The 222,136-nt window shown below is 29.6% G+C and overlaps 23 protein-coding genes, 1 long non-coding RNA gene and 1 pseudogene across 42 annotated transcripts; 12 read left to right on the forward strand and 13 right to left on the reverse strand.

Annotated features, from left to right (window-relative positions):
• Window positions 1–2,879: 2,879 nt before the first annotated feature.
• On the forward strand, window positions 2,880–8,179 carry LOC109609045 (peroxidase). Of its 2 annotated transcripts, XM_020025657.2 has the most exons (13): window positions 2,880–2,981; window positions 4,213–4,299; window positions 4,451–4,536; window positions 4,596–4,893; window positions 5,162–5,334; window positions 5,390–5,614; window positions 6,201–6,394; window positions 6,490–6,883; window positions 6,935–7,061; window positions 7,122–7,278; window positions 7,333–7,500; window positions 7,557–7,858; window positions 7,915–8,179. In XM_020025657.2, exons 3-13 carry the CDS (start codon window positions 4,461–4,463, stop codon window positions 7,973–7,975), a joined length of 2,175 nt encoding a protein of 724 aa, XP_019881216.1. In that variant the 5' UTR covers window positions 2,880–2,981; window positions 4,213–4,299; window positions 4,451–4,460; the 3' UTR covers window positions 7,976–8,179. The 2 variants fall into 2 exon arrangements, with proteins under 2 accessions (XP_019881216.1, XP_019881215.1); XM_020025656.1 differs by lacking the exon at window positions 4,213–4,299.
• A 6,800-nt stretch (window positions 8,180–14,979) lies between these two features.
• LOC109609049 (peroxidase) lies at window positions 14,980–24,297 on the forward strand. Its single transcript, XM_020025662.2, has 11 exons — window positions 14,980–15,119; window positions 21,486–21,935; window positions 21,989–22,165; window positions 22,223–22,419; window positions 22,477–22,672; window positions 22,732–23,077; window positions 23,131–23,287; window positions 23,341–23,511; window positions 23,567–23,762; window positions 23,820–23,925; window positions 23,989–24,297. Exons 2-11 carry the CDS (start codon window positions 21,503–21,505, stop codon window positions 24,113–24,115), a joined length of 2,106 nt encoding a protein of 701 aa, XP_019881221.1. The 5' UTR covers window positions 14,980–15,119; window positions 21,486–21,502; the 3' UTR covers window positions 24,116–24,297.
• A 558-nt stretch (window positions 24,298–24,855) lies between these two features.
• Window positions 24,856–28,700, forward strand: LOC109609057 (uncharacterized). Of its 2 annotated transcripts, XM_020025676.2 has the most exons (15): window positions 24,856–25,041; window positions 25,099–25,305; window positions 25,412–25,615; window positions 25,670–25,810; window positions 25,872–25,996; window positions 26,151–26,318; window positions 26,370–26,535; window positions 26,599–26,788; window positions 26,869–27,137; window positions 27,195–27,398; window positions 27,452–27,613; window positions 27,665–27,795; window positions 27,869–28,036; window positions 28,094–28,259; window positions 28,320–28,700. In XM_020025676.2, the coding sequence occupies exons 1-15, from the start codon at window positions 24,969–24,971 to the stop codon at window positions 28,511–28,513; spliced, it is 2,568 nt and encodes an 855-aa protein (XP_019881235.1). In that variant the 5' UTR covers window positions 24,856–24,968; the 3' UTR covers window positions 28,514–28,700. The 2 variants fall into 2 exon arrangements, 1 of the variants encoding a protein (XP_019881235.1); XR_007547444.1 differs by lacking the exon at window positions 28,320–28,700 and having other exon boundaries at window positions 27,846–28,036; window positions 28,094–28,235.
• Window positions 28,701–29,219: 519 nt separating this feature from the next.
• LOC109609048 (uncharacterized) lies at window positions 29,220–38,457 on the forward strand. Its single transcript, XM_049964203.1, has 29 exons — window positions 29,220–29,333; window positions 29,393–29,605; window positions 29,724–29,927; window positions 29,981–30,118; window positions 30,180–30,304; window positions 30,370–30,537; window positions 30,600–30,765; window positions 30,835–31,024; window positions 31,106–31,374; window positions 31,429–31,632; window positions 31,686–31,847; window positions 31,899–32,029; window positions 32,110–32,277; window positions 32,335–32,500; window positions 32,561–32,752; window positions 35,017–35,034; window positions 35,211–35,253; window positions 35,344–35,537; window positions 35,597–35,794; window positions 35,853–35,993; window positions 36,049–36,335; window positions 36,384–36,546; window positions 36,599–36,785; window positions 36,838–37,112; window positions 37,170–37,373; window positions 37,423–37,584; window positions 37,641–37,771; window positions 37,829–37,996; window positions 38,057–38,457. The coding sequence occupies exons 1-29, from the start codon at window positions 29,261–29,263 to the stop codon at window positions 38,414–38,416; spliced, it is 5,100 nt and encodes a 1,699-aa protein (XP_049820160.1). The 5' UTR covers window positions 29,220–29,260; the 3' UTR covers window positions 38,417–38,457.
• LOC109609033 (beta-galactosidase-1-like protein 3) lies at window positions 38,399–41,094 on the reverse strand (annotated as a pseudogene).
• A 650-nt stretch (window positions 41,095–41,744) lies between these two features.
• Window positions 41,745–43,859, reverse strand: LOC109609032 (beta-galactosidase-1-like protein 2). Its single transcript, XM_020025642.2, has 3 exons — window positions 43,357–43,859; window positions 43,013–43,301; window positions 41,745–42,947 (listed from the first exon to the last, which is right to left on the reverse strand). The coding sequence occupies exons 1-3, from the start codon at window positions 43,857–43,859 to the stop codon at window positions 41,781–41,783; spliced, it is 1,959 nt and encodes a 652-aa protein (XP_019881201.2). The 3' UTR covers window positions 41,745–41,780.
• Window positions 43,860–45,627: 1,768 nt separating this feature from the next.
• Window positions 45,628–50,383, forward strand: LOC109609105 (dual specificity mitogen-activated protein kinase kinase hemipterous-like). Its single transcript, XM_020025737.2, has 10 exons — window positions 45,628–45,840; window positions 45,897–46,132; window positions 46,184–46,411; window positions 46,462–46,641; window positions 46,719–46,939; window positions 47,000–47,158; window positions 47,788–48,182; window positions 48,239–48,529; window positions 48,583–48,775; window positions 48,827–50,383. Exons 1-10 carry the CDS (start codon window positions 45,726–45,728, stop codon window positions 48,972–48,974), a joined length of 2,166 nt encoding a protein of 721 aa, XP_019881296.1. The 5' UTR covers window positions 45,628–45,725; the 3' UTR covers window positions 48,975–50,383.
• A 58-nt stretch (window positions 50,384–50,441) lies between these two features.
• On the reverse strand, window positions 50,442–64,313 carry LOC109607371 (protein transport protein Sec16A-like). 8 transcript variants are annotated; one of them, XM_049965246.1, is made up of 23 exons: window positions 64,041–64,296; window positions 63,643–63,749; window positions 61,476–61,878; window positions 61,020–61,424; window positions 60,266–60,956; window positions 59,976–60,211; window positions 59,729–59,920; window positions 59,278–59,660; window positions 58,880–59,212; window positions 58,617–58,822; window positions 58,069–58,179; window positions 56,828–57,221; window positions 56,527–56,773; window positions 56,299–56,468; window positions 55,904–56,239; window positions 55,565–55,843; window positions 55,295–55,514; window positions 55,093–55,241; window positions 52,328–52,549; window positions 51,912–52,275; window positions 51,659–51,858; window positions 50,804–50,915; window positions 50,442–50,637 (listed from the first exon to the last, which is right to left on the reverse strand). In XM_049965246.1, exons 2-22 carry the CDS (start codon window positions 63,745–63,747, stop codon window positions 50,838–50,840), a joined length of 5,724 nt encoding a protein of 1,907 aa, XP_049821203.1. In that variant the 5' UTR covers window positions 63,748–63,749; window positions 64,041–64,296; the 3' UTR covers window positions 50,442–50,637; window positions 50,804–50,837. The 8 variants fall into 8 exon arrangements, with proteins under 8 accessions (XP_049821203.1, XP_049821204.1, XP_049821205.1 ...); XM_049965247.1 differs by lacking the exon at window positions 50,804–50,915 and adding an exon at window positions 51,270–51,296; XM_049965249.1 differs by lacking the exon at window positions 50,442–50,637 and having other exon boundaries at window positions 50,644–50,915; window positions 51,912–52,031; window positions 52,113–52,275; window positions 64,041–64,298.
• Window positions 62,154–63,274, forward strand: LOC109609090 (phosphoglycerate mutase 2-like). The gene is made up of 2 exons (XM_020025711.2): window positions 62,154–62,297; window positions 62,362–63,274. The coding sequence occupies exons 1-2, from the start codon at window positions 62,280–62,282 to the stop codon at window positions 63,211–63,213; spliced, it is 870 nt and encodes a 289-aa protein (XP_019881270.2). The 5' UTR covers window positions 62,154–62,279; the 3' UTR covers window positions 63,214–63,274.
• A 622-nt stretch (window positions 64,314–64,935) lies between the features above and the next one.
• LOC109607373 (collagen alpha-1(V) chain-like) lies at window positions 64,936–78,877 on the reverse strand. Its single transcript, XM_049964928.1, has 24 exons — window positions 78,753–78,877; window positions 76,858–77,013; window positions 74,259–74,486; window positions 74,039–74,195; window positions 72,165–72,327; window positions 70,864–71,365; window positions 70,617–70,810; window positions 70,340–70,564; window positions 70,209–70,283; window positions 70,030–70,140; window positions 69,517–69,975; window positions 69,155–69,460; window positions 68,938–69,099; window positions 68,633–68,884; window positions 68,301–68,552; window positions 67,918–68,241; window positions 67,418–67,795; window positions 66,956–67,225; window positions 66,739–66,900; window positions 66,462–66,677; window positions 66,172–66,404; window positions 65,896–66,119; window positions 65,661–65,845; window positions 64,936–65,604 (listed from the first exon to the last, which is right to left on the reverse strand). The coding sequence occupies exons 2-24, from the start codon at window positions 76,946–76,948 to the stop codon at window positions 65,245–65,247; spliced, it is 5,529 nt and encodes a 1,842-aa protein (XP_049820885.1). The 5' UTR covers window positions 76,949–77,013; window positions 78,753–78,877; the 3' UTR covers window positions 64,936–65,244.
• A 6,017-nt stretch (window positions 78,878–84,894) lies between these two features.
• Window positions 84,895–104,830, reverse strand: LOC109609085 (uncharacterized). Its single transcript, XM_020025708.2, has 3 exons — window positions 104,717–104,830; window positions 93,930–94,122; window positions 84,895–86,055 (listed from the first exon to the last, which is right to left on the reverse strand). Exons 2-3 carry the CDS (start codon window positions 94,120–94,122, stop codon window positions 85,859–85,861), a joined length of 390 nt encoding a protein of 129 aa, XP_019881267.1. The 5' UTR covers window positions 104,717–104,830; the 3' UTR covers window positions 84,895–85,858.
• A 683-nt stretch (window positions 104,831–105,513) lies between these two features.
• On the reverse strand, window positions 105,514–107,914 carry LOC109609087 (odorant receptor 22b-like). Its single transcript, XM_049964831.1, has 5 exons — window positions 107,499–107,914; window positions 107,083–107,184; window positions 106,922–107,024; window positions 106,707–106,868; window positions 105,514–106,050 (listed from the first exon to the last, which is right to left on the reverse strand). Exons 1-5 carry the CDS (start codon window positions 107,849–107,851, stop codon window positions 105,988–105,990), a joined length of 783 nt encoding a protein of 260 aa, XP_049820788.1. The 5' UTR covers window positions 107,852–107,914; the 3' UTR covers window positions 105,514–105,987.
• Window positions 107,915–112,181: 4,267 nt separating this feature from the next.
• On the reverse strand, window positions 112,182–113,165 carry LOC126264986 (uncharacterized). The gene is made up of 3 exons (XR_007547542.1): window positions 113,100–113,165; window positions 112,929–113,031; window positions 112,182–112,870 (listed from the first exon to the last, which is right to left on the reverse strand). It is a non-coding gene; the product is annotated as an uncharacterized LOC126264986 (long non-coding RNA).
• Window positions 113,166–113,518: 353 nt separating this feature from the next.
• On the forward strand, window positions 113,519–118,774 carry LOC109609053 (oocyte zinc finger protein XlCOF15). 3 transcript variants are annotated; one of them, XM_020025670.2, is made up of 6 exons: window positions 116,512–116,687; window positions 116,737–117,163; window positions 117,219–117,254; window positions 117,309–117,497; window positions 117,551–117,855; window positions 118,493–118,774. In XM_020025670.2, exons 1-6 carry the CDS (start codon window positions 116,568–116,570, stop codon window positions 118,673–118,675), a joined length of 1,260 nt encoding a protein of 419 aa, XP_019881229.1. In that variant the 5' UTR covers window positions 116,512–116,567; the 3' UTR covers window positions 118,676–118,774. The 3 variants fall into 3 exon arrangements, with proteins under 3 accessions (XP_049820995.1, XP_019881229.1, XP_049820996.1); XM_049965038.1 differs by lacking the exons at window positions 116,512–116,687; window positions 116,737–117,163 and adding an exon at window positions 113,519–113,682; XM_049965039.1 differs by lacking the exon at window positions 116,737–117,163 and having other exon boundaries at window positions 116,542–116,602.
• Window positions 114,568–115,959, reverse strand: LOC109609054 (acireductone dioxygenase). 2 transcript variants are annotated; one of them, XM_049965040.1, is made up of 4 exons: window positions 115,894–115,959; window positions 115,697–115,825; window positions 115,372–115,644; window positions 114,568–115,311 (listed from the first exon to the last, which is right to left on the reverse strand). In XM_049965040.1, the coding sequence occupies exons 2-4, from the start codon at window positions 115,817–115,819 to the stop codon at window positions 115,228–115,230; spliced, it is 480 nt and encodes a 159-aa protein (XP_049820997.1). In that variant the 5' UTR covers window positions 115,820–115,825; window positions 115,894–115,959; the 3' UTR covers window positions 114,568–115,227. The 2 variants fall into 2 exon arrangements, with proteins under 2 accessions (XP_049820997.1, XP_019881232.1); XM_020025673.2 differs by having other exon boundaries at window positions 115,697–115,951.
• A 728-nt stretch (window positions 118,775–119,502) lies between the features above and the next one.
• On the forward strand, window positions 119,503–163,937 carry LOC109609102 (inverted formin-2). 4 transcript variants are annotated; one of them, XM_020025729.2, is made up of 24 exons: window positions 119,503–119,856; window positions 135,660–135,703; window positions 147,719–147,751; window positions 153,646–153,847; window positions 155,347–155,506; window positions 157,140–157,173; window positions 157,767–157,914; window positions 158,327–158,627; window positions 158,810–159,036; window positions 159,100–159,288; window positions 159,342–159,403; window positions 159,457–159,645; window positions 159,695–159,795; window positions 159,852–159,922; window positions 159,979–160,086; window positions 160,145–160,215; window positions 160,274–160,400; window positions 160,464–160,716; window positions 160,774–160,862; window positions 160,924–161,065; window positions 161,120–161,254; window positions 161,307–161,588; window positions 161,643–161,795; window positions 161,851–163,937. In XM_020025729.2, the coding sequence occupies exons 4-24, from the start codon at window positions 153,653–153,655 to the stop codon at window positions 163,479–163,481; spliced, it is 4,668 nt and encodes a 1,555-aa protein (XP_019881288.1). In that variant the 5' UTR covers window positions 119,503–119,856; window positions 135,660–135,703; window positions 147,719–147,751; window positions 153,646–153,652; the 3' UTR covers window positions 163,482–163,937. The 4 variants fall into 4 exon arrangements, with proteins under 4 accessions (XP_019881288.1, XP_019881290.1, XP_049820400.1 ...); XM_020025731.2 differs by lacking the exon at window positions 147,719–147,751; XM_049964443.1 differs by lacking the exon at window positions 135,660–135,703.
• On the reverse strand, window positions 163,839–166,595 carry LOC109609029 (sphingomyelin phosphodiesterase-like). Its single transcript, XM_020025639.2, has 10 exons — window positions 166,451–166,595; window positions 166,108–166,391; window positions 165,905–166,054; window positions 165,580–165,822; window positions 165,351–165,523; window positions 165,068–165,262; window positions 164,740–164,910; window positions 164,505–164,679; window positions 164,263–164,453; window positions 163,839–164,153 (listed from the first exon to the last, which is right to left on the reverse strand). Exons 1-10 carry the CDS (start codon window positions 166,536–166,538, stop codon window positions 164,024–164,026), a joined length of 1,800 nt encoding a protein of 599 aa, XP_019881198.2. The 5' UTR covers window positions 166,539–166,595; the 3' UTR covers window positions 163,839–164,023.
• Window positions 166,596–167,751: 1,156 nt separating this feature from the next.
• LOC109609058 (sphingomyelin phosphodiesterase) lies at window positions 167,752–172,433 on the reverse strand. The gene is made up of 10 exons (XM_020025679.2): window positions 172,201–172,433; window positions 169,750–170,024; window positions 169,542–169,694; window positions 169,252–169,491; window positions 169,026–169,198; window positions 168,773–168,967; window positions 168,467–168,637; window positions 168,233–168,413; window positions 167,991–168,181; window positions 167,752–167,933 (listed from the first exon to the last, which is right to left on the reverse strand). Exons 1-10 carry the CDS (start codon window positions 172,256–172,258, stop codon window positions 167,825–167,827), a joined length of 1,746 nt encoding a protein of 581 aa, XP_019881238.2. The 5' UTR covers window positions 172,259–172,433; the 3' UTR covers window positions 167,752–167,824.
• A 978-nt stretch (window positions 172,434–173,411) lies between these two features.
• Window positions 173,412–176,464, forward strand: LOC109609075 (uncharacterized). Its single transcript, XM_020025697.2, has 4 exons — window positions 173,412–173,741; window positions 175,035–175,232; window positions 175,322–175,561; window positions 175,880–176,464. Exons 1-4 carry the CDS (start codon window positions 173,660–173,662, stop codon window positions 176,437–176,439), a joined length of 1,080 nt encoding a protein of 359 aa, XP_019881256.1. The 5' UTR covers window positions 173,412–173,659; the 3' UTR covers window positions 176,440–176,464.
• An 83-nt stretch (window positions 176,465–176,547) lies between these two features.
• LOC109609084 (biogenesis of lysosome-related organelles complex 1 subunit 3) lies at window positions 176,548–177,504 on the reverse strand. Of its 2 annotated transcripts, none has more exons than XM_020025705.2 (4): window positions 177,356–177,504; window positions 177,237–177,300; window positions 177,083–177,187; window positions 176,548–177,028 (listed from the first exon to the last, which is right to left on the reverse strand). In XM_020025705.2, exons 1-4 carry the CDS (start codon window positions 177,425–177,427, stop codon window positions 176,796–176,798), a joined length of 474 nt encoding a protein of 157 aa, XP_019881264.1. In that variant the 5' UTR covers window positions 177,428–177,504; the 3' UTR covers window positions 176,548–176,795. The 2 variants fall into 2 exon arrangements, with proteins under 2 accessions (XP_019881264.1, XP_019881265.1); XM_020025706.2 differs by having other exon boundaries at window positions 177,359–177,487.
• Window positions 177,505–178,241: 737 nt separating this feature from the next.
• LOC109609061 (centromere-associated protein E) lies at window positions 178,242–183,496 on the reverse strand. The gene is made up of 17 exons (XM_020025682.2): window positions 183,364–183,496; window positions 183,107–183,310; window positions 182,948–182,994; window positions 180,567–182,840; window positions 180,398–180,509; window positions 179,973–180,348; window positions 179,626–179,923; window positions 179,533–179,568; window positions 179,395–179,457; window positions 179,297–179,335; window positions 179,195–179,242; window positions 178,976–179,032; window positions 178,849–178,917; window positions 178,753–178,791; window positions 178,552–178,577; window positions 178,483–178,498; window positions 178,242–178,381 (listed from the first exon to the last, which is right to left on the reverse strand). Exons 1-17 carry the CDS (start codon window positions 183,457–183,459, stop codon window positions 178,345–178,347), a joined length of 3,837 nt encoding a protein of 1,278 aa, XP_019881241.2. The 5' UTR covers window positions 183,460–183,496; the 3' UTR covers window positions 178,242–178,344.
• A 590-nt stretch (window positions 183,497–184,086) lies between these two features.
• LOC109609050 (inhibitor of growth protein 3) lies at window positions 184,087–186,585 on the forward strand. 2 transcript variants are annotated; one of them, XM_020025663.2, is made up of 8 exons: window positions 184,087–184,260; window positions 184,315–184,386; window positions 184,439–184,581; window positions 184,629–184,831; window positions 184,884–185,142; window positions 185,419–185,582; window positions 185,679–185,958; window positions 186,055–186,585. In XM_020025663.2, exons 1-8 carry the CDS (start codon window positions 184,233–184,235, stop codon window positions 186,169–186,171), a joined length of 1,266 nt encoding a protein of 421 aa, XP_019881222.2. In that variant the 5' UTR covers window positions 184,087–184,232; the 3' UTR covers window positions 186,172–186,585. The 2 variants fall into 2 exon arrangements, with proteins under 2 accessions (XP_019881222.2, XP_019881223.2); XM_020025664.2 differs by having other exon boundaries at window positions 185,694–185,958.
• A 4,591-nt stretch (window positions 186,586–191,176) lies between these two features.
• LOC109609028 (pancreatic lipase-related protein 3-like) lies at window positions 191,177–197,857 on the forward strand. Its single transcript, XM_049964622.1, has 7 exons — window positions 191,177–191,225; window positions 192,517–192,628; window positions 194,327–194,475; window positions 196,728–196,976; window positions 197,032–197,256; window positions 197,310–197,472; window positions 197,538–197,857. Exons 1-7 carry the CDS (start codon window positions 191,177–191,179, stop codon window positions 197,593–197,595), a joined length of 1,005 nt encoding a protein of 334 aa, XP_049820579.1. The 3' UTR covers window positions 197,596–197,857.
• A 390-nt stretch (window positions 197,858–198,247) lies between these two features.
• LOC109609077 (lipase member H) lies at window positions 198,248–199,889 on the forward strand. Of its 2 annotated transcripts, none has more exons than XM_020025699.2 (8): window positions 198,248–198,433; window positions 198,484–198,504; window positions 198,562–198,589; window positions 198,676–198,824; window positions 198,884–199,132; window positions 199,183–199,407; window positions 199,462–199,612; window positions 199,736–199,889. In XM_020025699.2, exons 1-8 carry the CDS (start codon window positions 198,373–198,375, stop codon window positions 199,806–199,808), a joined length of 957 nt encoding a protein of 318 aa, XP_019881258.2. In that variant the 5' UTR covers window positions 198,248–198,372; the 3' UTR covers window positions 199,809–199,889. The 2 variants fall into 2 exon arrangements, with proteins under 2 accessions (XP_019881258.2, XP_019881259.2); XM_020025700.2 differs by having other exon boundaries at window positions 198,413–198,433; window positions 198,474–198,504.
• Window positions 199,890–201,396: 1,507 nt separating this feature from the next.
• On the reverse strand, window positions 201,397–204,798 carry LOC109609056 (uncharacterized). The gene is made up of 10 exons (XM_020025675.2): window positions 204,616–204,798; window positions 204,283–204,559; window positions 203,894–204,235; window positions 203,617–203,723; window positions 203,279–203,500; window positions 203,014–203,223; window positions 202,658–202,966; window positions 201,969–202,598; window positions 201,759–201,914; window positions 201,397–201,697 (listed from the first exon to the last, which is right to left on the reverse strand). Exons 1-10 carry the CDS (start codon window positions 204,688–204,690, stop codon window positions 201,518–201,520), a joined length of 2,508 nt encoding a protein of 835 aa, XP_019881234.2. The 5' UTR covers window positions 204,691–204,798; the 3' UTR covers window positions 201,397–201,517.
• Window positions 204,799–222,136: the final 17,338 nt, after the last annotated feature.

Raw genomic sequence — 222,136 nt, forward strand, 5'->3', positions numbered from 1 at the left:
ATTTTTTCCAGATTTATGTGCAGATTCGCTGGTTCAAAGTTTCTTGGGATTTCGTTTTAGGGGCACGTTTCTGCGTCATTTAAAGGTCAAATGTCACATGCTGTAAATAAGATATGTGGAAACTTATTGATAACGAATCAAAAATAATAAATTCTTAGAAAACAACAGTCATCACTGTAAAATTAAGAAATTTGAATTTGATATTGCCATATAAAAAGAATGAATTTGTCATCTGTAATTATTCATCAGTGATAATTAAATAGTATTTAATTATTTTGATATTATTTATTTTATATCACACCACTATTTTATAAGAGTCACTCAATATTTGGTACATTATAATTTGCACGTATTTTAATAATGAATGAAACATTTAAATAAAAATAGATAACAGTAAATAAATAAACAACATCAAGGCCTCGTCGTATGTGTGACACCATAATATTAGGTAAAAGAACCACTCAGACTAAGAATAGGAACCTGCCAGGTGGGCACGAGGTACCCACGTGAACCAAACGATACGGGCATAAAAACAGAAGACCGCAGTAAACGTTCCTGCAACATGTATATTCAAACTAAAATAAGATAGTAAACAAGTGTATTGTTGCATATAATTCCATCATCTAATTATATCCATAACAAAAACACAATGATAAAATAACTTATGGCTTATTGCTTATTTTATTTAAATAAATTCATAGACTGTTTAATACTTTTATTATGTATTAGATTAAAGATCAGGAAATGTATTAAATGAAATATATTTGTTGAAAACTGGTAGCAAATATTCCTAGAAACCTTTTGGAGAAGTTTGTAATTATATTTGTGAATCATATAAAGCCTTACGAAGGACCATACAGTAATTGGTTATTTGCAAGTAAATCAATTAATTAACAACTAAATATAAAATTCGCGGTCAACAACAAGAAATATTGTGAAGTAAAAAATTACAAAAAATAGTATTACATTTCAGATTTCTATTTAATGTTAAATAACGTATATAATCGTTTCACCGCTCCCAATAAATTTATTATTACTTAAAAATTTGTATACTATAAAGTATGCAAAATATTATAAAATAAAATGAATATTCAAGAAGTATAAAATGACTTGAATTTTATTATGTGTGCTTTATATGTATAATGTAATTTATATATAAGTAAAATTAATTACTAATTAGTTTACTTAAATCTATTTAACTTCGATGTCTAACATTTAATTAAATTTTGACTTTAATAAAAGTCATATGAAACAATTTTATTTAGTACAGCAAATAATTTATTTGATACAAGTAATTTTTAATGATTAATTATTTTATTTTAAATAAGATAAAGATGTTTAAAAAATCTACTTAAATATCAGATACTCTAATAAAATTTGTAATTAAGTAAATGTTATTTATTTATATGTTCGTACAGTTTAATTTGTATTTTTTTAAATGTTTAGTAAAGTCAAATTATCTCATTCAATTATGAGGTTGTCACCAGGTAAACATTACCTGTCGTTCTTTGTTTTTGTTTACTTTGAACTATTGTCTAGAATTTTAGTCAATAAAACTGTACTTTATTGACGCAAAGTCCCAATACTTGTTTCGTATTTTCTTATCTTGAAGAGATAACTTATGTAGATGAATTAATTTCAGATTTATTATAATTTAAAAACATCTATTTGTTTTTTCGCCAAGTTGCTTTAATTTGTTTGTTTCTTTTTCTTTTATAGACTGTGGACCTGATTAAATAAAATGTATAATGTGCCTGAGTTATGACTCAATTAATAAAGAACTAGCTTTAGGTGGCTTCCCCTTGCATATGGAAAAGTTCTATAAGTATGATACCAATGCATCCACTTTAAACATTTCCACTGTTGTATTCAGGAGGTTAAACAAATCATTTTACATGAGTAGATACATCCTTAAGCTACTTAATTCTATTTTGTCGCTCAGTATGTAGAAAAGGAACACTAAAATTGAGAATTCCATAAACTCAAATGATTAAGAACATCTCTTTTTATAAATTTTTCTCAATACCTGTGTCTATAATTTGTTGTGGTGAACGTGACATCAACAATATACATTTAATCGTGATGTGAAACAATAAGCATTCAATTTACAATTGAGATTTCCATGAACTATCCCTGAGTAAATTGTAAAATTGAAAAATGCAAATGTCTAACAAATCTGACATTGGTATTTATTATTATTATTATTATAACTGAGAAGCTCTTAAATAAAAGCTTTTTTGTGTATTCCATTATTGACGTTATATTTTAATCAAATTCTTATTACAAAATTGTTATTTTAATATTTGATATTTTCAGAATATTAAAAGTAATTATTTCAACATTATGCCCCGATTATAAAATATTGTAACAAGCTAATAACGTTCGTTTATACGTATATAATATGCATTTACAGTAATACAAATCAATAATAACGACAAACGTATTGACTGATTCTCTAGTGGGGTTCTAGAATATTCCAAGAACCGAACGATGCGTAGATTTAAAAGGAACCTGAAACTATTTAAAACAGTTTACCATGTTCACATCGATGGTTAGGTGTTAAAAAAAGCAGCAACAAAATAGTTACACTAAAAATAGTATAACCAAATATAACAAATAATTAATCGAATACATTTTGAAATCATGCAACAGCTGATGATTACAAAAGTGGGCCGGTACTAATGATGCGAATTAATATTAAAAACATCGATGATGCGTTTAAGGATATCTGCAGAACCGCATATTTTTTGGTTCTTAATGTCTTCGCCGAGAATAATGTTGAGTACTATCAGCGTGTGTAACCGTAGTCACGTGACCGGTACGTTCTTATTTAAGTCCTGCGGAGACTGTCACTTATATTAGTACGATTTTATCACTAATGCGTAAGTAAGCTGACCTCCGTTACTTGTTCATCAGGAACGTATACTAGTGCGCTACATACCGGCAAAACTGTGCTTTGTTTATGTTTTGAATCTTAACACGTGAGTAGTTTGTATTGAGATGTTTGCGGAAGGATTCTTTCATGTAAATAAAACAACTCACGATTAAAACTTAATAAAAATAGATGTACTTGTACTCGATGTATGTTATGTCTAGATTATAGTTAAATACTGTATTTTTGTCAAAAACATTGTAGTTGATTATTATTTTATTGTCGATTAAAAGGGAAAGTTTATATGACGCTCGTGGCCGTTTTTGAGATATTTAAATATTCGATTTATTATTTTTAAATCAAGCATTCTCTTTAATTGGACCCAAATATGCTAGAGATCTATTTATTTTTTGACTAGTAGTGAAGTTGTCATTTAGGTTTGACAGTATAACAAGAAATGACTTTATCATTCAGGTTTGTCATAAAAATTATTTTAATAGATTAATTCACTTAGATCGTAATATTTTTCCATAAATACAGCATTTAACTACATCATGGGACATCCCTTATTATTTATTTTTAATATTTTAAGTTAATAGAGAACTGATACAAAAATATTTTCTTTTAAATAGAGTAAATATATAATTATCTATACATTTATTCTATTATTAATTAATATTTTTTGTAAATTACATTTCCAACATTTCTCTTGGCAAATTTTTAATTAAATTAAAAATTATAACTTTTTAAATATTTAGATAATATTTGAATACATTTGCATTGCAATGACATAATTTAGTTACAAAAATTTATTGAAATTTTCTACGAAATCTAATTAACAATGTTGTTAAGAATAATTAATTATCAGTAATTATACATTGCTTGTTTGTCAAGAATAATAAAAAATATTACTATGCATTGTTATTCTATTAATGTGCAACACGTTTTTAATGGAACATTCTTTAAAAATACCATCAATTACATTACAATTAACAATTGTTGTTAAATACCATGAATGAAATATATAGCAATATTTTCAACATGATTATTATTGTTTTGTTTTATCTCAAATAATGCACACGACACATGCAATGAGTTTTGCTTAGTTTCTGGTATAATTAGTTACATGTTAATCAATTAGAAGAAGAAGATATTAAAAATATATCGAACTTAATTAATAGCAGTACATTTTTATAAAAATACTTTTGTTAATGTCAGGGGTCATTTACGAAAACAAAATATCGAACTTGATAACGGTTTATTGTTACATTATTACTTTTGATAATGTCAGGTGCCATTTATAGACACAAAATGGTTGACACATATTTTTTTATTTCTAGGACATTTACATTTATTTATTTTAAGTTAAGTTATTGACCTGTTAGTCGAATCCTGTGATAAATTTTAAGTAATGTAAATTATGAAAGGTATGAAACATTTTTTTTATTTTTTTAAAGAAAAAGAATGTTTTTAATCATGAATAATTTCATAAATATTAATTAATAATTCATTCATTAATATTAATTGTGTTACACACAAAATTTAATCGATACTAACCGTATTTTTCCTTTTTTGTAGATATGTTAAAATGGGCAATTTGTTTCTTCTTATATTTGTCTTCATTGCAACCACCGAGTCTGCAATATTTTTCAGGGCACATAAAGGTAATTGTTTCGATGTTAACTAGTGTACGTACCAGTAAAATGATAATGTGACATTGCAGATTATCGAATAGTCCCAGATGAATATTTCCACAACAAACACTACAAACAAATTCTTCAGAATCTGAAAATAACTGCCAAGGACCTTAGCGATGCCATCGGTTTTGCAACGAATTCAATTGAGAAAATGCACCGTTTAGAGATTAATTTGAATTCAGCTGATATTGGAGTAAAAGTGGGTACTCCATCTAAAGGAATGTATATCGTCAGTTCTCCGAATAATGTGTCTATAGCTAGAGCCAAAGACGCATTAATCATCAATAAGGCCACTGGATTCTTAATTAATCGACATACCGACAGGTAAAATCATTAAAAAATCTATATAATTAAGTCAAAATTATATTTGTTAACTTAAACAAAAATGGTTTATAGACTTAGATATCAAATCTCATTATGAAATTTAGTAAATAGATGTACTGTATTTGGACAATTGCCCGCTTCCTTGTCCATTTGAGTATCTTACTTGTATTATGTAACTATTATTTAGGGTAATCAGTCAAATTAGACTGATATATAAATCTAATTTAATTTGAAAGACCATTACGACATAATATTTTGTAAATTTTAGACAGAAGATGCCTATGAACATTTGGTCCGAAGTCTTTACAAATTTGGACTATTCATCAACGACAATTGGAAAAACGTGCAAAACTGTAAACAAAATATGTTCATGGAAAGCACGTGAATCTCCATATAGAATGGCTGATGGATCCTGTAACAGTGAGAAATATGGCTCTAGAGGTAAACTTACTCAACAAAGCAGTATTTCTATACTACATCAATAATTATATTTTAGGCGAATCAAATACTGTTTACAAGAGATTGCTTTCTCCGGATTATTTAGACGGTGTTAGTGAATTTAGAAGGTCAGTTACCAAAAGACCGTTACCATCACCCCGCCAAATCAGTACTTCTTTGGTTCAAAGTGAAAATGAAACTGCCTATGACATTACTTCAGTCGTTGGTCAATGGTGGCAATTCATAGAACAAGATTTGAGCCAAACTGCCGCTTCTGTACAAGGTAAATTACACTTTTCCCATTTCATTTAATAATAACATAAAAAATATGTAAACTACAACACTACATAATATTGTATTACCTTATAATTGCGTATTACAATATGGTAAACCACATTTACATATTTCTTGACCTTGTTTTGTACTATATACATTTATTAGAACATTTTTAAAAATATTAAAAACAAGCAGTTAATTCCAATATTTTTTTGGCATGCCGCTTAGATTTCTGTACATTCATAAGATAAGACGTGTCACAAATTACAAATATTTGAGTGGAAAATTTTGTGTACGTATAAATATTGTGTTGATCTATATTTGAACAGTTTTATCTATTTCTGTTTGATGGTGCATTCAGTGAAACATTTTGATGGTCTTGTGTTACAAAATAGTGATATAAAAATAAAATAGTAATAGGAAAACTGCCAATTAGTCAGATAAAAATAAAATGGCACAGTTTTTTTTGAATTTTGATGTGTATTGATTTATTTTCTTTATATATTACAAAAAAAGATATCAACGTATATTCAAATAATGAATAAGTTTAAAAGTATGATAAATGTTCACCATGCTTATAAAAGATTATTCAGTTTTCACAGGTAATCAAATTGAATGTTGCGATGCAGGATACAAATTATCTCCAAGATATCAACACACATTTTGCGCTCCAATTATGATACCCAGCAACGATCCCTTTTATTCTAAGCAGTATATGAATTGCATGTCTTACGTAAGATCTTTACCAGGCATGAGACACGAGTGCAATTTTGGCCCTAGAGAGCAGGTGAATATTTTAATATTTAATAAATAATTTTTTTCAAGCCGTCTAATTTCAGACGTCTTTGGGGTGTAAATAAATAATATGAATAATCTTTATAGGTAAATCAAGCAACTCATTATATGGATGGTTCCCAAATTTATGGTTCAACGCCCAATCGCCAATTCTTATTGCGTTCTTTCGAAAATGGCAAACTAAGATCGTTCAACGTAAATGGTAGCGAATATCTTTCCTTGTCCGACGATCCAATGAATGATTGCCAGTTCAACAACCACAATGGAAAATGTTTCAAATCTGGAGACTCCCGTGTTAATGTGCATCCTTACATGACAACTTTGCATCTGCTGTGGCATAGGGAACATAACAGAATAGCTGAAGAATTGTTAAAACTTAATCCTCAATGGAATGATGAGACTATTTTCCAGGAGGCTAGAAGAATTGTCGTTGCGGAATTACAGCATATAACATATGACGACTACCTTCCAATAATTTTAGGTAATTTATCACACATCAACAAATAAGCGGTTCTACAGTTGTATGTTTCAGGCAATGAAAAATCGAAAGTAATCAGTAAATTAAATGATTACAACCCCGAAGAAGATGCTAGAGTAACTAACAGCTTTGCTACTGCTGCCTTACGGGCGTTCAATTCCTTAATTGATGATACATTAAAGTGAGTTACTGAAATTTTCAAAAAAAGACAATTTTAAAAATATATATCCCATTTTAACAGTTTATACAATGAAGAAAGAAATGTTGAATCTTCGTTAGACTTGGAGAAACATTTTAACAAGCCCGATGTCCTATTAGAGAAGGACATGGTTGATAAATTAATAAGGAGTTTAGGAACGCAACTTAGTCAAAAACAAGACGTAAATTATGCCAATGATGTAAGTTTATCACGCCGGAGATCTCTAAAGAAAATACTAATTGCTTGGTTTTAGATTCTTAGCAAGTTGTATACAAATGGAGAATATGGCTTGGATGTTTTAAGTTTAGATATACAAAGGGGAAGAGATCATGGCCTTAGAAGTTATGTTTATTATAAGAACATATGTAGCAAGAATGAAGCAAAACGATTTGAACATTTTGAAGACGTCATGTCACAAGAGGTTAGTATGATAATACATAAATAGATAAATGTCAGAAACTAAAATATATGTTACAGGCTTTCACATTATTAAGTAAAATATATAGCCATCATAAAGATGTTGATTTGATCGTTGGAGGTCTTTTGGAAAGACCAGAAGAAGGTGCTCAAGTAGGAGCAACGTTTTCTTGCATAATAGCTGACCAAATGTATAGAACGAGGATAGGCGACAGATATTTCTATAAAAATCGAAATCAACCAAAGCCTTTTACTTCAGAACAAATAAAAGAGATTGAGAAGTCATCGCTGGCCAGAGTTATGTGTGATAATTCAGACGTTGATATGATGCAACCAGACGCATTCAGGTCTATCAGTGAAACGTAAGTTTTTGTAATTTGATTGCTGAACGCTAGCTACATTAATATTTATTTTTCAGAAATAAGTTGAAAAAATGTAACGACTTGCCAAGTATGAATTTGGCAAAATGGAAAGAGTAAATACCGTCCGAATTGAATATAAATTAAGACTGATATAATGGCTGTATTACAGTATTTAATATTTATAGAATTAGGTGTATTTTTTTATTTAATTTTGTACACTATTAAACTTTTAAATATGACGGCGGAGATAATTCGCATTTTAATATACAAGATTAGAAAAACTATGTTAATCAAACAGCTTTAATAAAATTTTCAAATATATGTTTTTAGATTTATTACCTATTTAATACATAAAATTTCGAATCCAGGCTTGACTCAATCGACTAATATGGAACAGAACATTAATCTTATTTATTGTTCATTAAATAGTGGTCAATAAATTCCTAACAATAAGCCGTTAAACCGCAACAGTTTACAAAAGTAAATCCTATTATGTTTAATATAAGTCTGTATTGGTATGTATCTAAATAACAGACCGTTCTATTTTATCTCCACAAGGCCTACGAAAACGATTGTTCTAAGTGGAAGGAAAGATTTGTTTTGGTGTTCAATGACGGAATCAGGATATTATTCAATTTGTCGCAATTGCTTGACTGACATTGACTGTTCGATCTGATAACCTCTTTTAAAAATCATTAATCAATTTTTAAAGTGTTAAACTTTTACTAACCATTACTTCGGTACTGATAATAATAAATTTGTCTTAATCTAGTTTTTAATTAGAGTATTACAAAACTTCCTGGCTTAAATTAGTTGCCATAGGCAATATAAGTATATGAATGAAGATTTGTCTATACATTTTATTTAAATCATCGCTATTTAATTATTATTATTATAATTAAAATTAGTATAATTATTTACAAGAAAAGTATTTTATTTATATGCTCTTTCTATGTTAATTTAAATATATTAATAATTTTCGCTAATTTATTATTTATTTTGAATAAGTGGGTTGATATTGAAATGATGGATTCAGTCATAATAAATCTATGTTTTACTTACATAATCCAAACTTGTTAGCAATTTTTCTTAGGATGTTTTCACCTGTTTTTTTAAATTTAGAAACTGGGGTCATGAATCTTTAGGACTATCAATTTATCTATTTCCTTAATAAAATATAAAATAATATAAAAATCTGCATACTAATCAAAATCGAAAGTTGTAAAATGAATAATATAATAATTAAACCGATAATTTTTTTGAGTTCGGAGTAAAATTATTTTATTTGGATTTATAACATTGTTGTATTTTTTGTGTAAATAAAAACTTATTATACCGCTAGATTGATTGTAATTTTATTATAAGAGATTGAATGAATATTTATTTTTTTTCGCTGCATTTGTACTATCTTTTTCAAGTTTCACAGTTTTTTATTACATTAATAGCAAAGATAGTGAATGTTAATTTAAACTTCCGATATTTATTGAAATACCCACCTTTTAATTATGCTTTCAATTTTTTGACATGTGAAAGTATTGTTTTTAACATTGATTTTTCTCTTGATTTAGTTTTTAATACATACTGGTTTCGGGCGATATTAAAATATCCGGTACATACCTACATTTGTATCAGTGTTTGACATATGTCGCCAATACTTTCTAATAATATAAATTGGTTCAATTAATATAAATATTTATTAAAATAATTCTTCGGGTGTATTTCACCGGCCTTAATTGCGTGTTTATTTAGATTAACATCTCAATATCCTAGTATAGAAATGGCCTAGAAGGTGTTTCCAGCAATTACGTATACAGCCGTTGTCGTAAAGAAGAAATAGTTGAACCATTCTCCTCATGCATCAAGAGAGCAACTTGTTTTGCAACACATATAAATTTGAATACCATTCTTCTCACTATTATTCGTATTGAAGGACTGTTGCAAGGTACAATAGCGTATATTGACGATTCAAAGGCGAACTAGAAGCCATTTCACGATCGACCTTATTAAGGGATTGGTTTAGTATTATGTGTAGAGAGGAGAGTCCTAATTATATATGACTCTTATATAATAAAAAGTGAACATTGTAAGTTTTGAATTTGGTCTTAAATCACATAAATTTCTTTCTGAGAAGATGTGTTCGCATTTACATGTGTAGGCTACACGGCGTAGCCTAAAGACAATTAAAAAGTTGCCTGGTAATGATTGTAAAAAATAACACGCATTCATGATCTTTGTTGTTGTGTTGAATAGTTTTGCATTTTATACGCGTGATGCAATTCTGGTTGTCTTTATACCGTGGCAAAAAGTGATCGACTTTTAATATATAAATCAATAACATGCATTCCATCTTATGAATAAACATGAGGAGTACAGGAAAAATCACGCAGTATGCAATCTCAGTTATTATTTTAAATATAACAGACATTATGAATTCATATATCAATAGTATAAATATAATATTTTTTAATTATATTAAAGAAGTTTTAAATTCTTGAATTAAACAGAGTGAAATATAGTTATACAGCTAGGATTAAAACGTTTTCTTTAAAATCTAATGAAATTAATTGGATAGAAATGTCAACGGTCTCGAAGAGCTCTCTTCTAAATAAATTAACGTGATATTCGTGACCCGCTTAATAAAAAATTCAAGTGATTAAACCATCATAACGATTGCATCGTGATATTGAACGTAGTTAACGTTAATGTCACTGTCAAGTACAGAATAACCATGCTAACAACGTTGCGAAATGAGGTACTCTCAGTATAAAAATATGTTTGATTATTGTTTTTTTTTTTAAACCAACCTTTTTAACAAGTTCATAATTTCATGGAAGTATGTCTACCAACCATTTGAAATTTGGCAATACAGTAATATTATCTTTATCAATTCATGTCTGGAAAGGAAACGATTAATGAACTATTTTTGTCCATTTATCTAGATATTTCCGTTAATTGTTTATTCGACACAAATTAATATGTATAACTTGCAATGAATGCATACATGTTTCAATAAAATATCAACAAGAGGCGATTAGAAAATGTCTTGAATATCTATTAGTATTGATTTTACTGGTTTTTCATCAAGGATACTTATTTGCAAGGGTGTCATATGAACCGTGATATAAACAATACATTTTTAAATTAGGTTTGAAGGACGGGTGATAGGTTCCTTCTCTAGTTAACAATTCAACTTTTTACAAATGGAAGTGTATATAAACATTGTTTCTGTACAACCGGCACTAACATATATCTTGTCGGTACGACAAGGTCGATAATTTTAGTTTTTTTATGGTACTGACGGAATTAATGAATTAAAGTGTGTTAAGTAAATTTTCTATTTATTTTTTATACTATTACAAGTTGAGCAAAATATAATATTTTTTATCTTAATGCCAACATAATATAAATATGTTTGATAGAGTATATTACATTTAACATGAACGATAATGGCATTTAGAATGTTTAGTTTCATGTGCTCACAATTTGCTTTCTTCAAATTTGAAAATTAATATTTGAATCATCTTCGAGACCACTTAGCAATCTTGCCAATCTTAAAGTCACTACACTAAAAGCTATTACAAAATTTGAAAAATCTTAAATTAATGTCTTTGTTTACTGGTCCAATATTATCTTAAAACAAGGTCGAAATATAGAACACCAGGATTTAAATCGTGTTTAAACAATCTGTAATTATAAGTTGAATATGGCCATGATCAAGAAACTGTTGAAAGTGTAGTATACAGAGTGCGTTAAAAATTTTTATTGGAAATGATTTATTTAAAATTTATTAAACGCCCTTGAGTACAAATTGCTGATATGTTTTTTACATAATTTAAATTATTTTAATAATTGTGCAATTTAATTGATATTATATAAAAAGACAACGAAATGCAAGTAATAACGGAAGTATAACATTGAATTTGTAATAACGCAGTTTGCTTAAATAGATCATGGTGTTTTCAAGAACACTTACTGACATGTTGCACATTAATAAATTTTAGCGTTCATTTTTCATTTGGAAAATGTTAAGTGGGTTGTAATGTTGCATTACATAATTTGATATTAAAAAGTGTAAGGTTCAAGTAAATTCTTTTATCATGATTCTAATGTAATAATGTAAGAGTTTTTATTTTAAAATCATATTTAGTGTAAATTTTAAAATTTAGTAATATTAACAATTTTCCACATGCTTTACATAATGTATGAATTATTGAATAAATTTAGTATACAAATGTAAACATTTAAATGACGAATAATTAGCAATGTTTTGTTTATATTTGAACCTGAATTAATTATTTAAAAATATTATTTCACAAATAAATTTGTGTTGCAAATTCTCATTTCATAACTAATTTTATGTTCTCGTTTAATAGCAAAGCCTTCAATTAATTATAAAATTGCTTAACATGCAAGAACTAGTTTTAGAAAAATATTTCCAATTTTCCAGTTTAATCAGGAACATATGTTGATAGATTTAATAATATACTAAATATAAGTTATCAAAGTTAAGAATCTTAAAATTTTAAGTTGTTTAATTTCTTCATTAAATATTTATTATAAATAATGTAATTAAAGTGATACAGATGTATAAACATAAAATGATTTATTTATTACATTTATAAAATATGTTATTACTACAAATGATTAAATTTTAATGAGCAACTTCTGAAAGAATTCATGGTAGATACTATAGTACATCACATATAATTATTAAAACCTATTAAATAGAATAGTAATGCCCATGGATAATGTATAGTAATTTTGAGTTAGTTCTGTGAGCCTGTGTTCACATATTTACGTAATTATCTATGCGAACTAACAAATTATTACCAATACCATAAATACCAGTTCAACAGAACGTTCTATGAAATTACTATGACCCAGTCCATAGTTCCAAATTTGCAAAGTCAATTTTAGAAATGGAAAGTAAGTATATAACGATATAAATGATCCCTAGGGCTATGCATTATTCATAAATTAAGCTACCTATAAGATATTACGTTATAATGATTTCAACGATCCTGATCAAGGTTCTAAGATAAATTAATTATTGGATTGTTCTTTAAACTGTACCATGGAGGTATTTATTTATTATATGACTATAGCAAGATACATACATATTTACAATAGTAAACATTCAGTGTTCACACAATTTTATTTACATGTATAAATAAAATTATTTATTTATTATTCATGCAATTTGTTTTATTTCAATATTATGAAAGTATTGGCGGCATTCTGTTAGCATTTGCAATCAGAACCATTTAAGTAATAAAAACTTCATGTTACAGTTTAAATGATATATTTCCGTTTGTAATAAACTGCTCCCGTGATCCCTAAGAAATTTGTCCAATTTTTCACACATTTTATATGTTATATAACTCTTTAAGCTGATGTGGGTTAAACTGCTGAAAAATATTTATATTACTGTACTGGGAAGGGTTTTCATTCTAGGAAATAAGAGCAAGCTTCGAAACACCAGTTAGTAAAAGTGAACTAATGGAATTATCTGTTTAGGTTAAATAAACGTTGAAAGTAACTTGAAAGTTAAACAATAAATTAATACAAGTCATTATATCATTTGTGTCTATTGTTCAGGGAAATATTAAATAATTGAAATTGTAAATTTTAGTAACTTTAATTCGTAATGGCAACAACTAATATCTTATTAATGTCAGACGAAAGAATTTCTTAGTCATAATTTATTTAATTATCATGGAAAACCGTTAGTAATGTGCGTATGTATAAAAAACAACTTCCTCCATTATTGGTAATAATATAATATGTGACATTCGAAGGATTGGAATTATAGATTTTTATAATTTAACAACCTGTTATGTAAAATGCAACTTTTCTCGTCGATCTGGATTCAACTTCCTCTTGTACGGATCGCCCAACCCAGTGAAATGTTTGTTTTTAGAAAATCGCCAACCTTTTCGTATTCAATCGCACGCAATTAAACAACATAAATGCATGCATAAATCAGTGGTTATGCAGATTAATATTAAAGTTCGATGCGCAAATGTGTGGCGTAAAACCGCAGAGATGCATTTCAGATGTCCCTGAATCCACTACCGGACCATGAAACTACAGTTTTTTCCAATTAGTCTTTCAGTAACTTGGAATTCCCGCTAAACCTGTTCAAAATCAATAATGGAATTTAAAGCAGGTTATCTTGACCATAAATGATCTACCTGATTTGTTTATTTCCATTCATTAATTAACATTACTTTTTCATAGGGTTGAAAACCTTTCTGTTCATGGGTGCAATTTTATAAAATGTGACAATTGTTAAGTAACGACATCTAATTAATAGCTTTTAAACTGATTTTACTATTTTTTTAATTATCCAATTTCGAACAGACTCCTGATGATTGAGCACGTAAATGGATTGACCACGCATTTTAAATCGCAAAGGTGGGTGACTAGAAATAATTACATTCACCAGTGAAAGTGTAACAATATTGTTAATCTTAGCGTCAATTCGAATTTTTCTTAACCTCATTACACACGTTTTATATTGAAATAAACTAATAGTTATGGAACGCCACTATCATAACTAATCTGTTTCAACATGCTTGACATGTTTCATAGTTAATTTTTTTAAAATACTTGCATAAAAATAATGTGTGCTCAATGTGGTGTAAAAGGCTTCATAATATTTTAATTTGATGGTTGGGCAAATGCTGTGAGTAGAGAGTCTTGAAAAATACATGTATCGATTGGTAAAGCCTGTGGATAATGCAGGATTTCTTGCAGTCATCGATTAACGAAACTGAGCCCATTTATTTGAATTTGTTTGCTAAAAAATTTTTGAGGTTTCAAAGAAACTAATAGAAAGTAACACAAGGTTAATCGGAATCCAATAAAATTTTCTCGTTCAAATTGCAAAATGAATGCTCTGAGAGATAATGACTTTATTATTCCCCTACTCATTAAAATGAACAAGAACAAAACCAGAACATACATGAGATGTAAATACAAAAAGGGAAACGAAAAATTTTTATAACAAAACCAGTTGACGAGGAATTAGTGAGGTAGGATCTGCCGGTATAAAAAGGTGTGGCGGTGGTGGAATATCGCCTGTAAGGACTAATCCGCTGAAACTTGACGTTTCATGTGTGGTACTTTCTCTCATCACGATTGCAAGTTATAAGACCGCACTACCTGAAGTGGAGCTTTCCAGTCGCTATTCTGTCGTGTGTTGTGTTTAGACGCCGATCCAGGATAACCTGTGGATTATACATCGGCGAATTTTAATGTAAGTCATTATTTTTGTGCATTTCGTTTAAAAATAATATGTAAACTTATAGATGAAAAACATAAATGGGGGTATCAAAATTAAACATTATTAGAATATTTTAATAAGATGATTTTAATTAAATAATTTGAATTCAAATTTATTATATATTTTAATTTAACTTTTGGTTCAAAGTAATATTTCTTTATCTGTATAAAAATTTTGTCCGATTATTAATTACTATTAGTATCTAATAAATGAGCACTAAATTCAGACACATATACATATTTTTTCATTTTATTTTATACTAATTCATTCAAATTATAATTATTAACTTAAATTAATTACCTATTTTTTATTTAGATTATGATACATTTTAAATTAACTAGTTTATTATATATTTACTCAATTATAACAATTTTACCACAACCTTGTTTAATTTTTAATTAAACAATAACTACTGAAGCAAATCATGAAATATTAAAAATATAACAACCTATAATGAACTATTAACTAATTTAATTACCTATTTTATTCTTTACTAATCTAAATTATAATAGTTTTACAACAAGCATACTTAATTTTTATTTAAACAATAATTGCTTAAGCTATTCATAAGATATTAAAAATATAACAACTTATAATTAACTTAATTTAATTGCTTATTTTATTTAACTAATTCAAACTATAATAGTTTTACAACAATCATACTATTTTTACATAAACAGTGACTACTAAAGTGATTTATAGTGTTAAAAATAAAAAACCTGTAACTAATGTTAATTTAATTACACATTTTATTTTATATTAATCCCAATTATAGAGTATTAAATCCACAATTTAACTATTAATTAAACTATAACCACAGTAGCGATTCATAAAACATTAAAAATGTAACAGCCTAACTTTTAACAGTTTGTTAAATGTTTGTAGAATCATTTTGTGTGCACTAAACCATATAATTTCCTTCAATTACAGACTAAATACTACAAATATAATAGATTTAATTTACTATCCTTTTGACTGTTGTTAATTATATAGTTTTAATCTGTGTATACTATCCTAGGATATGGTGTGATCAATGCATGAGAAAAGAAATCACCCGTGTTATTTATGTAAGAAGTGCGTAATAACAAACAATGGAATTTCGCTATCATTATAATAAAATTGCATTCAGACTTTAATTATAACAACCACAAAGTGAATGAATCAGCCATTTAATGAAACAGAAGCTGTAGTTACTAAAGCATTTCGGTAATTAATTATAACAAATCGGAATTTAAAATCATGTCCGACAACAACAAAGATAATGTATGTTAAGGAATAAAATTGCCACACATTAAAGTAAGGTCCATTTACGGCGCAGTTGCGTAACGCACCTACGCGCAGCATTTCAAGTTCCTGGTGCACGTAAAAAGTGTCAACGAGATCTTTTTTTTATAGTTAATTAATTAACAAAATTTCACATTAAAAATCGTACATCGGTGACTGTCACAATGGAACTTATTAGTTACAGTCGGTAAATTAATTGAGTCACATTTCGTGTATAAATTTAACAGATAATAAAAATCATTAATCAGAGAACACGTTACGTAACTATTACATGTGTTCAAATTTTCTTCAAATTACAGCACGACACAGCTATGTAATTATGATTACTACGGCGAGTAAAAGTGAAATTAAAACTTAAACGGATTCTGGGTCAATAGTAAGCGTTGAACTTGATTTGCACTCTGCGATTAATTGTCGTAAAAGCGTTTGACCGCGGAAAAATAAAAGGACTGAACGAATTCTATGCTGATACGACTGACCACGGTCTACCACGCACTCCGGAGTCTTTACAAACTCGCTGTCGTTTTAATGTATTGAACAAAGGAAGTTAATTGTCAAAATCGAAAGAAAAAACTTACTAAGATGATATTTTAGATTATTTTAATTTAAATGCATTTAATTAAAAAATCGAGGACAAGGATGATCTACTATTAAAATTGGCTTTCATCATCCCATCCTTCAGGTGGGGTAGGAGGCAACTTGAAACCTTTATTTTTTATTGCAAATTTGAATATTGTATTTAAAAATATGTAAGATTCATAATGGATTCTTTTCTTCTAAATAACCAAAATTAATTGTTAAAAATTATACTAATTATTCTTTATCCAAATTTCGAGTCCTCCTAATCTCATCAATATTCTTCGTTCTTCGCCTTTAAAACGATAGTTCTCAACTGACAAGTATGGACTTGAAATTCTCACTGGGGAAATAAAAAAAAGAATTTCTTTGAATACAGCCTTGAATACAATGAATCGAAAAAAAAATTCTGTGCTTATTACTGAAGATATTTGAAAATTTAAGGTTTTAATTCAGAAAATTGTGATTTTATTTCAGTAATAAAATAATAAACTTCAAATAAACTACTAAATTAAATTCAAATAAAAATTAAATTAAAAAGAAGTAATTGTTTTTTCAACTGAATTTTAATTTATATTATTGAAATAAGGATAATTAATTTATTTTAATGAAAAATTGTATTCTATAGTTCATCTCAAATTAATTTGACATTCCAATAACTGTTTGACTTCTTCATACATAACAAAATGCTTTAATGCCAAGGCGATGTTTACCAAACTATGCCATTACTAGACATCAATGGGGATTAACCATTTAGTAAAAGCAGACTAAATCTAACAATGCACAAAAAAGTGAAATGTTTCATTAAAATAATGATATAAGTAGATTCGTGCTTCTTTTGTGTTACAATTATTACATCACGACATTGTTCAATTTTGTTATTGACCTACAACTAATACTGGTGCGAAATTAACCTTGTGCTTTCTTCGAACGACTGGGACAAAGTTGTTTCTGCTTTTATGGTGCCTGTTGGTTTTTTGTATTAGATAATCCTTTAGATGTCAACTAATTATAATATTGTCAACTGCATTACTTTCTTCTCAGAATTGGATGCAAGGAACCAAACCATTTATCATTTTTATATAAATTGTAGAAAGTCCCGTTCTGTACGAATTATGCTAATTTAGCGATGATGAAAGCGCCGCCGTAAAAAATGACAAAAAAAAAATAGTTTAATTTGAGACGGTGTTCAATAAACTAAACTATGTTTAGTACTAAAAATGTACTTTGACAAGCTTAACTTGCACTCTCTCTCTAATACATACTCTTATTTATTTATTTGACTTTCTACTAATATGAGTGAAATGATGTTACGGAAGTGCGAAGTTTCGTCCTGCACTCATGAAACGTGGTACCTTTTAGCGGTTCGAAAATTACGAATAATTAACGCAAGTAACTAGTTACTGCAATGACTCACCACTTCAGTTTATTTTTTCAGTCATTATTTTGCAATAATTGTTATCCTTTCTCACGTAACCAGTAAATTCCGGTAGGAATACTTTCTTTACATCAAGATAAGTACAAAAAATAAGTAGTCTACACACATTCCTCAGTACCCGCTTTCATTTCGATTACGATCTTATTTTTAGTTTTTCGTACAAGAAGTATGGAAATTGTGGGAAAGGAGAGAGAATAAGTTAAATGACAGGTTGTCGACAATATTTGTTTATCCAATCGACGGTACTAACCGTATCGCAATTACAAGACACGCTGAGTGACCTTATAAAATCAGTTCCCAAGTGGATAATAAATCAATTTGAAATTAATTCAATAGTGCATTACCTAACCATTTTAATAAATATGCTATTTTAATTAAGGCGGTCTAATGAGTATCATTAAGATCATGATCACTTATTTTATGATATTATTGTGTTACTGTGATTGACTTAATTGTTCACTGTTATGCTGTAAACTAAATGTTAATCTTGGCTGTACGAAAAGTTACAGTTTCTGTTGAAGGAAAAACAGTAGGACAAACTGTTAATTTATTAGCAGTTTTTTTGCCGACGTTTAATAATTTATAAGTGTTATAAATATTCAATGCACATTCTGCAATTCAAAAGTCTTATAAAATATACATTTTTGACATATGGTCAGCACGTATTATTTCCTATCTCACATTCCTTCCACTAATGGCTAATAACAATCTAATCAAAATCATGCATTGAGCAAGTAAATTTAAATTGTAAATGTGTTCTTGTGCTAAAATTTTATCACAAACCGGCGACACGTACTAACTACACTTGTGCAACTGCACAGACGGTTTGTACAATGTTCAAAAGTAGAACGAAAAGAGATCAGTTCAAAAAAATCTGCCAAACACTTTCATTTTTAGTGGCACTAATGCAGCTATTAATAAAACAGGTGGAACGCGAATATATTATTTTTTTTTTTATATTAGTTATGTGTTATTACAACATTTAAATAATTTGCGATCGTTTGTTGGAGGAGATTAATCAATTTGACTGGCCAGAATGTTTTTGTAAATAGAACAGTTAGATAACAATTTGTTTCATTTTCCCGCATCTAATGAGCTTTAAATTCACTTTCACTAACACTGAGATGTAATTAGCATGATTCGGTAATTTGTTTAGGGTGTTTGCATAGTTTAATACGTGTGCATCTGTTATTTATATAAGTTCATTGAAACCACAATGACTGAAAGACATTTTATTTCCTCCAACGTATAAAAGACGTAAACAGCATGCTCAGTCAGCATCCTTTTCATTTCGTAAAATTCAATATTCTGTAAAATAGTATTTTAGAGAATTCGACGACTTTTGTACAGTTTCTTTTTAAAGAAAGAATTACATAATATTTAGTATTTCCTTGACTTTACCATTTATTATTGGTTATATGGTATATGCTAAGCAATTATAATTAACGTATTTTTTTATTAATCAATAAAATTTGATGTCTAATAACAGCTTTATATTTATTGACAATCCCGAAGAGCAATAGATGTTAATGAACTTATCCATGTAACAGAGATCACTAGCGAGGAAAATGAATCATAATACGAACAAATGAAGCTTTTAATGTTGAAACTCCATTGCATATTCATCACTACGCATTAGATCCATTCTTAAAGTAAATTTACTTTGGTCTCATTTGTTGAAATCAAATACGTTTAGACAATTATGTGTAAGTATATAATTATGTAAGCATTTTCGAATTTGTCGCTTACTTCTTTTTTGTTTTTAAGCAACACACAATGTACACAATGCTGTTGTAACCGGGTTTACCCAGACGTATATATAATTTTAATCTGTGTGGAGCATTCACAAGCTTGTTAGGAAAATATGCATATAATAAATTATGTAATGGACGGAACATTTTATTTTCACAGGGATCTGATATTAAAAATATAATTAAAAATAATTCTTCAAAGAGTAATTATGCTTATCGTAGTAGGTAGTCTTGAATTTGCAAAATTATGTTTTTTAATCTGGATTAATTAAAATAAATATCAAATTCATTAAATAAGATTTATTGTTGCTTATGTACGAGTAACGTAGTAGTTAATAACATAATTGCACTAATTATATGAAAATAAAAAGAGATATAAATCAAATTACATGGTGGGACGTTACGATGATTTGAATGTTGTTCTACTGGTTACTTTCGTATCTACGATCTTCGACGTTCAAATGTAACATTTATTATTGGATGCTTAGTAATATTGCAGTTAAACGTTACGATTAGTATGTTATGGTTAACCAGAGATTAAGATCTGTGGGCACTGTTGAATAGGTTTTATTTGCAAATGGATTATGCACTTTAATAAGGAGCTCTATATGGACAAGTGCCTTTTGCAACAGCATAAGCGCTAATGGCATTAATTAGTATAATTGGAAGGCAATATATATGTTTAGTTCAAGTATTGCTGTAAATATTACCACGGATATTTTCTGGAGGTTGAATTCAGCAAAAACTATTGTTCAGTTGACGTGAGTGACAAATATATGAAAATATTAAAAAATACATATAATTTTATTGTTGTAATTTTTTTATTTTTATGTTATAATTTATTTTTTTAATTCATTTCTCCTTTTTTATTAACATTTTCTTCTTAATGTTGGCTATAAAACATTTATTGTGACATATTCATTAATGATAACATAAAAATTACAAATACATATTAGGTGAAATTTATTATACTAATTAACACGATTTTTTATACATATTAGAACACATACCTTAATAAATCGAAGTATTTCAATATTCATCTAAATGTAATATGTTTTTATTTTTAATGATGGGACCTGATATGTTTAGACATTTTGAAGACTATTAACATCCTTTCACCATGGAAAGCCATATTATTTTATGCAATAGTAAAATATAGAATAAATTTATGCTATTTGATTCCGATTGATATTACGCAAATATAATCACATTAGTGATTAGACAGATGATAATATTTAACTAGAGAAAGTCTCTTAATTAAATAAACTAACACATTTGTAACCCTTTCAGATAAATTCAGTGAAACTATGACTAGAGCAGTACGCTTGTCGGGCTTGCTGCTCCTGCAGATATTCTTCGCATCCGCAGGCGGACCCTCGGCCTACAACATCTTTTTACAACACGCTAATCCATTGCACTATGGTCAAAGAGGTTTTGGTAGACCTTTCGATTCCAAATTTAGTCAGTTTGGACAGTCGTTTCCGGAACAGTCATTTGGATTTGGAAACGCGGCGGAAAGCAACCTATTATATCCAGGTGCACAAACTAGTCCAGTAACACAATCACCTCTACAAACTACCACACAGGATCCGCGTACTTTGGGATGCGGTACACCTCCAGCCAGTTGCGTCAAGTCTAGATACAGATCCTACGAGGGTACCTGTAACAACTTGAGAAATCCTGTGTTGGGTAGTCCACAAACTCCGTATACCAGATTGCTACCTCAGAACTATGGAGATGGTGATTAGTATTTAAATTACACATTTACAGTTTAATGACAAACAATTTTTCAGGAATTATGAATCCAACAGTAGCTAAAAGTGGAAATCAATTACCTGGTGCTCGTCAGCTGTCGCTGATTTTATACCCAGATGTGCCAGTAGAAGATCCAATTTGGACTCTAAACGCCATGCAATATGGTCAAATCATAACCCACGATATGAGTATGATTGCCGGCTCCACTCAAGCTCGTAAGTATTAATTATCCACTCCACACAAATCATAAACTTAATTTTAATATAATGTAGAACCTCATCAAACAAGATGTTGCACCGACGACGGACAACTTTTGGAGTTGGCCAACATTCCAGAGCATTGTTTCCCCATTGTTTTGCCCAACGATGACCCCATTACGCTTCAAACAAACCGAAAATGTATGAATTTCGTAAGAACAATCACAGATCGTGACCGTAACTGCGTAGGAGGTCAAACTCCAGCCGAACAAGTATGCTAAACAAAACATAAATTATTTGATCAAAAATAACGTTCCTTTTATTGGTAGCTGACGAATGTAAATCACTTCTTGGACCTTTCAATTGTGTACGGAAATACTCAACAAGTTGCACAACAATTGAGACAATTTCAAGGAGGAAGATTGATTGTGGAAACTAGAAACAATCAAGATTGGCCTCCGAGAGCCACAAACGCTTCAGGCACTTGCAGCATTCAAAGTCAGACTGAAGCTTGCTATTTAGCTGGTATTAATTAAATTCACTCCTTCATTTAAAAACACGTTCAATATTAATCATAATTTTAGGTGACACTCGTGTAAACCAAAACCCCCAGTTAACTCTCTTGCAGATTGTGTTGTTGAGAGAACACAACAGAATTGCCGATACCCTGGCTTCATTGAATCCTCACTGGGACGATGAAACTGTTTTTCAAGAAGCTAGGAGAATTAATATTGCCCAACATCAACACATCACTTATTATGAGTGGTTGCCAATTTTCATTGGCGCTGAAAACTCATTGAAAAACAGAATATTATACCAGACCAAAGATTTTGTTAATGATTACGATGAAAGTGTCGATCCTACCATATTAAACGAACACGCAACTGCTGCTTTCAGATATTTCCATTCCTTGATTGCTGGTAAATTAGAGTAAGTCCATATTATTTCTTTGTATGTAATTATTGACTGTATTATTTTCACAGTTTAATAACAGAGAAGAGAAACAGTTATGGCAATTTGCGATTAAGTGATTGGTTAAACAGGCCCGCCATTCTAGAGGAGGGAAATAACTTCGATGAATTAAGTAGAGGTTTGGCCACACAACCAGAACTGGCCTCAGATCCCTACCACGATAGTGAAGTAAATATTTGCAATATTAAATTAACGACAATTTGCACATAAAAAATTTTCAGATCACACAATTTTTGTTCAGAGGCAACGACGCTCTCGGATCTGATCTCAAAGCTTTCGATATTCAAAGAAATCGTGACCATGGTTTGGCTAGTTATAACGACTACCGTCAATTCTGTGGACTCAGGAAGGCACATAACTTCCACGACTTATTGGATGTGATTCGACAAGAGGTTAATTATGTTATAATAGTTTCAAGGATACAATAATGTTGTGTTTTGATTGTAGCATGTTGAAAAACTGTCGCAGTTGTATGAATCAGTAGATGATATTGATTTAACTGTGGGAGGCTCTTTGGAAGTACACGTTCCTGGAACCCTGGCTGGACCAACATTCCTATGTATTTTAACAGAACAATTCTATAGGACTAGAGTTGGTGATAGGTTTTGGTATGAAAATGGTGGAGAGACTGGATTCACATTAGGTATTATTTATTAAAACTTTAGTTTATAAATAATTATACTTACGGATTTCTTTTCAGAACAACTAAATGAAATTAGAAAATCCAGTATATCAAGACTTCTTTGCGATAACTCTGTAGGTGTAAAAGCTATGCAACCAAGAGGATTTGAAAGAATTTCACATTCGTAAGTTGATCATTTTTTATTTTTTATAAATATTATTTTATTAAATTTGTTTTTGATTTTCAGAAACGATGTAGTTCTTTGTGAAAATCTTCCTTCTGTTGACCTCTCCCTGTGGAAAGATATTAATGGAGGACCTCATCCTTCCAGTTCCAGTTATCAAGAGGAATATCCCTTTTATTTTAAAAAATAGATCTAAAGTTTATGATTCAATATTGATATTGTTTTAGACCTCGAAGTCTCTAAGACCAAATAGTATTGTGCCTAAATGTTTTCAGAGTACATATTTATTTTTTATTAAGTATATTAGTTATTGATACTAGTAAATAAGATAAGTAAATGTATATATTAGAAATAAATATAATTTTTATACAGAATAAATATTGTTTGTTTCTCTCACCTACAGTGTATAAATACTCAGAATATAATGAGTTACAAATCATGATAAAAAGATTCAGATCAATAAACGAATAAATCGTTAAAAAAGTAAATTCAAACTAATTTTTTACTTTTGATGATTTTTAGGTTCTTTAAATAAATTCCAGTGCAAAACATTTTCAATTTTTAATAATTTGTCTTGAATCATTTATTAAGAAGGAAGAAAATTGATAGTATGCAACCAACCTTTTGTTATATCATTCATTTAAACAAATGATTTAATTTAACTTAACTGTTAATGAAATATACTGTTTTTGAAAAACCTTCATTAAAAATTCCCCAATCAATTTATTTCACTATTTTCAAGGAACTGTGACGTAAATATTGATGAATACTTAAAATATGGATTTTCCAATTTTCGTAAATATCAAACGTTATCGTTTACTCCGTCATTCTTAGTTATGTCTGGTGTCCCAAAGAAATTTTGTTGGTATCAACTTAAAAAGAAAAAACATGATTATTAATTATATACACTGACTTATCGAGATTGTTTTGCATCTCGAGTGACCTTAACAAGAGATCGTCGTTGTGTGGTGGAAATTCCGGTGTTATCGTTCAATGCGAATATGATGGTGTCTTAAAAATTTAGTTTGAAACAAATCGAATAAATGGATTCGTACGGGATTTATAGTTTTTTGATTTTACAATGTATAATTTTAATGACTTTCATCAATGGGGCCGGTAAATTAATATTATATTAAGTTGTTAAGTGTTCAATTCTTTGGTGGTCAATTCCAGAAATAAATTCAACAAATAAAACATCTTGCGTTTTGCCTGAGTACCATAAACATGGAAAATGGTCGATATTAAGCGGTGCTGGAAAGCCCGGTGATCGGATTGGTGAAGGAAGCATTTTAGTAAATGAATGTGATAATGGATATACGCAAATAGAGGAAACATCCTACTGTTATTCTGGAAGATGGACTGAATCATTTGAATGCCAAAGTAAGCAATTGTTTGACAAGTTTCCTAGTTATGTATTGTTCTCTGTTTCATTTCTAAGAATGATTAAAATTAATTTAATTAATGCTTGTATAAATACAAATTGTAGGATTGTGTCCTCCCGTTCACTCAACAGTGTCTACAGTGGTAAAATGTACCTACAAAGGAGGGTTCCGCGAATGTGACAGGGCTCCAGATGGTTCCGCCTTATCAGTTAGTTGCTCTGCATTTTATCAAAATTCTTTGAACAACGTAAGTTCATATTTTTGTGTAGATGGTACCTGGGATTATGAGATAATACGATGTAGTCCGAGTACGTATAATACGTAAGTAATTTACAGACAACATTATATTTTTTTTCTTTTAGTATGTGGAGTGAAGAAACCATCATCATTTGAAGGTAGTGGCAAATATGCGTGGCAGGCTGCTATATATATAAAAAAAAACGAAACATATAAGGATTTTATATGTGCAGGGACACTGATAAGCTCAAACGTCATTTTAACTGGTAATAAAACTTACTCAAAATTAGTAGATAAAATTAATGAAACTATATTGGTAAATTTTAGCTGCACATTGTATTACAAGTTTTGATGATAATACGGCGGAGAATGTAGAAAAATATGAAGTTGCCGTAGGAAATTATTACAGAGAATATAGACATACAAGAGATGTATTTGCTCAAGTTTCAAAGGTTATTCAACTTATTTTTTTTTGTAATCATTTTTTTTTTCATAATAATTAATTATAAATTGTTGAAATTATTCAACTTAAAGTTGATAATAATATTTTAGTTAAATGATAATAACATGAATAATAGTTGACTAATTATAATTATTTCGATTTAGATTAAGAAGTTTATAGTTCATGAATCTTTTAAAGGAATTGTACAAAATTATCTGAGCGATTTGGCAATGATTGTAGTAGAAACTCCATTTACTTTATCGGAGTTTATACGTCCTATATGCCTTGATTTTAGAGACTCTCTAAAATTAACACCCGGTAAACGAGGAATAGTGAGTATTAAAGTTTATGTATAAGAAATCTATATATTTTTAATTCTTTAGCTTGTAGGTTGGGGTTACAGAGGTATTGCAAATGATTATTTATCTACAACACAAAAAGTTGTGCATATAGTATACGAAGATTTCACTGTATGTGCATCTCTTTTACCAAATGATTTTAAACAATTTTTAACTTCTGACAAAATTTGTGGAAGAAATTATAATTCTAGTACGTATAAAATTAATATCCCCAAGAAATTTTATAAAAGTTAATTTGGTAATATTTCATTAGGTGTCAATGTTTGTAAGGGTGACAGTGGAGCGGGTTTATTTTTTGAAAATAATGGTGTATATTACCTAAAGGGTATTGCAAGTGTTCAAAGGCAATCGATCGGAGTCCCATGTGAACCCAATCAATTTACTTTGTACACAAATCTTTTTAAGTATGAAACATTCATCATTGAAAATTTAAACAAATACAGGTACTCTAACTTATTAGAATAACAAAGATAAACAGAATTTAACGTAAGTAACGATGTAAAAATTAATCCTATAATTTTAGTGAAGAGCCATTACCAACACCAGAAACTCTTCCTCGAATCAGTCTCCCAACATCAACTTCTGCTCCGGATAAGAACTCGTGCGTCAAGCCGCAGTCAATCCAAAATGGCAATTGGAAACTTAAATATCAAGTAGACTTGAAAAACAAAAACTACTATCCTCCAGGCACGATAATAATCGGCAGCTGTGATGATAATTACGCATTGGAAAACGAATCGAATTTGTCGTTTTGCGACGAAGGAACCTGGACTCAAGTTTTTTCATGCAAAAGTATAATCAACTATTAAGATTTAATTGTAACAAATAATATTATTAATAATTCTTTAGTTAAGTGTCCTATATTGGAAGACAAAGAGTATACTACTCTAACTTGCACATACAATGATCAGTTCAGATCATGCAATCAAGCGATTGCTGATACATATCTGGAAGTCACATGTGCTCCTTTTTATGAAGTGAGGAACGACGACAGATATCGAATTTGCAAGTCGAATGGCAGATGGAATGATGACATTCCGCAATGCGTCCCAGGTCTTTTATATACAATAATTTATATTTTAAACGTTGATTTATTGTTTTTTTAGCCTGTGGTATAAAAAATGGGCAAACATCTATTCTAGCTGTTGGAAGCACGAAAGCAAACATTACGGACTTCCCTTGGCAAGTTGCCATATTTAAAAAAATGAAAGGTGAATTTAGCCCATGGTGTGGAGGATCTATTTTAACAATATCGATTGTTTTAACTGGTTAGCTGTTATTTTGGTCATTTTATTGTACTTAAGAACAAAAAATTTTAGCTGCCCACTGCATGGTTGAGGACAAAAATGATGGTACAGTCGAAATAAATAAAGATATCTACGAAGTAGCAGTTGGAAAATATTATAGAGATTATAAACATCCTGATGAAGAAAATGTACAATACTCAAAGGTAATTTGATAATAATTGTAATTAGTATTTAATACATTGATAATTATCAGCCCTTACTCTCTAAAATTATTAGATTAAGAGAATTATTACATCTGAGCAATACCGAGGTTATTTCGGCAATTACGTGGGTGATATTGCTTTGCTAGTGGTAGAAAAGAAATTAATACTAAGCCGAACAGTGCAGCCAATTTGCTTGGACATATCTGGCTTTTATCAATTACGACCAAATCAACCTGGAATTGTATGTATTTTATAATTATTGTACATAAATAATAAAAATTACTTATTTGAGAAATAGGTTTCCGGTTGGGGTTTCACAAAACATGGAGGTGATCCACCAAATGAGCTTCGTCAAATAGAAATGCCTTTTGTGGAAGAATCATTGTGTCGTAATCGATTACCGCCTGATTACTCGCAAAGATACTTCTCGTACGATAAAATATGCGCAGGATATATTAATAGCAGTAAGTAATATATATACTGAAGTTTATCGGAAATTAACTGAATTATGTACTATTTTTTAGGCAAAGCGGTATGTGAGGGAGACAGTGGAGGAGCGTTGATTTATAGACAATCAAATGGACGATATTATGTTAGAGGAATTGTCAGCATTTCGCCACGATTACAAGGAAGCTGTGATATTGATCAATATTCGTTATTCACAGATGTTCTGAAATTTAAAATGTTAATTTCTAGAACAATTTTAAGATACTCATGACAAATAGATTGATGTTTTCTATGAAAATGAATTTACATTTCTTTTTAATAAAATATGCATCCTAAATGAATTAATGAACTTTGTAATAACGATACTTATAGCAAAAATTATAGTTGATTTTAAGCTTAAGCAAGCATAAGATTTCAGAAACGATTAGTTATTGATATTATTAAATAAAACAAGTAAATGTATATATTAGAAATAAATATAATTTTTATACTAAATAAGTATTTCTTGTTTCCCTCACCTACAGTGTTATGAATACTTATACATATGATGAGTTACAAATCATGATAAAAAGATTCATGAATATATTAATATTTTTAATGAATAATACGTTAAAAAAGTAGATAAAGTTAATTTTTATTTATATTTTTACACTCTTTAAATGCCAATCCAAAACATTTTTTAATAATTTTTATTGAATTTAATGTATTTTCAAGGGACGTAAATATTGATGAATATTTAAGTATATTCGCACATGGATTTTCCAATTTTCGCAAATATTAAAAGTTATCGTGTACTCCATCATTCTTAGTAGTGTTTGGTGTCCCGAAGAAATTTAGTTGGTATTAACATAAAAAGAAAAAACATATTTATTAATTTATACATTGACTTATCGAGTTTGTTTTGCATCACGAATGACCTTAACAAGAGATCGTTGTCGAGTGGTGGAAATTCCGGTGTTGTTGTTTAATGCAAATATGATCATGTCTTCCTAAATTTTGTTTAAAACAAATCGAATAAATGGGTTCGTATCGGGTTTATATTCCGTTGATTCTACAAAGTTCAATTTTAATGACTTCCATCAACGGGGCCGGTAAGTTTTGGATATTATACTTAAGTTGAAATGTATATTTCATTGATGGTTAATTCCAGAAATAAATTCAAATTCATCCAGTAAAACGTCTTGTGTTTTGCCTGAGTACCATAAACATGGAAAATGGTCGATAAAAATCGGTTCTGGAGAGCCCGGTGATCGAATTGGCGAAGGAAGCATTTTAGTAAATGAATGCGATAATGGGTATACGCAAATCGGGGACACATCCTTCTGTTATTCGGGAAGATGGACTGAATTATTTGAATGCCAAAGTAAGTAATTGTTTTCTAGTGCTTTATTGTATTCTGTTTCTTTTTTACAAACGATAAATATGAAAAATAAAATTAATTAATTTAGTTTAAATAATATTTGAATATATTAAAATTTTAGAATTTTGTCCTCCCGTTCACTCATCTGTGTCTACAATAGTAAAATGTACCTACAAAGGAGAGTTGCGCGAATGTGATAAGGCTCCAGATGGTACCACCTTATCAGTTAGATGCTCTGCATATTATCAAAATACTTTGAACAACATAAGTTCATATTTCTGTGTAGATGGTACCTGGGATTATGAGATAAAAAGATGTAGCCCAAGTACGTAAATAATTTATATGAATATATATACAAACATACATTTATTCTTTTAGTATGCGGACTGACACAACCATCGTCGTTTGATGGTAGTGGCAAATATGCATGGCAGGCTGCTTTGTATATAAAAAGAAACGAAAGAAAGGCTTATATATGTGCAGGCACACTGATAAGTTCAAATGAAATTTTAACTGGTAATAATACTTTTTCAAAAGTATTATATAAAATTAATAAAACTATACTGGTGCATTTTAGCTGCACATTGTATTACTAATTTTGAAGATGGGACGAGGGAGAATGTTGAAAATTACGAAGTTGCCGTCGGAAATTATTACAGAGTATATAGACATATAAGTGACGTATTTTCTCAAATTTCAAAGGTTATTTAACTTATTCTTCAGGTTCTATAAGTAATACTGAACTAATTACAATTATATCGATTTAGATTAAGGAGTTTATTGTTCATGAAGCTTTTAAAGGATCTGAACGAAATTATCTGAGCGATTTGGCAATAATTGTAGTAGAAACTCCATTTAATTTATCAAGATTTATCCATCCTATATGTCTGGATTTTAACGACTCTGTAAAATTAACACCCGGTAAACGAGGAGTGGTAAGTTTTAATAAGTATATAAGAAAATACTATATTTATTGTCTGTATTTTGAATTCCTTAGCTTGTAGGCTGGGGTGCCACAGGTGTTAAAAATGAATATTTATCTACAACACAAAAAGTTGTGCATCCATTATACGAAGATTTCGCTGTATGTGCAACTAACTTACCAAATGATTTTAAACAATTTTTGACTTATGACAAAATTTGTGCAAGAAGTTATAATTCTAGTAAGTATAAAATTAATATTACCGCGAAATTTTAAAAAAGTTAATTTGGCAATATTTATATTTCATTAGGTGTCAGTGTTTGTGAGGGTGACAGTGGAGCGGGGTTACTTTTTGAAAATGATGGTGTATATTACCTAAAGGGAATTACAAGTATTCAAAAGCGATCGACCGGAATTACATGTGACCCCAATCAGTTTACTTTGTACACAAATCTTTTTAAATATCAAAAATTCATCATTAATAATTTAAAAAAATACAGGTACGATTTTCTCAAACCTATAGCAATTACAGAGATAAATAGAAATTTGCATTGCTATAAAAATTAATCCTATAATTTTAGTGACGAGCCATTACCAACACCAGAAATTCTTCCTCGAACCGGTCTCACAACATCAACTGCTGCTCCGGATAGGAACACGTGTGTCAAGCCCCAATCAATCCAAAATGGCAATTGGAAACTTAAATATCAAGTAGACTTGGAAAACAAAAACTACTATCCTCCAGGCACGATAATAATCGCCAGCTGTAATGATAATTACGCATTGGAAAACGAATCGAATTTGTCGTTTTGCGACGAAGGTGCTTGGACACAAGTTTTTTCATGCAAAAGTATAAGCAACTATTAAGATTTAATTGTAATAAATAATATTATTAATTCTTTAGTTAAGTGTCCTATATTGGGAGACAAAGAGTATACTACTCTAACTTGCACATACAATGATCAGTTCAGATCATGCAATCAAGCGATTGCTGATACATATCTGGAAGTCACATGTGCTCCTTTTTATGAAGTAAAGAACGACGACAGATATCGAATTTGCAAGTCGAATGGCACATGGAATGATGACATTCCGCAATGCGTCCCAGGTCTTTTATGTGCAATAATTTATATTTTAAACGTTTATTTATTGTTTTCTTAGCGTGTGGTATAAAAAATGGGCAAACGTCTATTCTAGCTGTTGGAAGCACGAAAGCAAACATTACGGACTTCCCTTGGCAAGTTGCCATATTTAAAAAAATGAAAGGTGAATTTAGGCCATGGTGTGGAGGATCTATTTTAACAATATCGATTGTTTTAACTGGTTAGCTGTTATTTTGGTCATTTTATTGTACTTAAGGACAGAAAATTTTAGCTGCCCATTGCATGGTTGAGGACAAAAATGATGGTACAGTCGAAATAAATAAAGATATCTACGAAGTAGCAGTTGGAAAATATTATAGAGATTATAAACATCCTGATGAAGAAAATGTACAATACTCAAAGGTAATTTGATAATAATTGTAATTAAAAATTAGTATTTAATACATTGATAATTATCAGCCCTTACTCTCTAAAATTATTAGATTAAGAGAATTATTACATCTGAGCAATACCGAGGTTATTTCGGCAATTACGTGGGTGATATTGCTTTGCTAGTGGTAGAGAAGAAATTAATACTAAGCCGAACAGTGCAGCCAATTTGCTTGGACATATCTGGCTTTTATCAACTACGACCAAACCAACCTGGAATTGTATGTATTTTATAATTATTGTACATAAATAATAAAAATTACTTATTTGAGAAATAGGTTTCCGGTTGGGGTTTCACAAAACATGGAGGTGATCCACCAAATGAGCTTCGTCAAATAGAAATGCCTTTTGTGGAAGAATCATTGTGTCGTAATCGATTACCGCCTGATTACTCGCAAAGATACTTCTCGTACGATAAAATATGCGCAGGATATATTAATAGCAGTAAGTAATATATATACTGAAGTTTATCGGAAATTAACTGAATTATGTACTATTTTTTAGGCAAAGCGGTATGTGAGGGAGACAGTGGAGGAGCGTTGATTTATAGACAATCAAATGGACGATATTATGTTAGAGGAATTGTCAGCATTTCGCCACGACTACAAGGAAGCTGTGATATTGATCAATATTCGTTATTCACAGATGTTCTGAAATTTAAAATGTTAATTTCTAGAACAATTTTAAGATACTCATGACAAATAGATTGATGTTTTCTATGAAAATGAATATACATTTCTTTTTAATAAAATATGCATCCTAAATGAATTAATGAATTTTATAATAACGATACTAATAATAAAAAATATTTTTAATCAGTGTTTTATTTTAAATTATAGTCTTTAGTATTAGATTTACGGATTTAAAAATTAAACATTAATAGAAAATTAGAACTTATGAGGTAATTTTAAGCACTTGTAATATAATATTCCTATTAGGGTCTGCCAAAAAATTTAATAATTAAATCTACAGAACATTTCTTAACGGGAGATCACTACTCACATCACTCTTCAATCCAATTTTTTCCCCGTGACAGGTGACCTTTTACCTATCATCGATTTAGTTATTTTTGATCTTGATAGGATAATTTTACAGTATTAAATGAAATTAAATTAAATTTAAATAAAATTACGTTAAATAAATTAAATTTTATAACAATAAACAAATTGAAATTTCTAATAGTTAATTCCAACATTTGAAATAACACATGTTTATCTAAAAAATACCATACATATTTAAATTTGAATACGCAGTAAAATCTGTTGTCAAAATCAAATTTTCCGCTTCAACTTTTCAAATATTAACATGGTTTTCGTCCAATTTCTTGAATTTATTTGATTTGAAGCTCACATAAATATTGTAAAATCTGAAAATGACCTGATCCTTTATTTTAAAAATTATAAATAAAAGGGCATTTTTAACAAAGAAAAAAATTGAGTATGTAAAATCATTAATAAAATAAAATATTCTCTTTATATTGTACACTTTGTAAATATTAATATATTGTGAAAAATGAGTATTTTCAACTTTAAATAATTTGTTCAGAACTCACTAGAGGTTTGACATTGATATTCAATTTCTGCATGAGCAGAATTAATTTGAGATCAGTCGTTAATGGAATTTCCAAGAAAGTTTTGATAACGGGTTAAGTATTCTGGACTTCCCAATAGAAATAAAATAAACACAATTGTACATACAATTTAATTCTCCAGACAACTATATTCATAAACAATTTTATTACATTTTTCCTTTGTGTATTTCTCATTCTGTATTATACAGTCTTGATAAATTCTTTGTATATAAATTTTGTTTTTATTAGTATTTATTATTAAACTAAAATTGATAAATAAATGTAAAAAATATGTGACATCATTATAATTATACACTGTAATTTACACTATGGATCAACAAATAATGTAATAGGAACATCTCCTTTACATTATTGATTTATAATGAACCGCGATGACCTTAAATCTTGCTGGGAAATCAACAATCCGGTCTCAAGTTTTAGTTTTATTCGCTTGGTGAAAGATGTGCATATGTTATTCAAGTATTAACAGTTTAGTAAACATCAGAAAAACACGTTTATAAATGTTTTTGGTGGGATTTATTGTTTATCTTTTATTTGGTACTTCTGTAAATTTTGTTAAAACAGAAAATGGTGAGTTTTTTTAATATTGAATTTTATAAACTAAGAACATTCACAAACAATTATTGAAATTCAGCTGACATGTTGGCAATGTTACATATAAATAGCAAAATACAATACATAATAATATAGTGTCATTATATTACAAATAATGCATAAATTCTTTCAATAATTTGTTATTTTTCTTTGTTTGTGTCTCCCCGTAATAGATAAAAGTAGAAATTGATACTTTTAATTTCATTATTAGAAGAGGTTAAATTCATTATAATTTTTATAAAAATCGATGCGACGGAATGTAACTTGTTTCAATCTATACTTTTGCAAAAACACTATGTAAAATATATTAAATCTTTAAAAACTAAATTTAATATATTAAAAAGTAAAGTATTTTATCTCTTTGAATTATTTACTTTATATACATTAAATAAATATAAGTAAATTATATACATATAATATCTAGTTATTTCGTAACCGATTTTTTTTTCTTGAAACAATTACAAATTATTTTTTTTTTAAATTTCTGTGGTGTTTATTATATATCTAAATTTAAATTGAAATATTTATTTATATTTTGGACAGAATCACGTGAATTACTGTCATAAAATTTTCCAGAGCTGAAAATTTACATAAAAATTTTAAAAAGAATTTAAATTTGAAAATTCAATAAATATATGGTATTATTTTTATTTTAATGATGATCGAACTTAAACAAAAATATTATTCAAAACGCATAATAGGAAACTTTAGGACAGAGCCTGAATGTAGAAATAACTTTTAAAATCGTTTAGACTAATTCTGGGACACTCTGTAGATACGCATGCAAAAATAGGTTAGTTTTTAATAAAATATCTAAAAGCAAGCACATAAAAACATCAACAAACAACAAACCCGATAAGTTTTTATCATGCTTATTTGTTTAATTTATTTTTGTTCTTATTTAAAAAGGTTTATTTTTTATCATTGTTGATCATGGAATAGTCTTTTTAATTGATATTATAATTTTAGAAATATCACATTCAATTAGAAATGTACGGGCTGTAGAAAAAAGGTAAGCAAGAAAATAATTGTAGCAGGTATAAAAATTAAGGACACCATGTAAAAGTCCTTATATAAATATTTAAAAAAATAATAATTTCAGTCCGACTTGTGTCCTTCCGGAACAACCCAAAAATGGATTTTGGTTTTTACCCGGAGGGGTTGGATCCCCTGGAAAAACTGTATCAGAAGGAACCGTTTTAACTGTTACTTGTTCTCCTGGATACAGCCACAATGGAACTAGCTCCGAATCTGTGTGTGTGGACGGCGAATGGAGTAAAAATTTGGAATGCAAACGTATACAGTTTTCACTGATTAAAGTGAACTTAAAATAAATCTAACAATAATAATTTTAGGATCGTGCAAACCATTGATTTCATCTATTTCCACTCAGGTGCAGTGTTTCAATAACGGAGCATGGTCGAATTGTGATCATCCAGTCCATGGAACTGCATTAACCATAACATGTGCCCCGTTTTATGTAGATCCATCTCCCGAAACGCATTATTGTGTCGAAGGATTATGGTATCCATACATTTCGAGATGTCAGGCAAGTATGTAGAAAAAATAAACAGATAATGTGTTCTTTATTTATTCTACTATATTTTTCAGTTTGCGGTAGGAAACGTGCATCCGTAACTTCGTCTATAAGAGGAAACTACCCTTGGCATGCCACTTTATATAAAAACGTGTCCGGAAAGTTTGAACAAACATGTGGGGCGACACTAATTTCCAGTATAATGATAATGACAGGTATAGATCTGCGTAACGTGCATGTGCATACTGAGATACAAATGTGCTATTTTAGCTTCTCGTTGTGTGGTAGACGACGATTTGGAATCAAAACCTGAAATGTATTATATTGCAGTTGGAAACTATTACAGGCAATTTAAACATGCAAAAGATACGAATGCACAGTATTCTAAACTAGCATTAATTATACCCTCTTCTGATTTTAAAGGATCTTCAAAGAATTACTACAGCGATATAGCAATTTTAATATTGGAAACCCCCATAATATTTACGGAAACAGTCCAACCAGTATGTATAGACTACGAAAATAAAATTGATATAAGACAAAATCAAGTCGCTAGTGTAAGTATACTGTCATAATAATTAGATATTTAATTATATTTGCTGCAGCTTTTAGGTTGGGGATCTTCCTATCCTCACGGAGGTCCATCTGAAACTTTAAAAGATGTTTACGTTGGTTATTCGGCTGAATCATCATGCCGACAAGGTTTACCTACAGATTTTAGACCATATTTTACAAGTGACAAATTTTGTGGACACAACATCAACACCAGTAAGTCCAATACATTAAGTATACTATATACCACTAATATTTCATATTCTAGGTAATATTGTTTGTCAAGGGGATGAAGGAGGTGGTCTGTTTTTTAAAGACAATGATGTTTACTACATTAAAGGAGTCGCTAGTATTCAACCGTTAATAAACAATACGTGTGATCCTTTACAATACTCATTGTATACTAATATAAACAATTTCATTTCCTTCGTTGGATCAACAATAAGTAGATATAGGTGAGAAAGAAAACTAATTTTTAAAATAGTATTTTATAATATATCACTTTAGGAAAGTTGAAAATCGAATTCCACCCAATGTCGGCACCCAGGACAATCGAGGAAAATTCAACGAGTCAAACATACCTTTAAAATCTTGTCTTTTACCAAAACAACCTGATCAGGGCAAATGGGAATTAAAATACCAAAGCAGCCAAAGGTACGGCGATTATGTTATTTCAGGAACTGTTATCAATGCCACATGCAATCCTGGATATGCCCTGGAAGAATTATCCGATTTCGCACTTTGCAATGAAGGCAACTGGACTAACACATTCACCTGCAAGAGTAAGTGTAACGGTAGATATATGGTATATTCACTAAAATTGATAATATTATTATCAGGGAAGTGTCCTGTCAGAAGATCGACAGAAGTAACAACATTCTCATGCACTTACAATGACTTCCAACGAGACTGTGATAAAGCAATTGTTGGTACTTTTATGGAAGTAGTTTGTTCCAATTTCCATGAAGTAAAAGGTGGTGACGTATTTAGGTTTTGTAGGGATGATGGATCTTGGGGTAATCATGTTCCACAATGTGTACCGGGTAATATGTGTTTCTTCACTTGTAATTCAAAGTTTACAGAATATTTTAGTTTGCGGACAGAAACGGGGGGACGCACAACTATTAGGTATAGGATCAACTCCCGTTAACATTGGTGATTATCCATGGCAAGTGGCTATATTTAGAAAAATGAATTCTGAATTTGCACCTCAATGTGGAGGATCTTTGATTACTACTAAGCTTGTATTAACGGGTATAGTGATATTATATATTTATAATGTATAATTAAAATAACTCTTTCATATCTAGCTGCCCATTGCATGGTTAACGATAACTCGGATGGTACAATAACGTTTAATTCTGATGATTATGAAGTAGCTGTAGGAAAATATTATAGAGAATACAATGATCCCAAAGACACAAATGCTCAATATTCAAAGGTATAACAAAGGTATACGATATACATTCGCATGTAAAATTATAGTATTTTTATTTAGCTCCGAAACATTATAATAAATGAACAATATAGAGGATTCTTTGGAAATTATCAAGGAGATGTTGCTTTGTTGGTAGTTCAAAAAGAATTTGTATTGTCAGCTGCTGTTCAACCAGTCTGCTTAGATTTCTCTGGGATTGTCAATTTAAAAGGTGGTGAAGTAGGCGTTGTAAGTAGATCTAATCTGAATAATTATTTATAAGTTAATCTTCACAATTTATAATTTTAGGTTCCCGGTTGGGGGTACACAAAACAAGGCGGTTCCCCCTCTGATGTTTTACGAGAATTAGAAGTTCCATATGTAGAAGAAAATTTATGTCGCTCAAAATTACCGGACGCATATGTTCAAAAATATTTTACGTATGACAAAATCTGTGCAGGATATCATAATAGTAGCAAAGCTTTGTGTGAAGGTGATAGCGGCGGTGGTTTAGTTTTTAAACAATCAGATGGTAGATATTATCTTAGGGGAGTTGTTAGTATATCTCCAAGAAATGCAGGAAGTTGTGATATCCAACAATACACATTATTTACTAACGTACTAAAGTTTAGTCCATTAATTTCAAAAACGATAAATAGATATTCTTAAGTAAAAATAAATATGTATATATTTAAAATTTATCAAAAATACACAGTTGTTTCATTTCTCAACTTTATTTAAATTTATTCAAACAGTAAATCAGAGACAAATTCCATTTGAGTACTTGATTTAAAATGTTCAAATACTATTATTATATTATCACCTTTTATTAAAAATGGCGCAGGAATATATAAAGATTGCTGAGGTCCAATAATTGCGTGCCTTCCCACAACAAATCCATTTACAATCACTAATCCTTTTTTCCATTTACGCATATCAATAAACGTATCATTGGGTTCTTCAACTTTTAAAGTACCTCTGTACAGGGCTGGTCCATTATATTCATTATTAAATGTCTTCCATGAATCCAATGAGTTAGTCCACCCTTTTTTGAACTCCAAAGGTATAATTTGCCAGTCCAATAGTACATTATTATCAATTAACACATCACCTTGCCAAATACCTTTAAATGTATTGTTATACTGAGTAATTTTTCCACCGTTCATTCTTCCCCACTCTTCAACTACAAGATCTAAAGTGGCATTTTTCTGTTCTACTTTTGACAGAAGTAACTGTGAATCCTTAACTCTCCAAAATCCAAATCCATTAAGATCATCCACTGTATTAAGATGTGGTGATACTAAAACACCGTTTAATAAAACCATAACTGTGTCACAAACATGACCTTGAATGGTCAATATTGAACCAGCATTAATATCAACATTTTCTTTCCAACCCATAAGACTGGCCTGAATTGTTGTTAATTGGAAGTTTTTCCATCGCAATTGGTATTTTACTTTGGATGATATTTGGAGGATAATTATCTATTATGTCTTTTAAATGAATCATACTATCTACTTTTATAGATGGATAAGCTATAGGTTCAATAATTTGCGGAAGATCAGGAGTAAATGTTTTTATCGGGTTATACTTAGCTAATAATTCTTTAACAATACTGTATTTCTCAGTATAATTACCCCATTCTGTTAAAGGAGCATCATAGTCATAACTAGTTGTTATCGGTTTGAAACCTGAATTATCGAGATAAGCATTTCCAAGACTAGCACCGTTTAAAAAATAGAAATTGGTTCCTCCGTGGAACATATAAATATTTACAGAAGCTGGATATTTTAATATACGTTCATAAAATTTTCTGGCATCATCTGCAGATTTGGTGTTGTGCTTTTCACTCCAATAATCAAACCATCCTAAAAATTGTGTTCGTCTGAACATATGTTACTTAAATGTTAATTAAAACCTTAAAATATCATACCCACCTATCCAATATTCCATAGACATGTAAGGTTTGCCTGGTTGTAGTTCCTCCAATTTTTCAAACTGTTTTTCCGGAGAAGCCCCAAGATTTACTGTCTGTAGAAACTGTGGAATAGTTCCTTTATCTTGATGGGATAACGCACTATCGTATGTTACTAAGAGTTCTACAATACCATTACGAAGGAATATTTGATACAGCTGCTCCAAATAAGTTTTATCCGGAAGGAAGTCACCATATTCTTGATTTCCATATTCATTTTCTACTTGAAACATGATAATAGAACCTCCTTTAGTAAACTGATATTCTTGTACATGAGTCAAAAGTACATTCAAATACCTACGATACTAAATGTTTTAAGACATTATTATTAAATAAATTGAAAATATCTACCTTGTGACGTATTTCATATAAACAGGATCAGATGTTCTAAACGCAATATTCTCTTCCCTTAATAGCCACGATGGAAAACCTCCAAAATTATATTCAGCGCAAATATATGGGCCAGCCCTCAAAATTACAAATAAATCTTCTTCTTGTGCAGTTTTTAAAAAATCTGTTATATGTAGAAAATCTTCCATTTCTGACCCACCATCTCCAAAGTCATACACACCTGACTGATACTCATGGAGATTCCACGGTATGTAACTTTCCACGCACTATCGTATGTTACTAAGAGTTCTACAATACCATTACGAAGGAATATTTGATACAGCTGCTCCAAATAAGTTTTATCCGGAAGGAAGTCACCATATTCTTGATTTCCATATTCATTTTCTACTTGAAACATGATAATAGAACCTCCTTTAGTAAACTGATATTCTTGTACATGAGTCAAAAGTACATTCAAATACCTACGATACTAAATGTTTTAAGACATTATTATTAAATAAATTGAAAATATCTACCTTGTGACGTATTTCATATAAACAGGATCAGATGTTCTAAACGCAATATTCTCTTCCCTTAATAGCCACGATGGAAAACCTCCAAAATTATATTCAGCGCAAATATATGGGCCAGCCCTCAAAATTACAAATAAATCTTCTTCTTGTGCAGTTTTTAAAAAATCTGTTATATGTAGAAAATCTTCCATTTCTGACCCACCATCTCCAAAGTCATACACACCTGACTGATACTCATGGAGATTCCACGGTATGTAACTTTCCACTGTGTTTAATCCAGCTGCTCGCATTTTTCGCAGTCTGTCTCTCCAATAAGATCTAGGCACCCTAAAATAGTGCATAGCACCACTGTAAACTGACATGTTTAATCCATTTAAGGTAAAGTAAGGTTGTTTAGCAGAAAGTCCAGACTGAATGCCAGCGTTTGTGTAGTATTCATAATTCGTTGGTATACCTTGGGTGAGAGCCCAAGATACACAAATTGAAACAATAAAAGTTATTAACAACATAACCACTGTGAAATTATTGAACTTAAACCCTTTTTATATTTATTTACAAGTATTTTGTTTAGTTTTAATAATCTAATCAAATGTAAATCACAACTCAAAATTCAATTGCTCAATTAATGTTTTTTCAATAAAATGTGCAATTTAATTTATTTAATACTTGAGATATACATCGCTTTAATATAAATAACTTCAAATATTCCTAATGTTTGTTGTTTTTTGACCGTAAGTGGAAACTTGAACCTCAATCTTATCTATTAAACTATTTATAATAATTCAATCATATTAAGTAGATATATACATTTAAGAAAAACTGTCATAACTGATTAAAATTGATTATAATAAAAAATTGGTAATTATATTTTGGGGTAAAATATTCTCAGATCTGAGGACATCAAATGCAAATCACTGTCATAGTTATGTCCATATAAATGTTATATTATTTTAATATTAAAAATACTTTACTTAATAATAATTGATAATTATAATTTTTATATGAACAATTGAAGAGTTTTATAAAGAATTGTTGCTTTTAATAACGTTTTATTTAATTTTTATTCAAATAATTATTAATTTAATTATTTATTATATATTTGTATAATTAACTAACAGGTTAGTTACGTATTCAATTGGTTAAAAAATAAAATTAATTTATGTAAACACTATTTTTATTTTTAACAAGTGATTGTCTAATTATTCCCGTATATCGGCTCAGCAGAAAACTTAATAGAATTTGGAGCTTGGAACTCTTCAAAAATGATAATTTCATTAGTTCCTTCCTTTAGTAGTGGTGCTGGTAGATAAGCAGTCTGTTGTGGTCCAATAGAGAAGTGCCTGCTAAGAACAAATCCATTTACAATTATAATACCCTTTGTCCATTCTCTCATATCCATATATGTGTCTTGTTCTAAACTAGTTACTTCCAAGGTTGCCCTATAAAGTGCAGGTTGATTAGTTGTTCTCACTTCGCTCCAGGAATCAAGCTTGTTAGTCCATGACTTCTTAAATTCTAATGGTACAATTTCCCATGACTTCAGAGCTTCATTATTTAAGTAAACCTTATCTTGCCAGAGACCTTTATATTGATTAAACTGTGGTAGAGATCCGAAATTAGCTCTACCCATATTGTTGACAATTAGATCCAATGTGGCATTTTCGAGATCTTCAGATGTTAAAACAATTTCGGAGTCCGCTTTTCTCCAGAATCCAAAACCATTCAAGGCATCACTGTTTGTTGGAATCTCATTAAGCAATACACCATTAACCATAACCAATATGGTATCACATACATGTCCACCAATTTTTAAAACTGATCCTTTGGGAATATTTAGTGTTTTCCTGTAAACTATGTAACCATAGGATTGACCTGACATCCCATTTATAGGTAATAATTCCATGGGAAGTAATTCAGTGCTTGTAATCTTCTTTTCGTTGTTTATAATATCAGATAGAAGAATTTGTTCAGTAATTTCAATGCTGGGATACGCTATACGTCCTTTTAATTCAGGAAGTTCTGGCAGTTTAGTCTTTATCGGGTTATATTTCTCTAGTAACTCTTTAACATGATCATATTTTTTAGTATAGTCTCCATTTTCTGATAAAGGAGAATCATAATCATAACTGTTTGTATCAGGTGTTAGTTGAGAATTATCTGTTGTCCCTACATTAGCACCGTTTAGGAATCCGAAACTAGTACCTCCAATAAACATATACTGGTTTACGCTAGCTGGATAACTGAGAATACTTTCGTATATCTGCTTAAATGTTTCAGGATCTCTAGTATTGTGACCTCCACCCCAACTATCAAACCAACCTGTCCAAAACTCCATGGCCATCGTTGGTTTATTAGATTGAAACTGAAATTTTTAATTTTATTGTTAATATATTTTATTTTAAATATTAATATGAACATATTATTAACCTGTTTTAAATAATTGAAATTGCTAACTGGGTCGCTACCAAAATTGGCTGTCAATAAGAAATCTTCTAAGGAACCATTGTAACCATTTGCTGAAGCATCTGATGTAACCAGCAGTTCTACAATACCATTGCTTTTCATAAGTTGCTGCAATTGTCTTAGATATTCTTTATCTGGCGAAAACTCAGCTGTCTTAGTTGATGCGTATTCGTTTTCAATTTGAACCATAATTATTGAACCACCTTTTGTAAATTGATAGGGAGCCAATATTTTTAAGAGAATGTTATAGTATCTAAGTAAAATGTTTATTAATTGTTAATGTACAAATAATATAATATAATTATTACCTTGTAACATGTGACATGTATGTTTCCTCTGATGTTCTAACTTTTGTACTACTATTTCTTAATAACCAGCTGGGCATTCCCCCAAACTCCCACTCAGCACATATATAGGGTCCAGGCCTCGCAATTACAAACAAATCTTCTTCTTGGGCAAGTTGCAAAAACTCCTCTAAATGAAGAAAGTCTTCCCAATCTGATCCACCATCACCAAAATCAAATTTTCCTTCTTCTGGTTCGTGAAGGTTCCATGGAATATAAGTCTCAACAGTGTTTAATCCAGCTGCCCTAAATTTCCTCAAACGATCTCTCCAATAGGCTCTCGGCACTCGGAAATAATGCAAGGTACCACTGTAAAGAGTAAAGTTTTTCCCATTCAGTATAAAATGGGGTTGATCTGCTGATAATCCGCTGGTTCGATTTTCAAATGCATAATACTCGTAGTTCGTGGGGAGATCTTCCGCAAATATAGTTGCAACAAACACAAATAATATAAGATTTCGAATCATTTTGCAAGTTAGTACAAAACGAACTCGGTGAGTGGATAATTCTAATCCCTTTATATAGCAGTGTTTGTATATAAGTGTTTGTTTTAGATATTTAAATTATCAGATGTTTGATAACATAAAAAATAATATTTTTAATTAAAACTATTTAATTAATGAAATTACTTTACGATTAATTTAAAATAATGAATATTTGTTGCCAACTTTAAATTTCTTTATAAAATAGAAATGACATATATAAATGTTTAAATTTATTGAACAATATCGATATAAAAGATACCACATCATATATTTACTAGAGTATAAATTTCATGACGCAAATTTACGGGAGTTACTGATAAAACCGAACAACGAGTGCTTCCCTTGATCCTTGTTCCAATCCAGGACATCTGCTTCAGGATGTTTTCTTTGGGGTGTATATTTAAATGTCAACAACGCTGGTCTGATGAAAAGCTGACTAAGTAAAAAAACATATGTGCATATTCACTATGGAAGAATAGCAAATCAATGGCAATGGTACTTAAGATTATTTAGGTAATCTTAAATCTATGATTGATGTATTGTTGATATTCCATAGCAACCAAAAGTTAGTCGATTTTGCAGGATAGATTTCTTAAATATTTATATAACAAATTCGACAATAAGAATTAGTCCGTTCCTTTTTGGTAAAGAAGTATAGATGATCCAGAGAAAGGAATTTTAGTTCTATAAGATTGCTTTCTAATCACTTGTGGAATTTCCAACAAGTGGTTTATTGAAGAAAAAAGACATAACAATATATTAAATAGCTCAAGTTACGGTTTGGAGTGCTACTGCGTGTAGTAGTCAGCCACCTTTAATTTTCACTAGAGATAGAGATCTGTCAGCAATATATTGTCTTTTCTTAGCGTTCTCCAAAATCGAGTTTCTCCACAGGATATTATCCGACCTCATGTTGCAAGGGTTACATTGCCAGTGTTAAGATGAATTAATGAGTGCCTAGATTATAGTAGATTTATAACTTTGAAAACTTACTAAAAAAAGGAATACTTTTACATGAAGTGAGTTAACAAGAAAAGTGTGCAAAGATGGACGAAAACAAATATTTATCACAAGATTTGAAAGAACGAATCGTAGATTTTCATTGTGATGAACTAAATCAATTTCGGTTTACGCAAATTTTAAGAATAAGACAAGGTACTGTCTCAAAAATTTTTTAGAAAATTTAGTATTTAGCGCAGTGTGAAAACATATATAAAGATGTGGTACAAATATAATTGTTTATATTTAATAAGATAAAATATGCAAATAAATTTAATGGATTGAAAAGTAAATTAAAATTTATTCCATATTTTCAACCTCTCTGTAGATACACGCTTCTCTTTTTGTGTAGCGGTGTAATCTTTGGAGGATGATCAAAGCTGTTTTTTACTTATGATATCCAGTGATATATAAATATAGAAAGTATTAAGTTATTGTTGAATTTATTTTCTAAAAAAATAATGTGTTCGTTTTGAGACAGTGATTATAATTCTCAGTTATATAGGCAACCTCATTTACATATGTGTTATTCAGTATGTGTCTATTTGTTGTCTATGTATTTAAGACGGATTTTTCACAAATAGATCGTTTACTCCTTTTTACATATAATTTTAAATTTTCTATTTTTCATTCTGGTTTTGAGTGTGATTAATTTTCATAATACCCATAGAATAATCCCAGACTATGCTGAGCGTTTTTGACCCCGTGGTATTTATGTCAAATGAGCACAAAATGACAGAAGGAAGAAAAATTTTCACCATTTTAGTTATATCAGAAAAGCTGAATTTTTTAATTTAACAGGTAACACGACTTTCAGGTTATTATTTCGTTCATAAATGTCCGTAAGAAATGTCAAGTAATGAGGAAAAGATAAACGAGATGTTGGACCGAGTCCGACAGCAGGGCAACCCTAGAAGTATGAATAGCCACAGGAGAGACATTTCTAACCGCCCCATTTTAACACGTAAATTTTAAATGTTATTATTACTAGTTTCTCTCCAATGAACACTGAATTTTTAGTTGGTCAGAACAACAGACCCAATAACTTAAATTTCACACCAAAGCAGAATGAAAATGCAGAGACTGAGAGAAGACTTAAAGAAATTATGAAAATTAGTGGTAAAATTAAAATTGAAGGTACTGAGTATATGACCGATGTTAAAGAGATGCAAGACATTGAAGAACTTGGAAATGGCACATGTGGCCATGTAGTTAAAATGAGACATTTGCCTAGTGGGAAAATTATTGCTGTTAAAGTATATTTACAATAATTATCTATTATTAAGTGCTTAATATCATAATTTTAGCAAATGAGACGTTCTGGTAATAAGGAGGAGACCAAGAGAATTATAATGGATATAGAAGTAGTATTGAAATCCCATGACTGTAAATATATTGTGCAATGTTTGGGATGTTTTATCACTGATTCAGAAGTGTGGATATGTATGGAACTTATGGACACTTGTTTTGACAAATTATTAAAAAAGTTGAAACAAGCTGTACCTGAAGAAGTCATAGGAAAAATTACTGTTGCTGTGAGTATAAAGTAACATTCTCAAACCAATCAATAAAAACACATTCTTAGGTGGTTGAAGCTTTGTCTTACTTAAAAGATACACATGGTGTTATACATAGAGACGTGAAACCATCAAATATCCTATTAGACATGAAAGGAAATGTTAAACTGTGTGATTTTGGTATAAGTGGTCGTCTTGTTGATTCGATGGCTAAAACCAGAAGTGCTGGCTGTGCTGGATATATGGCAGTATGTAAATTTTTATTATTATTTATAACTAGCTTTCCTTAATTAAAATATTATTATATTATTTGTGGTGATTTTAGCCAGAAAGAATAGAACCTGATCCAAACAATCCAGATTATGATGTGAGGGCAGATGTATGGTCATTAGGGATAACTTTAGTAGAATTAGCCACTGGTGATTTTCCATATAAAGACTGCAAGACTGATTTTGAAGTGCTCAGCAAAGTCATAAGAGAAGATCCTCCCTTCTTGCCTGATGACAAAGATTTTAGTCCTGATTTTAGGGATTTTGTTAAGTGCTGGTAATTTAATTTCATTTTAGTTGGATTGGAAATATTTATTAACTTTATCAAATTTATTAGTTTGGAGAAGAAGAAAGAGCTTAGGCCAAAGTATGTTTTATTGAAGGACCACCCCTTTATGAAAAAATCATTGGCATCTCAAGTGAATGTGGGTGAGTGGTATGCTAGAGCATCACAACGTGCAAACGCAGATGCTACAGGCAACGGAGCAGCCCCTAGGTATGTTGCATGGTTAGTTTCCAGTTTTTTATTTTCTAATTATACTTACCTTCTAATTTGATATGCAACTAAATTCTGAAAGTTAACATTCAGTATTGCATTTGAATGGTCTTTTAGATTTGTATTGCACTTAGAAAAGTGATTTAACTATTGATTGGTCATGTGTTTGCAGTTTGTATTGTGTTTAAGCAGACTTTAATAGTTTTTCACATATAGTTTTTGTGCAGTTATTGATTCACAAAATAGCATGTTGAAATTTTAAATATATATTATGATTGTGTTGTTTGTGCATTTTGTGTATATTTTGGCCCAAAGAATGTTAAGAGTATATAAGAAATTATTTATACTCCAAAAGAATAAAGGTTTTGTCCTGTTTATAGATATTAAATATTGGAAATTTAAATTATTTATTATTTTAATTTATGAAGTTCAATATGTTACAACATTAATATATATAAAAATAAACTAAATCTATGCTAAAATTAAATTTTTTGTTTGCAATTAACTATATTGGCTTCTGAATTAATAAATTTTCTAAAAAACGTTAACTCTCCTTAATTGAACTGTACTAAAACAAACAACGGCTCAACTTTAACCAGTTATTCTTCCTATCTTTTTTGTTTCAACAGACCCAATTTAACAAGCAATCCAATTCGCCAATTCTTCTCGTCACACCATAAACAGCAACCAAAGCAGCCACCACCGCTGCCCCATACTCAACAATCCAAAGTCGTCTCGCCACCCCCAACTCAACAACACAAAATCAATTCGCCACCTCACCTCTCAAACGGCACAACAACCCTAAAAACTGAAGAGTCTCGACCGCCTGTTGCTGGTCACAACTCTCGACTATCTTTGTTCCAACAGCAAAGGGCAGCGTCCGATTACAACCAGCCGACGCAGAAAACATTCTCGCCCTATCAAGCATATCAAAATCACGTAGCTGCGCAATTGAGAGACAGGCACGAATCACACATACCAATACCCCAACGGATTGTTAATTCTGATAAGTCTTTTGTGACAGGTATACAATTATACAATATATATGGTATTGATAAGTATTAGCAAATGTTTTTACAGCGAACAACATACCAGTTACGGAGAGCAACAAGTTTCAGTCACCAATCTTGGGCCGCAGACCGCTGTACAGCAGTGGCGACTCACAGACTAACTCCCCCTATTTGCAGCGACGGGGATTTAGTGAGACGCGATGTCGTTCACCAAGCGCCTCACCAGTTTTGCCTTTGAGATCCGCCCACAATGTGGATTCAAATCCTCAATATAATCCTGGCAACACTAGTCCCATCATTTTGCAAAGGTTCTACCATCAACAAAAGCAACAGCAAATGGCGAAAGAGGCAGAGGAATCCGGTTAGTGAGATCGCAAGATTTTTAATACGATTTTACTGTTTAATATTTTATAGGTAAAAAACGTTTTGCTTCATACATCAAGTTGCAACTAAGTGGTGATAGGAGTGGTAGATCATCGCGGCATCAGAGCCCTGAACCACCGCCCAGACTGAACAGAAATATTAGCGGTGACAGTCAAAGCCCTCTGGCATTACGTAGGAACCTGTTAGAAGCCCATACACCAAATTCACCTAGTCTACCTAGAAGGTATTCACTTCAAAATGGTAATAAGTGTTTTTAAATATCACATTTTTAAAGGTATGTGTCACCAACTCCACCAGTTCCCCCTCCCCGAAGACTGTCCGAGAGCAATTCAGTACCTGGTTCACCTCAGCATCTGAGGGCTAGGTTCCATTATACGCCGGAACCGCAGAGACGACTTTTTCAAAACAACGATGTGTCATAACATTGGTATAACAGACCTAGTCTAAGTACTTAGCGAAAATGTTGCGATTCGGTATTTGTCCATTCGCTCAAAATAAGCGTTCGTGCGGTTATCCGAGTTGATTCCGACAAACGGCTTGCCGCTTCATAAGCAACAACGCAACGTCACAAATCTATCAATGTTTACGCACAAACTACATCCTCTTATTTTGCTCCAGCACCTTTTTTAGACTTTTATCAATTAGAAGTTTCGAATTCAAAACAACACTTGTTCATAAACGTAATTGAAAACTAATGTGCTATAATAGAATGGTAATACAGAGTAAATAAATTAATTAATATTGTAATTAGTATTTAATGTTGAAAGTTGAAGCGACAGGCCGTTAAGTATCAAATTAAAAACATCAACACTTGGGAGAAAATTTCGATGGGACATTTAAAACGATACCAATTTAAAATTGTATGTAAGATAAATTTTTAATTTGTTTTCATGTGAAATTTTTCTACATGTAAAGGAAAATTCATGTATGGTGCTTTTAGTCCCACCTAAGCTTTCAGTTAAGACAACGTGTTGTATATTTGAAAATTGTAAATTTTATAATTGTCATATTTTATTTACAAAATTTACACTGCCTTTACTGGATATAAATGTGTCTTGGTAAAAACGTAAGTAAATCAACATTCAAACATTGACAAATAGAGTAATTCGTTATAATTTTTGTTTGAAATTTGATTTGTTACGGGTTGAATTTTATTTATTTCCTTGTATTCTGCGTCAAGCGAATTTTAGTCACCATTATTGCTAGTCTTGAATCAATCAGGATTTTGGTTGCTGGTCCTGTGTATTATTATTTTATAGGTAATTTATATGATTTTAAAATGGTACATAGTCACTTTTTAACAGAGAATATTGATAAGTGAATTTGTAGTTAGATTTAATTTCAGTAACATCAATATAATACCTAATAAATTGATCTATAATTCATATATTGCTGTTCCTTGTTACATTGTAGGCTATGTACTTTATTTATTAAGTTACAAAAAGTGTTATTGACTGATATTTATTACATGAAAAAATAACTGTTTTGTTCCTTGACAATTTTCGTTCTCTCACATTTTTAATTAATATTAGATTTTTTGAGAGGTTAATATTCATATTATTTATGAGTTATTTTTTCTGCTATGTTAATATTAGTATTTAATCTGGTTTAACATTAGTTTTGAAAAAATACTAAAATTTTGTGCTGTAACTATTTTGTTACTGAAGGCTGTTGAATCATTTTATAAATCAATTGCATAAGTTATATATATTTATTATTCCTGATTGTTTTAAAATATAGATGCCATACCTGAGATATTATGTATAATTTGATTGATATATTGATGTAAATATACCTGATTATAATAATTAAATATATTTTAAGGCAACAATGTGCAGAATGTTTCTCCCCTTATTATGTCTGTGATTCGCAGAAATTAAAACAAACAATTTATTTCTAATTATCTTTATTCCCTTAATTTACATTTTAATAATAAACAATATATTGTCTTTATATAACAAACACACTACCATATGATCACAGGATCAAGTTCATTTAATTAATTATATTACGATAAAGGGAGTTTTCCAATGACTGAAGAATAAATTTCTTAATTGGTTATCCTAAGATATTTCTTTATTGGGGCTGAAATTCAAAAGAAAATAAATTAAAACCGTACTAATTGTAACTAATATTAATGACAGTTATCTAAGGCTATTGTAAAATAGAAAATAGCTACTAACGTAATCATATTGAAATTAGAAAACTGCCATTATAAAAGTTACTAAACACCAAATGAATTCTTACATACCAAGTGAAATGTGATGCAAAGCAGAAGCGAAAAATTAACGTGGATGAGATTTTTGTCTCATGTAAAACTCAACCTCTCTTGATAGCGAGCTAGCCGAACTCCATCTAGACATCTAACCATAACCACAAACATAAGCCACTCCACCAAAATTATAATTGTGTTGAAATTTGTGAATATGTGATATGGAAAAATACTAAAGTGTTTTTCGTGATTCAAATTATCATAAACGATAATAGCCTATATTCATGCAATAATTTAAAAGAATGAAATTCTACAGTTTGATTTAAAAAACTTTATTTTACAATATACTAGGGTCCTATTAACATTTCATTATGTATTAAAAATCATTTGCATTTACAAAGAATATATACAAAGATTTAAATTAAAAATTTATAATCATAACACTATTAAAATTATCATGCAATATTTTAACAAGCAAACATTCATGCATTAAAAGTATTCTTACGGTTTATAGTTTGTTAGTTTTCCTCTTCTAAATTTTATAAATAAAAAATTATAATTTAATTATATGTAATTGGGCATATAAATATAATTTGGAATGTAGGCAGTGTAGATAAACTTCGAAAGTAAATACATAATGAAATTTATTATTGCAATGTTCGTGATGAAAATTAAAATTAATTTAATATTATTTTCATCAATTTGCTTAAGTAAATTAATAGAGTTAAATGCTACTTACAGCTTAAAAAATGTATTGTTTTAACATTTCCATTGTGTATTTACGTAATATTCTGTTTATCTAGGCACAATGCAATGTAGATTTTCATTTTAAAGAAAATCTGCATTGATTTTACTTAAGCGTGTCCGATGAGCGAAAAATCGTTAGCTTTGTACCTGGTTTTCGTTGAATTGCATGGGGGGAGCTGGCGTTAAAAAGTCCATAGGAGCATTCGGATCGGTCACAGGTTGAGGTATGAAGAAATTCATTTGCGGCGTCTGCATAGCTGGGGGTAAGACATCTGAATTGGTCAAAGATGCAGGACCGCTAGTCTTACCATTGGGGTTAAAGACGTCCACATAAGATTTTTTCAAATCTGCAATTAACGACATAAAATTTTTGCTTACTGGCGAATTTATCATCACTTACTTCTTCCCCTTTGGAGTTTGAACATATTCGGTGGACCGCCGACGTTTACTTGATTTCCATTATCGGGACCACCTGGAGGGCCTGTCGCCCTAACAGGCGCCTGACTCAAGTTGCTCACTCCTGCGTCAGATGGGACATACTGGTTAGACATTGGGTTGTTGGCCTCCAAAGTCGGTATTGGATTGTTGCTAGGGATAATACCTGATCCGCCTCCGGGTGGTGGGGCTGCGATCCCGCTGCTGCCTTGAGGGGCGCCCCTCGGCATCATGTCGGCCATCTTTGGCGGAGGTTTTAATTCGTTGGCTCCGTCGTTACCATCATCCTCCATGTTAACCCATCGTTTCTTCTCTTGATCCCAAACAATCTAACGAGACAAGTATTTAATAATTAAATAATTATAAGTCGGTTATACTTACTTTCGGATTTTTATCATCTGGGAGCTTCATTTGATTTTTCGGTTTAAGGCTTATTTTGCTGAATATTCCCCCAAACCAACCGGTGCTTGTGGACTTTTCAGGTGAAGCTTGTTTGGGTTTTGGTTTTGTTGGACTCTCTTTTTTCGATTCAGGTGAGGGTTCATCATCGTACGGTGATTTTCCTTTCGATTGATTGGGCATAGAAATTTGGGGTGTTACTTCCTGCGAAACAGTATAGAGCAGCAGTTTATTACATAAAGTTAGGTCAACAAAAAAATTAGACAATCGATACAAATACATTTTAATTGTTTTTTAGTAAGGGCATTTGTATCATGTGTCCAGAGCATAAAGTGAATTGTATAAAAGCGGAAACCACCACCACACAACATCAATAAGAACAGAAAGACACACACAAAACATATTCATAATGATCACAAATAATAGTAATAATTAGGCCTTTTTGTTCTTCAAGTGTTTCGTCCCATTTATTAAAATAATGAGTAAAATAGTTAAGTGAAATAATAATGAAATCGGTGAATATTTGTTTTCACGAAAATTATTCAATAACTAATTTATAGGTTATTAGGTCCGTAAAATAATCACCAAAAGAATACTATACACAATTTATTAATATTCATAACAAAAATACATAACAAGCATCAGGTGCATGCCTTATTTAAATAAGCCTAATCTAGACCAGTTTCCTTTAACAAAATAACACCTACATGTAGGTTCTCTACACAACAATTACATATACATATGTATTTAACAACTTCACAATACCTAAATCGTTAAACAACAACAGTAACATTAACAACAGGCCACCACATTGTAAACCTTTAGGGATTCACACAAATGATTATTTTTAGTAGATTTACTGATTGTTTTTTGCTTTCTTTTAAATCTACATACGTGTACAATGATTTGTAATTTTTGGGTAGTTTTATTATAAAATATCTAAATCCTTCAGTCTATTCCAGTTACTGATAATTACAGGACGAATGCCGTAATCGATGAAGAACGATTACTGATCATCCTTCATCAGACTTGTTTTAAATATGTATATATTTTAAGTAAAATAAAATGTTTGGTTGATTGAAGAAACACATACATTAAATAAGACTTCAAATGTACAAATGTAATATTTTATAAAACCAAAAATTACAAAAAACCCACAAAAATTACACAGTTAAATGGGTCGGTCAATGTCGAAAGTCTTGGGTGGGCCATACTCTCTAAATTTTGGTGAATGATTAAACAGATTATTTGTGCTTTTGCTGAATTTTTCTTGCTGGTTAACTTTGCGTGAATCAGGACTTTGTCTTGGATTTATTACACTAGGTGAATCCGTTGTGGGAACATCAATCGGAAAGGTACCTCCGAACACCAACGGTTTGTAGACAACTTCCTTTTCACTAGAATTACTTCTACTAAAAAAGGAGTTTCGCAAGTTCGAAAACATATTTTTGCTACCCTTTTTGGCCCATGCATCTACAGTATCCGTTATTATGTCGTGTTTATGCCGTTTGTTACCGAAACGAGTTAGTCTAAACGACGAGTCAAAGTTTTCCGCCGAAATTGATACTTTGCTGTTTGGGTCTAGGTACTTTAGGTTTGCTTTTGGTTCTGGAATTTCCAAAGACTTGTACTTTACAAGCTTGTGCTTATTTTCGTTCATATCGAATGTGTTATATTTCGTTAATTTAGAATCGTTTTTAATAGTAATGATTTTCGTATTGTCTTTATAACAAATCAACTGGGACTTTTCCTCGTTTTTGTAAGACACATTTTTCTGCCTGCGACGCCCTATGTACGTCTCGTACTCAATATCCGAACTTTCGCGTGACGAACTTCTTTTCTCGAAACTTGACTCGTGATTAAAGTCCTCAGCACTACGGTTTTGCGGATAAACCTTGGACTTTCTCATGAACGAACTGATTTTGCTGGTTTCCTTATCCGAACCAGTTTCAGACGAATTTAATTTTCGCAATGGTATCTCATCTAGAATCGCGGATTGCTTATTATGAGTGGGAGACACTTTTGGACTGTGATTGGTCAGTCGCTTACGTAACGTACTCGGATTCATTGGTAGAGAGAATGGGGACAGGTTGTTCTTGTTGTGACATGTACTTACTTCAGAGGAATCTTTTCGTACCTCCTGGGGCTGCTTCCAATCAAACACACACAAAACAAGTTAGTTAGATTATTCTATCAAACAAAAATAGGTATTCGGTTGAGTTAGTGTTAAGGGAACTATAGGGGGACCATCAGTATTGTTACGCCTTAAAAGGAGAAAATATTGGACGCTATTAAATCTAATAAGAAAATACTAATGAGTATACCTTTATTTATGAAATACAAATTGCAAAATGAGTAAAATAAAATTATCATTAACAATGCTGATTGTATACTGATGTTTTCAATGAAAAAGATATATAAAATATTGCAATTTTTATTTATTTATTATTCTGAGTATCCCAGCTGCAATGACATGCATTTTATTTTTAGTTAATTTATAAAATTGAATATTGTACTTCTTTACTACCCGACTTGGGAGACCCCGTATTTGTAAATTAATTTGTCAATAAGATCTACATAAATTAAAAGATAAATAAATATTCAATATATATATATATATATACAAAAAATGCATTCACAAATTTATATACAACACTGAACAATAATTTATATAATATTATAAACTTTAACAGCCCACATTAATTAAAGCATACGATAATGTTTAAAATATTTATTTAAAAACTTACCTCATTAGTAGTATTAGAACCATAATAATTTTGTTGTTGGTCTACTGTCTCTGTACCAAACTGATTTTGTTGTTGCTGCTGTTGCTGGTCACCCCATTGTGTCTGATTCTGCCAATATTGTTGATCTTGGAATTGCGTGCTACTGTAATCTAAATTTTATAATTAAAAATTGAAATGAAAAAATGTTGAGTAAAATATTTACCATTTTCTTGTGAAGGAACGATTCCTTGTTGATTATCAATTAGACTAGGTTGTACAGCTTGATATTGCTGTTGATTAACTTGTTGGTACTGCTGATCGTATTGTTGTTGCCACGATTTTTGAACGTTGTTTTCGTAGGTTGTCTGCAACTGTAACGGTTCCACCACTGGTTCTGTATAGGAAGGAACGTTCTGTACCTCATCGTGAGTTATTAAACCAGCCTAAAAATACATAAGTTCACAAATATAATAAAACAATAAGGTTATCTTACCTGATGATCGTTTTGTATTGATCTTAGCTCCTTCAGCCATGAATGATCTGGTCGACTAGTTTCTAAATTGGCACCGAATTCCGTTTCGTCCACGTCTGCGTCACCTACCGGGTCGCTGAACTTCAATCGATCCGCCAAATTGCATACATTATCAATAAGGGCGGATGGCACGCCAGTGGGATTGGCAATTATATATCCGGACAATTTTTCCAAATAGGCCAAAGATTTCTCCAATAATCCTCTGTCGGCCAATCTTGTTGCTAGCAGATACTTATAAATCTGAATCACAAAAAGTATATTAGTACATTTATATTATATGTTTAAGTTTTCGAATTCTACCTGGAACTCCGGAATGACGAATTGTGGATCATTGAGTCCGATAGCGTATTCATAGATTTCGGTCATATGTATCGCTTCGTTGGTGGCAAATTGGCCGAAGGGTCTGCCATGATCCGAACCCAATAAACACATTCGTGTCTCGGCATCGTCCTTTGGACCGAAGCCTACTTGTGCCATTAGATAGCAGAATTGAGCGGCGTAGAAACTACCACGTTGAGCCAACGTGTCTCCTAAACTGGCGATCGCCTTACAATTCAATTCAGGACGCTGGCTCGAGTTTGAGAGGATCATGGCTAGGTGAGGTCGCCAATCGCCCCATTTTTCATCGGCAACACACTGTTATTTAAAATAATTTGTAAGTAAGAGTTTGTAGTAATTAAAGAAAAAAAACTTACAGTGACAGCAGCAGGCATCCTACCAGACAGAAGTTGGTACAACGTCTGTAAAGGATCGTTAATGGTCAATCCGTTGGCAAACCTCATCATGACGCTTGCGTACGTTCTTTTATCCAATTTACTTGCCAAAAAGAGAGCATGTCCCCAAAGGCCATGTTTCATAGCCCATTCTAAAAGGGCGAAATATAATATACAATGTTATAAAATATATTTAGTTTATTTAATTACCGAGTGCTTCCTTACAAGATCCATACAATAAATATTCACGGAATTTTTCCGTTACCTCCTCTTCCTTGAGCACTGAATGCGTGCTACCACTGATGGCATCTGAATTCTGATGATTGCTAGCCTCAGATACGACATTGGTATCACCGGCAGCGCTACTAATGTTTGAAAGTACAGAAGAAGGCCTAACGTTATTCTCATGATTTTTATTTTTCAGAAGTAATTCCGCTATATCTGTACCAACTACCATCTAAAAATAACCATTATAGTATAGTCTTAACAACTGTAATTTAAATCTTATTACCCCATTTTGTCGTATTAAAAGAATCAACAGCTCCCACATTAAAACATACGAATCTACGTCTACAATATCGTTGTTAAAACCTGCACTGCGTATCTTGTTCTCACAATACTCAATAATGGTTTTTTTGTGGGACACTCCCTTGACCAAAGGTCCCGGAAAAGAGTTTAATTCCTTAAACTCTTCATCATTTTCCAGGATTTGTTGAAGATTGCAAACCTCAACAATGGGCGCGTCACCTTCAATTGGATAGTTAGGCAATACTCGAAGCAATTTGCCCGAAGATATAGACGCCCTGATGTGGGCCGTGGTGAATTTTGCAGGAGTTAGACGTTGTGCAATTGTTGTGTCCTCGAAGATAAGCGATGAATCGGTGTTGTCAAAAGGTCTGGTGTAACTGAGAATTTTATAGAATATTATTAAAAATTGATTATTGTTACGTAGTACAGTTATATATAGTTTATTTGGGAGATTGGGAACCACAACCACAAATTGATAGTAGTTAGTATATTTTAAAGGTTAATTACAGAAGTAGAATTAGTAGTATTCATAGTTAGAATTATGTTTTTGTAAACTTAAGGATACCGACTTTTAATAGTACTCAGGAAAGAATTTAAAAGGAAATGATTTGAAATTGAGATAGGTATACCAAATAAATCAATAAATATGAAATTCCGTATATTTTAGTACAATATTATTTAACACATGGACTTTTCCTCAATACATTCTTGCAGCCTCAATTTTAATTGAGTCAGGAAATGAAAAAAGTCGACATTCTTCTCATATAAGTTTTTTTAGTAAATAATATAAATTTAATTTTGCTTTACCTTAAAAATATATTACTATATTATTGATGATTCATAGAATCTACTTATTTAACATGCAGTTAATTTTAACACAACGCATTAGGGGAGAAAGAAAATTCAGCATGGACGATGGATAGATAAGCTATAAAATTAAATGATCCATTATCCACCTTCCAAGTATATACCCAAATATCTAATATCCAAATTACTTAATTATAATAATTTGAACATTGACTCCAACACCAATTGCCTTAAAATAAACTATAATAAAACATTTCCAAGCAAGCAAAGCAAATGATAATGAAATGTTCTACTCCATGGCCCCACTGTAAATAAATCTTAGCTGTCTAACAGGTAGACTACATAGTTAAATTTAAGTTCAAATGCAAAATATACAGAGTTTATTGATTCAATTTAGAATTTACTTTGGGGGCTCACCTAGAATTATCCAGGCCATAGTGACCGGATATGCTATGCGTATGCGTGTCTCCATAATAGCCTCCCATCTGAGGCAGGCTTGACTGACTGTAATAACTCTGTCGTGTATACCTAAACAATGGAATGAAAGCTTCAAATGTGATATGATAAAGAAACGTGTCTGGTGCATGTGAGTGTTTAAGAAAGGGAATACCATAGAAACAGAAGTAGACTCCCGGTGATTCCAGTGAGTAGATAGGTAGGGTATGTAAAATACGGTCTTTTGTGGATTGTGAATGTTGAATTTTTCAATTTTTCAACGGTGCATCAATAAGATTCAACAAAATTTTGTATATTAATATGAAAAAATTAAATGATGTTAACATTAAATAAAGTAACTTAAATAATAAAAAGTTTTATATAATAAATGTCCTTGAATCTCATTTAACGCTCATTACTAAAATACAATAAAAATTGTCATCTATAGCAGCATCACACAACGATGTAAACTAAGCAAATTTAACAAACACGAATTCACAGCAAATATCAAGGCTCTAGACTGCACTCACCTATCTTTAGCCAATTCATCATTGGCGGAACTTCGTCCAGAATGAACTGAAGCTCTGTCTTCAGTTCCATAGTTTGAAGCCTGGCCAGTAGCTTGCTGATAATACTTTCTATACCATTCGGCGTACGCCTGTGGGTTAGTTCTGCGCAAATTTTCATAGTACTGGTACTGTTGGTAATATGGATTGTACGGGTCATAAGCGAAGCTCTACATAAATAATTTTATAAATACTTTGTTTTTAATAATATTGTTATAAATACATACCTGATATTGATTGTAAGAATCTCTATGATCTCTATGGCCTCTGTAGCGTTCTCTATCCCTATCTCTATCTCTGTGACTTCTATTTCTCGGATACTTATCTCTGGAGTCCCGATAAGATTCGTGCATCGAGTCCGATCGACTAGTAGGCCTGGATGCTCTTTCATCATCATAATCATCTTCATACCGATTGTAATAATAGTCGTTCCTTCGTGAATCTCTGCCATCCCTGGTATATTCTCTATCTCTTGGATCACGGGGTTCCCTCGGATCACGGGAATCACGAGAATCGCGAGGGTCTCGTTGGTCCCTTCTTCTTCTTTCCCGTTCTTTATCCTAAGAAGGATAAAGGAAGTCGTGTTGTTTATTTTGTTAACAATACGTTTATGTAATTTACTCACCTTGCGCAGACTTCCGTACTTTCTTTCATAATCACGTTCGCTTCTCCTTCTGTCTTTTTCTTTGTCACTGTAATAGTCTTCCGTGTCATCCTCATATCGTCTATCTCTGTATCTTTTCTTCTCGTAACGTTTATCTTTGTATGCGTCTGGCGAGTATCTATCTCTCTCTTCGCTGCGTTTTTTCTCATGACGTTTATCGCGTGTCTCACGTCTGTTTGTTTTTTTCGGTTCTTCGCTGTCGCTACTTTCTTCACGACTTGCTTTACGGACACCTGAGTCGTTCGCGCTGTGATTTGATAAAGGACGATCACCGGAATTTTCGCCTACCGTCAGATTTCGCACTGCGTTTACCATGTTTGAGATCTCACTATCCTGAGTTTGGCCTACATGACATATTTATAATAATTATTATATCAGTATAATTATATTGGAGGACTTCAAAATAATTTACCTTCAATTGATTCTCTTCTACCACTGTCTGATTTTGATGGATCTGATAATTTATGATCCGTCTTATTTTTTCTGTTAGGATTATCAATACCCACTGCAGCTATTCTACTTTCGCTCGACGAGGCACTAGTCCCTCTTTGTCTACCATTATTGTCTTGACTAACTGACGCAGTAGTTGTCGAATTACCTCCTCCTGTAATACAAGTTTCATAAATACAAAAATATTTAAATTTATTATCTGTATTTACCGATGGTTTCAGATCGATTAGTAGTCGCAATCGATGAAATTGAGGCAACGGCATCAACTGGCGGTGTGTCCGCACCAATCGTTGCTGACCTTTGTTGGGGTGCATGCGATGTTAGCTGACTAAATTCCGGTTCCGAATCCTCGTCCTGTCTATGAGTTTGACGAAGGGTCGACTCTGGACTGCTCGATTCCCCAGGAATCATACGATGTAGTCCCTCTGGGGGCTCGTATTGAGATCTAATATCAGAAAAGATTATAACATAAACCATTACAATATAATATTCCACATACCTCAAATCTTCATCTACATTTAAAGTGGTGGGATTTGCATTGCTCTCCGTCTGTCCAAGCACCATTCTACTAAGTCCAGGTGGTGGCTCATCACCAAATCCTGTCACGTTGTTTGTGTTCTCGTTTTGCTCTATTTGACCGAGCACCATACGTCTAAGACCAGGCGGAGGTAAAGTGTCATTGACATCCTGCCTGCCGCTGTGCAGTGCGTCTTGCTGACTTGCCTGCGACAACTGTCCAGTTTCTAGGTACTGATTGCGATCGTTTATTGGAGCTTCGTTGTTATCCGGCCATTGTTGCAACGGTTTATTCGCTGTCTTACCCAATGGGACGGGATCTGGCTGCTCGGAATTATCTGGTGGAGTTTCTAAATTCACATTTTGATTGTGAAATGGTGCTAGATAAGAATTAGCAGTGGAGGACCCAGTGGCTGAACGAAGTTTGTTTGCAGCTTTGTGTGATAGTGCCCCTGTACGTTTGTATATGTTTTTATGTTCATCCGTCGATCCACTTGGAGGTAGTGGAGGTGTTTGAGTATTTTTTAGAGGAGGTGGAGTAGGGTTCACTTTAGGTAGAGGTGGAGTGGGATTAGTTTTAGGTGGTGGAGGAGTAGAGTTGAGTTTAACGTCTGGTTGTTGTTGTTCTTGTTTAATAGTGGTCAAGATTTCTTTGTTTTCAAATTGATGATTACCTGGAAAGCATATATGGAAAAACTGTATGAAATATATTTGAATAATAAAGTGAATTTAATTACCTGCTACGTCTAAACTATTTTGCTCTGTTTTTAAAGGCATGCCTTCTAATGGTTGACCCAAAACTTCTTGACCAGATACGGGGGAATGACTGACAGTAGAGCTCCTGGACATCATACGGTCGCTCTCAGAAGTATGAAGCACATCATCTGATGATTCCTGTGAGAGTTGTGATTCGACGGACCATTGGGGGGTGTCTAGTTTCCCCCGTTTTCCTGCTACGGCCAAATTATCTTGGACTTTAGGTAAATCAGGTTTATTCTCTGCTTTCACTAATTTGTTAGCAGCACTCCCTACTCTGGGAAATAAATCGTTGTCCGGTTGAACGACATTCTCGACTTGATTGGTAGTTTGTTTCGTATCTTCCACGTGCCAATTCCATGTTTCATCTGTGCCGAAACTTTCACCTATAAACAAAGAATTAAAGACCATGCTAGAAATATTATATATAGCCATACCAATATTTGAAACAGCATTGTTAGCTAACGCCTCTTGTTTCACCTGAACGTTAGAGTTATCTTCGTCACCCCAGCCCCAATTCCAAGCGTCTCCTTCGTTCTGTTGTTGCTGTTGTTGTGTTCCATATACGTTATTCTGACCATATTGCTGGTTATATTGCACATTTCCATAAGCCTGTTGTTGATGTTGTTGATAAGCACCCGTATTTTGATAGTACCCAGTGGTTGTTTGATCGGAAAAGTTACCATATTGCGCGTTTTGGTTGTTATAAACGTGTTGTGGTTGTTGTTGTGGCACATTGTTGGATATTTGTTGCCAATAATGGTTAGTTGAATCTACTTCTTGCTTTGGGACGAATTGAGATTGTTGTTCACTGTACCAGTTGTTCTGCTGCCATTGATTCTAGAAATGCATGGGAAGATTTCCTTATGGTCAAACATAATAATGGCAAAAATTCATATATTTTTTATCTTTATTCTTTCTCATTAGTCAGGACAATAATTTAACGTTTAAAGGTAATGATATTTGAAATATGTAAGAATTATTACTCATATTGTCAAGAAAACTATTTTAATCTTTGAACAAAGTAATAATATAAAATAATATAATAAACAAGTAAAACAATAATTCAATAACAATGGTTGTTTGATAAAGACAAAATAAATGTCATTTTGATGTGAAATTCAAAATTATCACACTAATATTAGTATCAGTCTTCATTAATTGACATATTCCAAATGTCGTTCGAAAATTTCATAAATTATCAGCTTATACTGCTCATATCTGCATAGCTTAAAGCTAAAATGGCTGCTTGTTGCAAAGTAAGTAAATAATAAAGTAAACAGATATTACCAAAATCTAAATTTTGTGAATCAATATTTACAGTGTAAAGGTAAAGGAAGGAAGGATGGGAAGGAGGATACAAAAGCAGAACCTTGTCCGCCACCTAAACCTGAAGAGCCAAAAGAATTGGAAGGATTTAAAGTGATTATGGTCAGACACGGCGAATCTGAATGGAACCAGAAAAACTTATTTTGTGGTTGGGTAGATGTAGATTTAAGTGACAGGGGAAGAGAGGAGGCAGTAAGTGCGGGTAAAGCTTTAAAAAAAGAATGTAGAAAATTTGATGTTGCCTATACTTCCGTTCTGAGGAGAGCACATCAAACTCTGGATGGCATTTTACAGGAGTTAAGACAAACAGATATACCTATAATAAAGAATTGGCGGTTAAATGAAAGACATTATGGTGGACTTACTGGTTTGAATAAAAAGGAAACCGCTGAAAAATACGGAGCCGAGCAGGTTCAAATATGGAGGAGGAGTTTTGATACTCCTCCACCGCCTATGAAATGTGATCATCCATATTTTATGCAAATAAGGACTGACCCTATATACAAAGATGGTCCATCGCAAGAGGAGTTTCCCAAATATGAATCGTTAAAATTAACCATCCAAAGAACTTTACCATATTGGAATGATACTATTGTGCCAGATATCAAATCTGGTAAAAAAGTCCTCATTGTTGCACATGGCAACAGTCTTAGAGGTATAGTAAAAACATTGGATGACATGTCTAATGAAGCCATCATGGAACTTAATCTACCCACTGGAATACCATTTGAATATACATTGGATCAATGCATGAAACCTGTACCTGGAGGAAGTATGAGATTTTTGGGTGATCCTGAAACTGTGCAAAAAGCCATGGATGAAGTGAAAAACCAGATTAAGAAATAAGCAAACATTTTGAGTCTTTAAGTTATGTGTGAACAAAATAAAGCAGATAAAAGTGACTAAACTTTTCCTTCTAAAATTTTTTTCAGTAGAATAAATATAAATTATTATTATTATTAAGCAAAACAATTGGGCATTTTTCAACTTTATGCTTCAGTTTATTGACAACAATAAGTATTATAATTAAATATTGCATTGTCAGGTGTACAGTTAAAATATTTAATTAAAAACAACACATTATTATGGTATTGTAAAATTTGATTTATAAGCACTCTTATTTGAATTATAATCCATCCTGTATATCTCAACTTCAACTGTTTCAAACAACAACCATTTAAACTGTATAAAAACAATTTTCATTATTAAATTAAATTATTTCTTATTCAATTATTATGTAAAGAAATTAAAATTAAGTATCGGTGCAAAACTTACCTCTTGGGAGCCTGTGGAATGTTGATTTGGATTATACATTTGGACTGGCGGGGCCCCGGCGGCGTTTGGGACTGTTTGTCCCCGTCTTTTATTTACCCAAGACATGCCTAAAATCAGAGCATTGATTATAGAAATATTTGACACATTTTTGACAATTGTCTAACCTAACTTCTTCTGACAACACCCTCAAACTTAATACGATATTAACATGTAACAGGGTTAAAAAATTGCGGATTTTCCTGTTCAAGAAAATCAATTGCCAAGTCACTGCCTTGCATAATTAATGATAGATTTTTAGAGATTGTAAGGATCAGGTACGTTAATTGGCGATTACGTAAAAAATTCTCCAATGGGGAACACCTAACGCTATCCTAAATGTAAAATATGATCAGATTTACCTTAAATAATGAGTAACATATGCTTAAACCATCCTAGTAGCACCAAACATTTATAACATAAGTGACTTTCATTTTACTTGAAATCTTGTTGAGTTGGCTAACAATGTAAATATACCGAAAATCCTATACGAATACAATTTCACTTGGAGTACAATACGTAATTTAAAAAGTTTTTATAAATAAATAATAATCACAGCCACGAAAATGTATTCGTAAAAGAACTACCACAAACTCCACTAATAGAGTGCGCCCTTCCTTATTTATTTTTCATACAAGACAAATGAGGAAGAAAGAGACAGAACTTGTTGTCGGACAACAAAATTTTTAAGTCGATAAGAAAGTAGCAAATGAGCCTACCTGCTCTGTTTGTCTTTGTTCATCACTAAACACTCTGATAGCTCTGTCTCTCTTGTACTGTGACGTTCTCGTTTACGTGGCATGACATGTACAGGGGGAATTCTATTATATCTTTGTTGAAAACTGGATGTTGCGAATGGAATAAATGAGATAATTGCAATTTGTTTGCAATAAATATTTTCATATGGATATGTTTGTGTCAGTTAATTACTAAACAAAATGCTTATTACATTTTTTATCGTTTATTGACTCTGTTGGAACATGTAATGCATTTATAGACATTTTATTTATAAACAAATTAAACAATGACAATGTTTATTTGTAAATATAGTCTAAGATAAATATTATTTATGATCTGATAAAAAGAAATACTGTTGAAATCGTGGTTGCCTATTGACAAACTGGTTGCACTGTTTATGAGGAAATATAAACTACTATACAAAATTTTAAATATTTGTTCTAAAATATTATTTGCGAATAATAACTTTTTATTTATATTTTGCGGTTGTTTCCTTAAATGAAAGAACAAAGATGTACAAATATTTACGAATTATTTTATTTTTATACCTATCAGTGAATAATTTCTTATGTAATATACAGTTTTATTATAAATTATTTAAGGATAAACGTTTTATTTACAATATTTTATTACTAAAATACAAACTTAGATAAAACATAACATAATATGGCAGTGTTTATATTAAAATATGTACATTCTTAAGTTCTTCATAAATAAATAGGTGCTATAACAACAGTCATACCTTAAAAGTATTTTCTAACAAACAAACTAATTTTCAATCAAGTAAGTATCTATTGTAAAACTATGTTATATACGCAATATCCTAATTTATTTAAAGCAAACTGCTCCAACTGAAAATCCGAATGCTTGGTTGGGTGCTCCGTAGTCCACTGGCAAAAAGTCAATGATAGGCAATTGTTGCATTTTCTTCGTTCTAATCTCGAATATTGTTTCTGCCTTATTCTTTCTAAATTTACATTTATCTTCAATGACAATATTTTTAGAGTTGGTGTGCGTGAATTCGTGTTCATTTTGACCTAAAAGTTTTATCGCCATATCGAACTTGTGGGTGTTCTGATTAAACCAAGCTGCGCTGTTTATACACGAGTATGTGAAATTTTGATATACTTCACTTGAAAGAAGACGCAGGAAGTTCATTTGCACTGTACCGACTGCCTCGTATGTTATCTGAAAATGCGATAAACATTAATTTCGTAAATAATCTGTAATAACTTGTGACTTACTCTAAAGCCCCCCCGTAAATTGGAGTACCACTCTTTCTTAGGACTTTCTTTTCTCCATGGTATATTGGGCATACTTGAGCTGTGCTTATCTGGTGATACACAAGTTTCTCCTTCAGCAGTCATATTACAATAAACATAAATTGCATCATCTTTCATGCCCAAATTGGGATCAATCCAATACCATCCTTAAAAACACCGTTATTCAATTAATTACATTTAATATATTAATAGATACCATCATTAAATTGAGGATGTCCGTAGTACAGATCTCTGCAAGTTCGAACTGGATTGTCTCGCGTTCCCACTGGTTTTTTAGTTCCTTCGAGATCACGCCTCATTCTGTAAATCTCGTTGTACATATCTAAGAATTTATGGTTGTCATCATTATTTGTATTGACGTTTTCGTCGCCTGAAGTATCAGTTTTTTTAGTTGTTTCCACAATTTCTTCATATTCGTTACTAAAATGAAAGTTTTTAATATCTTACATTAAAATATTAAAAAATAACACACATTAAATCTCCAAGATCTCTCTTAGATCGCGATAGTTCTTTCTGAAATAGAATCTCAGGAGGAAGAAGTGGCATTTCAGCTGGAGGTCCTGGTGGTCCAGGAGGACCTGGTGGACCTGATTCTCCTTTCATTCCAGCAACTCCTTCTTGTCCTTTAGGTCCAGGTGGTCCTTCCATTCCTGGAAGTCCAGCAGGACCATCATTACCTTTGAAACCAATGGGTCCAACTGGTCCCTATACACGAAAACAAATCAATCATTTTTCAAATTACAAATCAAAACATTTACTTACAATGTCGCCTTTTGGCCCTTCAGGTCCACGATCTCCTCGCTCCCCTTTCTGACCTTTATCTCCTCGGTCTCCTTTAAGTCCATTCAGACCTGGATCTCCTCTATGTCCTTTAGGACCTCTCCTACCGCGATCACCCTTAGGTCCAGTGGGACCGGTTTCACCTATTTTTCCTTGTTCACCTGGAATTCCTGGATTACCCGGCGGACCGGTCTCCCCCTTAAATGATTAAAACCATTCTCTTAAAATAAGAACACGCTAGAATTTCGAAAGTACGTACTGCTGGACCCGGCGATCCTCTCAATCCTGGTAAACCTTGAGGACCTGGTATACCTTGAGATCCAGTCTGCCCTTGCAATCCTGGTGCTCCAATTGTTCCTTTATCACCTTTTTCCCCTGGTAATCCAGTATTCCCTTGTAAACCTGCAGGACCTTCTGGACCCTACAAATATAAATTTACTTTGGTTTTACATTTATTAATTGAGACACAAACTTACGGGTCGTCCTGCTGGTCCGGGAGGGCCAATTGGGCCAGGTAAACCTGTATCTCCTGGTGCACCTGCTTCGCCTTGTTTTCCTTGTTCACCATCTTTACCTGGTTCCCCCTTTAAACCAGTAAGACCTGGTTCTCCTGGTGGTCCCGGAAAACCTGGAGGTCCGGCTGATCCTTTACTACCTTCTGGTCCTATTGGTCCTCTAGGCCCAGGTGGTCCTTGTAATCCGACTTTTCCTTCTTCGCCTTTTTGACCTTGAGGCCCTGTTTCACCCTAAGAGTTTTAGTTTTTTAGTTATAAATAATTATTACGGTATTTCTATTATAAATATAATTTCAATTCGATTCTATAGAAAGTTAATCATAAATCCCGTGAGTTCTTGATAACCAAGCTCAGATATAATTGTTTAGCATTTAATTTAAAAGCTCCGTAATGACACTACAAGTTACATATTGACAAACTTACAGGTCTGCCGTCTTTTCCAGGAGGACCTATTGGACCAGGTGGTCCATCGTCGCCTTTAGGTCCTTGCAATCCCTCCGGACCTCGTGGTCCTGGTAACCCTTCTGCGCCTTTTGGACCTCGTTCACCTTGTTCACCAGGTGTACCAGCAGGACCAGGGGGACCCCTCTGTCCGAAATCTCCAATTTCTCCTTTTTGACCTGGGGGACCCGGCAGTCCTTGTGGCCCGGCTGGTCCTGCCGGACCTGGCAATCCATTAGGGCCATCTTCTCCCTTAGAACCTTGTCGTCCCATTTCTCCTGGGGGTCCTTTTTCTCCTGGTGGTCCCACTGGTCCTATTTCACCTCGAATACCTTGAGGGCCTGGGCTTCCTACTGGTCCCTAAATTTGAATAATGTAAGTTACAATCGTACCGTCAAACAACTTAAATAAAATAGTAAATAAAATTTACGTTTGCTTAACCAGAAAAGCTTAGTGAAGAAATTTATTTATCGTAAGATTACCGGTTCTCCTTGAGCTCCTTTGAAACCCTTTTCTCCTGGTGGTCCAATATCTCCCTTGTCTCCATCTTCACCAGGTGGTCCAACAGGTCCTGGAGCTCCTGGTAATCCTCTTTGGCCCGGAAGTCCATCTCTTCCACTTACTCCCGGAGGCCCTGCTTCGCCACGTTCTCCTTTAGCTCCTCCAGCTCCAGGTGGCCCAGGTGGGCCTCTTCTTCCTTCAGGTCCAGGAGATCCTTCTTTTCCAGGTTCGCCCTGGGCGCCCTTGTCTCCTTGTGGACCAGCTGGGCCAGCTGGCCCTTCATCTCCTTTCAATCCTGGTGGACCCTACCAGAACAATTCGTGACGGTAATAATAGTTTACATATACGGTGTATTATTACTTACCGGTGGACCATTATGGCCCCTTTCACCTGGAAATCCCGGAAGGCCAGTTGGGCCTGATATTCCAGGTTTACCAGGTGGTCCCGGAGGTCCTGGAGCCCCTTCTTTTCCTGCCTCACCGGGAACTCCTGCTTCGCCTGGAATTCCTGGAGGTCCTGGGGTTCCTGGTTCGCCAATAGGCCCTGGTTCTCCAATAGGACCTTGCGGTCCTATAACTCCTGGTTCTCCTGGTTTTCCTGGAGAACCTGCTTCACCCTAATAATAATGATAATTTATTCTCTATATGTTTGAATGATAATTGATAGTGATAATATACAGAAAATAAAAAATCTTACAGGTGGTCCTCTTTCTCCAGGTGGGCCAGGGACACCGTCTTTACCGTGGGATCCTGGAGATCCAGGTGGTCCAGATAATCCCCTAGGCCCTTCTGAACCAGGTGGACCTACTTCTCCAGAAGGACCAGGTGGTCCTGGTTGACCTGTATCACCTTTTGGTCCTTGCAACCCATCCTGTCCACGTTTACCTCTGTAGCCTCTGAAGCCACGTGGTCCTTGTTCACCACGTTCTCCTGGGCTTCCAGGATTACCCTAAAAAGTTAAATATATTTTAATATTTAATAATATTTATAAACAAAATTTACCCTTTCTCCTTTTTCACCCGGTGGCCCAAGTCTACCAGTAGCACCTTTATCACCCTTTTCACCTGTTGATCCTGGATATCCAACAAAACCTTGAATACCTTGTTTACCCTTTTCTCCTGGGGGTCCAGCGGGTCCAGTTTCACCACGAGGACCGTCGAAGCCCTATAATTTATAGAAATATAAAATAAATAATTTAATTTAATAATGTAATGTCTACCTTTGGCCCTTCTGGTCCTTCCAAACCAGGTATTCCTTGTGGTCCTTGAGCTCCTATCTCTCCTTTTAAACCTGGTTCACCCTTTTCTCCTTCTAGTCCCCGGTCGCCTTTGTCCCCCTTTTCACCAGTTGCTCCTCTTTTTCCTTCATCACCTTTTACACCTCTAGCACCAGGAAATCCAATTGATCCTTGATGTCCTGGTAAACCTGGCTCTCCTTTTCTGCCTGGTAATCCAGGTGATCCATTGTTCCCGGGTAAACCTTCAGCTCCTGGCAGTCCTGGAATTCCTGGTTTACCCATAGGTCCCTAGTAATGAATGAGTGTACATAATATAAATATAAATAAAATTATAATTTACTTACCATAATACCCGGAGGTCCTAGTAAACCTTGTGGTCCTGGAGGACCTGGTGCTCCAGATGATCCTGGTTGTCCTGGGGCTCCAGGTTGACCTATTGGACCTGGATGTCCTTTTGAACCAGGAGGTCCTTCACTTCCTGGAATTCCTGGAGGGCCGGGCAAACCTGGAATACCTCTTGGACCAGAAAATCCACGAGGACCCTGTTCTCCAGGAAGGCCCGGCAGTCCTGGAGGACCTTCTTCGCCTTGCATACCGTCGTGACCCGGTAAACCTTGTTCTCCTGGAACACCTCTTTCTCCTCGTTCGCCTTTATCCCCCGGTAATCCAGGCAGACCAATTAAACCTTGTTCTCCTTTATTTCCAGGTGGACCAGTTAATCCTCTCTCGCCATCGCGACCTGGTCTTCCACGTCTACCTTCTCTGCCTGGTAAGCCTTGTGGTCCCATTTCACCACGTGGCCCCTAAAGAAATTGAAAAGCAATCAATTATATTTTGATCGATTCATTTTATCTTACTGGTTCTCCTATTTCTCCTGGTTCTCCTTTGAGACCTTCAGGTCCAGGAGGTCCTTGTGGTCCCGGCACACCTGTTAATCCCATTGGTCCTTCAACTCCTCTCATAGCCATCTTAAACATAGTTGTAAATAGTTGTTTAGTAAATAATAAACTAGATTATATTGACATTTTATATTTACCATATGTTGCGATAACATTTGCCTGAAAGTTTCTGTTTGACTATCTGGACCTTTTTCGTTACCTTGAGTGTTGAGCTAAAAAGTAAGTTTTGTTTTTTACGTTTTCTTATGACAAATACATGTATATGTACCGGAATCATAAACACATGTCCAGGTGGACCAGGTATGCCATCAGTACCACCTAAACCATCTCGTCCTGGCTCTCCCTTAGGTCCTGGTGGACCAGGGGGTCCCGGGGGACCTGGATAACCATGTGGTCCAGAAGGACCTCTATTTGGATAATAGGGTGAAGGAGAATTTCCATACTCTGGTCCAACTGGTGACATATCGTAACCATCAGGCGATTCTGTGTTAGCCTACAAAAGAAATTTAAAGGTTTCAAAATAATTTGCATAACTGATAATTTACCCATTCAGTTTCTGTTAGAATATCAGTTGTGTTGTTGATGGTATTAACTTCTGGTACATCTGTATTACTTTCATAATCGATATCACCTCTAAGTCCACCCATTACATTCTGATCAAAGTCTACAGATTCACTCCCTTCTTGACTGATGTATGTGCCACCTGCTCCTTGGATAAATTTGTTTAATCCCTCGAAATCTATTACAATACAGAATTAGTAAATAATATAGGAATATAAATATGAAAATTACCTATTTCTTCTTCATATCCAGCTTCTCCCCTTCCCGAACTATTCATTGATGCATGATTACGTGTCACTATACTTCCACCTCCTGAACTTCCTTCGCCAATTCCAACATTTGCACCAGCGCCATTAAAATTACCTCCACCTTCCACTTTAATTCCAAGTGTTCCTGCACTACCTCCACCAACTGCCACAGATCCAAAACTAGAACCACTGCTTTCACCTGAAGAGGATCCAACACTGGTTCCACTTTGTGACGAAGAACTGAATTTGACACCCGACTCAGATCCAGAACCGCTATAGTGGCCATTGCTGCCACCGCTAGTAGAACTAGAACTTCTGCTGCTACTACTATAGCTGTAGCCACCACCGCCGCCACTGCTACTGTAATGGTAGGAACTACTGTGGGAAGAACCAGATATACTTCCTGTGCAGTCGGGAGCATGTTTTGTACATAAATTGTATGCCTCGTCTGGAGTAGGGGCGATTTTTAACAGTTGTACGTCACCCTGAAAATGAGTTTTAGTATCGATTACTTTTGATTCTTTAATCAATTTGTAAAATATTATAGACTTGTCCCATAACTATTAAATTCACATAAAGTTATTTAAAATTTATGACCTAATTGAAAAACATTTCCAAAAAAATTAAACAAACTTTAATAACGCGATTAAAAACATTTTTAAAACGTATCCTTTTTCGAATAAGTTTTTATTCTGCAATAAACTTCTTCTTTTTTATTAATCCAAAGTGACGTTTCGTAATTTATACCCACTTTAAGTCCGAAGTAATTAAAAATTGCAATAGTATTTCATTTCTTTTCGAGTTTCAGGTCCTAAGTGAATTATCGCTTTGCACTGTTTTCCGTCGTTCACGACCACGTAAAGTTTAATAACTGGAAGTTTCTTAAACATTTATTTCATTCAGTTTTTGTTTGTCAGTAATAATATTTTTAATACATAGTGCTATATTAAAGTAGATTAAGAATAATTAAGGATTAATGGTTAATCCTCCAACAAGTTTTAAAAGAAAATATATATATATATATATATATATATATATATATATATATATATATATATATATATATATATATATATGTATATATATGTATATGTGATGTTTTTTGTACGATCCAATATACATTTACACTTTATTTAGTTACATTTAATTTTTGTTGATGTCTTGTAAACATATTTACATATACATATATTTTATTCTATTATAAATTAATAGTGTATGAAAATTGAATATAAATTTATCATGTATGTATATGACATGGCACTTACGCATCAAAAACGCAATTACCTCATAATACCCCTCATCAGCTAATTGGAATCCAATATTCATGATTCCTGATGTGCTAAGTTTGGATGTGGATTCCCTGGCCAATGATTTCGTTATCGTATTCGCACAGTCGTATATTAGGGTAACGGAATCACCCTTAAAACTAAAGGCTAATCGATGCCACCTGAAATGAATAGAAATAATGAATGTATCGGGATTCAATTTTTTTATACAAACAAATTAATTTCAATCGCTTATGAACAATGAATCGTTACTTATGACTTCACTTTTAAATTTAATAATTTACTATTTTTAATTAAATTTATTATCCTTTTGAAATGTTTTGAGATATTTAATGTAATGTGAAATATTAAGTAATTAAAATTTTATTCGTCGAAGTTCAGTTCAGTTTAAACGAAATGTCATTAACATTTATTTCTTACCCTTAATATGCCAACAACAAGCAGGAAATACTTAATTAAAAGACTAAGTTGTGACTATTTGTCTTCAAATTAATTTTTAATAAAATTTCGTTTGATTATAATGCTAATTTTAAAGTACGAACAAAAATAAATTCGTTTCTAACCTACCCTATGAATGAACGAAACTATTCAAATATCTTTGTGCCGTACTGATATAAATTAGGGAACAGTATATTATTCCAGAACAATAGATACATTGTAGATTATTTTCTTTGAAGGGACTATAATTAATTAATGTTTGTAATGAAGTAATTTCATGCCAGCCTTCTTAATTTACTGTTACTGTATATACAGGTATGAGTTCAAATATTATGAATTAACTAATTTGATGTAATAACGCTTACTTCGGCAACACAGTTTAATTGAAGGGTCGAGTGCAAGATGGGTAGCGTCACATAATTAAATTCCACAGGCAATAAGAAAACGCAACTTAAAATTCTATTTTTTGTGTTTTCATTTTTAATAAGAACAGAACTTTAACATTATTATTCTCCGGAGGAATGGAATTGTAATGAAAGGTTACTTCTCGGTTTAAATTGGTAGAAATACGAAGAATTATTGACTGTGGCTTATTTCATTGTGTAATCTGTTACAATTACTTTCACATTTCCAACTAAGTCAACAATATGTTTTCATCAGATAAAGCTGCTTCATCCAGAGTATGTTTCATTCAATACCACACTAATCAATAGAAAGATTACTTTATATATCAACTTTTCCAAGGTGTTTGACTTTTGAATACGCTCAACTTTATTTCAGATTTATTCCTTTTTTATTGGCGGCTCTCAATAAGTATAAACTTCTAAAAACCCTTTTATCGTCTTAAACCGATATAATATATGGCTCCGCATTACGCCAAAAACTTTCATAAAAATATTTATTTATTACGGCTCAAGAAGTACTTTGCCCCACAAACTTTTCATAGACTTGATTCGAAATTACGTATGACCCCAATTGAGGTGACTGCAAAGTTCTAGACGAAAACTTATCGCCCCGTTGTTGATTATTCTCAAGTTGAATATTTCGAACGTAGGCCGGCAATGGTCGTAATGATCCGGAAAGAAGGTCGACATCAAAACCGTTTTGTTGCCGTTAACACAACATTTAAGAAACATAATCGCGTCTCCGGCTTATCTTGTAAAGACATCCTAATTAGTTTCCACAAGCGCGGTTTTAAGAAAGGCAAAAGGGCGTGAACTCGATTTGCCGAGGATGTTTGATAAATTATCCAGCTGCTCTTTCGGAAAGGTTGAATTACAGATTAGGTTTGCTTTTTGCCTGGATTGTGTGTGGCTCCAATTTTATCCAATAAAGCCTTCTACAGTAAAAATCGTAAAAACAAAAGGGCAAACCATTTCATTACCCACTAAACAACTGTAAATTCTCTTAATAACTTTATCGTAAGTTACTTACTTTCCATCATCCATTGATAATTCAAAAGGTATGTGGTTTCCTTCAAGAGGCATTTCGTCGGTGTCTTCATAGTAAACGCTGACATCTCTACCGACACTGATCGAAAGTTGTTCGTCCCCTTCTTCACTGTATAGAGTGAACAATGAGTAGATTTGACCTAAACAAAGAAATATTTAAATTATACAAGAGTTCAAAGAAAAACAAGAATGTAAAAACAGACCTGGAGTGGGCCTCGCTACGATCAGTACAGAAAAATTTGTTGGGAACCCTTTTGAAAAATAATCGCCGGTGCTTAAAGATATTTGTGCCCTCTCTCCCAATCTGTAAGCCCATTCGTCTATTTCTGGTTCCCTTCCATTTGATTCGTTAGCGCATCTTCCCAATATTCTGGTCACTCCAGTCGGTTGAGAATACAGCCTCGCCTCAGTTATAAGGTCAACTATTTCATCTGTAACAAATTATTTTTTATTAACACTTGAAATAATCTAAATATGACCTAATTGTTGGTCTATAATTTATTTAATGTTTGGTTGAGACAAAAGCAATTTCCAATAGTCGTTCAAGCCGCACTATTTGTACAACATTTAATGTCATTTTCTATAATATATATTTATTATTATAATTGTACATGTTATTAGGTATAGATATTAGTTCATCGCCCACTGGTTTAACACGAAAATTTATGATGCGACAAAGTTCAATTGCATATACACATCCGAAACCGAAGCTTTTTAATAACATAATTACTGGTGTTAGTAATAAACACGTGTTGTGTTTATGTAAATATCAAACGAGTATACCTACTTATAATTTCAAATACATTTGTAGTTATCAAATTATTTTAATTGCAAACGCAATTACCCGTCCATTGATTATCAGTGTTTGTAATTTATTAATATTTATAATTTGGATTCAATAAAAATTACTACAATAAATAATTTACAACCGTATCATTTAAAATGAGTTGTTTTAATGCAGTCTACTATTATATTGAATTATTATATAAAAATCATTTATATTATAAATTTAAATACAGGAAATGCACATCAATAACTTTGCTAAACTAACATATTTTTCATTTAATTGGGTTACAATTAATTAAATTATTTGACCCAAATAAATTAAGCTATTAAATATGTCCAATTAATGGTCAACAACAATGGCGTTTTTTTCGCTAATTAGTAATATAGTACAAATTAGCAAGTAACATTTAACAGACGCATTTTATGATGATTTGATATATCTAATTCAGTTTATTGTGCCATCTGTTAAAACTATTATGTTGGTGGCAATTATTTCAGCAGGGTGGTCCCACTTTATATTATATCTAAATTTAATACTACATTTATATTTAAATTTATTATAAGAACACACTTTCAACTTCAGTTAAAGATAATAATAAAAAAACTTGCAAAGAAAACTTGGTAGTCAATTCTTTCAAATTCAGACTTCAATTCCACATATGTAGATAAGAGAAAGCTCGCACTTTTCTTATATTCTTACTAAGACTTTTATATACTCGGCTCGTTAATTTATTTATTTGCTTTATTTTGAAAGTTGTAGGTGGAAATCGTTCCTAAATAAGTTGTAAAAGGTTTAGCAGTGAATAAAAATGTGTAGTGTACGTTCTGACAGACAGAATTTGGTATTTCTTGCAAACTTTTATATTATATTTATGATATGCAATACTTTTTAGCATTTTTATTATTTACCCATGTATAAAAATGCAATGCATGTATGTGATAGTTGCTGGCAGTTAAAATATTTATCCGTATATAAACGTGCACTTTCACATAATAAAAAATGGTTCACATCATTAAAATATGACAAAGCCATAAACAATTTCTTTAATTTAAGATGATACTGAGTGATTTAATACACGTAGACAACATAAATAATTATAAGCAACAGAAATGTATCTCAAAATTCTCAAAGAACAATATACCATTATCCGTCCAGATATTTAATTTAAATGTTAAATGTTCAATGTATAAGATACTTTTAAATTACATTTTTATTATTACAGGACAATGTAGCTAGACTTTCTGAATGCGAATAATCGTTAACTGAAAAGCTAGTCATCCATTAAGTTGCAACGTAAAATTGTTTTCTTTTTCAGACGATTGGCAACTAACAGAACAGCTTGGACGTGTTGTATTTAATCTACAAATGTCTAATAGTTCGCTTCACCTCTTTTATGTGTGTCATCAGACAACAAAGATTTTCCTTCTTTTCAAAATTAAAGTGACCTTTCGTTAAACTTACAATTTATTAACCGAAATTGCCTGAACGAACGAAGTACTTTAAGGTACATTACACATTTTTCACTCCAAATACTCGATAACCTTTTCTCGTTTTGTTTTTGTGTCGAACTTTCTGTTCAACGTCTATGTTGAATTCATTCTATTGTAAAATTCTTGTGTAATTTCCTGTAAAAGAATGAATTAAAATATATAAATTAAATAATGAAATTAATTTTCATCATTTACTCAATGGCCGTATCGATTTATTTTACGTCTAAGGTATAAAATGTTATTTAATAAAACAGTACTTAAATCATTCATGCCCTGTAAAGGATAAATGGAGCCTTTAATTAAAAGGACCCCTAAGTCTCGAGATATTACATCTGAAAAAAGACGCTACTTCAAAAGTTCCATCATTCCTAAGTTGTTATTCAGTAGTAAGTATTTGGATAAACTTCCATAAGCTTTTACTTTTTTCTGTCTTAATTTGAATTATTCACTTCTTCTGTTTACATGCAGTAATTTTACTAATGAAAATTTGCCTTCTAAACGTTAAACTAAAAATAAATTACATACCACTTTGCGATGCAGTTTCCTCAATCAACGGCACTAATACAATAAACACACATATTAAGACTTCAGCCTTAATTCTAGTCCGAACGCACATGATTAGTTGTCCATCCGGATATCACAGCACTTCTGGCCTAGACTTCAGCATCCAAATTGTATTTCCTGTATGCAAAAACGTTTTAATTAATTTAACACATCTCAAATTAATCATTCTTGAAGTTATATGTTAATTATATACTTTTCGAGGCGATTACTTTTTATTTCAGATAATTTTCCCTTTTTTCTAATTTTAATGTGAGATCTTTTATGTAACCCTAAATTTCCAAATGTGAATATTATTAAGTATTACACTTCAAGCGTTTAATATTAATTATTGACATCAGCACAATAAATTGAAGGAATAGGATTTATTAGGGTGCAGATGTGATGTAATAAATGTATGCTAAATGAGCTCAGGCATGTGTTATTCTAATTGCATTCACTGTAAAACACATAAATCATAATGAATTCATCTTACGCATATTCAGGAGCGTAATATTTATACATACATACACACAATTACAGAGGTTTTATTTTTAGACATTTGGGTTTCATCGAATATATTTGAATTAAACTGTGTGTGTGTGGAAAATTAATTAGCATGATAATAGAGATTACGTAAAAAATTGGAACTTTTCTTAATGAATGGAATTTGATGAATGATGATTTTTGAAATCTGAAAAGATCAGCGCCTAATGACTTAAAAAATTTAAAGTAATTTTTACTTGCATTGAGTTTTTATTTATTATGTCTTAACTTTATACTATAAACTTTATAGTAAACTTTCTTGTTTCTTTGAAAAGTTTTCAGACTAAATTCTAATTTAAACTTGCATAAATAAGAAAAAAAAAGTTAAATGTATTTCTGACTCTGAACTGGATATTAATTATTATTTTACGCACAATTATGGTTATTTTCCTTAAAAATATTTATTTATGGCTGTTCATTTTTTACAATTGATTAATGTCGTACCCGATAAAACGGTCCATTAAATATACAAATTCGGTTAAATAAGAAATGAAATATTACAATTGTGTTTTGTATAAAAAGCTAATTAGAAATTGTTCTTATCTTCTCCTGCGTTTACAGGGTAATAACATAAATCTGAAAATTGATGTCGTTCTCGTTCACTTAGATTTCTATTTTTTGCATTAAGTGAATTCTAAAATTTTAAATTTCCGCTATTTGTCACGTAATTTATTCATTAAGAAACATTTGGTGGCACATAAAAGTTTGAGAAAGGCAACGTTCTGTTGCACTGCCAAGGGCAAAATAAAAAGTAATTATTTAGCAAGCAAATTTATTCCTTAACAAAATTAAAAACGTGAAATGTGTGTCGTATTGTTTTACTTTTTCGCATTTGTTTGTATTGAGAAGTTTTTCATTTTAATGAGAATAAATGCCAGTTAAAGAGGTAATTTAAAGTTCCGCTGCGTCTTAAAACGTTTCTGCCCTTTACTACTTGAATATAATAATTAAGATTTTTCTCGGGCCGACATAATTAGGTTTGTACATGTAAATAAGGTAATTGGCCTTTGTCGAAATTAATTATTGTTTTTTTAAGCGTTTCAAGTGTGGAGACAGACTCATGTCAAACTAATTTGATTGTCTTGTTTTAAAATTTAATTTTAATGTATATATTTTGATATATTAATATATATGTATGTAATGTGTTTTTTTCATCTCCTCGAAATAATAATAATAAAAGTGTTTCATAAATTGAAATTCACTGCATAATTTAATTAGGAGATTTAAAAAATTTTAAAAATATGTTTGTATTAATTAAATCAATATTTTTATATTAAACATTTTACAAATAACATTAAAAATGATCAATTAATACTACTAACTAATAAAATTACCTTTTAAAAAATATATAACGTATTGTTAAGTGTCACTTAAAGTCGATAAGCCATTAGTTCTTGTTTGGAGCACTCGCGAGCCGCGTCGACGCGGTCTAATCACGCACTGATCATAGTTAACACAAATCGTCCAGGAAATAAAAGACATTGAGATGATGTTGGCACATGTTAGATTCAAATACGCATTTTAAATTAATCAAAGTTAGCTTGTTTAATTCATTTGAGATTTGTTACATGGGCGGAGTTTTGGTTGTGGGTCAGATGATTTAGCTGGTATTCAATGTCGTCTATATTCTTAATTTGTGCACCATTGACAAAAATACCATCTAAAATATTTGGATAATTTGTAAAAATAATACTATACTGAATTTGAGAACACTTAGAACATGTCCAATAATGAAGAAATTCTAAATAAAACTTTTTTAAAAAATTACTCCTGAAGAAAATACAGTCTTTTAAAGTTAAATATCAAAAATTGTTTCTTTTTCATATGTCTAAATTTGGTATCCTATAATTCAATTATTGTTACAGTGGCGTGGTTCTCTTCTTTTTCTCGCTCTATTTTCTACGCCACCGAATATTTTTTTAAACTATTAAGTTTTCCACATTCTCTGCACAATTTGGAAGAAAAAAATATGAAATATCTTAAAAATGAATGTGATAATCTATATTAATCAAGAGTACCTTTCTTATCTTAAACTATGCAAAAAATATGAAAGACTTAATAGTTTTAAAAAATATTCAGTCGCGTGGAAAATAAGACGGGAAAAAGAGGAACACCACCCTATATAATAAAAAAATAAATTTTGAAATTTAAATTTAATAGGCTGTATTTTGTTTAGAAGAAAATAAATATTTAGCTCATGTAACTGCTTTCAAATTTTGACCACCTATTTTAGAAAAGGCATGTATTTTATTTGATGCATGTCTATTTTCATTTCTTTTAAAAAAATTATTCCTTAAAAATTATTATCATTTTTGAAAAATTTAATTTATAAATATTTTTTAATAAATCATATTTCGAATGTGTTGGAGAGAGTCTGTTTTCAAAGAACAGGTATTGTTAAAAGATGTGGTAATTCTTAATTCATTCCCATAAGTTTTAAGTTAATTTTTTTTACATGAAAGATTTTTTATATTATTTAATGTTTTTAGGTCATACCCCAAAAAATAAATTCTATTTATAAGTTTGTGTTTCAACGATGCTGGTTGCATTAATAGGCAAAAGATGTCAACAAACTCGGATCGTTGAGCATTGCGACTCAATTACGTAAGCCACCACCATCGCTAGATCACTAATTCGTTGGTTACTGCATTTAGTCAAACCTATTTCCCATATGGAAAGGCGTATGTTAACACTTTAAACACATGTCAGTGCGGATATATTAATGTTATTATGGTTAAAGTTATGCAAATCTTGAAGATTAAGTGCCAAAAAATACAAATTAGTCAATGTCTAAAACTACATTGATACAGTTTTTAAATATTATCATTAAGGAAATATTTATCTATATAGTTGCACTTTAAATTATATCTGTATATCTGTATCTGTATATTAGTCTCTTAACTTGTCTGAGGAAATAAATCAATTTTAATACTTGAAAACCACCTTGATGTCATAAACTATAAATTGCTGATTTGTCTAAAAACTTTAGAGATAAAATTTTCATATAAAAATTGCATTTTAAATGGTACAGATAATGATTACTTCTAGCTATAAGGTAATATTTTTGTTTTAAGTCTTCAAAGTTCGCATGACTTTGTAAACTTCATAAAATCTTGAATATTCTAATTTAACTACCCGTCCTTACATATTAAAACCTAATACGGAAAATTCAAATACTCTCCTAGCAAGGAAGTACGTTGCTGGAAAATATTTGTTTTCAAGTACTTTATATGTAAATGAAAATAGGGAGTGGTGTTAGTTGAACGGGCTAATTTACAAAGTCAATAAAATCTTCGATGTATTTAACTTCGACAAATTAAATTCGAAATGTGTATTTTTCCAAAGCACTTAATTTCACGGTTAAACCAAATGTTATTTTGAGTGTCCCACCCTGTCGTCAACAAGTAGACTTTTAATGTCGTGTTTGGAACATGTATTCTCACTGATTACAAGTTTCGTATATTACAAGCCACAAAGACCGTTTAATATTGTTCAACTAGGTGTAATAAAGGCAAAAGCTGGACCATTTACAAAATAGTATCAAACGAAACATGATCTTGAAATGGTAAATTAAATGGCCAGCTAAACTCTAAACATTTTAATGACTTGATTGAAGGTAGTTGTATGTGAATGCTATTGGAGAAGTCACAGTTACAATGTTTATATTAATTTATTGTATATCAAAGTGTTTCCTAATAAAATTTAATTTGAATAATATATTAAACAGGAAAAAGTAGTGGATTTGTTGTTTATTGTGCTTATTAAGTTCTACTACTATTCACAAGATATTTGTTAAAAAAGGATGAACGTCGGATGATGACTCGTTTGTTGGCCAATATCAATGGGCATGTTCAATATCGTTTTAAGCAGCCATATCCTCTTTGCAAACAGTCCTTTGACATTTTCAATGTCGTCAAATCATCAATACTGATTTTAAAAAAGCCGTTTGTTTGGCATTCTAAATATACGAAGAAGTTACACAATACTCAAAGGAAAATCTAAATTAATGAGTTATGTGTGATTTGAAATTAATTTGAATGCACTTTAAGGTTAGTCAAATAGTCGAATTTAAATTCATACTAGATTTTAGCGTTAATCGAGTTTGAACATTATATACTAAAGTTCAATGAAATATAAACAGAAATTAAACATCTCTAACAAGTGCACCGTACATTAATCCGTTATACAACGTTGGTTGTATAATTCAAACACTTTGCGTGCTCCAATTGCAGAGTCAATTAAAACTATAAAGTTAATTTATATTAATTTAGCGAAATAATATGTGACGTCATAAGCACGGATGTACATAAGTTTTCAATAAAATTTTAAGAAAATACCAAATAATAATTATATAATGTATTGAGCTTTTGAACTTCTAAAGAAATCAGGTTGATTGATTGAAGTCGGATTACATCAATACATCAATTTTGAGTATATAGATTAATGTGATATATTATTAGTGCAATAACTTCTAGGATAATATCGTTTATGATGGACGTATTGTCATATTAATATCTTAGGATATGACATATTAAATTTTACGGATATTCCAATATAAATAAATATAAATTAAAATTAAAAAAAAGCAATATTCTAGAGTTAAACTTATTTGTTTAAAAGTCAAATAATGGACATCTAAGAGTATTTCTTTTAATATTCAACCAATATAAAACTTATATGTACTTGGGGTTGTTATTTATTTTAACCCTAAGCATTTCTACTTTTATTGGTTTTTCAAGTTCTTATTTTCCCTTTTATAATATTATCCCTGATTCTATCAGTGCTATTCTATACATTCCCTAACAATAAATACGTCGTCGATCTCATGTTAATAAACACATGGTTACGTCATTTTATTAGTGGTGTTATGGTCAAGTCGTATAAAAATTGAAAATATTTTATATAGGTATGTTCTGGTGTCATAAAGTACCCAGTAAAATCGATATGCCTAATATTAAAAATAATGGACTTTTAGATATAGATTTTCTCTTTACGCGAGAAAACTAATAAAAAGTTTAATTTCCTATAAAATTCAATAAATTTATTAAATATAGATTCTTGTTTCAAAACTAAATAAAAATAGACCGTATAATATAAACTATCTCAATATAGACATTGTAAAAAATTACAAAATCTTCAAATATGATAATAATTTTAAGGTGGACGTATGAGGTCTCTATTAATAATAATAATAATTTTTAATTCAACTGTTTACAACTTAAATAGAAAAAGAAATACATAAATTTTTAAAAATTGTAATTTGTAATTAATATAATCAGTAACACCTAGATTCAGTGGTTCAATTTAAACTGTGTAAAATTTCTGTGTGTGTATTTCTATAAGGTAGATAAAGCTCATAATTCATTTCACTTTTGCTGTGTTTAAAGGAATCTTTTATTCTTTTCAAATTTGATTAGCAGGTAGGTGTGCATATTTTAGTCGTCTAAGTAACTTTGGTAGAGAATGGTTTATTGGCTTAAGGGACACAGTGGTTTCAATTGTTGAATTTGAGAATGAGATGAATCAAAGGAGTGGCACAATGGGTTAGAATGTTTTAAGATGTCGAGCAACAAACGAACGTCATGCTTTAAAATTTTATCCTCGTAAGATGACTTTGTGACCAGATTTATGAAAAAAAGAAGGCTTCATAACAAATGAAATATTTATTCTATCGCCCCCATTGTAACATCGTTGACAAACATTGGTGTAGATTACGGAAAGACAGCCTTCAATGAGTAGGTGTGAGAAAGCACCGTGGAGGAAGGCGAAATACCAAATTTTTTGTGTTGTAAACAGCAGAAGTTATGGTTTGGGATGCTATTGAGCACGGTCACTTTTCACAATTTTTATTAAAGGTAATTTTAAAGTCTAAAGTAAGACATCCAAGAAATTGTGGAACCCCTTCTTGCTGCCTCACGTTAGGATAATCTAATAGTCAGTTTTCCGACAGGATAATGTTCCACCTCATATTGGGAGGGTGTTGTCGTGGACAGCCAGATCTGCGAGCTTTTCACCGATTGAACAATTGTGGGGTATCATAGATGAACAGGAGTTCAGTTCTGTCTCCGCTGACTAACCTTTACCGTCATGTAGAGTTGGCACTTCAGATAGAGTTCAATTGATTCAATTCATTATTGGTTTAAAAAAATATACTGATCAATATATTAAAAATTTTTATTTGAATTTTTAACCATTCACAAATTGCACATCAAAATTTAATGAAATCTGACCACTGAAATACTCGTATTTTTTATAATTTGTATTAGAGATTTGTGTTCACGGTTTACATATCACCATCCAACTTTAAAAATTTAAAGGAAAAAATGAGAAAATCAGTAAATTATTACAAATATTTTTATAATTACCCACGTGCTACAAATTAAAATAAATTACATTGGTTAGTCGATCGAGGCTCGTGTAATAAAAAGCATGAAGCAACGTTTTACATTGACAAAAGAAAGCAAAGTCGCATCCCCTTTTGAGTTTAATCAAACCATTCTAATTCAATCATTTCAGGCTGACACGCGCGTTCCATAAAGCCGTTTCCCCGACGCTTTAGCTACGCTGTCAAATGTCCTGTAACTTATATGTGCATTCATTAAACACACCTTATGACGTTGATCAATAATTTATATAGTTCAATTAAATAAAGACATGAGGTCGGTAGACACGACAGGTGTTTGCAAGGAATGTCGTTGTGGGTGTTTGTTCGTTCTGATATTAAATTAGTTAATTCACATCCTTTAGGAAATTGAGAGGAATTAGTTTAACAGCATCAAATAATTTTAACTAGAGAATTTCAATTAAATGGTTTATGGGATTTTTAAAAGCTAATCTAATTTTAATTAATTAAATATCTTCTATCCGAAATTTATGTTGATAATCATTAAAATGTTTTTATATTACCATACATTTATATTCTTAGCTCGAGCAGGAACAGAGAATCTGATTAAAATTTACTGCATCAAACTTTGTTTGGAAAACAAATATACTTCCAAAACATGTCCATAGTGTTTATACGTACTTTAAAATTAGCTTTTATAATGATAAATAAGACAAGAATAGTTACTTCCAAAAAATTATCTCATTTCCCTCGTCTAAAAAAATGATTAATATATTAATTTTGTTCGGTTTAAACATAAAATAATTGGATGACCATTTAGCATGCTTAGACAAAAAAATAACACACGTGTAATAAAAGTAAACGAAAAATGTTGTAGGAAGAAAATGGACACATACCTTTTATGCTGTCTCCCTGTAATAAATATACCTACGTGTCAACGGGCAACTTGTTCTTATATTTGCTTTCGTGGACGCATATTGTTTTACTATAAAATAGATATCTTCCAAATTATTTAAAATGCTTACCTGATCAAAATTAATTGTGGAAGAATAAATACAATGAAATTGATCTGCTATTTTAAATACTCTCTATTTATTAATTCACAGAATACATCAATATTACAGTGAGAAAATTATAACATTTAATAGATACAGAATTGTATATTTTACATAACACAAATTAAACATACACAGGCGTACATATTTTTGTTTATTGCATAAGATATATTTTACATTAAATTATATTTTAGATTCACACAGTCTTTTATATAGACGATTTTCGGACGTTCCGTTTTAGATCATCGTGAAAGGTGTAAAAAATTAGAGCCGTTTTAGAAAACATTAGGCCTAATTGATCTAAACAATTTACCAAATGTTGATTCGAATTTGTTATGATAATTTTGAAGTATAACTTATTTCTGTATTTTATTTGAAGTATAATTTTAAGTAACTAAAATACTTTTACTGTTATTTTAAAACGTGTTTTTTTAAACATAATTTAAGTACGAATATTGATAAGGATAGTGAAAAATTATTAAAATATTTAGTAAGTAATTGTCATATTTATTATGTGATTGGTACTAAGTAAGTTTTCATTATTTTATCAATCTGAAATATTTATAAATAATATGATCTAAAATAAAAATAATAATAATTAAAAAATTACGAAAATTTCAATTTCGAAATAGGGTTAATTCATTGTCCTTTTACAATATTAATGTTTCAGTCATATTTACTTATATCAGAGTAAATATAAAATTTATCGTACATACTCTGGAAGATTTGTGTGTGATGATTTGGAAATGAATATAAACTAAATTATTAGTATGCTTGATTGATATATTTTTTGAAATTAAAGAAAGTAATTATTAATTATTTATTATAATAAGTGGAACAAATTTATATCTAATCTATGAGGTAAATGTACTATACATATAAGTTTAATTTAGTAATTTTAAGATGCATATGTAATAGTTATATAGTTAAATAGGTATTACTAAACTAGAAGATACTTTCACAATGTTCTAAATAACTCGAGTCGCCATTATCGCTGTTGTCTTTGTATTTTATTTTAAATAATTCTTTCGTAGCATCAATTTTAGCCCCACCTCAGCGGCTGTCCCAGCATTTTACTTCTTACTTGATTGTTGATCCCCTCGACCTCCGGATAGTAGGCTTTGCTCCTGATGGGGGTCCGTTCTTTTCCGATGTCGTCGATGAACTTCCAGCGGGAGAACATGGACAGGGCACGTTTGCTGTTCGGCGGACCTCGCTGAATTATGTTGTAATCCTCGTCTGTAATGGAAACACTGGCATTAAATCGGGATTACGGGAACGGTGACGTTGTTAAAAACATTAATCTTACATACCCACTATTTTATTTTGATTTTAATTTTTAAATGGCAATTTTTTTATAATGTCAAATTGTATGTTGTATTTATAGTTCCATGGATGATTAAATGATGACCTTATTAATTTATTTGAAATATTTTACCATCAAGGCACAAACAATAAATAATTCGACTTACTTTTAATGGCTATATGAACCAATTAGACAGTATTGAATACTAAATTGGAAATTAATAATCACTTTGTCTAAATTGATTTGTAATAAGAGCTTTAAGATGTTGAATATTTTATTTTGCTTTCCCTATAACTGTTTTATTTAATCAATAGATACAACATTATTAAAATATTTTCATTATTCAAACTTAAAAGGTGTTCAATTATATTGCCAAGTTAACTTACCTATTAAAATATATATTTACATATAATTAATATATTATGAAATAAACAGCGATGTTAAAAAATATTTCAGAAATTTGTAAAAGAAGGAAATGTTTAAATTATTTAGTTAAATTTTTTGCATTTAAAAAGGAAAAATGTAAGTGGAAAAACTAAGTATTCTGTACAAGAGTTCCATTTTAAAAAACAAAGTTAATCTGGGTCACCAAGAAGTGAATTGGGAGTGTATATTATATCTAATATAATAAATTTATATACAATATAATATTAATATATTGTATATAATGGTGAATGTGCCAGTTTTAATTGTATAATAAAAAATAAAAATATTAAATAGAAATTGTTTGCCTAGGCAATTATTTTACTTTCAGTGGTCAATAAATTCAATTTTCAGGATTTAATTAAATTTTTTACGGGGTACAATAACAGGCAAAAGAAAATATAAGGCATCTTCTTTGTGTTTTTGTGATTACAAATTAACCTGAATTTTTGCTATATAATGGTAATGGGTCATTTTTGATATTGAACTTTCATACAGTTTTTCCAATAAATTGTTTGCATTAGTAATAATGAATTTATTCCGTATGTTATTGTGCACTAAAATATTGTTCAAGTTATATCTGGAAAATCAATTAAACCCATTAAAACCATGTTCCTACGAACACTACAATGTCATTATCTTTAGCGTACTAAAATTACCCTATAAAATTAATACAATATAACAACGATAGTGAGTTCTAGTACATTAATCAAACTGCTTTACTGTTAAATGATACATAAAATTGAATACGTCGGTCCTTATAATAATTACTATTTAAATTAATGTTATAATTTTGGGTTAATTTTTGATTTTATATAAAAAAACTATATCTATTAACGTTTTTGTTATTGATTATCATACTCCACTAAAATTGATGCTCAAATTTTTATTAGTTTTGAATTGGTTTTATAAAATAATTTTAGTGGTCTATTAATCTTTTGACGTGAAAAGTGTGTTATTTTGCTATTTCGTTTATAATAACTCAACCTTATTTCACATCATAATAGTATATATAGTATACAGTGATATATTAAACTGTCTTTCAACTTTTGTGAAAAATAACTTTTATTGTTATATGCTAGATTTCGTAAATAATGATTACACCGACTCAAATCTAAAATAACACTTATTATTACTTCTATGATCTAGTCATTTGACATAATCCGACTAAATTCGACATTTTGGCATTAATAACCTTATTAATTAATTATAATACGTACGATATTTATTAATATCCCGATTTTATTCCTGATTGAAGTAAAACTTCTGTCATGATGCCATCCTGATGACAGACTGCCTTTGCACAAAGCATATACATACTAAATTAATAACAGTCTCAAGTTTGAGAAATTCGCGATTATGTTACGGAAGGATGTGTGCCACTTGTTAAGGCCCCCTGTTATTAATGTAAATGTATAATGATACGGCTCTGTTAGCTAATGTAACATACATACAGCACATTTAACATTCAGGTCTTGTCTATACCAACACCAATTAAAATATTTGCCAAATTTTAATAAAGAACAAAGCATATTTGTGCAAGTGAATTAACAAACTGAGATTACAGGCGAAGTTGAATAGCAACAGTTACTGAAAATAAGTAAGTAACCGCGTTTCTTGTGATGCCACACCGCAGAGAGCAGAGAATGCGTAAATATAATTTATAATCTCGAACCACTTGAAAGTCTAAGCGGACGGAAATTTGCTTTGGAATCGCTGTGAGGAGTACATTTTCGATAATAGCTTGTAAAAGCTCAAAAAAACGTGGACGCGTCTGTTTGACGAAACTAGTATTTACTTGTGTAATACGGTGCGGCAACAGTATATTTTGTGATGCCTTTGAAATGTTCAAAATGTAATTAGAAAAAGTCATTTAGAATAGTACCGAATATGGAACAGAATATGTAGTTACATTTTGTCAGATAAGTTGTGAATCACCCTATATAGAGTTAAAATATAATATAAATATTTAAACCAGTTTGAATGTAAGTATATATTTAATTAACTAAATTAAAGAAAATTTTAAATAAATGATAAACAATGAACGGTAACAATAGATGAGTTCATATTTTTATTGAATTAAGTGAAAAACATTAAGCGCGTTCATAAAAAATATATTGTTTGACACAATGTAGTTAGAAAGTAAATAAATTAATTTAAAATGTCAATAATAAAAAAAGTAAATTAAAATTTATATTTAATTTAATATTAAAATAATTAAATATTGAACAGAAAATTAATTACCAATATACTTAAACTTATTCCGCATAAAATAATAAGAGTAGTAATATGAAATTAAAATTAATAAAATATACAAATTTGATATGACATGATATTTAATTTTATGATCAAAATTAAATATGGAAGAGAAAATTAATTACCAATGTGATTAAACATATATGTAATAATAGAAATATGAATTTAAAATTAATAATATATGCACATTTGATATGATTATCTAACATATTAAATTTAATTTAATTTATATTTTAAAAAATATTAATATTAATTATGTTTAACTGTATTTATATAGTACTAACATTTTAATAATAGGAGTAAAATTAAAAAGTGGATTTTGCAGAGATTCTTTTGGTTTGATTTAATTAAAACTTTGAGGGGATCTTCCAATTTAATACCACCAGTATTCTTATTTTATATATAATTTAAGAATGTCGCTGCTACAGGCTCCAAAAAAGATTTATGTGATTATTTAATAAACATAATTAAATTTCTTAAAATATGGTTAATAAAAATAAATTAAAAGTTTTCGATTGTCTCGTCTCTACGAAAGTATATATTAGTATTGAATTATTGAATAAAATCAATTTGTCATATAAATTGTATAAAATATGACCATAATAACAGAAATATGTAATATTTTTATCTGTATACGAGTTTATTTGACAAAAGGAGATCGTGTGTGCGGTTACATCCCCGGAGAATTTCGGCTTACCACCTAATGGTCGCCTTTGTGACCTTCGAGTCAGTAAAGTCACAACAAATGAGAGATATTAAATATGTTTCTGTGTATCTTGACTCATTTTGTAACCACGTGCTTCAGTTCGATTTGTTAAAGTGAATTCGAATTTGAGGTATCTGCAGACAATTCTGTTTAATTGTAGTTTTAATTGAGCATGGAGTTATACACGCATATTTCGTTCAAATAATTTTGTGAATGTGCTGATTCACCTGTAATAATGTAAACATAAAAAATAAAAACATGTAGTCTTTGTTTTAATATTAATATTTACCATATTGCCCAGATTAATAACATTTGATATAGGCATACTTTATGACCTTTAATCGCTTTAGTACCATAGATTAAAATCATATTTGTTTTATACTATTAAATTGATATTTCTTATCATTGAACAATATTAGTCTTAAATCCCACTTTACAACGTCAATTTTCATTTTACATAGTAAAGCATTAATAAAACATTATTAGCTGCCTCTCGTAAAAACCATTTCATATCAAAATAAGGAATTAGTCGGTTTTATGCTTATTGAAATTGAATACAAAACATCAGTGAGGGTTGGCAAATTTAATGATACTGTCTTTAATGCCAGTTTAATAACATGCGTAAACCTTCATTATTAGTATAGCCTTAAAACAGCAAGAGTTTCTTGTTTCAAATTGAAATTGTATTAGTTATTTTCGATTAGAAGTACTAATAAAATTCATTAGTAACCTTAGTTGATATCAAACATTTGTATTCTTTTGAATTACTTAGGAAAGAATAATTAATTTCAAATACTGTTAAAATAAGTAAGTAATTTTAAAAGCATAGAAATGTTTGTTATTAAGTAAGGTTACTAACGTGTAACTTTACTTAATAACAAATTGTAATGTTAAAGAAGTAAATTTTTCCAGCCCTAATATTTCTTGTTTGGTAGCCAGGTTCCTTTCCCAGTATTTTAAAATGTAATCAAAAATATATTGTGACACCAATACTTCTCTTATAATATAATCAATATTCAATATCGTACAAATTTGTAAATAAAATTAAAACAAATGTGTTACATATACATTTTTATTTCAAATAGAAACTTTATTTTTATAATTTCTACGTTTATATCGTATTTTTATGTATATCTTTATCTCCGTAGCATAAACTTTTTCCGAATATAAGTATATATTACTTCAAACTGAATTGTTGTGATGAGTTCATTTAAATTTGTAAAATGTTTATGTATAATTTAGTTAAAAGAGTTAATATCTGAAACTTGGGTCGGGCAAAACAAAACATCGATGCTGTTAAGAGCAGAGCTGATTTCTTCAATATATGAAAACAAATTGGTGTATAATATATCCCTATTCACAAATCAGTCGAAGTGGGTCTACGCCAGAAGAATTGAAGCATCCTCAGAGCATAATTGAACCGCCATCATGTTTCACATAGATTATAACAAAGTTTTTGTGTAGTTTTGCACCTGTAGGATTTTTAATATAAGCAGACCTCCATTTTTTATAAATTAAATTTAGACTCATCACTAAAAACTAATCGTCCCCACTGTTCTCATTCAATGAATGTAATACTAAGCAAATAAAAATTGGTATTTTACATTTTAAGGGCTTTTTCGTAGGTTAAAGGAACTCTCATCCACTAAACTTCTTTTTGCAGCCTTTGACTTTCAGAAAGTTCCATTTTCTTAAGGTTATCTTTAATTTCAGTTGATGATATGGTTGGATTGATCTTTACATTCGAATTATCCAATTATTTATTTTCTTTCTAGTTTTTCAAACTCAAGACAAGTTTTTTCGTAGCTGCCACTTGACCAGTTTCTCTAAATTTTTAATAATACGGGAAACCCGTAAACTCTTGTCATCTCTTCTTGTTTTCCTTGGTCCTGGTAACTCTGAATTATATTTTTTCTGACAGTGTCCAATGATTAAATAATTATAATAAGGAAAAGGCCGCTAGTAAATAATAAATTTACAAAGAGCAATGGAAGTCTATAAAGTAAAAAAAAGTATTGTGTTCATTGTAAACTAAAAATGTACAAGGTTTTTTAAAGAATAAAATTAGGCTGATCAGTTGCATAGTGGATTCCTATATTTTAATAATTGTGACCACTACTATAATCGATTTTAATGAGTAATCTGATGCTGGTATTTTGTCTTCAATTCAATTCAACCTTCTACTAAATATTTTTAAATAAATTTTTACTTGTGAAATACCAATTATGCATTCTACTGAACATAAAATGCACGTTTATAAATAACTGCGATGTATGAGTAAAAAGAAAAAAATCAACGAGCAAAATCGCATTGATATTGTGCTTATCTACGTCACTGATTTTCTATGCAATACATATCGCATTCGGCGAATAACGATATGGCGTAACTAATGGATGAATCTTTTCACCATTACATCATCCTCTATCACGTTCAAGCTCAAATTGTCATCTAGAATGTAAATGTTTAAATCCGGTAAAATTAATTTGTTCGGGAAACAAAATTGCGACTGAACAACATTTTAATTTATTTTCGCGAGTGTATCGTAAATCTTCAAACAAAACATCAAATAACCGCTGTCAGTCAATCAATCATGGTTTGTTTACATTTTAATACATTTAAATAACCGTCAAAGGAAACACACCGACTAAATTCCACATACTCAGAGATCGAAGCCTCACAACTTACTGATACAAGCAATTTAAAAAGCATATTCGTTCCCGTTTGAACGTGTGATTGGTTTTCGTACGTTCTTTATGCAGTGTGACGAAGAATGTTGTAATGTAGGTCGTCTTTAGGTAGTAAGTCAGTTTATATCAGAAAGCTCAAAATTCAAAACACAATAGTAGCAAGTGTTCACTCTGTTATTCAAAACTTGAATAATACCTTAGAAGGACTTTGATGTAAATTGTTTCGAGACAAGTTATGGATATCCACTAAATGTTCCAGACTGACTGTGGTAGAAGTGTATAATTAAATGATTTATATATTATCATCATCAAATGTATGAAATTAGAAATCCTCCTTTTGTATTCTCAAAACTTTCGTCTATTAATATTTATTACCAAAGTTACATTAAACAAACAATATGATCATTTAAATTTATCCACATTACATATAGAAAAACTGAGACATTTACTTTTAATTACACGTAGTTCAAAGTAAGTTTTAAGCATATTGAGTCCCAACATTAATTTTTTTTTTATTTCAATTTGTAATCCACCCTTTGCTGTACCTTAAATAATATATAATTTAAAGTGCTATTCAATAATTTAAAGAAATACTAAATAATCAGAGACACATATCGATTAAATGCAAAGGTGGGTACAAAGCAGTTCATCAATTAATCGTTAATTAACGAAGTTCATATTTTGGTTAACGATTTAACTTTTAAGTAAACTTCGAAAATAATTAACGGACTTTCATCAGATTTATCTTTAACACAACATCCGGTTGTAATACATATTTTCAAGAAAGTATTCTCTCTTTGTGAAGAAAATTAAAACTACAAACTAAAGTATTATACAGTTTACTCTAAGAATTATATGTGATTATTTAAATGATGAGAAAAAAAACATTTTTATATACGAATAACTTGACCGATGAAGTTTTATTTCTTTCATTTAAACAATCCTCGTACACTCCAACTGACATTCGCTTTTATAAAAAATATATTTTCTATGTACAATTATTTACATGATTTATAAAATAAAAATTTTTATATTGCATTTACTCAATTATTTACTATCATTTTATGCTAAGTAAGTAGTACAATGATTTCTATTTAAAATCGGGTTAATAATTTATATTTTTTATGAATGTTCTACGAGACTAGGCATTTTTCTATTATATTTTAGGTAATATTAAATATTTTTTGAATACTAAAGATATATTTTTGTGCTTGTTTTAAAAAGTATGTTTAGTTTAAGTTAAATAGATGATAGAAAATAGATGTTTAATGTTTGACAGGGTTAAGATTTTATATGTTTTCAATATTTATTTCTTCTAAAATTCATTTGTACCAACTTCGAGTAATATATATATATAATTATCAATATTGTTTACATTTCCCACTAGTTTTATTTTAATTTACAAGTGCAAAATATTGTCATATATAATGAGATTTTTCTAAAATATTTTCATTGTAACATTGAAGTCATTTACATAACACCTTCTAAGCGTACCCAATAATATTTTCTTTAAATTATATTCTTTTTTATTACTCTTTTTCTTTAAATCTTCAAATCAATTAAAATTTAGACTAAAGCTAAAACGTTAAGTTGATTATGTACTCTTAAAAATAAACAAGCGAGGAATTAGATTCTTATCGTCTCATAAGATTTATTAAAAATAACTTTAAAATATTACATGCAACACAATCCCATGTTTTTTTTTACTGTAGGCATATTCCGTAAGATAATTTACCTGGGTTGTAGATCTCCTGAGGCGAATATCGTTGCTCGAATATTTCCGGTAAAAACTGTAGCTGATCATCCTGTGACGTAATGTCTTGTGCTAGATTAGAGGACCAAAGGGGTCCTTCCAGCGGCGCAATTCCTCGGCTTGAGACCACACTAACCGCGTAAGTAAATGCAGTTACCAGTAGTAAACGACACATCTAAACAGAAAATTACAAACATTTTGGTGATATTGTAACAAAACCGTTCAAAAATAATTGAATAAGTAAGCAAATTTTAAAATTGCCAATATATCATTTATTAGAGGTAATAAAAACTTTATTTTATATTTATATATATTTTTAATAATTTACTGTTTGTATCAGTTTAAATATTAGCAAATAAGTATAATAATGTTGACTCTATAGATGGCTCTTATTTGGATCTTCTTAAAGTGTATTATAAAATATTGTAATATAACTTACAAGTACCTTGAAATTCACTCTTAAATTTTTAGGGGATTTAAAAGAGGTTCACAGGAGAGGAAAATTATATTAATTTTTTATCATTTGAGTCATTCACCTAAATAATGACAAATATGTGTTTTTCGGTACTTTTTATTTAGAGCGGCGTCCAAAATTAACGCAAAGTCCGATTGTAACGAATAATATTAAAAAATAAAATATTTAAAAAGAGGAATAAATTACGCATCCGAAATCGGACTGATAGAAAATGTAAAAGGTCAAGCCGAAGCTCTTTATATACTTCAAATGGACGCATTATATAGAAATACATCAGAAAATTTTAATATTTGTGTATTTTTCTTTTCAATACATTTTCATATCTTATCCTGTCTAATTGATCCACCAGAGCCTGAAATACCCAACGATTAGAAATATAAAACTGCATAATTTATTCATCTTTCTAAATAAATATTATTCATCTCGATCGGGCTTGCCGTTTATTTTGGCCGGCGCATTAAACAAAATGATAAAACGAAATACATAAATTTACCATTATCTGAGTGAATGGTCCAAATGTAAATAAAATGAATATTATTCTCATGCTCAGCACACCCAGATTACTCTTGAAATTTATAAAATAAAACAAAATGTAAATTTATTAATAAAATTTATCAACCTTAAATATTTCAAGTTATAACAATTTAAGAATCTAATTGATTCGGTTACAAAATGCTCAGATATTTGAAATAGAAATGCACAATCTGAATAGATTCGATAATCTAATTGAATAATAGCGAAGCAAGTCCATATTGCAGTCTGTTGATCTTTCAGATCACTTAGCAGCTCTTAAAAGGTGCCTTATTCAAATTAGCAGATGTAATGGAGGCAATTTTATTCATTGACAGAGAATATAGCCACGCTTTCAATTTAGCTTATAAGTCGCACCTGATGTCAGAATTTAAATGGTGTCGCAAATTTCTGTTGAATAATCTTTAATAGGGTGAATCGACACGGCGATGCAACGAACGCAGTTTATTAAATCTTTTCACTAGTTTTTTATATTCCGGTACGAAGTGGCGTAGGATTTTGTGTTCTTGTTCGAACGTCAATACTGGTTTGTTTATTTCGAAAATAAATTAAAACACTCAGACTAGATGTAAATGGAATAATATTTAGATTGCCGCATTATTTGTTGTTTTCCATCAGTATTATTTTTACGCGACGTTACGACTATAATTCGATTTTTTTAATTAACGAGCTTCGACAACGTTACATTAAGTATTTTGAAGATAAAGTTAAATTGATAATTGATTGATTACTAAGTATTTTAATGGCATCGAATATAGAATTCGAGATTTCTCAAATTTTGCTTACGGTCGGGCAACTTTAAGATCTTGGTTGGACAGGGTAAACTTATAACTCATGCAAAATACACGCAAACTTACTACGTTTAATGAAGTGGTTGATTATAATTATCAGCGTGTGTAGCATGTCATTTTCACCGAATGAGAAAACTCTCAGGTGCCCTTGATAGATTCCCACGTGTGATTAAAATTGTTTGATGTTTTCCAAGCCTCAACTTTTTTTAACAAAAATGTCAATTAAAATATTTACGAGTTTTACACGCTGGTAAAAAATCTGTATTTTATTATATTTTTTTCACTGAAATGGAAAATTAATAGGTCATTCAGTTTTTCTGTAGCCAAACGCCGAACTATGCGGCAAAAAGTAAGCTGAGTCAAAGACAATAAAGAATCAATTTGTCAAAAACAGAAGCCATTGTTTAATGTGCATGATGTCCGACGTGAAGATACTTGAATACAACAGTTTGACGCCGACGGTGACGAACAATCACCCCTGTCCGCTCGTTAACGTCCCATTTCCAATTACACTTGAAACTCCATCGACGGGATTTGGAAAATAATTATTGTTTTGGATTTATTAGCGATGAACAATTATTTTTAGCTAAACGAAATAAATGTTTGACGACACATTTTGGACATGCCCAGTCGGAAAAATACCCGGATGATTGTTATGGATAATTAAAGTAGTTACTCCCCGACAAGTTAGGAAAAGAAAACTAAAATATAATTAATTGAAGTTGCGACAATCATCACATTACATAAAACTAAATTAAATCTAAAGATTATAATTAAATCATTTCGTAGTTAGGAATTAATTGATGTGAAAGATAATAAACACAAGTTTATTGTTATTAGTTAATCTAGTGAATAAAACTGATTGGTCCTTTCTGGATAATAGAAATTAACATATTAATTAATTCCATCATTTTATATATCTATAAATTTAAATTTAAATAAAAGTATATCAGTATTTGAAATTATGTGGAATTAGTGCAGTTTAATTAATTAAATATAATATGAAATGAATTAAAATTAATTAACTAAAAGATTATAAACATAATGAAAAATTAACAAATCAATTTTTGTTCTATTTATTTGCACTTTTAAAGGTACTATTATAATTTAAAAAAGCATAAATATGTAAAAAAAGTTTGGATATATTATTGCTATAAAGAAATAAATTTGACGCTTATAAGGTAAACGATAAATTTTAATAGAATTTAGATTTCCATAGAAATAAGTCAGAAACGGAAATCTACCTATAAGGGAGAGCACAAACGTATATAAGAATATGGTTAGAGCGTCAAATAGAATAATTTTTCATGTCTTTATCCAAGATTCACTTTCTGGGTTAAAAGGATTTTATGGAGACAGAATAGAATCCTGTACCATGCAAGTACATTTATCTCTATAAGTATATAAGATTTTCACAAGAAATTGGAAACTTACAGAAGTGTATTATATACGAAAGGAACTTGTAGATATTTAAATATTACGGTGCAGCAATTTAAATTTTAACGAGTCCATTAAAATTCGATTTTAATTCTGTCTCAATTCAGATTAAATCAAAATCGCGGTGTAAGTTTCATTTAGAACTCAATTTGACTGATCTTTGGAGTAGATCACTTGAAGGTAACCATATTATGGATGCTATTAATGAACTTATTGATGACATGCTAAATTAATATTAAACCTTTACACTGGTGTGGCCGATGTATCGGAAATTTTCTCTTTGAGCCAACGTCACACCTCATACGAAAAGTGTCTCTATTGCCAGCGCGTTTATGCACTATTTTGAATGTACAATACGCATAAATTTGCAATTTTAACAGGGCCATAATCTTTTTTTAAAAAAAGATCCAAATTACCCATATTACTAGTGAAATATATTAAAATCTCACAACAACCCGTTCCTTTGTGTACTTAACTAGTTTTTTTGATTTCATTTTTTATATTTAATATGACTTAAACCTAAACTTAGACTGTAGTTATACAGAATAATTATTATTTATGAAAATAATTTGTTAAATTTGATTCGGTTATGGTTCTAAAAATTTAATTATTAAGGCACAACCACATTAAATGGAGGATTGAATTCAGTTTTTATAAAGTGGATATTAAAAATGCGGGCAAGATATTTCCAGGGCAGCTAATAACATTTAGTAGATTTGGAATTGAATAAGTACAGCCAGAAAACGGTAAAGTTATTTAATTTTTACTGGTTTCCTAGAATTTTATAATACATCCCTTAGAGATTTGTAACAAAAATTCAATATAATTATAACGCTTACATAAACATAAACAATTTACTAAATGTTTGTATACAAACAATGAGAACAATTAATATGTTTCAGATTTGACAACCGCAAAAACGTAATTGCGTATCTCACAATAGATAGATACGTAATTACGAGAGATAAAGGGGATTTAATGAATCTCTCATAAAATAATAAAGTAAATATATTAAATTTTGTATTTGAGATGCGGATTTATGACATTCAAAGCCTAACAGATATATAAATGAAAGCTTTTTATAATTGTGTTTAGTCAAACTTCGTGTAAATTGTCGTTTTTCAGTAGATTAATGTTTCATATTTACCTTAATATTAAATTTTTTTTAAAAAAATATACAGTAACAGTATTTCATCAATATAATTTGACTGTAAGCAGTTTAAGTCAACATTTAAAAGATATCAATTAAAGTTGAAAAAAATTCTAAATTATATTAATTGTTGACATATAAATATTTGAAATAATCTGAATATGTAATTAAGTGACTCTAGAAAGAGTTTAAATAAAAGCATAAAATTTTTGAAAATTTCAACAAAAAGCAATTTATAAGTTAAGTTATATATATACAAAATCTATTGTATATTAAAATAATTATTTTTGAAATAATGTTAAAAATTAATCAAAAACTAATTTATATTTTCGATTAAGCTGAATTCTTCTATTTAATGTTGAATTTAATTCTAAAACAAAAATAGCAGGTGCTGCAACGCAATAGTGAATAAAATTAAATATTCAAATAGTTACTTAATATGATAATTTTACATTAAAACGTAATTTAATTTGGATTAAAAGTAACATTGATTATGCAGTGCAATTGTATAATGGTATTTTTAAAATTTATAATCAATATATAATATTGACATAAAATTAATTATATTTCCTAAAGTATTGAAAAATATTTCAAATGTTTGTACTTTACTTTTCTATATATGTTAATAATTCAATAATTAAATAAATTCATTAACCTAATTATTCATATTCATTCTGATTATTTTTTTCTATTTCAAAAAGCTGATTTTAATAAAATATTTTGAGTCTAAAGCGTTAGTGAATTTAGACCAAAATAATATTTTAATTTTAAATCTGTAATGATGTATGTAGAGCATCAAAGCTTCAAGTTCATTGAATCATGATAAAAATTGAACTAAATGAAGAAAAAATACATTATTTACATGAAGTTACAAGCTTCGAATCATAAAAATATACCGAAGACTAAATCAAAAGAAGGAAATAAATTATCACACAAATAGGATATAGGTATCAAATCAATTTAGTCATACAAATAGTTATAACTAGACAATTAATATTAAAATTCATATGACCGGTTACGAATAATTCCGTTGGTACATCCAACTAACCCAAATCGTATCTCGAATCAGATCAGTCGGGATTATATAAATGTGTATATTAATCTGCATAAATTGCAATCTACGTTATTAAATCTATTTCATACTGAACATGTATATTAGACGAGGATTTGATTAGTTACATCGTATATATTAGAATGGATTTGCGCAAAAAATATTAGTTTAATTTCTTTCGATAAATTAGAATAATTGTGAATTCAGTTAATAATCTGTGTACTTAATATCTGTTTATCTCAAATCTCATTGTTTGTAAACTCCTATCACGTATGTTCGTTTTTACACCCCAAAAAACGACAAATAAAGAAACAGAGTGATGAATAATGGGACACTAAATAAAATCGGGCAAAACGTGAAAACGATGATGTCATAAAACACACTATGAAAGGAATTTTTGGTGTGAGGAAATTAATTAAGCCTTCAAAAACTAACTAATCGAGCATAAAGATAATGCGTTTTGAGAAAATTAACTGGATTCTGCTGATTCATCGTTAATCTTTTAATACCAGATAAAATATATTAAATATTAACAGAATTAATGCATCAGCATCCACAAAAAAGCAACTAGATTATATGGTTATTAAAAAAAACCTGACTGGTTATTGAAAATATAAATCATAGTTGGATGTTTTTCCCCGGTTAATTGAAATTTATTTTAACATACAAATTTTTTAATTAATTTGCAGTGTGTGCTTATCGGGAGATGAAAGAATGAAAGATAAAATTCCAATGTTTATTATAGCGTTATTTATTCAGTTCAGGATGTCAGTGTACAAACGTGAGAAAGGAACTAATGGCAAATAGTACCTTCCGTATTTAATTTGGAATGTGCGAAAAATGTGATTTGAACATTCCGAGGTCGGCAAAAAATAACTCCTTTTATTAGAGCTTACTTACCTTTTTCAATATTAAATATATTTATGTTTCTTCCACGGTAATACTGTGTAAACGTGAATAATTGATGCAGAGAAGCTTTTGATTTTTTTTCTTAAATTCCTAAATACTAAATGTTTTAAGTGGTAATTTAAAAACTTCGAAGGGAAAATACTTTTTTATAAACATTCCTCTTCAAGAACATCTGTTTCTGCTCTAATAAACATAAATGAGATGTTTACTTAGATTCATTTTTAATATACATTTAATGATTATTAATTTAAGTTGATCGGAAATAAGTCAATATTTGGACTTTACTTCATATATATCAGAAAAATTTTAATTTTTGAACTTTACTTTATACATATATAAAATATTAGCAAATTCGGAAATATCTAATAAAAATTTCATTACATATACATAAAATAAAATCTCTGAAATTCAATCCTTTAATTTTAACTGCAACAGTAAATTTACTTTTGATGTTTAAACAAAATTTATTAAAATTTTAAAATTGATTTTATATCGCAAAATACTAAATATAATTACTAGTCTAACTGAATTACAAAGTGACTGGCTGAAAAATTAAATTACAAAGTTGTAGGTATACAATACTATTCGTGCGAAACTGCGTTAAAATGATAATACCATTCAAAAGTGTGTGTTGTATGTTATAGCTGGTTTGGCTTCCGTTGATAAACCAAACATAATATCGAAACAATAATTTAATATACAGAATATGCGATTAATGAAGCATAAACTTGTTACACATCATAGGAGCTTTTTGAAATGAAATAATTTAATCTACTCTCATTGATACAATGTCATCAACATCGTTTTCAAAAAAAGTACTTGTTTTCGATAATTGCATTTTTATTTATTGGATATTTATATTTTCTTTAAACAGAGGCTTTGGAATGGTTTTCCTTGTTACTTTGATTAATATCTCTCCAATGAGTGTTGTGAATATTAGAAGATCAAGCTAATTATAAAAAATACAAGAGCTGCACAATTCTTTCCTAATTATATTTTAATTGGAACACTGAAAACATATAATCCGATAATTTAAAATGAAATAATAAATCTTACAAATTATTTTAAAAATTTTTATTTTTTGTCATTTCATTAAGTTTAATTATTTAACGACTCGAATTGCGCATGTGTTTACTTTTAAGTACAAAGGACTGTCGATAATAAAATATCAGTTTATAGATTTTGGATTATGGAATGACGCGTTTTTATTAACGTTATGAGCATAATAAAATGCAGACATTATAAACTATATAAGCCGAAATAACGCGATTAAAAAAACCATGAACACATTTAAAAAATACTTGAGATACTTTTCAAACGCCCAATACATCGTTAAATCGGTATTAACGCCAATTTCTCTTTTTCACAGCATCTTGGTTTATCGCGTTTTAATACCATTTCAAGAAAACCCTCGGACGTTTATAAAACAGACCCACATCCAATATTCAGTGAATGCTTATTATCCTCTGACAGTTAACAGGAAAGAGACAAATACTTTGCATAATAAATAAATTGTCACCCTTTGTTTTCGCACTAATCCCCTAAATTACCAGCTTATTGCTGCTTGTGGTTTGCGTGTTTTTGTCGAGACTGATCAATAAATACAAATACATATAACTTAGCAAGGACGAGATTAAACGGAATTAAATTGTTAAGTATTTTTTATAATATATGATCAAGTTTCTTTAAAATACGCATAACACTATTTTAATTAATTTTCGTGTGATTTACTGCATACAGGGTGATTATAATTAACCTAATCTTAACATTCAAGTATCTCCACTAATTGCCACTCGTATTCAAAATGTAAAGTGTCTGTTTGTCTAACACATTTTTTTAAATTCTTAATAGAAAGGCCAGGGAAAGTATTTTCTTCTGTATTTCTACTGACAAATTCAATAAGACACACATCTCAGTTGAGAACTGTCATTCCAAAACTGGATTAACAAGTAGATTGAACTCGAATAGCAACATAACTTTAATAGAAAGATGATGAGGTGAAAGGAAAAAATGTTTTCGACATATCTTGCGTATTTTTAGCTGGAAAATCTGAATATGCTATCAAAAATAAAGGCTCCTATTTAAAGTTTAAATATTACCCATTGTCTTAACTTGGGGGGAGTACTAATTTTAGCACTAAAACGGTTGATTATGAAAATTCATTTTCGTACAATACTTTTATTTGAGATCTTAGGATGTTTCAGGTTAAGGAACACCTGGTATGTTTTTTTTAATACATATGACGATTAGGGTGAGATCATTAGGGAAATAATATTCAGTTTATGACAGACGTGTAGTAAGGCTAAAAATATAAATGTTTAATATGTTCGTGAATATGTACGAGAATTTTTTTGTCACGCTTTTGTTGATTTTATACAAAATGAAAACTTAACTATGGCTACTCATGACATAAATTAATTTACATATTCGGAAAATCACCATAAATATAATTATTTATATATAATAATATTTTGGAATTAAAAAATTTTGTTTATAAAACCTTTGATTGATGTGAACACCATTTTTCTCGAGCAAAGTAGTTATTTTGCATGTAAAAGATTTTACATTTCACAAGGAACACTTTTAAAAGCATAGTTTCGTTCGGAACCCCTTGACGAAAGTTAAAATGCGTGTCACAATAAGTCAAAGCATTTTAGTAAATAGAACAGGACTTTTTAACTCTCGGATAACGTAGTTTGATAGTGTAGTTAATTTTATTAAGCGTTAAAAACCCATTTACTAAGTGCATAATTATTATTTCAAAAGAAAATCAGGTGGAAGAATTTGTAATTTCAACTTCTATTTGTACGAAAAACATAACAGAACTAACAAAGTATACACTTTTTTTACGTCACTTGAAACGACAGTCAATGTAAGTTAGTTTAAACACATTCAGTAGTGGAAGCAGATTTATATACTTATATAGCTTAATAATCTTGAAACTTTTCTGCATTCACTGTTATTTTAATTTTATTGTTTATTTTTGATTAAATAATTTTATTACTTTCAAGAAAAGTGTTTTTGTTTAATATATATTCTTAATAAGTACAATATCTAAAAAAGATCAAAGAAGTCAATGTATAAATTTCCTTTTATAATTAGATGAGCATTAACAAAAACATTCAATGAACATTCGGTGTTATTTTTAATAAAAGCCATTGTTATTTTTCACGGAAAAAAACTGTAACATATTAAGTAGATATTGAAATAATACAAAAATAATATTTTTTTTAATTACCTTTGTACGACCAAATTAAATAAGGGTCGTGTGTAAATAGAGACATTAAAAAGCAACTGACCACTGTATTTTACAATGCTAATTAAAACTGTAACTTTTTATTTTTAATTAAATAAAAGGAAAATTAATCAAAAAAAAAAAGTTTAATTTACATATACTAAAGCAAATGAAAATGTGTTCCATAATTATTATTTCTATTTATATATTATATTTATTTTTTAATTCTTTATAAACTTCTATTTTTAAATCTAATTTTTTATTACAATTATAGAAAAATACGCATTCGCCATTTTTAAGAATAACTGTTCTATTAAACTTATATATTGTATATATTTATAGAAATGACAAATATGCAAGAAATTTCTTTTAATTACTTTTAAAATATTTATATTTAAATATCATAAAATAAATTGTATAATATATGAGAATATTTATACATAAATTATTTTACCAATTAAACTGTTTTTCTTGTTTGGTTTTAATTTTAATTCAATTTGGAAAGATGCGTGGCGCATCCACCATTATTAAACCCACTACAATATTATAATATGCTCTTCTTTTATTATCATAAAGTATAACTTAAAATGATTAATAAAAGGGACAGAAGAGAAAATTAAATATTAAATAATATTAAATATGTTCAAGAATTCTATTTAATTTTTTAAGAAAAATTTTAAATAATATTTCATTTTCATTTATTTTATATAATAATAAATTGACTTGTCATAAAAAATAATTTAAAATAATGAATAAAAGGGGGAGAAAAAAAGAATGAAATATCACATAATATTAAATATATACAAGAATTATATTTAATATTTGTATTAATAAAAAATTACATAAAATTTCATTCTTATTCCTTTTATATGATAATTAACAAGTTAATGTTAAAAATAACAACAAAAGATATATGTTTGTTTAATTTTTTGTAGTTAGGTATTTAATTATTAAAAAAATAAATTAAAATTCTTTAAAATATTTATTTTATTTATTATAAATTCCATTTTTGTTTTTTTATTTTGATTTGTATTTTACTTGATTTTTACTTAAATAATAATAGTAAATAATTTATTATTAAAATTTTTAATTAGATATTCAGAACAAATTTAAAGAATATTATAAACAAAAAAGAAAATTATAATTTGGATACATTCAAATATGATTTGAATTCAAGTAAGTTAACTCACGGAGAAGTTGTTGAATCTCCTGTGCGCTGAAGGAAACACGTGACAGCGTCTGATGCTGCGTTTTTTGTCGAACCACCACCGCCGAACACCGGAGTATTACTATCTCGACGAGGGCACGCCAAATAACTAAAACTTCGGTGTGATGCTGCAAAAGCCAATTTCGATTTGGCGGCCCTTCTCGCCAGTACCGATGGACTTGTTGCGCCGCAACTCCCCGACCAAACGCACTCGCTTTCCACACCTGTAGAACTTACATGAATTCGCTCTTTCAGCATGCGATGCATTTTTTTCAAAGATTTACTTAAATTGAAAATTAAAATTGAAATAGATTCTCGCGATAATAAGAAAAGAAACTGAAAAATTAAAATCGAATAAATTGTTACAAAAGTTAATTAATATCAATACAATTATTTTTAATGAAGTTATGTGTATGTTTAAATACAGTTAATTATTCAATTTTTGTCTTTTATTTTTATTTATTTTAATAAAACTGAGAGATATAAATTGTGAAAATACACTTCTTTACCAGCCACGTAATTAATAGGAAAAAGGTGCGTCGAGTAATATTTAATTTCCATATTACTTCAGGATATTAATGTACTGTTCCTATTTTTAAACAGTCAATATAAATAAGCACTTTATTTACTATTATTTACTATTATTTACTAAGAAAATATATTTATTTATCAATTATTTAAACCATTTTTTATACATTAGATGGCTAATACGTCGACTATCTTCTTTACTTTATCCTACAACTCTTCTATTTTAATTCAAAAATAAAATACTTTACATTTTCAACTAATTATTTATTACTCTAAATATGTGACATCTTTGTTTGTTTAAGGTAAACGTGCTGTTGTTTGTGCATTTAATTATAAAAAAATCTATAAGGAAAAATTTGTGGTCATTAGTTAAATCCGTGGTTTTTACAGTATTACTTTACATTTATATTTTTGTTACTAAATATAATTAGTGGATTAAAATGATGTAAACAGCTAAGTAATGTTTAAATTTTAACATAAAATAATTCAAAATATGGATACATAAGTTACGCTGAAAGACATAAAACCTTCAACAGAATAATACGTATAAAAATTTACAGTTGTAGACAAATTTGATATTTACGAAGGTATCTTGCACATAAAAAAGTTTATAACTATTTCGTAGTCTGTGCACCATTTTATAGTATACTTTCTACTACTTGAATCTCTTGTGGAAACTTAATTTCTACATGGTCTTTACTACTTATTGTGTTTCATATAAATGAATTAATTTTCTTTTGCTTCGACTGTATTCAAAAATGAATAGAAAGAATAGGTCGTTTTAAATACCTAAAAATCATATTGTTAGTAACTGGGGTGTAAAATATCACTAATTAATAAATGATTTAAATAAATTAGTAGTGGTCATTACTATTATTATAATTAAAATAATAAAATGTTACACATATTTCTCTGATTTTTAATGATTAAATTTGTGTTACTTAATTTTACATTAACATTTTCTAAAATATTCTTTTTGTTTTATATTTTTAGTCCTTTGTACAATTCGACCATTTTGTCTATTCTTCCAAGCTTCCCTAATTTCTGTGATGGGTATATTTAAATATGTGGAATTTGGTTACAAACGTGATCCCCCATATTTTCAATAGGGCTGATGTCGGGAGACTGGGATGGTCAAGACAAAACGTGGATGCTTTGGTCTTTTATCAAATTCGACACAATTTTAGATTTATGTATTAAAAACAATAATTCAATAATAATTCATTCTTCAATATATGGAACCACCACTATGTTTCACTGTAGGTATAATAAACTTTTTGTGTAGATTTTTAAATATATTTTAAAAAGTTGCTATAATTATGACCACTACTGTACATATAAATATATACGTATAGAGTATTAAATCATGTAATGACAAAATTCATATTCCCATAGATTTAAAGCATGCTCGTCAAAATATTTGAAAATTAAATGTAGAAACTTACCGCCACACATGCCATTAAGTTTATATTATAAACACCACAAAAAGTAGATATTGTAATTGGCTCTGAACATTTCATCATAACCATTAAAAACAATTTTTTGAGTGATTCATTATCTGAGTTATACCAATCAGTGCCAAACAAACTATCGGTGATTTCCATACTCTATAAAGTTTTTCAATTAAATAAGCGGTAAATAACAACTATGTTAATGTTACCTGATCTGAAACGTCCTGACAAGGTTTGCAATACAGTACATATATTTGAAAAAAACTTTGTGCAACATAAGCAACTCCATTTATTCCATAGGACAGATCAATTCTAAATTAATTATTATGTATAATAATATTTTTGGAAAAAGTTGAATTGAGTTACTTACTTTGATTGTAATATGTAAATCTCAGAACACAGAGATATTACAGTTATACCTAACTGGACAAAAAATGTTAAGGCCATAGTGTCATTTAGCCGTTTTGTGTATCTAAAACATTATGATCCAATATCCTGTTTACCCAATTAAAATTAAATAAGGTGATATGAGAGGAGACAAAAGTTAACTTTATTGACTCATATGAACCCTTTTTCGGCATTTTCTATTATTTAAAAGAGTATTCTATTTCTACTTAAATATCTGGCAGTGATTTTGTTAATTTTTATGGTTATCTTCTATAATACTTAATGCAGCTAAATTAAATAAACCTTTTTACATTTAAAAATTAACATTAATAAATAATAAAATTAATTTTTACTCCAGACTCAATTGAATTTCAGATAGTTTTCATATATGTGACCTACCTTACTAAAAACATGTGGTGTTGATGATACTTAAGTATAATTTGTCTCATTTGGACACAACTGGTTTTTTCAAAACTCACTGTAGTAATCTTAGATTTTAAAAGTTTTATTTGCATTATTATCAATTGCAACATGTTATAAATCAAAATATCGAACATATATACCGATGTTATTATACTTGGGTAGAGATATAATTGAAGGAACCAAATTGGAATCAATCCTATACGTTTTGGTATGTACGAATAGTATAAACCCTCTCTTGTTGAAAACAGCGACAAAATAATCACGATTAGCATTGTCAAAAAATTAAACGACATATAAAATTTGCCATAAATGTCAATTCTCGAAATCATTTTTCGGCATTCTTCTTTTAATTCTTCATTACTATCATTTTCAAAACTCCAAAATTTGTCGATATCGATTATCAATTTTCTGAATTTGTCAGATTTAAAAAAGAAGACGTTATATTTAGCTATACACTAAAAATACATAATATATTTATTATCAAAGATCAATTTCGCGTTTTTTGAACATGATAGATAAACTTCTACTTATTACAATATATATTAAATTTCAATAAAACATTTTTAAGTTATTTTAGTGAATTATGCTTGATACAAGTTAATTACTGAATAGTTTTTTTAATGAGGCGTATTTGTACATTTGGAAATGAATGAAATGAAGTGATGAAGTTATCAAATAAAATTTACCTGAAATTTTACTTTTACTAAGAATGTATCTACTAGAAATGATTAATAAAATAACTTACATGAATCTGGGAAATCATACTTTCTGAAAAATACATGTAATTTGTATTTGGATTAAAAATTAGATCAGCCAAGGTCAATAAAGTATTAATAGTTGATATGGTAGTTAATATTGCGAATCTCCAGTATTTTTTAGGTTCAAGCGGATTTAGTCCAAGACACTGGGATATTTTCAAGCAAAAATTGATTGTTTTCTTGTACATAGCCATGACTTACAGACTCATGCAAATCACAATAACGATTATATTAAAATTATTCACCACCACTACAGAATAAGAACAATTAAGTCTTAAATAATATAAACGTTAATTTAATACCCCATAATTAAACTACCAATTTCATTTATTTACAAAATCATACATCTATACAAGCGAATAATATTGTTACTATAAATATTTTAAAATTAAATTGCATCTTAACCTTGTTGGAAACTATAATTTGTAAGCTATTACGTTTCAACCAATTCATACATTTTTGCCCTTTGCCATAATTTTAATTTATATTACTAAAGTAATTACCTACTTTATAATATTTATATTTACTAATTTGCTAATACTGATTTTAATCAGTACATAAATAATTTACATTATAAATTGACATTTTCTTAAAAAATGATAATATTATGGATTTAATTAGCTTTCAAATAAATTAACCGTCCACTTTTTTCTATTTTACCTCGAAATAAATAATACTATATATATATTTTTAATTAAATATTTATTACCATACTAGTATGAAACTACATCAATACATGAAAGTAAAATTATTTAAATTTAAACAAATTTGTCCTTCTTCAAAATATGGAAACAAGAGGAATAATATATATATAAAAATTTATAGTTGTAGACAAATTTTATATTCATTTGATGTAACTTAGACAAAACAAAATAAATATTTATTATTATTTACTATTATTTACTAAGAAAATATATTTATTTACTTCTTTACTTTATCCTACAACTTCTCGTTTTTAATTCAAAATAAAATACTTTCAACTAATTATTTATTACATATAAGATGTGACATATTTGTTTGTTTAAGGTAAGCGTCCTGTTGTTTGTGCATTTAATTATAAAAAAAAAATCTATAAGTAAAAATTTGTGGTCATTAGTTAAAACCGTGGTTTTTACGGTATTACTTTACATTTATATTTTTGTTACTAAATATAAATTAGTAGATTAAAATAATGTAAACAGCTGTGTAATATTTAAATTTTTACATAAAACTTCAAAATGTGGATACATAAGGTACGATGAAAGACATAAAACCGTCAACAGAATAATACATATAAAAATTTATAGTTGTAGATAAATTTGATATTTACGAATGTATCTTGCACATAAAAAAGTTTATAACTATTTCGTAGTCTGTGCACCATTATATATACTATTTTAATCTCATGTGGAAATAAATTCTGTATATATTCTTCACTAATTATTACGTTTCATATAAGTGAATTAAGTTTGTTTTTCTTCGACAGTATTCAAAAACGAATAGAAAGAATAGCTCGTTTTAAATACCTAAAAATTATTAGTGATAGTAACTGTAATATTAATTATTAAATAATTTAAATAAATTCAAAGATATATTAATGTATTAATTCGTAATGATAAAATTTATATTTCAAAGTATATACGGCTTAAATATAGAAACTTACCGCCACGCATGCCATCAAATTTACATTATAAATACCAGCAATAGAGATTGTAATTGGTTTTGAACATTTCATCATAGCCATTAAAAATATTTGTTTAACTGTTTTATTATTTAGATTATACCAGTCAGTGCCAAAGAAACTCTCGGTGATTTCCATACTCTACAAAGTTTTTTAAAAATTGAAACATTAACTATAGTAAAGCATCTTACCTGATCTGATATGTCTTGACAAGGTTTGCAGTAAAGTACATAAGTTTGGACAAATATTAAAAAAACATAGCCGACACCATTCATTCCATACGAAATGTCTAAACTAAACAAATTATTATAGAATAAGTTTTTGAAAAAAATATAATTATAGTCTTACCTTGTTTTTAACATATAAATTTCAGAACACAGAGTTACTACAGCTATACTTAACTGAACAAAAAATGTGAAAGACATGGAGTCATTTAGCCGTTTTGTGTATCTGAAACAATGTGCTTCAATATCCTGTTTATCTTAAACAAATTTAAGAGGTGAGAAATTAATTTTACTGACAGCAGAAGTTTAGCTATTCAGCTTCTTTATAAAGCATATAATTTAAAAGGGTATTTGGATATCCTCTCTAATAATATTCAATGCAGCTGAATCAACTCATCTGACTTATATTCCAATAGTTTATAAAATTAATTTTTACCCCGGATTTAATTGTAATTTTGGACAGTTCACTATATTCATATTGTGACCTACCTTTCTAAAAACATGTGATGTTGATGATACTTAATTAGAATTTGTCTGATTTGGGCACAGCTGCTTTTTTCAAAGCTCATTGTACTAATCTTAGATTTTAAAAGTTTTATTTGCATTACTACCAATTACAACATGTTAAAAATCAAAATATCGAATATATATACCGACGTTATTATGATTGGGTAGACACATAACTGAATTAACCAAACAGGAATCACTCCTATACATTCTGGTATGTAGGAATAGTACATACTCTTTCTGTTTGAAAACAGTGACAAAACAATCAATCCAATAATTGTCGAAAAATTATACGTAATATGAAATTTGGCATATTTGTGAATTCTCGAAATGATTTTTCGGCATTCTTCTTTTAATTCTATATTATCGTCATTCTCAAAACTCCAGAATTTGTCAATATCACTTATCAATTTTCTGAATTTATTCGATTTAAAAAAGAAAACATAATATTTTGCCAGACACTAAAAATACATACATACATTTATTATCAAAGATTTAAATAATTTCGCGTTTTTTAAGCACGATATTATTTAGAATCGTACATATTTGCTTTTATGATTTTCACATTTGTATGAAAACGTTCCGTCCTAAGGGGATATAAAATTTGAACTGTGCCGACGATAAACTTCCACTCATAATATATTAAATTTCAATAAAATATTTTGAAGATACGTTTAGTGAATAATTCTTTATTCAAAGTAATTACTGAACCAGTTTTTTAATGAGGCGTTTTTATACATAAGTATTTAATAAATGACTTGGGAAATTCTTAATAAAATTTTACTTAATATCTAAAAAATAAAATTTACAAAACTAATATTTACATTTAATCATACAAATGTATGTAATAATTGTTAAATTAATGTAATAAAATAACTTACATGAATTTGAGCAATAATACTTTCCGAAAAATACATGTAATTTATATTTGGATTATAAATTACATCAATCACGGTCAATAAAGTATTAATACATGACAAAGTAGTTATTATTAAAAAAGCCCAGTAGTTTCTTGGTTTAAGTGGATTCAGTGCAATATATGTTGATATGTTCAAGTAAAAATTAATTGTTTTCTTATACAAAGCCATGACTTACAGACTCAAGTAAGTCACAGTGCCTAACATTAAAATGATAATATGCAACCATGAATTTGTGCTGCATTAGAATAAATTCAGTGGCGGTGGATTATTTAATACCAAATTGTAACATCACAGTTGATTATTTAAAGTGGTGACAATTTAAAAATGTATATTTATCAATGTTAAATATAACATATTTATTTTTTTTAAGTGAATTTTCAAATATTACTATAAAATCAGTTATTAAATTGGCCTAGTCTTCTTATCTTAGCACCACCACTGCAGAATAAGAACAATTAAATCTTAAATAATATAAACGCTGTTTTACTCCCCCATAATTAGGCTGCTAATTTCATTTATTTATAAACTCTACATCTACACAATCAAATAATTTTGCTACTATAAATATTTTAAAATTAAATTGCGTTTTAACCTTGTTGGTAACTATAATTAGTGAGCTATTATGAAAACTAATAGTAATTACTAATCACAATACATACATTTTATACTCTATATATTATTAATAATGTTTCTAAACCTGTCAATTTAAATAAAACATTATTATTTACTATTTTACTAGTATTTGAATATACATTTTTTCTTCTTCAAAATATGGATAATACATATAAAAATTTGCAGTTGTAGATAAATTTGATATTTATTTCATTGTCTGAGTGAGCATCATGTATTATTTTTTAGTCGACAATCCGCTGTGAAAATTTAATCTTTACTATTTAATATGATCAATTTAAACATATTAATTTACTTTTGCTTCAAATGTATTCAAGAAGGAATAGAAAGAAAAACTTGACTTAAATACCTAAAAAATAGTAGAGTTATTAATTGAAATGTCAAACACCATTAACATTTGATTTGTAAATAATTATAAATTAATAAATATGTATAGATTAATATATGCAAATAACAATGAATGAAGTAAATATGAAAAATAGATACCTACAGCCATACATGCCATTAAATTTACATCATAAACACCAGCAATAGAGATTTTAATCGGCTTGGAACATTTCGTCATAACCATTATAAATAATCTTTTAAGCCTTTTATCGTTTATGTTGTACCAGTCAGTGCAAAATAAAGTATCGGCGATTTCCGTACTCTTTAAAATTTTCTTAATAAATATAAATAAAAACACGAACACCAACAATGTATGTTACCTGATCTGATATTTCTTGACAAGGTTTGCAGTAAAGTACATATATTTGGAAAAATATTAAAATAACATAGGCAATACCATTTACTCCATATGAAAGATCAAACCTATATAAATAATTTTGATACAATATTAATAAAATTTTAAGGCTCACCAATGTAATTGCGTTACTTACTGTGTTTTTAGCATGTAAATTTCAGAACATAGAGTTATTACAGTTATGCTGAACTGTACGAAAAAAGTGAAGGACATGGCATTATTCAATCGTTGTGTGTATCTAAAATAATATCCTTTAATAACAATTTAAGAGAAGATAAAAAATTATTTTTAAACATGCCAAATTGTAGAAAACAACCTTTAATAGATTAATCCGTATGTAATATATATTCCAAAATTTCTTTCTTCGCAAAATAAATTTTTTGCACTGAATTCCATTTAGAAATAATTTGCACGTGTACATAATGTTTTCTTATTATGAATCTAGACAATTATACTTATCGTTAATGAGTGCATCGTGACTTACCTAATTAAAAACATGTGATGTTGGTGGTATTTAGTTATTAAGTGTTTCATTTGAACATAATTATTATGTTTTTTGAAATTGATTGTACTAATATTAGATTTTAATAGTTGAATTTGCATTATTACCAGTTGCAACATGTTAAAAATCAAATAATCGAACATAAATACCACTGCTATTAATACTGGATATGTAGATAATTGAATAAACCAAATAGGAGTTTCACCTATACATTCTGGTATGTAACAATAATATAAACCGTGTCTATCTGAAAATACTGACAAAATAATCAATGTTATAATTGCAACTAAATAATAAATCATATATAATTTTCCATATTTGTCGATTTTCGAAATAGTTTTTCGACATTCATCTTGAAGTTGTTTATTCTCATCATTCTCAAAATTCCAAAAATGGTCAATATCCATTATCAGTTTTTTAAATTCAGTTGATTTAAAAAAGAAAACATTTAATTTTGCCAAACACTAAAAATATATATATATATATATATATATATATATATATATATATATATATATATATATATATATATATATATATATAGTTGTATATAATATCCAAAACTTAGCTACGTTTTGGCATGAATGTAATAAAATTTGATTGTTTAAAATTGAACATATTTGTTTTTATGCTTTTTACATTTGTATGAAAATATCCACGCCCATGGGCCTATAAAATTTCTACTAGGACGTCAATAAAATTTCCTCTCGTAATATATTATATTTCAATAAAACGTTTTTATAGACCCATTTAGGCGTTTAGATAGTACATGTTTAATAAATGACTATGAGCAAATTTTTATTTAGAAAACAATCAAAACTGAAAAACTAAGGATATGTACCAAATAATTATATGATTTATTTGATATATTAGCAAATAATATTAATTTCTTATCACGCTTATAATAATTATTAAATTAATATAATAATATGACTTACATGAATCTGGGCAATAATGCTTTCTGAAAAATACATATAATTTATATTCGGATTAAAATATATATCACCAATAGTCAATATAAAATTAACACATGACAAACTAGCGAATATCGCAAATGGCCAATATTTTTTTGATTTAAGTGGGTTAAGTCCAACATATTGGAGCATGTACAAATAAAAATTTATTGTTCTCTTATACAAAGCCATGACTAACAGACTGCAAATACAAATTACAATGTCTAGTAGTAAAAATATAATATGCCACTATTAACCCTTTGGTGTAATACCACATCAGTGGTGGCGCAAGAATGCGGTTAAAAACAATTACATTACTATTGATTATTTAAAAAAGAGGCAATTTTTAAAATGAAGACCGTTTTAATATTAAAAAAAAAAATACAATTTTATATTTTATCTGATTTAATACCATTTCTTACAAGATTGTAAATATAGAAACTCAAACTATTAATCTCAGCACCACCACTGTAGGATAAAAACAATTAGATCTTAAATTATATAAACGTTATTTTCATCCCCCATAATTATGCTGCCAATTTTATTTATTTACAAACTCTACATCTACACAATCTAACAATTTTGTAAGTGTAAATGTTTTAAAATTTAATTACATATTAACCTTGTTAGAAACTATAATTTATAAGCTATTACGAAAAGTGGATTTCATATAAACATTTTATGTTTTTTACAGTAATATCATTTTTTATTAGTAAAATATCTACCCAATTTATAATCCCTCCTAACAACTCGTATTTATATTTAGTTTTAAGAAATTAAACTAATTTTAACACCGTGAATTGTTTATTTTACTGTCGTTCAGCACTTATTTGTGGCCTTATGAAACATCTTATTTTATCGTCTTTCATATACATTTTTCCCTCGTGTTTTTCCTGAAACAAAAATATTTTTTGTGAAGCAATCTTGATAATACTAATAAGTATTGTACTTACATTATGATCAACAGTGAATCTTCGAAATGAATTTTTCTTTATGCCAATCATGTCACCTTTAACAACTTCAATTCTTATCCATTGATCATTATTATCTCTGATGTCTAAATATCCGCTTCCTTGAAGAGTCAAGTAATACACATCATCATTCAGTAGGTGTTCGACAAATAAACTTTTTAATTCGAAACCTACTAAACTTTTAATGTTCATACTAGTGACTACACCTCTGTCTTTCTTCAACCGATCCAAATTTTCATCGACTTCACTATGGATCTATTGATGAAAATGAGATTCAAAGACAAATTTGTTCATTTCGCTTACTTACTTCAAAGAACTCAATTCCGCAACATGCCTGCAGATCATCCAACGACACATACTGTGGAGGTAAAGTTAAATTCATTTCTTTAGGATCTTCAATTTCACTGTTTAAAACCCACGCACGAACCATTTTTACCTGATATATTGCAGTTTACAATGTGTACATTCATGATGATTTATTGTACTAATAATAAATAAACTCACGTGGCATTTACCAGTTGTTTCATAAATGTTATTTTAGGTGTTAAAAAATCTCATTAGACAAAACTTTAGTATCTTAATACTAATTAGTCTCATGAACAATATTGGGTCTTGGTGTCAAAATTGTTAATTGACGTTGTTATTATGGAAACATTAACCATCCATCGGTTCCATTTTATTGTCATTATCTATTTTACATATATTTTTTTCTATGAGGAAATCTTCATTTTAACTAGTTTACATATTTTACAATACTCCGGTACAATGCTATAATACTTTTTATGTAATAATTAAAATTATTATTTCTAATAAGTACAAAATTAACATAAAAATAAATTAATTTATTTATTAATTAAATTAATCATTAATTATGAAAATTGATGATATACACCAACATATTTATTTTGTATAAGATATATCTCTGATTTATTTTATCAATCCATTATATCCTAAATTTTGATTTTAATATAGTGTATTTCTAATAAAGAAATCATGCCTTGCGTGGGTGGAAAAATTAAAACCAAGAACAGTTGGTCGGCAACCCAGTATACACCGCAGAATTCAGATTGTCTATCCCTCTTTCTTTTCATAACCTTAATGTTGTCTGTATCAAAATAAACAATGAATTTACAACGTTTATAACTAAATTTTGTTCAAGAGTAGAGTACTTATATGACATGGATATCAAAAATATAAGAATGGATTTATGCAGGCTGTGTCAAAACAGATTCGGCATATATTCCATAATTGACGATGAAGACATATTAATAAGAATTCAGAATTACCTGAACATACATGTAAGATCAAACAAATCACTTAATATTTTTATTAAATATGTATTTTCAGGTAAATGATGATGTTTCACATTTACTGCCTAACACAATATGTTCAGTGTGTAAGACTGAGTTGCAAAACATTCAAACATTTATTCAGAATATCCAAGAGGTTGATCAAATATTACACAAATTGGCACTTAATAGCAATACATTTGAGGAATCTGATAATACCAGTGACTGCACAAATTTTAACAATAGTTTAAAGTGTGAAAAATGTTCTGCAATATTTCAAGACACAAACTTATTTAATGAGCACATAAAATCACATTTTAACACATCACAATATAATTGCCCCATGTGTTTAAAGTCTTTTACTAAACAGGCAAATTTCATTTGTCATAAGAAAAAACATTCTGAAATATATTGCCATCAATGTGATTCATTTTTTGAAAACAAAATAGACTGTGATGTTCATGTTTGTCAAAATAAAAGTGATTGTATTATTCTACAATTTCTTAATTCAAATAATGTACTAATTAGTTTATTTTTTAGATGAAGTATCGGAGAAAGTATCCACTATGAAATATGGTATGTCTAGCTTACAAATTTAATCAAAATTAGTTTACATGTTGTATTTTTTAGAGTATGAATGTGAAATTTGTAAAAAGAAGTTTTCTAAAAGGAGTTATTTACAAGCTCACACTAACACTCATAAGAATCAATTTCCTTGTAAAAGAAAAGATTGCTCAGTCATTTGTAGTACTTCATATGCTTTAAAGATCCACGAAACTGACCATGAAGGGAGCAAACCATTTTTATGTGTTACTTGTGGTATTTATCACGAATTATTAGAAAGAGCTTATATTTTACACATTGCATTTTAGGAAAATCATTTCAAACAAAAAATTTGTTAAACTGTCACGAAAAAACCCACTTAACAATTAAGGATTATGTTTGCAAACCTTGCAATCTCCAGTTCTCTGCAAGAAGTAACTTAAGGTGTCACGAAAAGAGTCATCATTTAGGAATAAAATTTTATTGTTCAAAGTGTACAAAATGTTTCACATCTAAGAATACTTTAGAGAGACATGAGAAAATTCATACTGGAGTAAAAGAATTCAATTGTGATCATTGCAAAGCTTCATTTTACACGAAAAAGGAGTTGCTTAAACATCAGAAATATCACGAGGTAAGTTGCAATTTAAGTGCGTCCCTTGTGATTTAAATTTAAATTAAAATCAATAACGTTTCCCAAATTAAAAAACAAAAATTAATCGATTAATTGGGGTTATTTCTATTTATTCAAAGTGAGTTGGTATTCCTTAAAAACGTTATAGGTTAGTTATCTGTCAAACATTCCAAGTAAATAAACTAAAAAAATGTCTCAGTTGCCCGACGAAAACGACAATAACGAACGCAGTTTTGATAATGAAGCAGCAAAGAACGACAAAATGTTTACATTAAAAAAATGGAACGCGGTGGCGATGTGGAGCTGGGACGTTGAATGCGACACCTGTGCTATTTGCAGGGTGCAAGTTATGGATGCTTGTCTCCGTTGCCAAGCCGAAAGTAAAAAAGATTCTTACGGGAAACAGGACTGCGTTGTGGTTTGGGGGGAATGTAATCATTCTTTTCACTACTGTTGCATGTCTTTATGGGTTAAACAGAATAATCGTTGCCCCTTATGTCAACAAGAGTGGTCCATACAAAGAATGGGAAAATAATGGTTAGAAAAATATTTTTTTAGTTAAATTTTAGTACTTTTTGATTATTTGACTCTTTGCTTATATTATTAATATAATTAGTATTGTTGTCTATTGTTACAGGGCATAAGGAACTACCAATGTACAGAATGTTACAAATCATTTTTTGAGAAACATCATCTAATCATACATCAGAGGATACACACAGGAGAAAGGCCATTTGTATGCCAAATTACTGGTTGTGATAAATCATTTATGGATAATCAGAAATTGAAGCGACACCTTAAGGCTAAGCATTTCACTTAAGTCACTCACCCGTTTTTTTAAAGTTGATGTTTAATTTTATATATGTATTATGAGTTGTGATTTATTTGCGTATGAATAAGTAAAATATTTTTTACAAAATATGTTTTTTATTTATATTGTAAAATAACTGTTGTGGTGTTTGAAATAATTTAGTCAGGTTTTCTGTTCATCCTAGAATATTGAGGTTGTCTCCCAGATATAGAAAATGCGAAGTATATGGTCATAAAATTTAGATTTTTTTGAATAAATCTTTAAATCTGCGGGAATAATGTATTAAAGTTGCAGAAATAATATCGTGGGAACTACTTAAAACCTTAAATGGGGTCCTTTACATACTTTTAATTTATTTTCTTCTTTAAATGATTTAAGCCTTCGACTAAAGAAAAAGTAATCTAATTCAAAATCCATAAATATATTAATTTTCGAAAAATTTATAAATAAAATAAGAAATTAGAAATTCACAAATACATTCTTTCCCACTTAATCTAATTAATGATTATTGATAATGTTTAAAATGTGGCCATTTAGAAAATATATTATGGTTGATTTTGATTACTCGTGAACCGTTCACGAAACGTTTTCATCGAATAAATCAATTCCGTGATTCACGAGTTCCGTTCGAAACAGTTGAAACGGTGCCAGGATGCAGTTATCCTGCGTCCTTCCTATTTGCGGTCCTTGGTCGACGGTGGCGATCAGCCGCAATTTAAATAATAGGAGAACCTGTCCGACAGCCCACATGCAAATCGGCGAGTAGACGACGAGAGGACGTTTTTGTGCGGCGACGAGTGCGAGAGAGTGAAAGTGGCGCGGCACGGCACTCATGCGGAGTCCGAGAACGAAGGCCGATCTATCGCGGACGCGGGTCCAAAGCAGCGGTGCACACAGCTGAGCGCCGGCTTAATTCAAAACGCCATCGGAAGCAGACGCGCCAAGGCACCGGGTCCAAAAGTGAAAGGGGTGTTATTTCTGCTAGACGCTACCAGCCCCCGGTGGGCGAGCGCTCCTGCGGGCATCCGTTTTCTGATTACGCGACGGCGATCTTGCATGTGTCGTCCTGTGCCTCTGATTCAGGATTATTGGAACGCTGTTTGCATGTCAGGGTTTTATTCTGTTTTTGTGTAGTGACTGGATGTGTGCTCGAATCGAACACTCATTGGAATTATTGCCGTTATTTTAACGTAAGTATTTGGGGGTGATTGTTATAAAAATTGTAAAGATTTAAACTAATATTATGTTTCCCTAGTTTATTATTAGGGTATTTTATTTCAAAATTATATCAATTTTTATATTATGCGTTATTTAGGATTAGACTTTAGTTTTTTATAATATTTTTAAATTAAATTTTAAGCAATTATTAACGCCAATACACTTAATTTAAACACTTCGCTTTGATATAAATCGATAGGTGTTTTAACTTAGTAAATGTAAAAATAGAAATAATTGCATACATACATTTAAATAAACAATATTTTTTAAATTAATATTTTACTCAAGAATAACTCCCAAGACATACAGATTCCTAGCTTTAATAAAAAACTAAATATAGTGATTTAATTAAATTTATTGCCTTATATATATTAAATTATTTAAAAATTTATATATTTTACATATTTTTTAAAGATTATTGTGTAATTGTAAAATGTCTATATGGAAAAAATAAAATAAAATTAATACAAAAATTACATATGTATACTATTTCAGGAATGCCTGATTATCTTTCAGGTACTAATAACTTATTATTTTTTTCACATATTTTTAAGAAATATTTAATGCAATTGTTAAAAATTTATAAATTTTGAAATAATATGATGAAGTAATGACATAATATTTGGCAATGATTGCTATTACAAAATATATTTTAACGTTAAAAACAATTGCAACAAATGAATAATGAGTGCTATAAATAAGGTATTTAATTTATAATTGCACACAGGGGACATAAAATTAGTCATTTGAATTCCAACAGCTGATAACCAATGCACTTGAAAAATGATGTTTTAATTGAAAATATATTATATAGCTAAATAATTATTGCTCAATTATATTTAAAATTAAAATATTAGTACAGGCTTTTGTTGTACATTGTTTTAATGTTAGTGCACAGCATATCTCGTGTCACCTCAAATTTATTTTGTCAATAACTGAAAATTAAAAAAAAAATATATATTAAATTAGCATCTGAAATATTTTTTTAATTTTTATTAGAAGTATATAAAATCTGGTAGGAAATATTAATGTAATTCCTTTTTTATCGATTATACATTTGACCCTAGGTAAACTAAAATGAACAAGTTCCGTGCTGAGTTTTAATCAATAGTAACATGTTCAAAGTAGGTTGTTGGTTCACGGAATTGTTAAATATTTAGAACAAAAGGAAGATCATTAATATATTGGTTTTAGTAGAATTAGATATAATTAATTAATATTTATTTTAACTAGTCGTAGGTAATATTTACGTGAAGTATGTCACGTAGTTAATTAAAGAAATAAAAATTTGCGGCTGTATTATACTTAAACTAAAATTAATTTGTACATTTTTTTATCATTTTATACCTATATATATATATTTAAAAATTGTGTGTTAGATTTACAGTTACTATGACTTGAATATATGTGGCTTAATAGTGTGTTACTTTGAAAATAATTACCACTAAGATAATCCACGAAGTGTAATTGTTAAGTTAAGTTAAGTTCTGTTAATAATTACTTATTTCCAATTATTGGAATTAAATATAATAAGTTTTGTATAGGTACTATTTTTTTAGCCAAACAAATCATTTAATTACATATGTTAAATATGTCCATGGAATAATGAACACAGATATGAATTATGATTTATTACAACAGATTAGAACTAGTATGTATTGTTCGGCAGTATAAAATTTAATTATTAATAAATTATAAGAAAATAAATAACAGAACACTCCTTTTACATAAAGCAAAGCTATAAAGGCATATTAAGAGACTTGATAGCATCAAGTCTTTAGGCAATCAGAGACTTTTGCCACAATTCCATTGTATTTAATCTGACATAATAATAAAAAAATATATTTCAAATATTAGACAATAAAATATATGTTTTAATAGTTATTATTAATTTTAATAGTGTTATATTATTATATTATTTTATTTGTAATTCAGAGTTTAATTTCAGAAGACCCATATATTAGAGATTTGTTTTATATGTATATTTTCTTACTAATTTAAAGACTATTTACGAAAACATGAAAAGTTGTTATATTTTAATAGTTTTCGTTGGTTTTTATTATGTATATTTTATCTGTAATTCACATTTTAATTTCATGAGGTCATTATCCACACATTGAAGATTTGTTTTATATTCATATTTTCAAATTTTACAATAATTTTCTTAAATTAATTACTAATATTTACCAAAACTTGTTCTCCATTAGAATTATTAAAAGTTGTTTATTTGGATATCAAGTATGTTTTTGATAAATTATACTACATGGTTTACTGTCGGTCACTATAAGAAACATGTATTATTTCCAAAATACTAATTTATTACACACATTTCTGAAAAATTAGCGGTTGATTAACTTAATGTAATTTTAATTTAATTAACTCTAAAATGTTTATCATAAATTGTATGTAAATTGACATTTTGACCCACCTTATAAGGTAATACATTTTTTAATGCAGTATTAGTCAGGAGGACTATATTTAGAAAAACTGCCGCAGAGTCCAGAGATTGATTTATTAATTTTTCACACGCAACACGATTTAAATTAAAATAATATACAAACACTGGCTTTCAATTTTAATTAATCCGCAGAGTTAATTAAATATATGTTTTAAAAAGCTGTTAGTTCTAGAATAAACAAATTAAGATTTCATGAATACAAATAAAAACTTTATATAATAGCGCCGACCATAGAATGATCGCAAGTGGGCGACAAATTTGCATATTATTAAAATCTACACATTTCACGGAATATTGCTTCGCAGAAGTATGATGTGTAATTCTTACTTCGACTGGAGTGTTGTAGTTCAATTGCAGCGACAATGCTGGGAATTGTCATCCATTAAAATAATAATTTTTATTATTAACACATCATGCAACAATAAAAATTGTGCATTTAACATGTACAGTGTGGCTCATATGAAGGATAAAAAATAAAATTAAACTCTTTATTTCGATTTTAACAAACTTTTTTCAATTATAAAGCATGAAAGTACGTAATTATAGACAAAATGTCACTCGTTTATGGCCCAAAATCAAAACCTACAGGGAATTTTAAGCATGAAAATTGAAGAAATCATTCTAGTTAATTTTTGAATTAAGTACCCCCTGAAATGCGCATATACCAAATTTCATAAAAATTTTATGCATATTCATAAATCAAATTAAAAATCAATTTCTTGATATCCTTAAAAATTAATAGAATTTAATGATGAATTATGACTGTTTATTCTATAGCCTAGTTTATTAAAAAAATAATTTTATTCACTGGTGTAATTTTCCATAAAAAAATTCAAATGGTCCACACTATATATTATGAATGCTCACATATTTTTGACCAATGTTTTCATCAATAAGCAATCAATATTTATATTTTTATTTGCCATATACTTAATAATTATTTTAATGATTATTAGTAAGTAGATTAAATATTGACATATATCATAAATATTATAATTGACAGACAATAAATACATAATATTGTCCACGGAACTGGGCCATTTAAATTAAACATTTTATAATTTAACATAAAATAAAAATTAAAAATTATTCAGTTACACCACTGTGAAGTTTTTCTTAGCGCATAGCAATGTCAATTTTCTTGATATCCTTAAAAATTAAGATAATTTGAGATTTTTTTGACAATTTATTTTATATTTATTTAATTAAAAAATAAATTCAGTCCTGTGGTGTAGTTACATTTCCCATAAAAAATGCAGACAAAAAATATAAATTTTTATTGGGGTATCTCCTTCAAATGCCCCCTCTGTGTATTATAAATACTCACATATTTTTGACCAATTTTTTCCATCAATAAGCAGTCAATATTTATGTTCTTATTTGCCATATACTTAAGATTTGTTTTAATGATTATTAGTAAGCAGATTAAATGTTGGCATATATCATAAAAATTGTAATTGACAGTCAATAAATACATAAAATTATCCACGGAACTGGGTCATTAAAATTAAATGTTATAATTTAACATAAAATGAAAATTAAAAAATTATTCAGTTACACCACTCTGACGTTTCCCTCGGTACGCAGCAATATCAATCCCGTCCTTAAATCGTGGACTACGACACCATTAATAAAAATTTATGTATTTGAATTTAAATAAAATCGCAATATCGCAATGTGCAATTTTGAATTCTTGGCTCATTATCATTCCAAAACAGTAACCGGCGACATGTATAGGTTTACATTTTATATTAAAATAAATGCGAAATGAATTTATCAATGTAAACAACTGGACTTTTTAATGTTTTTTTTTTTCGTACACCGTGGAAAATTGTCATGTTGAAGACCGTTGGCGGTGATCCACTTCCAATAAGGTTAAATTTCGAGGCGCCCTATGTTCATAATTATCATAAAAACACATTTACAAACTCCGAGAGGCTTCATAAAAATACTTTTCCAACAAAGCGATCATAAATCTGTTGCATGCAATGTGCAGATTGGATAATTTCAGGGAAGTCGATTAAGTTTCATAGTTCAGTAATGCCACGATAAACGTAAACATTTTTAAATCGCGTTATCCTATAATATCTGTCTATGTTTATTTATGTAAAACAATTAGCATTCATTATCCACTTCGTCGGTTGGCCAAAAGTCCGTTACGTAATGTTTCATGTGAAGAAACGTAGATAGTACCTAAAGAAATCCAATTGGCGCCTGTGGAAATCATTGAATAATACATTAAGCAAAAATAAATGTCGGCAAATTTACGTTCTATTATTTAATTTCTTGTATTGGCTAATTTAGAAATGTTTCAGAATGTGTTTACAGATCAGTTTTACGCCCCCCGTTGTTCACAAATGTTACTCACTACCAGTGTTAAAAAGCCATTATATAGGCTATAAAACATAAACCATGGTAATTAACATAGGAATTGTCATTAGAATAACAAGTCAAACTAATTAATTTCGTTTTAAAATAAATCAAGTTTTATAGTAGGACTTAACAATATTTATAGTATTTATCGTGTAAAATAAAGCCATAAATTGGATTGAGTTGTAAACTTGTATAAACTAGGGATTAATGCAGTGATGCAATCTGACTTTTTAAAAAATATTTTAATTAATTCAGACATTCGATACACTTTAAACCTCTTGTAAGAATGTCAAATGATAAAAGTTTTACCGGATACTAATTCCTTGGAGTATATCCAAAGGATGAGGTTTACTTTTAAATAATATTTATTAATTACACAAACTGTGGCACGTGTCTTATATAAAAATGATGAAAAAACAATATTAAATAAAAATTTAAAATATATTATCAAGTTACAAAATAATAAAATAGTCTAGATTTTTTTTAACTTAAATACAATTAACCGTTGTTCACAGGACATCTTGCATACGTCTATCTTGTTTTACGTGTTACATGAATTATATAATCAGAGTTCATCAATGATATAATTAGTTTTTTATAACTTTCATTTGTTATGCAGTATGACTGTAACTAACAATTTTATAGCTTGATATTATAATTATAGCTATATACGACGAAATTTACCTTGATGAACAATTGAATCTTGGACTACCAGGACTATTGGAATATGTTGCAATTAAATGCGAAAGCAACTTTACTAATTATATTCATACAAATGTGTCTTCTTTTCAATAAACCTAATGTTCTAACAGTATTAGCCCAACTTAATGGTCCATATTCATGTCGTGAACTGAGTCTTATCTTAAAATTTATGCTACCTAGCTACCATATAAGTTAACATTTGCATAATTTACAGTTCTCCTGAATACCAACTCGACGACAGGGTTTTCCTGCTGTTCCTAGAACTCAAAAATCTATTCGCATAAAATAAAACTTAATTATAATGGATAAAATAAAAAAAAAATAAATCAGGAATCTACAATTAACATTCCATTAATACTTTAACTTTAACATTTTATAGTAAAGTAACTTTAAAGTAACGACGTGATTCATATAGCCTTTTTAAGTCTTTACTATACAAAGTGGTCGTAAGTTCATTGACAAACCAAACTCTTTCAAAAAGCCTATTCCGAAATTTACAAATTGCGGCACCGGATATACCTACACAAATTCTTTCTGATTCATTTTATGTTAGTGAATTTGTTAGTAACCTTTTTGACATACTGAATTTTAATTAGGAAACCATTGTTTTAATATTTTTAACTAAATGAAATAGTATTGGAAGATTTTTTAGGCAGGAGCCAAATACCAACGTCCGACATGGCATTTTTTTGTATCTTCATTATGTTGTCAATTAACTTAATTTATAAATGAATCGTTTTGTAAAGTTGGTTATTTATTTTACATTGAATGACTTAATTAACCAAAAAGTTAAAGAGATTCCGTTATTATTATATTAATTTACTTTTGTTGTTTTATTATATATTATTATAAAAAGTTACATATATTTTTCTGAGTTGGATATAAATATAATAACGTTAATTTTGAAAGGGATTTTTAATGTTTAAATTTGTGTTATTTTGTTTAACATTAACACTTTTATATCATTTTTGTTTTATAATTTTGACCCATCTCCGTGGTATTAGACTCGATCATATTTAAGCTTCCTAAATTAATATAATGACTTCATTTAAATTTGATGTCGACTCTGATTTTAAATGTGATCCTTGTTTTCTCTAGGGTTAATGTCTCAAGATTAAGACGGGCAAGGATTTGTGTTTGGGATCATTTTTATATTGAAACACATCAATATAATCAATAAATGATATTGTTGTTTAATCCATTTCATTAGTCCCATTTCTTATAAATTGCCTTTAACTTCAGTTGGCGATAAAATTGGATTACTTTTTGACATTGGCATTATTTTTTCACATAATTTTTGTCGTAGCTAACAATTAGACAGTTTCCCTAAATTTGTTAATAATATGGGAAACAACTCAAATAGCCATAAGCACTTAGCCATCTCTTCTCGTTTCTCTCTATCTTAGTAACACTGAATTATTATTATTATTTCTTACATTTATATAAAAATTACGCATTGAATACAGAGTGGCATATGTGTGAATTGAACAATGATTAGGAAAGTCAAAAAAGCTTTGCTAATTTCATTTAATAAATTAAATCCCAGATCAGTTGCACTTTGTTGTATCGTATTAAACAAACGTACACATGTGCATATAAATTTTTCAGCAAAACATAAATAATAATAAATTCAACATAATCATGCGTAATTTAATTTGTACAGTCCACCGGTGGATCTAGGTCAGAAATCTTAACATGGAAACGTAAAGGATTATTTTCAACCCTGACCACACCATATTGTTAAAACCATTCACACTTACAATTGTTGAAGATTTATGCCATAAATGATTTTGTAAGATCGTGAATCATCACTGGAGCATGGGCAATATGCAAATGGGTGATTTATGCAATTTGTGTCGGTCAATTTCATCTCGACAATATGGAACCTGTTGACACTAAACACATGGCGACTTTATCAAAGTTCAAAATGTCCCGCAAATTACCTCGATTTCAGTTTTTCTCGTTACTACTGCAATTGTAAGTAATGGTTTTACTATATGTTTAACTGTTTTTTGTTTGTTAATACCATGAACGGTGAGTTATTAATTTTAATTATACTTATTAAAAAGCAATAATCGCTGATTCTGAAATATGCAATTACGTCTGTTATTAAGTTGCATTTTTGCTTAAAGTTTTTATAAAGACCGTTTTTCCAAGAATAATAAGACTTTTTGTTTGTGTTTATTTTTTTAATTATATAAGCATCTTCCGGAAGTAAGTATGCTGAAGAAACAATGAGTGAAATTTTGGATCGCCGTTGTGACACAATTTCCAAATGAGCTGCTTAAATCTTGCCAATTTAAAGAATGTGCACTTTTCTCTATCGAGCCGTTTTCTTTGTGTTGAAGGTTTTGTAGCAACGACGTCGTGAACAGCCCATTTATAGCTACACGATTTCCTAAATGCCTCATATGAAAAATGGATCGCAGTGACATAAATCATGTCGTGGAGTTGCGGTAACATTTGATGGCTCAAACCTATAAAGGTCACCAATGGCTTAATTAATTTGTGTACTTTAGAAATAATCATCGGTGTTTACACGTTGAAGACAGTCAAGGATACAAGAATATTTTATGTCCAGCTTGTGAAATAAATTTTTGCATCCCACATTACTTATGACGTTTCACATGCAATAACCAACCATAAGGTATAAGTGAGCGATTATAATTAAATTTAACAATTCAATGTTTATTCATCTCCATAAGGTGGGCGTCAATTTTTTATTCACAATTTCTCTATTGACTTATTTCGACAGTTGAAATTATGTCGAACGTTTCTGTTTATAGCTGGAAAAAGTGATTCTGCTTTTCCCTGATCAGAGAAGAATGCCATGTGAAGAATTTTCAGACACCTGCTTAATTACTAGTTGCACACAACTACCATGCAATTTCACATCACGAGCGAACAGAAAATGACATATTATTGAAGAACTAAGTAAACAAGGTGCCTAATTGGATAAATAGATCACAGATGAAATTTACATAATTTACAAATAAATGTCAATAAACAACTAGCGGTGCATTATGCATAAAAACTGCAGACACAAATGAGCAGTTAGTACTCCATTGTGCCTCTCTGAGGTCATTGATAAAATTGAAAACGCAAACGAAAGGTGCACGAATCTAACATAAATAAAATGCAGGAGCATTGCCTTTTAGTACATTTAATCTATTAAACTGCTGAGATTTTTAATTAATAGGTTTTTTTGTTTGTACATAATTAACATTTATTAATATTTTAATTGAATAATGATTGCCATAGATGTGAGCAAACAGAACACCTGTTTGCATGAACTTCGTTGTAAGCAATCAATTAGAATATTAATATAAATGTTTCTTTATAAAGTAAATGTGTAAATTTGTATTTATATACGAAAAAAATTCGTTTCTAATATATACATAATATTAAAAAATAGGTTAAAATACTTATATTGATTAACAAAAATCATTAATTACATTATTCATAACTACTAGAATCATTTAAATATTCAAATATAAAATGTACTGTACTGGTCATTATTATAGCAACTTTTTAAAAGTTAAATATTTTTACCATAACTCTTTTATTTAATACGAAAAGTTAAAATATCTTTGGGAGGAACTTCGTGCACTACAGTGACGGTTTGTCCGCAACTTTACTTTGTAGTGAGTGATTTTTACTCTGTCATGTACTATCGCGTTCATAAGTGGTCTGCCACTTCATTGACGTCAGGCCGTAAACGGTCACATTCTGTATTACCGTGCACTGCCGTCTCGGCCGTCTCGGCTGTGCACGGTAATACAGAATGTGACCGTTTACGGCCTGACGTCATTGAAGTGGCAGACCACTTATGAACGCGATAGTACATGACGCCATGTACGCCATCTCTCTCAAAATTCAGTTGGATCGAACACTTTTCGATCGTTATAATATTAATAAAGATCATATCTCGAAATTGTGGTAACTAAACATTTTACATATTTAATAAAATTTTGAAGTTGATAATATTAATTTTATTTTTATTGTTTAATAAATATTTAAAAAAAAAACTAAATATATTGTGTACACATTTTTAATAAAAACAAATAATGAAAAATAAAATACCCTCCTAGTTTAATTACATACCGTACCTTTACAATTCATTCGCAAAATCTGCATACAATTTACACTCGATTTAAATACTCGACATATGCTCAATATCAATACATACTTTAAAATGCTAAACTAATTATTTAGAGGACACGACCTTCATATAAATATTAGCAAATATTATGATATTAAATCACACACGTTTTAATATAATTCAATTTGGTGCCTTGAGGCATCACGAAAATTGCGTTTTTATTTCGGACACCTTTTAATAAATAATTAATATTATTTACATTTCACCTGTTGGCCCTGTAATAAAATGAGTTTAGCTAGTTTAAAATATCACACACACATGTCGGGCTCTTTTGTGTCGTTTCCTTCAATTAACATTTAGTAAATTAGACACAGAACGTATTTTTATTGAAGAGTAAATCAATAAATTAGTTTGTAATAGGTTGGACATTGTAAACAGGTTGAACAAAATTACCATTATTTATATAGGAACTAAGTTTTAATATTCAGTAATTAGTTTTCAGACAATAGGCCGATAATTGTTTCCCTATTGTTCTTCGCAACAATATAAGAACGTCAACGGATCTCCAAATTGACATTACCTACGATTATACGTGTATAATTTTTCAAAGTGAACAACGGTTTACTGTATTAAGAAGGAAGGAAGCCTATAAGCCATATGTGGTAAAAGAACGTATTCGTGCTTAATGTTCGTTGCACCGGATATACCAAAGAATGGCCTACCTGACAGAATTTAATAATTGTCGCCTTATCGGATTTATGAGTAATAAACATGATCTGAGACTCATGAATCGCATTATGTTGCATAAACTGTACACATAATTGTTGCACTATTCTACATTAATTGTGGTGGTCCCACTGAAACATTTTATTGAAGTGTTGTCCAATTATTTATTTTTCGTCGAACCCAATAAATGATGCAGAGGGTGTATTGACGTGCAGATCGAGGCAAGGTCCGATATAGACGTTAAGCTGTGCCCGAACGGTTTATACACGTGAATATGAAACGTGGGCGTCCATAATTATCCGGTAGGCTATGGCTGGATGTGATAAAGGTGTCTGACTCCCAGAAAATTGAATGTGCACTCACGGACCGGGGCTGATTCTCCTTTTATTTTGTGCCGCGAAAGAGTCCTGTAATCATCATCAATTTGGTCTCTCCCTCTCTCATTCAATTGTAAAACATGTTGGTGTGACACACCCCTCAGTCGGCCGGTACATAGAAATAAACCATCCGTGGAGTCAATATTTTTACACCTTGAAACTCCTAACGAACCATCCACACCTCACCTTGTTGCCCTTTTGCAAATCCGCTTTAAGGATTAATATAGCCGATGATTGACGCACGCTTCTGAACCTTTGTAGAATTTACGGGCGATACGATCTTCCTGGCTAGGTTTAAGTTCACATTCAATTAAGTTTAATTGGAGTATCAATTTTGACAAGATTTTCTTTTACGTTCTTGTTGGTAATTAGTGCGAATGAATTATTGGCTGCCTTCGGTTGTCGTGAAATATCATAGTCACCTGCTGTTAACAGTCATTGTCCAATCATATTCTAAGAAAAGAAAGGAGTTGACGAAGTTTTTATTTATATTATGAAAGATAATTATATAATAACGGATGTCACCATCTTATTAATTTCCTTTTGAACAATTAATAGAGGTTGAAATTGGTTTATAAATTCAATTCAATGGAGTATTGGCTCTTTAAAATTTGACAAATCATCTTATAGATACTTATAGTTATAGAAGATGGTTTTTATAACTACAAAGCTTTCACATATTATAACAATATGATTTAATTTATGTTACAATAATATAACATAGGACAAGTTAGTTTTTAATTTACACTTCCATTTTTTAATACATTCATCTTAATTCAAAATTCTTCTTCCTTATTGTAGTTTTATCTAAAAAAGAATAATGGAGTAATGAACAGACCTGTTACAAAAAAATTAATTCAATTGGATGAACTAGATTTATTAATTTTTACAACTGCAGAAACCACAGACGAACATAATAATTATTCAAAATTTTACCGTTTTTAATAATAACTTATTTTGATCCATTTAACAAATTATATTTTTTACAAACCAGCTGGATAAGATTGCGTGATTAATGATCTTAATAAAGAACGTTAACGATATAATAGAATTCAAGTGTTACTTGGAAATTCGACGATTCACATGATTATAGTAATTTATTGAGTAATTAATTCGAATTCCTTGGTATGCAAACATACGAATGGCAATTTATGAATGCGAGCCTGTGCAGATTAAAAGTATCTATTTGTTGCAAGTTGGTGTTCTGTGAAGTTGACAGACCTGTATTAAATGGCTACAAGACCGTAGGCTGAGGTCACGTCATTAAAATATGCAGAATTATTTATGTATTAACAGAATGATAAATATATTTTAGTTTTTAACCCTGAACCACTTATCATCACAACTAGATGTAACTGTTATAATTGAACTCCATTTATAAATTTGTTCATCAATATGAAATTGTGAAGTCCTTCAATCAAATTTGTTTGTGGTATTATTGACTGCAATGGGTTAATCATTAAAATGGGTTCTTACGTTTTGGAAATCTTTCAGGCAATTAATCTTAGCAAAGTCATACATACTTTATATTAATTTACTGAACAATGTGTATCCATTCCAGATACTATTGAATATCTAACGTAATTATGGGATACCTTAAACAGTTTTGTGCCTATATGGTAGTCTTCATAGATTATCACAATCGATTGGTAACTTTCATTAAAATGTATAATTACAATTAAGCAACAGTTTATATTACTTAGAAGCGTAATTTAAAGGCAGTCACAAAAGGTTCCATTATTGTTTGCAAGAAGTGCATACATCACTATCCAATGCACGTGTACTTACTTTACCCAGCGGAATTTATGGGTTACGTACTGATTCATGAACACTGTTCTTTCGAACAAAAGATGTTAAATTAATGTATGGACTGCTGAACGAGCTGGTTCAATACAAGTGCACAATATTGTTTCAAGATTTATGTGACTGAACTACATTGGGAAAGATCGATCACTGTTTCATTATAATTTTAATATTACCAACTGTATTGTTTCTGACGTGTTTTGGTGGCTTGAACATGCGGATCTTAATTTGAGAGGTGCCTCGCGATCATTATCTACCGATGCCCACGTATTGACATTGAGCGCTCCTCGATCTGTGCACCTATAGAGACAAAATCCTTCTCCCAGAACCATCACATTAATTACAATCGTTGAACAACAGCAAAATTTATCGTATGCCATAAATTATTACGCAGTAGAGGAACCGATTAATGTTTTGTAATCAATTACAACAGTTCGCGAAAACGTAGGTGGTAATTACCAATTTAACAGATGTTTATTGTTACGATTTTCTTGACGTGCGGAGTCTATCAAAACGTTGATCGTTCGAAAAAGGGAGAATTAAAAGTGCCCGGGCACACCTAATGGTTCATTATTAAACGGGGCATTCTGTCCGGTCGGTTCATGAACGCCACAGGCTGCCGCATTACAAAAGCCCATGTCTGCATGGAACCAACAGCAAAACGCATGATCTACTCGACAATTTACATACGTTTAACTTTATAAATTATTTATTATTTGACGTTTCGCATTGAGGTTTCCTCATCTTATGAAATATTGCCTTTTAATCCGATATTATTTGGATCAGCAGTGCATGGCGGCTTAATTGATTTAATCCAGGCAAATTAACCATATTAATTGGTAACCACTTTGAAATTATGGTGAACCTCTTCACGATTGCCATGATATTAATTTTTACTTTTACTAATAATATTTTGTACAATCCTCAATAATTAATTTGTATAACAAGTACAGTACAAGTTTTCTATAATAATAAATAAGTGCTGATTATTGGAATTATAGAAAACTTGACAAAGGAATATTTTTTATGAATATTTGAAATTAGTTAGTTTAATTAGACTTAGTGTTTTAATTTTGCGATAATAAAATTTAATCTGTGACCATATTAACATCTGACGAAGATCTATTATAAAATATAGGGTTTTTTATAAATGTTTAGGGGTGTCTTAAATGTCTGTTATGCTTCAATCGAAAATAATTGCAAAATACTATCGAAAAATGTATTAAAAATATTTTGAAATAATAACCTTCCAAAAAATTCAAATTTTTAATAGAATTATTTGATATTATTCATGATTTAAACAGATATCTAAAATTACAGATTACACAAGAAGGCGAAAAACCAATGTGGCAACATCGTTCATATGTGACACGAATTATTTACATAAATGATTTTTAGATTTGACATCTGTTGATCTTGTGTACCTTATATAATACTATAAATAAATAAAATAAATTTAATTTAAAAATCTAATAGTAACAGGAAGCAAAAATTTAAGAAATATTCTTTCATTTAATGTTAAAATAATATTAATTTACTATTGTTGTTTTATACAGTATTATAAAACCTGATACATTCTTAATTAATATTATATATATTAATATTTCTAACTTGAACTGGACATAAGTATTATAATTTTAATTTTGAAAGAGATGTGTGTTATTTAATTTAACACTAACTGTGTATAATATTTTTGTTTTATAATTTTGGCCCATTTCCATGGCGTGAACTCGATGAACAAGTCTATATTCTTTCTAATTTCTTCTTCAATATTAGAAAATGCGCAATATATATCTTTGGAGGAAATTAAATGCTCTACAAAAAAGATCTCTAATGGTTAATTGATTACTCGAATCCCTATGCATACTGATCTAGTCTTTTAATAAATATTTTATTCATTTAAGTCATGAATTTTGAGATAATATTATAAAGTTATAAAATTTAGAAATAAAAAATATTTTTTATTAAATTCTTCAAACTTTGACCTTCGATAGAAGACTAAACGATAAGCGTCATGAAAAAATTGTAAGATACTTTTTTGGAGAGCATTCAGTTTCTTATAAAAATATAAATTGAAATTTTCTGTTCGATCAAGTAATGGTGAGATATGGATTTAGCCATGAATAAATGGAAAACTGACATCAGCTGGACTTTCTTATTAAAATTAAGAGCTTATTTTTGGAGAGCATATTTCAAAGGTGTCTAGGAACCAATTTTCCAGTGTCGGAAGTTTAGAAAAAATATTTTTTTGGCCCACCTAAATGTTCATGGAACTGCCATCAGGTTTCACTCTTGGTATAACAACCTGCTTGTGTAGTTTTGTCCCTCTAGGTTGTTTAATATAAGGACAACCATTATTTTTTATATATTTAATTTGGATTGATTATTAAAACCTATTCGTCCATACTATTCACTAGTTCAGTGAATGTAATCTTAAACAAATCAAATTTAGACTTTCGCAGTTTTAGTAGAAACAAAGATTTTTCTTATAGGTCTGTTGTCAAACGAACCTCCGCCCACTTACCACCTTCTCATAATCATTGAACTATCATCAAGTTTTTTGGACACACACAATTTTTTTCATAGTTCCACTTAGTCAGTTTATCTACATTTTTTAACAATAATAATTCTGTTGGTCTTAGTAACGCTGAAATATAATTTTCCTTACACTTACACTTTAAATAATTATTATAAGCAAAAGTTTGCTTGTAAATAATCCATTTAAAATCACATAGAGACCACAATAAGTTGCAATATTATCTAATATTATTATTAATTAAAAAATAAAATTAGATTGGTCAGTTGCGTAGTAGACACAACACTAACAAAAAAACAATAAATATTATAGCTCATATTTTTAATATCTTCCTAGTCTAATACTCGATGTTGTTTCTTTGTTTATTTACTTGTAATAAAAGTAATAATAATAATAATAATAATAATAATAATAATATAATAATTTATTTAAAATATATAATAGTTTACATAAAACTTAATAATATAATTTTATAATGCAATAGCTTTTAACTAAATATTGTATAATGTAAATAATGGAAATATTAATGATAATGTGTGACATTAATATATGTAATTATAAAAACTTTTATTGAATAACAAAATTGTTCTTAGTTTGCATCATAAGTAAAATATGTTAGAATAACAAATCTTATATGTTTTACTAGAGTCGAAAAAATGATTCTCATTGAATTAACCACTTGTTAATTTATTTTTTAGGTCCTGTATGTGTTCCAAAACTGACCACTGAATAAATTTATATTGTAAGTATTAAAATTTTGCACATAATCAAACCTAAAGTAAAATAATTATATTTATGTAACGCAATTTCGTTTAAAACCAATATTAAACTAAACACATAATTACGCGTATAATAAGAAGGCTGGACGCTCCGTCAAATCATCAGTCTCGATCCGCATTTCTGACATGTTATTGCATTTTAACGGTAATTGTTTATGTCATGTTCAATAATAATGGTGGGTATTATATAAAGATGGATAATTAAGTTAAACATTTCGTGATGAAATTGTAGAAAATGTAAAATAGGAGAATAAATAGAACCCATTCGTTTACGACGTTTATTAACACTTCGCTAAGAATATTGTGCTAACGGGTTCGCTTGTAAATTTATAAACAACGTAATTGTATAAATAAATATAAAAATTAACTGGAACCAGTCAGTTTAAAAATACAAGTATCAATTTTAAGTCGCAATAATTCTGTGAAATTTCATGTCTGGTGTCGTCCTCTTGAATTGGGCAAGATTCCAATCTAAAATATTCTGTTATGGGTATTAAAAATAATTTTTTATTTTATTGTTTTTAACTATTATACCATAATTAGGTAAACATGCCTATAAAACAAAATATCCATTTTAAATTAAGTTAATTAGGTATTTAATTCTTCAGCTGTGTTCAAGTCTCATAAATATTTAAAAACATCTCAGCGTCTTCGACGTTTTCTGCATATAAAATGTATGCCGCATCCATTCTTAAATCAGACGTGTTTATTCATTTGAAAATTGATTAAATCATTGAATTTGTTACTGTCACTTTACAATTGGCTTTTTAAGTCGGTAGTGAATACTTATGATTAATTGACTCCTTTTTACTGCTAACGTGTTTTTATCAATTATTTTAATTGTAGCTAATGTTTAAATCATGTATTTACTCACAAAAAGTAAGAAAGTGTTTTGTAGTTAGGAAAGTGTGCAATTAAATTACAATAATTTTAAAGCTTAAAATTAGTGAAATTTCTAAATATTAAATAAGATTGCGTTGCAAATTCTACTTCCGTATTGCTAAACTATATTTAATATATATTTGCATAAAGATTTATTAAATTCAACCTTGCACTTGTATTATTAATAGCTTCGAGATAATCTTAAGACAATTTAAAATAAATGAATTAAATAAAGCAGACGACAAACACGACATAAACAAAACAACGTCATTGAGACCGTCTGAAAAATTACGTTTTAATATGGAAATTGGCTAAATAAACGAAAACTTGTTAATGGCGATTGGTTTTGCTGTCAGTTTAAACGGCTTAAATCAATGACGACATTTTTATTGGAATAATGGCTTAAGTTGAACAAATTCGTCTGCGGATATTGACAATATGAATATTAATAAGCCATAATGAGACGTGTTGGTGTTCAATAAATAAATTCGTACAATTAAATGGATTGGGATATTTTTCATTTACCGCATAAATTATTAGTCATGCGGAGCAGTGATCGGTATCTGCAACCTACACACGTGTTTTTGTTTCAAATTATTAATCATCCCGGTATACGAATCGCTGACGATTTTTTGTTGTGTGTTTAATTTTGGTTGTTTGGTACTCGTTATGTTAATAATTATATGTGTTTAACACATTTAGTTTTGTTTTATTGTTATTAGTTTCGAAATAATCAAGTTATTCTATTAACTGTTAATACATTTTACAGGAAGTGACTGGTAAAAATTAATGTGGCAACGTCGTCTATATGTGACAGGAGTTTGACAACTGATTCTTAGACATATTCATAAGTTGGACTTCCTACCCTCCACTACAAATAAATTAATAATAATATTTTTATTGAAAAAATGCAATATTAGTATAAAAAAATGGAATAAAATGACATATTATATATTTAATTTTTAAATCAAACAATAGTCAAAAAATATATTTGGTATCAGAAAAAGTAACTACGTTTTTGTTACACAACTTATTTCATTTTTATATTACATTTTAACATTTTTGTAGCAATATGTAAATAATAGTTGAAAGCTTTTCTGTATTCTTCATTTTTATCTTATTTATTTAAAGCATTTTTTGGGTTATGATGCTATAATGCTATATAATCCTCGTTAATGTTCTGAAAGTTGTAAAGAAATTGAACAATGTATCATGCAAAATTTTTAGGCAACAGGTTTGCCATTAAACTGTGATAAATTAACCATTAGAAAGAGGCTTTATGCGATGAATTTCTTCAAAAAGTTAAATGAAAGGATTCCACTTAAATTAAGTGAGGATAACAAAATTAAGCATTGCCAATTCAGTCTTAACACGCAATCCTTTTATTGATTTCATAGAATTCTTGCCAGTCTTAAGAATTGGCATTTATGCAGATGATTCTGGTAAAACAGTACTTAAAAAAGTCTTGACCCAAGAAAGATGTTGTTGACTGTATGATGAACAGAAATAACGTGGTATTTTACTGCAATTCCGTTCAACCCAAAGGTAGCTTGAAAATGAAAAACTTACCTACAATTTAGTCTTTGTCTAAATTTTTATATAATAAACGATTAAATACTGCAGAGCAGGTTAAAACTGAGTTTGAACTTTTTATCTATTTCTTTTTTGCTGATTATAATGTTGGTTAAAAGTTATTTAAAGATGTTACTTTGACGTTAAAAGTTTTTCGATATCTAATAATTTACATTATATGAGTGAGTCAGAAGTAGATGCAATTTTAGGGTGTGATTTTACAGGTTATTTAGAGTCTTTTGTACACCATATTACCTTATCCAAAAATTATTAGATTTGGAGATTTTTTTGATTTTGGTCAACAGTCACGTCCAGAATTGTTTTTCAAAATTTCTCAAAAACAATGTAAATGTAATTGTTTTTCCAAACATGTTACACATCAATCAGAAAGTAATAAATGGACAATTTGTAGGCAACGTGCGTAGCACTAGAAGAATTGTTTAAATATATTTATTTTCTAAAAATTTTGAAAAGTATATTCCTGGACGTGATTATTGACCAAAATTCCAAAAACTCAAATACCTCCTAAATTAATAATTTTTGGATAAGGCAATATGAGATAAGCAGTAGAATCATCCCTTAAAATTAATTCATCTAATTCTGACTCACTTCTTAAACAATGTATTATATTAATTTATATTGTTTTCTTATTACAAATATTTCATTTTTACAAAAAAAAACATGCTTGTGACTGTTTTTCGAAATACATCTGAAAAAATATCTAAAAAAATATTTGATAAATGCAGACGTTTGTCCTAAACACACGTCTAAAACAACAGCACCAACCCACGATCAAGCTTAAGTCATAACAATCCCATGTCACATTCAGGCGCTATCTAAATTAATATTGAAAGAAACATTTACAAAACAACAAACCAAAATAAGTTTATGTTAATTTTATTATTTCATATGCGACTGGTTCGGTTTTAAGCCATCCGACTCCATGTAATCTTTATTTCTCTTGTTACATATCTGGGAAATGTGCTGGCTAAGAGCGTCAAGTGGTTGTTGGATACAATTTCATCTTTTTATCAGTACAGGAGGGTATTGCATATCTTTGGCGTTTCGACTTTGTGTTTTCTTTTTTCCTCAAGAGACTACTCGTACTAACGGACACTTACGTTTTAAATGTATCTCAATTAGTCGATTAAGAACTAATAAACATGGTGTGTGGGTATTATTAGCACTTTCATAATCGATTTATTTATTACGACGTATTTTGTTAACATTCTCAATAATTATGTAAAAGGCGTTATTTATTGTTTGTTAGGCTCTACGATTTACTGGTTCAGAAGAGATTGTAATTAATATTAATTTGAGGAAGCAGTATTATCCGTAAATATTAATGTGGAGCCTTTGCCCATAATTCATTATAAACTATGTGAAATTTATTAAGGATTTCTAATATGGAAGGATTTAATCATTTTGTAATTTATCTAAAATTGAAATCGTTAGCTGCGTTCATTAATAAAGATTTTTAATAATATCCTCGTTAATGTAAACATTAAATTACAATTAAATTATGTTTTAGTCAAAGCTTTTTTCTTATTTTTGATCACAATATTGAAAAGGAAGCTCGAACATATAATTTTTGTAAAAAAAATGAGCACAATTATTCCACTGTTAAAATAATTACTCGGTGCGTAATAAAGGCTTTTATTAAAGTTAAACAAGTCAATTACGTTAATTATACACGAAACGGCAAATACACACGTTTATTGTTAAAAACCTCCATCACCGGTATGCCGCTGACCGATTATTTGTATTGTAAATTTAGAAAGTAGCCAAGTTTTTATGATAGGTATGTCAAGTTTAAGTAATGAACTTGATTACGCTACTGGTTCTGTAATCATTGATTTGCGATCAGCCAATAATCAGTTGATTTTATATAACTTGTCTAAACAACACGAACGTCATTAATCATTATTAATTTTGCGAAGACAATCTTAATAAATTCGATAAATATGATCGTGAAAACTTTCCTGTAATAAATAGCTCAGACCAAATGTCAGAAGTGTATGGTACAGTTAGTTTAATAATTAAATATTAATTACAACCACGTTTAAGCTAATAATTAATTTTATAAAAAATTGTTAACAATATAAAGTATCTTGTTTGTCAAAGACATTTTTAATACAACTTATTATTTATGGGGCCAACCTCTTAATTAAAAAAATATAAAAAACATTTTTTTGATTGAGATTTATATCTAACGGGTTCCTTGTTATATTAATTTATGGCTTAAGATTCTATCAGAATCTAATTAATTAGCAATTGGTTTATATAATGTTAATTGCTGGAAGCAATTAGAAAATGAAACACCATTTAAAACATACTTTATAAGCATCGATATGTTATTACTCTTCTGACATCTTTATTCATTATTAATAAGTTATTGAACTGAAGAGAAAATATTTATGTGCGTTTCATAAGCACAAATTAAGCAACAAAAATTTGTATATTTGTTTTATTATCTCGAAATGTGGCTGCAGTATTCGCTTATAAACAACCGGAAATACCAAAACGTTATGAAGAAACACAGAAATATTCGGCTGCAAATTTAATTTCCATTCCACAAAAATTACTCGTAATATAAGACTATTAAGCACCCACGCTGCAATAATTATCAACAATTAGACCTTTCAAAACACAACAAAATTATTTGTGGGAAACCGCAAATGTCAAAATCAAGTCGATGGTTTGACCTTAAAATTGATAAATTTAAGTTGCTAAACTAGATTTTGGGTTACACCGGTGAAGTTTGCAAAAATCATCATTAGCACACTTGTATCGCCGGCTAATAAAACAAGATTAATGCTAATAAGTAATTTTTTTAAAGCGAAAAGTGCCTTACAATGTCACGTAAACGTCAAGAACCCATAATTCATTGAAACCAGATTTGATAATTATACCTATCTGAATCCTTCCTTGACATATCACTTACAAACAACCAATTTAGTGAATCACCGCGCTAATATCAATTTTGTTTAATTGCAGCAACTAAAAACGCTTAAGTGCGAAATAAACACTCCCTTGAGCTTGGTGTTGGCTGTTTTTAGCTGAACAATTATGCAAATGCCGAACATCAAGGATAAACACAACTTTGACACTTATGGAGTTTGTCACATTTGTTCATATTCGCCAGCACACCTATCCATCTTGGTAGTCGAGATAACATCGACAGTTTACATCTTTAAGCCACGCCACATTGCCTTTTTATCTTGTAACCATATTTTGTCGCGATTATGTTAATCAGCCGTGCTTAATGGAAAGGCAATTAATATATAATCAGATCAATTATGCTGATCTCGTGCACAGATGTATGTGGTATTTTGGAAACAATAACAATAATAATGGCTTAGTTTAGTTGTGACAAAATGTCACCTTAATAAAGTGGTCAATTCCTTAAGCAACCAATCAGATTGATTACGTATCTAATTAGTAACACATTTACGTAAAAGCTTTTTCTGTGTGAACATGTTTTAAATTAATAAATTGGCAGAAAAAACTGATATAAAGTGGACCAATAAAAACTTATTGGTCTTTCATAATCAATAACAAATTCTCCAGTTTACGATTGTATAACCTAATTAAAAGAACATTAAAACTAGATATTAGAAATATAAATTTCAAATCTCTAGTTTTGCCAGAAAGTAATTTTATAGTTGGTAACCTTTGTAGCCATCGCGCTATTACTATAGTTTTCGGAGAGCGCACATTACATCGTTATTGACCAAATATGGCTGATATATTGTTGTCGTGATATTATTTTCTCTTACTACATTTACCTCATTAAACGTGTGTTATTGCTACTAGTGTAAGGATGATTATATTTTTAGAAATTTAATGCGTATTTTATGTACCAATAAATATGAAGATATTTTTAGAACACATATCTCAAAATTAGAAGCAGGAAAACGAATTTTGATAACTAATTTCATTGTGATTGAGTTTTTATAATTATTTATAAATACAGGATATTCCTGATGCAGAAGTGAATGTGTAGTTAAAGTAAACTTGTCCAATAAAATGGCGTCCATTGACAACATCCTTAGTCAACAGTCAACATAATTGTTATCATTGACAGTTGTTATTTAATGTTATATTGTTGAAACTTTGTGCTGTCAAATTAGTAATCTTAAAATGAATTAACTGTCAATATTATCCACTGGACATTTGAGTATGACTAATGAAAATACAATTTTTACAAATATTTACTTTTGCATCAGGAATGTGCCTCTTCAGTTTTTACAAAAATGTTTGTGTAATGTTTCTCCAGTTACAATTAACTGGATGAAAATATTGTTGGGATCACATGTATTCTTGCAAGTCTATTTCTGAAGAATCCATTCTATTTCCATTATAGTACTACTAATTATCTAATCCATTTGCAGTTTGCGATTGCACTTTTTATTTTTATTGACATTCCAGTCTAAATTAGCTTGTTAAAAATAATACGGTATTGCACTCCTTTGTTTAGATGACAAGTATTTTAATTCTAAATCAGAACATTACAATTTACAAAAAACAAATTAAATGAAGTAACAACGTCTAAAATAATTGTTCATTTTATTTAACAATTTGGGGATGAGGTCCGTATGTTACAATAGGTTACAGCAAAAATGTGGTAATTTTCTTCACACATTTTTAGATTAATTCTGATGTACTGAATATGAAAATAATGTTCATCTTTATTTCAGTTAGGCTATTTACCCATATAGTGGAATTCATTTCAATATTTGAGTATTTTTTTCAACAATAAATAATTTCCCTTTACATTACTTATTTAACTACAAATATTTTAAGTCTTAGCAGACGAAGACCTAATGAAAAATGAATGTATTTCAATAGACAAAACAGTTGAAGTGTACTGCTGAACAACAAATTTCCAAATTGCCAAATAAATTAAATTGAAGCAGGTATTTGAAAATAGCTACATAGAATAACAAAATTACCAAAATGATTTAATACAAATGTCTCAATTACATCTTAAAAAAATATGAACAAATGGAAAGAAGAAATATAAGCTTCAGGCATAAGCTAGTTTCCTGTACGAAAAGATCAGCCCTACAAAACACAAAATTTCAGTCAAAAGAAGCTCTTTACAAATGAATGTAACAAATAGAAATCTACAAAATATTTTTCCAAATGTGTGTAATTGGGCAAAATTGACGACTTAAAATATAAAACTAACGATATTGGAAATATTGTTGTTGAAAAAATTAGTCAAATGGCGAAAATAAATTGCATAAAATTTGAATGTTCTGCAGCTGCAACTCAGTTATTTTTTTCCCAATCGTAAAGAATTAGATCATTTGAATACTCACCTGTCTAACAAAATATGAAATAAAAAACTGAAATGCTCAAATTTACAATTACCTTGGTGAATGACCCAAATGAACAAAAAAAAAAAAAATAAATGACTTAAAAAATTAAAAAAAAGTTTATATCATTTAAAAATAAATAAAATAAACCAATCTTATAAATATCTAAAAGTGTAACAGCATTTTAGATTATGAAAGTAATTGCACAAAGTATTGTTCATTTGGTATGTACTAATTATATTCGAATTGACACTCAATTATAAAGCTTGTTAAATTACAACATCGGGATATTTGATGAGTGAATTAATGGTGTATGGCGTATGAAATTTTATGTTGCTTACAAATATAGAACACATTTTCTAAACAGTAAATATGGTAAAATGATAATTTTAAAATGTATTTACTTCCTTAAATGGTAAAATAATAATGTCCTATTTACTCCATTGCGCAAATTCATTTAAATAACAAACAAAAAAGCGACGAACTAATGAGCAATTTATATGATTTCATTTCATTAGCATGAGTAAAACAAGAGACTTTTATTGCGACTGGAGATTATTGTCACTTATTAGATTTTTTATTGTGACAAATTAATTCGTTTAATCCTGTGGCGTTAAAATTTTTTATATATTTTATGACCAACGGGCTGTAAAATCTATTTGAAATACCAAGGTTTAATTTTGACATCTTTATATAATTAATTTATGAAATATTAGAATAAATTTTGAAAAGGTAACAAGGTGCTGCTAGTTTTGAGAACAATCAAATAAAATAATCAACATAATTAAACGGGCGAATTTAATTGTTTATACCTAAAGGTTAAGAAGTTGATCGTTTAAAAACAAAAGTCGAGTCCTCACATAAAAATGTCAATTATTTGTAAGTAATTTAATTAAAAATTTAAAATAAGAAAAACATGAAACACTTATTCATTTGTCCTTGCAATTATTCAAGGCATCGATGCTCTTGAGCTTTATCTTATCCTTTTCTCATCGTTTTCATAAGTAGCTAGGAGGCGTTAAAGTGATTAGTATTCAAATCAGACAATCGAACAATCGAAATGCATACTTTCCGGTCCGTGGTAATGAACGGATGACGAATAGTGTTTTATATGTTCTGTTGGATGGCCGAACAGGCGCCAACCTCACATATGGTTGTCCGTCCACTGGAAACGTTTACTTCGCCGCCTTGGACTAATTTATCCAAATTTGGTATTATTTTGCACAATTCCATGCCGTTACCTCATCATTTCTATTGCCGATATATCAGCTGGTATTGGCCGTTCAATTTTTGATCGATGCTGGTCTAGCCCGTGGTGTTCTTACCTTGTTGGACTGCTGAACTTGAACGAACTTTAAGAATTGTCATTTTGAATATAACCAGTTAAAATGTAATAATTTTTGTTAGATTTTTCTTAATCTGACTTACTTTCTATTTAGATTTTGTAATAAATTATCTATAAATCATATTTACGTCTCAAGACATGTCTTCTTCAGAAAATGTGAAATTCGTATACAGATCATTGTCGTAGCCACTTTTTAGACATAACTATTACTTAATGTGAAATATTAAAATAATATTAATTTACTATTGTTGTTTACTATTGTATTATAAAAACTATTATATTCTATAAAATATTTTACATACTTTTCTGATTGAGCTGGATATACTATATATATATCGACTTTAATATTTGAAAGGAATCTTTCATATTCAAATCTGTGTTATTTAATTTAACATTAACACAGTATAATATCCTTTTTGTTTTATAATTTTGGCCCATCTGTGTAACTCAGATTCAATCACTTTCGAATATACGACAAACTTCTTGAATTACTGTGATGAGTTACTTTAAATTTGTAAAATTTGTGGAATTTAATTATAAACATGATCCCTCATGTTTCATATAGAGTTAAAGTCAGGAGATTAGAATGAACAAGACAAGCTTTTGTCTTTTAACCAGTTCGACACAATTTTGGATTTGTGTTTGGACTCGTCTCTATGTTGAAACATTAAGAGCATTATTTCTTCAATGTATGTAAACAAATTATTGTTTAATATATCTCTGTAAAGAATCCAACATCAGAAGAATTAGAGCATCCCTTTATCATAATTAAAACACGAACATGTTTCACTATGGGTATAGCAAACTTTTTGTGTAGTTTAGTCCCTGTAGAATGTTTAACATAAGCAGAACTATCATTTTTCTGAATGGGATCCTAAGCAAGCCAAAATTGAAGTTTCACATTTTTGGTAGAAATCAAAGATTTTGTCTGAGTTCAAACAAAGGTCCATTCACTAACCAACTTCTTTGAACTAATTTCAGCAAGTCTCATTTCCTCCAGATTGGTATATATAAATCAGTCTAAGGGTACATACGTCAGAAGACTTGAAGCATCCCTATGTTGAACTAATGTTTCACTGCGAGTATATATAACTTTTGTTCTGTTTTGTTCCTGTAGGACGTGTAACATAAGCCTAATCAACCAGGACTTTTCTTCTAGATCCGATATCAAACGAATCCCCATCTACTAACCAGCTTCTTACAATCCTATTTCGTCCAGACTGGCTTTAACTTGAATTCATCCAGTTATCGATTTTCTTTCAAGATTTTCATAGTTTCCACTTGGTCAGTTTCTCTAAATTTTTAAAAAATACAGGAAACGATTGACTTATTTAGGGTAACCTCTCAGTCATCTCTTTTTGTTTCTCTCAGTCTTCGTTACGCTGCATTATAATTTTTCTTACAGTTTCACATCGATGAATGATTATAATAAGCTAAAGATCACTAGTAAACAATTGATTAAAATTCACAGAGAGCAATAAAATACCATAACGTAGAGTAAGATTGACCAGTTGCAGGGTAGACACAACAATTACAAAAAAAAAAAAAAAAAATAAACATTATGAGTACTGGCATCAAATTCAAGGAGTACAGTAATTAAATAACGTATCTTTCAAACTCTAAAAGAAATGGAAATACTAATTTAAATTTATTAAATATTAGACATCCTCTTATTTTATTTTTATAAAATATTTTTTGATAAAATTTATTTGATAAAAGAACGATAAATTTACGAGTTTCAATAAAGTGAACTGTTGACAAATAAAGATTGATAGCTAATACAATGATATTGACTGTTTGGAAATTTAACATTTACAAATTTACTCACACTCCTTAAATCGAAGGTAACTTCTTAACTAAATCCATCAGACATTTTAATGTCGTGTTAAATTACAACTTTATAGCTAATTTATCATGTTTTTTATTATGTAAATCAAATTATTATGTTAATTTCAAGTGGATTTTAAAATTTTTTGTATCATTTTTGTATGTTAATTACCGAATATTTTATAATGTTTGGAGCAGTTTTAAGATTGAAATGGCAATCAATAATTTTTAAAATACAGTATATCAATACCGTACCTACGCATTACACCCATACGGATTAACGAACGAATGTTAAACGTGTAAAGTGTTCAATTTACCATCGTAAATAAAAGATTCAACATTTTTGTAGGTTTGAGATAATTTAAATACAAAAGTTCCTGATATTTAATATTAAATAAAATTGATTTATTGGATTTCAAATGTTAAAATTATACTATCAGACATCCATACTACTTTCCAACCAGCTATTGGAGTACAGTGACATGCAAAACATATTTTACGACCCGATTAACAATCCCATTAAGATCAAGAGACAGAATTCTGAGAACCAAAATTCGTACGGGCACAAAAGAAAATATGGCCATAAACGAAGTGCACCCTAATTGTGCACGTCTCGGTCTTCATATTGGTGGACAAGTAATGTTTTGAGGACGCTTAATTGGTCGGAACAATTTGACAGCTCGTCCGGTCGAACATTTAAATTAGTAGGTGTGTACAAACTGCATACAAAACATACAGGGGTCAATTCTCGGTGGAAGTACTAATAGACGGGTTAAATTTGTTGTCAGTGTTTCTAATTACGGTCTGTTATTGGAATTAAAACAAAGATTAGATGTCCTCTACAGGGAAAAACGTGTGTGAGTCAGAGTTGTTTGTGCTGAATAAGTTCAAAGAGGAATAGGGAAAATTATTACCACTAAAAGACTTCATAAATCTTATCAGTTTAACTAAAGTATAAATATTTGTACAATGTAACAATGATTCTTGTCATGTACTATTGAGAAATGAAACCATTTTCATTTTTTCAGATATATTCGAAGAATATGTAAGGCACAAAATTGGTAAGTCTCATTTTTATAATTAAATTCATTAATTATTTCACTAATGTTGGTGTCGAGTACAAAATGTGACATATTTCTTTATTTTTTTAAATCGAGTTTATTTTCCTTAACACTTATAGAATTAGAATCTTAATTACTATGGACAGTTTGTTCATTAAATGATAATGATGTTTAATGTTAACCCACTTGAACTCATCCAATTAATCAACTTGTTAAAAATTTGAGTAAGATATTTATCCGCTTACAAGTATAAATAAATGATTGTGTCACAGTTTTCCGTATACACCTTATTTCTAAGCAACTATACATCAGTCAACAATATTACTTGTGTCAGACGTATTGTTTTTCACAAAGCGGTTTTTGTATCTAACAGAAAATTCATGTTTTGTCTTATAGGCGTTTGCCTTGACGTCTAAATTACCAGAATCGTGAGCAATGAGCAATTGTCTTACACTTACACTGAAATATGTCACTTAACTTCCTTATCTCTCGCTTCGAATCAATTCTACATGCATATATTAATTAAAAAATATCCTTTGCCACAATCTAATAGAGTTAAAGAAGGTGTCAAAGTCGGAATTTACGATAATGATTTATAAAAATGACAGGCGATTTCATTTATGAAATCGCCTGGGATTAGGTACGAACATTGTGGACACTGCAGGTGGTAGTCGTGTAATGCCGCAATATCATTATTTTTTAATATTTGTTCATATTTATAGTCGTGAACTGGCGGTAATTAAATTGAACAAACAATCACTGGGGACCTGTTGGCAGCAAGCTAAAACGGAACAGATTACCCATAAATCACTTCAACTTTACTTTGTTTATAATAATGTAAGAATTTAGATAACCATTAATAACCAAGTCAAATGAAGTTGTCACGCAAACGGTATTTAGAAAAATTATCATTAAATTTTACATAGTTGTTAAGTCAGGTAGAACATTTTCTTGGTTTACTTCGTCGAGACAATCAAGAAATAAATCATAGCTGAAAATATAAATATTTGTTGATAGATGAGGTAAATTATTCTCAATTTCCTTTATATGCAAATCCAATATTTTATTGTAAACACTAAACTATTGACAAAATAAAATAACATTCTAGGCACAAAATTAGAATCATAGTTACATTCCTCAATTTAAATAACCCGGTAGTGATTTGACAGCATTGAAATAAGATTATGGGATTAGTCCTCTCAAAATCACCAATATTTGTATTTGCACATTGATTATATAATTTTTTTACCTTTCATAGCAATGTCAGATATTTTTTAATATCGCAATTAAAAAAAGACATAGTGTTGCAAGTGAATAATATTTCAATGGAAAGGGATCAAGATTATTCATGCAATGCAAATAAAAATAGTAGGTTTGGTTAGATGACTTGCAAGAGTTATATGAGGCCAATTGAATATCACTGATGAAAGATAAATCAAGTACAATATTAACATAACCTTCTACGAAAAAAAAACTAAAACATATGCCTTTCTAGACGGTTTGAGCAATAAACAATTACAAAATAATTAGATGATATTATAGAAATTCTTTTCTTTCGCACTAAATCTTTACTTTCAGCATCCTCTTAATTAATTTCTCGACATACTAAATCAACTTTAATTGAGATTTTTTCAGTCATAATTTAAAATCTTCGTTTTATATATAGTAGTGGTCATAATTATAGCAACAAAATATATTAAAAATATGTGCTGTACTACTTGAATTATATGGCAGTACCTATAATGTTTATTTTTTTATTTTGTTAATGTTGTGTCTAATATAAAACTAGTTAATTTAATTTTATTCCTTAAAAAATTGTGCACTTTTTATTTTTCAGTGGACAAAATTATAGAAACATTTTACTTCAGTGCTCTCTGTGAATTTAAAACGAATATTTACCAGTGATTATTATAATTATTTAATCATTGGTTGAAGTGAAACTTTCTACTTTATGGTCCTTCAGTGCCCTCTGTGAATTTAAAATGAATATTTACCTGTGCTTATAATAATTATTTAATCATTAGTTATCATTAGTTAATGTGAAACTGTAAGAAAAATTATATTTCAGCGTCACCAAAACCGAGAGAAACAAGAAGAGATGGTTAAGAGTTTACGATGAGATAATTCAATCATTTTCCGGATAAATACAAAATTTAGAGAAACTGGCCAAATGGTAAAAAATTAAAAAGGAAATTAACTGATATTAAAACGGTGGAAATGGGACTTGCTGAAATTAGTTCAAAGACTGTGAGAAGTCGGTTAGTGAATTCAGGTATTTTTTACTTCAGAGGTACAAGAAAATCTCATACTTCTACCAAAAATGTGAAAAATCAATTTTGATTTACTTAGGATTCCATTTACTGGACCACAGGAACATAACTACACATAAAGTTTGTTATACTCACAGTAAAATATGGTGGCGGTTCAATTATGCTTCCATATATTGACCAAAGTAATCTCCAAACATCAATTCTATAGGAAACATGTTTATAATCCTATAGAAAATACATTTATAACCAAATTCGACGTAAATATCTTACAATCACAAGGAAGTAAAACTAAAAATAGTACTAATCAAATTCATGCATTTAACATGTGTGATTATTATTTAAATTAACGAAACAATACCGTGTTCACATTACCATTGTATATCATAAAATTTGTACCCTAGGGCCAGATACATTTGTTTAGATATGATCGCACAATGCTATGTACAAATTAATGATTTCCCAATAGATTACCCGAGTTCTCATGCATGATTTCATACCGTAAATGAACTTGAAAGACCGCGATATTTATGTACAAATTGCTGTCTTGTAAAATGGCGTTATTTGAAATGTAGAAATTAGACTTTATCTGTCCTTAAGTTTTCCATATTTGTTGCAAATTGTACATTAATCGAGGAGTATTAATAATGTTTTACAAATGTCAAATACAAATCTCAGATGAAATAACTAAACGAGCACTGTTGCAAGCAGGAGAAAGTAATAAGAAAATGACATGTTCATCAGTAGTAGAACAATTAGAGTGTTAAACACCATTTTAAGATATTCTTGTGGGATGTAACTTGACATCGTCTTTCACCAGTTAAACGAAAATATATCATTGGGTTATGTTTATATAGAGTTCTAGAGGATTCTGCCGCACCTTCATATTAACATATTTATTGTACACAACTCCATTATGACCATTGTTAATACTAATTAGCATTATGTTGTAAATCTAGCAGAGATGATATCGATCTGGTGTTTTATTTGATCAAAGGTGTGAAGATTTATTTTTCAATTTCTATAGGATAAGACATTTTATAAATTCTGGGTTATTCAAATGTAAATTTGACTTAAGTACATAACAATTCACGACAGACACATATGACTACGTATATATATATATATATATATATATATATATATATATATATATATATATATATATATATATATATATATATATATATAAATGAATAAATAAAACTTATTTAACAAAAACGTCTTTATCTTTTAAATGATATATAATAATATATGTAGAATCAGAATTTCAAATTTGATTTCACTTCTATCCCTTTGTGAGGTGCAAAACCTATTAATTAATAATAATTTTCGTCAAAAATTGTTAGATTTTACATCCTCTATGTGTAATGATCACGAAGTAAATTGAAGTCGTGTCATATACCTCCTATTAAAACAGGATATGGAATTTTGTACAGTAAGTTAAGTAACACTGCAAAACCTGATCACTTTTAAGCCGAACTTATCCAATGTAATTTATTACGAAGTGGTGTTTTTACAAGTAAAACATTAATTCTGTCAACCCGATATATATCTTGGCAATAAATAAACTACAAAGTATGTAAACATAAATATTTATACAAATATTGTAGGTGTATATTTCAATTACTGTTGAAATTAAATTAACACTTTCATGTCAGTGTTTATACGGTGGGTGATGGTGGCGCCTGCGTACGTTCATTAAAAATTTCTTACTGAATTTAATAATGAATGACTGCGATTTATATTTAAATCTTCAATTATCGATGAGAAAAATTACAAGTAAGCTGAAAATAGAAAGTAACATTAACATTATGTACTTGCACAGTTCAATATGCGAATATGTTTAAACAAACATTACGTTTTCTGCAAATATTTGAGATATACAAATGTGAACGTCCTTTTACATTTCCTATTGTGGAGGTTACCAAGCACCTGATTTAAATTATATGTAATGACATAGGACTTAACTTCTTATCGCATTGTAATTTCTTGAGTTGTAAAGATAATTCAATAGGAACAAATAGAGGAAACAAATTTTGTAAATATTTTCTTACTCATTAATAATCAACCTGGTATTGTCCACTAATGTGACATTAATCATTCATTACATTATAATTTGATTCAATCAAGGATACACGTATGATTGATTGCCCCAAATTTACATTTATAAGGCAATTAAATATAGTTTTTTATACGTGAAACAACAATGATTCACAAATTTAGGTCCATGCACGTCTATATATAATTTTCCAAGAAAATCCACCTGCTTATTACTTGGAAATGAAATGAATGAATTATTTTTATCTCCAATCGAGCAGTGTTACGTACCCAAGTCATGATTGTGTTTCCAGTTCGCCTACTGATTGTCTATATTTGTTTGAAGTATGCATGATTTTAGCAAGCGCACGAGAAGAGTAGTCGATACGTATTTAACTATGAATTTTGCAATATTTACCATTGTATAAACAAAAACGTTTCCAAAATTGTTAAGTAGTTTTTCATTTTACTAACACTCAAAATTTTGTGGCCATTTATCTTGTGATTTATAACGTAATTGAATCAATAAATTTTCAAAACCAATTAACTATAAACAGTTATTTAATGACACTGTTGATTAGTTCCTGCAGTGGAATAGCTAATGTTAAAATATACAAACGAAATGTCCATGTCCTACAAAAATAAACATGGCATATCTTACAATTAGTCATATTTCTCATTTAAATCCAATATGGATATTTTCATGCAATTGACTACCTCCACACAAAAACAATTAAAAATCATTGTCATCTGATTTGAATATTATGACCTGATGACACAGAAGTAAAATTAGGAATTCCTTGAATTGGTTAAAATGGAATATCTTCATTTACATTAGGTTTGACGGTGAACCTCCATATGAGATTAGTACAGTGACAAAAATTATAGTAGCCATGACAATATTTTATCTACCATTAAACGGTTTCAGAATTCCTTCACTTCTTGTTTGAGATTCCTGAAAAAGGTTATGGCCGTTGTTTAAGGCAATTATAAAATCAACATATCTACACGGCGAATTTTTCGCACAATAATTATAAATTAATAACTTCGTAAATGTTGTAATCAACTCGTCCATTTTTATCCCAAAGGGTTTGATTTATTATAAGTGGAATAATTGAATAGTATGAAAGATATAGATCGCACGTTTAAGTACTTACGCCTTTTTCAAACCGCAAGTACTTACATAATTTATAGATGTACGTATAAATCATATTGACACATTAAAACGTTCAACTACTCATTACGATATGAGGCAACTAATTATTAGTAGCAACTAATAGATCCTTATCTGCGTTGCTGCGTTAATAGACTGAACGTTCGCAGTTCACGGAGAAACTTTATATGAGTACGTTGAAGTAGATTATTTATGGATGTGTGTCTTAGAAGTGGCATCCGCCACTTACCTCTGAATATGGACGTAAAAAGATTGATTTAGAAGACGCCACAGTATCATGATAAAGATGAAACAAAAAATATACACTTAGATTACTATAAATAAAAGTTTAACCATTTATGTTTCACTCTTCAAGTTTCTGATACTTTTATATTTTCATTATATAAGTTCTAATTTTTTGCTTTTCTTTCCAGATGACATATGAAGGTCAGGATGGACTCTAGGATAGGTCTAGACTTTATTGTTGAGAATCCCGAGTACATCAGGAAATTGGCCGCAGCCCTCGACACCAACAATGTGACAGTAAAGAAGCAAGTCTTTGAATTGCTGTCGGCATTGTGCGTGCACAATGAAGAGGGCCATGCTCGCGCCCTTGACACTTTAGACCACTACAAGGTTAGTTTTACCGTTGATTTTATCCTGTACGGTGTTTCATAACAATACCTCAAACGCACATCAAGTTGTAAGGCATAATTTTATTGATTACTTCAGAAGACCTCCATATCCATATGGTCATCATTCTGTGCTTTTTCGAATTGCTTCCTTTAAAAATAAAATAAATGTTTGTCTTTGGAAAGGAATATTTCTTTGTTTTTTGTCTTTTGTTATAATTTGTTTCTTTATAAAAAGAACACAATAATTAATTAATGAGTTGAGTGTATAGAAAAAAGTGATAAAATGTATTGATTTTATAATGACATTTTCTACCTTCGTAACAAAATAAAAGAATATTTCTATGCCAAAAATATTTCTTTTGTTATAATTTAATTTTTTACAGTATATAGAAAAGAGTTTCTTAAATAAGTATTGAATATATTGATCAAATGATAAGTTGAACATTGTTATAAGACACTGACCATTTTAATTTGACCACCGATGATTCAGCTTCGCTGGAGCTGAAAGATAATTGACCCCAAAAATAAGCCATTCAACAATTTATATGGAGTTTTCGACAATATTTACAGGAGTGCTGGGTAATAATTTAATTATGACTATTATGATAATAGAACCTTACCATAAATGTAACGCCCTAAAGCACTGCCTCTGGTGTCAAATTATGCGTAAGCATAGATCCCATTAAAAAAATACGTGATACTTTCTATTAGAAGCTAAAGACAATGAAATATGAACCTTGACTAAATGTAATCAAATTTGTGTTAATATACGTGTGCGAAATAATAAGAATTACCCTTTTTATGAATATAAATTATTGCTATGTTAGATTATAATAAATATGATATTTAAAGATATTTAAAATATCTTTAAATGCCAGATGTTGAACTACGACTCACAATTAATGTAAATAAAAAAAACTAATCATAAATCGATTTTTATTCGTTTATCTTCAGTCAATCATTAATTTGAAGGATAATTGTTTTATTTCCTTCTACAATAGTACAATCCAAATAACCTTCTTAATATGGTACTGCATTTGCGATTCCTTCCAATTAGTACTATGTGGGTATGTAATTATTGTAGAATAATTAGTTTATTTATTTACTGCATACAGTATATATTGAATTTTATTTTTGAAGGAATTTCTAGAATCAATATTAGTTTATATTTTAATGATGACATTGTAACTGTGATGTTTGCAATCGCAGTTGAATACATATCGGATGATATTGTTAATTATTCACCAAACTAATGCTTCCTCCTAAACTTTATTTATCTTTTTAATATTTGTAATGAATATTTAACCTAAATATTGTTATGTTTATTTTTTACGTTTGAAACCTATAAGCCAACTGGTAACAGAAAGTTAATTTCATTATTTCATGGTCTTTGAGAGACCACAAATATATTTAATAAGTAAGTAGAAGGTGAAAAATAGATAATTTAGATTAAATTAATGATTGGGGTAGTTATAATATTGTTTTGTTTTATTTTTTCAGAAAATTAAAGGGGAGAGATACAGACTGAATATAATAGTTCAAGAATTGGACCGATCAACAGTAGTGGACTATCAAACAGCGCTGGTAGCGTTCATTAACTGTCTCATTATATCCACATCTAGACTCACGGACAGAACTAGACTGAGAAATGAATTTATAGGTAAGATTTTTAAGTAAACCGTCTTAAAATGCGACGACAAATGACTTGACATTGCGCCACAGTTCCACTTTCCGTGTTCTTTCAATTTGGCAACGATTTACTGGATTTAAATAACCGTTATCTTCAAGATTAATCAGATTTTTTGCGAACTTAATGTAATTGTCAAATTACATAAAAAGACATTGAAGCAACTAATAGTGGACAACGAATTTCGTAAGGACCATTATGGGGAAAGTTTAAAATATATTGTGCATAACGGTCGTGAATTACTATATGACATATTTTATGCACGCACATGTAAAAATAGTTCACCCACTCGCTGATACGACGTTTCCCAAGACCGAGATGTGTTTCATTTGCCGTCCCGTAACAAACTCGTGACCAACAAATTGAATAATCATTTTAATAAAGGCAAACGAACACGACTCCTGATTTAAATAGGTATTGTGTGGCATTTCATCTAGTCAACATAAGATTCTCCACTAAACAGACTGGTTACCATGAAGAAAATATTATTTAAACACCACCACATTTTAACTTACCAATTAAAGAAACGGAAGTTATGAAATATACATGAACAGTTGAAAACAATGGGCCAAAATGACTTTTCTTAAAATGGCAAGCACCATTTTTTTTCAATGTAATGCAAATAAGTGCAATTATAGTAAACAAGCAAAATGATTTTTAATTAATCTGCATTGTTTAAAATAGCATTTGCATTTAACTTGTCACTAATAATAACAGTAAACGAACACTTTGTGGGTTTAACATGAAAAAAAAAACGCCACCTACTTAGTAATCAAAAGGAAAATTCAATTGGTGGCGTTTATATTTGGGGCAATCAAATTATCTTTCATATTCCTTTTATAATTACATAATGTATGTGTCCAAAAATCTTTATTCAAAACACCAGAGAATAGTCCTCTTACTTTTTTTGATCTCACCGCCAATTGAAATTCCTAAAAAGAGCAAATATTGGAAGTTATTTAAAATAATAATATGTTGTAAAATCACCAGGAAAATAAATTAGGTGCGAATTGTATTATAATCAGGACGAGATGAGTCAAAAACAGAACGCTATTAAAACGTGACCGCCATATTTACAGGTAATATAATCTAGTATTTCAATTTTATTGTTGAATATGTTTCTCCATTCTTATTATTATGAATGAATGCTAATGTTTCTACAAGAAAGCACGCACTACAATGACTTCATTACGACCGGTAGATCAAGTTCTATTAACAACTCGCCAAATTTGTAGATATCATTCATTTTTTTCAAAATTTAATCAATCACTTTGATTATATCTATTAATTTTTTTCCCACATAATGAAGACACCCACATTATATTAATAAAAGCATCGTCAAAGCAAATATAAAATTAAGGACGCCTATTTTTTTTTAATAAGCCTCGCAACTCATGTCATTTACCTTTTTCTATGTAACACATATTATTACTATTTTATAAGCCGCCATTATCTATATACGGAAAGTTCAATAAACTTGCTCCGTAGATCCTTTAGAATTTTCATTTTCATGGGCGGGTGTATATACGCTAAACTGGAAACGTATGTACCATGAATGATAATCGCAATTGTGTACGTTTTGTATTCACTTGTATGTTCTTTGCAGGATGCCACCTCCTTCCGGTGCTCAACAACTTACGGTATGTATGCATTTCTAGACTTACTAGGCTGTATTTGCTTTACAGTAAATTGTCCTAGTCATGCAACTCCTTTAAATATTCTCTCACAATTAATCGCTTTAACTTTGTCACTTGAAAAGTTTAAAATATCCTATTTAGAGAGTTCTTAACATTATTAAGAAAGTTATCGTCATTGTAAAGAAATTAATTTATGATTTTTACGATAAATTAAAAATAATAACTTTTAATTGTATCTACCCTAATATTGTTAATAATAATTAACCTAAAATCAATGTCAAAGTGACATCAAAATTAACTTCTAACCATCTAATATATATAATATACGTGAAAATTAATGAATGCTTCATAATGAACTCGTCGAATGATCCTGACTTTAAACGAGGAAGATGATTGTCGAAAACATTGCAGACCTTGCTGTATTAGCGGTCTTATATTTATCCAACTTAACACTGTACATCTTCGTGTTATCCTTTTGCTTCCAAATGTTATTATTAATATATGATCTGCATGATATATTTGAAGAATAATTATGTGAAAAATTAAACATATTTGTCCAATAAAATTTTGAACCACTAATTTGTTATGATTGTTAGAAAATGTGCTGAAGCTGAACCCGAACTGGCTGTGCAATTGGATGTTTTCGACGAACAACGTGATAGCGATGATGCTCAAAGTCTGCATGGACCTCATGGCGTTGACCTTAACTCACCACTTGACGTATTTTACGCTATTCTTAAACAGGTTGGTTTTTGTGGATTAAAATTTATGTTAACTTTATTCTACTACTACTCTACTTAGTTGTTTGGTCTTTGGTTAAATCGAAAGGTACTGTACGTAGTTGTTGGTGCACAACAATCGATTTATATCCCACACCGTCTCGCATGTAACTGCAAATTTCAGATGATTTATCGCATCAGATAATTTTTCTTATCGAGTTGTAACACTACAAATACAGCAGCGCCATAACTGTAATACATATTAGGTAGTAGGTATTTTATGGCAACAGGTTCATATTCTTTAATTCATCCTCCACTTAAATTTTTAATCATCATGGGACTATTTTTGTTAGTTCATACCGAATATTATTAAATTTTAAATCTCTTTTATGTCTATGAGCAGTAAAATTCATGTATTTCCTCATGTAAAATTATAGGTTGCCGAAACTCCACAAGAGATACCATTCCTCAGCATTCTTCAGCACTTGTTACGGATCGACCCAAAAGAGGCGGTCAGCGACATCATTTGGGACACCGCCGAACGTCTGGTGCACCGCGCTACGCTCTTAGAGACCCGCGACGATGCCACGCGACTACTGCGAACTCCCAGTGTACAATCGAAATTTAACTTCTGTCACTGCCAACAAGGGACCGTGGCCACGACGCCCAGCAGGAAACAATCGCTGAGCACCACGCCCCTGAGTCCCACGCCTGGACCGCCCCCACCTCCACCACTAGGTATGTCTCAATTTACCTAAACACACAATTTAAAAAGATAAATTTTGGGAGAAATCTTGGACTACATTCTGTCACTGTGTAAATAACTTGTATAAATTTGCCTCCTTGTTTAGAGAATTAGAAGTTACGTCATTTGTATCATATTTGGATGGTAATAAATTTGAAAGTCTCTTCTTTTCCAGGACCAGCTCTACCTCCTCCCCCACCTCCTCCACCAAATATTCCTGCTCCACCAGTTAATCCGCCACCCATTCCCGCACCGCCCACTGCGCCTTCGATGAAAAGAAACACTAATGCGCAGCAGCAACACGAATCTGATACTGTGATAGAAAAGTTACCCCAGCAGGAAATACCCGCACCAAAATTTAAAATGAAGACCATTAACTGGAACAAAATACCCAGTAATAAAGTGAGTATAAACGTTACAAAATTTAAGGAACAATCACAATAAAACATTTTTTTGTGTGTCAAGGTTGTAGGAAAAAACAATATTTGGACCCAAGTGGCTTACAGCCATCAGCATTCTCCGATGGCTGATATGGACTGGTCTGAAATGGAAGGACTATTTTGCCAGCAAGCCCCCCCATCCCCAAAATTAGGAAACCGAGACAGTTGCTCATCCGAAACAGTAGAAAGGCGAATGAGGAAAGAAAATGCAGAGGTAAAACTACATGTCATACTATTAATTCGTTAAAACTTTTATTTTGTTTATAGATTACCTTGTTGGATGGCAAACGAAGCTTAAATGTAAACATATTTTTGAAACAATTCCGGAGGTAATTACTTATGATGTATACAGTACAAATATGTAATACAAATGTTCTTTTAGTTCTAACGAAGATATTATACAATTAATACGAAATGGCGAACACGATGAAATAGGAACCGAAAAATTAAAAGGACTACTAAAAATACTACCAGAAGTAGATGAATTAGATATGCTAAAATCTTTTAATGGTGACTTTAGTAAATTAGGAAATGCAGAAAAGTTCCTAATTCAACTAACAAATCTATCAAAGTACGTAAAATATGTTTTTTAAACATTTATTATATACTTCTAATTTCAGCTATAAGCTAAGAATTGAAAGTATGTTACTGAAAGAAGAATTTGCATCTAACATGGGATATCTCGAACCCAGTATTAACTCTATGATTATCGCAGCACAAGGTTAGGTTGCAAACCAAGTTGTTAAGAAACCTTGTATTAATTTCAGTTTATTGTAGATTTAATGACCAATAAACCTCTTCAGGAAGTTCTCTATATGATATTGATCGCAGGAAACTTTCTCAATGCGGTATTACTTTTCTAATATAATCGCGATAATATATTTTCACATTTTCTGTTTCTTAGGGTGGTTATGCGGGTGATGCAGCAGGTGTTAAGCTTACTTCGTTGCAGAAAATCACAGATATCAGAGCTAACAAACCAAATATGAATCTTATTCATTTTGTAGCTTTAGTAAGTATAATTTATTAGGATAGTTAGTTCTCGTTCGAAATCAATATTAATTTTTTAGCAAGCAGAGAAAAAGAACAAGAATCTTTTATCCTTTACTGACAATATAAGTGTCCTGGAAGACGCAGCAAAGTAAGAAAATCCTCCTTTGAAATAAAATTTATTGAAAATTGACATTTTTTCTTTGCAGAACCACAGTGGAGCAAATACAAAATGAAATTAATGCTTTAGATGTCAGGATAAAGAAAATTAAGAAGCAAATAGATCTTCCATCTACTGAATCTGAAATACAACATCAAATGATAGACTTTTTAAAGGTAAGTAACAATATACTGGCAATAATTCTCATTCAGTAATGGTAAATGTTTCATTCAATCTAGATGGCTGAAAGAGAAGTGGCTAATTTACAAAGAAACATGGGAAATTTGGATAGCGTGCGCCGGCAATTATCAGATTTCTTTTGTGAAGACGCGAACTCTTTTAAATTAGAGGAATGCTTTAGGATATTCCATGGTTTCTATTGTAAGTTTAAACAAGCAATCGCAGAAAACGAAAGGAGAAGACTGCAAGAAGAACAAGCCAATGCACGAAGACGTCAGAGGGAAGAATTATTGGCTACGAAGAGAAGACAAAGTAAGTTCTCAGAAAAAAATATAATATAAATATATAAATTATTTTGTACTGTTGCAGTGGAAAATTTAGCTGGAGCTCCAGACAATGAGGGTCCATTTATTGATATGCAAATTTATGACACTAGGGCAGGTTTTCCATCGAAAAAGGTTGTTATAAAATATTGCAATGTTTAAAAATTAACAATGTTTTTATTTTTTGTCCATCTAGGGCAGGAAATCAGTAAATGGCAATGGTATGTCAGAAGATGAGGTGTCAATAACGGGATCTCCCTTACTCTCTAGAAGACGTTTGGGCTCATTCAATGGTAATAACGGTGATTCAACCACCGGTAAGGAAGAAAAATCGCCAGGTAAAAATGAAATACATGTTACGCGTATGCTTTTCAACTAATACAATTTTCTAGACATAACACCAAATGGCAGTTTGAGACGTAGAAGAAGTCGAGTTCTATCAGAAGAGGATGAAGGTAATTTAATGGACTTCCTTAGGGCATCTGGACATGATACAAGTCGAGAAAGAAAATCATGGGGAAGCTTAGGTATATAGATATGATATTAAATTCATTGTAATTACATTTGTTTCATTGTTAGATCGATCATGGGCAAGAAAGGCTAGAGGAAGCGGTCCTAGAAAACGTCCGGCACTTCTGGGTGCTGATTTTTCATCAGAACGAGAGAGACCATCATCCCCCTCGCCACTCACAGAATCGAAGCCACTTCCAACATCGGCACCAGAGGAAGAAACCAAACCAAAGGAATGGCGTCAAAAAATCGAATCTTGGCTTCAAGCCAACGAAAGTGATCAAGCCAGTGACGAACAAAGAAGACAAAGTAGACGATTAACTAATAGAAGATCAGTTGAATTAGATTCAGGTTCGCGTGGATAAATTTATTTATAATTAACTTACTTAAAAGATTTAATTTTAGAAAGTGAAAGAAGTAGTACTCTTGACACTTTACCAGAAGGGAAACAAGTTTACAGTGGCAGTCAATCTAATTACAGAAAAGTGTATCCAGCTTGGAAACCTTCTTCCACTATTGATAAAACAGATGTTGTTAGTGCTATGGAAGCAGTTGAAGGTCTGATAATTGTGGTTCGAATTATTTTTGGGTACTAACTATCTTTATTTTACAGAAGTCCAGCCGCAAATCAAAGATAAATCCGCATGGCGTAAATCAACACTTAATGTCGCAAATAGCACAGAAGAAGCCAAAGATGATAACTTCCTCGGTAGATATTCAATTTCACGTTTGGATTCGAATGGGAACCCCAAACTGTTGCACTCTATTTCGGAAGATAATGATCGCAAGCACTTGATAAGTTCGTTAGGTAATCAATCTAACAGCGACAAATTAACACTGTATATTAGAAAACCTACCCAAACATCACCACCACCTTCTGATGGCAAATTGAGTAATAGAAGAGCACAAGAGTCAAATACGGATCAAACTGTTAGTAATAAGGTTGAAATTGATCAGGATAATATAGAAACACCTCCAGCTACAAGAAAAGTGTTTACTCCAACACCTGTTGACAAAAGAGAACCCGTGCCACCCACACCATGTCGAAGATTGGCTAGAAATAATAATAACGATGAATCTGATATAAATTCTACACTGGGTGATGGGCAGTTTGATCGGTACTCGGCGACTAGACGTACAAGGCGGTATAAAAGAAATACTGAGAATTTGGATGCATCATCTCCGACGGAAGTTGTGGCTGAAACTCATATAGTTAAACCTGCAGCACAAATCGAAATATCTCAACCAATTAACTTGGTGGAACCTGTAGTAGATAAAGAAACTCGTCTCAAAGGGTGGCAAGAAAAACTAAAAAGTCAAAATGAACCAGAAATAAATAGAACGTCTAGGAGATACAGAAATCAGACAGGTATTAATAGGGATGATGTAGAATTGGCATTGCTTACTAATTCAAAACCTAGTTTAAACGTATCCACAACTTACATTACTGCAGAACCTAAAATTGAATCCAGCAAAATTGATATCCCTACAAAAAGAACCAAAGAACATGATAACGATGAAGGTTTCGAAGAAACTCAAAGTTTGATGTCAGAATCTCCGAGTCAAGGTGCATCATCAGGTGGAAACTATGAAACAGATATTGTTATATCTGATTATAGCAAATCTAAACCTAGACGGGCTATTTCTACTGAAAGTAAGGGGACTATTGATTCAACCACAAGTAGTGACACTCAAGTACAATCAAGTAGACACTTGAAACCGACATCAAGAATTACCCGAACTCAGTCGAGCACTCCAAAACCAAATTATGCTAGAAGTTTGGACAGGTCAAACTCTCTTCGTACAACGAATCAAGATAATGCAAGGAAAAGTGTAATACCTCGTAGATCAGACAGTTTAAGGAAAAGCGATTCAAAAACAAGTATTACATCGAACAAAAATACAAGTGTGCAAAGATCCAATTCTAGAAATAGTATAGTTAGTTCCAGAAGTTCTCTGAATAGTGCGACATCAACCAACACAGTTAAAAGAGTACCTTTAAAACCTTCAAACACGAATTCTACTCCGATCAAACCTATTCAGAGGACACCTAGTAACAGATCTATAAACTCGACAAATAAAACGACTATAAAACGATCACCTTCCACAGGAAGTACAACTGGAAGTACTAGACCTCCAAGACCTGGTGCAATGTCTTTTATGAAACCGACAACGTCTAGTTCTACTAAAATTAATTCAAACCTACCACCAAATCGACCCACGTTGTTTAGATCAAAGAATTAAATTAAGTAGGCGAATTTTAAATGAATTTTTGATAATATATTTAAATCACACGGTGCCATGCAGAAAAAATTGTCAAATGAATTTGAATATTAAATCACGTACTTTTTGTTAACTAGTCAAAAACGCCTTTGCTACTTAGTACTTAAGAAAGGTGACGAATATTCAAAATCTATTTGATTTCTATTCATTTAATTTCAAATGAAATATGATTATAGTCATTGCTGATTGTATTTAGATTGTTTTATAACATAGTTTTACGATATTTATTTTGTAATTACGTTCAATCCTCTAATTTGACTAGATTACAGTATTATAAAGTCTCATTTAAAAACTAACCTTACTCACAATTTAAGAATATTCATTTTGTATTTTTATATTTTATTATTGTAACTAATAACTAAATGCATATTTATTTGTTACCAAATATTTAACCACAATAAATATTAAGAATTCTAATATTGTTTTATATCAATCCTTAATATCACGTATCGAATTACTCAAAACGAATAAATAAAAACATCAATAAAATCTTCTTAATTACATTACATTTCATTACAATGTTCTACGGGAGATTGAAGAGAAATTGTTGTTGCAACTTTACACGCCAATTCATTTTTACAAGAGCTGTCACATCCATCTTTAAGAGATGCATCACCATCTCTAACGTAATATCTAAAATTTAAAATTATTCAGTTTAAAATAAGAAACTGGTTATATATATATATATATATATATATATATATATATATATATATATATATATATATATATATATTAGTACCTAAAGTACTGATGTATTAGTTCATTATCCTGAAATAGTCTAAGTGATAAGTCACCAAGGGTTTGTGGTGATAAATCTGCTAAATTGTAATTTTGTTTCAATGAATATAACTTAAACCATCTTGGGGATGTTTTGGGCATCAAATTTGCTTCGGTTAAATTAAAAATATATGTGTCACAATCAATTACTTCCTAAAACAATGTAATCGAATTGTCTAATAAATTTACTCGCGTTAAACTTACGTAATTACTGGAATTTAATGTTACAACTTTGAAATTGGGATTAAACTTGGCAAATGGTGTCAGACTTGCGCCATTAAAACCAACACTGAAAGGTTTCATATCGTCTTCGAAATACACTTTTAACTCATCTGTGTGAGTATGTCCGAAAAATTGTCCTTTTATTATGTGTCTGAATCTGAAATTTTAGACATTATTAATTTCTTCTTTGATGTTTATAGCTGGCAATATAACTTACCTGGAAACAAGAGAATAAAATTGTTTTTCCCAAGGCTGGATACATTCTTTATTTCCCGGTGCAACATGGCCAATTATGTGGACGAATTGTCCTTTATTTTCAGCTTCCACTAATTCATCAGCGAGCCATTTCAATTGATCCATCATAAATCGAGTATCGTAGAAGATCCACCTTAAAGGTTTTTAATTTCATGAACTATCAGACTACTTGCAATCGAAGTAATAAGTAGGTGAATAATAGAAATCATTAACATAATTGACAACTTTTAATTTTTTACGTTCGGTCAATTTAGATTAAAACTCATTTAAATAATATATTCGAGACTTACCAGTTGTACATATAACATACATTGTTATGAAGGGCAATTATTTTTAATCTGTCATTAAGTAAGTAGGAATAATACCCGAAGTTTTTTACAGTATCAACTGCTTGTGATGGAAGCCACCGGGACCACAAATTTCCTAATAATGAATATAACCATTGTTGGGAATATTTTTCTTCAGTAATATATTTTGGGGCAAATCTGAAAATAAATATTTTTTAATTTCTTAATCATTTCTAGAAAACAATTATCTTTTAATTTGGATTTATAATATCTAAATTTTTCTTACACATTTACTGGAGTCGACTCATGGTTACCGATGACAGGCAAAATTAATTTTTCGGGAAAAGCTTGTGACATTTGGTTATAGACGTACTCTATAATTCTAGAATTTGATTCGATAGAAGTATCCCAAACCGTGTGATCTATAATATCTCCAGTGAAATATATAAAATCAATATCCTTAAATGAAATAGTTTCAAATATATCGATTACAGATACGTAATGTAAATAATTACTTTGAATGTAGCATTTATATATTGAAAAGTATCTTCCATCATATAATAAGGAGTGTCACAGTTTCTATAATCGCCCCAGAATCCCGCATCTTTCTTTTTAATCCAAGAGTTGCCGAGATTCTGCTTGCAACAAACAGGATATCCGCAATCAGCAATCCCGGATGGTTCATAATCCATCGTTACGTGAAAATCTGTTAGGTATAATATCTTTAACGGCCTATCGTTATATTGATCATCTAATTTCTAAAAAAGAATTTCCTTTAGTGAACATGCAGATTTCCATATAATATGGAACATGATTTTTAATGGAACATTGTAATCATACCAGAGGTTGGGTTTTTAAAGCAGCAGGTGTCTCCATGGACCAACTAAGTGCTTCTTTTTCATAGAAGCAATCACTATTGTATAAAAGAACCGTACAAGCAAGTTCTGGGTCCAAGATTTCACTAGTTTCAACTATTCGTTTAAGTAAGTCCTGAAAGTACAATCATAAAATATTAATTTTATGAGTATAAACAATTTTTTTACTATGTGTAAATCCAAGAATTTCGAACAGAAATCAGTTCGTGTAAGTGTTGTCATCGTTATATAAAGATTGCAAATAACATCCAAAAGAAAGCGAAGATTTAAAATACCATTCTGAATTTTCCAAATTACTGTCATACAAGTACCACACAAAACTTTATCTCCTGTAGATTTTAAAAAATCGTCTACCATCACATCTTTTATCGCTTTTTCCAAATCTTTAATCGGTGTCGGATTAAAGGTAGGGATTTTAAAAAGATGGGTGGCCACATCTTTCTCAAACTGACCTAAATATTAATTATAATTAATATAACTAATTTAAATTGACAATAATATAAACACATACGTAATTTTTCTTCATATGAATGTCCATCATCGCTTAATTGCATTTGCACATTGGGAATAACAACTAATATTAAAATTATAAGGAACATCCTTAACTATCAAGCACAGAACTAAGTTGAGCACCAACTAAGTGGTGTATGTGTTTACTCATTTTGCTTAAATACTACATTCCTATCTATAAGAGTGCTGTCGTGGGGGAATAAAAATGTAACACAAAATCATGTCAAAGGGGGACCGATACTTATACAAAATTTGTATTATGTATAAATAAAATTTTGCTGGTTTATTTACAGGTAGAAATATTTTATTAAAAGTCTTATAATAATATGATATGCAAAAGTGAAATACATATAAATTATGTTTTAGAAAAAATGTTGTTTATAATAATAACTAGAAATTGTTAATAGTAAACATCAAATTTATTAACAAAACTGTTATATTTAAAAGAATTTATTTTGTAAAATTATTTTACATAAAAACATAATAAAAATTTTATTAAGCTCAAGGTAAAAAAGTTTAAACCATATAAAAACGGGAATAAATGAAATTTTCAGGTAAAATTTTTATAGTGGAAACGAATATGCATGTTTCTGATCAACAGTGATTACTAATTCAGTCATAAAATTTAATTAGATCATTAAGAAACAATTTGTTGATATTTTTTGTTATTTTATATAATTTTAATTATAAATTTATTCAAAATTTATTTTATAAATTGATCTTGACCATCGAGCCGAGTCTTATCTGAAAATGTCATTTTAAAATAGATAGGCGTAAAATATAAATATATTATCAAACAATCAAATAAATTAACATTAAATATACGTTAAAAATTTATCTGAAATAGGTACCGTTGAAAACACCAGGGATTCAGGCTTATCTATAAATGCCACCTACATTTTATTTTACTTTAGTTTTACATTTAGTAAGGTTATTTTTATATATTTAATTCATATTGGAATGATATGTATTATTGAGTTATCTTTAAATCAAAAAAATTGTTAGTTTGGTATGGAGTGACGTCGATAAAAAATGAGAAAATCTAGTTTCTTATATAATTGTAAATTGTTATGTTGATGACTAAATAAATAGACGGAAGTAGGTTACAAATTTTCCATTGAAAGCATTTTCGTTTTTCATATGTATAGAAAAATAATATTATCTAAATTTTTAAAAACTAACAATTATGATACCGTAAGTAGTCATTGACGTAAGTATTTTATATATAGTATGTACAATTAAAATTGAATTTATTTATAGAATTGAATATAGTGACAGGTTCTTAAAAACTCAACTACCGTATTTCAATAAACTAAATTTATTTATTACATTAAACACATTAAATAACATCAATAGGACAAAATTTTAAAATTCTTCAGCAGTCAATTGCATCTTTTGTTTCAACAGCAGTGATGCTGCAAAATACCTTTTTCAGACATTCCTCCTCACATTCTTCCATCCCATCACTATCTCGAATATAATTCCTAAACAAAAAATCAAAATAAGTGTTTTAATAATAACTAATAAAGTAAAATACTTACTTGTAATATTCCTTTAAGGAGGCCATATTTCTTCTTAATATATCAACGAACGTGTTCATACTATTATAGTCCATACTATTCAAACCATACGCCTGTTTAAAGGAATATAATTTAAACCACCTCGGTTCTGTGTTTCTTGACAAATTAGCCTCGGTTAAATTGTATGTGTATTCATCATAATCTAATACTCTCTACAAACATATTGTTTTGCAATGGAAATTTATAAAAAATGAATTACTTACTAGGTTGTCCTTATTAACTGAATAGACTCTGTAATTGGGATTAAGTCCAACAAACGTTGTAAAACTTCCTCCATTAAAAGCAACGTTTGTCACTTTATCTTTTTTTGTTTCATCATAAAAAATTCGAATTTCGTCAAAATGAGTATGACCATTAAACTGAGCTGAAATTGTTCTTGAAAATCTGAAATAATAAACCAATAAAATGTGATGTAACTACCTATTTTAATATTTTACCTTTGAATTACTCTTTTAAATTGATTGCTCCATTGTATATGACAGTTCAATTCACCAGGAGGAATATGTGAAAGAAGATGTACTTTTTCCTTATTTTTCTCTGCCACCAATAATGTATTTACTAGCCATTGAAGCTGATCATTAGGATCTCTATCATCATACATTAACCACCTTGAACACATTATCAAAATATTTCTTTAGTATACATACTGGAGTAAGAGTACAAATGGTGTATCCAGAAAAGGAAGTTCATATTAGTGAATAAGTAACCTATCTGGATAGAGTGCTCATACAACTACAACTTACAAGTTACTAATGAAACAAACGTTGCTATTTATCCCTATTATTCTAAATCCTGGTTTGACCAAAACTGTATAAAATCCTCCGTGTTGCAACGTTAGTTTAGTATCAATAGGCAACCAGTGAGCCCATTCTTCAGCCACCAAATCGAAAACCCATTGTGTAGATATTTTTGTACGAGAGAGACTTTCCGGTGAATAGCTAAACGGATAGTACCATTCTTTATTTATATTTGTCAAATTTAATAAATACTACTTACAAATCAGTGGGATGGGGCTCATGATTACCAAGGATTGGATACACCTTGGTGTTTGGAAAAGTTGTGTTGAATAATTTATAAATCAGTTTGATTGATTCTGTGTTTTTTTCTTTGCTCGTCACCCAGGATCGATGACTAATTATATCTCCAGTAAAGTACACTAAATCATATTTCTAAAAAGTAAACAATCAACAAAAATTAGGTAAGTAATTAAACATCTTCTTGCCTCATTTCTAATGCGGTGCGTTAAATCCAAAATAGAATGCCAGGGCATATCGCAAACATGGTAATCTCCCCAAAATCCTGCCGCGTTTTCAGTCGAGTTCGGAGTACCTGACACGCAACATAAAGGTTCATCGCATACTGCGTTACTTCCCGGATTGTAGTCAGGATCGTAATGGATATCGGTCAGATGGAGGATTTTAAGTGCACTAGCTTCAGCTTCTGATTCATTAACGTGTGTTACCTAAAAGTATCGGAATTATTTCAAATGACATATTCGTTTAAAAATATTACTTCATCATCGTCGATAGTGTCACTTATTGGTGGAATATTGATTGTCCATTTGTCAGCATCTGGATCGACGCATTTGTTCGTTTGCAGGTGAATCGCGCAAATCCTTGCTGGCGTTAAGTTTCGCTTGTTGTCAATTATAAACAAAATTGTATCCTATGAAGTGTATAATTATTATAAAATTTAATAAGACACTATTAAATATACACACTATTTCTATTTCAACGTATCCATCGCAAGCTATGAGTCCCCAATCTGTATATTTGACGCATAAATTTTTCAGGCATTTTTTCATAGAACCTTTGTTTGCTCCGGCTCGCCTGTAGCTTATTATATGGTCCATAATTATATCACATGATTTGCAAATAATTTCGTTTTTTAATGTCTTGTTTGATATAAAGCGAATTTCGTTCAGGGTAGTGTCGTCATCGTCATATGGCGATGTCAGCAGATTCTTGGTAATTCTTCTTATATTTTGTAAGATTTCTAAAATTAATAAATTACAATATTTAAAATAGTGTTAAAATCTCATTGTCTAGTTGAATTAGATTTGAAGTGGTCCATTTAAATTTAATAATTATTAAATCTATAATTTTTATAATATAGCAACACTTAAAGCCACAAATGATAAAGTTATAACTGTTTCGTTGGAACTTAAAACTCTTTTTATTGTATGTTAAATATTAGACATTTAATTTCCTGTTTATCTACATTTTAAATATTTGTTATTTTTCATAACATGATAAGTGTTGTGGTTATGGAATGGTAAAATACAATAGGAAATCCAAAAGTCAATTTACAATATCAATATTTAACATGTTCCATTTTGTAAACACAATAATTGCAGTTATTCGATGCGACATTAATTAAATTAAAGTGAGTGTGGTCATTAAATAACATTTTTTAAATTTTCATTTAAATATTTAAAAGCAATTAAATATAAATATTGTAACAACTAACCAATATTTATTTATTTCATTAATAAATAAATTTAACAACTTTTTAAAATGTTAAATATATTAGACATAACTCTTGTATTTAATGTGAACTGTTAAAATAATATTATTTTACTCTTGTTTATTCATTCAATATTTTAAAACTATTATATTCTTATTTTCGAAAATCTTACGTATATTTTTTTAAATAGTGCTAAACATAAATTAAAGGAGATTTTTAATGATTATGAATTTGATATTAAAAATATATATAATATTCTTTTTGTTTTATAATTTTGGTCCATCTCCATGGCATAGACTGTATCATTTTCTGAATATACGACAAAGTTATATTCCTTTAAGCTTCTTTAATTGATCAGCTGTGATCAGTTCATTTAAATTTCTAAAATTTTTAGGCCGAATTTGGTTATGAATGTAATCTTCTCTGAGGATGTTTGGAGATTGAGACAGTTAAAATATCCCAGTACATAAATCAGTCTAAAGTGGCCTACATCAGAAGAATTTAAGTATCATCTTAGCATAATTGAAACGCCACCATGGTTCACTGTATATAACAAAACTTTTGTAGGATGTTTAACATAAATAGAATCACCATATAAATTAAATTTAGCCTCGTCACTGATAGTTACTCGTCCCAACTGTTCTCTGGTTCAGTAAACGTGATCCTAAGCAAGTCATAATTTTAATTTCTCATTTTTAGTACATACAAACTAGGGCTGTATCCACTGATCATCTTCTCACAGCCCTTGAATTAATTTCTCCAAATCCCATTTCCAGGTTGTCTTTAATGTCACTTGACGGTAAAATTTTTTAAATATTCGAATTATCCAATTTTTTCGAACTCAAATTTGTTGTAAGTACCACATGGTCAGTTTCTCCAATGTTTTAAATAGTACGAGAAACAATTTATTTCTTTACATAAAGTCTTAACCATCTCTTCTTGTTTTTCTCGGTCTTGCTAACTATATATTATAATTTTTCTTACAGTTCCACGACTAATAATTAAATAATTGTAGTAAATGATCACTAGTACTTAATCGATTTAAATTCACGGAAAGCAATGGAAGACTATAAAGTAAAAAGTTGTAATTTTATCCAGTGAAAAATAAACCAGTCCCTAATTTTTTAAAGAACAAAATTAGTTTGACCACTTGTATAGTAGACACAATAATAAAAGAAAAAAACAATACATTATTGGCATTAGTATCTAATTCAAGTACTACAGTTTATATTTCTAATATATTTAATAAGTTACTATAATTATGGCAACTGCTGTATATTATATTCTGCAAAATAGGTAATAAATAATTATCAATTACAGATATAAAATGGAGAAGGTAAATCAAACATTTTAGTGCTGTTTTTTGAAATATAAAAAAGTTAATTAATTATTCTTTGTTACAATAGATTATAACCAGTTTTGACCTAGACAATAATCTGAACTTTATAAGTAACTTTAATTTATATATGCTCAATTTTTTATTTAAATATACTTAAAGAGTGTTTTAAAATTAATTAATATGATCCAAAAAATGATTAATGATCACATTTTGTTGTCATTTAAATGTCTGGATAACATATTATTTTTATGTTAAAACTATATATAAAAGTACCACTGTTAAAATGGTTGATAAAGTTCAAAATAAAAATTAAATATATTAAATTTATAAATCAGGAGATGATTTTTTAATAAAACAACAAATTACCTGTCTGATCTAAAGCATATGCCGTGGTGAGTACTGCCAAAATCCATATGACATTCATCTTTCACAATGTATTTCGAGTCACATAGACCGACACCGTTCGAATCCCAAGTATCACTGTCGGTGATTGTTGTGTTTACATCAGGAATAATTGTTAAATTCCAGTTTGCGATGTCATGAGGGCATATGATAATGTTCGTTATCGCCAATTTTACAAATAGCGTAGACGATTTATTATACGAGGTAATGCTGTTAAGCGCTCTTGACAACCACGTCCTCACAAGTTAAGAGCTATAAACATTATTTTTTTGATACATACACCTATCAGTATCAATATCTATCATTTTTATTAATATACTGTGCGGTACACATTCAGTATAGTACAAAATATCACTATTTAGTAAATTCACTCATGCATTGTTCTTCCTGAGTGGTTCAAGTTTGTATTAAATTAATTTTTCTTGAAATCAGATGTTACAGTTGAATTAGAAAGTATATTACATATCTACAATCCATAATTTTGTTAATCAGATACATTGGATTTTACATTTGAAAATGTATGAGCATAATATTTAAATGTAGAAATAAAATTTGCCAATGATATTTTTGAAAAATCACTAATGAATGTTGTAATTGAAACAATAAGTGAATAATTAGTCTAGTATTTAAAGTATTCATAATATAGGAACAATAATTGGGGTAATATGAAACATACTTCCTGTCTGGAATGTCTACGATACAAATGAACAAGCACTAATTAAGATTGTCTATGAAAATGATAATTTCTCTGCAATCTAGGTAATTTATATTTTCTATTAAATCATTAAAATTAAAATATCAAAAATATTTTGTTTAGATAATAGTACACTATTGCCCACATTCTTCCCATAAAAAAATAGCCAAAATTAAATGAAAATTTCGAAAGAATGTGAATATTTAATATTTGGGAATCATTAAAATACAAAGAAAAAGAAACTGAACTGAACTGACGAATTTTTTTTAGTTTATAAGAAATATTTAGTATTACATAATATAATTAATATTCCCAGTAGAATAAATTAATAAAAAAAACTAGTACAATTTTAACAAATAAAAAATAAAAATGCAACAAATATCGCGCGACTTGACGTCACGATGTCCCACTCGAATTTGTCCAAAGTAGTGCAAAGTAGTGCAGGTAGCAGCCAGAAATAAGCAAAAGAAATAGCAAAGCCAACAGTCAGTGGTGTTCCGCGATCGGTTGTGTGGTATTACTGTGGGATCACCGACACGTCTTTTCCCGGTACACTAGGTCATCTTCATCTTCGCGATGGCATTCTTGTAACGGTTTGTTTGCATCGACCCCGTGAAGAACCCATTTTGATACTAGCTGTTTTGGCTCTGAGTACGAGTAAACGCGGATAGTAGGTACCATTAGCCGTTAGTGCCCGTTGTCGCATTACGGAACCAGTCATGTCTCTTAATGGACATGCGTTTGGTCGCTGTGTTCGATTTGCTCGTTTTTGTCGTTCTTGTCAATGCTCAATTTGTTGACAAGCAGCAAAGTAAGTAATGTTACCTAATTCAATGTTTTGAATTGTGCGAGTTATATTTTATTAGACAATCCAAAAATCAAAATTTTATTCTGATTAAAATTTGAATCAAATATCTAGATTTTTAGAAAGACAAAATATTGAATTATAAAAATACACATGCATATTTCATAAATTTCTAAATATTTGTGGTATTGGTGGTATTAAATAATTTAATAGAATCAAAGATTCCTTTGCCAAATTACATTAAACTCACACTCACTCGTGTCTATATTCCTACTTATAGAAAAATTTAATCATTTTATTAAAAATTATTTTATAAATATTGAATTTAATTTAATTCAAATGTTAAAATATGTGTCAATCAATTGCGACAGCTTGAAAAAACCTACATAACGACACAATGAAAATTGGTATTCAGATTGAGTACATTAGTCAAATTACACTCTTACTTAAGTGCGAATATGAAATTTATTTATAAACAAATCTAAACGCGTCTTTCATACCAAATAGAAACTAAATTAATAAATAGAATAACACTTTTAAATTATGTAAACAAAATTTCAATTTGTATATCAATTAAGTACATATGTAATAAACATGTTGATGTTAATTATATGTTGTTTTCTCCTAATCAAAATTTTACATGCATTGTCCATGATTGTTGAAAATTAGAAATACACAAAAGAAAAAACTAATAAATGCTCTCAACCATATTAGAGAAATAATTGACTGCATGGAACAAATAACGACGAAGCACAACTAATTGTTGCAAGTACAGCTGTGGATCATGAAAGTTGTAACCATGCAATTTAAATAGACTCGATGATATTCACCGGACAATAATTACATTTCTTCTTCATGCAATTTCCTGTGTTACATAATTTTGTTTGAAAAGTTTGAAAGTGTACAACATGCGTGTTATTAGATAAATAATATTGTGGTTTACGTTAAAAAATTGAAAACAAATTATTTATTCAAAATACAACTAGACGAAAATAAATTAACTTATGTAATACATGTGACTCATAAAGAAAAATATCACCTACATGTTAAACTTTCTGATTTCTAGTATGTTACTCATATTTACAAGAAGTTTACAAATAATTTACAAACTGTTATTCTAAATTTTGGATCCTAATTTTACATGTAAACATTTATGTTCATGTGATATGAGAAAGTTACGCTCCAAATTTGCAAAAGTTATTTTGTCTGAACTGTAATTATACCTGTTTGTAGGTTTTACATACATCATTAGACACCTATTAAGTATGTAACAATTATTTTTATAATTTTTAATTTCAGTTGAATATTTAGTTTTGAAATGGTCTCCATTAATATGGATGTCTCCAGAAGAAAAATTTATGCCTCTAGCTGCGGAGGAGTTTTTAAAACATATGAAAATCTCCGACGAGAATGGAAAACCTCTTGAAACGACTAGTTTTGAGAATGGATTAAAATATAGCACAAAATCATTTCATCTAGTCACGAAATTAACTCTTGGTAAGATTTCACATTACTGATTTAATAAAATTATTTATTAATTCTCAAAATACTTTCAATTTTTATTAAATACTAATTTTTATTTTCAGACTCCTTAAAAGAGAATAATAGTTCATTTTTATATGGTAAAAATCCGAAGGAAAATTCAGTACCTGTATATGCAATTGTCACATATTGTTCACCGTACATATCGTTTCATTCAACCGATTTAGAAAATATAAGAAACGATATAAATATTGTATATGGAAAGGTTGAACCGAATTTGAACTTCCACGTCAGTTATTGGATATTCTATCCTTACAACGAAGGAAAGGAAATATGTTTTATAGGTAAGTACAAGTAACAAATGTACGAAAAATAAAATTTCAATTAAAATTAAATTTGTTTCCATTTCACTGTTATTTAATCACGAACCAAATAAAAAATGTAATACGTAATACGTTGATTTAGAAAACTATAGCCAAAAAGGTAAAATGATAATCGTCACGTAGGTGTTTCAAAATAATTAGTGAAACCAGTTACAGCGAGAGTAGAATATATATTAGCAAATAAAAATATATCAATTTTTTTAATCACATATATGTAACAATAAATTTACTTAAAAATTGCTTCAGTAACTATTTTTTATAAACTTATATATTTTTTAGGAAAAGTTCCAGCCCCATTCATTTTCAACACATGTTTCGGCCATCTGAAGTCGATGGGTAATCACGTAGGTGACTGGGAACACATGAGTTTATCGTTCAATGGAAAGACCATCCCACACAAAATGTTTCTAGCTGTACATGATGCAGGCGTTTACTATAATTTCGATATAAAACGGAGCATTTTCCGTTACGATTCTCAAGTAACACGAAAGGGAGTCGTACAGAGACCTAAGTTTCCCAGAATCGTTAGAACTCAGGGAGGACATCCCGTATTATTTTCGGCTCTGGGTTCGCACGGATTGTGGTCGTCACCGGGTGTTCATGATTACATCCGTGTTCCTAGATTATCAGATAAAAATGGGTATGGTATTCCATGGAAAACATGGAACAACGTTCAGATATATCACTTCGGTTCAACCAAGATTCCCAATTGGATGTTGTTCAAGGGTAAATGGGGTAATCCCAAGAGCAACTGTTTTTTGTTTAAGAAACTAGGTTTATGCGAATATACCGACGGCCCCGTTGGATTATTGAGGAATGTTCAAGATTTTTATTGTTAATTGTTGTTATTGTTTTCATTATATGTTAAAGTTAAAGTTTGTTTCATTTAAAGCATTCAAATGTGATATGTTTATGCGCTATTAGTAGTACAATATAATAAGACTAAAAAAAATAAAATAGTTTATTAACATAAAATTAAAGTATAACACGGAAATATGATATCATATACAAATGGAATGTCCTATTGATTAAACACTTAATAAACATTCTCAGACTATAACTTATAGACTTACAGAAGTTCAATTATAATTAAAATTGAGAATACCATGTATAAGTATATTTATATTTTTAAATTGGTCAACAATAGAATAACAACATGTATATATTCATTTAAAAAATAAGTGGCAAATAAAAATTAATCATGGACTTTAACATTTGGAAGAAATTTTGCAGACAACAGTGACTGTAATTTGTTTTTTAATGTTACAGAAGTAGCACTCAGCGTTTTCAGTGACGTGGCGGCGTTTTGAAGAGTCACTTGTGATTTCAAAAGTTGCTGATCAATTACATTTAGGGTTTTCGAAGCTTCTTCAATACAATTGTCACAGTGTGTTTCTATATCATTATGTAATTTGATATTACATTCCCCTAAAAAAATAAGGTTAACACAAATTTATTTTAACAGTGATAATTTTCAATTACTCAATTTTTGATGAAGTAGTGAATCATATTGAATATTCTTTACATTATCTGTTGTGTGGGATTGATGCATGGCAGACTCCGCACTACAGACACTGCCCCCATTTTCTGAAAATTTTTTAGTTAAATATAAGCGTAATTTTATTACAATTATTACCATCCTCTGATTCTGAATCTTCTCCTGTTACTACTTCTCCTTTTACACCCAATGCTGAATTTATCTAAAATATATATAAGTAATTAATATAAGATTTTATTTTTGATAAATTTACTTGCTACTGGGATTACAACTTCATCTTCACTGTCAGTTTCAGACGCTTCTCCACTAATAACAACGGGTTTACTCATTTTTCAAATAATTTTTCTGTTGTCAAAATATAACCTAAAATTTCCAATGCTACGTAGTGATGTAAACATTGTGCAGATCCGTATTCAAACTTATTATAGAAACTTAAATATTAAATATTTTAGCCATAACCCTTTTATTTAATGGGAAATGTTAAAATAATATTAATTTACTATTGTTGTTTTACATCAGTACAATATTATAAAAACTACTATATTCTTATTCTATAAAATGTTACATATTTGTATGTGACTGAATTGTGCCGGCCATATATATTGCAACTTTATAGTAATTGCGAAAGGAATTTTTTAATGATTAAATCTGTGTTAATTAAACATTAACATTTTGTATAATATTCTTTTTAGTTCTGGTCTTTCAAATTGGCTTTAATTTCAGTTTACAATAAAATGCATTTTTTGTCATTCGAATTCCAGTTATTAATTTTCAAGTTTGAGTTTTTCGAACTTAAAGAATTTTTTTCTTAGATACTAATGAACAGTTTATCTAAATCTTTTAATAATTTGGAAAACGATTAACTAATTTTGTCTTAAAGTGTTGCCATCTTTTCTTGTATCTCTCTGTAACGTAATTTTCCTATCCACTTCGACTAATGATTAAATAATTATAATCAGCGAAAGACCATTAGTAAACAATGGATTTAAATTCACAAAGACACAACAATAACAGAAAAAACAATAAACATTATAAGTATTGTCATCCAATTCAAGCGGAATAGCTCATATATTTAATATATTTTAATAAATTGCTAATAATTATGGCCATTGTATAAGGGAAAAAATTAATAAAACATACAAATGTATTAAAGGAGACGGTTTCAGTCTAAATTTATTACACCACTGATTAACAACACGAGCAGTACTTTACATAACGCTGTAATATTTTTTCACCACTTAAATATTTAAGATTCTTGATCGTCTTCTTCTAATATAATGGTCCTAAATAGAAATTATTATTAATATTACAATATATTGATGTACAACCTATGTAGTTAGATTTAAATCTAATATATTATATTTCTAATTACATAGTTACTTACTCCAATAATGATGTACCTATAAGAAGTAGCAGACAAATTATTTACGTGATAAAAATATTTTGAACGTACCAGAAGTTTGATTACATCTTGCACATCTATAAAGAAATTTTTTATATTATTTAACCATCAATATAAGTATTCATAATATACTTATTGTATTTTGTATGATAAAAAATTATATTTTCATATTTTATTCACTAACATTTTGTCAATATTTAGCTCCCTTGATATATTTAAAACATGTATACCAAAATAAATTTAATCGCTTACCTTGACAAAGGTTTCAACGGTTTTCTTCTGGGAAGTTTGCTGAAAATATGTAGAGAACCAACATACTCTCGGAAATAACTATTTAACAAATATTACCTTTTGAAGGCACAGGCATGTTTAGCGTGTCCGTTCGATTCGTCGCTAGTCATCTTACATTTACAATTTCTAAAATTTGTGTAATATATACTAATCTGTAACACATTTGCTTATATGATCGAATTACCTGGAACATTTCATAATCTCATCATATGTTAATATTTTCGTAGCTGATGGCTGTTGCCTATATATAAAAATATATTTCATTATTTTTTTTTTGTTAATTCAAATTAACTTAGACATTAAACATAAATGTTGTTAGTCACTTTTTTATTATACTGAACAACAAATATTCTGAATAAAAGTTAGCTGAAAAGTACTTTAATTTTAACAAACTAATACATACTTTGAGAAACTGATTTCAATATTCTTATTATGGTTGGACAGAATATTTCTGTAAAAGATATAATAGATTTGAATTAATGATAATAGTAAAAAATAAACTTACTCTTGATTTGTCGATATTTTTGCTACTTCATCTGCAGACCTAAAGTGAAAATGGTATTATATTATACACGTATAAAACAATTTTGTAAAGTATCTCACTTATGGATTGTAATATTTAAGGCAGACACTTGTTTTTCAGGTGTTACGGAGATTACAGGAAGTCTGAAATTAAAAATTAAAAACAAAATCGTACAGAACTCATCTAAAAAAGTCAAAGAATTATATTTATGGACTTACTTATTAGCTTCCAATATAACGGGAACTTGTGTTATTCTGGAAATAATGGGACTTATTACTACAAACGTCATAATTTTGTTTAGACAAATTTACTTGTTTGTTTGTATAGGCTTCTCAACATTTTTTTCATTTATATCAAAATTATCAATTTGAATGAGACTTTTTATGTATTTTTTATCGGTTTCGCTCGCCTTAATATCTTCTAGTGCTAACAAAAAGTCATCTATAACTGATTTGAAATTGCCCGAGCCAATTTTCTTTCTAATATCGTTGTCCTTCTCATTGATTAATTTATTTGATGATTTAATTGTAGCCGTAAGAACTTCGTTCAAGATTTTCGCTTTTCTATCTTTCCAAGATTCTATATCTGCTTCTTCAATTTTACAACCGCCTACAATACTAACCGAATAACTAATTTCAAACGGTTAATTGAGACATACATTCATCATTCATTTTCATTTTAACTTGTTGATCAATATCTGGACATAACATGCAAAACTTATCAACCAATTCATCCATTTCCTGAATTTTTTTATTATAAGCTAGTTCTTTTTGTTGCAATCTCTCTCTATACCAATTCTCTTGTTCTTGATAAAGCTTCATTAGACCTGTATATCTAACAGTAACTTCTTCTGTTTCACTAGTTTCGTGTGCATGTTTGTCCATTCTTTGGCATGTTTCACTGATACGACTCATTGTTTCTTTAATATCTTCCTTTTCTTTCTGTAATTCTAAGATAATTCTTTGATATTCTTGAATTTGTTCCAAATTGTTGGTAATTTCTGTTTGAAGAACAACATTATTGGCCAAAAATTCCTGAAAACGAATGCTTTAAATCGATATTAAAAATTAAAAATAGGTTTACCGCTAATTGATTGTCTCGTTCGGAGATAAGCTGCGCATTTTCCTCCTCTAGTCGATCTATCTGTTTTAAAATTTTATCCAAATACAACTCTTCAGTGCATACACAAGTACTTCTAAAATAAAAATTAAATAAATCGCTCTTCTTTAAAATTACTTTTAAATTAACATACTCAACCATGATTTTTTCTTTGGGTTGTGGCGTGTCTTTTGAGGCACTTTCTTGACAATTATTTTCCAAAGCTTTAAATATAAGATCCATAGTATTTATTTCCTGGGTCAGAATATGTAAATCTAATCTTAACTGCTGCACATGATCTAGTGTATCCGCGACTAATCCTTGTAAATTTTGTCTATCCATTATTAATTTTTGTTCTAAAACTACTAGAAAATTTTCATTAATACTTTCTAAACTCTTTATTTCGTTTAAAGCAAACTCATATTTCATAGTCTTTATATTAAACAGTTTTGAGTTCATAATGTTTTGTTTTGTGCTATCTGTTTCGCTATGTTCTTGCTCTTTTTTTATTACATTTTTTAAATTACAACATTCTTCTTTTAAACGTTTAATCTCTTCTGTAGATTTAGCCAATTTCTCTTTTAGGATATTTTGCTCTTGTTGTGTAGAATTTAATTTCGATTTTGTTTTATCATAATCAATAAGGACATCTTTTAAATTCATATTGCATAAACAAATGTTGTCGTAATTCTTTTTTAATTCTTCTTCTAGAACTTCTTTTTGGTTAATTGCTTCCTTGATAAGCCTTTCTGATTCATCTTTTCGTGCAGCCTCTTCTTCAATATTTCTTTTCAGATCTTTTAAAGAAACTTGTAATTTATGGAAAATATCATTGTTTTCAGCCTGAACAACTTCTAAATGCTTTAAACAATCAGAATAGCGCTTGCTAAGTTCTGTTACTCTATCAGATAATCTGTTTTTTTGTACAACATTTAATTCACCTTCATACTCACATAAACAAGAAGAAATTTCCTTTAAATTGATTTTTACGTCACTATTGTCCATTCTAATAGTACTTAGAGTTGATTTGCTAGATTTAATTTCTTGTACAACAGTTTCATTCTCGCAACGCATATATTTCAATATTTTCTCGAGTTCATTTTGTTTTTCCACAATTTTTTGTAGTTGTTCTTTAATTTCATTATTACAATTTATAATTTGTGATTCACCACATGTACATTCTTGTTTAATTTCAGTTAACATATTTTTGACATAGGAATTTTCGAACTCTACGACGTTCAGTTCGCCTCGATAATTGCATAAACATACTTCCATTTGCTCTAATTTGGAATCTTTTTCTGAAATTGATTCTTGTAATTCATTGTTAAGATTTATTAATTCGTTAACTTGTTGCTCCTTTTCTTCCGCATACATTTTGTGCATGTTCATTATGAGATTTTTATTTCTTTTTGCTAATAATAAAATTTCATTGTTGTACATTGTTGAATCAAATTCTTCATCTAAGTTATCTATTGTATATTCAGTTAATATACCTTCGAGATAATTGTTTTCGTCGTAAAGTAATTCTTTACAGTTTCCAAAAATTGTTAAATGTTCATTTTTGTAGCTAATAATGTGTTCGTGTATATTTATTATAAGACCCATATTTTGTTTCGATAAACCTAACATTACTTCAAATGCACTATTATAATTTTCATTTTCAGCTTCAAATTTATCATTGAATTCTTGATACAATAAATCTTCCAAGTACGTACATTCCTCTTCTAATAGTTTTTGGAGAGGTTCAATGATACTTAAGTTTTCAGGATTTTGCTTGGCAGAAGAAAGATCGTTGATAATAATTTCTTTTTCTTTCACAGTTTCTTCGGTAAGTCTTACTTTCGTTTTCAGCATACATACCTCGCACTTTAATTTTTGTAAATCGCCTATTTCCGTTTGTAATGTATTAATAAGAGTTTTATTTTCAAATATAATATCTTCTGAATTTTTTAATTCACTTTGTAACTGAGAAATTTTATTTTTTTGATTTTCAATGAGATTTTTGTATTCTAATTCTGTACGAGATACCGTATTCAATTCTTCTTCTGTGAGACGAAGTTGCGTTTTAAGTAAACAAATTTCTTTTTTCATTTCTTCATTTTCCAATGCGGATTCATTTCCTATTTGATTTACGCTATTAATTTTGTGATCACCCTTTGATTCCGTATTTACTTTTTTTAGTGTTGCCCCCAATACATCAATTTCGTTTTCCAATTTTTTTATAATTTCTACGTATTCTTTCAAAACACCTTCTAAAGTCATTATATTTGAGCCCAAGGGCTGTAAGCCAACGTCGTTTGGTGTTAATGAGACTGTTGAAATGGGAGGAGTCCTTTCTTTTGCAATACAGGTTAACAATTCCTCTAAAACTTTTTTCTGATCGCTCAACAACTCATCGATTCCGTGTTGGTTTCCAACCTCAACTTGTCTAAAATTGTAAAATATAAGTTATATTATGAATATCTCCTAAAATATATTATAATAATTACAAAGTTTCATTTAAATTTCAAAGAAATATAATTCTATAACACTTACACTTTTCGGGACAATTCCATTTTCAATTTAGATATCTCTTCTTCCCTCTAAATTAATTAAATTAAAAGCAATTAAGTGAACAGTGTATTTCAAAAATATTCTTATTCTTTTGAAAAGTCTTATTTTCCAATAACATTAATTTTATAAATAATAACTTACTTCTTTGTTTATGTTTTTGGTTCCTAGATAATCTTGTTCTAAACAACAATATTTGCAGCGCATCTCTTCTTTTTCGTTCATCATTATCTTCAAATTCAACTCCATCTGTTGGATCTGTCCTCTTAGTAAGTTTATCAGTACATTTTTATTCTGCAGAGTTTTTTCGGCATCACGAAGCTGCCTATATGTTGCCTCCTGCTGATACTGCGAAACACTAAATAAATAATATTTTAATTATATTATTTATTTAGACTGACCACTAAATGTTCTGTGTTCTCATTGCTTAAATTCGTTGGTTGTGTTTCACCGTATATTTCGTTATAATTAGGACTGGCCATTTCATTATGTGACATTGACGTTGGACATTATACAAAATGTGAAGAAAATAACAATTACTGTGATAATATTAAATTAAAATGTTTCTGTCATTTTATTCAGACCTATGAGGATAAAAAAACATAAAGTCAATGCTTTATTTAAGCTATAGTTCACATCATACTGATATTTTTCAAATAATTAATTTTTTTAATTATTTATTATTATATCACTGTGAACCTCTCTTACTTTTAAATATCATGATATTTGATTATTGCTATTATATTTGAGGTTTAAGTAAGTAAGGAATAAAAATTTAAGAAACGAAAAACTTTTCATTTCACTACTACTGTTTAAAAAAATACTTTTTTGTAAATATATTTTAAAATTAGTTAAAATTTAATATTATATCTTATATAACATGTATATCAAAATATATGCAACTCAGTTTACAAATAGAAGGCAACATTAGTATATGCATAGAACACCTAGTATACATATATATATATAATATATAAAATAGATAAAAGAGATTTGTACAATCCATTGTTTAAATAATATACATCTATACCTGTTTATACATAATAATCTATGTACAATTTTTTAAGTAAAAGTGAAATTGGGAATTTCGTTTTAAACGGTTGGTAGACTTTTTTATGTTTGTGAGGTTGACGGGGTGAATTTTGACAGTTAATGGCTGAATTTTGTCCGCATGTTTATTTATATTCATCTTGGTGAATTGAATATAAGATACCACTATTAAAATTAAATAAACCATACAATTAGACTTGCAAAATAAAATATTACCACAATGTTGTACCTGGAGGACTACTTGGAAAGTAAGTTTTTAATTTTATTGTTGTGTTATTTACAAACAAACCTGTCTTTTTCAGTGATTGAACATTTACCACAAGAATTGAGAGACCGATTTACAGACATAAGAGAAATGGACCTAACGGTTCATAGTAAGTTTAAGTCATGAAAAATGTGTTGGTTTTATGTAAATGACTTTTACAGACACCATGGATGAACTCGAAAAGAGGGTAAAGATATTTTTCAGTGATTGCAAAAGATATATAGAACCACCTCCAAATGCAGATTTAGAGTTTCAGTCCATTCGAAAAGAATATTATAAGGTTTTGGAAGATGCAGATGAAAAAGTGGGTTGTTTACTTAGCTCATACACTTTATAAACATACATTTTTAGGTGCATGTTGCCAGTCAAATGTATGATTTAGTAGACAAGTACTTACGAAGGTTAGACACAGAGTTGCACAAGTTTAAATGTGAACTGGAGGCTGACAATAAAGGCATAACAGAAATACTTGAGAAAAGGTCATTAGAGTTAGACACACCTATGTCCACTCCAAGTCTTACCTCACAACAACAAAAAGAAAACAGATATGAAAGGTACATGTTGAAACAACCCATGGTAATTAATTAATACAAAATATGTATTCAGTTCAAGCTCAATCAGATACAGTAGACCTCGAACAGAGAAAAGAAGGGACAGTAGTGCATCAATAAACACATCATTTGCGGAGAAAAGACAAGCCATAGCTGCACCTCCAACAGTACCATTAGTGGAGACCAGACACATAACCTCAACAGCACAACCTGCCACACCAGTACAGCCAAACATGTCCTACAATTTGGGCCACAAGGGTGCTGGTCCAGCCATTGCAGCAGCAGCATCACAAGCAATTGCGGCCACCCAACAGGTGCTTGTTTTCTAATGACTCATGTGGTTTACTTTTTTTCAATGGCAAATTTTTGAAGATGGCCAGAAAACTTTTTTAAATACAATTGAAATAAAACATTATTCTCATTTTTAACAAGAGGTATAATATACCAGAGTCAAATCAATTTTATATTTAGTCATTTTAATTATTTAGCAAGAATTAAACTTCAAATTTCAAAGGATATTCATTTTGTTGATTACAAAATCTAATCACAAATGAATTTTATCAGAGATATTTGATTGTGGTATATTTTAGATGCAACAAGGTAGAAGAACAGCAAGTTTGAAGGCGTCTTACGAAGCAATCAATACCGGGGGACACGGGCATGAATTTAGTATAGGCCGAGAGTTAGCGGGGGCGGCACAAACCGCTATTCAGGCTATACAACAAGATCATGCCAACAATAAAAAAAAGCAGAAGTAAGTTACTTAATATAAAATTGTACTTCCATTACTTGTATATACATTATGTAATATTTAAAATATATTTGATAATATTGCTATCACAAATTATAGAATTGCCTCTTCCAGAAAGTGGTCGAGCTCCGGAGGAGGTGTGGCCGCCTCATCGGCCTCATCGGCAGCCGCCGCATCCGCGATTCAGCCGGCCGTCGCCGGCGGAGGTGGACAGGTTTCGGTAGCCGTAGCAGCTGAGCCGGCGCCGGCTGCCGATGTGGCAGCGTCACAGGGTGCCGAAGTGACTGACGGCGAGTGGCCGTATGATCCGAACGAGCCTCGCTACTGTTTATGCAATCAGGTGTCCTACGGTGACATGGTTGCTTGCGATAACGAAGACGTAAGTATATTTTATTATATGATACATATATCGTAGTATATATTATTATAATCCAGCAGACTTCTAATAATCCCATGTATTACTTCTGTATTTTAGTGTCCTTCAGAATGGTTTCATTATCCATGCGTGGGCATTACTGCACCGCCTAAAGGTAAATGGTACTGTCCTCAGTGTACTACTTCTATGAAACGAAGAGGCGGTAGGAAAAACTGAAGGTACGCCGCTTCAAACCTGCGGAGAAAAACGATTTGATCACATATTAATGTGTAGTGACTACTTTTAGAAAATTTCACAAATTACTCATACGTGTTTTATAATTAATGATTATTACGCTTATTTTGTGTATAGACGATAATTTGTAACATTTTGAAATATACAAATATATGTAAATAATTTCAGTTACGGCCATCACAGTGTTATACAGATATACACAGGTTGGAAAAGTGATAATATAAATTTACTTAGATCTAACCATGCTATTATGTATTTCATCTTAGTAAATTTAAAAATAATAGCTAAATAGTTAAATTTTATGTAAATTCGTATTGTGACTTGGAAAATATGCTTTCCATTAATGTTCTCTTTTTTCTACTAATGTGATGACCTAAGCTGTACATTTGAAATGAATTTTCTATTTTTTCTTCCCTTACATTTCCCGAATTTTCTCCCCAAAATACTTAAATACCTGACAAGACCTAATGTTATCGTTTTATAATTTAACCTTTAATCGTAAATTATTATTTTTTAATATTATAAATTGTCTAAATAAGGTATTTAAAATAAAAAGGTGTACTTTGTTCCGTTAATGTCTACCATGTGGAAGAAATTAATACACTTTAAATATATTTAGATATACTAGTATATAATTGTGCGTGTATATATTTTGTATTGAATTCCTTTACATGTGATTTTAATTAAGAGCTCATATATGTACATTTTCTATTTGTAAATACATTTTGAACAATGAGTATTGTATTCAATAAATATTTACATTCTGCACCAGTTATATAATATTTAATTTTGCAACTACTACCTATATCTCACACAAGACGAACGGTTTTTGCTTAATGAGAAACGGTGGTACTCTCGTTCACACACAATTTTCTTTTCGTAATTAACTACCTTTTCCTATAATATAAATACTGAACAATGTTTTATCTACGTATTAATAATTGCTCCGCTTTCAATTTTTATGACGAGAGACCTAAAGTAAAAGTAGCATACCGCTTAATAAGCAACAATATTTTATCCGACACAAAACGTTCGGAGTTTAAATTTATCCTGTACCTACATGTTAAATTGTTATACATTCGCGGATATCAAAGAAAATCCATGACATTGCGGCCAATGAATTAGAAAGTTCAGAAATGTGTATTGCACCTGGAATAGGAGCAGTGGACCAACATGCCTGAACCCACACCTAACCTTCACTTCTGTCTGCAGTCGATTGACCCTTTCTGCTCTAATCTCCCGTGGTTTCTTATTGCTTTTGTTTATTGGCACATTGACTTTTCAAAACGCCAACCGCGTTTGGCAATTGAGGATTGATCGATGATAAATCAAATTAATGAATTTATTACATGGATTGTGGTAGTTAATATGACACAACTCAAAGTAGAATATGCTTCTTGGGTAACTAAAATTATAATTTTTATATATAATTTAAGCCCTTTGATCCACAAAAATTCATGTATCCCTCGCTATAATACGTTTGAATGTAGATTTAGAATAAGTTTAGTAAATGAAAGTAGGAACCTACTAAATTTATTTGCATTGGAAAATTGGCCTTTCAGCGTCAATTAAAAAATTATCAAACGGTCAATTATGAAAGTGCCAAACGCATATTGCTCCATTTTAATGGCACAACAACTTTTACTGCTCGACAAAAAGGCGTTACAGGTAAGTGAATGGGTAATTTTTTAAATTTACATTATAGATAATTTTGATTTGATACTTGGAATAATTTATATTATAAATTTGTATATAAATTATTATTTGGAATAAGTAAGTTCTACATAATAATAATTATTAATATTATTATGTCTGTTATTTTATATTATTATAACTCTAACCTTAAGGTACAAATGATATTAATTTCTTATTATTTAGAACTTGCACAGTTATGATAGAACTTAGGAGAGCTCAATTAGGAATTAAGCAACAAACCTACATTAAGACATATTTTGCATTATGTAGAGTGCGGGTACCATTTTGAAACACATCTATTTATTTAAAATTATATATTTTATTATTAAAGGATACTGTTATTATATTGAAAACATTTTCTATATTCATGAAATAACTATAATTATTTTCCGACTGTTCAGCGTAAACACTTGTCGCATATCTATGACTGGACTTGTGACTTACCAGCTGTTACAACATTCCCACTACTTTCTTAATATTGAAATCAAAGTGTATTTATCATACCTACTATGAAAGTTACCCGACAATTAATAAATTTAATGTAAACATTAGTCGCGGCACAAAATTTATGTTTTAATAATTATCCTTATGTTCGCCACCCAGTCACTTTATTACATTAATATAATTTACATATTTATTATGGCACACGCACTTCTTATTCTTGATTGCTTATTTGCGATTTTTATACGATTATTATTTTATATTTTAATGCTAAAATCACATACTATGAGTTAAAAAACAATCATATAAAGTAAAGAAAAATGTAATTCAACAATCATTCGAAATTAATTTATTGGTGATATATAACTATGTTACTTTATAAAATATTCAATTTTTATTAAACATATTAGACATTCATAATTTTCACAATTTAAGTAATTCATTAAATGTAAAAATGTGGTAAATTTACCACAAAAATATAGATCTCAATATCATAGGTTGAAATATTTTTTAACAATCCCCTTGTAAATATCACATTATTAATTAATTAATTATAAAAACGTTATAACGTTATATATACACTATCTTTCATATGTAGAGTAACTTTAGAAATTTTCATTTGTCTTGATAAAAATAAATATCCATATTATTATCAGTTATGCAGTATGTTTGATAAAAACAATACAGCAATATAATTGTTTATTAGTGGGTTTAGTTAAGTATTCATTAATATTTGAAAAATAGTCAAGGGTCAAAAGCAAAACAACTTTAAAATAAAACAACTTTACGTGCATTTAGCCTTCTTTTATTTAGTATCTAGTAGCATACCCATTTATTTTAATACCTAATTACCTTTTCTTCATTGATTTGGTAGCTTTTCAATATAATCGTCGAAATTTCTTTCGAGTGATTTTTAACTTTTTCGTAGAGTTCTTTCATATTTGTCAGTCTTTTTGCAGGGATTTCCCGATCCATTTGTTCTCAAAGGTTTTCCATTGGATTGAGGTCTGGGTTTTGTGCTGGCCAAGGCATGAGGCGTACTCTTTGATAAGCGAACTATTCTTGAACTAACTTAGACGTATGTTTCGGATCGTTGTCATGTTTAAGGTTCACCTTAAAGTGAAGTTACCTTCGGCAAATGGAAGCATATGTTTCTAGGAAATGTCACGATAAACAAAACGATGCATTATCCCGTCTAACTTAACCAGTACTTGGGATTAAACATTTCATTAATTGATCCTCTCACCTATGAAATACCATCAGATATGAATGAATAATTGGAGCCGACTTTTATCTAAATACAAAATTGTTTTCCATTGCCCATCTGTCCAGTTCACATGTTCTCTTACAAATAGTAGTTTTGAAGGACTTCTTTGTTGGAGAGACCAGCTCTTTTTAGTCTTCGTTTTATGGTAGTTCGTTTATTTTTTGATTTATGCGGGATGCGCTGATAAAAGTTTTCTACCACTTTTAAAAACTCCTTCCAGTGTATTCTTCCTTTTAAAATTAGAAATCGTTTTTGAAATGATCGATTTGTTTAAATTTATTCGGAATTTTTCTACAATTTGTTATTTAATTTGTATCGTTAAATGAACACTGCATTATAGGGTTTAGTTGTTTTACTTATGAACCCTGCCCGAAATAAAATGTATATATATATATATATATATATATATATATATATATATATATATATATATATATATATAGATTTTTTTTTCTTTAATCAAGTAGCCCACGGAATAAACTTTCAAAAATATTATAAATTTTTTTAAGAATATTGCAATATTATATTAATAATAATATACTTATACTAATACTCGAAATACCCAAATTTTATTTACTTCGATTAGACCACCATTCAATTCCGTGTATTTATTTCTTTTGTTTTCTCTTTTTTCCGTAAGTTCGTGGTTATCTTTCTCATCTGTACTAGGGTAATTTTCGCATGTGATTGATAATAAGTATAATTATAGTATAATTTGTATAGTATTGTAAGAATAGTATTCTTAGAATAAAATTCGTATTTCGCTGAAAATTAGACTATTTTATCATAAAAATAAATTCATAAGAAGAATTTTAATTTTTCCACAGAGTTATACACATTTATTTATGAAATTTAGTTTACAATTTTCATTCGTAAAATATTTCGCAGTAAGTTTTGGTTTTAGGCCACAAAAACACGAGATGTATGTTTGTTGATATCTGACCAAAAATACAAATTTTATGGGAGTGTCCTGTTTTCAAATGAGCCGCACTGAACATTATTTTGATACTTTGATTTGATAATTTTTGAAGAAATTAAAATCTTCCATTCGAATGTAATTAAAAGGAGAGTTATATATAGAAAGTATACAAAAATATGTGTGAAATCTCTCCCCCCTAAGGAGATACATTATTGAACAATAGAGTAGTGAAAATTATATCATTTACACAAGTTTCAATTGCTAGGTTCATCACTGCTGGACTAGATCCAACACAAATATTTTTATTTTTTATACTCTTTTTGTAAAGGAACAACTTTAGTTTTATAAATAGATTGAACCTGTAACTAAAAATTAGGCATTCTTTTGTGTGATGGATAAAATGATCTGTTTTTGAGAAAATGACCATAACATGCACAAAACCAATCAGTCACACAGCTCTAGTGGATCGTAGGTAATTACAGAATAAGACCCCAAATCAGAAAATTGCGGGCCATTTACAGTCTAAGTTCACTCACTCTTGAGAAATGTAACACCAGACAACTGCATTGGATTTTTTCCACATCCCTACCAAGAGCTTGCGACCAAATTGACGGGCTGCGAACACGATCACCACTACTTCAATAACAAATTTGAATTCGTTGAAAATGGGTGTTTCGGATTTTTTGTTTGTGTGCCTGATTAGTTCTTTGCCGGGTATGTAGAGTATATATCAAATTTCACTGCTTTCACTTTTTCTCTTTGTATTTTTTTAAATCAGTACCGGCGATAGTGCAGTTATATAATGCCACATTCGATAACATTTTACTTAAAGTTAATTGGTTTGCAGATTTTGTTGGGAGAAACTATTAAATAATCACACTTCATCGTAATGAACATGCTCATGTCAGCTGTGAAAGTCTTTTTATTGGTAAAGAAGTTAACATACACTCTTTCTATTAGGAAAAAAATTCTAATCGTTATTTTATCTCGTTTCACACTTCATCAAATAATAATATTATTAAATCTACTATTTAACGATAAATTATTTATTTGCTATTTCATTAAAAAATATTTTTAGAAAGAAAATAAAAAGTAATAAAATTCAGTTATATAGATTTATTTCTTATTAGTAATAGTTTTTGTATATTATTATATAGTTTATTAATTTTATAATAAAATTAATTAATAAAACAATTTTGTATAAATAATTTATTAAATGAAAAAACTGCAATTTTCTGTTGCTATATTACTTTTATGTATACAATTTATATGCGCTGTAAAAACATTTTATTTTATATACAATAAATAATAACGAAAAGAAATAAATATTTTCATGTTTATATTTCTCGTTATTTTTTAAATTTAATATTTTATATTAAAAAATAGAGGAATAAATCTTTTAACTATATTTTGTTATTTAAATTTAAATTTAATTAAATTTAAATTTTATTTATTATTAATTTAGTATTTTATAATTAATTACTGGTTATTTTAAAGTTAGTACTAAAAATTTATTATTTCAAAAATTAAATAAAATGAAACAATGTCAATAAAGATACCAGATAAATTATTTAAAATTAGGTATTTGCAAAATAATATGAGCGCAACTTTCTAATAATTAATATTTTACTTTAAGCACAATATAGACAATTATTACAGAATAAGCATTTTATATTTTAAAAACTATCGGAAACAACAACGTATACGGTATCTCCATTGCACTAATAAATAAATTTTCATTTCTAATAAATGTCGATGGAAGATAAAGTGTTAACATTTAAAGCCTTGCTAATATTACATACTCGATGATTTTGCACTTAAAGTTGGTGAGCTGTACACATTTAATAAAGCCATAAAGTAGACTTTGTATCTTTATGATGTGTCTGGCGCGTTAATCAACTTAAACAAGCTACTGAAATTGGCTTCGAGCGAAATAATTGTAATAATCTAATGTATTTGTTGAATACCCAGTAGGTTGTATTTATCGATGCCGATTGTATTTCAGGTCCACCCGGAGTACGAATCGAAGATGCCTATGTGCAACTGTTTCCTGTTAGCAAGCAGAAATGCCACAAAGTCGATCCAGTTAGAGATATTTCTTATCAACTTTACACAAGGTAATTAAGGCAACAAATAAAAAAATAATTAAGCGCAATTAAATTACCTTAGTATAAAATTTTTATTGCACTACACTATTGATAAAAGTTCAACTATTAAGGCATTTATTGAATTATAATTAATTTAATTAACATAATTATTATTCGACTATAGCTCTCGGGTCTAATTACATTCACCTTTCTCATTTTATCCGCTACCGTACGAAAGGAATTTTATGCAAAATACTTCGAACATTATGCCCATTTTAATAATTACGCACATGACATAATAATAATGGTTTGAATAAAACACTGTTACGGTGCACAAGCAAAATTATTATGTTTTAACTCGTGTAGCACGAGAGCCGCTGGTTATTATCTTATAATGTTATATAAAAGTTGAAAGTCAACAGTCTTTGTAAGAATGTCTATTTTCGAAAAAAATGTTTAAGTAACGATTTTCCAAACAAGCTATATGCCAGAGTTTAACAATTTTAAACGCTGATTAAGAGATATTATTGATTAAGGAAGTAAAATCAAGTCACAAAATCAATCGATCATTGTCTTGTGTTTTTCCTTAGGTCTTCTTGCAAGACAATAATAATTAATAAAGACATATAGACTATATTTATCTTCTTTTGTATTTTAAATTATGTAATTTTCTGATTATTTCTATTTCTTTGAAAAAAAAAATAAAAAATAAAAATTTGTTTCGAAAAGTTTCATTCATTCCTTATACGACTCTATAAAGTAGTGAATGAAGAAGATTCTTCTCATTTAATCTGGATACGAGTAATTTCTTTGGGATGTTGCTGATATACATGGGAAGGAATTATTAAGTCTACTTCAATGTCACTGTAGTTTTCTTCATCTATATTCCTATTCCTCCTTTCGACACAGCAGGTAGACTGCTGAGGGATGGAATGGGTTTTTCTTCAGAGTGGGGTACATGCCTTTTTGTTCACCCTGGGTTAGGATATATTCATTTGAGCTCTTGTCTCTATTTATACTTTATTTACAAGACGAAAATAGCAGTTAATGTGATGAATTCCTCAAAATCATTGGTTCGCCAGGCTTTAAACACCATCCTTTTTCCATGATTCAGTGTTTTAATAAATCTCTATCTTTTATATACAAAATGTTCTAAATAACCCTTCAAAGACTTTTAATACTGTTAAAGTCAGAAATAGGTTTTCTAATTTGACTTCAAAAGATACTTTTATATCTTTACTTATGCCATTTATTAGAAGAAAATTAATTAACAGAGTTGATATGCAAAATCTGATGATATTTCTTGAAATATAACTTTGAAAGTATCTTAAAGCAGTACTTTATTTTCCGACATCACTTTGTAGGCCTGTGATATCAGCATTCACATTATTTTCAAGAATTTTATTATGATCAAAATGAATTGCTAAACAAATTGTTTAAAATGTAAAACATGGAACTAAATGCTAGAATTTTATTGCAAAGTTCGCCTCGATAAATTGTTCACTAATAGCCATAAACTACCGCAAGTATAACACATAACAATTTACTTATCTGCATGTTTACTTTATGCACCGCACTTGCTGTTAGCTAATTTGAAAAGGCGTGTCCCAAAATAATCGTGTCAATTTCTTTATTATTGTTTCTAAATCAGTGTGTACAATACTAAACTATTTCGCAAGTAACGTAACATTAGTATTAGTTGCAGTTTAATATTGCATTTGTTTCAAGGCACAATCCCTTACAACCACAGCCTTTGAGGATCGGGGACGATCAGTTATTGCAAGCGTCTCATTTGAATTTCTCTGAACCCACCGTTCTGTTCTTCCATGCCTTTTTTGAATCTTACCAAGCTACTCCAGCCACTACAATTAAAACAGGTAATGACTTTAATTTACGGTGTATAGGTAGGTATTGTGTATTAACAATAAAGTGGTATTGTGATTTTCCTTTGTTTCTTAAAAAGCTTATGCATTTTTAAGGTATAATGCTTTAAGAGACACATAAATAATAGTTCTTATCTTTTGTGATTTATTGAACGATCAATCAAAAAGGGAAAGGTTCTATGCCAATTCTTTTGAACGCAATGATTAACTCATTTGATATGGGTTACTGTATTGCACTAACCTTATACGGATTTTTATCCGGATTGAATAATAAAACGAAGCGAAATATACGCCCCCAACAATGGTAATTATTTTACAATTTTACAAATAATAAATCATTAATAATGATTTATGAATAAAACGTAAAGTCAAGTAAAATAATTTTTGTAACCCCATTAAATATTTAGTTTCATTATTTAATGTCGGATTAATTTTATATAACTGTTTTCACCACATGAAAATATCAAGTAAAGGATATTTCATAATTTACAATATTCCTATCGTAAAATCAATATCCACCGAGACCTCTAAATTAAGATTAAGGATTTAATGATCCGTAAATCCGTATCATACATTATCATTCCAATATTACTTGGCCAAAACGAGTTTTTGCACGCACGCATTGTTAAGATTAGATCCACATTGCGTGCCACAATAATAGCAAACATTTTGCTTTTTCTCATCTTATCGCACGAGTTTTACACTTTCTCTTAACCTGTCGGACGCGGAAACTTTAGCACACTCGAATATGACATAATTTAACATTAATTGCATCTCACGATTTGAATTTGCTCGCAATCACTGCCATTGCCTCAACGTTTGCCGTGCTGACCGGATCGGCCAGCAATCGGTGAAAGCAAAGCCGACGACATTAACCGTGCTTGACATTGAACTGGACCGCATTCAATAACATTTTGAATTTGCTAAGAAATCTAATAGAGGCTTTAAAAGGAAAAATAAAATTTTACTTATACAGGAATTTTTTGAAGCAAACAGTCTTATTAACGTAAAGGTTGAGACTTTCGTGACCATTGTTTCCATATCTATAGTTATTCGGGTTTATTGGTCGACGTTGGTCAAAACAACTATAGATATGTAGTTTCATAAACTTTGGTAAGTATTTAAATTAAAAGAATCAGTGTAATTATATATTTATATTCAGATATTTGATAGATAAATTAATAAATTTTCAAAAATTAATAATTTACAGAATATTAATTCAAAATTTTAAAATGCTCCAATTTTTTAAGTAAATTTTTGTGATTATTTTTTTAATTCTAAAATGACATCTTTGTTTGATGAAAAACTGATACATTTTAATAAACAAATTAATAAGGATATAAAATAATTTCTAACTATAATATAGATACATAAAAATCCCCAATATATTTTAACTATTAAATTATTGCCAATATGTCTGAATTTAATTTTTTAAAAATTTTATTATATTTATGTTTCTGACTTGCAAATAAAATTTTGTGAAAATAATACAATTTTACAATTGGTCGAGGAATGAAATATTTTCATCCATCTTAAAGAATAATAAAGATAACTAGGTCTAGAATTAGAAATACATTGTTAAAATTCACACCTAGTAAAATAATTACTTGTGTATAAAAATATTAATCTATTATAGAGATTGAACGTATATAAAAGGTATTCTTCGTCCTCGTCTTCTATTGATTTACTGCATATTTGTTTCTTTTGTAACTTTAAAATATTTTAAATAAATTACAAATGTTCCTAAATTAAAATTAATTTATTCTAAATTGGTTTTAAATATTACAAATAAACTACACATATACATACCTTCGATAGCTCAGTTGGTAGAGCGGTGGACTGTAGTTGGTTTCATGTAATAGTCATCCATAGGTCGCTGGTTCAAATCCGGCTCGAAGGAAACTTTTTTCTTCCGTTATAATTATTTTCATTTTAATTACAAAATTTAATAAATGAATAAATAATTATTTTGTCAAATAAATGTACGTTGTTTCAATAAATAATATACATTTTTTTCAAATAAGCCGAAAAAAAAAAGAATATCTCAAGAAGATGGAAATGTTTTCTTAGATTTATTTAGCTTTTTATTATTATACTTTCACCGTCTTTCTAATATTAATTACCCTTGGTTGAAAAAGTTTAAACATCCGGATATGTATAAAATATTCTACAGAATCTCAAGCATGAAACGTAATTTAAGTTTCATCATTATATAATATTTTATATTTACGAGAATTTTATTCTAGCCTATTTACAACGTGGAGACCACAACATAATCCTGTTGAACGCTCAGAGGCTGGAGGCCGGTCCGTGGTACCTCACAGCATCCAAAAACACTATGGTGGTAGGAGAATACACAGCAAAATTCATTGACTACTTAGTTTCCAGGGGATTATATTTGCCAAGTTTACACTTAATAGGGCTAAGTCTGGGCGCCCAAATGGCTGGCGTTTGTGGGCAGAACGTAAGAAGCGGGCGAATTTCAAGGATCACAGGCAAGTGATTGTTTAAAACATCCATTCGTTTTCGATAATTGTTTTGACTTCTCAGGTCTGGATCCCGCTGGACCTTTGTTTACCAAATGGCCCAAGAGTCTGAAATTGGATCCCGGTGATGCTGATTTCGTTGATGTCATTCACACGGACGCGGGAATATTCGGATATCCCAGACAAGTGGGTCATGTTGATTTTTGGCCCAATCAGGGAATATCGCCACAGCCTGGTTGTTCAATTCCAGAAGTGCATAACAGAAATCCAGACACAATTTTAGAAAAGTGTATGTAAAGAGGTAAATGGTGGTAAAGTGATTATTATATATGTCGTTTTTAGTTTTCTGTAGTCACTGGCGATCGTATCAATTTTATGCCGAGTCTGTGGTGGACGACCGAGCATTTTGGGCAGTTTCTTGTGCTAACTGGGATGACTATGCTGCTGGTAACTGTAATTCTGAAGAGAGACATGCCACAAGAATGGGTTTATACATTGACTATAGGTAATTTTAGAATTGTATTATATAAATTTATGTTTTCTACAATGTTTATGTTATATTATTTACAGCTCACAAGGAAACTATTTCTTAAGGACCAACCCAGAATCTCCGTTTTCTATGACATAGCTGGTGGAAAGCATTAACATTTCAGCACTTTGAATTCTTACACTTTATAGCTGTTTAGATGATTTCAATGAAATTCCATGTTAAAGGTTCTAAGCTTAAAATATGGGAACTTCATTGGGATTAATTGTTATTTTAATATGAATTGAATGTTGTTCAATTGCATCGCTATATTAAGGTTTGTTGTATTTTATCGTTGTTATTTGTATTTATTGTTCTGAAATTTGTTATTTTATAATTAAGTACATCATATCCTAAAAACATGTTTCTAGTCTAGTATACGTAATGTTTATTTATTTTGTAAATTTGTAAATAAAAAGTGTTTTCATAAATTATTTAGTTTTTTTTTCAAATATCAACGGAATAATATACTGATATAATCTATCCCTATCTAACACTATTTCTACTTGAATTGAAAAAAAATCAGAAAACTTAATTTAATTTGTTTTATTATTATTTTAAATTATATTTTATAAATTTCCTTCTTAAATATGAAATTCTCGTCACCTTATAACGTAATATTCGAGGTAAATTTCGACACAACTTTAGCACAGTGCGAGGACATATAGATATTATGTAGAACACACCAATATACTTTCTTATTCCTACAGTGACTATAGTCAGTTATAACTGACATCAAACATTAACATATACTGTTAGATATATCACCTTACTAATTAATTTAAATTACAACATAGGTATTGTAAAAACACATTTCAAACTTCTATTATTTCATTTCGAACAAACTAATTGTAATTGTTTAAAGTAGTTATTCACAAAATGTTGACAAACACTTCAACTACGTCGTTTTCTTATTTGGTTCTGGCGTTCTTCAGTTTTAGTAAGTATATTTTAGAATGTAATTAATTTATTAATATAAGTGTATTCTAGCCATGGGCTTAAACTTACAAGGTAAGTATTTGGAATTTGATATAACGTATTGAATTAAATATTGTGACGTTACCACAGATGAAGTACCTTTTTACTTGTACACAAGGTAAGTTAAACTGCTAATATATCATATTATCAGAAACACGTGGTATAATTAATTGAATTGATTATTAAAATACACTTTGTACTTAGGCAAAATCCCGACGATGGCCAATTATTAATTAACCGTAACGACACATTTATTGCTCGATCAAATATAAACTTTAACAATCCAACTGTTATTTTCTTCCATGGATTCATGGAAGAATATCAGTCAGAAGTTAGCCAAACATTGAAAAATGGTAAAATATACGATAATAATAAAAAAAAATAAAAATGAATAAATACCTTGTCTTAATAGCATATTTAAAGAAGGGAAATTACAACGTAATTTTGGTGGATGCGAGAGTTCCTTATGTCGGACCAAATTATATAGCAGCTTCAAATAATGTTCAAGACGTAGGTCAACATACAGCCGATTTTATAGATTATTTAGTAACCAAAGGTCTCAAGTTAGATGATTTGGTTGTTTCTGGAATGAGTCTAGGTGGGCAAACAACTGGTATAGTAGGTTCATCAATTAAAAGTGGCAAACTTCCAAAAATAATTGGTAAAATATAAAACTAAAAAGATGCACAGCAAATAACATAATAATTGCAGCATATGATCCTGCTGGTCTATTGTTTAATGCAAAACCTTTGAGTCATCGATTAGACGCATCTGATGCTGATTTTGTAGAAGTAATCCACAGCCATTCAATTTTATTTGGATACCCGGATAAATGTGGACATGTTGATTTTTGGATTAATGGAGCTCCCGCAATTCAAGTGGGTTGTTCCCCACTGGATATTCTAAGGAGGAAACCTAATGATTTATTTGAATTTGGTAATCTAATAAAAATAATAATAATAGTATAGAAATTATTAATTTTTGTTTTAGTATTTTGTAGTCACTATTTGAGTTATCGACTAGGTGCATATGAGTTAAATCACAGTGAATATCCGGCAAAAAAATGTTCAAACTACGATGCATATAAAAATGGAGAATGCGATAATGAGGATGTTCAATATATTGGAAATACTAGTAACAAGTAAGTGAATTCGTTTTCATTATATGACTAAGACTAGATTACAATGCAAAAATATAATTATAATGATAAAGTAGAATCATGTTGTCATGTTGCTTGTGTTCTATAAAATTATACATGTTTCAGGGCCAATGGAAACTATTATCTGACTGTCACTAGTGATATATATTCCAAATCCAATTTACTCAACATAAACTAGTGTAAAAATTATAATTATAACATATTTCCAAATAAAGTATGTCCTTATATTTTTAATAAATTGGAAAAAACATTATTTCAACATTGGGATTATTTATTCTTATATTTTACTCTTTTAATTTTCTTTTCTAAAATGAAATTCTTGACAATAAAAATTGTTGATATTTGTAGCCCATTTCAACATAACTTGTAATTCAGTTCAAATATATAATTTTCTTAAACCCAGAAAGATTATAAACAATTATAAATGATATCAATTTTTTCAATTTTAATTCATTATAATTATTAACCTTAATTAATTTAATCTGGAATATATTTAATATAAAATGCATTTCGAGTCACCGAATTGTAAGTACAAAATAATTATTCAAAAAATGTTGATAAATACCTCGACAGTGGTTTATTTAGTTCTCGCGTTTATTAATTTAAGTAAGTGTCTTTTAGTAAAAAATTATATTCTAACAGATGAAATACATTTCTACTTATACACAAGGTAAGTTGAAATCCTAATATATTTTCTATTATCAAAACTCAATTTAAGTAACTTGGACATTATTAATTATAATTAAAACTTTGTAATTAGGCAAAACCCCAACGATGGTCAACTACTAATTAACAGCGACAATACATTTCTTGCTAGATCAAATCTTAATTTTACTAACACAACGGTTATTTTCTTCCATGGATTCACGGAAGAATATCAAGATCTTAGTCAAACCATAAAGAATGGTAAAATATATCTACAATAATACTTTTAAAATAAAAATGAAAACTTCATCATTTAACAGCGTATCTAAAAAAGGGAAACTACAACGTAATTTTGGTAGATACAAGAGTCCCTTACGCCCGACTAAATTATGTAGCAACTTCAGATAATATTCAAGAAGTAGGTCAATATGCTGCCAAATTCGTAGAATATTTAGTAACAAAAGGGCTAATGTTAGAAAATTTGGTTGTTTCTGGAATGAGTGTGGGAGGTCAAACGGCTGGTGTAGTGGGATCAACGGTTAAAAGTGGTAGACTACAAAAAATTATCGGTAAAATATACAAGCTAATTCAAATGTTGCATAACAAATAAGGTAGCATATTATCCCGCTGGTCCATTGTTTACAATGAAATCTTTAAGTTACAGATTAGACGCATCTGATGCCGAGTTTGTAGAAGTAATCCACAGCAATTCAGTTGCATTGGGATATCCAGAAAAATGTGGACACGTTGATTTTTGGATTAATGACTCTCCATTATTACAAGCGGGTTGTTCACCACTAGAGGATATATTAAGGAGGATGCCCAACCATTTAATAGAATTTTGTATTCTATAAAACTATGCATGTTTTAGAGCCAATGGAAACTATTACCTAAATGTCTCTAGGGATATATATTCCAAATTTAATTTTACACGACATAAAATAATCTAAAAATTCTAATTGTATTTCCAAATAAAATATATGTTAATAAAGAAAACATTATTTTCTATTCCTTTTAATCATTGTAAAAAGTATTGGGATAACTTAAGTACGTTTGGTTGTCTCCTAAATATTATTATATTATATTATAATATTATTATTACGATTCTATAAAAACGGAAATACTTAGGTGTGTTTAATGTTTCAAATAAATACTAAAACACATTTTAAAAAATAATAATTTAGAAACCTACAAGTATTTATCAATATTTGTGTACTTAATTACTAATTATAACAAAACATTTTATTTAAACAACGACGTTATTTTTGTAATAATCTGGACGTCATGGGCGGATAATTTGGTTGATGTTACATCTCGAAATTCCCATCGTTGTGAGATTTGATACCATGAACTTTCAGGACTCAGTCCTGACGGTGTTTGCAGTAATGATTGCCAATGAGGTTCCCAATTTCCAACTAATAACTAGAAATTAGTAAAAAAATATATTTTACATTTTTCTTTTGGAAACCTATTCAGCTTTTACCTGATCAAACTGTCTGTAACCAATGTGAAACATGGTGTGAAGAAGAGGTTTGCTCAATGGTTTTACTTTATTAGGAGCATAATCTTCAGTATTTTCACTGACCTTAAGTTGTTGATATATCCATTCACTATTGCTTTTTATGAAATGATGCAAAGACTAAAAATCACCGAAATTACATTTATAATTTTATATTAAAAACTAATAAAAAACCTTTAAACTCTGTTTGCCATATGATGTGAGCAGTAAATTACTAACTAAAACCTCCGTCATTTGAAGGGTCCCCTCAACCCTAGCGGCTCCACTTGATTCAAAGTCAAAATTGTCCTGATTATCTTTGACCTGTTGCAAAAAATCGTCAATTTGATCCGTGTGCTTATTATCTTCATCTATGCTACAAAGAGACTCTGCTATTGCGAGAGCCACGGACTGATCAGAATTTAATGTGGCATCGAAACTTGTTATTGAATTCTTTTGAATCGAAGTTTGAGGTTCAGATATCTCTTCCCCTTCCTCTTTGAACTTTACTTCTTTTTTGGTGTCTTCACTCTTCTGAAGTAACGCAGTATAAAGCGCACTGACCAGAATCTGTACGACAGATGAGTGGTGTAAAGGAACAGTATTAGCGGGCAATAAATCTTGTATAAGCAACGCTATTTTTGTCAAAGCGGGATGCGTACAATCCCAAAATTGACTAAAACAAGTAACTATGATAGACATAGCCTGATACATGCTCGCACCAGTTTTCGCTGCGTTTATTACAATATCACAAATTGTTGGTAGCATGGGTGAAGCCAGATTAAGTATTGCTTCGTACCACGCTGGTCGAATCTGATTCCATACCTGTAAGAAATTCAAAATATCCTGTTGCATTATATTTTTTGGATAAAATAAATACTAACATGTCTTCTTTCAAAGCACTTGGACCAGTTTTCAGTTTTAATAACAGAGGAAAGCATTATGTCGGAAAAATCGGTGTTATTGCCAATATGAAGAAGCACGTTTATTGTTGACATTATTAAATCATAGTAGTGACTGGGGTTCATAATTATAGTCGACATATCTGCACTTTTACAAATACCATCACTGTTACACAAGAATGAACCGCATGATTCAATCTTTGAGACAGTTTTTTGAACCTCTGTTGTATTTATCTTCAAGGAATAGTCCAGAATTAGCTTCAAAACCTTACAATTGCGCATACCTAAAACCTAATACAAAGAACCACTGATGACAAGAAGAGCATTAAATTCAGTACTTTGAGTAATAGGGCCCAGTTTGGTTGAGGTTGTGCCAACAAAACCATTAGCTCCAAAGCTATTGCTATTTCTGAAGAAATTGCTGTCATTGCGGTAATGTTTTTAGGTGGTTGTTGAAATACATTTGGGAGCGCAAATATTATCCAAGGCAAAGGGCCATTATTTCTAGACTTAAATATTTCGACATTTTCTTTACCATTTCTGAAAGTCTACCAAAAGTATATTTATAATATATTTATTTATACCATCACATTGACTTAGAACCTTATATAAAGTATCTAATGGTGCTCCTCTTAATATGAGACAATTCAGTAATTGCTGACATTTTGTGTGTACATCTCTCAAGATTTTACTCTTAGTGTTTAATGAAAATCCCAATAATTCCTCCCCTGTATCACAAATTGCTGGGAGAAGTTGTGCAACACATAATAATAAATTACTTAAATCAACTATTAATAACTGACTACGTTCTTCTGAAGGAGTACTCTGGAAAACATTTAGTTATACTCAATTTTTCATTATAAATTTGAATAAATTAATTCCCTTGCATTATATCTCAGTGCAGTTTGGCCATTAACGTGTTTTCTATTGTCTAATGTTACCTGAGTATATCTGACTGTTAAAATTGTTAATGATTCATTTAACATTCCAGAAAATATTCTTTGCGCCATTTTGGGTGGCACAGTATTCCATAAATCATCTTTAGTTCCTTAAAGCAAAGAAAACAAAAATGCATGTGATTACAAGAAGTTTTTCTATATTCTTGTATGGGCATTTATTTATTGTTATCAATCAATTATCAAAGAATTATAACCATGTTTATTGTAAAATAAACTATTAAAAATTTTTGCTATTGTCTAATCCAAATATTATTTTTACCTTGCATATATAACCACCACATTTGAATTATGTAAGATCCTCTTTCTGATTCACTAAAAGGTTTATTGTTTTCCCAGTCTAAACATTCTGCATCTTGTAATATATACAGTGACAATAATCGACAATGTAAATCCAGCAGTCTCTCTGCCAAAGCTTCACACATTTCATGATATTTTTTATACCCTGTTTGCAACTGTTCTGTTTGACTGTTCTTGTTATCATTAATCGATTGTATATAAAACCACAAGCAATTTTTTAATAAAGCTGTGGCACCAATAGTTCCTGTTAGTACAGTCAAGTCAGCATGATCAAGAGCTTCTTGTGTAAGAATATGAAGATGATCTTAAATAAAATTGATAGTTTACAGTCAGATAATGTTAAAAAAATACCTAATAATTGATCAGCAGATTTACTAATTAGAGAAACAAATTTAACGGGATCTGAAGCCTTAACAATGCCTCCACAACCAAAACCAGAATTATTCTCTTCATTTGATAAATCATCTTGTTTTTGTAAAAATCCTGAGGGCTTTCGATAAGCTGCCACATATTCTTCTTCCCACCATAAAACAAGCTTCATTGAAGCAAAAGATGCTGATCTCGGAAAATCTAGTCTGCCACCAATAACACCAGGACAAATAGTAACTTGCAAAATTGTTTGTTTATTCTAAAATTCAATGATTATATTGTTTTTGAGGTTATAATGAGTGCTAACAATAATACCGTATAATATTCCATGTCACGTTGTATCAAAATGTGAACCTTATCCATCAAATTTCCGTCTTCCATTACTTCCATTTTGAATAAATTTGTTTTTCAGTTTTTAGCTGATTTTAAGATTCAGATTTTGAACTATCGACAAAACATCAACACGGGTAGTTTCCATAGCAACGGCGCCAAATTCAAATCTCTGTAATGTAACACAATATAATAATAATATATTATTGGGCAAATTAACTAATAAAAATTAACACCTTATATTTTATGAAATATATTTAGTAATCATATGATTTTAAAAGATACTTTTTACTTACTTTTAACTAACTATATTTTCATTATATTATTTCTTTACAATCTCAGGTTTTCATTGCATTCAGCCAACATAGTTGATGGGACATATCAAATAGACTTAAGATGTAATCATTTTTTGATTTTGTAGAAGATTGTTATTCTAACGATGGGCAGATATTTGATATCAATTTCTTTCCTAAGAGAGTTTCCAGAGGCTCTTGACCTCATTTACGGATAATCACTTGACAATGGAGAATCGAAGGTTCAAGTATAATTTCGCTTGGTTTCTATGAAACTAAAACAAAACTATTTACAAATAAAATTATTATTTTATCTAAACTAAGGTCGCAGCTGAATATACTATTATTAACTCGTCTTTAATTTGAAAATACTATCAAACTGCCATTGACCAATAAGGATAGGTGAAGTAATGGAAACCGTGGAGCGTTCTAGTTCGAAAACTCATTATTGAATTACATAAAAAAATGAGCCCCCACTAGAAAACTTATATCCGTTTCTGATGCAGTCTACATTTTACCGAACAAATCAGGCCGAACCGGCAAATATTTGAAGAGGACTTTATCGAAAAACTTTTTTGAGAGGTAGGGGCGATGGAACTTTAACCTCGGCTCATCATTATTGAAAGTGAAATGCCCATTTATGTGTCATATATGAAGTACGGAATAATTTATTGCATACCATTGCAGTTCGACGTATATTATTATTTTTGTTTATGAACGTTATTATTATGATGATTACACACTTCAATATTTAGAAAGTAAGTTATCAGTCAGAATTATCAGTGCATTCAAAGGATTCGTCCAACAAGAGGATATCCGAATGTTTATAAATATGAACTGGAGTGTTTGGTGTGCGTTGTGTGTATTGAAAACACATAATATAGCAAATATGGCTCACCTCATGTGTAACCAGAACGTAAAATGCGAAAATAAAGCGCTTGCAGGAACCGATAACGCCTGAACTAACAGAACCGGACCAAAGACCGCTTGAATGGGCGAGAATGTAGAAAGGACGGGCAAAGGTCGCCTCCGGTCCCAAAACATGTGTCTTCTCATATCGTGTTCGACTAATATTTGTGTACAAAACGAATTCTTTGACAAGTGAACTGTCTACGAAATGGGCCGCCTCTCGCATGGCCGATTTCCTTCGTTCGATGCGCGACTCGAATTCAATCGGGGGTAACTATTCCCTTGGGTTATTGTTTATGCGGCTGTTTGGCGTAGTTTCAAAGGTAGATTTGAGTTAAGGGGCAAATTAATTAGAAGTTTGAATGTGTTTTATTAAAAATTAAATATGTATGCAGATGTTAACGTTATTGAAGTGGTGTCTAAGAGTGGAAAAGTGGAATTCGCCTATGGTCATCGATTCACGATAAAGTGCACTATGGCGCACTTGAATATGTTCCAAACATATCTGTTAATGAACAGAATGCGGGTTAATTATTTTGTGGAATTAAGGTATGTCTTAATTGAAATTTGAAATAGAACTCTCTTCGGGGGAATGTATTATTGATCTAAATGTTTTTGAAGTGTTTATAGTAATATTAAAAGATTATGTTCGGTCTGTTTATGAAAAGTGTATTTCATTTTTTTAGAAGTTATTCGTTTAACTGACGATGGTATAGAATGCTTTTTAAATGAATATATTACTGATCTGAAGTTTTTGTAGTAGTTTTTAATGATCTCCTTGTTATATAATAATATTGTAGCTTTTCAAGGGTTATCCGTCCATAATAAGAAACTTCTTAACTGAAAAGCAGTTTATTGTTAAGATTTATTGAAGAACAATTCATAAATCATCAAATCCCTCTGAATATTTACATAATATCCGATACAGAAAGAACTGATGGCACATCGGATATATCAAAAATCTGCAGTGAATGGGGCAAGGCAACAAAGTTATCTGTAGTGTTATTATTGAGAAATCTAGAAACAAGATATCGACGAGCTGTGTTATCTAAGGGCTGAACACTCCATTGCAGATACCAAGTTGACGGGTTAAATTTACCACATGAGGTGGCCGTAGCGATGTAGAACAATCTCAAATACACATGAGAGACTCTATTATTTTTAGTAGGCATGTTACGGCATCGATTCGTTTCGCGATTATTCAAATAAAAAGGTTACCGCTTTGACTAGTCGGGCATGGTTAAATCGGTTTGCTTATCGCTTAAATATACTCGGAATTATAAACAACACGAATTTCATCGCTACAATTCACTTGGGTCCTAACACTTCAAACATGTGATGTTTCAAAGGCCGGTTTAATTGATCGGTTATTATTGCATTTATTTTCTCTGTCACAGTTTACACATTCGATGAACCCTTGATAGTTCAGAGGAACACCTCGGTGAAAATGGTTTTACTCTATTGTTGATTTTTAGTTTTTCGACGCAATTTATTTTAAATCTAACATAATGGTGTGTTAATAATTGAATAATCTAAATATACTTTTCCAATTGACCACAGTAACAACGGAAGGTGCCGGTAATCGAATTTGAAAAACTGAATGGCAAACCGAATGAAATGTAAACGTCTATCTTGAGATTCAACAAAACAGAATTGATATTCGATGTTCATTCCCCGTTATACATGATAGATTCTCTATTCAAACAGAACTAATTCAGGGAAATTGAATTTCGACCTTGCGTACACGACTACCTATCTGTTTGGCAAACACGACCTATCATTCCTTTTTGTTGCCGTATGACCCGCGCTGTATTGTTTGCCGTAATTAATATTCAACTATTTCGATTTTGTTTCTGTCGGATAAATGTTTATTGTGACGGCAAATATGCAAGGGTCGGTCACGTGAAGAGGATAGTGCGGGCTTTCGGTCAAAGCCGAAAGGGGATTAAACGAACCAGACAATATTTGGTCGACCAAATTGGGATAATGCATATGACATGATAATCATTTCGGTTCCACATCGATTTATCTCTCTATTTTAGATTAGGAGGTTGTATTCTGGGCAAGTCGGCTAAATGACTACCCAAATACAAATTATTCTTGTACTTTAGAACTAAACAATTTCCTTTTTGATTCAATTATGAAATATTTTAATATTAGTTTTGAACATATATTTATTACATTTTGTACTTTTCTTTCTAATCCTTAATTTCTTTTACTCTTTTGAGGAGCTTCATTAAAATTGTCTGAAGAGGCTTTGCGTTTAGACGAGTTATTTAATATTTAAGTTAACTTATTACGAGAACATTGAACGATCTTGTAAATTTCAACTATAAATTAGATAATTAATGAATAGTGGTAAGCCTGTAATACGATTAACCAAATAGAAATCACTCTGGAACTTATTAAATTATGAAATACACTAGTGACCATAATTAAAATAACTTATATAATATATAAAAAATATGAGCTGTATTACCTGGAATCGATGCCAGTACAGCCAATATTTATTGTTTTTTCTGTTATTGTTGTGTCTACTATGCAATTGGTCATTCTAATTTTATTCTTTAAAAAATTCCGTAATTCTTTATATTCTAATGGACAAAATTATAGCAATTTAAATCAATTATTTACCGTAAGGTTCCTTGTTTATTATAATTATTTATTTAAGCACCGGACAAAGTAAAACTGTAAGAAACATTATAACCAAGAATCACCAAAATTGAGAGAAACAAGAAGAGATGGTTAAGACTTTACGGCACAAGAAGAAAAAGGAAGAAACTGGCCCAGTGATAATTCGAAAAACTTGATAGATCTTATCGTGAACAGAAATTAAATCTGATCTGGAGGAAATTGAGACTTGATGTGAGGGTCCAATTTTGACTTGCTTAAGATCACATTCATTGGTTTTCACACAAAATCATGGTTCTGCTTATGTTAAATATCTTAAAGGGTGGTTCAATTATGCTATGGAGATGCTTCAATTCTTCGAGCGTAGGCCCTTTTAGACTGATTTATGTACGGGGATATATTAAATAATAATTTGTTTTCGTATATTGAAGAAATCAATCCTATAAAAACATGAGGATTATAACTAAATTCGAATTCAAGAAACTTGGAGGAATTTACATTTATCGTATATTCGAAAAATGGAGTCTGTGCCACGAAGATGGGCCAAAATTAAAAAACAAAAAGAGTATTATACAAAGTGTTAATGTCAAATTAAGTAATATAGATTTAATCACGAAAAATCACTTTCAAAATTAAGGTTGCTATATTTATGTCCAACTCAATTAAAAAATATACAAATTAAAAATAAAAAGTAAATAAAATAATATGTTATAGAATATACTAGTTTTTATAACACTGTAAAAACAACAATAATGGACTAATATTATTTCAACAGTTCACATTAAATAAAAGATTTATGTCTAAAATGTATAACATTTACTTTAGCAAAAGTTTCTATAATAATTACCATCGTTGTAGTTATCACAATTTATTTTGATATTAGTGTTATAATTTTGATCATGTATTTGTTATATATTGTAAAATAATAAAATATATTGATTTTCTTTCTAATTACATTTTAATTTTTTATTCCTTTTTGTCATTTAACGAGCTTAATTTACATTTCCTGGAGAGACTCTGCAGTTGTACCAATTATTTAATATTTAAGTTAAATTATTACGGGAACAATAAATGATCCTGTAAAGTTTCGTTATATCATATTTTAAAAACTTTTATAAATTCGCTGATTAATAAATACGGATCCAAATAAAAAATGTAAACTGAAAATTTCATTTAAGTGAATTTCGAATTTAATTATTGAAGTTCCAACTGGTTCATTAAAAAACAGTTCGATAAGACGTTGTCTGGTACCTGGAAAGTAAGTAACAGAAAAGTTTGCTAAAGTTGGATTGAAAAATTTAGTGGAAAAATACTTCAGTCTCTTTTTATGATTTATAAAGGCCAAATATCATTTTAAATACAAATTTGTTATAATTGTTTGACTCATTTAATATTAATTCAATTTGAAGTACTTAAAGTACTTAATTTATATTTTTTTAAATCGTAAATATTTGATTTCAAAATAATTTATAATATTATATTGTGATATAAAATAAATTCAATACGAAATTTGAGAAATAATGTCGCTATCGATATCTTAAGATTTTAACAATGTGTAACTCGAACCCTTTATGTTGAGTTCACTTCAGTTTCAACCATATTGTTGTTATGATAATATATAAATTTTGCAAAGGGCGACTTCGTCTATAGACAATACAGAATAAATAACTCAGTATAGACAACACATTACGTAAACATGTTAGTTATATTATTTTCTTTTGTTTGCCGAATATTCAATATGCTCGGCTCCATTCAATGTAAATTAACTCTTGTCAAATAGTTTGTATAGGTTGACACTGATAAATCTCACTTGCAAAGTTATATTGTGCAAACAAACTATGCGCCCTAAATTATATTTCATTGTGATTTAGTATAACAACTGTTGGTATTTTAGGTTTCTTTTTTTAAAAGAATTACAACAGTAAATAATATTGATAATATTGAAAATTACTGAATTTATATCCAAAGAATTTAAAAAGATGTTGTAGCTTAATTCACATAAAAATGAATAGGCGTTTATATCTATACACAATTTAAAATTTATATGAAATCCGTTGGAAATATCGAATTGACGTGTTTCTCATAATTTTATTTAATGTCAGACAAGTTTTATTGATATTGATGTGATACTATTAAAATTCAAATTTATATTCATTCTATTTGTGTCCAGTCATCCATCAAACTATATCAGTGAACAGGATATTTCACTCGAAATAGGGAAAAATTTACATTATGGGAGCACATTCAATACAACCGCTTTTCATATCCACAAACCTCTTGAATTTTACCGGAATTACATTTTAAATTAGACGTATTCAATAATTAATGAACTTTAATTTTGAAGGAGCGCCAAAAACAAATTTCCCTTGGAATTTTCGCAAGACTAGCGGACTAATGATTCAGGTTAATGCTACATGACAGATTTCAAAAACACTGTTTAAAACCACTTTAAAGCTTTTATATTTAAAGAACTTCCGCGTAAGCCAGTCAAAAACGTCAGAAGTTATACGAACCCCATCATCAATATAGATTATTAAAAAGTAGATGCATTTTAAGAAGATTATTACTATGTTTATAAATTCTATTTATGGAAGGACTCTTACAGCTGTAAGTAGGTAATTTAAATTTTAAAGTACAAAGTTTTTTATATGAGTAATTAGGACTCATATAAAATAAAATACATAACATGAGTATAGTTTATAAAAGTGATAATTATATTGTGGGCAGTATAAGATTGTGTTACAGGTGAGATGGAATGGTTCGTTGATTCTGTTTAACAAGTTATAATGCGTCAGTTTTACCATATTTCTCTACGTATATTATCAAAGTAAAGCTCTCTTTGGCAATGATATTCAAAGAAGTAATTATAAATTGAAAAAAAATTACTTTCCTATCATTCACTTTATTTATAGATTTCAATAAAAACTCTTTCACACCTCATTCGTTTCCTCCTACTTAAAACAATTAATTAAACCAATGTATACCAATGGCGATGTCGATAAATAATTTATTGGCCTGGTAATTGATTTATAGGGTAACCGCATAATCCATGCCTAAACAAATTCCCCGGGAAATTGTAGCCGAAAACGCTTTGACAATTGAAAGCGGTTGTCAAAAGCAGAGCTTACTTGACGGACGTGAAAATAGTGTTTTTCACTTGATGAGGTCCATAATTTATTGAAATAATTACGCGCAACACGTCCGAGCAAATGTAATTCCGGGATTTAGTTTCAATTTATTATAACTCACACTCAGGCAGGTTCCATTAGTTAAATTCCTTTGATGAATAAACTCTGGACTATTATTATAAACTCTGGCGTGTTATTATACAGTATTAAAATTGTCAACTAATTTAAATCGTCATTGACATATTTTATTAACTAGCTAAACGTACGAAATGAATTGTGTATTAATATATTTGTTATTCAATTTAGATGGTATGAGGCTGTTTATTTTACATTTTAATCTAGGTATGTATCACAAGTTATACAAAACATAATATTATAATGGATGGTTTAAAGTTTATAAAGTAATATCGATGTTACAAACTATTTGAGAATTATATTCAATGGTAATTAATATTATAATAAATTTATTTATTCATTGACATGGACAATCTCAAATACACTTTAAGTCATACTTAACTATAAATCAATCAATCTATTTATATTTTATTTTTTTTAGTTATTTCAAAACTACATTTTGAGGAAAAAGCAACAAAAGTTTAATGAAATGAAATTCATTTTCATTAAAAACTAATTCTGATGCAATAAAAAATTTGTTTCTGATAAATGTTTACTTCAAAAACATACAATGGTGACTAAAGATATTGCACATATTTTAAAACTAAACATTTTGTAAAATACTTTATAAATTTAATTTAAATCAAATTTAGTCCATATGAAATATATTTTAATATATATATTTTTTTTCTAAACTAAAAATTTTAGCCTGATTTGTTTGGTCAAAGAAATAGCACATTCAAATATTTTTGTGGCATTATTATTATATTATTTTTTGTATATTAAGAGAAATATTTTTATTATTTATAAAACTTCCAGTTTTTACATTAATTACTAATTAATCAAACTAGTTTACAAATTTTTATTTTTTCTGCCCTATTTTGTTACAAAACACAAATACTTTTTGTTTCTGTGACATCTCAATTATAAAAAATCTACACACGTTATTTTTGCTTTTGAAGTTTGATTCTAATCCATTTCAATGCATCCAATGCTTTAAAGTATTCATTGGAATTTCTGTGTGAAAATGAAATGGCAGGAAAATGTGGCTTTTCAAAAAACTTGTCAGAGAGATGCAAGTACATGTTTGTTTAGTGATACATTCAATTTTGCTAGTAAACATTTTTGAAACCTGATGGATTTTTTAAAGTAATTGTCAAAGAACAAAATACATAACTAATGTTAAATATTTTTTAATTAGTCAGTTTTTCCAAATTTAGTGTCACGTTAGTTTTATATTTTAGAATTTGTATTTTAATTAATTAAAGAATTAAATTATCATTTAATATCCTTTTACAATTCATTTTTGCGCTCCTCTTGTAGTTTTGATGATAAATATCAATTAGAGCTAATTACGGAAAGTTAGGGCACATCAACGATCGAACTTGAGTGAGTTATACAATTGATGCCTCTGCGGCGGAGTGTCAATTTTTTTTATCAAAAATTCGATTTAGATAAAAATGAAATGGACCTCGCGCGTCGACGTTTTAAATGTGGCATGCATATTCGAATGCCTGGCTACTTGTTCCGATGTGGAAAATAGGAGAAAAAACGACGACAGACACAATCGGTCGGGACTTCAGCCGTCAAATGGAAACGGTGATATGAAACGTTCATTCGGAACCTGTCAGTTATTTATTTCGATGCCGAATACCAACCGATTGAATGAGTGAATATTAAAATACAAAGTAACAAAAAAAAAACATATCCATTGTTGCACCGATATACTCCACTATTTTTATGGTGCTGTTTATGCACATTTTCATTCGGTTCTATTTTAGAAATTAAATTTTAAAATGTTACTGTAACACACTTTGGTCGTTACTGAAAAATGATTGACATGTAAAAACCGATTTTCCGAAATATTTACCTGTTAACAAATTTTTATTTAAAATTATGGAGAATACAGATGAACGGGATGACGTATCAGCAGAAAAGTTCGACTTATCAATACTATAATAATCGAGCTGAGTGAAATAAGCTACAAGTCGTCGGCCCTATCTCAACATTATTAATCAAATAGTTCCAGAAAAACATATTACTAATGAAAATAATATGCAATACTGGTCAAAGGTATGGAATAAATTTCATTAGACTTATTTGTATATTCTTTTTTATTGAATTTGTTTGCAAAAAAATTAGTTTTCCATTAAACTACATTTAAATAAAAAAATTATAATTGGCAGTTATAAAGACTGCCGATAGAAGTAAAAACTTAGAACTTTCAGTATTAAAATTTGAAATTTCATAATGTTTGAAATAAAAATTATCAATCAATCTGGTTATCACATCTATTGACACTTCGAGCAATAATTATATGCATGTTTATGTGGTTTTACTTAAATTTCAATGCACTTGATTTTTAAGATTATTTTAATTATTTGCGTTATTGTTATCATTAATTTCAAAGACTTTTTGTACTTTTAATTATTTCATTTTGTTCTAAATAGATACAATAGGCTTATAGTAACTAAAGTAAGAAATGAAAATGTTTGATTCATCTAAGTATACTGAGTTTTCGATCATTGGACATGGCCATTCAAATAATGCACAGCATATGCACATTGAACTTTTCACTAAATTCATTGAATTTCACTTAAGATATATACTAGCACTATACGTCAGCTGTATAAATACAGATATACTGTTATAAGCATGTCGGTGACGCGAATACACGAGATTTCATCCATCCAAAGAGTGTCTAAGGCGCACACTGCGCGTGCGTCACTATCAACACAATTCCCTGGTTGCCAAACAAACTTTGAACAATTGATGAACGAGCATGTCGGTGACGCGAACCCATTAGATATTCCCCTACTAAAAAGTGCCAAACGCGGCTAAAGAAGTTTTCACTTCAAAAATGATTATGGACATGCGTATAATAATATCATATACACGAAATAAATTTATTTATTTAATTTTGATAGTATAATCATTTTGTTTAATAACTTCTCGACATTGCCTATCCAAATGCTCATTGTGGGTAACGTTTAAGGATAAAACGATTCATTTTGTTTTTAATTCGTACATCAGATACTGAAAAACATACCCATCACCCTGTTTAACTGTTCATTTTTGGTACTTAAAATAGCGTTTTATTTCAACTGGATTCCTTACATATTCTCCATCATCTGATCTTAGTTTCATCGCATCATAGTACTAAATACGACATGTCTGTGGTCCAATCCATATGATTTATGGCAAACTTCATTTGAATTTCACTGTTTAGTTTTGGATACATAAGATTTTTTCATGGCACAAATAGTCCCATTTCATATATCCGACGTCTCACAGTTCGATTAGAATTATCTGCATCGAAATCTTGGAATATTTCCTGGTAATTTGATTTGACGATTTTGATGGATTTGTTTACTGATATTCATCTGAATAGGACCAAAAAAAAGTTTTGTCATTGCTCTGCATGTAAATTTTTTTAAATAATTTTTCGTCTAACCAAAATGCATTGGTGGTTAACGAAAGCTGAATTAATTTCCTATAAATTTAAAAAGTATTCCAAATAATATTGTAATACACTACTTGACAAAAATATTCAGTAAACCGAGATGAACAAAAATAATCAATTTCATAAAAATATTCCGACCAATAAAAGCTATAAACCTATAAAACACTATAAAATTGGCAAATTATGTGTTCTTGTTTTTCTCGACCTTTCAAAAATTTAAAATAATGATAATAATGTTAATATTAATAACATTTAATTATATAAGTTATGTTAAATTATTAAGTAAATACAATGCCTGAAAACAAATATCCATCAAGAGCAAAATATTCTGTTCAAATTATCAAGACAATTGTGTTATCGAAGAGTTACCAAATAAAAATTACGTGAAAAATTAAAAACGAATTTCAATTTCGACTTTTTGAAGTTTGTATATTGATTTCGTTTTGTAAAAACTGTTAAAATTACTATTACCATTCGAAAAGTTCGCTAAACTAAATAACTGATTAATTATGTTGATAAAATAAAATCATTCCAGTAAATTATGTGGCTTTACAATTATATTGATTAAAATCCACAAACGCGTACACGAATAAAGTATATCGACGGCACATTATTAAAAACGTGAAAAATGCAATATAAAAATTTTGATAACACATTTTGCGTCGCGTTGATATTTTTTATTGTTTATTTGCGTCATGTGTGTAGGTGAAATTGGTGCGACGAGCGATTCATTTATGTAGGGTTTACTGAAAAAGAATGCAATATAAATTTAATCTTTGTTTTAAACAGGCCTATTGATCTCGGAAAATGCGCCGGCCTAAAATGGTAATTGTATTTCAATATTAAATTTGTATTTTTCGGTCGGAAGGTACAGATATTCATTTTGAACAAACTCGCATTGCATTTTATTTTGTTGGTGGATAGTAGTTTATTTTACGTTTTGTGGATTTTACGGATAACTAACAAAGGCTTTTATATGACTTCAGGTATTTGATTCGAGCTTTTATTATTTGCAAAATTAAATTGCGCTGTCACAAACGGCGATTGCAAGATTAAAATTCATTCAGTGGTTCTCTATTTTAGACATAAATTCATATTCTTTACTTTTTTTTTCAAAGTACATAATTTTAAAAATATATTAAATAAATCTTTGCAGTTGACTTTTTTAAATATATAGGTTACGTCTTTGTTGTTAGGGTTTGTTAGGGTGTGTTGATAACAAAAATCATATTTTTCATTTGGGTTATTTACCAACTTTATTTAAAACGGAATCCGAAATTAATGACAAACTCTTTTTAGATACTTCTTTAGAAGTATGAGTAAATCGTGCATCTAATTCAACTATTTATTTAGTGACTAAGTTATACTATACATTTTTTTCTATAGCTAATTCAATTAGAAACATTACTCCAAACATTGGTGTAATTAATTATTATTTTATACAATAACGAATTATGTAACCGGTAAAACCACATGAATTTGGGAACTTTTCCTCCTACGTATTACGAACAACTTATGTGTAAAGTTTTAACAATTAAACTCCCAAACTCGGTCCACCGTGTGTTCCACTTTCCAAAGATCCGCATTGATCTTTCCGTTCCAATATTCTGCCAATTTTCGGTTCGGCATATTATTAAAATCGTAGCTTATATCACGGCACACTCGCCAAGAATTCAAGTAAGAGGATACCATTGAATATTCATGTATACACCTCTGGGGAATTTGTTTAGCACCGTAGTTAACCGTTATTCAAATTTAAAGTAATTAATTACCTTACCGGATACAGAATATAATTAAATGAAATTATTGTTTTCTTACTGTTCGGAGGGTCGGTATGGGAATCTCAGTTGGTCATTTATTTCACATTTTGAGCTCATGAATATGATACTAAATACAATACAATTTGATGTTGAATTATATTCTAAAATGTTAATAATTAAATTGTTTTTATTGTAACGTTTTGCTTTGAAATAAATTCATAGAGTACATTCAAAATACAAAAAATTCAATTTATCGTGGAATAGTTTATAAATCACATTAAAAGGCAAATAAAAAAGATAACAACATAAAATGTGATGTTTATTAGTACCAACTGTGAATAAAGCAAGATTAATTAATATTAAATGAAGTAAATATGAATTAACTTAATTAATATTCTATTGTCATACATATGCTGGGATTGAGCATTGTCTACATTCAAATAAAATAATTATTAATTTAATTAATGAAAACTAAACTATAATTGTGTGCATCCACCATTATTTAAATAGATTATCAATTAAATTAATTTTATAAATATTAGATTAAACTGATAATCATTAAACTATTTCTTAGAATAAAACAAAAGCTGTACACATTTTTATATTTGAAATAATTAGTAACCATTAGTTTGTGTTGAAAATGAGGCGCATCCACCATTTAATGCTGTGATTTATGATTGATATTAACTCTGGTTAGGAAATAGCCGAATTTATAAAATTTATTTTTTAAAAGCAATTAGTAAAGTTATCAATTTTTAAAACATTGTTTGCAATGCATTGTTTAAAAATCCAAAATTATTTGTTTTTTAACTCAATATTTGCTGATTTTGAATAATAAATAAAAATACAATCAAACTTCGATAACTCAAAGCAACTTTAATATTTGAATTGAATACCAGTATCTAAAATGTTTATTATTTTTTTCTGGTTTATACCATGTAACTATGTGTCTACTATGTAACTGGTCAATCTTATTTTATACTTTAAATAATTTAAATCGATTATTGACTACATGTCCTTTTGCTTATTTAATCACTGGTTGAAGTGAAACTGCAAGAAAAATTATTACCAAAACAAGTCAAAAAGGTAAGTAAATCAATTGTTTTCTTGTATTATTAAAAAAACTTATTATGTCTAACATTTATTGTACACTTTTATTTTTTAATATTTTTGCTTCTTTATAACTTATCTTGTGTGATTAGAATTAATAGAGAGTATATCATTTACCAAAACTGTCCAGTACTAAAAGATCTTATATATTTCTTATATTTCGTTTTTGTCAGCCCATTTTCTTTTGTAAAATAATAACAGTAATATGTAAACATATTCTCAAGTGTCGCATCCATTCATAAGTTCGCTTTTAGAAATATAACTTGCTTTCACTTCACATATTTTTTCCTCAGTTTTGCTACTGAACTCCCAACAGTATTCTCCCGTAGGAAAAGAATAATCATTTATCATAAATTTCGTTCTATAACAATTTATTTCCATTTACACTATCTTACGGAATTTGGAAAAGTACAATATTTAATTAATAACTATTTAGTGGATATCTTTGCTGCCAAATTTAATTTTTATTGATCACGCAAGTGTGTAAGTCACGTTGAAAGCATTATTGCTTGTTTATTATTTCAAACAATAAATAATAAAGTGTTTAAAAGTTAAACTCTATTAATATTAGCTACCGAAAAAAGTATTGTATTAATCTGCACATTTAAGTGAAGGTTTAATTTAAAAAAGATTCTCATGAAAGATATTTCTCCAGGTGGTTATTATTTATTTAATAAACGGTTTAACTCTGAAGGGGAGGTCAAAATTAAGAATGATGTTTTCTTCAGGTCTAACAGCCTCGTGACATAAATTTGCCTACAAAACGTTTTTTGTTGTTGAATAAAAGTTGCATTAAAGGAAACTAATCGTTAAAAACGTAAATTACTTTTGTCGGAACCTAATATTAAAAAACCATTACATTTTTATACTGACAAATACTGCCCGAGTGTTTCAATGTTTTCAATCGCGTTTTAAAAACGTTATCGTATAATGGAAGAATTTAAATTGCAAATTACTGTGTGTTTAACATTTAATATTCTGCGAGTAGGTAAATGCTAACTATTTATAAGCTGTTGACTAAAACTAAACCGTATTCAGTTCAAATTAATACCATTTATGTGCAAAACACGTACCCAACACATGTGTGTAATTATTCAACTCACTAAATTTAAGACGGATCTGTCCAAAAGTGTTTCTTGTATTTTTGTAGCGAGCTGCTTATTAACGGAACAGAAGGAATTTCATATTTAGTCGAAATAATTTTTATTTGACTTGATATAACCAATTAGTCGCGCAAAACGGAAAATTTTAATTAAAAAAGGAATAAAAGTATTTTAATTAAAAATTCCTATAAGATATTTGCTACAATTCCTACCGATACTTTCTAAACACAGATACATTTGTTGACTTCATTAAAAAACGTAATTAATCTCGTTTATTAAATATTCGGGAGTAACCATTATTAGATTAATTACGGGCAATATTATTTTTGGACGTTGAATTAAAATTTATTATATATTATATTATAAATTACAGGCTAATGAATTTTGTACACATTAAAATGTTTGGTTTACACATGTAATAATAATTGTATAAAAATTTTTAATAAGTGTTTTATAAAATGGATACTATTTCAAACGTTATCGTTTATGGGATGCAATTAGGAGCGCGACTCATTAAGTTTAATGCAAATTTAACGCATATTAAAAATGAGGTACCATTTGGTGGCTCCATTTAAAATGGCACGAATTTATTAAACACCAAAAACAAATTAAACCGAAACGATACTCCTTACTTATCGATTTACATTTGAATGCAAATTAAATGGATTTTCTTGATTTTCCAATACAATTCTTATGGAAAAATTAAATCGAATTAGTTACAGTTGAATCGAAGCTCAAAGTTTATATTCACAATGTAGGTAGTGAATATCAACTGTATAAAAAATCATACAAGTCTTGTAACTGATGAGTTAAAATTAATGTGCATGTATTTATGACTTAAAAATATGATTTAACCAAATTTGCCATATTCAAAAATAATATAGTAATAAAGGACACACAAATAAATGATGAAATTTTAGTTTCTGTCTGTTTTATTAAATCCCTATTTAACCTACTTTACTAGATTTTAGAGGCTGTTTATTTCTGAAACTTCTACGTAAATTGACATTTAGCAGATTTTGAAAATGTACAAATTTTCTGCAGGCACATAATATGAAATATTTATACAAAATTTAATCTAAATTTCGATATATATGCAAATATTTTATTTCAAATGTCGACCGCAATTGAATTTGTCTTTAAAATTATCTCCAAAATATTTTTAGAAAATTTCAAGGTAATTAAAATTGTGTTTAAATTGTAGAAGGCTTAGCTGATAATTTTATATTCATTAAAGTCTTCATATAATTACTAATTTTCGAACAAATTATCAATGGTTAACATACGTTAGTAATATGTGTAGCTTTTAAAGTATAATATTTTCCACATGATTTGTGCTCACAAACCAATATACAGTATCGGACAAAATTAATAATAATGATAATAATGATAATAATGATAATAATGATAATAATGATAATAATGATAATAATGATAATAATGATAATAATGATAATAATGATAATAATGATAATAATGATAATAATGATAATAATGATAATAATGATAATAATGATAATAATGATAATAATGATAATAATGATAATAATGATAATAATGATAATAATGATAATAATGATAATAATGATAATAATGATAATAATGATAATAATGATAATAATGATAATAATGATAATAATGATAATAATGATAATAATGATAATAATGATAATAATGATAATAATGATAATAATGATAATAATGATAATAATGATAATAATGATAATAATGATAATAATGATAATAATGATAATAATGATAATAATGATAATAATGATAATAATGATAATAATGATAATAATGATAATAATGATAATAATGATAATAATGATAATAATGATAATAATGATAATAATGATAATAATGATAATAATGATAATAATGATAATAATGATAATAATGATAATAATGATAATAATGATAATAATGATAATAATGATAATAATGATAATAATGATAATAATGATAATAATGATAATAATGATAATAATGATAATAATGATAATAATGATAATAATGATAATAATGATAATAATGATATTAATGATAATAATGATAATAATGATAATAATGATAATGATAATAATGATAATAATGATAATAATGATTGATAACAATGATAATTAATAAAATAATAATATCAACAATATTAATTATTAATTAACAAAAATTTATTCTTCTGAAATTGTTTAACTATTATAAATAAACAATCTGGTTATTGACATTATTCTGTAGAGTTGTATTTATGACATACAAAGGTATCAAATAAAACTTATTTTTAAATATTATTATTTAAAAATAAGTTTAATTTTTGTAAATAAAATAAATATTTACAGTTTTTGTATACTTTTACATTTTAAATCTGAATAAATAATTTAATGGAGATAAGACGTAGGCATTCATTTGCGTGATTTGCGAGTGAAATGTTTTTTTAAAAGAGATATTAATCTAACCGGAAAGCGTTAACGTTGCGAGCAGAAGAAAACATGAGTAATTTAATAAAAATTGACGTAAATCCGTCTCGTGGGAGAACGGCTGAGACCACCGTGGAAAAAACGTGACTGGGAAAACTTGTGCACAGAGGAAAATCTCCGCTCGCGGGATCCAGTCGAACATATTTCCTTAAAACCACACAAACCTCGATTCCAGCTTCAGAAAGTTTATTGCCTGAGCCGTTTTAAAGCCCATGTACTACAATCAAAAGTTTGGCGGGTTATTTTCGATTTTAATTGATCCTAATGTTTCTGACGTTTTGTAATTTATACCTCCACTCTGAGCATTCTATCTATTGTACTTTTATGGGTTTACACATTTGTGATTTCTAATTTTCAACATTTAATTAAAACCGGTGTTTTTGAAGGACCAAACCAACGATTTGCTGCGTCTCGTTAATTTATTTTTTACAACTATCACAACTGAAATACGTGACAGGCTGGAAAATATTTTATTCATTCTAAATAATAATTTCAATAAGATAATACTCCATTGTTGATTT

Source organism: Aethina tumida, chromosome 3 (genome assembly GCF_024364675.1).
Source record: "Aethina tumida isolate Nest 87 chromosome 3, icAetTumi1.1, whole genome shotgun sequence".
NCBI classification, from domain to species: Eukaryota; Metazoa; Arthropoda; class Insecta; order Coleoptera; family Nitidulidae; genus Aethina; species Aethina tumida.

Excerpts from the sequence above, each read along its gene's own strand:
- LOC109609045 (XM_020025657.2), top strand. The coding sequence starts at position 4,461 with ATGGGCAATTTGTTTCTTCTTATATTTGTCTTCATTGCAACCACCGAG. Across the intron at positions 5,335-5,389 it reads TGAGAAATATGGCTCTAGAG|GCGAATCAAATACTGTTTAC; the intron begins GTAAACTTACTC and ends ATTATATTTTAG. Across the intron at positions 7,279-7,332 it reads ACGTAAATTATGCCAATGAT|ATTCTTAGCAAGTTGTATAC; the intron begins GTAAGTTTATCA and ends GCTTGGTTTTAG.
- LOC109609049 (XM_020025662.2), top strand. The coding sequence starts at position 21,503 with ATGACTAGAGCAGTACGCTTGTCGGGCTTGCTGCTCCTGCAGATATTC. Across the intron at positions 22,166-22,222 it reads TGCCGGCTCCACTCAAGCTC|AACCTCATCAAACAAGATGT; the intron begins GTAAGTATTAAT and ends AATATAATGTAG. Across the intron at positions 23,763-23,819 it reads AGAGACTGGATTCACATTAG|AACAACTAAATGAAATTAGA; the intron begins GTATTATTTATT and ends ATTTCTTTTCAG.
- LOC109609057 (XM_020025676.2), top strand. The coding sequence starts at position 24,969 with ATGGATTCGTACGGGATTTATAGTTTTTTGATTTTACAATGTATAATT. Across the intron at positions 25,306-25,411 it reads TGAATCATTTGAATGCCAAA|GATTGTGTCCTCCCGTTCAC; the intron begins GTAAGCAATTGT and ends TACAAATTGTAG. Across the intron at positions 28,260-28,319 it reads CGCAGGATATATTAATAGCA|GCAAAGCGGTATGTGAGGGA; the intron begins GTAAGTAATATA and ends ACTATTTTTTAG.
- LOC109609048 (XM_049964203.1), top strand. The coding sequence starts at position 29,261 with ATGGGTTCGTATCGGGTTTATATTCCGTTGATTCTACAAAGTTCAATT. Across the intron at positions 35,795-35,852 it reads CATTTCGAGATGTCAGGCAA|TTTGCGGTAGGAAACGTGCA; the intron begins GTATGTAGAAAA and ends TATATTTTTCAG. Across the intron at positions 37,997-38,056 it reads AAGGTGGTGAAGTAGGCGTT|GTTCCCGGTTGGGGGTACAC; the intron begins GTAAGTAGATCT and ends TTATAATTTTAG.
- LOC109609032 (XM_020025642.2), bottom strand. The coding sequence starts at position 43,859 with ATGATTCGAAATCTTATATTATTTGTGTTTGTTGCAACTATATTTGCG. Across the intron at positions 43,302-43,356 it reads TACATGTCACATGTTACAAG|ATACTATAACATTCTCTTAA; the intron begins GTAATAATTATA and ends CATTTTACTTAG. Across the intron at positions 42,948-43,012 it reads ATTTCAATTATTTAAAACAG|TTTCAATCTAATAAACCAAC; the intron begins GTTAATAATATG and ends TAAAAATTTCAG.
- LOC109609105 (XM_020025737.2), top strand. The coding sequence starts at position 45,726 with ATGTCAAGTAATGAGGAAAAGATAAACGAGATGTTGGACCGAGTCCGA. Across the intron at positions 47,159-47,787 it reads GGCAACGGAGCAGCCCCTAG|ACCCAATTTAACAAGCAATC; the intron begins GTATGTTGCATG and ends TTGTTTCAACAG. Across the intron at positions 48,530-48,582 it reads GAAAGAGGCAGAGGAATCCG|GTAAAAAACGTTTTGCTTCA; the intron begins GTTAGTGAGATC and ends AATATTTTATAG.
- LOC109607371 (XM_049965242.1), bottom strand. The coding sequence starts at position 63,747 with ATGTCTTGGGTAAATAAAAGACGGGGACAAACAGTCCCAAACGCCGCC. Across the intron at positions 60,212-60,265 it reads AATGTAGATGAAGATTTGAG|ATCTCAATACGAGCCCCCAG; the intron begins GTATGTGGAATA and ends TTCTGATATTAG. Across the intron at positions 56,240-56,298 it reads GGATGCCTGCTGCTGTCACT|TGTGTTGCCGATGAAAAATG; the intron begins GTAAGTTTTTTT and ends TTTAAATAACAG.
- LOC109607373 (XM_049964928.1), bottom strand. The coding sequence starts at position 76,948 with ATGTGCGTTCGGACTAGAATTAAGGCTGAAGTCTTAATATGTGTGTTT. Across the intron at positions 74,487-76,857 it reads GGAAACTGCATCGCAAAGTG|ATGAAATAGTTGACCTTATA; the intron begins GTATGTAATTTA and ends AATTTGTTACAG. Across the intron at positions 70,811-70,863 it reads TGGATATGAAGAAGAAATAG|ATTTCGAGGGATTAAACAAA; the intron begins GTAATTTTCATA and ends GTATTGTAATAG.
- LOC109609085 (XM_020025708.2), bottom strand. The coding sequence starts at position 94,122 with ATGTGTCGTTTACTACTGGTAACTGCATTTACTTACGCGGTTAGTGTG. Across the intron at positions 86,056-93,929 it reads TCAGGAGATCTACAACCCAG|ACGAGGATTACAACATAATT; the intron begins GTAAATTATCTT and ends TTTCCATTACAG.
- LOC109609087 (XM_049964831.1), bottom strand. The coding sequence starts at position 107,851 with ATGATTTCGAGAATTGACATTTATGGCAAATTTTATATGTCGTTTAAT. Across the intron at positions 107,185-107,498 it reads CACCACATGTTTTTAGTAAG|ATACACAAAACGGCTAAATG; the intron begins GTAGGTCACATA and ends ATAATGTTTTAG. Across the intron at positions 106,051-106,706 it reads ACTTAATGGCATGTGTGGCG|GTATTTAAAACGACCTATTC; the intron begins GTAAGTTTCTAC and ends TATGATTTTTAG.
- LOC109609054 (XM_049965040.1), bottom strand. The coding sequence starts at position 115,819 with ATGGTTCGTGCGTGGGTTTTAAACAGTGAAATTGAAGATCCTAAAGAA. Across the intron at positions 115,645-115,696 it reads GCGGAATTGAGTTCTTTGAA|ATCCATAGTGAAGTCGATGA; the intron begins GTAAGTAAGCGA and ends TTTCATCAATAG. Across the intron at positions 115,312-115,371 it reads GATTCACTGTTGATCATAAT|GAAAAACACGAGGGAAAAAT; the intron begins GTAAGTACAATA and ends TTTTTGTTTCAG.
- LOC109609053 (XM_020025670.2), top strand. The coding sequence starts at position 116,568 with ATGGATATCAAAAATATAAGAATGGATTTATGCAGGCTGTGTCAAAAC. Across the intron at positions 117,255-117,308 it reads AGTATCCACTATGAAATATG|AGTATGAATGTGAAATTTGT; the intron begins GTATGTCTAGCT and ends TGTATTTTTTAG. Across the intron at positions 117,856-118,492 it reads AACATCAGAAATATCACGAG|GGCATAAGGAACTACCAATG; the intron begins GTAAGTTGCAAT and ends CTATTGTTACAG.
- LOC109609102 (XM_020025729.2), top strand. The coding sequence starts at position 153,653 with ATGAAGGTCAGGATGGACTCTAGGATAGGTCTAGACTTTATTGTTGAG. Across the intron at positions 161,589-161,642 it reads ATCAGTTGAATTAGATTCAG|AAAGTGAAAGAAGTAGTACT; the intron begins GTTCGCGTGGAT and ends ATTTAATTTTAG. Across the intron at positions 161,796-161,850 it reads TGCTATGGAAGCAGTTGAAG|AAGTCCAGCCGCAAATCAAA; the intron begins GTCTGATAATTG and ends TTTATTTTACAG.
- LOC109609029 (XM_020025639.2), bottom strand. The coding sequence starts at position 166,538 with ATGTTCCTTATAATTTTAATATTAGTTGTTATTCCCAATGTGCAAATG. Across the intron at positions 165,823-165,904 it reads CTTTAAAAACCCAACCTCTG|AAATTAGATGATCAATATAA; the intron begins GTATGATTACAA and ends ATTCTTTTTTAG. Across the intron at positions 164,680-164,739 it reads TTTTATTCTCTTGTTTCCAG|ATTCAGACACATAATAAAAG; the intron begins GTAAGTTATATT and ends CTAAAATTTCAG.
- LOC109609058 (XM_020025679.2), bottom strand. The coding sequence starts at position 172,258 with ATGAATGTCATATGGATTTTGGCAGTACTCACCACGGCATATGCTTTA. Across the intron at positions 168,968-169,025 it reads GAGCCCCATCCCACTGATTT|CTATTCACCGGAAAGTCTCT; the intron begins GTAAGTAGTATT and ends CTATCCGTTTAG. Across the intron at positions 168,182-168,232 it reads CAGTTAATAAGGACAACCTA|AGAGTATTAGATTATGATGA; the intron begins GTAAGTAATTCA and ends ATATGTTTGTAG.
- LOC109609075 (XM_020025697.2), top strand. The coding sequence starts at position 173,660 with ATGGACATGCGTTTGGTCGCTGTGTTCGATTTGCTCGTTTTTGTCGTT. Across the intron at positions 173,742-175,034 it reads ATTTGTTGACAAGCAGCAAA|TTGAATATTTAGTTTTGAAA; the intron begins GTAAGTAATGTT and ends TTTTAATTTCAG. Across the intron at positions 175,233-175,321 it reads AGTCACGAAATTAACTCTTG|ACTCCTTAAAAGAGAATAAT; the intron begins GTAAGATTTCAC and ends TTTTATTTTCAG.
- LOC109609084 (XM_020025705.2), bottom strand. The coding sequence starts at position 177,427 with ATGAGTAAACCCGTTGTTATTAGTGGAGAAGCGTCTGAAACTGACAGT. Across the intron at positions 177,188-177,236 it reads AGATTCAGAATCAGAGGATG|AAAATGGGGGCAGTGTCTGT; the intron begins GTAATAATTGTA and ends AAAAATTTTCAG. Across the intron at positions 177,029-177,082 it reads ACTACTTCATCAAAAATTGA|GGGAATGTAATATCAAATTA; the intron begins GTAATTGAAAAT and ends TTATTTTTTTAG.
- LOC109609061 (XM_020025682.2), bottom strand. The coding sequence starts at position 183,459 with ATGTCACATAATGAAATGGCCAGTCCTAATTATAACGAAATATACGGT. Across the intron at positions 183,311-183,363 it reads AGAACACAGAACATTTAGTG|TATCAGCAGGAGGCAACATA; the intron begins GTCAGTCTAAAT and ends AGTGTTTCGCAG. Across the intron at positions 179,033-179,194 it reads ATTGAAATCAGTTTCTCAAA|GCAACAGCCATCAGCTACGA; the intron begins GTATGTATTAGT and ends TTTTATATATAG.
- LOC109609050 (XM_020025663.2), top strand. The coding sequence starts at position 184,233 with ATGTTGTACCTGGAGGACTACTTGGAAA. Across the intron at positions 184,832-184,883 it reads AAAGAAAACAGATATGAAAG|TTCAAGCTCAATCAGATACA; the intron begins GTACATGTTGAA and ends ATATGTATTCAG. Across the intron at positions 185,959-186,054 it reads TTGCTTGCGATAACGAAGAC|TGTCCTTCAGAATGGTTTCA; the intron begins GTAAGTATATTT and ends TCTGTATTTTAG.
- LOC109609028 (XM_049964622.1), top strand. The coding sequence starts at position 191,177 with ATGGGTGTTTCGGATTTTTTGTTTGTGTGCCTGATTAGTTCTTTGCCG. Across the intron at positions 191,226-192,516 it reads CCTGATTAGTTCTTTGCCGG|GTCCACCCGGAGTACGAATC; the intron begins GTATGTAGAGTA and ends ATTGTATTTCAG. Across the intron at positions 196,977-197,031 it reads GCGAATTTCAAGGATCACAG|GTCTGGATCCCGCTGGACCT; the intron begins GCAAGTGATTGT and ends TTGACTTCTCAG.
- LOC109609077 (XM_020025699.2), top strand. The coding sequence starts at position 198,373 with ATGTTGACAAACACTTCAACTACGTCGTTTTCTTATTTGGTTCTGGCG. Across the intron at positions 198,434-198,483 it reads TCTGGCGTTCTTCAGTTTTA|CCATGGGCTTAAACTTACAA; the intron begins GTAAGTATATTT and ends AGTGTATTCTAG. Across the intron at positions 199,133-199,182 it reads CAAACTTCCAAAAATAATTG|CATATGATCCTGCTGGTCTA; the intron begins GTAAAATATAAA and ends TAATAATTGCAG.
- LOC109609056 (XM_020025675.2), bottom strand. The coding sequence starts at position 204,690 with ATGGAAGTAATGGAAGACGGAAATTTGATGGATAAGGTTCACATTTTG. Across the intron at positions 203,724-203,893 it reads GTGGTGGTTATATATGCAAG|GAACTAAAGATGATTTATGG; the intron begins GTAAAAATAATA and ends CTTTGCTTTAAG. Across the intron at positions 201,915-201,968 it reads ATGGCAAACAGAGTTTAAAG|TCTTTGCATCATTTCATAAA; the intron begins GTTTTTTATTAG and ends GGTGATTTTTAG.